The 253,063-nt window shown below is 40.3% G+C and overlaps 2 protein-coding genes across 4 annotated transcripts; both read right to left on the reverse strand.

The window, feature by feature from the left end:
• Positions 1 to 60,904: 60,904 nt before the first annotated feature.
• On the reverse strand, positions 60,905 to 63,609 carry ZFP36L2 (ZFP36 ring finger protein like 2). Its single transcript, XM_083856240.1, has 2 exons — positions 63,282 to 63,609; positions 60,905 to 62,890 (listed from the first exon to the last, which is right to left on the reverse strand). The coding sequence occupies exons 1-2, from the start codon at positions 63,330 to 63,332 to the stop codon at positions 61,466 to 61,468; spliced, it is 1,476 nt and encodes a 491-aa protein (XP_083712366.1). The 5' UTR covers positions 63,333 to 63,609; the 3' UTR covers positions 60,905 to 61,465.
• Positions 63,610 to 66,663: 3,054 nt separating this feature from the next.
• On the reverse strand, positions 66,664 to 218,486 carry THADA (THADA armadillo repeat containing). 3 transcript variants are annotated; one of them, XM_083857543.1, is made up of 38 exons: positions 218,446 to 218,486; positions 217,136 to 217,233; positions 215,722 to 215,816; positions 215,124 to 215,254; positions 214,228 to 214,376; positions 214,060 to 214,092; positions 213,443 to 213,491; positions 212,457 to 212,647; positions 211,707 to 211,801; positions 211,200 to 211,420; positions 209,565 to 210,256; positions 208,785 to 208,936; positions 208,488 to 208,643; positions 207,216 to 207,338; positions 206,160 to 206,283; positions 204,595 to 204,743; positions 203,538 to 203,748; positions 202,025 to 202,160; positions 201,513 to 201,649; positions 200,941 to 201,099; positions 199,674 to 199,825; positions 195,874 to 195,983; positions 188,678 to 188,810; positions 185,851 to 185,964; positions 184,631 to 184,753; positions 183,854 to 183,945; positions 168,006 to 168,095; positions 166,485 to 166,616; positions 153,673 to 153,841; positions 126,929 to 127,044; positions 112,824 to 112,909; positions 101,541 to 101,953; positions 101,074 to 101,195; positions 99,600 to 99,672; positions 97,647 to 97,791; positions 94,407 to 94,538; positions 69,124 to 69,290; positions 66,664 to 67,951 (listed from the first exon to the last, which is right to left on the reverse strand). In XM_083857543.1, the coding sequence occupies exons 2-38, from the start codon at positions 217,209 to 217,211 to the stop codon at positions 67,613 to 67,615; spliced, it is 5,787 nt and encodes a 1,928-aa protein (XP_083713669.1). In that variant the 5' UTR covers positions 217,212 to 217,233; positions 218,446 to 218,486; the 3' UTR covers positions 66,664 to 67,612. The 3 variants fall into 3 exon arrangements, with proteins under 3 accessions (XP_083713669.1, XP_083713670.1, XP_083713671.1); XM_083857544.1 differs by lacking the exon at positions 218,446 to 218,486 and having other exon boundaries at positions 166,485 to 166,556; positions 217,136 to 217,437; XM_083857545.1 differs by lacking the exons at positions 166,485 to 166,616; positions 218,446 to 218,486 and having other exon boundaries at positions 217,136 to 217,437.
• Positions 218,487 to 253,063: the final 34,577 nt, after the last annotated feature.

Consider the following 253,063-nt stretch of genomic DNA (forward strand, 5'->3'; position numbering starts at 1 on the left):
TGCTGCCCTGATTCCTGCTGCGTGCCACCTTCTTGGCCTTCCCTTTGCCTCCCGGCAAGGTGCCCATGGCTGCACCTCAAACTGGGTTATTGGCAACCTCACTGCACCCGGCACAAAACAAACCGGTCTGAAAAGGGTTAAGGAGGTAGCTGAAATCATCTATCTCTATTAAAATACCAATAATCTCTATGCAGCTTTAGGCCACAGCTACAGTGGGAAAATAACTTAATTTTTACTGGTCTGTGCTTTGTGAGCAGCAAAATTTTGCTTATGCATTTTACCTTTTATCAAAGGGGACTAATTGTATTTAGTAAGTTTTCAAAAATGCATATTTATACTCTCATTGGTTTAAATATTGTTTTAGACAGCCTGAGCGTTTTTAACCAGCATTAACTAAACATATTTTAAAAATTCTGTTCACATGGTCTAAATATCACCTGCAGGACATGTTTCATACAGTTTGTGATGATGGTTAAGCCCTGGATGGGGTCAAACCTGCATTAGACAAAAGATTTTTTCAGGAACTCAGGGAATATCTGTTCACCCACCTCAAAGCCATTTGTTACTGCTGAGGAGGTCGGTCACTGCACTTGGGTTTTGCCTCTCCCTTGTAGCAATGCTTTAGTTACAAAGGTGGCTCAGCAGGTTCCTCTAATATCATAACTCATTCCTACTACCTACCCAATTTTCAGCAAGCTTTTCATATGCTAAGTGACAGCAAATCAGATATGATCATCCTGCTAATGTATTCCCCTCATCTTCCTATACAAGAGGCATCATCATAGAACATTGTCCTTGTGAAGAGCAGGAATGCTGGGCTCAGCAGACTGTGCTATCAGATCTTCTCTTCTGCTTTTCTTTCTAAAAGGCACATTTTGTTTCCCTCCCAGAGTGCTCAGGAACGTGGACGCCTGTGGATTTTTTCATGCTTATTTCTAAGGGTACTTTGAGGCCAGGTCAGCAGCACTGCTGGCACAGGAATCATGTCCACACAGTCTCCACACTGCTCCCCACTGCAGCAATAAAGGCATGTGTTTGTCTCCAGGTAGCTGCTGAACCCATGTCTCTTAGTGAGCACTGAGTCATGCAGGCAAAGGGCTTACCCTGCAACTTCTGCAGTAGTTCCCCAGGTTTCCCTCCCACACCTACACCAGAGATTTTCACCCTTCCTGCCAGGACAGCTCTGCTGCTCCTGAAATAACAGCTGATCTGCCATAGTTCACAGCCCAAAACATGACAGCAAACCATTACTGGCAAAGGTGCAGCGTCACAGTCCTCACCACAAGCTAAGCTGTCCCCATTTCTCCACCTAACCCCTCCATGACGTACTGCTTCTTCCAGGGGAGTGGTTACGGAGGATTACTATGGCTAAAACCTCCTTCCTGACTTAGAAGATACAAATCACAGCTGCAAAACATTGTACCTATGTTCTTTTAACTAGGGAGCTAAGATACAAATCTCCTTTGAGTCAGGGCACTTCGAGCTCTGTGTGCGCCATGTAAGTAATGCAGCATCATCCGAATTCTCAGTCTTTGCTTATCCCAGGCAGTTAGCCTAAATTGTTTCCTTTAAGTGGAAAAATGTATGACAGAGGCTGTTCCCTCATTGATGTAATAATATTTCTGTAAAATAATAATTTCAAAGTCTAACTGGTTTTGAACAATGACCTGGGAGATAGTTACTTTGCCAAGCTTCAAGCCTCAGAATGAATATTTAGCACACAGACCTTTTTCTAGTTTTTACTTCCTTTAGCACCATTTAAACAAACTTCAACAGTTATGTCTACCTGGCAATTACTGTTTCTCTCTGGCTCAATTTCCCCAAGCAAAATTCCACAGAGTTTTAAGCTCTGCCACCCACCCAGGTCCTCCTTAGTTGCTCATAGCTGTATCTAAAGGATAAGTGGTTGGTTTTCATCAGAGTAGAAGCCAGCCTACAAAAACATGCTGCTTTTCATCCTGCTTTCCTCCTTGGGCCTTCAAGGCCCACTTTGCCCTGGCAGTAAAGAAGCACAGTGGTTTCTAACAGAGCTCCAGCATGGTCACACCTGAATGGTCAGAAATTACATGGTGAGCTCCATAGGACCATGAGTTTACAATGTAATGAATGCCAGCAACACGGGCAGATGGGCCCTGCTAGCTTCTTTCAAACTTTGAAGAGTCCAGACACTAAGTAAGGAAGTGAGTTTGCTATTCTACGCTATGGAAAAGGGGCTGTGGCCCCTTGGGATCCTCTTCCACACTCTTGGCTTTCAAATGGCAAGCTGAGATCAAGAAAGTCCCAAGGAAAGGGAAAGTTTCCGCTGCTTCCTGCTGAAATCCAGTGACAGATTTTGCTGGCCACCACACAGGATTGAGGTCTCACCAAAATACCTGCCTCCTGGGAGGTATTCATGTACACCCAGTGCTGCATGCCCCAGAGATCCTGCCACCCAAACCCTTGGTTCATCATCAGGTACTGCTGTAGGTACCACTGTACAAGATTATCTCTATTCTCTTTCTAGACTTTTCCCTTCAGGTTACTCTTATTCAACTGCCCTCTCCTTATAACTGACTTGAAAAACATAATTTTTTTCCTTTATGGGAAAAAACAGCATTTCTGTTTAAAAAAAAAAAAAATGGACAGAAATCAAACACCGCTAATTAACAAATCCATGATTAAAAAGAGCAAAAGCTAAACAGAAATTGAAATTCCCAACTAATCGGCATTTCAAAACGGCCTGAATAATATCAAAGACAAAATTGCAGTAATTTCAAACCTTCAAAGGTAGACCATAATGTTATGGAAGTGGTTTTCAATCACTCTTTCTAAATAAGGTTTATTCGAAATTAACACCTTTTGCAAAGGGCTGGATGAATCAGCATTTTCCATTGGAGAAAACCTTCCACCCAAAGATTTTCAGCTCTTTCTACAGCTTTCACAGAACTCGACTTTCCTGCCTTTCCTGCACCATGTTTATTTTAGTATTATTACATCATATTTTGTCTCATTCTGAAGTTCTCTTTTCTGTTTCTTCCCAGCTTGACAGGGTCAATATTTAAATAAGGTTTAGCAAATATAACAGTGAAGGGCTACTAGAAGTAGCAGACAGCAAGGCACAGGGCTCAACACATTCCCCAGTTACGTGGGTGTAAATCCCATAAGAAGAGAGGAATGACTACAACTATCCTACTTAAATCATTCACCTTCTGCTGCTAACCAAACACAGTTTTGTTACTTTCCTAAAAACTCCTCCCTCTGAATTAATTTTATATATGGGTCACAGAAATTGACTAGTTCTCTATATTACAATGAGAACCAGATGGAATTTCATTTGATATCATATAGATGTTCAACAGATTTAAACATATGCAGACTGAAACACTATGTTATGCTGGAAGAAGGAGGAGAAGGGAAAAGCAAAGCAGGAAGGGATAAAAGGGGAGAGATAGTAATCTAGAAAAAGAACCAGGTCTTGTGTATGACAGGCCAGTACCTTTTTCACATAATTATGGATGTTCTTATTCATCTGCTCGCATACAAATGAGCTTCTCTTTCTTTACAGTATCCTGCTAAAGCCTTGAGGTTTGTTGATTCCTTGTGGCAATAAGATCTCCAGCTTAGTTACCTGTTTTAACTTGGAATCAACACTAGTCAGCTCTGCCAAGTTCTATTAGGCCAGAAGTATCAGGCCTAGGGAATATGTAGGGGAGAAGGATGAGCCTAGAGACCACTGTCTTCATACTCAGGCAGAAAAGGGAAATTCTATGGCAGGCAGAATACAGTTCTTGTCCCTATAATAATTACACTGCAAGATTTTGGATGTAATATGTAAAATATGCAAGTGACTCTGTCTTACAGAAGGCCATGATTTGCTCCTGGTGAAATCCTGCAGCTGGCCACATTGTGGTCAAAACACTCCAACGCATATTATTAATCTAAAGAAATAAATATGTATAAAAAATTTTCAGGTAACACTAGAAAGTGACAAAACATGATAAGCAGCAACAAAGACTGATCAATCTAGGATCTATAGGGTAAGTCATATAGGGAGCAGCTGGGGGAGCTGAGGATGTTTAACCTGGAGAAGAAGAGGCTCAGGGGAGACCTTATTGCTCCCTGTAACTGCCTGAAAGGAGCTTGTGGGGGTCAGCCTCTTCTCCCAGCAACCAGCAACAGGATGAGAGGACAGTCTCAAGCTGCAGAAGGGAAGGTTCAGGTTGGACATCAGAAGGCATAGAGATGATACAAATAGATCTGTAACTTGGCGAAAAACAACAGTGTCTGGAAGCTGGAAAAAAAATAATGTTCAGATCAAAAAGGGGCAACAAGCCTTGGACCAGGAAAAAAGTATCAGTAGAACATCTTAGTTTGGAGTGTGATAGTACTCCACCACTTGAGCTCCCTTAGCAGTCCAATGTCTTCATAATATTGAAGTCATAATTATTCTCTTACAGAAACAGCCAATTCCCTTTGGCCTGCATAATACAGCAATTCATAGCAGGATGTGCTTGCAGCCCATGATATCTCCATTAATAATACTAGTGCTAAAGGTTCCAATCAGGAGTTAAACACGGGATCAGGACAAGCACCCCTAGTGGCGTCCTATTACTACTACTACTACTATATTTGATTTTTCAGTAAAAAAGAAACCCAAAATCAAACAAGGAAAAAAAACCCAAACCAACAAACAAACAAAAAACCCCAAACAAGCCCTGCAACCAGCATTTTCTAACTGTCACCAGAATTTTCCAAAAGCACAAAAAGAAAAAATCACAGCAGATGAGTAATAAAACATGATCAGAATAGCTTTCCAAGAGTCTGATTTGATAAAATCACAATTTCTTGTTAAATTTCAACTAATAGTAGGGAAAGCCTCATTGGAGCAGGTATTTAAAATTTAATTGAGGAAACTTAAGAAATGTAATTTAAAATCCCACTGTGCAATCTTTCTTCTCTCTTATTCCTATAGTATTGCCTATGACATGAGCACAGAATAGCTGGATTAGTTCATGCCTGTGTGTGTTTGGAAGGAATCCTGCTGTGACTCCAATTCATCTATTGATTGAAATACCATTCCTGTTCTAAGTCAAAATATGACGTGTTTGGCACTGAAACACCTTGACACTGTTTCAAACATAGAAAACAACTTGGAATTTAAAACCTGGGAGAAATGATGGCAAGGGAGGAGCTCTCTAAAATTAGTTCCTGCTCTACAGTTGAAACACTTTTAAGTGTCGTGATTCTTCACAAAACTGGTATTATAGGGCTGACTAGCTCAACAGGACAGGTTCAGTTGGTGTTTTGCACGGGGGGCTAGATGGGGTTTTTTTGTGTTGTTGATTGGTTTGATTTTTTGTTTGTTTGTTTTTTTTTTGTTGTTGTTGTTTTTTTTTTTTTTTTTTTTTTTTAATGGAAAGCTTCCCATTGTAGAGAAAAATAACATCATTGCCTACATGACTGGGCCTGAAGACGTATTTGATCCAGTAATGGCTAGCTTATCCTCACTTAGAAAGATAGTTCAGATTCTTCCTCCCACAGAAAAGTCATCTGTGCCCATCCTTTTAGGTTCTATATCTATGAATCAACAACAGAAACAGTGCCTGGTCAAAGGAGTTCTTTCTTATCTTGCATTTTGTGACCTAATCAAAGACCTTTTGTTGGAATAATGTTGAGTGAATTGGCAGAGTCAGGAAATTCAGACACATCTCTTGTGTATGCCCAGGAATGCAAAGCTGGTTACTGTCCGACCATAACCACAACCACATAAACACAACTTTCCATTTGAGGGTATGCATGTGCTCAGCTCTCCCTTTTACCTTACTGTGCATGTTGGCAAGATGCTGGGGAGATCTAACTGCAGATAAAAGCACCAGTCTCACTATTACAAAGGGCCTTGCTGCAATGTAATATCAAAGATTCCATAGAGGCAGGAACTGAGTAAAACTACGACTGGGAGGAGAGAAAAGAAATCCAGATATGCATGAGAAAGGAGGGAATAAAGAGAGAGATGGGTCATCCTCATAAGTATTTATTTTCATGGTGTACACCCCAGACTTACTGAAGAACACTAAATAAGTACAGTTTCTTTCATCCATACTGTCCCATAAAATGGTTCTCGTAGTATGTGGATTGCCACAGAGAGAGCAAGAACCTGAGACCTCTCTGCTACACACACTGTGTCTAATTACACACAAAAATGGAGTGGGTGACAGCAAACACAGCTTTTCTTGAAACCTCCTAGAATATCAAAACATAGACATTTTGTTATTTATGGCTATGTAAGGGGACTTTTTCTCTGTATGTCTGCATGCACGCCTTCCCTTAAATCTCTTACAGACATGTTTATAGAAGGAAGGATAAATATTTTTCCATAGCTTCATGGAAAATTACTATGAGAAACCTTGGAGTAACACAGCTGTGGGGTCCCTCATTACCTCAGCAGTAGCAGAGCCTTCTACACACTGAAATCTCATTGTGCTTAGCTGGGCATGGGCCTGCAGTTGTATGCCCAGCCTTTCTGAAACACCTCATCAAAAGGATCAATAGTTTTCAGCCTCATTAGTATTTTAGAGGGAACCACCAAGGGACAAAATGGCTTTCTGACCTAGACTGCATACTGTTTCCCAAACCTATATCTGATTTTATAACCAGGGAAAAGTGATCAGGGAGATGCCATCTCTCAGGTAACACTAAGAGACTTTGTACATCCTCTCTATTTTCAGAAACTTAACATCCTAGAAGTTCACCTCCCAGTGCTCCATGCTCTGAGTTCAGGCAGATATTTTTGTCTTACACTTTGTCCCAAGCTGTAAAAATAACACCTTCTTCCTCAGAGGTGGCTGCATTTTTGCAACACATTAAAAACTTGTTTGGTGCTTCTCAGTAAATCCACTAAAGGTGTCAGGGATTCTGTGCAAAGAAGGGCCGTTTATAGAAATAATTTTTTAAACTCCTATAAACAAAGCCATGCAGTAGAAAAAAACCCACACAGAAACTGGGCAGTTTTCACAGTCTCTTATTCCTCAGATGAGGCTGACCAAGGCTGGCATGAAGCTGGCAGGCAAGTTGTAAAATAAGGAAATGAGAAAAAATAAAACAAAATTGGGATCAAAAAAATATTTATTATTAAGGGTTTACTGCCTACGGAACAGTTGCTAACACAGATAAAAACACCGTTCACCCTAAAACACACTTGAGCCACTGTTCCTTCATACTGTCCCTGTCAGTGCACACAACCAAACAGCTGACTGAATAATTAGGAGGATACTGAGGTTTATATACTAAAAATTTTATAGTGTGAATATTTTCATTCTGTATAAATATTGGTTTAAACGGAAAACCGGAAGCTTGAATATACAAGACAGGCTAGTGATTTTAGGAGTGAATAAGACCTTGATATCTACCTGTAGCCTTCTTTAACATCTTTGTATGTGTTCATTGACACATCAGCCTCACTCTGTGAGGTACTGCAGCTCTGACTTCAGCAACGTTCCAGTTCTGAGCTGCCCTATGAATAGTGACCTGCTGGATTGGAGATGGATGATAAAAAATTGAAAACATTTTTGCCCCACAGATTTCAAATTAATTGGAGATCTGAACAAACTGAACTCCCTTGTGTGCTGTCAACATGCCTGATGGATGGGATGCCATCCAGAGGGACAAGGACAAGTCATGGAAATGTCATTGGGTTTAACAAGGCCAAGAGCAAGGTGCTGCACCTGGATTGGGGAAACCCCCTGTATGAATCCATGCTGGGGGATGAACAGATTAAGAGCAGCCCAGCTGAGAAGGACTTGGGGGTACTGGTGGATGAGAGGCTGGACAAGACCCAGCCATTTGCACCCACAGCCCAGAAAGCCAAACGTGTCCTGGGCTGCATCCAGAGCCCTGTGTGCAGCAGGGCCAGGGAGGGGATTCTGCCCCTCTGCTCTGCTCTGCTGAGACCCCACCTGGAACACTGCTCCAGCTCTGGGGGCCCAGCACAGCAGAGACCATGGACCTCTTGGAGAGAGCCCAGGAAAGGACCACAAAGAGGCATGGAACAGCTCTCCTTATGAGAACAGGCTGAGAGGGTCAGGGTTGTTCCACCTGCAGAAGAGAAGGCTCTGGGGTGACCTCATTGCATCCTTCCAGTACATAAAGGTGGCTTAGAAAAAAGATAGGAACTTTTTACCAGGCCTGTTGCAGCAGGACACAAGTTAATGCTCTTAAACTACAAAAGGGTAGGCTCAGACTAGAATTGTTTTACAGTGAGGGTTCTGAAACAGTGAAACATGCTGCCCAGAGAGGTGGCAGATGTCCCATTCCTGGAAACATTCACAATCAGGCCAGAGAAGGCTTTGAACAACCCAATCTAAGGGTTGAGGTCCCTCTTCATTGCAGGGAGGTTGGACTAGGTGATCTTTCCAACCCAAACCATTCTATGATTCTTCCTCCTGCTGGGTGACTACCTAGAATTCCTATGAACTCTGCTTAAGTCAAAGGGAATAAGTTGGTGACACTGTATAAACTGATTTTTTTTTTTTTTTTTGAACTTTTAAGACACTCAATTTCAAAAGCCTCTTACTGAACAAGAAGTTTATAATTACTCCTTTTATTCCTTCCCCTTTAGCTTCTTAAAAGGGAGACAGGACAAAATAATAAATTAGAAGTATAAACACATTAAAAAATCTTTTTTTTTTCATTCAATCATTAAGTTTTCTAAAAAAGTAACCATACTTTTGCAAACACATGCATTCTGGTTTTAAAAAAGATAATTTCTAAAAAGAACAATTTATTTTACTGACCCAAATTGATTGCAAGGAAAGGACACTGAATTGGCCACGTGCCCTCCTGCCCACCATCCAAATCGTAAAATACTTGTGAAAAAATATCCTGGCCCCAAATGGCACAATCCATTAAGTCAACAAGGTTCTTCTGACTTTATTGGAGCTTGGACTGGCTCCTACATGAAAAAAGGAAACAAATTAGGCATGCAGATGGTCAGACATGTCTCTCCAAGCTCAGCTAAGTTCAGTGATTTGTTTTATCCATCCAAAACAACGCACTTGATACGTGACCCCAAACGTAGCTGTACCAGCTGCTGCCTTTCCAGCCTTCCCAGCATATAACCTCATGAGGTCCTTCCACCTCCTAGTTGCTCTTGGCCTCTCCCAGGGACAACCCTGCACCACCTGTCCCGTTCCCTGACACCAAACCTTCCAATGCCACAGGCACTCCCTGTTCTCCCATGCTCCCACAAGAGCTGGGCAAACTTTTTCATCCACTTCTCAGCCCCATGGAGAGCAACTCCCTCACTGTGCTTCATGCTGCAAAGGCCACCTGCTAGGGGGACAGGAAAAGCCTCTGGCTCTGCTCTGAGAAAAACCATGGCCTGACCTGGCCAAAGCAGCAGAGATGCTGAGGCCACGGCTGTGCAGGTCCCTGGTCTTCCCCTTCGGTTTTTCTGGCTCTGCCCCACATCAGAGGTGCACCAGACAGGGCTGAAGCGAGGCCACTAGACCTGGTCACCAAGTGTTCACACACTGACATGTCACCAGCAAAGGAGCCCTTGGCTGCAGCTCTGAGTTACTGCTTCCTCCTCCTCCTGGCCTGCATGCAGCAGCCAGTAACTCTGAACCTGCTGCTGAATCTTCTCAGCTTTTGTCACTCTAAGTCTGGGCCACAGTGCTTCATGCTGTCATTCTCTCTTTTCCTTTCCTTCATGCACAAATAGCAGGCAGCATTAAAATGATAAGATTGTCAGAGGGAAAAAAATAAAGAAAAAAATGTTTCCCCTAGAGCCTCCCATTTCAGGCCTGTAATTGAGAAAAGCAAATACATATTATATTACTTTGATTGGTATTGAGTGAAACAAGCTCTCATTTTCTCTTTCATCTAAGTCTTTTCATGGAAGACTGAAGATAAGCTGTTCTCTGCCTGCAGAATAGGTTGAGGGAGGTTTTCCTCTATGCATCTACTCAGTCCACACCTTAATAGAAGGTCAAATAATACAGGAAAAAAAAAAAAAAAAAAAAAAAAAAAAAAAAAGGAAAAATTCTGTAACTACTTATCTTTGCAGCAGGACTGTGCTGAGTACTGCTGAGTCTTTTTCCTAACAGCCCTGTAAGGCCAAGAGGTGGAAATCCTGCCTCTTCCCCTGGCAGAGCCTGGCTTGGGGATGCTGTCTTGTCACAGGCATTGGGTTGCCTCGAGCACTTTGATGATCTGGAGCTATAGCTACGGTAACTAAGCAAGTGTTTAAGGCCTGCACTCTGCTAACAAGCTCATTGCTGTAATTTATTACCAGCACAGTCCTATTATAGGCATCAATGGCAGAAGCTGTTGCTTGTTTGAGGCCCTGGTGCTCTCTGTGAAATGACAGGGTTGCAGAAAGGGAAAAAAAAAAAAAAAAAAAAAAAAAAAAAAAAAAAAAAAAAAAAAAAAAAAAACCAAACAATGCACATCTTCCCTTTTCTGTGTGTGCTGATACACATTCACATACCAAACGCTCATGAACCAGCATTTAAAATGTCACCCATTTTCTGGTCCCTTTCCTTCCCCCTCTCAGCAGAGCTGGAAAACCAAGCATGCATTTGTGCCTGCCCTGCTTCCAATTCTGGCAGCCCAGCCCAAACCCATCTCCTCCAGACACAGGAGGCCTGCTACGCAAACTGAGCACTAAACTTTGATATGTTTATGGGGACCTCTCTGACCATTTGGCTCCTTGTTTTATTGCTCTCTGCGTATGCAAAGGCAAGCCCAGCCTCTTTCAGGGAAAACACCAGGAACATCCAAGCATTGTAGGGCAAAAGGAATTATTTACACAAACATCCGAAAACTCAAGGAATGGCTTTCCATTTTTCTGACCTGAGGGACCTGAAGTGCCTTAAAATTACTGACAGGGATTTATTTACTGGCAAAAATAGCCATCTGAACTCACAATCTGCACCAGCTCTTTTCTTTTAATATTTGAAAGTCTTGTTTTACTAACCAAACAAAAATACTCTACTAATTTAGTTGCACTAGTCAAAAATTGCAATTTTTTTTTCCTGACAGGGTATTTTTTTTCTTCCTGTCTGTGGCTACAAAAGTGTGGAAAATAAGGAAAAAATATACAGCAAAGAAATTATAAAAGGTGTTATATAAAAATAAGAGATAATTAGAAGGCTTCATTTGTGCACAGAGGTAGATTTCTTCCTGGCATTGCAAATGTGCTGCTCAGTCTAAGCTCTGTGGTATTCAGAGAAGGGGAAAGTGCTGAGCATGTCACAGCCCTTGCTGTTTAATTAGGCTGTGGTTGCCACCGCAGCTGAGCTTAGTCCAACAGCCAGTGTTGACTAAAGGGAGAGCCCTTCCTCCTCGACAATCTTACCACCTCTGCACAGGCTGCCCTGCTTACCAGCCTCCCTGAGCCAGCTCAGCTCACTAAACCTGTAGGGAGGGGAGGAGAGGACCACAGAAAAAAAAAACCAAAAAAACAAAACACACAAACAAACCCAACATGTAGCTCAGTCCCCTAAAAACCAATATTTTTTTTTGCTCATCATGTTAACCGAACCAGCAGGTGCTAATCCCACTGCAAGGAGGAAAGACCACAACTACAGGGTGGGAGGGAAGAGGAGGGACATCCCTTTCAGTGGTGAAAAGCCACTGGACTGACACAGCTGTGCCACCACTGAGAAACCCTCTGGCACAATCCCCTGACAAAGCCACAGCTGCTCACCCAAGCAGTTGAGATGTATGAACTCGTCCTGTCCCACCTCCATCTTTACCAGTCTGAAATCTTCAGTGGAAAAGCAGCAAGAAACTGGGGCAGCAACTTCTTCCACTCCCCCATGACCTTTCTTGACATACTCTTTTCCTCAAGCACACCAAGGGATCTGTGTCAGACTTGCAAAATCCATCATTTCAGAGGCATGCTAGACTGCAGAGATGGACTGTGGTGTGCCATTTCTGTACAACTTACAGGTATTTAAAGGAAGTCTTCAGAGGAAAGAAGGAAAAAAATAAACCACAGTTGGCCCTTGCAATATTTTTACCACTGTTTGCCAGAGGAAGAGGTTATGGTTGTGTGGTGTACTCGCTGCATGGGGCCAAGCAGCAGTGCAGGAACAGCAAGTGATGCTCACAACTCAAGGCAGGCTTGCCAAGGGGAGTCCTGACATGGGACATTCAGGGCAATCACTGGCAAATGGCCCTGAGTCAGAAACACCACCAGCAGCAACTTCTCAAGGCAGAGCTTCTCTTGCTTTCCGTGGAGTGAAACATCAGCCTCAGACTTGGACGAAATTAAAAAGCTGCCAGCAACACATCCATCAGTGCGGAAAAAGGATATTTCTTTCCCCTTAATATTAAAAAACTGGGTTTTGGTCTCAAAGTGAACTTCAGGATCACTGTCAAGCCCTGTGCCACTGGGACCATTGAACAAACAGTATCTGACACCCCAGTTTGCAGCTGACACATGCCAGCAAGTCTGGTTGATGCTGGCAAATCTCATAACAAGCAAGGGCAGAGGGCAGGTGGGGATTTTCCATGTGCCATTGGACTTGGTGTAATAAAACAGACCCTGAAGATACCAGACTACAACTTTTGCTCCAAAAGTTGCCCTGGACTTCATCTTTTCTGCTAATGCATAGCCATTTATAGTTTCCCTAATAGATAAAATAAAGAAGTGATTGAAGACCACATAGAAACAGGAAATGCAAGGTCAGAGACTGCAGTCCTCTTCTCCTACTCTGTGTGCCCAGCCAGGAGCCTGTTAGAAAGGAGAGAAGAGATTTCTATGTTCTTCCTCCCCAATTAAATCATTGTGCCTTGCATTAGACAACATTCACTAGGCCAGGGAAAGAGAGCAAGACTGAGACACACTGTCAGCCCCCATAACTAAGTTATGCAGGAGAAGGGTTGCTGTCCCCTTCCCAAGCAATCCTGCAGCAGGAGCCTTCCTGGATAAAAAGTGGGACCTAGAATCTTTCCCTGTTGAAATCAGATTAGATGAGAAATTGAGACAAATGCTGTAAGCACTGAGGGCTCTCCTAGAGGGGGCATTGCCCTTCTCCCTCCAGAGTGTTCTAAAAGCAGCAGCCACGGAAGCACTGCAAACAGAACTGTGACACACTGCAGGCAGAGCTGTGACACACTGCAGGCAGAGCCACCCACCACAGGGCCAGGGCAGCACACGTGTGCCAGGCACCCAGCTGCCACCACACTGAGACCAAGGAACATCTGGAACACAAACACATGTGACAGAAGAGAGCTCCACGTGCCTGGGGATCCAAAGAGCTTAGACATCAGGCAAGCAGAAGTTTCCATAATTACAACTATACCTCCCATACAGAGTTTTTTCTGACTCTGACCCAGTCTCCCTAGAGCTTTCTCACCAGCAATTTTTCCCCAGGTATTTTTTGCAAATCCAGGAAAAAGATTGTGTTATCTCTCAACAAAACATAACATATATTAATATCCTAGCAGCTGGCCCTGGGACATAATCTATGGGACTCTGGTTGCTTATGGCCCAGTTTACAGTCAGCTTCCCAGAAACATTTGCATGGTTGGGTAGAGTTGAATACAGCAATTAATCTTCAGTTCCAAGTAATCAGAAACATTTAGTCAGAGGCAAACTTATTGAAAGACAAAAGAGGCTCCAGGACTGTCAGCAAAACAGGACAAATTTCTGAAATATCATGTATTTAATATTCTCCATCATGATTTAATTAAATATGTAAAACAAGAAAAAGCATACTCATTATCGGGGGGGGGAAAAAACCCCGTTGTTTAATTGAGCCCAATGCTCCAGAGCACAGAAGGACTTTCTGGACTGTTGTTATCCGGTTAGAAAATATTTTCACAACTATAGCTTATTTCCCATTCACTGCAGCCCTATTCTAAATAGCATTTCTGGATTTCAGAAGGGAAAATGAGGGATAAGTGACCAAGATTAAACATCTGAACCAATTAAAATCTGCCTCTCAGTTTCCCCAGGAATAAGTGAATTGAGAATTAAATTTCCAAAGACTGGTTCTTTCTGACAGCTAAAAGTAGCTGTTTGCCAGGCTGTCTTTGGAACATCAGCAACACCACCACGATCAAACATTTGGGGAGGAAATTGGCTCTTCTATAAAGGGTTTGGCCAGGACACAGAGAGCTCAGCTTTGCAAACAGCCAATCTCCTCCTCTTTATGATAGCAGCAAGGTGTAAAACAGATACTGAGGAGTTCACAGCTCCTCGAAGTGTGATGGTTCTAACACCTCCCAGATCTGATGCTAACACTCTATGCATCTATTACCAGATTTTTCAACTCTACAGTACTAACACAGAAGTCATAAGAGTAAGACAGAGAGGAAACATCACATTTTCCAGAGCTGTTTGGGCAACAAGCCCTGTCATGCTGTTGCAGAAACACACAACACTGAATAACTTCACCACAGCATGGTGAGAACTGCATTTTCTGGTGCAGTATATAAGTCAAATGTCTCCTATCAGAGTAGCAATTAGGAAAATTTTATACTGGTCTAAGGGTAGTATTAAGGCTGTGGCTGACACAATAGAGAAAACATGACTTTTTGAAGTACAGCTGCTGAAATTTCCCCCTAAAAGTCACAAAAGGACAGATTCTTTAGCTACACTAAGTGTGTAGCACCAACACAAAGTTATGGCAATTTATACCAAATAAGAATATATCCCAGTGTCTCCAAATCTGTCCAGATTAGCAAGGTACAACATTTTTTGAAAGCAATTAAATTATATTACCATAAAAGTGAGAGAATCCTCTCACAGTACAACCAAGAACTTTCCTAAAAATTACAATATTGCACGCTTTCCCTTTTCTTCCTTTGCAAACTAAAAATATCACTTGACATTTTTGCTGTGACACCCATCTTCGGAATTTTTTTTACTGCACCTCCATTCTGTCTTTTTACCATCTTTTTCTCGGAAAGGATGAGCCTGGTGCTTAGACAAGGCCACAGATAGATTCCCATTAAGTGCAGTGAAATTTAGGCCAACCTAGATTACCCACTAGCCTCTTGGCAGTCCTCAGACCTTGTACCAAAGCCACACATATTGGAGGAAACTGCAGATGTCTGAGGTAATCATGAAGGCAGCTTACATGGACACTGTCTATACCCATGTGCAAATTTAAGCAACGATGATACTCAAGTCTAAAAAGCCACATAAAAGCTTTAAAAGAAGATTACAGCCATGATAGTTAATGTCCTACACACCATGGGTTGTATTCCTTAATTTCACCATTCTCACTTGTCATTCTGCTGGACTTCCCTGGAGCCCCTTTGATGAAGTGGTCACTGGCAGTGCTGTTAATCTGATGGGTGCAACAACCATCAGGGGCAGTGTAAAAACAGCATTGGAACCACTTTATGAGACAGATAACCAAAACTACAGCAGTCACCACCCAAAACGGAGGCCACTTGCAGGGCTGGAACAGGAGCAGAGCTGTGCTGAGTGTCTCAGGGTGTCTCTGGAGGGTTTGAGAGCTATTGCTTGGAGCTGCATGTGTGTAAGAGATAAGCAGCAAAAAAATACCACAAGAGCACAGAAAGAAGGCAGCAAGGACACATCAGATACAGCTGGAGAGGCACGTGACTGGGAATACCAAGATGGGACTGACGTTTCCACTAAAAAGTGGGCAGGAATTATGAGAAAAGTCACTTTCCCTGAACACAGTGAGACTCACACAGCTGAAGGAAAAAAAAATAGATAATGCCCCACAAAAAACATCAGACCTAAAGATACTTCACTAAGTCATTGACAAACACAACCCTCAAGTCTCAAATACTATTTTAAACAAAAAGTGTGACAACTTTTTTTTACTATCTCTTCCCCCCATCACCACTTTAAATCAGCTTTGTTGCTCCAGTGATCATGAGCTTTGTTTGATAAAGAGTGGAGTCCAAGCTGGCAAGGACAGTTGGGTTAGATTTTGGTTGGCAGCTCTACAGCTATCTTTATTCTCCAGACTCTTGAAAAGCACATCCAAAAGTATGTGGTTACATTTGTCTACCACCACAGACATGGACCAGCCAGGCACTCATAGGTGCGGGTACCACTGTCTAATTCCACTGCAGACCAAGTCAGAAGAAACCTTCCTCATGGAAAGATACTTTTAATGAGATTCCTTCATGTAAGTCAGTGCCTGCAAAGAAACAGGAGCCAAGGCACCACAAATAGAACCATCATCCGTTCCACTCAAGTCTTTGCGTAGGCACTGGGGTAATGATGACAGGCCAGAGAAAGTTGCCAGAATCAGGGCAAAGCAGCTCTTGCCAGAAACTGAGGTTCCCATGAGCCGCAGTTCCTTTCAGCAACACCCAGCATAACAACATGCAAATTCAGGGCAGCTCCATCCTCACGAGGACCCAGAGAAAGCGAGAAGCCACAAGCAGGATCAGGCTTACTGAGAGCCCCAGATGGCCTCTGCTGTGTCCTTTGCCTGCCTGCACCCATATGAGCTGTCTTAACCCCTTTCCCTTCTCCTCCTCACATCCTGTTGCTTCAATTCCCATTTTATAAAATTAAAAGCCTAAGTTTATTATTTGGGCCCCTCACCACAGATGAAAACTACAGTCTGACTTCCTTCCAAGATACATTCTCACCTTTTCTGTCAAGGGGGACACTACCTGGAGCAGCAAGACAAGTTACTCCTGAGAAGGGAAAACAATTTTCCTGCTGGTTTGCAATATCAATAATGAACTTCAGTAACTCCAGGGTTAAAGTTGGTAACAAAGCAAAGCTTAGGTCAGCAGACTCTTAGACATATTTATTGAGCATGTGTTTAAGCTATCAGCTAAAACAGGGACAGAGGTGCCATGGTATCATCTAAGGAAGCTTCTTTTTTTTTTTCCCTCTCTTTCTGGCCTTTGGAAAAAGCATAGTCATAGCTAGATCTCATATGTTGCACAATAATTGAAATTTTCATAGAGAATTCCAAAGCAAATTGTTAACAGACTGTACTGCCACAAGCTTGTCAGCATTTCTATTTTTTTTTTTTTTTTTTTTTTTTTTTTTTTTTTTTTTTTTTTTTTTTTTTTTTAAATTTGGTTTAAATTTATGTTCCATCATCATTTTGTTTCATAATTTGTGTGTCAGCGACTCTGGTCATCCTGTGACCCTCTGATTTGAGAAAAGCATAAAAAGAAGCTATTTCTAAAGCAAACAGGATTTTCCCCCCGTCACTATTCCAGGAAACAAATCCTTCCCAAAAGCCATCATTAAGGAAACGTCAGAGAGAGTTCAGATTTTTATGAGTGAAGCAAATAAGCTGCTACAGTATTAAAAACAATCTGGTATTTAGTTTATGAAGTTCTAGAGCTTTTGGTAGAAGAGAAATCACTGACTGATAGTGTTTCCTCCTCATGAAAACGAATTGTGCTCAAAGCATTTCAAACAGCTTTTGAGTAGATTTTGAATTAAAGGTATGAAAGTAAGTAGTGCTTGACTTTGCTTCTCCACTTGCCATCTATAATCATCTTACCCAAAAGTAGATGTCTTTTTCTTGACAATTTTGGTTCTAGTCTGTTCAAAGTGGCAAGAATCTCCACCCTTTGGGCTGTACTGACTTTTCACGCAAGCAAACAAGACATGGTAATTTTGCTCTCTGTGGATCAATGCCCAAGTGAGGTCTCCTAAGGAAAATTTGGAGGCAGAATGAGAGCCAGCAGAGGGAGTATCATAATAGCTCCCTGTGGGAACATTTCTTGCAGAAGAATCCAGAGACTTCAGTTGGTCTCAGGACCCTATTGTGTTAAGAAATATACATGCCTACAGTAAGCACGCTTACATTGTTTTACTACATTTTCCATGCAGGCAATGGATTTTTTGCAAAGGTCATTGGGTCCAAGCCAGTCACCACTGGGAATATAAATTGTGTGCTCTTCACATTGAATCGTAGAGAGGGGGTGGGTGGGAGAAGTGAGAGACAGATTTACAGCTTTCTTATTTTTCTTATTTAAAATTGTTACGGCTATTTCTCTTTATAACACCAGTATTCCTGGTTCTTCTTAAATGCTTGACATCCAGTAATCTCCAAATACATTTTTTTAAAAAAAAAGTACTACTGTCCTAGAAAAGATCTAAGCCCAGAAAAGCAAATTGATGCTCGTGCACCCCAGCTCATCAAAAATGTACCAGAAGGAAGAAAAACCGCTTCAAGAACAAATGTTTGATATGCCCTCAAACATCTGAAAACAGCTTTTGCCCTCCAAAGGGCAAAACAAAGGATGGCCATAGGGAGAAATCCAGGCCTTCACCAGTGGGAACCTGACTTCAGTGGAATGGCCATTTCATGATGGAGGGAACTACGGTTTATGCTCATTGGCCACCTCAGTAATAAGCTTTCTTTCCAATGGGTCTACCTACTTTTTGAGTTTCATCTGCCCTCAGATGTTTACAGGCACTAACTCCCATGTGATTTCCCACCCATTGGGGAAGTTAATGGCTTCAACTCTGAGACCAAGTTTGTAACTGGGAGAAACTTGTCCCTGAGAAGCGCTGCTGTGAAGGAGCCTGGCTTGCAATGGGATGCAGAATGGCAATTCCACTGCCTATTCAACAAGCTGAAAGCCCAGCTCTTACACATCCATCAAAGTCCATTTTAATTGGGAGCCTAAAGCTATTTTACTCATCAGTAATGAAGGAGCAATTAAGTTCACAGCCAAAAATGAATTAATGAGATATTGCAAACAAGTTAATTAACTCCTTCATGGGTGTTCAGATAGAAACCACACAAAAAACCCCACAGAGTGTGCTAATTACTTCAGGGGTCTGACTAAAATGGAACAAAAAAATAGATAACCACAACATTTGGAGCAAAGGCTAGAAGTCTGTCATTAAGCCATCTTCTCTCATATACAATAAGCATAGGAAGCTGTGTATGACACTGCACACATGGAAATGCCTACGTCCCTATGTACAACTCATCAAGAACAGCATCAAATTCAGTAACACTGAAACTGAACCTATTTGCTCCATTTACCTTGGCAAATGCTCTGGGGGACACTCGCCTTACCCTAAGGAGAGGAGTTTGGCAAAAGAGTTGGGCTGTTTAAATTCCCTTTAAGGGAAAGTAGAGGTTTAGCAGGGATGGCCTGGAAAAGACAGCATGAGGTATGTGACGTTGTGCAGTGCCTGGCTGAGGCTGACTTACGTGGCACAGCTTGAGGAAGAACAAGAGGGTCTCTGTGTATATGTTTAAGAGGTTAAACTGTCACCCTTGACAATTTACATTAACTGTTCAATATTTCACTTCCACGAGCTCAGGAATCCGTAAAACTGTTGGGCCAAACTTTCTCATCCCTGTGTTTTGATCATTTATGGCCACACAAAGGACGGATAAAATTCTACCAGTACAGGCAGAGAAGAGTTTTAATGAGGCTTTTTTTGCCCTGGTACAAGCATCATACTTGAAATTTAGAGAAGCAGAAAAACAAGCCCTTTCCACATGGTGGCAAAACACAGCTGCTTTTAAAATCTCAAAACTTGGGCTATTTTTAAGGAAAAAGCTGAAAGTTCCCAAGGCTCACAGTGGAGTGTCAGCCTGCAGAATTCAATAACCAATCCAGGAAACCCATTTTGACATCTAGTTTCAAAGAGGGTATTGTAAACAAAGAGCAAGCCCACAGAACAATATCATTCTTGATCCCCATTTAAGTAGCAGGAACACAGAAAAGCCTCAGAAGTGGAGACATCTGTATTTATGTAGAGTGCTTTCCCTGTCTCTTTGTACTCCATTAAATTGCAAATGGCAAAATGGAATTTCTTTTTTGAGTAGATTAGCCCTTGCATCTTAAACCACCCCAAACACAACAATGCCACTACTAAAATATGAGAAGGACACTTTCTGAAATCTGCAGAAGCATTACAATATTTGTTTACAGTTAATATTATGGTATTTCAGCCTGGCCTCAAAGCAGCTTGCAGCAGCCACTACTGGCTTTATTGGAGTTTTTTTTTTTTTTTAAGTTAGAGAGGAATGAGACCAGAATCAGACCATGAGGACAGCATTTATATATGACAGCTTGGCTGGAACCTCACCTCAAAAGTATTTTTCTTTATTTGGAGTCAGTCTGCAGCAACACTTCTCATTCATATACGTGCATACACACTTTTTATTTTTTCTTGTTAAGGCAAGCTAGGGCTAGAGGCTATCACACAAAGCCAGTATAACAAACAACAGGACAATGAGTTATTGACAAGATTGGGAGAAAAAAAAATAGGTTTTCTTTTTTCCCTCTACACATGCTTAACTAAACAAAGGCTATAAACTTATAAAAGAATATTTTGCAAGAAATAGAGCTTGGGATTCATCCTGTTCAAAACGATGGCTAAGTCTTCTATCTGCCTGTCAGCACAAGTATTATCCATAGATTGACAGAAAGCATTTGTTAACTAACTTGTTTTTAGTATAGCAAAAAATATTTATTGCATGCAATGTGCTTTTCTACAGGAAATACGTTAATGCTTATTGTGGTCACTAAACCAATCTGCCAACACTAAGTAGGTTGTGCTCAGGGACAAAGACATGATCTTTAATGCTGCAAATCACCTTCTTTCCCAGATCAAAATTATTCTGCTTGCGTGTATTTATTTTCCCTTCTAGTGTGTTTTGGCTGATTTCAAAGGGAGGTTCATGAAGTCACCAGCACACCCAAAGCTTTTATGTGTTTCAAATACTGGATTGTGACCCCACTGTTTGCATGTGTGTATTACTGCCATAACTTTGCACTGTCTCAGTGAGTAGTTTGCTGCAGTTTGCACTGGGGAAGATAAGCCAGAGCATAATCTATGGACCCTGTAGTTCTTGAGGCTGTTGAAATGCATGTGCTATCTCTTAGGGAACAAAAAAAAACCCACCCCAAAAACACAGGGCTCCAAACTGATCTTCAGCTATATCAAAACAAAGAAATGGAGGCAAATTAATTACTGACTCATGTTTTTACTGTTTACAGCATTTCTCATCCAGTGCTACAAGAGAAAAAAGTGAGCCTTTCTGGCCTAGAAAAAGGATGTGTGACAATTTTTTATTTGTTTATGGAGCTGCAAGCCCAATTAATGGCAGCAGGACATTAATGGCAGCAGGACCTTTCTTCTTGGAATCGGGAGAGAGGAGTAGGAAGTCTTCCCCTCTGCTGAGAGAAATTGTCACATGGCTTCCATATCCACCTCTTGAGGAGGTGCAGTTATAAAAATACAGCATCACAGTCATGCTAAATAAATACAGCTTAGTGGAAAACCTAGTGGAAGTGCTAGATTCAAGGGCACTTGGACTTTACTCCAGTTTGGTCATTGACTTTAGCAGGATGAAGTGACTGCCTCTTTGTCTGCTCCCCTCCCCCACCCCCTAGTAAATAAATTATAGTCATAACTTGTTATAAATAGCATTTACACTGTAGAAATATTACACTGACCTGCAAGCCTACTGTCAGGTCTGACTAACATTTGAAGCACACACTGAGCAGGGCAAAGTACTGCTGCTAACAGTCATAAACTGTTGGGGTTTGAGCTGTACTGATATGGCAGTGCTTTGGTCTCAGTTTTATATTTTACAGCCACACTCTTCTGCTCTTATCAAAATGTGGTCTATAACTGCCAACCCTGAGGAGTTCCTGTGCACGAGCTCCTGCCAAGCTCATGCCGCATTCCCCACACAGCATCGCCTCCTGAGCTCTTGCTCTGCACGTAGTAGATGGTGTTGATTCTGACAAAGAAAGCACTAAGGATTATTTTTAAAAGGCTGCAAAAACACTTGCTTTCCTGGCATTTCCTTTGGGCTGAACAGCACTCACTTCCACTCCCTGAAAGCAGCAAAGATATTCTCTGGAAATTAGTTCTCTGACTATGTAAATATATGTATTTTCAGATAACTCTGGTTTTCTTATGGAGTAATCTAAAACTTACATGGGAAGTATAAAGTGTGCTTATCAGTGGTCAGGGAAAATAGGTCTGCTTTTCTCTTGAAGGTGTAGTATTTCAATATTAACACAATGTGGACACCCAAAAAGATCTAATCCTAGTCTATTCCCAACAGCAGACTTTCCCAGCATAAGGGAAAAAAAAAAAAAAAAAAAAAAAAAAAAAAAAAAAAAAAAAAAAAAAAAAAATTAGTAACAGATCAAAGCCCAAGAAAACTAGCTCCTTTTTCTTTTCCAAGCAAAGCTTTTTTTTGTTTTCTTTTTCTCTTCAGACCACATAATTCTGGATTTTTCCCTGCTGTGGAGAAAAAAAATGTTTTAAACAAAGCAGGTATTACAATGCTTTAACATTAAACATACTCTTAATTTGCACTGCTATACATACGATCTTAGGCCATGAGATTAAGGACCTGTACCTAGTATTTAGTTCTTTCTAGGGACAAACTTTTGGAGAGGAAGAAAAAATACATTGGCACCACAATTATGGCAAAACTTTGTTAACCTGGCTTATTCAACATTTTCTTTTCCTGCCTTGACTAACTCTATCTCCTGTCAAAAGCACTACATTTCAGCACCATCCAAGAGAGATCTGTTACTTCTCACAGCACAGGACTTTTGGTTCTGACATCTCCTAGGAGTATTTTTCACGTTGCAGCAGAGACCTGCGAATCAACGCTGCCTCTCTGCATTCCCTCAGCTGTCTCTTGCTTATAGCAGCTTAAGCAAGATGAATCTCCCTCTGCCTCCCCTACAGTAATGGTTTATTTACACTGCCTGTCTGACACAATTTAGACTGGATTAAACCTCTGGGCAACCACATCTCAAACTGCCTTACACACCCCTGTGGTGCTCCCACTCCCTGGCACGCTCCTGACCATACGTAAAGCTGTGCCAAGCACCCTTGCTATCAGAAAATTAATTATCAAAATAAAATAAATAAATAAAATAAAAAGCAGCTGGCTTTCTTCTGGCTTAGAGAGCTACATCAGCTCCACACATGGTCCTGAGGCAAGAGCAGGGTGGGAAGGAGTGACTGGGGAGGAGCCACACCAGCCCCCAGTTAGATCAGCTCCAGCAGAGATGGCTTCTCTATCCTGAGGTTATTTTGAAAATGGGACTACGGCTTTAAGTGCCACTGTCAGGAGTGGCCAGGGGCACAGACACAAACCAGGTGCTTCTAGTTTAATGAATTACAGGCCAGATCATCCATTCAGGCAGAGTCTGCCTGTGCTCTTTGCCCAAAGCAAGTACAAGGCAACTTGAGCTATCCTCACCTTCAGGGCTCAGGCTTAACCTTGACACCCGAGTGGCACGGGTTTAACCCTTCAGCTCCTCTGGCTGAACTGAAAGCACCTCCCACTTGCTAAGGGCACACAAAGAGACCAGCTGACCCGGTGTCCTGTCACACAACTGCACAATACACCTCAGAATTCCTATTTAGGGAATAGCAATTATTCAGTGTTCTCACAGAGGACTGGCACCAACCCCTCGAAGCCTCCTGAGCAGGGCTGGACACCAGAGACATTGCACTGGTACAGCAGGAGCAGCTCTGCAAGTGAGGCACATACCCACACACAAAGCTGTGTGCCTGAACTTATTTTTCAAAGTTGAATTCAACATTCAATACAGAAATTTGCTTAGAGTTATTATCTTGAACACACACACAAAACCTACTTTTGAGCCCTTCCAAGGGATTCTCTATGAAAACTGATAGAAATACAATCTAAATATTCCCAAACAGATCATTTTAAGCAGTTGAACTAATTTAACCATTGAAAGCAGCAGTAGGAAAAGTAGCAGAGAAATAACAGGTTTCACTTGTCATTCTAGAACAAGTCTCTCTGCAGTTTATTAAGCTAAAACTGAAATACCCTTTTTTTCCAAAACTATTTTGTGATCTCAGTGAAGAAACAGACAGTTGCAGTTCAGTATGCCACTAGAAAACAAGACATTTATTTCTCATGTGCTCTATCAGATTATCACAATTAATTCACTTCTAGAGAGGAAAAGAAAAAAATTCTTAAGATTATACAAATCGGTACAGTGCATCTCCCTGTAATTTTAAAGACTTTAAAGAAATCCATCCATACTTGATCTCAAGGTGTCAGAGCTGCCCTCTTCAACAGTTCCCTCGCTGTGGTTTGCAGCAAGGAAAAAAATAAATCTTAAAACAAAAATAACCCATATAGCAGCCAACAGATGGGGAGAAGAAAAAGAGGGGGAGCAATATGGAAAGAAAAAGAAGAAAAAAAAAAAAGGAAAAACATAACCCAGAGAGCATTACATCAGTTCTCCTCCCAGTTTTATTTAAACCACACGTGCCATCACTCACAGCTTTGTGGTTACTGGAAAATATGACTGTAACTTCCATGCTGTGGGTGTGTGGGTTGTATTGAAAAAAATAAATTAAAAAAAAAGAACCTTTCCTTGGCACTGCTGACTTTGGCTACTGATGGAAGGAAAAAGGGTGGTATATTTGTACAAAACCCTTGTGTTTTGGCAGGGAGGATAAATGCCATGAGCCACCTAGCTACGTTTTGTTCTTTAGCAGAAGCACGCACACCATTTCACTTCAGCACAGAGAACACCACAGAAAGAGCACAGCACCAAGCACAACAGAGAATGTTTCCACCCCTATGCAAACAATAATGCCATTAGATTATCAGTGAAAAACCCTTTATGAAATAAATTATTTAGGCTAACATTTGTTTCAGCTTTGACTGCCTATGGAGCAAGGACTGGCAGGGTAAAGCATTCATCCTGAAAGCAAAATACCACTCGAGCTTGTGCTTTAAAGATGAGTCAGCAAACACCCCTCAGACTGTTATGGCACAGGCAAGTTGTTTAAAATAATAGCCAAAAAGTAATGAAGAATTTAAAATTCCAGCAAAGCCCAGGTGGTACCCCTCTTCATGGACTTGATTTTGAGTGTGCTCATACAAGAGGAGCAAAGACACAGGATGAAAGACCTCTAGATGATTTTCTGTGCTTATCAATAGCTCGTGGTGCAACTGATCACCATGTCAGTGGAAGTCTGACTTCAGAGACAAGTATTTTCAGAAGGGCCCAAGCTGACCATTCAAAGTCATTAGCCAGCTATTTTGAGAAGAGCTTCAAAATACTTTTGAGACTTTAAGAAAAGGGAGGGAAAACAAATAAACAAACAAAACCACACAAACAAACAAAAAACTGTGATTTTCTCCTTCTTTTCTTGCAGAGGTTTAGGGCTTACATTTTCAACTTCCCCAAAGTCAGTACTTTTAATCAAAAGGTGAACTTTTTTCAAGCTTCCACCATTAGAAAAGCATCAGATAGCAAGAAAAGGCAGTAAACTGGGCAGCCCTGGGACTCCCCTGATTCCAGCTGCAAGCACAGCACAAACTGTCACTGCTCTTGTAGTTCTCAGGGGTTTTTTTCTATGTCAGGAGTTCAAGCCCAGTTCTGACACACAAATGAAGTCATGCCCCCTAACCAGCAGTATTTCTGACCTCTGCTTGCCACAGGCTGAGTCACAGTGGTCCATGGAGCATTCCACACTTGCATTTCCAACACCAGGACTGCATGACACACAGGGGAGAAAGACAGGAAGCAACCAGCTGCTGCAGAGGGGTGCTAGGGTGGACTTTTCCCAGGGGATGCTCTCTTCCGGAGGGCCATGTGAACCTGCTGAGCTGTCTACATGCATCACTAGGGTGAAACATGTAGAAAGTCTCACCTGGCCTTCTTCCAGGAATGGCCTTCCATCTCTGCACCTGTGTTTTGTTCTTTTTTTTTTTTTTCAAGCCACAAATTAGGTGATGTAAACACACAGCAAGAGCTGTGGCCTATGATTATCATTTTTCCTCAGTGAATGGGTAGCAATGATGTCTAATTAAAAGAACAGCTATGAGGAGCAAGGCACAGTGAAGTCACCCCTCAACCTCATTAATGCTCTGCACTCTCAAAACCTAATGGAGAGATCACCCTAAAGTGACCTTGGCAAAAGGTGCCTCAAGACAAGTCAACATTGGTGATGGTGAAAGCCAGGTGCAGGTGCTGTCTTCAGCTACAGCTGCTTGCAAACTGCCCACCTACACCAGTGGCAGTAAAAACATTTAACTACATCTGAGCTAGGAGTGAAGTTGTCCTGGTGACAGATTTCGTATCTGAAAAAATGGTGGTGCAGGAAAGTCTCGTGTGGTTTTAATTTTGCAGAGATCTAGGATGCCAGTCTCTTTCACACAACTCCCTTGCTGCTTCTTTTATTATTATCCAAGGACATCAGACAAAAACAGACAAGAGACCTATGCACAGGGGCTTTTTTAAATGGTTGCAACAACCCCCAAAACTTACTGAAAACATAACACATGAAAGCCAGATCACACACAGCTTTTTAGCTGTGTATTTTCTGAAATGTGATCATATTTACAGATTCAAGGCAAGAAGACCCGTTAATTACAACGGAGCCCAATCTCAGCGAGTTTTAAAACAAATAATGAAAGATAAAATTCCAAGACACAGGGAGGTTTTTCTATTTGTTTCTTTTTTTCTTTTTTTTTTTCTTTTTTTTTTTTTTTTTTTTTTAAGCCTTGCCAAAAAAAAGGCTCGTTCACTTGAGGCGCTCACCAGTGGACACTAAACTATTGATGAGCGTCAAGAGGGCAATTATCTCTAAAATAAAGACTTTTGTATATCATGGGTCCCACATTCTAAATTCAGCCTGAGAAGCAGGAGGAAAAAACGATTCAGACATCAACAGTGAATTGGCCAAAGGTCCCTGTGTTACAGATATACCACTGTTACATTTTACATGGCATTAGGAAGCGTGGCAGTCATTTGACCCACCAAACAGCAAGCACTTTTGATGCAAAGCCTAATTGTCACTTATACTTTGTCACGCCATTTAGTTTCAATGATTTTCTGAACTCTTCAAGGAACTATGCTAATGCTTCAGTTTTACTTTTGTCAGCATCAATGAGGTTCTCATAAAAATCAAACTCCTGAAATTGTTTTGATGCCGCTTTCCTTGACAACATCTGCTCAGTTTCCCCTGTTGTTTCCTTGACTGTGGGAAATAAGAGGAAAAAAAATCTTGACAAAAATACCATGACTATATTTTATCTGCAAGAGACATTAAGCAGTGGTGGGAATTGAGGTTTGAAGTGCTCAATTCAAGAGCACGAGGCTTAAATGAGGATGAATAAGAGGGTATTCCATAGAGTCCTACTCTAAACTAGATTTCCTCCATGCTGATTGCAAAAATGGGTAACAGTTTACAAATCATGTCCTTATTCACTCTGTTTAAGGGACCCAGAATATTTAACTTTCAATTCTGTTCCCCAGTTTCCCCAAGCAGTTTTAGGAAATGGAAAACTGACCTCACAAACCACTGCCAAATTGCAGTTGAGGTTAACATGCATATATGAGGTGCTGAGGATGGGAGGAACATCTCATCCAGTCAGTGTAGCACAAACACAGCAGGCCCAGGGACAGACACACAGCCCATTGGGATGGATAACAGTTTGGGCATTTCCAGTTAAATTCATTAGCAAACATGAATTAAGCTTCTAAGAAAGGGTGACTGGAAATAGAGCATTAGGTATAGTTCGCTATTCCTTTAATGATATTCACCACCATTAGGGGTTTCTAAAATCTCTTAGCATTGCCTCAAGCTGTGTAAATTTAAGAATGGAACTAAATTTCTCTACATCTCCAAAGAGAAATCAAAAGTCATTATTTTTACAATACCTGATTAATATAATTAAAAATTAAATCCCTCCGACAAGAAGGCTTGCACAGAATCGCTGCAAGTTTTCCTGATTGTAACACCCATGAACTCCAGCTTGGAGATGGAAAGAGTATGAAATTTCATGTATTAGGTGTTCAGTCTTATGTGACAAAAATGGAAGTCTTTGCTAAATTTAAAAAAATCAATCAAACAAACAAACAAAATAATTTTAAGCACAGTTCAATCACTCATGGTTTCAATTTGAAGTCACTTGGTCTAAATGTGAAACAATACCAGCTTTGAAACAGCATCTTATTCTATATTTGATAGATTTTAAATATGCAAAAAAGGTGAGTCTAAACAGTACTCTTTAATAAGTTAAGTAGAAAGCTTGGCTTAAATGGTTAAATTATCTAAAAATAATTTTCAAAATAAACTTTCATTTTCAAAGGACATTAACTTCCAATGCCTTTTGTTAAAATATGCATGAATAAGTGTTACCTGGCCGGTGTTCTGGTTTTTAGTGGCCTTCTCCAAACCAGCATCCAGCCTGATATATCAGCCAGCCTTCTTTTTTTAAAAAGGGCCTTAAGCTGAAGGTACTTCTCTAGTCAAGTCCCAGCTTCTGCATTTTTTTAATACTCAGTTTTAATTTAAAATACAGGCAACATTAATATACTAATCTATTTAAGATTTCCAGATAAACCCTAGAAAATCCCAAAGGTGCAAACAAGCCAACAACACCCCTATATCAAACTACCAAATTTTTAAACACAGCTTCCTGATTTCCAAATGGATGAAATTAGCAACTACAACAGACAGAAGTCAACCCTAACCATAAACCTGGTGATAGCAGCACACCAAACACTTATGAATCACAAGCCAGCACTCAGCAGAAATTGTTTCCCTGTGTTTTACAACTCCCTTAAACCATTTACGTCATGTAAGATTGCAATACACTTATAACTCTGTTCCTACTGCCTTCTACAATATTTTTGCCAAAAAAAAATTTCTGTGCAAATTTAACAGGTGACTTCTGAGTGAAAAATAAGGAAGACTCTCCTAATGATGGTGCAGAGTTACATGATGTTGTATAGAAGCAACCACCTGCAGTAATGTCACAGGAGCCCTAGAGTGTCTGAGAGGTAATAACAAGGACAGTGTGCAGAGAGAGGGTTACCCATCACATGGGTGATGACCAAGAGCAGACTTAAAATACAGCAGCTTCCTACCTGGGCTGACTCAGCAGTGCAGAACAGCCTCCAGACTCACAGCAGTGAGTGTTGTGGGAATACCAGGTAGGACAAGCCTTCCAGGGAGCTGCACATGTCCCAGTATGCTGTCCTGCTGGAATGTGGATTACACCAGAGGAAGAGTCCCTCCTACTGAATGTGTACAAACTGTTAATGCTGTTAAAATATCAGCATTTTGCTACTTTACCTATGTAGAGTCCCAGCTGAAATCATTCTGGCCTCAGCTGGCCTTAGGGGTGAACTCTTTTGGAAGAACAGACTGGTATTAAAATACAAATAAAAGGGGGATGAAGGGAGTCTGCGTGTCACCCAGGCACACAAAACGTTCACACACTTTACAGACAGTATGGCCTATAATTAAGGTCATTCGAGGCTTGGCATCATAAAATCCCAGCAATTAACAACTTTGCTAAATTCTTATTGTTTAGGCAGAAGTGCTCCACACCAGACATCTGCCTTTGGTTGATATTTCTGTTTTCAAGAGAAAACAAACTCTGACAGTTTAGTGCTTAAAAAAAATTAATAGTCTCTTTCCTCAGCCTATTATAATCCCTATAACCTTTTTCTTTAAGTAGTACTCAACATCTACAAATTCTGAAGTCAAGAGAATAAACCTGCCTTTGCCTCTTCTCCAGTAGTTCAACCAACAAAAGAAAACAGAACACACTAACTTCCCAGAAACCTAAACTGAAATATCCTGCACAGTCGTTAAAAGCATATCATGATTTCCTGGGCAAATAATTCAACATTATGATGCACTTTGGAGAACTGCTGAACACTCCCAGTAACAACCGATGTCCAGGTAAGGGGCTTTGACAGACCCTTCTCTTGGCTTTCCCCACACTGGTGTCTTTTCCCAGCAGGCTATCATGGCCCCTTGCCACAGCCAAATCTCATCATGGCAGACATGAGGCTGAGATGAACAATAGCTTTCTTGAGGTAAAGTTCTGTCCAGTATGTGTTGGCATGGCCAGTCCTAGCAAACAGGTAGCACAGATCTAAAAAAGCAAAAGCACTGCTGCAGGGGTTCCCTCAGGACAGGAAAAGAGCAGGCAGGCCAGTCACCCAATTGAGAGGTGTACAACACCCATCCACTCACCTCACCCTCTGCCTGAGATTATCAGCCCTGTTGTGGAAATGAAGCAAAGAACAATAGTTTGCTTTTACCCCTCCAATTCAACTCTACCTGCCCTGGCAGGATTCTCTGCCTCCCTATCAACCAACACAGCTGCTTGGTTGCAGAGAGGGAAGAAAGGGGAGCATGCTCCCCTTCCACCATCACAGGTCACAGATTAATATCTTTGTTCAAACTGCTGGAAGCAGCTCAAGTTTGGCCAGATGCCACCTTTGTGACACCCCTCCTGGAGGGCAGCAATCCAGGGCAGAGGAGCAGTTCAGACTGCCAGCAGCAGCCCTGGTGGTGCCCTTTCCTATCTAGGCAGCAATTCTGTACCTGCCTGGGGCAGTGGAAAAACCTTGCTCTGGGCCTGCAGACGTGCACTTTAACAAGGTGATATACCACAGTGGTGATATAAATTATTCTAGCTGCTCTGAGCAAAAGTGTAAACTTTTGCAATGGCCTCCAGTGACAAGGAGATTATTTGCTATGAAACCAACGGCAGCCAGGAGTAACTACAAAACGTGACCATCCTACTCCCTAAGAAAGGAAATGTGCCACTCCATGTGCATATATGTTCCATATATAGAAAGGTTATAGACACAGCCCCCTTAGTATAGCTCCCTGGCATTTTTTAATTCTTTCTTCTCAGTGTCATCATGCTGGTTAGATAATATGTATCATAGGAAAATAATGAACACAAAAACAAGCCCTTTGAAAATTCTCTCAGGATTAATTTCTCCTTTTTTTTTTTTTTTTTTTTGGGTTTTTTTAAATGCATAAGCTGCAATTTTGCCTAATTTGGAAACATATCAAGGACACATCAGGCATTAAGGCAGCAGTTACTCCCTTTGCAGTGCCTGAGTTTAGCCCAAAGCTCACTTTTGATACCAGGACTGCTCACTATAGAGCTGGTAGGCAGAAGATGGTAGGAAAGCTGAGGGTTCCAAGTTTCCAGCAGAGCTCCTGGAAAGTCAGGGAGCAAGTTATCCACCTCTAAGACCAGGTTAGGAGTGGGGTTTTAATTTAAATTATATTTTGATAGTATTTATTTAATATGTTTTTATATTAACATATCTATGCATATAAATAAAAAATATAGGAGACATTTTCTTATTTAAGTTACAGAGAGTAATTTCTACATTTTTAAAATGCAGTTTCTTCTCTTTGGGGATCCTAGAAGTAAAAAAAAAAAATTACTTTTTAAAAATTAAATCCACCTTCCCTCAAAATCACTGTGGATGCTGGCCAGGAGCTTTAACCTCTCCAGCCAACACAAACATATCTAAAAAGTATTTGTATCTGCTCCTTTATGTCTGATTTAAAGTTAATAATAACTCTGCACAAACAGACTGACATAAAGGGCAGTGAAGGTGCATATTTTAGGCTCTGGAGATATTTCCCTCCCCCTTGCAAAGCTGCCTGCAAGATCTCATACTGCTAAAACATCCTCTCCCCCAGTCTTACTCAACTGACTTTACTAAGAGCCATAGATTTCTGCTCCAGTACAAAGCTCCACCCTTCAACTTAATTAATATACAAAATAGGGGAGTACTAACTCCCTAACTTGCAACACTTCTTGAGACACTGTCACACTCCCCCATCTCACTGTCCATGCTTGGTTTACTTTGACCCTTTCTGACTCACAGAATAAACAACTCCTAAATCTATACAGCAATATGTTTATCACCAATTCCATATACACACATATCATCCTTTCATCAAGCTCATGAAATCCTCTTCTTTGACAGAAGCCAGTAACCATTCCCAGACAACACTACTCCACTCATCCATCAGCATGAGTGTGGTATCCAACATGAATGGATGAACATTCATGGATAAATGCAGCAGGAACATGGCCTGGGAGCATCTGCCTTCAAGTCTCACTTACTGCAGGACTTCCCAAACGCTGATGGAGTTTGGAGTTTTAAACACTTTGGTGAATCAGCTACAGTTAATTCACAAACCTTATAGAATCATGTCCTTGACTGGATATGTATTGGTGCAGAGGCAAATGCAGCTTATGAAAACTGTTGCTGTGGTCTGGAGGGGGGAAAAACAGAAGAAACCCAAGCCCAGCCCCCTGGTTGAAGGTAATGCTTTCACAAGAGGGAAAGCAGCTTCTGCAAAGAGGACTATGCACTTGTATGACCAGTATCATTCCCAGTCAAGACAGGAATGGGAGTTGGCCCAGTAAGCACTGTGCCACCTAAATACTCATACCCACAGCACTGCTGCAGACTGGCACAGCTGAAATGCAAATGCACTGTTATGTACACAGCCCATGCCAAAACATCAAGGTGTCCCAGCTCAAGTAAGCTTTAAAAACATCCCCACTTCATTATTTGTCTGAAAACAGCAGCCTGGCCATTGAAAGGAAGAAGGCAAGGTCATATGCTCAGAGCTTTCCTGCTGCATCACAAGTGCACAGGAGTCCCTCCAGGATGGGAACATGACAGCAAGATTTGCCACCACCCCTCAGTGTGCCTGAATGTGCACCCCAGCAGGCAGCCCTGCAGCAGAGAGCTGGGCCTGGGGCAAGGGAAGCTGCAGTGTGCAGCTGTGTACAAACACATACTCAGAATATGTGGGGCAGAAATATTGCACAAATGTAGGTTTGCTTTGCAGCTTCCACTGGTGGTGAGACACTTGTGATAGGAAGGATGTACAAGGCTCCCTTATAGCCTTCAGGAGGAGACAGAGAAGAAACCCTTGGGGGAAATAAAAAATATAATCAGTACTCAGATAAAAATCTATTCTACCAATACATTCAAAACCTTTAATACTAATTGCTTTCCAATGAATGAAACTGATAGATAAGGAAGCAAAGAAAGCAAAGAAAGAAGTTTTAGGCACATAAAATGCAAATACCTTGTCTATGAAATAGACATAGGAAGCCCTATCTTTCACTTTTCTGCATATTTTGAGAGGTACAGCAGGTGAAAGCTGTATAAGTGTACTCTTTTGCATACTTTGGCTGATTTAGTTATCATCTTACTACTACATGAAATGCACATGTTAGCAAACCATATCTGATTACCAGGGAACGTAGACCTCCCTGTTGGTTCAATTTTCTAAGCATTTCTTATTGATAACTGAGTTGGAAAAGACTTCAGTAAGGTTTCTCATGCCCAGGGGAGCTGCTCCACACAGCCTTTGGCATATCCTGCACCCCTTCCTTGTATCCCTCTATCCAAACCACCATGTGAATGACTGATTTCAAAAACTACACCCAGGCACTGGCCCAAGCACTAATGACATAGGTGACACAGGTACAGGGCCCTTCCTAACCAGGAGTCAGCCTTTCCCAGCAATACCTGCATATCCAGAGATACCAGATGACCTCAAGGCAGAACCAGGAATTGCAAAACCAGTGGGAAAAGTAGCAACCCAGCTCCACTCACAGGCCCTGCCCCACTCCAATAGGCACTGAATCTTAATGAGAACTTGGCACCAAAAGTTTACTCTGTTCCAAAACTGTGTCATCTGTTGGTGACATGGTGCTGCCACCTGCACTGAGACACACTCCCCCTGGAGCAGAGGGCAGGAACTTGCAAGGAACAGCTCTGTGCTGCACCACAAGCAGAGCAAAGGGGACATACTCTATCCAGTAGGGACAGGAGCCCTGCTCCTGCTGCAGGGACAGTCTATCCCAAGTGGCCTTTTGACACTTTTCTGGGCTGTTTTGTGGTCATGGATACATCTCAGTATTGCAGCCAACAGTCTTCCCAATCCAAGCCTAAGTCTTTCCTTCCCCTCCAATCCCACACTGTGTCATAGGAGACCTATTCCCACTGTGTTCTATTCCCAACATGACTACTGCCATTCCAAAGCAATATTTTCCATTTTCAGAAAGCTTCAGGGTGACCCAGACCTCACTTAAACAAAGCCTGTCAGAGTGCCTTTTTCCTCTCTGTACAATGCCTCTTGGAGCACTGGTCCAGAGCAGAGGTGCCAGCATCCCACAGGAAGGCAAGCAAACACCTGGGACTGAGCAAGGAAAAGTCTATCAGACACAGACCCTTCCAGCAGCCAGGCAGGAAGACAGAGTGAAAAGGGAGAGGAGAGAAGTGTTCATCACCTGGCTGTGCCAAGCTCAATAAAAAACAATAAAAGGGGGGGGAAAAAAAAGTTTTAATTGCCCTGGGACTTAGTAAACAAGCAGTTGAGTCTGGGAGTTAATGCCAACACAACAGCTGGCCTTCAGAAGGCATTTACTAATATAGCAACTTGTAATTAACACAAGGTCATCTCTAAAAATTACTAGGCCAATTTGCTGTTAAATAGCTTCCTCCAGGGGATGTGTCCCTGTCGGAGTACGAGCTGCTGCATTGTGTCTGTGAAGACAGACAGCTTGGACAAGAGCCGTGTATCCCTGGGGACACAGGGTCACCATACGGGGCTCTCTGTGCTCCCCACATCAATTCATGCCCAGGCCCCCCTCTCCCCTCACTGCCCCACAGATCAAAGCAGCCTTCTGTTCCCTTGCAGACTGATGGGCTACAACACCCACAGCATCCAAGACCACTGCAGGTCTCTGTCAAGGTTGACAGCAATGGGCCTACACTTGTAGAATAAAATTGTGCAACAGCCTTTGGGCTGGTTCCACCAGCATGCACTTGCCCAGGCATAAAAGCCATATAGAGAATCATGGAATCACAGAATTGTTTAAGTTGGAAAAGGTCTTAAAGATCACAGAGTCCAACAGTTAACTCAGCACTTCCAAGTCCACCACTAAATCATGTCCCTCAGCACCACATCCAAACATATTTTAAATACCTCCAGGGGTGGTGACTCAACCACTTCCCTGGGCAGCTCGTTTTAGTCTTCAACAACCTGAAGAATTTTTCCAGAATGTCACATCTAAACCTTTGCTGGTTCAACTTGAGGTCATTTCTTCTCATCCTATCACTTGTTACTTGGGAGAAGAGACCAACTCCCACCTCACCACATCTTCCTTTCAGGTAGTTGAAGGGAGCAATAAGATCTCCCCTGAACCTCCTTATCTCCAGGCTAAACAACCCCAGCTCCCTCAGCTGTTCCTTATAAGACCTGTGCTTTAGACCACAGGTGTCCCTGTGGCCATTAGCAGGTTGTCACCACAGGCCATAATGTATTCCTCACACGGTTCCTTCTGCAAGATGCTTCCCACTGTGGATCAAGGGCTTCCCAAACAACTTGAACTATGAGTCACTTTATCCTGGAAACTTTCCTCTGGGGTGAAGTCCATGTAAGTGAAAGTTTCAAGCAGTTGATAAAGAGCAACATTTCATTTTTTTTCAGGCAGCAATTTTTCTGCTTCCTTCATACACAAATTTTTGTACCTAATTTTATGCAGAGGCCTGGCATGGCATGTCTATACTACCACTCCCCACACTTGTCTCTGCTCTTCCTTTGCTTGGGAGAACATGTCTCACTTTTCATATCCTGGCTGCTTGCCTAAACCTATGCAACTTCACCCCTGGTTTCAATACACAGACTAGAACATCCAATTTGTCACTTATTTTCCACGATTCAGAAGAACCCTCCTGTGAAGTCAGGCAGAAAAACCAGTCCTTTTTCTGCCCCAAGGACAGAGGAAGGTTGTGCTGCTAAGTGCCTTTTGTCTTTCACTGTCCTTCTTCCACAATTGCTTGAAGAGATGTCCAGCACTCACTGCCTTTGTGAGAAAGTAATTACAAAGGCCACTGCTAGTACCAGATCCTTGATTGCCATTCCCTGTGCTGCATCAGCATGGAGGCAGGATAAAAGTTCCCACAGGTGATTTCTGGATGACTCTTGTTCCTGCTGGAAGGCATGGCAGGATTAGTGCCCACTGCTCAGCCTGACCTGACAGCAGGATGCAAGAGAGAGAAGGTAAGGGGACAGACAGGGCACCTGGGGAGGTTTCAGCTCATCAGTTGGGAGTAACTCCCATCTCCAGACTCCTACCTGGACTTTTGCAACAGAAGGGAGAACATCAAAACAGCTATAAAGCTAAGCAAATCCAAGACTGGAAATATCAGAGGAGAGGAGATCCAGAGTCCATCCATTAGTGCCATATGCCAGCAGTAATTGGCCTAGTAATCTTCTCAGCCTTGCCTCATCATCTTCCAGTAAACCACATATCAAGGTACAGGTTCATTACTGCTGTACACCCTAATGCACAGGAGAACAAATAACAGATGATTTTATATCACTTAGACACCAGCTTCTGCCTTATTCAACTCCATCCCCTGTGCTTCACTTAGAAACATTCAAAAAAGGAACAGGATTAGTAGCTCAAAAGATAAAGTTTTCAAGTCTTTCATGCTAAAATAATTACTGTATAAATCAGGGTAGGCATGAGGAACTAGACTACTCAAGACCAAGCCCTGCCTTGTACCTTTTCTCAAGTAAGTCAGAAGATTTGCAAAGGCCTTTGACTCCAGGGCAGCAGAGTATTTTCCAGTTTTGCAACATACTGCACTTCAGGGGTAAATAAGCTCCTTTCCAGTTGTCAATTCGACATGTAAAACACCTCACAGAGATTTTGCTAAGCAGCTCTTCATAGGGCAAGAAAATAAATGATTCTTTTTATCCTGTCTCAAAACTTCATATTCTTGAAACTCTTACAAGTCTGGGAAGGTGGAACTTATTCCACGTAAATAAAGTCCTGGGAAACACACATGGCCACAGCTTGGCAGGACCCCAGTCCTGAATGAGTCCTTTCATTTCCAGCATGTTTGGTAACTTGGGTTAAAGAGCAAATGGTGGGTTTGATAGAATATTTCAAACACAGAGCAACTAGAGTGCTACAGTCACCTTTACCTAAAAAAATATTTCATACAATAATAAATAATAACTGATTTTTCAAGGCATTCCTCACCATATCCTCCTAAAGTAAGCAGAGGTGCTACAAAAACACTAGGAGCAGTGGTCTCATTTAGTTGGGCCAAGTGCAAGGTTGAAAAGAAGTGCAGAAAAAAGAAGGAGCTTTGCAGCAGATTAAGCAGCACAGTATTCACACAAAGCTGCAAGTGGAAAGGTTTATTCACTTGCTGATTTCTCTCTGTAAATTACCATATATTATTTCTGCTAGGACAAAACTGATGCACCTAGTCATGAGCTGCACCAAAACCACACAGGTTCGTAGATGTATGACCTTTAGAATGATTCTCCCTGTACATTTAGAGATATATCAGGCTACTCCTAGAAGAATTCAGTTGTAGCATCATTGTTGTCTGTATTTGGAAAAAAATTATAAGAAATACTTCAGGCTGCAAATAAAGCTGCCTGATCTGATGTTGTAAATGTGCTGATGATAAATCCACAGAAGGAACTGCCAGGTCCTGGAGGGTTTGGGTCATAACATAGCAAAAACCACTCATCTCCCCAAGAGCCAAATGCCCAATGAAACATTTGCAGATGGGAACTGTGGCAATTTCATCCTTCATGCTCCATCTTGGAGCATCATTTGAAGATCAGAACCTCACTAATTCAATTGTAGTTCAAAATGAAATCTGAATTTAAAGAGTCTGGAAGTGAAGCTCACACGCACTAAGAGCTGCAAGTCAAGTGGCCTGCCCTGCAACCTGGACAGAAAGAAATAGTAATTCCTGAAAATTATAAGCACAAGCTGCAGCACGAAGTTGATAAAAATATCAGCATCAAGTTAATGGACGGTCTAGAGATTCTGTTCTTAAAAGGATCATATTATGTGCTCCTCTTTACAGAATATTTTTATCCTAGCTTCAACTGTATTTACATATTTTTTTAAAAAAAATATTATTATTTAAAGGTATATTCCAGATCAGCTGTTTGAACTGCCATATATGTAAGTAAATTCTAAACAGGAACTAAAGGGGAAAAAAATTAACTTTTTCTGGCTAATTTCAAATTATCTCAGGTAATTTTTCCCAGAATGTCAAAGCTAGAGAAGACTATTAATAAATTTAGCACCAATATCCTGTCACAACTGTTTATTCTGGCCAGATAAAACCACATTTAGTGGAAAAAACATTGATTTCCTTTCAGCATCATAGCCTGGAACAGCAAAAGCTTTGTTTATAAAAGCCCAAATAGCTTTTTCTCTCCAACCTGCCCAGTTGGCTTACATATAACAACTCTTGCTGTAGGAGACAGAATGACCATTTACAGTCTGAATTGCAGACCATCCAATTTCTGCAACTGAATTACACCCCAAAATGCTTGACATATACTGGATAAAGATTATCAAGGCTTCAGCATCCTTCCTCCTTCTAACATGAACTCACTAGATTACTGACTTTAAAAAAAAAATATTGTATTTATGGGAAGATGCTTTCATGAGATACCTCAGATAAACATTTTGTTGTTGTTCAAAAGGCAATCTATATACAAGAGAGCCACTGGAGTTGGGGCAAGACCAGCTGCCAGGCATCTGGCAGGTTTGTCAGCATTGGCACACACGCTGGATATCTGGCAGTCAGCTTTTGCATCTGTTAGTTTCAGCCACAGCCATAGCTACATCAAAAGCCACAAAAGCATGTCCTGGTTATTTTTCATGGTGTCTGCATTGATCTAACACATTCTAGGTTCACTGCCCAAGTTTTTTTGTTGTTGTTGCTGTCTTTTGAGTTTGGCTTCCTCCTGCCAAAAAAAGAAAATGTGAAAGAAGAGGGCAAGTGCTGGGTGATAACTGGAAGAAATTCACCCTTAGTATACCAAGGCTTTGTCTACAGATGCATATATATAAATATATATGATTGTCAAGGTACTCTAAACAGTGGAATGACTGTCTCTCAGAGGCAGTGCTCTACACCATGGTGCCCTTGCCACAGTGCCCACTAAAAATAAATTATCCACATTAAAGAAAAAAAAATTAATAATTCCACATGGTTTGGCTTTTAACATTTTAACTGATTTTGGGCAATGTTACCCTCTATTGGTGTTTAATTAATCTGTAGGCTTAATGCTGTGATGAACACTGCTGGCTAGCCTAGGGCCACTACTGCTCTTCCCTGAATACTGAAAAGGCAAACACTTCACTAAAAAACAGGAAACCACATTTTAGCAAATCTAAAGTCAGGTTTCAGGAGTATCTTGAGGGCAGTATAAGGCCATACTGATCCTGAAGGCAGTGTCTGACCCTGCCCAGCTGCTCACCCCACGACGAGACCAGCACAAACAGCCAGGAGGCCACACAGCAGACCAGAATGGGGAAGCTAATCTCAGCAAAAGCAAAGTGTTTGTGCTATATTTGCTAAGCTGGTTTAATTTGGATCAGTTTCCCAAGCTGCCTTCCAGGTATGGCTGTGCCAGGTGTGTCTGTGCACTGGGGCTGTGTTTGGGGTGTGGGCTGCATCTCCGGGGCTGCTGCAGTCCCAGAACAGAACCAGCCAAGGTTCTGGAGGTGGTGAGGGGCACATTGAGCCCTGCAGGGTTGCAGAGGTGCAGGGGACCCTGGCCCTGCCAGCACCTCCCCACCAGCACTTACAGTGAGCTTTGAACAGTGCAGTGCCCCCACTTGTGTCTCAGCCCAAGAGGAAGGCAGTGCCAGAACTCAAGTCATGCCGGCTGCGCCCTCAGCAGCTGATGGCTGTGTGCTTTCACCAGTGCAAATCCCAAGTTCTCCACTTGTCTGGTGTCTGTGCTTGGGCACACGCAGACCAAACAGTCCTCATACTGCAAATGGTGTCAGTGTGAGCAGAGCAGTAAAATCAGGTAGGTTGTGAATTAGCTGAGCCCAAATTTACCTTTGTGCCAAGGCAATGCCAGCTCCTGCACACAGAAGAGACCATCAAGATATCTGGAGAGAAGTTGGTCCTTTACCTATTTCAGGTGTTTAAAATATATGCATTTTTTTTACCTTTCTAGTTAAAGGCTGCTTTCAAAAATACAGACCTTTCTGCTAAGGGTATTGCCTCAGCCTGTACCAGTGAGGTTCTGGGGATTTTGATATGTCTATCAATATATCCTTGCCTCTCGTGAATTTGGCAATGCTCTACATTTCTCAGTCACCTATCGTAGCTGTCTAAGACAATTTGATTACCATGATACTGCATTGCTTGTCATCACTATATTGCAAGGAAGTATTTACAGTCAAATCTATGCAGAGAGAAGTGGAGTTGATTTTCTCTCCTGTTGGATCAGCAGGGAACTCATCATATTTAATACTTGCAAAGAACTTGAAAAACATATCAAAGAGAAAAATAGATGTATACTAAACCTGGTAATGTTACAGGATGAATATAGGTAGGGGAAAACAAACAACCAAACAAGACCTATGCAGGTTTTAGGAGTGGTTTCTGTTCGGTTTTATTTTTTTATTTGTACTGCACAGTAAGTCAAGAGATCCAGAAGTAGAGCAGATACTCTATACATTTATCACCTGCCCCATCTTTTTTTAGTACACTTCATGCAGCTCCCTAGTCAGTGATCTCTGAGCCACTTCACTCAGAGCCACTTGGCACCCTTGGCAGGACATGAAGGAAACTTTTTCTACCTTTGCCCTTGGCAATCTGAGGCTCTTCAGTCTGTGGATATCTCACCTATTTCTCTCTCTTTACAAGCACCTTCCCAAGAGTTTGGATAATGGTGATGGCTCCCTCCAACAACCTCAATACACTAACATGCCTGAGCACAGAGGGGTAGGGTTTGCCTCATCCTGGTGGTTCTGCTGTGCGTCTTGACAGTCCTTTGTAAGCCTGGGAATGGGGGGAAAAAACCCTCAAGCCTTAAGTTATACAACAGATAGCATTCAGGGATAGCTGTTTATACTAGCTAGAGCTCTAGAGCTGCAGGGGAATGAGTCTCAGGCAAGAAAAACAAGGCTTTTAACACTAAGCCACAGTAAGATCACATTCAACAGCTCAGGTTTCAAAACCTGCTCCAGCAAAACTGTGTGCACAGGCACTCACTGCAGGTGTCCCAGCATTTAACACTTGAAGTGGTGCCACTGGTATCACCTCAAAAACAACCACCACATTCATCCTGCACTCAAGCCTGTGGGGAATTTCTCAAGATACATCTCCAAAATCTTGGGCATGCCCTCAGAGTCCACTGAGGGAAGCCCACACAACACCAGTTTTCAAGAGACTGTGCTTTCAGTGTCACAGGCAGGCATACACAAGCAATGGCAAACAATGAAGGTAGCTGGGACAAAGTTGATTTACATTTTGCCACTTTTCATCTGTCTCTTCAGTGGCCTATAGTTAATCAAACTAACACCCCTTCTCTCTGTGTCACAGGCGCAAGAAAGAAGTAGGCACTGTACATCCTTCCTGCTATTCTCTTGCAAATGGAGCCACAGCAGAATTCAAAAGTAGAGCACAGAGGCCAAGTGAATTATGCATTTGGCTCCTCTCAAAAGCCAAGGAAAACTCAAATGCCAGATTTTTTTAAAAGCAAAGCATCCTGTCAGCAAAATGACACTGACTGTCTGTACTGGGGGCAGTGGGCTTTTTCTTTTCAGAAATAGCATCCATTCATCTGTTGTTGTTATTTTTTAATTAGAAAAACTGATAAATACAAAACCGATGGGGGAAAACAAATACAAAAATAACAAAGACACATTTATCTGCTGAAGGGAAGTGGCAAAGAGCAGCTGTCCTTTAATGATCACCAGGCACGTGAAATTAATCCACATCTTTATTACAAATTTAAACCAACAAAATAAATTAAAACTCAAATCAGACCAGGAACCCAGGTGGGGAAGGAATAAGCAAAGCTCAGTTTACTCCCAGCCTGGCCAGTCATCTCTACAAAAATAAGTACCTTTGTCTGCTGCCACCACAATTATTCTCTCATCACCCTCGCTGAAGATGAGATAGGGAAGCAACGGCCCCGTCGGAACAACGGCTGCTTTGCGCCAGCCCAGGAGATGAATAGCTCCAATTATTCACAGGACCTACGGATACATGTGGCCTACAAGTTTAATTTTTACATTTCCATTAAATGCATGCTTTTAAATATAGCATAAGGAACAATAGTGCATTGATCTAGTCCTTGCCCCAAGTCAGTCTTTTCCACTAGTGGGATCCAATCTGGCACTAGCAAAATTCCCATTGAGTCCAGGGAGATTTGCATGAAGGAATATTGCATTGTTCAGCTACTCATCCCCCTCTGCTAGATCCTACATGCTGAGGAGGCACCTAAATCCAAGCAAATGAGTGGCTGCTGGGATTAAGGGAAGGAAGAGGACAGCCTCCTCCTTGCTCCCAGCAGCCCCATCCTGCAGACAGAGATCCCCTCCAAAATGCTTCAGGGAGGACAGGGTGCCCTAAGGTGAGAGTTGTCTCTACATCTTGCCCTTTACATCTGCAGTCCAGCCTCCCCTCCTGTAAGCACTCATCCATCCAGGATCAGTGCATTTTTTTTCCCTAGTGACTGATGACACATTGAATTCACACTTAGAAGAAGCGTATGGGTTGTTTGAACACCATCCTGCCAAGGCTACCACATGATTTTATTATTTATGAGTTTCTTAGTTTTTAAACACTGGCAAAAGAAGCTTACCAAAGATTTTTTTACACAGATTCCACTTGTGCCTACAAGTCAGCAGAACATTTAAAAGTACACTATATATATATATATATATATATATATATATCAATTCAGTCAGCTGTGGCAGGGAAAGGAACGGGATTAGGTTTATTTTGTAAAAAAATCCCAAAGGATTCATGCAAATAGGTGTTTTTGGTCTTTGTCAAAACAATATTAAGGTCATTTGTTTCTATAGAAAGCCCTTTAGAATGTACTAGACAAAAGTTAGTTTTATAAATCAGTGATTTTAATACACTTTAAAAAAGTAAAAAGAACAATCCAAAACAACCAAACAGTAGATAACTCCTAAAAGCTTTTTTTTTTTAGTTTGTTTTTGTTTGGGGGTTTTTTGGGGTTTTTTTTGGTTTTTTTTTTTAGTTTTTTTAGTTCTCCTAGAGCTTTAGAATCAAACTCAGAAATTTGTATTTCACTACAAAAGCTTTGACTTTTATTATAGTACAAATGGCAGTTGTAGCTTCCCTCACACTTCAAGGCAGCAGGGTGCATTTGCATATGTAGAGTGAATGAAGCAATGAGAGGCAGCATTTAGCATCACATGGATCATAAGCCATTCTGATGATCTCATAATTTTCCTTGAGATGAAAATATCCACTGCCCTCTACACACAGTTTTTGTGGAGCAGTAACTCCAGCTCCTAAGCAGAATCAGAATCTCATGCTCAGCACAGCAGAAGCACAAAAGAACAAAAAACAACAAATAGAAGCTAATCCGTAGTGGTTCTGGAGGGGTTGCAATCTAAATTAAGTTAGAAGATAACACCATTGCTCCATTTTACAAAAGTGGGGCTGAAAAACAGAGAGATTAAGGGGTTTTATACACTAAGGCATTTCACAGTTTTGCTTTCTTCCCTGCTTCGTTTACCCTGTTTATTTAGATTTCAACTCATCAAAACAGGATTATCTCTCATTTGTGTTTATACCCTGTCTAACACAAAGCAGCCATTAATAACTACACAAGAATTGCTTTTCAGGCAGCAAGAGCTACAGGTGATTAATAACGATGCGACTCCAGGCATGTCTCTGGCAATACCGTGTTTTCTTTTCTGGGTTACAGAGATTAGCACTTCGAGTCATGATCCACTGATACTTATGTAAACAACCTGCACAGAGAGGGAAAAGAAACGCTACAGCCCTGCTCCTGGAGCTGGGAGGGCTCACAACCTGACAGGAGAGAAAATAAAGAAACAGCTCAGAGGAAGTCTCTCTTTCCAGGGGAATAATGTGCATGCTGATCCTTGCTTCTAGACTTATTCATCAGGGATATTAGAAAAGGAAAGGCAGGAAGAGCAGAAGGGAAGCTAATACAGAGTTAATAAACATAAATTAGCAAAGAACTAGAGAAGACTGCTGATACCCCATTTTTTACAACACATACTTATATTGTCATCATCAGGGGCTTTTAGCTCTTGTCTTTTACCAGGCTGTTACACTTATTACACATGACCTACACAAAACACCAAAATGTATGCACTTAGTGTCATTTGACCTGCCCTGATGTGTTTGGGGACATTTGCACAGGGTTGACAGATAAGCCCTGAGAGCTGCAGAAGACCCAGCCTTTCTGGGGCAGCAGCTGTAAACCAGCTCTTCCAGGTTTGACTGTCCTTACCCCACAACAGATAAGTGACATTAAACGTCTGCACAAAGCTGCATCCCATCCCCACAGAGTAGCTGGGTTTGGCTGTACAGCACATGCCAAGGTCTCAGGCAGTGAGCTCACAGAAAATAAAAAGCCACCTGCCAGGATGGCCCGTCCAGCCCTGGCTCTGCTCACCCTGTAGGGTCCCCAGGACAGGAGCCTGTACTGAGCAGGGACACATTTCTGCCAGCCTGGACCCTGCTCAGGGGCCATACAGCCCACACCACAGCCCAGTGTCAGCCCCACGACAATCCAAAAGCCTTTTCTTCACTTAAAATGCACAAAAAGGACTCTCAGAATGAGGGGAATTCTTTCTGCAGTGCTCTTGGGGTGCAAATAAAGCTGTACAAAACAGATATTAGTAATAAGATTTAAATGAGTAACTATTCAGGGCACAGAAACTTGCATTGCACTCCGTTAAGTATCTGGATTGAAAACATTGTAGCATCATCTCCGATCAAATTCCCAGTCTTTCCACATGGAAAGCTTCAAAAGGAGTGAGATATAGATATATATACAAGCATTAAAAATACAGACAAAGGAAATATATTAAAGAATTATATTTCTCATTTACAACCCAGAGTTCATTTACTTTGAAATCAGGACTTGGGGCAGATACTTCAGCATGAGCACAGCCCTGAGGAATGCTGAAATCAGCCATCAATAACTCTTTTCACAAGACAAGCCTCCCGAGGGCAGAGGGATAATACCAAGCTGGGTGGTAGTTTTTAAGCAGCTGGACACAAATTGGGACTTGTCAGTTGTTGTTCCCAGGCACTGCATGTCAAATTGGAATAACCTGTTGTGCTCTTGCTAATTTTTTTCCATGACTGCAGAATGCAGAAGAGGCACCTGTTGACTCCTGAGTAAGTTTCCCCATGATGAACAGTTCTTAATCAATCATCACCCAACAAGAAATTTCAAAATAATAGTTTCTTCTCATCTTCCTCACAGTGAGAGACATTCAGTGCACACAGCAGCCAAGCTGAAATCTGCTTTTCTGACATCTGAGCTCTGCTGAGAACATTTCTTCATCGACAGGTTTTGGATTCTTGTTGCCATTCCAGGAGCCAAGCTCAGGAAGAAGCAGCAGCCTAGAAGCAGCACAGGAGCCACATTGCAGGGGGCACTGATAGTGGAAACATCTGTGGCACAGATGCCAGTATTTGAGCCAGGTCTGTGGCAGCTCGTGACCTGCGGCACAGAAGACAGGAAAGATGGAATGGCAGTGGGAAGCTGAGAGGGCCACCAGAGTGGTCTGTGGGGAATGCTGTGCTCCAAATTGTGTGACAGGGCACTGTAGCCACCAGCTCGACTCATCTCCCTGCCTCAGGGACACCTTTGACTTAAACCTTTTTGCAGCTAAAGCCTCCCAAGGACACATGGGGACAAGAAGACAACTTGAGCTCCAAAGTCAACCCTTTCCAGGCCTTGAGCCCCAAGCAAATTGAGGATGCTTCATTCAGTGCAATTTACTCCTTTGAGTGGTGGGCTCCCACTCCAGGCTTGGCTTGGTCCAGCTGCTATTTCCCTGCCTACTGCACCTCAGCTCTGCTTCCAGGAGATGCAGGCACAGCAACCTACTCCAGTATTTAAAGATGAATTTACACTCTTTTGAAACCATAGCTGGAGAGACTCTTGGAAAACTCAAGGGAAGAATTTTGCTGCAGAAATAATCCACAGATTGAAACTGCCCAGCAAGACAGAGAACGTGGACAGCCAGACACTGATGGATATGTGCTGATCAATCTCTTAGCATGAGCAAACACTTCTATTATTTGTGTAGGTGCAATCTATGCCCCTTTGACCCTCTAAGTAAGCTCTGTCAGACAAACACCGAGCTGAAATGAGATTAGGCTAAACAGCGCCTTTGGGTTTAGCAAACAGGAGGAGAACAGCCACTCCCTTCCTTAATCCACCAAAATCCCACATATAAAATATAAGCTCCAATTAACAAAAACTGAAGGAAGACAAAATATTATTTGAAAGTTTAAAAAGGCCCAATCACTGAATGCAACTCACAGTTTGAATACAATTGTTCTGGGTGGTCTGCAAAGCACTGAGCTAGCTGCGCAGAAAAGAGTATTTTAAGAACAAACCAGTGGGGTACCAGAGTGTAGAAAAGATGAATTCATGTTAGAAAAACACTTTGTGAAGTCACACACAGAATGCAAATGTTGAAAAAATAAATAATAGCTTCCCTTACCTATTTATTTTTATTTCTTATGCCAAGGCCATAATTCCTTTTTATGTATTTTGAGGATAAATATTAAGATTAATAGATCATCAACATTACGAAGGCTTAGTCTCTGGGATATAAGGTCATTGGAAAGCTGAGATCTACAGTCACTGAACACAGTGGTAATAAAAGCAGCAAACTCAAGAACTCACTTTCATTTTAGACACAAACAAAATGGTTTTGCATCCCAAATGTGCAAAACAGCTTGATCCCTGCCCTAGAGACCCCAGAAGTTTTAAAGACTTTTGCCAAGGCTTTGTAGACTGGGCTTTCTTTCTGCATTAGTGAGTGTATCTGTAGACCAAGTTCATAAAGTCGAGTGAAAAACAACCAAAGAAAAAATTCTGCCTGGAGGGATTTTTCTACATCCTTGTCATTGGAGCACAGTCCTCACAACTCTAGACAAGGTTTTTTTCTCAAAAAAACTAACCTACATGCCTTTTCCTTTCGCTCATCAGAGCTGCGGCACAGCCCCCAGCAGCAGCAGTGGCAACTCCAAGCTGGAAATGCAGCTCACAATATTCATGTGGGTGCACACATTTAAGGGCTGTACAAGTGGATACACTGGATACAGAAGGGTGATTTTCCATGGCAGAGGTGTTCCTTTGGTTTGTAGCTTTCAAAACGCTTTGCAAAGCAGGTATGCATTGGGCCACCTGTACTGAGGAGAAATAAACAAAAGGAAGGACAAGTCTGTGCAAGGTGACCAAAAAAATAAATATTTAGGACTCTAGAGTCAGAGTATGTGGTATTAGACACCACCATGCTCTTCAGTAGACACAGAGTATAAATTCTAAGAATTTGCTTTTGACCAGATCTGGCATTAGAAATACTGAGGCAGTAAATGCAAACACGAGCTATCATTTACCCACTCTCACACCAAACCACTTGCACTGCTTTTTAAAAATGATGTCCACTTCCAACAGAGCCAGCATCAGCAGCTCAGACAATGTCCCTCGTGGCTACAGACCAAAGGAAATTCCTGGGGCAATTCTCCTGAGAGATGCATCTTATAGTCCAAACTCCCAATTCACATCTACAAGAGTCCAAAGTCCCCTAAATAGGCTAAATTGTCCCTGGAAGCAGTAACAGTTTCACAGAAAGGTCAGGTTGGAAGGGAGCACTGGAGGTCCTCAAGTCCCTCCCCTAGCCAGTCCCCAGAATAAAAGGAAGATTTTTCCTTCAGGTCAGCAGAACAAAGCCCTTACACACCATAAGCCATCCAGTTCAAAATACGACACTGGTACAGAGGCCGCAGATGTGATTGAGTCAGGAAACTGGGCTCCCTCTGGAACAGCAAGTTCCCAACAGTTGCATGGAAGACACAGGCATGACGGTGTCCAGTTAGCTTCTGAGATCTGAATATCCTAATTAAGGACTACTTTCCCAAAACATATGCCAGCTGAAGAACCTCTTATTACAACTGGCATCAATAATAACATCTCTAAGTCCCTCCATAACCAAGTAAATAATCATTGACAAACCACTCAGCACTTAGAATCACCAAGTGTTGTGTATACAGGAGACACTAAGGACTCAGGAGCCAGGGATGAGTCAGTTTGGGTGGATAGAAGGGGAGGGAAAGAGGCAAAACAGTGCAATGTCTTCTTGAATTAACCTTGTTTTCAGTACAGCACTTCAGACCAATAGGTGAATATTTTAACATCACATCCATCTAGAAACTGCCACATAAGAGGCACTACAATGTCACCTCATCTCGATAATGACAAAGGGGTGATTGAATATTAACCCTGCCAACCACCACGGCTTCTCCAAACACAAACACACCTAAACCTAAGCCTACAGCCAGTCACTCAATTTCTTTCAATAGAGGTCACTGAAAAGATAGGGATATAGTCTTCCTGGTGTCTAATAGGACAACAAACTAAACAAAAACCCCCAAATCTTCTGTCCCAGTATAAAGCAACACATGAAGCAGCCTTCTTTTCAAAAAGGCATTTATAATTACAGAGTAGATTCCAGCTTCCCACACTGATGGAAGAAAAAAAAAGTCAGGACTGAACCACTCAGACTGTGCCAACCTGAGTCAGAACAGCAAAAGAGAAAATCAATTCCTTGAGGGCTGCACAATGCAGCACCCAGCACCTCAGGTGAGGTAATCAGTAGATCAGGAAATTCATCATTTTGGGGCACAGCATACATAAATTGAATTAGACTAGAAATAAATCACCTAAAGAATGGCAAAGATGCCACTCTAAACAACATTTGGATAAATGGATATAATGCTATAGAGCAGAGTCAGGTGCCTGGTGATTCCCAAATGATTAATATGCCTTCTCTTCTGTATGAAAACACAGGATATACAAGGCAAATACACTCTTTTCAGTCATGGAAAGTTTGTTTTGGAACTGCAGAATCTCTTTCCTACTTCTTCACAAACTATACAAGTTCACCTTCAGCAGTACCTCAGCATCTGGTGGAAGTTCTGCCAGCAGAATAGTGAGAAGTGTCCAGCATTTGTTTTTTATCTGGATGATGACTCCAAGGAGGGCACAGTCACAACTGTCACTTTCATAAACCTGTCATACATCGTGCATATGACTCACCAGCCACGCACACAAGGTGATAAGAGTTCACCAGGCAGCAAAGGGAAAATGCTCTGTTAAACTCCACCCACCACCCCCCCCCCCCCCCCCCCCCGACTTTACATCCAACTTTTCAGGAAGCCGAGCTGATGTCACAAAACAGCCACAATTAACTGACTTGTGTAAGTGCTATCAAACAGCACCATGAGGAGCCAGGTAATTTATCCTCACACAAGAAATTTTACCTCTATGAGCCAAGGTGTTTGCCCATATTGAAGCCAAAAGGACAGCAGGATGCTCATGCTGATATTATTAAAAGCATACACATTATTTATACACACTAAATAACTATGCAGCTGTATTTAAATATAGAAACTATAAATAAATAAGACATATATGCACATGTAAATCTATACAGCCACACATTCCACACACCAGCCCAGCTAACACACAAGCACCTCTTTCATTTCCACAATCACAAGATCAATAAACAGCTTTGCACAAGGTGTAGCTCATTCACCACCAAAATCTGCTGTTCCGGCACCTAACACCAGGCTGCATGTTTTCCACAAGGGAACGTGTAAAAAGACCAAAAAATAAGGTTAATGCTAAGGATAACATGCTGAGGAAGCTGATAATTTTTTAATGGGAGGCCAGACCAACTACCCCATGAACTGTGGCAACTGCACTCAGTTTTTAAACAATCAGATCTAAGTCTGGCCTGGGAAAGTTCAGTCAGTGCATGAAGACAGAGAGCAAACTAGTGTCACTGCACTTATGCATATCTTTGGTCAAATAAAGTGGGGGAAAAAAAGCTTCTGCCTTGGTCCTTCAGACATCAGAAGATAATTTTTAACTGAAACAGAACATACACAACAGAGATACAAGGCATCCAACCATATGGCTGTCCTATAGCCATAAGCCAGCTAGAAATTGCTAAAGCAATTTTGCTGCAAGGCAGAGGGATTTACAATGCTCTTTGGAGAATACTTTCTTTGGAAATATGAAGGTCACAGTTTGGTGTATTCAATGGCAGATTGGAAGTGACCAGTGAAACTTCTGAACATCCAGTTGAAGATACAATTAAACTATTCCTATAACTTTGCCCAGATCAGGGTTGGCAAGATAACAATAATTGACAGAGCAAATGGCCACTTGGGGATGAAGGGAACTGGTCAGCACAGGGCACCTTTAGGGTGTGGGGCTTTCCTTTGATTGAAGGAAAACCATGCTGGACTGGCAGCAAGCCACGAGTGTAAGTCTTTCCCAACACACGAGAAGCAGCAGCCAGAGGCTGTACTACCCATTGCAGGATGAAGTGCAGATGAGAGAGGGGGTGATGCACATCTCTCCACATTGCCTTGGTGCCACCACCTTGACCCGAGCCCTGCAGAATGGGCTATTTCTTCCCAGGCCCACCAGAAGGAGTTAGAGCTTCCCGAGTGACCATCAGCACAGCCAGAAATGGAGCAACAGCTATGTAGGGCTGGTGTTTTCCCACAGGTGGCAATCCCTAAACACAGGCAGTGGAATGCTACTGAACACTGGAGGGGGTGAGGAAGATGAATTCAGCAAAAGAGTTTTCGCATTCAAGGGAATTTATTACTTTTAATTAAGCATTACTCTTTCCCTCCAGCTCTTATTCAGAAAGGGAGATTCTTCAAACAGCCCAGTGACACTAGAGAGAAACAGGAGCTCCAACAAGCATGGAGAAATAGAGAGTTCTACCAACAGAGCAGGATCTAGTGTGATCCATTCCACACAGCCAGTATGTGCATACATCCTGAGCCAGGATGGGCAGCACAGGCTGCAGTCAGCCACAGCCAAGGAGAGCTGAGTCATACAGCAGCTTTGCCTTAGAAATTGACACTTTACTCAGCTCTTCCTATTTGTTTTAATTTGGTTAAACAACAAAACAAACAAACAAAAAGTCACACGGATCAAATTATTCCAGGATTTCCAGAATCTTCCAGATCCCAAACCACCACAGCTCATTTAGGCCACTCCCATCCATGGGTACACAGCACACTACAAATTAAATTTATTTAAAAGTCAACAAGTTTTGAGGGAGAGTGTGTGTGCATTTGAAGACAACAGAGACACCAAAGGCTAAACTTGAAAGGTTTGGGGTCTCTCAGGGCAGGGTCTGAGTCCCTGTCAGTGCTCCCAGGGAAGTGCTAGCAGTATGCCTGGGACTTCAACACAACTCCAAGCTCACCCTTGAAAAGAACTCACTCTTTGAAAGCAGGTTTTCTCTCATTCCACTGATGCAATTGTATTTATCAGGTATCATGATATTTACCAATTAAATTAGGATTTCTCTTACTTTTCTTGGCCCTCTCCAAATACCAGCTGCATACCTCTCATCCTGAGTGAATGCAGAGAGTCCTTTACAAGAGGGCTTCAGGCTGAAGGAGCAAACTTCCTTGTCAACTCAAATTCACCACTACAGCACAGCTCTGGCCACTGTGAATTCTTCCACACCAGAATTCAAATACAAATTCAAAAAGCCAGAAGTGCAGCTGACATCACAAAACACTGATGGTGGGATAAGAGAGCTCCATCAACAAGGGCATCAGCATTCCCCTAAATTCCCCCACTCGTCCCAATTAGTCCAACGAATTCTTCAGAAAATCAAGACTTCCATTCTTCAAAATTCCCAAACTCCCTAGAAAAGAATTTCTAAGAAATCACATACTTACATATTTTGTTGAGTCATGGCACAACAGCTCCTGGGGCTCACAGACACAGCAACAGAGCAGGTTTCAAAACAACCTGACCTTCCTCTCACCCAGACCTCCCCAGGACATCTGGGTCTTTGCAAGTAATTTTGAAGCACAAGTGTTTCTACCTGGACTTAATCAGGCTCATTAAGAGAACTGAGAACAAAATTCAATGAGAAATTAATTTAATGAGATTGGGTTCTGTTTGAACATCTTAGTCCCTGAGAATTGTCCATTTCATTAAACAATGGACCATTTGCATCATAAAAATTAACTATACTAAGAAGTTGTGGGATGTTGAATGCTTAAATTATTTTTTTATGTTGGCCCCAGTATGTAGAGAGGAAGGGGAAGTTGCATACAACATTATTTAAATTTTTTTTTCCACTTTTCTCCCTGCAGCCAAGGCAGTGTGCTGCAGTTTCTAACTCACAAGATGCTGTCCTTTGCTTCTGTAATGCTGGCACAATTATGACATATTTTCCTATGTTATTGTAATCCTAACCAGCTGATTTTCACCCTCCCTTTTTTCCTTTCCTACAACTAGTTCTGCAGTTACAGAAAGTGCATTTCCTGTAATTTCAAGAAAACTTTTCCAAGGCAGTTAGCATTTGCTTTTCCATCTGGATAGCACTGTCTGCTTGATCTCCTTGAATTCCACACAGCTTTAACAATTGCTCTTTCCAATGAGCTTTCAGAGCTGAAAGGTGACAACAGTCCATGTTACAAAGCACTTTTGGAAGTGCTCAAGGCCAGGTTGGATGGGGTTCTGAGCAACCTGGTCTAGTGGAAGCTGTCCTTGCCCCTGGCAGGGAGACAGAACTACATGATCTTTAAGGATCCTTTCAATCTAAACTATTCTGTGATTCTATCATTCCATAAAATGTTTTTGTGTTTTGAAAAGTTTGCTAACACGCATTCTAAGAAAATAAATCTGTAAATCTCAGCTAAACTACCCATCTCTACAGCTATTAACAGTGAAACCATTTCTTAATGATCACATGTTATTTGTTCCTACCAAAATAACAGCATCTATTCTTTATTAAACTACAAGGGACTGCTCTCCAAATCAGAATTTTAGTATCCCCTAATACCCCTATATACCACTTTACATTCATTATATATATACACCACTGTCTGTGGTACTCCAGTTGCCTTTTTGAGAGCTGGTATTTACCCGTGGTTTGAATGAGCCCCTTTCCAAATCTCTTTGGAAAGAGATTATTCTTGCAAACATGGGTTGTACTCACCAGTCAGGCTACATTTCTGTCATTGCTTTAAGAATAAGGATTTCTTCCACCAAGTCCCACTAACTCCTCAGGTGCTGAACTTTTGGGACAAACTTGTTCCAGTCATAAGACACCAATTCACAGTTGTCCCTGACTGTGTGCTCGTGTCTACTGTGGGATGGGAAATCAGAAACTTTTTTATGAGCTGCTGTCACCTTCTATAAAGCTGAAGATTTCAGGTGAATCATCCCTTTCACTTTTTGTGATTGTTAATTTGTGAAAGTCAAAGAGTTGTGTTATTGGAGATATTCACTGTGCTTTGTTCAGTCATTATAAAACATCTACTGCAAATGAGACAACCCTTATATGACAATCTTACCTTTTGGCTTGCCTCACATCTGCAGATGGAGATAGATCCCCTAAAAGATGTTTATTACTTGCTTTGCAAAGCTCTTGTAGTGAACAGTTTACTCACAACTTTTGTGTTATGAATTCTAAATTCCATCTTGAATTTTATTTGAAGATGCAGGGTACCATAAGAAATATTGTGAGTAAACAGGAGAAGTCATGGCTTGGTGTTTACATTGACCAAAGCTGTGTACCATTTCCCAAGGACTCAGCTTTCCCAAGCTTCTGGGCTTCCCCTTCCTCAACATCATTTCCCCAGTCTCCCTATCCACACATGCCCAAATTCTGAACAGCAAAACTGAAGTAAAATGTTAAGGTTCTGCTCTAGAAAGCTCAACACCACTCACTGCACAAGGCTCTGCCTCTCCCTGTGCTGTGGATATCATTTGATAAATCCTGGGATTCCAAGTGCCTGTGAAGAAACAGCCCCACAGAACACAACTTAGGCTGTGGTTTCACAGGCATTTCAAGTCAATCTAAAGTTGCCCTGATGGTGAAAGCAGAGTTCTGAGCCTCACGTAACTCACACACTCCTGCCCTCGATCCTCCTTTTGTTCCACAGCCATAAGACGATGAGATGAGTCCAGATCAGAGCACTAATCTAGCAGAAAACAAATTCCTGTCTTTTTAGAGTTAGTGCTCATTTGGATTGGCAAATCACTGCATTCCTCATCTAATCTGACCTTTAGAAAAAGCATTTGTTAACTCTGAATTCATCTCCTAAGATTTATATTGTGCTGCTCAGCACTCTTAACACAGCAGCAGAGCCAGCACTCTGGCTGGAACCCTCCCTGTCCGTGCTGCTGTGCCACTTGTGCAACAGAGCCAAGTACCAAGGAGCAATTTGCCCTCATCCAGCTGCAGGTACAGGACAGGCACAAACTGACCCAGAGCTCTGCTGCCCAAGGAGGAGATACCTGGGTGTTTCCTCTGGGAGATGCCCACCCTTCCCACCACACTCCTGGCAGCAGTGAGGCCTCAGCCCAGCTCATGGACACTCCTAGGGCAGGCAGCTGGCAGGGCAAGAGTCCTCTTCTTCCATCCCCATGCTCCCTCAGCCATGGAAAGAGTAAACCACTGCCCAAAGGTATCAGAAGGAGTACAGACTCTACCAAGAAGAGGAAGCCCAGTTCCAGATTTGATGGTATTTAGGAGGTTCAGAACTGTGCCTGTATGCCCCAGCCAGGCAGAGCTCTGACATCACTGCAGGGGCCAGAGACACCTGCCACCCCCACCAGCAAAGCCAGAATTTTAAAGCAATGAAAAATTAAGGTGAAAAATGTTCATCCACAGAAGACTCAGAAGGTTCACACATATATGTGAACACATGAGAGCCTTAACAAATTACAAAAGCCAGTTGTTTGTGCTCCTCTATAATGTGGTTTTCACAATGCTATTCAGTTCCCTCTGCATACAGTACAGGGAATCCTTTCCCAACATTTAGATGCAGTTGAAGGCTAATCAAGATCTCATAAGTTACCAGGCCTCTTACTGTTATTGAATTTCCTTCCATTTCTTATCTTGAGTAGCTATTACGATTGCAGGTATTCAAGTGAACGTCATTCAGGAAAGATAAGGTAATAATCCATTGATATAGGACCCTCTTATTTAGATTTCAGCATATCCAGCTCCCTGTTTATGTTATTAACCATGGTAGAAAAAAGGGGGTTTGAATTACCCTGTATTTCCTTCTCAGATGGTGTACAGAATAGAAATTACTCAGCAGATGTCATCTATCCCTCTTCAGCAACAGAGAGGACATTTGTCAGGATAATTTTCCTTGGTTTCCTCAGGAATGCAAATTTTGCAGAGTTGACCCCAAAATGCCTCCATTAACACATCCATTTTAGCCCTTTGAAAGGAGAGATGAAACAAATCATATATGTTTGACTAAGCTTTGAAAAAAAAAGTTCTTTTTAGAGACAAGACCCTCTAGACCTTAAGGGAGGAATCTCATTCCTCCACCCTCCTCTCCAATATTAAATTAAATTTAATAAAGCAATTAGACCTATAAACCCAATGCTCTTTATTACATATGCTGCAAAACTTACATAACCTGCTAAATCTATGCCAGGTGATAACAAGTGTTTCCTTTAACACAGAGAACTTCTCAGAAGATGCTGCACTTTGCCATACAACCATTACTTGATTTCCAGTAAACCAAACTATTCAGGGATACAGTCATGTTAATTAAACTCTGTGTTGAAGTGAGCCTTCCTTTAAATGTTGGTGTGTGTTCAAATGGCACAAGAAGTGTTCAAGGTTCATGTGGGTGATTTACAATCACCAATATAAAAAAGCAGTTCTAACACAGGCACACCAAGAATTTCCCAAAGAACTGTGAGGAAACAATGTTTCTTCAAACAAAACAAATCTGCACAGGAGGGATAAGCCAGCCTAGCAGCTTGATGGGGAGACACCTTGTCCTCCATCCCATCACTCCTGTCTCTCTCCAGGATGCGGGGCTCTTCCTCCTCCTCCTCCCTTGCACCAGCTCTGAAAATCACCAGACTCCTGACTGACCCACTTCAACTCTACTCCAGGAGAAAACTGCATTTTTTTTCTGCCTGGTTAATAAAATGCATCAACACCCAGGCAAATGTGGCAAGTACCAGAGCTGGCTGGGGGCGAGGGGACAGAGCAGCCACCCTGGGCCATGTGGTGTAAGCAGGGTGCCAGGATGGTCTCCCAGAGCAACCTGAGCTGGCCCAGGGAATGGGTCAGAAAGGGCCAGGGGAGGAACAGTGGAGAAACTGCTACATCACCTTGAGTAAGCAACTTTCATCCCAACCCTTCACTTACTTCTTCAGCAGATGGGCACTCAGGTCCCTGGCTGTGGTCATTCAGGATATTCCTGCCCCTCTCTGGACTGGTACCAACCAGCTGGACAGTTGGCAAAAGGGTAAGAGGTAACTGTACTTCACGTCCAATAAAGCAAGAAGCCCAGTATCTTCACCTTAAAACTCTAGAGTTTAAGCTGAAGGGTCAGAAAATTAAGTTTCAGTTTCCAAAGTTAATGTGCTGCCAAGGTCTGTCGGTTCAGCGGGCAAAACCTGCGATGTCCTATCTTACTGATGACAGAGCACCACTGCCTGAAGCTCCCTCAAATAATATTCACACTCAAGTTCAGCAAGAAGAGACAGACCACACATATTAAAAATATATAGTGGAAGTCCTTTAGCTTTAATGCTATAGTAGCAAAAGGAAAATAATAAAAGCATGTTTTGGTCATAAGTATAACTAAAATTTCAGGCCTTCTTTGAAAATGAGGTTGCCAAATGCACCCTTTCTTTGCAAAACTCAAAGGTGCACACCTAATGATGGGATGGGGTGGGGACAGTAAATGGAAGGAGGGCAATAGCTTCTTTTTCAAAGTAATGTGGAGTTGCACTGGACGCTTAAATGATGCTCTGGAAAAGGGCTCACCCCCTATTTAACCCCTGGTGTGCTGCATTCTGCATTCAGCAGTACAGCAGAGAAGAGCCAGTGGCCTATCAGCTCTACCTGTGGCCTCCAGCTCCTCCTGTGGCCACCTGTCCTTGTCCAGGAGTGACACAGACCACGCTGCACCTCCAGGCTCTACACCTGAAATGAAGGTAACCCCGGGCATACAGCAGAATCAGCCCATGCTGGAACCAGGATGCATGCAGTGAGGAGCAGCATCCCTCTGCTCCATGGCACTCTGCTGGGAGTGTGTTTGGTGAGGTGCAATCCCTCCACTGAACAGGAGTCACAGCACACCACTACACCTCGCACAAGCAAGCTGAGAAAAGCCAAACAAATAAAAAGGGCCCAAGAAGCTGAGAGGATTAGGCAGCAGAAATCAAAACTACTAATCAGTACATTTGAAAATCCCTTAATGATCATACCAAACCATTTTAAATCAATCCCTATTTCGAAACCTATACCATTACATCCATTTCTACCATTTTAAGACTTTGATACAATTTCTTTCAGACTAGAAACTAAAACAAGCAGACAAGCCTCAGTCTTAACCAATGATTAGTAAAGTCCCCATTTTCCAGAACTTTAAAGTCATTTTAAGTGCTCCAGCTATTAAGAGATATATTACAACTCTGATGGGCAATAGCAGAAACCTTCTTAACCTTAACAGAGTTCCTTCTTAACACAAAATTCTTGGGAAAAAAAAAACAGTTTATTTTTTACACAGTATTTATCGATTTATTGCAATGTATCAGAAAGTTCTGAATGGCCTGACCAGCTTTACAGGCTTTGCTGAATTTTGAAATGAAAGCAAGAGAACATTTGCTTAAGTCAACAACATAAGTCACCAGTTTAAAGGTTAACACTTGATTGTGCAGCACAAGAAACAGACACTTTATCTTCCCCGTTCAAGGACTCACGGATTTCTGAAGAGCGGAACATTAACACTGCAAGGGGCCAGGTTGCAGCACACTTTGGAGATACAAACAGAGCAGGGTGCAGCACAGAGGCCCCTGTGTCAGTGGGCAGAGAGCAGCTCGGGCCCAGCTGTCCCCACACACTGGCATGCCAGCAGCCAGCTGGGAGACACCGCTGGGCCATCACCCATCCTGTCCTGGCAGCAACTTTTTAACACACGGAACGCTGGCATTGACACCAGCACGGTTGTCATTCATGTGGGGCAGCTGCTGCAAAGCTTCCAGAGCTCCTCTTCCAGCCAGGAGACACCACAGCCAAGCCCAGCACCATCACCAAGATCCCGTTCAACCAACAGAAAACCAGAGGGAAGATGGAAGTGCTGCACTGATGAGAGTACAGCTGTCCCAGATAAGGGAAATACAGAAATAAATAAGGTCCTTATCTACTGTGGCAAGAAAAAGGCAGGCTCAGGGGAATGGGTGGGTGAGTGAGAGAAGCAAAAAAACTGTACCTAGAGAAGGAAGAAAATCTGAAATGAAATGAGGCATACACTCCTAATTAATGCAGTTTTAGTGTGAAAATTAATCTCAAAATCCCAAAAGTGAGTTAAGACATCAGCTTAGACACCGGTCAAACCAACAGCCACTCTCTGTTCCTCCAAAACACTGACATGGGTTTGCTTCTTGCAGCCAAAGCATCTGTACCAGGGATGCCTGGGCAAGGAGGCATCAGAGCTCAGTGCCACTGTGCAGACAGTGACAAAAAGAAGTTTCATCAGAAATTAGTCTGGGAATCAAAGGGAGCAATTCTGAGCCAAAATGTCAGACCAAATCCATTAAAAAAAAGGTGATTGCTGTAGCTGGGCTGCGTTGTCATACATTGCTTACGTTTGTTTTAATTTTAAACTAAGTGTCAGTCCAAGGTTTGTTACACAAACATATGGCACCGGTATTACATTCTATCTTGTATTTATAGAAAGTGCTGTGGCGGCCCAGGCAGCACAGAGATGCCATAATGTTAACAACATTTATTAGTAGCATGACAAAAGAACAAAAAATAAGCTGGTAGAAATTGTGACTTAAAAGTTTAAGGGACTGACTGGAACAGGGTGCCAAACTGTGGAGATATTAGCTAAAATTCTTCCAGTATTAATACTCGCACAGTCCCCAGGCTGCCAAGTATTTAGTTATATAAATACAGCCTCAAAAAGGTAATTTGTTTAAAACCCAAGCCCTGAAAACTGATTAGCACATTTAATGCTAGCCCGATTAACACAGTTATGCCCTCAGCTGGGTGATGGGAGCATTGAGGCAGAAGTCCGCATTCCTGTGAGTGAAGAGGAACAAAGCTTTTGGGACAAAGGGTAAACCTTAATTATGCCTTTTTATTACCCAAACTGCCATTTCCTCCTTACCCCAAACAAGGCAGGAAGGCTAATGGCACATTCACATAGCCCCATAAGCGATTTGATTGATAAATGCCACTACTAGATTTTTCCACTCCAGCTGTTACACTGGAAGCAGCAGAGGTTTGATTCTAAAAAAAAAAAAAAAATAAAAAAATAAAATAAAAAACAAACAAACAAAGAAAAAAAAAAACTAAAAAAAAAAAAAAAAAAAGGGGGGGAAAAAAAGAAAAAAAGAAAAAAAAAAAGGGCAAAAAGCAAAGCAGGATACAGTACAGCGCTGACATTCCCGAACGTTCTGGAAGCGTTTATTAACTTTGGCCACCGACCAGTGAGGGCTGCAGGAGGGGCCTGGAGTGGCAGTGTAAACTGGTTAATCTGTAGCTAGACATATCTGTGATTGGGGGTGGTGGTGTGCAGCAAGAAATACTCCTGCCTGGCAGCCAGGGCTTCGGCACTTGGAAGGGTTACTGGGGTTTGTCGGTTTCTTTGTTTTTGTTTTGTTTTGTTTTTTTTCCAAAAAATTTTATTGGGAGAACTACAAAACATTTACAGTACAAAGTTTACAGTCTCACATAATCTGTAGTGAACTGACTCCCGAAAAATATATTACAACTCAAGTTGACTTATCCTTTAGTTACATTCAAAACATACTTCTGTTAAAGTAGTCCAAAAGAGTACATAGTGCTCAATCTGTACCTATGTACAAACAAAACTAAGCTACTGCTCATTCATCCACCGTCCAGGAAACTTTTGGAAAACTCCCAACTTTCTACATTAGAAAAAAAAAAAAAAATTACAGGTTTTGGAATTCAATAAACAAGATATGTTCCTGTATTATAGAAAGTTTCAGATCCAAAGATGGCCTCTGTTCTTATAAAATAGAGTGGCGAAATTTTGCTGTACTTAAAAACCCATCCCTACATTCAAATTATCTCAAGCATTAGGAAAAAAATACTTATTTGGTTGAGAGATATTTAAGGCAAGCGTGGACCCTCAAGAAGGCACTGTGAGACATAATACTGGGACCCCCCAATTATTGCTACATACTTTGAGACTATATCACAGTGTGATTCGTGGAGTTAGGCAACAAAAATACTTTTTGGTTATTTTTAACAAGTCTGAATTAGATTTGCCACTTTGAAGTCTGATTGCTAAGTGAGTTTTTTTTTTCTTTTTTCTCTCGTTTTTCAACTCGGACGGGCTACAACCATTTACATTCTAAAAAAAAAACCCATAGAAATTCCGCAAACTACCTCCACAGCATCGAGACCGATTTCTATAAAGAAACCATGCAATCTTTCAGATTTACGTAAACAAAGAAAGAAATTAATGAAATAAATATTACATACCATCTCTTAAATTAAGAATTTTACTCATTTACAATAAAATAACCAAGTGAAGTTACAAAAAGGCATATATTACTGTGAAAAGAACACACTCCACATTTTGCCGATTAATAATGAAAATCATAATTTAAACATAATAAAAGAATATATATCTATTGCTTTTCATCATACCCGATAAATACAGTATGAACAAATTACCAATGTATACTTTTCACAAGATAATAAATAAGTTAAATAGTTTCATATTGAGTTGTGTGCAGTGACTCATTCATGCAATCAACTCAAACAGCTAAAAAAAAAATTTTTAAAAAAATCAGCAGTTATTCTCCAACAATTACAAACTAACCTCAGTTGAGTGCTTCCAAATAAAGCAACAACAAAAAAAATTGTTCTAAGCCAAACATCCACTAAGTGGTGGCAATGGAACCAATATTAAACTTTGGAATGAAGGTTTTAGCATTTGTTATAATAATAATATATAGATATATATAAAAAAGAAGGTTGTTATCAAGGCATATTCTTGGCAGGATGTTGGATTTTTCTTTTTTTTTTTTTTCCTAAAAAAACAAAGCTTATAGGTTTAGTATGTTCTGTGTTTTTATTTGAACTGGATTGAAAGACAAACTAGTTTGTAACTTTTTTTTTTTTTTCTGTGTGTCTGCAGGATTGGAGGAGCTGGGCTGGTGAACCGGAGCTCCCCGGATTGTTTGTTGCTTTCTGGTGCTGTCTTTTCTAACGCTGTTTTGTTGTTTTGTTTTTGTTTTTTGAACACAGATGGAATGGCTGCTGCTGGTGCGTATCATAACTTGTCTCCAAAGAACGACAACAACAAAAAAAAACCAACCCCGAAACAAAAAAAATCCCCTTCTTCCAAGGTCTCTCTATAAAAATAGGTTTGTTCAGTTCGTGTCATTTGCCCTTTTTGCGAAATGCTTTTGTTTCTCGTTTTGTTCAGCTCTCGGTGTATAGATAGATAGATATATTAATAAAAAAACAAAACCAAAAATAGAGAGGAAGGAGAGGTTTCGCTTTTCTTCGCTCGGTAACTTACTTGTGGGGCCCCCCCGGCCGCCGGCCCGGCCCGGCCCGTCCCTCGCTCAGTCGTCGGAGATGGAGAGGCGGCTGAAGATGGGCAGGCGGCGCCCCGAGTCCAGCCCGGGCGACTCGGAGCCGCTGAGCGAGCCGGAGCTGAGGGAGCCGCTCAGGTAACTCTCCCTGTCGGAGAGCGAGTCCGGCGGGCTGGGCGGCGCGTCGAAGACGGGCGACTCGGAGAGGCGGCGGAGGGGCTGGAAGCTGAAGGGCGGCGATGCGGGGGGCGGCGGGCAGGCCCCGCCGGGCGGCGGCTGCTGCTGGCAGCGGTAATAGGCGGCGGCGGCCGCGGCGGCGGCGGCGGCGGCGGCGAAGTTCTGCGTGTGCAGGGCCAGGGGGGCGATGAGGCTGCCCAGCTCCTGGCCCGAGAAGGCGAAGGCGTTGTTGGCGCAGGGCGGCGAGAGCAGCTCCTCGCAGTAGGAGGCGGAGGCGGGCGGCGGCGGCGTGCGCGACCCGCCGGGGCTCTCCAGCAGGGCGGCGTCCAGGCGGCCCCCGGGCGGCGGCGGCGGCGGCGGGGCGGTGCCGTGCGGGTGCGGGGGGTGATGGTGGTGGTGGTGGTGGTGGGCGGAGAAGCCGGAGAAGCTCAGGCTGTGGTGCAGCTTGGGCCTGTCGCCGCCGCCGCCGCCGCGGGGGTGCCCGAAGCCGCCGCCGCCCAGCGGGTGCTCGCGGGGGGCGAAGGCGCGCAGGTCGCCGGTGCTGCCCGCGGGGTGCGCGGCCCCGGGGTGCGGGTGGTGGTGCGGCCCCGAGGGCGGCGGCGCGGCCGTGCCCCCGCCGGGCGCCGGGCGGCGCTCGTCCGCGTTGTGGATGAAGTGGCAGCGCGGGCCGTAGGGGCAGAAGCCGATGGTGTGGAAGGTGCGGCAGAGCTCGGTCTTGTACTTGGGGTGGCGGGTGAGGCTGCGCAGCTCGTGGAAGCCGTGGGCGAACTGGCACTTCTCGCCGTACTTGCAGGCGCCGCTCTCCTCGAAGGGGCGGCACAGCTCCGTCTTGTAGCGCGTGGAGTTGATGGGGGCGCCGCCGCCGCCGCCGGAGCCGCTGCCCTTGCCCGCCGTCTGCTGCTGCTGCTGCTGCTGCTGGAGCTGCTGCATCAGGTGCTGGCTGCGCTCGCCGTTCTCGCTGAAGGAGCGGTCCCGGAACTTGTTCTCCTTGTTGAGCAGGGCCGTGGGGCTGCTGCTGCCGCCGCCTCCGCCGGAGCCCGTCTCCTTCAGGCTGCCGAACGAGGAGGAGGAGGACGACGACGAGGACGAGGAGGACGTGGAAGAGGAGCTGGAGCCGGTGGGGCTGGGGAACTTGGAGCCGCCGGCCAGCGCGGTCAGGTTGCTGGTGGAGTGCCGCCGCAGGAAGCCCGGCGCGAAGCTGGAGCTGGGAGGGGTCACCGGGGTCCCCACGGCTTTCTTGTCCAGCATGCTGCTGAGGTTGGTCAGGGACTTCTCCGTCTGCCGGGGCGGGGAGAGGGGAGGGGGTGGGGGAGACAGCGGGAGAGAGAGAGGGAGTTGCGGGTCACCGCCTGCCCGGGGCTCCCCACGCAGCCCCGCCGGGGGTGGCCCCGCACAGCGAGTCTGTCCCCAGCGCCGCCGGGCGGGACGAGCCCCCGCGCCGCCTCTGCCGCAACTGCAACTTTTTTTAGAAGTTCCTCCCGGGCAGGGGCTGCGGGAGCGGCCCGCCGGGAGAGCGCGGGGCGGTATTCCAGGGCTCGCAGCCTTGCGTCAGCCGCTGCCCCGGCCGGCTGTCAGCCCGGGACCCGCCCGTACAGCCCCGGAGCGCCGCTCTGCACCCGGCAGCAGCGCCAGACCCGCGTCCCGCCCGCCTAAACGCGCTCGTCCCTACCTTGCACAAGAAGTCAATGTCGTAGAAGGCGGATAAAAGTGTCGTCGACATTTCTAGATCCTGTAATGGTCGGATATACAGGAAGGACCGAAAGATCCCGCTCTCCTCGGAGGGTTTGGAAAAGCCACGACTAGTTAGGAGAGGGCCGTCCGCCTGAGATCCGAAACGGTCCCGACTTCTTCCCGGCGGGACGGCGGGTGCCGGGCCGAGGCGGCGACGGCGGCTGCACAGCAGCGGGCGGACTGCGGGAACTCGGCGGCGCCCGGCGCCGCTCCCATATAACCGCGGCCGCCGATGTTCGCGGGGGCGGTGCCCCAGTGCTCCCGCCCCGCCCCGCCCGCCGGCCCGCCCCGCTCCAGCCCCGCTCCAGCGCTCCAGCCCCGCTCAAAGCCCGCCCGCCCCGCTCCAGCCCCGCTCCAGCCCCAGCCCGCCCGGCCGGGCCGTACGGAGGCGCTGGCAGCTCGGTGGGGAGCGCTGGCGCTGCAGTCAGTCCCGGTCCCGCCGAGGGCCGGACGGAGCGGGGGCAGCGGGGCACCGGCCCAGGCAGCGCTCACGGCGCCCCGCGGGCTCGGCCCCTCTGGAGCCCCCGCGTTCCCGCTGCCCGCGCTCGGCCCCGTCCCCGGCCGGACGGGGACACTTCTTTCCCCCGCCCCGCCGAAAATAAACTTTTGCCACGTAATGGCTCGAAACAAAGGTCGGACGGCGCTGCCCCGGCGCGGGTGGCGGGACCGGGCCGAGCGCGGGTTGCGCGCCCCGCCGCTTATTCCCCTTTTCGGGGAGCTCGGCTTTGGCGCTTTCTTTCTAAAGTTTGGGAGAGGTTGGCGGCCAGGCGGGGGCATTATTCTCGCGGCGGCCTGGCTGGTAAACGACCCCCACCTAACCCTGTCTGCACCCCCCTCCCACGTCTCTCTTCCACTCTCGGCCCCTTCCCTCTTCATCCCCTTCCCAGGTCCTGTGTCCCATGGAGTGCCCCCGGCCGGGCCGGGCCGGTCCCTGCGGCGGGGCTCCTCCCGGGCCGGAGGCCAGGGCGGTGCCAAGCCCCGCCGCCCCCCCGCGCCGATAAGGCCGCGCAAACACGACGTGGGAACGGCGGCGGCTCCTCCGCACCCCCGTCCCTTCCCGCCTTTGCCCGGCCCCGGGACAAATGGGAAGGAGAAGAGGGACGTGTAAAGTTTTATGGCCGCTAAAGGCAGCAGAGGCGTTTGATCCTCTGTAGCTCCCGAGGCAGTGCCCCGGACCCCACCACGTCAGCAGGAGCGAACACATCTGCAGGGGGAAGAGACCTCGGGCTGGGGGCGGGGGTGCCCGGCGGCCCAAGGGCCCCTTGGCTTCCTCCCCTCCCCTCCGCACCTCCCTCCGGACCTGCCGCCCCCCGCGGCCGGGCCAGCCCGGAAACGGGACCGAAATCTCCGGGGAAAGACGGGGAGCCGGGCGGCGGAAAGCCCGAAGCTCGCTCCCTGCCGCGTCCCGGCAGTCCCCTGGGGCCCGGCCCCCGCTCGGCGAGGCGGGACTGGGCCGGGCGGGCTCCCGGCCCCGCTCCCGGCCCCGCTCCCGGCCCCGCTCCCGGCCCCGCTCCCGGCCCCTCCCGCTGCCCGCGCCACCGGCGGGGACGTGCCGCCCCCCAGCGGCCGCCGGGGCACATCCCCCGGTCCCGCTCCTTCCCCTCCTCCCGGCCCGGCCACAGGCGCTGCCCGCACACGGAGCCGCCGGGGCTGCGGCCACAACTCGCATCGCTTCCCAAAACCTTCTCCCGGGCCGGCCGGAGTCGCCTCCGCGCTGACCCGAGTTCAAACTCTCCTCCTCCCACACAGCTCGGCGATGGAGACATCACCTCGGAGCGGATCCTGCCCGCCGGCCAAGCCAGGGAACGGTTTACTGTGACACTCCTGCACGGATCAATGTGTCAACGCCATTGGGAGGAATACTTTGATAAACTGACTTTGATCAAACACACGGCCGATAAGTGCCCTGGCATCAGGTTTTGCTCTCTCCTGCAATCGCTGCTCCGGGTCTAAAGGTTCTTCATCGAGTAGTTACACAGTAACCCGTCATCAGCACCGTGTGCTGAAATGTATGTGCACTGATATAATTCTTATTTGCTCTCCTATAAACCCGAGCGGGATGACAGAGGTTCCAGTTGCATCTTTAAAACCACAATAAGGAAGATGGAGTTTTCGAGCTGTTTAGTAACTAATTAACCGAGTCCTCAAGGCTTCACCGAGTTTTACCGTCACCGTGGGTCTATTTCTGTGCTGTCACCTGTCTCATTCATCGATTTGCCAGTATCAAACATAAACGCATTTGCGTTTTAAATTCTGCCCAATTAAAAAAGAAGCCAATGTTACTAGATAGCCTTGTGCCACCCACTGACGTTAGCAAGGTCTCAGGACCTCACAGTGGTTCTGATACATACAAAGTTCTTTTTATCTTCTACTACAGAAGCTGTTGGCATACTAGTCCAGAAATTATGGAAAGATGTGGCAAAACCAGCAGCTGTTAATTAATCGTACAGGTCTTGACTATATTTTTAAGAGTGGCTTCCAGACACAATCTGGGCTATTCTTTCCCCAGGAGCTCAAACCAGATGCACACAAATTAATTTTTAGCCTAACTCACAGCACGGCTCGTTAAGTTGGATAGCGGCCGTCCTGTGAAACATCCTTTCAGATTCCAACATTTCTCTTTTGCCTATTGAAGCCTCAAGTTTAACCATAAATTACTTCTTACATAAATAACCCCAAATCCTGGAAACTTAAGAATAAAAGTTTAATATTTGCTCTAAGTTCTCTTTGGTTTTTTTTTTTTTTTTTTTTTTTTTTTTTTTTTTTTTTTTTTTTTTTTTTTTAGTCGTGACTTTGTTCAGATGTTCACTGGACCCAACTCTGCAGTTTAGCTCTATTTACAGCAGTGTGTTTAGAGCAGCGGTCGGCTCTGGGGCACAGCAGTGCCCAGCAGCCGGCCCAAGCCTTACCCTGCCCCTGCTGAGCCCGATCCCGGCACTCCAGGAGCCCAATCCCGATCCCGATCCCGCTCCCGGCCCGCACGGGGCGGTGCTGTGGCGCCACCTGGCGGCCGCGCGGCGCACGGCACAGCTCCTATGGGGGCCCGGCCGCGGGACAAGCGCTCGGGTATGGCCGGGGCGTCACCGAGATTTAGGGCTGAACTGGGCTCAGGCACCACCAGGTGAAGAGGGTGAAAGCAGCCTGGCGTTCATCAGACATGTTCTTCTTCCAAGGACACCGAAATCACGGCGTACAGGGCCGCACATCCGTGCTGTAGCAGGCCCAGCCACACATTCCCCTTGGCTAGAGGAAGGTAATACAACCTTTTGACACCAGTGTTTATTTTTGATGTCTCATTTTCATATCGAAACCCAATTCCAGTTTGCAGAAAAAAAACATCCATTCGATGTGCAACAAGCTTTTTTGTGGTTTAGACACAGCAAGACCTTGGAGCACTCACACAGTCCCTACAGCTGCCCCACCTGGTGAGAGCATCTCCCAAAAGTGAGGGCTGCAGCACAGAAACACCTCTGGTACCCTTCCGAGGGGCCTCACTCTCCTCGGCAGGACATCACCTTCCAGGCCTTACACACAGTAAGGTGTTTGAAGTAAAGATGAAACTGTTTTGTTTGCAGTGGAACAGCTGCTTCATTTTTTGAACACAGCAAGTCTTCATTTTAGAGCCATTTTATAAAAGTAGGTGTTTGATTCAAAGGAGAAAAGAGGCATGCAGAAATCCAACTAATGCTGTTTCCATGTGCAAAACAAGGTTACTACCAAAGTGAAAATCCTTGTCTTCTTCCAGAGGAAAATGCAGTAAAAATTAAAATGTACACTAAAAACTGCCATAAACAACAAAGTCGTGGGGTTTTTTTCTATTACAAACATTTAAATATTATTTTTAAAGAGCATATTAATTTAATAATTAACATGCACATCTTGAAAGGGGACAAAAAACCCACAACTTTTTTTTGGCATTAAGAAACAGGAGGTAAAAATGTATAGAACTACAGGCGGCCTGCACCTGGATGAATGGAAAGTATTAGGTTTAGCTGCTTTACTTCCTACAGTAGCTGTAATAAACAATGCTCAGCTGAATGAAATTAACAAATGCATTCAAAAGGAAAAGTCTCCCACTGCACGTCCCATTAAAAAAAATCAAAGGACAATTAATCAATACAAAAATATAGTTCTAGCCTGAATACTGAAGGTAGTGCAGGTTTCCTGAAGTCATCACAGAAATCCCTGATTCCGTGAACATTGCTGGAATTCAGTCTCCCTGGCCATCCAGTAATGTGTGCAGATCCCTGAGGATGAAGTTTTAGTAATTTACTTCTCCAGATTTTCATTTTTGCAAGTGTCATCAGGCTTCAGCAGATTTAATATTTTAAGACAGACTGATAGTCTCTCCTTTTGAATAGCCAATCTTGTGAATTCTGGAGTTCTGGAAAACTCTGGAACTGGAGGTAGAGCTCCAAGAAGGTGTTCAGTGCGCTGGGCTTGGTCCAGTGCTGTTCTTGATAGATGATTAAGTTCCCCATGATCTGGTAAGGTGAGGTGAGTCACTGATATAAGATGTAAAAGGTGCTTACTAAGTTGTCTCACATGAGTCAGCTTCTCTGCCCAAAAATTCACTTCCCCTTTATCAAAGAGGGAATCATCTTCTTCCTTAACAAAAAGAAAACCAACAGTGATTAGAAAATGACTTGTGGTTTGATAACAACGAGGAAATCATAAAAGATATGAAAAGGGATATATACAGAAATGATGACAACAGAGGCTGTCATAGAACAGCATTTTATGTTCAAAAAACAAGGTAAACATTCCTATGCCTTTTTTTAAAAGGTTCGGGAAAGCACAGTAAAAAGGTTCCTACTTCGCCAAAGAAATTTTACCTTCAAAGATCAGGCAGTTATGGCACAAGTCTCAGGAAATAGTGGAAGTAAATAGTAGCCCTAATCCTTAACATGTGCTTGCCTTCCCCTATGAAATAGTATTATATTTCACAAAGACCTCTGTAAGCAGTATGGTAATTTGCTATATCATGGAGCTTTTTGACTGGATTAAATGAAAATTGTATCAGTCAGTGAAACATCAGAAATGCACACCTAAACTACAGACTTAAGAAAAGGTTCATGATATATTTCATGGGTCATATTAGTTGCCAACAAACTTCTCAAAGATGTAGCTGCTCTTGCTCCTTCCGGTTTACCTTCCAGCATTGTTTTGACCTTTGCATTCTTTTCAAGACAAAAAGAACACAGTGTAATATACAGTCATAGCTTTTACAGAACCAGTGTGGCAAAACCCATCTTTACAGGAACAATCCTGATCACACTGATTGATGTAAGCAAGGTTGTTTCATGTGTTGTGTAGAACCAGTCACATGGATGATGGCATAAAGTCACCAAATATTTAAATGCCATCTCTGGGAAAGCCAGCATTGGTAGGACACTGGTCTTTGAATGCCCAGATGTGCCTGGCACTCCCCAAAGCAGTTTAAGTTCAAGGGAAGCCATCATCTGCAATAATACTGAATGTAATTACATTACAGCCTCAGAATGTTTCAGTCAACAATGCCTTGTGAAGTAAGTCTTGATTTATTTCAATGTTTTCTTATTGATCTCTTTAATTTTATGCTGGTTTACCAGGAAACAGACATAAAACTCTTTTCATTTTAAATAATATCCATGTGAATTTTTAAAAAGACTGTAAATCACTTACCACTGAAGTAGCAATTATCAGGTTTCCTCAGATGAGACATTTTGCTCTATTCCTACCACAAGACCACAGAACTATAGTGCTTCTAACATGCTATAGCAACTGCTTGTTAAAATTACCAGGGCAGAAGTCTCCCCATCTCTTTGCAGGTCGCTGTCTCCCAAAAGCCACTCCAGCAGGACTGGGACACCGGCATGGATCTCTCCCCACTGCTGGAGCTGCTCACACACTATGCCAAAGGCTAAATCCAAGGCCATTGGAGCATTCACTATCCTAAATGCAAACTCTGTTGAGAGAAAATATGTGTAAGAATATAAAGCAAAACCGCAAACATTTTCAAATAAAATCAGCACAAAAATGATTTCTTGAAAACAGATGCCAAACTTACACAAACACATGCAGAAGGATAAATTATACTGCAAATAAATTAGATGGATGTTTACTTCTCTTCCACTTGGGGCCTTCTCTCCATTCCAGAGTACATGAATACATGAAGCAACTGAAAATGCTGATGCTTAATTTTTTTTTTCTCCTGCTCATGTAGTGACATTTATTAATCTGGGTTTAAATATACAGATATGTCTGTTAGAAACATCTCCAGACAGTCCTGTCCCTATTACATGGTGACTATTTTTGCCAAACAACAGCTATGCCTTAGATCTCATGTAACATTATCACTGGAACTCAAAACCTACAACACATGATATGTTTTTAAAAGGCTGGGATATAAAATGAGTAATTATTTGGTGTATAATCTCTTTATATATAAAAAGATATACATATACACATGCACACACACACACGTAAGAGAGATCAGGCACGAAGGCAGGCTTAGAAAAGATGTTTGAGAAGGGAAAGGCAGACACTGTTTATGACCCCATCACAGAGCTATATTTATACAGGTTTTGGCATCATGCCAGAGCTGTACACAAAACTATCATCCACACCATATTTTTTCCCTGAACTTCCTCACTGCTCTCATTTGAGGAGATGCTGATTTAACTATCTGGGTCCTAGAGCTGCCTTTGATAATAGAGTATATAAAAATGCCACAAGTCCTGTGTGTCCCCAGGTATGAGTTTCTCCACTTGTAACTTTAATGCAATTTTTTTTTCCTTTTTAAAAGTGGTATGGGAAGAGGACTGAAGAGGAGAGCTAGTGGACAAGCCTCTTTAAAATCCCTATTACTGTAAAAAGGATTTTGGCAAAATTAATCCAGGTCCATAATCACCAGCAAACTGGAAATGTTTACTGAATGGTCTAAGCAGTGGTACATAAGGACATACCATTCTTGAAGGCTGCAATTTAGGAGCAGACAACACAGCAGTCAGAGTTATTTTGTAAAAATCCATACAGCTATGGAAGGCACACCTTACTTTTAGTGTGTGACTGTATTTAAGCCTTTCTCCTGAAAGAAAGCAACCATCTACATGGAAGAGGCACAGCAGTGCAGCCAAGACTTCTCCCTCACAATCCACATTCAGAGCTGGAGCATGGACCCCGGTGCTGTAACCCCTCCTGAGGCCTCAGGCCAGCTGCAGGTTTTCTGGGGTACGTTGGCACAGCAGAGAAACTCACATTAAAACACCAGGATTAGGCAAATACACATGCCAAGGAGGAAGAAAACATCTAAGGGCATAACAGACCGATGGAAAGATGAGTACATGCACTTGACAGACCAGGCAATATACTGAGGACATTGGGGAGAACAAATTAGTATTTGAGATGATGAGGACAAAGGACCATAATAAGGAAGGGAGTGAAGGAGAAAGAACAGATGGTCCCTTCTTTATCTTGGAGTTAGATGAGGGTAAATGGAAATCTCCTTGAACAAGTAACAGGAAGGCAGGCAGTCAATCTCTTTGTGACACTAATAATGTTACATACACAGTTTGTCTCTGCTAGACACTAAAATCAAATGTTTAAATCTGTTTTTTCATGTCAGGAATTATCACATTATCAGGACATCCCTGAGCTTCTTCCATGAGGGAGTGTTTGAGAAGTGGTCTAGTGCAACATTTCCATCCTTTTTTTTTTTTTTTTTTTTTTTTTTTTTTTTTTTTTTTTTTTTTTTAAATTGGGGTTTTAAGGTACTGTTTTTGCTGACATTCCTTTCCAGGAATTTGTTTTTTGGGTTTTGTTTTGTTTGGTTTTTTTCTGGTGTGGGGTGTGTGTTTGCTTGTTTTGTTTTTTTAAAAAACCTTGCTTTCCCTGTTGCTGTGCCTCATTTGGTACCAGTCTGATACTCTAAATAATGGACACAATGGTTGTCTTCTTTGTTTTGGTTTGCTTAGGCTCAGATAGGAAACAGTTTCATTCAGGTGCCATACAGACCTCAGAAATGCTGGCAATCTTCAGAGCTGAAAGAACAGAGATTAAAATGGAGTGTGGTGTTCTGAGCCTGAAACCAACATCCTGGTTATGAATGCTTAAAAAATAAATTATTTTAAACTCAGCTCATTTAAATTCTGATGATATTTTTGAGTTTTATAATGATTCCTGAATGTCTATAAATTATAAGTATTTATATAAGGCCTCTTCCTTATGTCACTTTATTTGTATCTGAATATTTGCCAAATTAGATGATGCTGGGAGCTAAAAACCCAACAAAGTACTTCCCATTGCTGAATTAGCTGTTGCTTTGGAGGACCAATTATAGATAGCACTGCCAGTTCTGGGGCCTTTTTAACATTTCATATCCTCAAGTTTGAATACATACAGTGATGCTCTCTTTGTGAATGAGAATGCTGACCTGCTGAGAAATGCATCAAGAAATACACTGGGGCCTCTGATTGTGGTATTACATGACCATGCTGAAAACTACCAAGAGGCAGCAAAACAAGTAATGCTGAGGTTCTGCTTAGACTGAACTTGCTTGCTAGCAGTTTCCCAACAGAATGACACAGAAGAAAAGGCAGTTTTGGTCACAGAGGTATAGCAGTCTTGTAGAGGATCCTACAAGTTGCAACAAAGGAAATGGCAAGTCTTTTTGTGTTGCTGGGGTTTTTTTCTTCAAACTAAAGAAAACCAAAAAAATACCAGGAAAATATACAAAGGATGTGTAGCACCCAGAAAAAACATGAACACACTGACCACCTTTGCAGATGCCATTTAACTGATCAACAACACTTGTGTGTCAGTTCTGGTGTTGAGACCAGAGAAAAACAAAGCCACATCACTTTGATAATACTAAAACTTAGGGTTCCAAAACCTGGGTAAGAGCCTGCCTACCTTGCAAGGGCTTTGTGTTAGAGAAGCTAACACAGCAGCATCTTGGTACTTCAGGTGTTCAGAAAGACTCAATGTCTGGCAGATAAAGAATTTTCACTTCCACCCACTCATTCCATCCCACTCCTGCAGAGTATCAGGAATGGCTCCATGGTTTCTGAAATGCTCCCTCAGCTGCTGTTACTTACAGAACACCCTGATAATAACTGACTTTGATACCAGTATACACAAATTTGATGCTAGAATAGTTCAGGATTAGATTTGTGGACTGTCAATGCCACAAGGATAAAGTAGAGGTATAGCATATATCCAAAAGAAGTACAGTAACTCTCCTAAGCTTGGAGTGCTGAGGTATATGCAAAATGGGTAACAGCAAGCAAAGTTACATAGGTACCCACGATTTAATAGGTAAAAAACACTTTCACAGGAGGAAAGCATTCTATTGCTTTGATGACTCCCAGCTCTAAAAGTAACCTCCAGGGATGCTGTAAGCATGCACAGAATCTTTGAAGATACCCACAAAAGATGCGTGTTTTCTCAAAAGAAATGTACAGTCTTCACTGTTTACAAGAAGTGCTCCTCACATCATCATCTGCCTGCAGAGGCAGGGCTGATTTTCAAGAAGCCACATATGACACATGATGCTGTGTTCATGACTCACGCTATGACTTCAGAGAGGGCTCTGAGTGAGACGCAAATTCACCAGGGGCAAAAAGGGCAGGTGGCTCTGCTTTCACCACAGCTCCCCAGGCACCTGATGCTTACCTGGGAGCCAGCTCACTCTGCTGATCACCTGGTAAATGAAGGTTCAGAACAGCAGAGAAGGCATTTGGCATGCAGCTCTGGCGTGTGGGCTCTTCTGCTTGGCTGGCAAGCTGAGCTGGTTACCCTGCAGTCACAATTGGTGTAGCTGTGGGCCGGGGAAGGGAAGATCACAGGACAGCAGGAGAAAGGGAAGAAGCCAAAGGGAGAGCGAGACCTCCCCGTTCAGCAAGCTGTTAGCCCAGGTCATCATCCCAAAGGTCCCCATCAGAGCCTTGCAAACAAAATGCTGAGATTATTTAAATGACTAAGTGTTAACAGCCTTTCGTAATGTAACTATTTAAAGTAACTGAATAAAAAAAAATTCAAATAGCCAGGGCTCCGCAGCTGATTACTGCCAGAGGAACTAAACCTGCAAAAACCAAACCTGGAGATTGTAGCTGATGCTATAAACTGAAAATACAGCAGAGCTCCTTCCACAGCAGTTCTACAGACCATCAGATCTGTGTTAAAAATGGAAGTTTTTTAAATTTGAAAATGGGCGTGTGTTCCAACATGCAAAAACATCACAAGCAAGATAAGCATCTTACTAAATAAGCCACTACAGGGGTTGAAATACCTAAAAAAATTCTCAATGACTTAAAACAAGTAGTTACAAGCAGAATAGTTAATACTACTCATCGAAATGAAAAATAAAGATAAGAATCAGGTACTATATACTTTTTTTCATTTTGAGGAATTGAATTTTCATAAAGGGAAAGGGGTTAAGTACTGCAGTGTCTTAGTCTTTGTGAATCCACCCACATAAAAATTAGACCTCCCACATACACATTCATATAGTCCAAAAGCTTTGATCATGCCAGATGTAAATATTTCTTCTAGTAGCCTATTACGCGTCCTCCAACTATACAATTGTTCTCTGTTAAAGCCGTGGTGATATTATGGGGAACTGAAAGGATGTATTAAGAGCATATACACAGATTTTAAGGACAACCATGTTAAAATATAGGCAAAGGAGAAAAGCAGAACATATTCCTTGCCTAACAAAACATTTTGTAATTTTTATACTGCAAAATTTTAACTGAAGTTCATTCTAGATCAAAGAGCAGTGCAATTTTTGTAAACATATATTGTGTTCAGAGAAACAGAAAGAGAAGTGAATGTGCAAGGAAGCTTCATGTAATAGCTCCAAGAGAAAACTTCATGAAGAACAGTATACCAACAGTAGTGATGTTTTCAAGGAAAATATATAGGGTAAGCTCTCCAGCTGAAATTACAGAACATGTTTTAGGTAGACTATTACCATATGAACTGATAAAATATTTTTTACTTTCTTGCACAAATTTATAACTAATAATACATCACTATCAATATGGTACCTCATAACACTCTGGTAAAATGAGGTAGTATTCTTACTTCAAAGGCAAGCATGGACATTAAAAACAACAAAGATCAGTGAATGATTGCTTAGCAAAACTGGAGATTTATCTCATGTTTTCTGATACATGACTGTAAAAGATGATGAGTATCAAGCAAGATATCAGGTTCTCATCCAAATGATGGCAGATTCAGCATCACAGTCACTAATACCTGTAATATTAGATTTGCAAATGGAAAATTTCACCTAATCACTAATCACTTCTTTGTTGTATAAAGATTGTCCTCCTTTCGGTGTTCAGTAATAATCAACCTTGTTCTATTCTCAGCATATGAAATATAAGGGAGCTGAGTGAGGCAGTTCTGCAGATATATATTTTTATTTAAAATGTTGTGTTTATGTATGCCTAGACATCATAAAATTTAAAAAGACTTCACATTTTAAAAAAGAAAAAAATCCCATTGGCCCAACCCAAGAGTTAAAAGAGCTGGTAAATACAGTGAGGCTAGAAAATGCATTTCCTGTGTTGAAATAGGTTCTACTTTGAGGTAGGCAGGAATTGTGCAACTCCACAGCAAGACAATATAGGGCAGAATAAAAGAAAGTAGAGGGGTGCTCATACCCACCCAGTCTCCACAATAATGTTAGAGTCCTAACACCCTTCTGGGCACTAGGATTAAAGAGGACAACTGAGAAGCAAAACAAAAGAAAAAAAAAATCCAAAAAACAAACAAACCGACCAAAAAAATAGAGAAAATGCAGAAATGGTAACTGTTGCATCTGGATGGTTGGCAGATGGCTCTTGCAATTGCACTGTGTCAATTTAAGTTACAAACATCAAACTTTCCACTTTTTAAAATGACCATTTATGTAAAAATCTAATATATAAGCAGATTCCTTTTCATAGCGTTTCATAAAATCAAAGGCAATTAGATCATTTCTATCCTCTCGAGAAATCCCATTCCCTAGATGACGTACAACTGCTTCATGTGTTTTCCATTTCCTTGCCTGAGTCTGTTTTATAGCAGTGATTTTTCAAGATGGCTTTAAAAAGAGGCCCTTCCTGACATCACGCAACACGATGTCAAAACACAACACCATTACAAAACAAACTAATCAAAACTAATTTCTTAATAGTTGCAGTCTCTGAGTAGAGCAGCGGTGATGCTGCTCTCAGCTTTGACTTTGATTATAAACAGATCTGAGTTAATAACATGTCTGATTAGCATGGAAACTTACAGCTCAGGACTGGACAGAAAATTAAAGTCCCTTCTTGAGCGAAAGAGCACACACATATTCATCATCTTTTCAAGCCTTTTTTTGGAATGTGAGCTGAACAGTATTTTTCAACTCAGTAACTACGTTACTTTTTCCTTTTTAAATATATATATATGTATGTATACATAAGACTTTCCCATGTGAGCCATGCTCCTGTACATGAAGGGTTTTACTACAAAACACTTACAGATCTGTCAGAGGAAATGAGCATTTGGACTTTAACATTACCACTTTTGCAGAGCCTCCTCCCCTCCAAGCCATGTTCTAATTTAAACAGCAAAAAAGACAGTATCTCCTACCTAAACCCACAGAACTCATGCTTTTCCTTTTTATAAGGTAAAAATATTCAGCTAATTTTTAAAACACTGCCAATGAGAACATACGGGGTTTTTAACTCAAATTATGTATTTGTTGGAAAAACTGAAGGTAAATACAGTTTCAAAACTAGTATCAATGACTAGAATTAAATGTATGACTAAAGACTCTTGTTACTGGTATGTACCAAGTATACAGAAGTTTTTGCTTAGCACTGATGAAGGTTACTGAATGTGAATCAGGTGTATGTTACAGCTCTGCTGTAGGAACACAGGAGACACATTTACTTCTGTATCATAGATGGAATTTTAGAGTGACATCTGGGGAATGATGGTAAGAGGCTTATTATTTAAAGGATAAAGGAATAAGGAAAGAACGGGTAATGAGTACAAAAAACAACAAAAAAAAATTCTTCTCCCTGCAATACCCATATAATTTGGGAAAGAAAGAAAAGAAAGAAAGAAAGGAAAGAAAGGAAAGGAAGGAAGGAAGGAAGGAAGGAAGGAAGGAAGGAAGGAAGGAAGGAAGGAAGGAAGGAAGGAAGGAAGGAAGGAAGGAAGGAAGGAAGGAAGGAAGGAAGGAAGGAAGGAAGGAAGGAAGGAAGGAAGGAAGGAAGGAAGGAAGGAAGGAAGGAAGGAAGAAAACTATTCTAAAAGCAGTAACAGAAAGGCAAACTTTCCTTTATGGCTATGGAGCCGCAGCCATGACCATTGCAGCCTGCATGAGGAGCCTATCAAGATCTGTAAGCTGCTGTCCTGTTTACTCACTCACAATTAAAACGCTGATAAGAAAAAACACATTTAATAGATTATTCACATGAACACTCTGTTTAACATTTACCACTTCTAGACTCCAGCACTGAGCACATAAAATAATTTTTCATGTGTTCTTTCTTAATTTTTCAAGCATGACCTTTACATAACAGTGCCACTGAGTAATTAATAGAGCTAAATGAAGCACTGTCAGTAAATAATCAGTAGCCAGTCTTTGATGGATGAGCTGATTCTAATTCAGTCCATTCACTTTCAACTTTAATTAGTGGCATTGTATTCTAGAAAGCAAACAGTTCCTTCATCCATGTGATGATCTAACATTGTATAAATGGGCTGACAACAACTTGTAAGGTGGTGACATAAATTTGGGAATACAAAGTAAAAAAATCACAGTCCTTACACATTTTCTATATAACATAATTCTTAAAAAAGAAGTAATATAAAGTTCCCCCTGCAAAAGCCACTGATTTTAACAGGTTCCAGATACACCAGTAAATCTTGCTAAGACAATTATAAGTCTCAATGCAAAAGTTCTCTCTCCTTCTTCTTTAATTAGGCCAATTCATGTGAATTATTAAGTATATCTTGGTGATTTTTTTCCAAGACACAGGAACAAGCATAAAAATGCTATTTATTTCTACAGGAGTGCTGATACAACACTAAACTTTTTTGATGCTATAACCTTTGTTCTAGATGCAACTGCTAAGGAAACTCTGCACTTCCGAATTACTGGAGTTTAGAGTAATTTTAGATTATTGAAAAATGTTCTGATTTTTCTTAAGCCTCTTAAGTTACAACATGTTTTCATCTTGTTCTACATATTCTCCTAAATGTTACTTTACATTGGTATTTCTCATCCTTCTTCCAGGAGTTCTCTCTAAAGGGTGGAACAAGGCAGAATTACAGATTCCTGCAAACTGTGGCTATTGAGAACATCTGAGTAGAGAAGACCTGTGCTAACTTACTGCAACACACCTGATTCAAGTGTATGTGTGACTTACTGAAGGAAGGTATTTTTGAGCAGAATAACAACAAAAAAAAAAACCAACTTGGAAACCTCTGTAACTCAGTCTTTGCATCCCTTCTGATACCTTTTATAAAATGCTATGGAGGGGACACTGGTTTTAGGATGGTTCATATTTAATTTTTATCTTTGTTTCATATCACTTATTAAAAGAGGGTGACATTCAAAAAAGTGGCTATAAAATTGCTCTTACAGAAAGTGCCATAAATCTTTTGTATAATAATTTATGTCAAAAATGTTCATAATACAGTTTCAGCTCCTTTACCAGCCAATTTTCTAAACCCATTTCCTCACCATGTAAGAGAATACTCTTGAAGAGCAAAACCCCACAGAAATGTTCACTATATGAATGGCTGATGAAAAAAAAAAGCCCAGCCACCCTTACATGAAAAACTTCCAAAACAGTCCAGATTGCCTGTTCTTATTCAGATGTCATCTAAGGGATGAAATGTGTGTAAATAACAGCTCACATTATTTTTATCTTTTTGCTGATATATGGACACAGATACACAATGCTATGAAAATACAACAAAATTTGCAAATGCTCTGTAATGTGAGAAGCTACCAGGACCACAAAATATCCACACTGCAGGTGATAAGTACAAATGACCATGTGAATTTTCTTGCTTTTTTCTATCAAGATGCCTTCCAATGCCTACTTGCAAATTGCTTTCAATGCAGTATAGTGGGATCCGTTGTAAGTTTTCTGACATTCCAATAAAAAAAGTCAGCTGGACTAATTGAGCTGAAATCGTACAGACAGGCAGGTGCTGTTTATCTTATTCAACAACTCAATGATTACAGGTCACTTAGGGGCAGTGATCTAAGGAGAACTTAAGGGCAGTTCCCCTGCAGGTGTGTAACAGGTAAACAGCCCCAAGTCTCCATCCTGAATGGAAAATATCTATCTCCAAGTTTTTTTCAAGAGCATTTTCACTCCATGATGGAACCACTGGCTCTTTTCAATGGGAAGATGATGCACCAGTGATTTCACTTGAGAGCAAATTGGTTTTTGCCCTTTCTTTCAGAAATACTCTAAAATGAGATTACACACACATATTTCTCACTCTACTACCAAAAGTTTTGATTCACATTAAAGACCTGCTGATCCTAACCACCCTGCTGTGACTGAGGCATTTCTAGAATTGGGACTCTATGTTTCTTCCCAACATGATGTTCACATTAAAGAAATCCTAAGGAGTGGTTCACACCCTTTTTCCTCTACACAGTTCTTGCCACCTAGGTGACTCCTGGATTTTGCACCTTCAGTGACCCAGGACACTTCTATTTACACGGGCAGGTCTACACCTCTCTGGAAGTTGCATGACTTCCCTGTATCTCTCTGAGTGAAATACCTCAGGCTCTGGCATTTCCCTACAGCTGTAGTCTAAATGTGTTAACAGCTGGCTCAAGATTTGCTAGGAAACTTCTAGCTGTCATCAGGGCATCCTCTAGCAGGCTCCAAGGGACTTAGATAGTGTATCTCCATCCCAGATATCGGTGGGGTGGCTCCCTGCAACTTCATCTGCATCTTCAGTAGACATGGCATTCCAGAGGCCGTGGCATGCTCAGGTGGATCAGTAAATTGTAACATGGTTTGTATGAATTACTTCAAGGCCCTGGTCCAAGTAAATTCACATAAGGAGCAGGAGCTGCTTAGTTTTGCATAAAGTGTAAATATATACACAAACTGACTAATAAATAGTATTCAGTCAGTAACCACAGTTCTTCAATAGAAAACCCAACTTAGATAGCAATATATTTGTCTAATACAGATTTTACATTTGTCTTTTCCATGTCCTTCAAAGTTCTTTGAGGAATTGGTTTGTGCCTCTTCAACTGAGAAGGTACTAAGTGCTGAGTGCTCTCCCCAATGTACTGAATTGAAGTGCTCCATGCACAAGGCAAAAATTAAAAACATTTGTGTCTCACATAGTAATGCAGCCATGAACTATGCAACACCAGGGACTTCCCCATCATAGGGAAGAAATCTCTCTCTCTATTTTGTACACATTTAATACATGGCTTTGAACCTTTCTTATTCAAAATATTCCAAAATATTCTAAATAGGCATGGAAGACAGAATGGCTAAGTAACCTGAGGCTCTCAGTCATTCATCGTGATATGGAGTGCTTCATATATCACATACAACGATGTGCACAGAAAGAAGGAATGGCACTATCTATTCTGCAGGAGGAGTAGACAGTCATGAAGATTAAAAAATCTTGACTGGTTTCAGATGTCTGATCTGAGACATTATGACTTGTTTCACTGAGAAGCCAGCACCCCATAATGCTTTAATATTCAAAATGCACTTCCCTCTGGCCTCAGCTGTGTGTGCTCTGAACTCCTGCAAATCATGCCTGCAAGGTATCCAGTTAAGCATTCAGCATGGTGACCTCCTTTCCAAACTCTGCTTGGAATGACTTGCTTACCTGGACAAAACAGCTTCTTTGGGAGAGGCAGGGACAGAATGCAAATCACAAGGGCGAAACTAAACAGCTTTGGCATGTCCCTTCTTGTGATCCTGGTCTTACTCTCTTTATCACATTCAACTTGCAGCTGAGGTAGTACTGCTGTTTGACATGACAGTTTCCTACACTGTATGTTCCTGATTCACCACCAGAGCAAATCTGCACTGTCTACTGAACTGCAAAAGAACTTCTATTAAAAAACCCAGGCAGTGAAGTGATAGTGCAACTTATCCTTGCTTCTTCATACATCAGCATTACAAGATTAAATTAAAGTTGAATTTCCTGACATTTGGATACCTGACCTTGCAATCTTCTGAATATTCTTGGTGTAGGGAAAGACTGGAGGAGGAAGATGGCAACACATATGTGTAATTTGCCAAAGTCCAAAAAGAAAAAGAAATCTATACCTTCATCATTTCAAGCATCTAAACATAGTCTGGACCAGAGCTACCTACAGCCATAGCTGCACAATCCTGAGGCAGTGCTCCTGGCATGGAGCATCCTCAGTAGCCCTGCTCAGAATGCAGGTTAGCATTTCAGGAGCAGAGAAATTTAAGCTGCTTTGTGAACAAAAAATCTTCCGAGATTTTAGCTTTTAGGTCCTTTTCAACATCTACTGAGTGTGTATGTGTGTGTGTATATATATATATATATATATGTTTAAAGTATAGCATTTTATAGTTCTATTTCACAGTCAAATTTGTACATATTTTACCAAAAACATCTTGCATATCCAAAGCATACATGTATAACAGCATTCAAAGAAAAGGCCTTCAATCTTTTTCACAGCCTGCTTTAAATATAGTATTTCCTCCTAATTTCATATGTAGAATCATGCCTACAGTAACAAACCGCAAATAATTGAAGTTTACAAAAAATAGTCACAGTATAGAAAAATCCCAGTACCAGCTAGTAAAGGATTAATACAAGTAGTTGAAAGGCAGGATTTTATAATGAGGAGTGTTAGGCAACCCTATTAACAACAGCCAATCAACCCTCCTTATAAAAATATTCAGTTCACACAATTTTATTTATTTTATTCAATCAGACTGCAATCTGAAAGAATAAACAACATCAAAGGGATTTTTCCCCTGTTTTTAAACAAAATAAGGAAATCAGGAAGCATACTTCTGTGTATGTGTTTCCCACCACAACTTGTGAGCCAGTTTCAATCCAGTTTGACAAAAAAACATACGGGAATCTGAAACATTGCCTTGTTTCTGTGAAATAGCCAGCTGGGTAAAGAAAGAGACCCTACTGCTGCTATGTCTACTGAAAGGATGAAACTTGAGTCATGAGACATGAGAAAATCCACTTACCTGCAAAACAAATCCATGAAAAAAACCCACCAAATCTAAACTTCCTTCACTTCACTGCTCAAGGAACTTTTTACCTTTTTTACTTACTAATGCCATTTGAAGTTACAGTCCACATTGTGACTGTAATGTGTGTCTTTAACATAAAGACTCCTTCTGTCTTTAACATCTTATTTCTCCATCTGTATATTTCAAATTATTTTCCTTCAGGAAAGGCCACATTCTACTTCACCTTGCCATGGACAGCACTAGGTGAGCCTTGATCACAAATTGTGAGAATCAAGTAAAAGCCCTTATTTGGAGAATTTACCTCTACCCTGTGACAGCGGCACACCAATGACCACACTAAAAACCAAAACACATTGCAAAAAAAGGCAGCTAACAAGCAAAGACTGCCTGTCTTGCCCTTACTCCTTTGAATTTGAAATGAAACCACTGTTGAGTTCTACAGACCAGCCTAGAAAAATAATTCAGGTTGTGTATATGTAAGTACTACTTCACCCTGAGATAATTTTACCCCTAGGCTCTTCCTACACCCACTGTATTTGAACTCCAGGTTCTGTGCTGACCTTGCTTTAGGGGAACATGAGGTCACTGAGTCCAAAGCATCAAATAATCTGTATCTTGGTATATAACCTTAAAGACTATTGCCCACATGAGTATGATCTTGCCTGTTTAAACTGATCTACCCAACACACGCTGCTTTCACAGAATCCTCATGACTGGAAGGGACCTCTGAAGATCATCTAGTCCAACTCTCAAGGAATTTGCTTTAGGAGATGGAAATCAATATTGTAAACATCTTTTTTAAAAGGCCCTTCATTAACACAGTTTATGTGATCCTATTGCTATTAAGCTTCAGAGAACATGGCAAATGCCTGTTTTCCTGATGTTTCTTAGAGCTGGTGGTGATGGAATATGGTATGTTACTATCCTCTATTGCAAAATGGCAATTGATTGGAATATTTATATTTGGTGATTTTGAATTAAAAAAGAAAGATATTCTGGAAACTGAGTTTTTAGTTGTGCTTCTTAATTCATGTACATAAGACAGCAAGCTTTCAGTAGGAATGAGAAAATACAAAAGATCATTCTTCAGCTGTTTAGAGTAAAGGTAGGTTAAATAGAGCCCCTAAGTGTAACAATCTGTAGTCTTGAAGGTCTACTATTACAATATATGGATTCTGGAATTAGAGAAGGATAGTTTTGTTTCAGTAGGAACTTCTAAGTACAGCAAGGAGCAGTCTGAAAGTGTAACTGCGGTCTTCAACACAAACATGAAATCAGCCTCTGTGTGTCTGCCCATGAGGGAAAGTAAAAGGGTAATTAACACAGTACATGAAAAAATGAATGGGTTTTATTAGTTCTGGTAATAAGATATTGTAAGTCTAAGCTTCACTGTGATCAAGCCAAGTGTGTAAGTTAATCAAGACCTTCACTGAAGTATTTCTGTTAACACTTTCATCTTACCAGTGGGAATTATTTATAAAACTGTTTTCCACTGGCAGCATGACAAGGTGATCATTAACACAGCACAGACCATGTGAAGGAACAAAATTAAAAACATGCGAAAGTGGCATTACACTGGTACTGTAAGCAGCTGCCATAAATAATTCTGCTCCTCAAGGTGATTTCAATGGTCTTGCTCTAAATCTAATAAATCAAAAGCCCTTTATAAAAAGTCTAGTTCTCAAAATTTCTAGGTTTCCCAAGGATGTTTAACTTTACTTTCTCAAGCATGAGAAATCAATTTGTTCAACCAAGCCAGTTCCGAGTTCTCCTTGTAAGCGCTCATTTGGAACTGATTATAGAAAAGAAAAAGAGACGTTGAGTTTTACACATGTCAGGTTTTGAAGTAAGAACCCATTGTGTCCCACAACTGCTTCCCCCCCACCTGCCCTCCACCAGCACACCAGGAATTAAAGTAACCAAATGAGTGGGAAGGTTGTGGCACAGGAAATCAGTAATATAATAAAACCAACTTTCATTCTAAGGTGCCGCTCTGACTCCGTCACAGGTAGGAATTATCTTGGCCATTAAAAATTTTGAGTGCTGACTTACATGGAAACAAGGTGGTGGTTTAGGTTAGTTTGCAAAGGTATTTATATCCTCTACCTCACTCCCACCCACAAACACACAAATGAAATTCTGTGTGCAAAAATCTGCTTGCAGGAATGGATCATCTCCTCATTCTTGATGAAATACCTCTGGGATCTGATGGGCATTCCAGCTCAGCCTTTATAAAGAACTCCATGTGTGTATGGATGTGCCTGCCCAGGGCTCTCCCAAGTCCTTCCCTTCAGAACTTCTAGCATGCAGTACTCAACTGCACTCTGTGAGATGTTAATATGCAGGATACCAAAAATATCAGAGATGCTGGTCCATATCCATCTGGACTCCTGCATCTTAAGCAATCTGAGGAGGAGTGGGGTGATTGCAGGCTATGGATAACCAAAGCCTTTTTGTGCACAAAAAGTCCCAGTTAGAACAGCACCCAATTTGTTCCCACTTTCAGCTGGGCCAGGTAAAAAAGGACCAAAGGGCTACCATCAACTTCCATTATCCCAGTTTCTAACTATGTCTAACCCCTAGCTGGATACTCTGAGAAAGTTATTTCCACTTAAAATGAAATTATTTTATTTTAATTTGTACTCATCTCCCCTTAATTTCTCCAGTAGTCTTCTTTGCCTTATTCCCTTTTCTCAATTCCTAAGAAATGAACAATACTTCTTGAAGTAACAAGATTTCTTTTCTATTGTTGCTTGCCTACTTTTCAATATAATCTAGCTTTAAAAATTATTTTTTAGTAGTACCTGTCCCCTATCCCAAATTACTCAGGTAGCCATTGTTTTTTCAAAAAGAAATTGCTTGGGACATCTTTACCCTTTCGTAGTACCAGTGAAACAGAAGAAGCAGTATTAATAAAAGAACTGCAGCAACTGGTCAGCAAAGTAACACAATTTGTGCCCAGACTTCATTTTTACAGATAAAAGACAAGCTACTACCTTGTCAGTGCAAGTTTCATTTAAGTATTTTTTTTTAAATGGAGTCAATTTATTCAAATAAAACATTTGGAACCTTGGTATAAGAGCTGAATACAGTAGCAAAATGCGATAGACACTACAGGCCAGCTGTTGCAAATTTCATGTATCACAGAACTTCAATTACATCTCTAAATAAATCTGCTAAAATAACATTTCGTAAGTCTAGATATTATTTAAGAGCTTAACATTTTTCTTGATTATTAGCATGCCCACAATTAGCAATGGAGAATGCCAGCTACAAAAAGCAAACAGGAAACCAAAACAGCAAACCCCCACCAACTTTTCCTGGCCTAGCTATAAAAACTAGCCAGTGTAGGGTGAATAGTACAGTTTCTTTTCCCCTGGCATTCCCTGACAATCTGTCACACTCTTGTGGAGCAGAATACATTTGCTCCAAAGCACTGAGTCTTCTGCACTTCCAGCTTGTTAAAAAAAGAACAAAATAGCTCTATTCAGAAGAATATGATCAGTCCTTCAGTTTTTGTTTACTTCTGCAGAGGCTGATTTCACACACTTTACTGGCCTTGTCTGCAAAATTACTTTTTCAATGAAGATAATTAAGACTGCTGGTTATTTCAGGAATAAAAATCAAAGCAATTTTTTTTAAAAAAATACCACAGATCTCTCTCAGAAATAAAGTGAAATGTTTTCCAAGCAGAAGATGATCATCGATGGTGCTATTTTGCTTATATCAAAAGGACACACACTTGTTAAGCTAACAGGAACAACACATTTTCACTTTTACCAGAAAACCTGGCTTCATAAGCTTAGGAAGTTTTATAAAAAACTGCAGGAGTGCATGTATTCGCTTTGGCTTCAAGTCAATGCTTCTTCATTAATATTTTACTCACACACATACTCCCAAGTTTAGGAGGTTAGCTGTGGATAACAAACAGCCTTACTCTACACTGGCATCAGAAATGGGAAAAAAAGAAAAAAAAAAAAAAAAAAAGAAAAAAAGAAAAAAAAAAAGGCAGTCAGCAAATTTAGTGATGGGTCCCTGAGCCCAAAAGTAATCACCAAAAAGTTTTCTGAACAAAAATATTTAAGCTGTATTTTCAGCCAACTCTTCCTCTGTATCTAAGGAAAATACTGAAACATTCCTCAAGAGTCACCATTAAACCAGGAAACAATCTTACTACAAATACAATTTTAAGACCTAATTACTTTCCAATTAGATCTTCCAAAAGTTTTCATAACAATAGGAGATATTTTAAGGATGCAAAAAGCAGAATGTCACGCATAACAGAAATACTATTACAAGGACACAAAATATACCTATTAGCATAAAAATATTATGCAACCAGGCTACAGGGCAAATCTGCTCCTGAAACAATCATGAATTTTTTCTAGCAGAAAGATCAGATGAATTAACTTACACTCCTAGACCTCAATTCTTTCATCCTTGCAACTGACCTGTAATTGTTACCTTCTTAGAATTACTACAAAAGATGTAAAAAAACCCCAAATTACAGCTCTAGCCACAGGAAGCGTTTCATAATCTCTACCATGTGTCATTTTGCTTTCTGGAAGAAACTTCTTAAATGTGAGAGCCATCATAGTCATCAAGTAGTCACCAAATAGCACAGGTATTTGCCACTTATTTAGTTTGCCAAGATTTAAATGGTCATCGTTGCATAGTTGTCTCTCCACATAAATCCTTCTCCACGCAGGTGCATGAGAAGTATTGGCCATTAAAAGCTTGGAAGGGATAAAATGATGCAGCCAGAGGCAGGGTCCCTAAAGCAAAAGGTTCAACACTGAATGTTATAAGGAGAATGTTGTCTCTTTTTCTGTTTGAACTCTATCTACTTATGATCCTACAATTACAGACAGCTTAAGGGTGTCTATCAGCGATGTTCCCTTCCATGGTTTACACTACTCTGCAGGAACATGTGGTGCACTTCACCCTGCAGAGTGTTCTGGTCATTCCGGGCAGCACCCACTGCCTCTTTTGCCAGGGCCCACGTCAGAGCATTCCCAGAATACACACAGCTGTGTGACCTTCCCCCTGTGCTCAACAGACCTTATCTAATGGAACTGAAGAGATGTCATCACCTTAGAGTGTCTCAACACACAAGTCCTACATCATGTTTGAATAGAATGCTGCAAACTGTTGCCACTGCTTTACACCTCATCACTGAGGCCTTGAGACATATTGCTCGTAACAGGGTATCACACAGATTCCATACACAATCTTTTGAAAATAAACTTAAAATTGTAGCAAATCATTCTGCAACAGGAGCAGCTCTGCCTTCCTGTGATTTTTTTCTGCTTTTGACTGTATTGCATCTTTTTCATATTCTCTTCTGCCTGGATGGGTCTTGTCTATGTCTATTCTGCCTTCTACTGCTTAAAGGCCATTTGGATAAATGCCTTCCATTTAAATCCTAACATTCAGCTCAAAAGGCTCCTCTTTCATAGCAGGCTTAGAAATTCTGTTTAGTGAGCTGCACATCTAGTTACCAGAATGCAGCCATCAAGAATATTCACAAAGCGGAAGAAATCCTTGAGCTGATTCCAGAAAAAAAATTTCATTAACCTTCTTTCCAATTGTCCCCAGTACAGGGAACATAAACATATTTTGGCTAATATGATTAGCAGTTTTCCATTAGTAACCCAGACAACACTGTGAGAACTTCTGGACTGTGCCCAAGCACCCGTGGCATATCACAAGATCTGTCTGGGAGATTTTTCTGACCAAGAGATTCCAAAAATTATAAGCAATTCTCAAGGCAGCTTGAAAACCATGGAAGGCAATAAGTGCATTTTAAATGGTCCTTTGAAACCTCTGTTATTACCTACCCGTGGCATTAGCAAGGACCTGAAATTCATCCATTTGAGGGAAGCTGTTAACTTTCCACACCAGAGCAGCTGTATCACAGCAAGTCACGTGTCAGAATGGAAGTGTTCAGTCTCCTGTATGCAGCTGTAGCCACCCACCCACAGCACTACCAACCACTCCACTCTCAGGCTGGGTAGTGGAAGAGTTCCAGGCTGCAGTGTCAGCAAGCTCTTTCTACAGCCAGGTTCTCGCTTTATGCTTTTTGTAACCCCCCCATCAAACCTCTAAAAAGAGGAAAATCAAATGTCAGAATAGAGAAGAAAATGCACAAGCTTGACTTAAATCAAGCAAAGGAAATCTTATCACTTATGATCTTGCCAGTTAATGCATCCTTAAACCAGTTTGCATGCATGCAATTCCCTAGTTTATGTTTAGGCAATTACCACTTACTCCTCAAAGCCAGGCAGCTGCCAGAACTGGTTCTAAGAGCCACAACTAAAGGAGCTGTCTGGGGCCTCAGAGTCCCATTAGCCTAACCTGAACATCAGGGCAAGTCACCTAGTGCATGAGAAAAGCAGAACCCTACACTCTAATCTTTGTTCAGGATCAGAGTAACCTGACATTCGTTTTATTCACCACAGTCCTCCCACTTGCCCCACTGGAAGGCTACACCAGCACGGAAGTAGAGCAAAAGGTGGTTAACGTGTCCTCTAGTTTGGCAAGAGGATGAACACATCAATCACATGAAAAAGAGAGTTCTGAACAGTTTGCTGGCATCTCTGCTTTATATTTCATCCAGAGAGACACAGCGACTTCAAACATGCATATTGCACACAGCAGTGGGGCACAACTTTTAACTCCCCGTTACTTCCCCACCTCCAATCCCATAGCACAGACTTAGCACTAGGCAAGTACACAGGTTTGGGGAGAGAGGAGTTAACTTGACATGGTTATGAACTAAAGCTTTAACCAATCTATTTAACGTATTTACCAACAACAAGAAACATGAGGAAGAAAAGCTCCTTTTGCTATGGACAAAGTTGGCACTTCCTTTAATGAATAGTTTGAAAACAGTTTCAAATGCCAACAAGCAAATGAGGCAATGAATAAAATAAAATATCTTTCTTTATTGTTTCCCATGCAATATGTGGGATACTTTTATTGTGCAGCTAAACACCACCAATGTCAATGGTATTTTTAGCATTTAAACACTACCAAGGTCCATTTAGCATCTGAGGTTTGCCCAGCACTTACTCAAAGCTGTTTCACTAGCAACTGGAGTAGATGAAATCTGAGCCACTTGTCCTGAAATGCTTCATAGACTAGTTGTAAAGGACATTTGGGGTACAAGTTTTGGGATCATGCCAGTCACCCATGATTTGCTGATATCACCTGTGGTGTTGATGATGACTGCCAGACCATTGTGCTGCATTAACATCACACAGACTGCGTTATCTCTTATCTCTTGCTCAAGTGATTTACTAGATCTTCTTAGGGCACATATGTATGAAACCTTTTGCACAGCTTTAAGTTTACCAAGGAAGATGTTTAGAGGACAGGGATAAGAAACATAAATTTGAGCAGGATTTCTTCTCCCCTTGTTTCTTTCAAATGTTAATGTAGCAAGTCTGATTGTCCCTTAACTTCCTCTACCTTTGCTAAGGCTTATTTACACCATCACTGTGCCAAAAAAAACCCCACAAATAAACCTTCTTCCACACATAATCATGACAGCCACACCTACTCTAGGTTCATGAAGAAATTTGGCTTGAATTTGCCTTGACTTTTACACTAATGATGTGTGAAAAAGAAAACTGAGGTGCGAGCAACAAGCAGCTTTGCTCTTCTCCATGCCAAGGTGACAGCATGGCTCACAGAGAGAGGTTCTACGCAGTGAGATTGTTAGGTCTAAAGTCTTCCTAAGTCTAGAAAAGAATTCAGAGACACCTTGAAAATGTTTTGGTGTTTCAATCTAATTAGACGATATTTTTTCTTCCCCCCCCCCCCCCCCCCCCCCGCCCACCCCAAGCAGCACATTTTAACTTCTCCCTTTACACACATTTATACTGGCTGGCCAATAAATGAAATAAAAGTTGCTGAAATGCTCCTACAGGCCCAGAAACAGTAAGATAAACCTGAAATAGTGTGGGCCACTGAAAAAGTCAACACCCAGCAGTGCAGACTTCCACGGGAATCTTAACTCAATCTGCTCTATAGTGCCATTCCCTTCCCAACAGGATGGTGGAAAGTCAGTTCAGAAGGTGGAGTCAGCTTCTTTAAACCAACCAGCTAATAAGTTCTTTTTCTCCTTGCTGGTGAATAAAAAAAAAAACCCCAGGACACTTGTCATTTTCACTGATTATTTTCCCCAAAGATAAAAAGTAGAATCAATCAAGAAGGGAGCAGCCATCAAGAGAAGAAAAGAGAACTTTGCATTACCTTTTGCTCAGAAACTCCTGGCACAAGAGTATCAGCTATTGCTTATTTCTTAAGCATGTGAAATGGAACCAAAGGACCAGAGTTAATATCTCTGATATTTAAAGCAGTGGGTTAAAACTGACTACATCATGCTCAGAATTACTGAAAAAAGTAGGGATGTAACAATAACAACATTAGACTGGTTTTCAAAGATGCTCTCACTGTAGCCTGTGATGGTGGTACTCAGAGTGGGCCATTTGCCTGCCCTGGACTGCACAAGCTCTGCTGCAAGCACAGAGCTGTACCCAGGAGCTAACTTGCTCATCTCTCTACAAACCTGCTATTTCACAACAGAAGTAGCAGAAAGTTCTGGAATATAATTCCACAATTATATTCCAGAAGTGTATTTAGGCAGCTAAATCGTTCAGGCACTTTCAAAAGATTTCCTCAAGTCTGCAAATCTAATTGCTCATCTAAGCCTCATTCAGCTCAATTTTAAAAATCAGCTAAATTGGTGCTAATGCTGATGACACTAAAAATGCTCTTAAACTAATTTAAGGTTAATTTGGTAATTTACCAACATAAAGGTTAAGCTGACTAAAGGTGTTTTTTTAATATAGAATTTTATAGAATTTGATTGGCTTGGCTATAATGGTAGAAAAATAGTTTATTCAAACTTCTCTAATACTGACAAGCTCATAACTTTACTTCATGTGATTCTTCTCTAGATTAAAAAAAAAGCCAGAGAGGAAAATGATACCAACAAATATAGTTTTTCTTTTAGCACAATTACTTGAATTTTTCAGGATATTTAGCAAAGCAATCACCAGTAGGGAAAAAGCATTCTTGCTTCCCCAACTTAAATCATCTTTCTTGTTAGGAGTAACCCTCTTGTATAAAAAAATGCTGCTGTGAACAGGTCTAGACTTTACATAGCCATGGGTCACTAATTTAATTAGATTTCAAAGCAACTATTCTACCTTTACACTGAATACAATACTTCCTGTACCCTCCCTCATACTAAAAGGAATAAAACAATCCCCCAGAGGTTTACACCTCAATGCATGAAGAAACAACAACAAAGCGTACACACAATACCTTGAGTTACAGAGGGGGTTTATATTGTTCCAGTTATTAGGAAAACCTTAACTACCTTAGTTGGTATTTTTAGCAAGGAAAACAGAAGCTTTTCTCCCTTCTGGTGAGACAGGATTCTGTTTGACCTGCTCTGCTCAGAAAATGAATGCCATCATCCAACCTCAGTAACTTCCCCTATTAAATAGGAGTTTTTGCACATACTAAAAACATAAAACAAGTTTCTCTGTATGAATAAAATAAATTTTTAAAGTGAACTTTACTGGTAACAGTAGAAGTCCTAGCCTTCTATAAGAAAATAGTAGGGCTTGTAGGGTTTTGCTTGGGGCTAAGTAGTAGGGTAGAGTGAGGATAGGAGCCCTGTGGAGTATCAGCATTTCGTCTCCTGACCTTTTCTCCTTCCAAATGAAAATGGGGGCTGCAATTTCCACAGGGTTCTTGTAACACATGTGTTACCACACATTTCTGACTGCACAAGCTTACTGCTTTTGTAATTTGAGTGATCCAAAGCTGCACGGATTTGTTACCCGAGGAAATTGGGGGTTTTGCCCTCACCAAAAGCCATGAGTTAACAAGAAACCAAGTTCACATTCTCCTCCAGGAGCTCATGCAGCATTTCAAAGAATTACACAAGATAGGAGCTGTTACTGGAAGTGAAGGCACACTATAATAGACAGGATCATTTGCCTCTAGTTTCACCAACTATACATGACATGAAAATACCTATTATTTGACACCATCGTACTGCTACACATTTGTGCTGTTATTCAGCAACATGCATGTAAAGGAAAGCCATGCTACAACAACTCTATGAACATAGTCTATGTCAATAATTTTGTTACTGTTAACAACAGTCCAATTTCACCTTGCTCTGCTGAACAAGATGCTAATTAGCCTTGGTCTAACTGTAACACACAAGTACATAACCTTTCCTACTCTTCCACATGAAAACATGATGCCAGCTTCTATCACATAGGAAGGGCAGGGGCAGCTGCCAGGCTGTAATCACAGATTCTTCTGGATCTCGACATAAATGAAGCACTTACAGCATTGACTGCCTAAGCTGACAATAAATGCAGTTCTTCTGAAAGCAGCTATAGGCTACCCCTCCCTTACACGCTGTGTACACAGTGAGAAAAGAGAAGTTTTTTACGAGTGGATATGAAGCTGCTAGTGCCAAAATTTCTGACAAGTCCAGTGTTTGTATTTTGTGAACAGCATTCCTGCTCTCTGTATGGCAAGCTACCAGCAGTAAAAGGTGGAACACACCATAACCTATTCATACAATGCAGTATTTCTGGAAATATAATGGCTACTAAGACAAAACACTTTTGATGCACAAATGAAGCTGAAATTATAATTGTCTCTTTACTCTCTCGTGTTAGCTAGTGGTAATGGTAATGATATAAAAGTGAAACAATTACAGATTTAGAAAACAGGTTTCTAAATCCATTCCTCTTTCTAATCTCACAATAAAACTACTGGGCCACAATACTAATTTATCATCATATAATGGAAATGAAAAGTCAGTTAATTTACAATATCTAGTAATGTGCTATAAAGTAAGAATTTTAAAGACAGTTGCTTCACAGCTTCTGTGAATTTCAGTCTGTGGGTTCAGTTATTTTAAAGTCAGTGCCGTGATGAAAAATCAGACTATAATGGTATGAAAACTTGAAAAAAAATAAGCAGATATTTGAATGTAATTTAAAAATTCCCACGACAGAGAGGTCTGGTAATCCATGAAATGTCTAAACCACAGACTCAAACATATTGCATACTCTTACATGCACATGAAAAGAAAAGGGGTAAATGAAAGTAAACAAACAACAATACAATACAACAATACAAAGGTGAGCTTATTTTAATCTGGTTATAAATAAAAACCACAAGGGCAAAATTGCTCCCCCAAAAGCTAGAAAGCAAATCACAAAAAGTGAAGAGTTTAGTGGGGAAAAAAGATCACAGAAAGGAACAACAATGATGAAAATGGACATGAAAGGAAACTGAATTATCTCTTTTCAAATCCAGCATTCTTTTCTAGTCACACAAGACAGACACTCATTTCACTGCAGGAAGTTTAAATGAAAAAACAGGAAAGCACAGCTAAGTGTAACTAAGGGGTTAACAGAAGTTTGGGGAGCGGGGTCCCTATCCTAATTAGGAACATAGCAAATAAAGAACAATTATTATGTAATCTTCTCAGTTATGGTCACTTTAGCTTTACAAAGTGGTAAGAGCAAGGGCTGAGGTGACCTTAGTATTAATTAGGAGACCGAGGACAGAGCTCTCATCCAGTTTCAGGAAAATATCCCTTGGCCATAGGATACAACAGGGAAGAAGGAAGAAGATACAAGGAGTCAAGAGAGACAATCCAGCACTGTATTATTCCCAAAGTACCATCTTGAGACACTTGAGGATGCCCCCAAAGGCCAGCACTGGGGACCTGAGGCACATGCACACAGACCCCCTTGATACTCAAGGGAGCTGTAGCTGGGACTAGAGAAACTGCCAGAGCTGTGATGCTAGTGCTGGAATCAGAGCCTTGGGATTTAACAGGAAAATGAAAGCTGTCCATGCCATACATCTCCTTTTACCTTCTTCTACTCCATAGCTCTGTGCCTGAACAGTGCCAGCTCAAAAACACACTGACCACATGAGCAGATTCCTGGCTACTTCTATCTACAATAGTGGCAATTGTAATTTTACTGCCCTTTCTTATTTTTTTTTAAAGCACAGAGCTGCTTTATCTCCAGCCTAGGAGAAGTCCACATGGAGAGGGCTGACTAATTTGAACCGACTGCAGACAAGTTGGTACAGGCATTACTGAGTAGCATAGACCAGGGACCACCAGAGAGAGATCAGCTTGGTAGTAAATTCTAATTTATTCACAACACATGGAAGAATGTGTCAGCAAAGACTCTCAAAGTGAAGCACATTAATTTGTTAAGCCTACTCAAGTTTTGTGGCTATTTTAAAATTAACAGGGTTGAGTAAATTAGGACAAGCAGACAAAAAGGCCCACATCCTCAAAAACACATTGTGGGTATGCTGTGAATTGTCTTTGTTGATCTGGATCTAAATGGATTTCAAGGTCTAATAATGAATCAATGAGTTGAATGCTGCTTCCTAGATTCCTATCTCTCTGTGATTAGGCTCTTACAACAATGTGGGATTCAAGGAGTGTCTTGCACTGCATTATATTAGACCAGAGCTGGTATTAAAGAACTTTCAAACTGAAATTATGTGAATGTTGACTCATCACAGCATGAACCATAAAGCTGAGTCCTGCTGTTGTCTTTTTTACATCTCCATGTAACCATATGCAAATGAAACCAAGAACAGTGAAAGCAAAATAATAAAGCATGGTGGGCATCAAATTTGCTGTTGTCTTTTATGGTACATATTTATAGGAGATGAATGAAGCACTTTACAGTCAGCAAGAAATTTGTGATGAGAAATCCTTTTGTCTCTCAAACGTTCAATAATATTTAAAAGTAATGTTAACTTACCTGTTCCTTCACTGCTCTTTTTTTCTGACTGTGCCACTTGTATCACTTCGGCAGCAGCATCCCTTACTACCAAGTCTTCATTCTGCAGCAGCAGAATCACACATTTCCACAGACCAAGGGTATCAGACAGTCCTATATTTATTTGTGGAGAAAAATCAAGAGTTCTATTTCTTATGTGCATTCAAAGAAGTTAGAGAGCTTTGTTTCCACACCTAAACACAACACATGAAAAGCATTGGCAAACCACTGGGAAAAAGACTGGCAATACAATCAAAGTATTTTCAGCATCTGTGAACCTTATCTAGGTGGCAGACTCAGCTTGGTTTAAACAGTGGGCAACAGATAAGAGAATGGGGCTCTCTATCTGGGTTCAACTTTGGTCATGAGTGCTCTCAATTTTCTCCAATTTCTAGGAATGCAGAATTCATGTTTGGCAACATCAAAAATTCTGTGGCTGGAGATTGACCAACACACTCTGATCATAGATTTGCTGTTGCAATCTGCCTGGAGCAGAGGCTGCCAAACCAAGCTTTCCTCAGATACTGCCAGTAGTGCAGGACACAAATGCCATTCCCTGCCAGAAACAGCAAACTACTCCACCTTTCAGGACTCATCACCTCCTTCTCCCCACCTGTCCCCACCACTCACCAGCATGCCCTGCCAGCCTTACACCCACTCTCTGCTGGAAACAAGTTTAATCCATGGGGTGATTACATGTACACAGCTAAGACTAACCAGAGACAAGTGCCAAGAGGGAGGTGCTCATCTGGTAATGCCCAAGGCAGGCAGACAGCACATAACACCCCAGTGGCAATTCACACCTCACAAGCCTCCCTTGCAATACTTCCCTTGCAAACCCTGGTGCCATTCACTGTTGCCACACCATGCATGAGTAGTTCAAGTCACACATCCGTACTCCCAGGGTATTTTTTTCAGCTGATTTCTCAGGTCTTGTTGAACATCCCGATTAAAGGAATATCCACTGGAAGGTCACTTTTAGATGCAGCCAGCTGTTAGATATTACTTTCTGGTGACCACAGACAACACAAGAATTGTGCTTCATTGCTGGTTTTCTTCTACCATGCATTCAGCAGGTTTATCAGAGACTTGTATTACAAAGCTAGCCAGACAACTGTATTCCACTGTTTGGCCAAAGTAAATTGCTCTAGGCTTTACTACACAGGCAGAAGAAGCATTCCTGTATTACCTGTAACTTCCCTATGGAGCAATGGCATGAAGTATAATTATTTCAGAAAGAAGATGCTTTTTTTCCTAGCATGACACACTCAGTAATGTTATACTGGTACAGCTAGGGCAGAATAATTATTCTCTTATAGATTCAATTGCCAGATTTCTCACCTAGAGAAGCTTCTCCTGTATCTCCAGAAGCAAGTCCACAAAGGGAATTTGCATGAAGACTTTTTCTGTACCCTCAAGCAGCTTGATGAAGAGATGACGGGTTACCCAGAACATACAGACTAGACTACATACAAACACCCTCTTTCTCTTAGGAACATAGTAATGGAAGCTCTTGGGAATGACCACAACTCCATTTCATACAACCACAGTTTCCTTTAACTTCTGCATTTTACTCTATGTGGTCAAGCGAGCTGATGCAGAAGAAGGCACAGAATCAAAGCTGTTTACATGCACATAATCCCCTCAAGGGAATTATTCTGGCTTTATATCACTACAACTAATCACCACCCCATGCCCTTGATTTGATAAACTCCTCACTGCAGTACTGACAGTTTCACAATTGTGAAGATTCCCAGATGGACAATTCTAGGTACTATGAAGGATCAACTCTTCATCTTTCTTCCTCTGGATCAATTTTCACAGCAAAGAGCTAAATCAGGTGGTTTTCCCACTGAGGCCTTGGTGCTCTATTTTCTGGGCTATTTGGAGAACACTTATTTTTGTTTACTTGTCTGTTTTCATTTGTTTTGTTAGGATTTTACAGAGGATACAAACTTCTGCTATTTTTTATTTCAGACTTTCACATCTGCCTGACTGGAAAGCATGGAAATCAGCAACTGTTTTGACAAGATCAAAGAGGAAACTGTGACCTATCATCTACGGATCACATCTAAATAACAACAGATGAGAAGCACAGCATTTGGGAGTTTTTCACTTCAATACTTCCACTGCCTTCATTTGGCATAAAATGTTAATAATGTCTGTTCCATGAAGAGCTTTATCTAGATGGTGAAGGTCAAGATTTCCAGAGGTGATATCATGAACATTTAACAGTGCAATGTCTACCTCATATAACAGATTTAGCCCTGGTAAATGTAACCAATACTTTTTAAAAGGCACATCTCAAAATAATAGCTAATTTTTCACAAAACCACTATCTACAGATTAAGAAATACACTGTTCTTTTTGTATAAGAGATTTGTATCCAGTCCACATGGATAGATTTAAGCTACTTAAACTAAAAACATTTATATAACTACACTGGAATGAAGTATCATGGAGTTAATAGTATCTAAAGCTGTCTGTCCTATTCAGGATGCAAAATAATTTCCTCATCATCTATTACTACCTATTCTTGAATATCTCCTGGCCTTTTACTCACAAAATCCTCCTATTCTCTATTCACAGGAGGTTGGGGGGAAAGCTAAAAGAAAAACCCCATCTATTCTCCAGAACAAACCAGAGATTCACTGAGCTTTGCCTCCCAGTCACTGATGTACTGTTGAACCAAGGCCATGTAGGTTTTGTTTGTTCTCCTTCTTTCTTTGTTTTCTAAAGAGATGATCTGTTAACTTAAAACAAAAATCCTTACACCTGGGAGATATAATATGATCCAATTATTAATCATTCTTATTAACAGTAGAAAGTCTCTCATTTCTAGACTTCATTTCAACATCCAGCCATAGCTTTGTTACATTCCCAGTGTTAAACTAAACTCTGTCCACTTCACCAATAGAGTACTACAGAAAAATTCAAGTCACAGAACAATTGCAAGCCAGTAATTCTGTACAGTAGTGCACAGAGAGATATAATAACATCTCATGTGCCCCTTCTGCAGAGTTACTGCCACAGGCTGGGCACATGTGTTTTTTCTACCAGAATTTAAATAAATCTATATGTTTAGTAATTAAATCCTATTAAAATTTTCAAAAACCCTGTTTGATGTAATTATGTTTTGACCGTGCATACATATACATTTGAAATCATGTATTAATGGATTTCACCAAAAAAAATCTAGAAAATTACTTTCAAGCTACTTACCAAGAATGAGCCTCTTACTGATCAGCAGGAATGATGTTATACTTTTAAGAACTTCAGCAGCTGCTAACAGCATCTCTGTCTCTTGCTCATCTCCACAAAAATACACTATCAGCTGAACCCACTTTTTCAAGACTTCTTCTGGAATCTGAAGGCACAGAAGATGTGAGAAGCATGCTGTACAAGCTGGTGTTACCTCTGACCATCACACTGAACTATGGCCTGCCTAAGGGATACTGCTTATTAGTACATGCCCAGCTTTTTCAAAGTGGTGAATCCCACATGAACATCTAATAGTTTGGAAATTTTCTATTAGTTAGAGCAGTATTCACAGGCAAGTCTTTCACTCTTGTCCCTCCACACCAGACTCACCAATGACCACACAAGCTAAAGTGTATTTTTGTGTCCTCAGTCCTTCTACACATGCAGGCCAAGGACAAATATGCTGGTCCTTTGCTGAATTTCAGAGGGTTCCTCTACATCCATCTCTCCAGCCTGCTGAGGTCCTTCTGAAGGGCAGCACAGCTCTCTGGGGTATCAGCCACTCCTCCCAGCTTTGTGTTGTCAGTGAAATTGCTGAGGAGGCACCCGCCCCTCCATCCAAGTCATTGATGAAGAAGTTAAACAATGCTGGGGCCAGCATTGACCCTTGGGGACACCACTAGTGACAGAGCAACTATATCCTGTGACACTGCTTAGGACCCTCTGGGATGTGCCATTCAGCCAGTTCTCAGTCCCCCTCATTAACTGAGGAATAAATGAAAACCTCAGTCATACTCTGCCTCATTCTGCCTGGTACAGGGTCTGTACCTGCACTGCACAAAGGGACACAGCCAGAGTGTGTCCTACAGATTCTGTAACAGGTGAAAACAAAAAATTAAAATCTCCCAAGATGCTACAATGACTCAAATTTCAAGCAGACACAGGAACGGGCTATCTAGAAAGACCAAACTTAACTTTTATCTTATGGAAGAGAAAATCCCTTCCACAGATGTAAATACTGAATGCCCAGAGAAAGAATTTAGATGGAAAACTGATGTACCTGGTCTTTCCCAAAGCTAAAAGCTCTCTCTGTAGGTATATCTTAGATCTCTCATGATTTATATGCTTATTAGAGAAAGAAGTTGTAGCATTTCTAGTTAAGATTTTTACAGCATTTTTCATTAATTCCTCTTTGTTATGTTAACTATAAGTACTCACATTATGTCTTCCCTTTAACAAAAAATATTTAATGTTCCTCAATTCATGTTCCTTGATTCTTGTGTGCAGATCTGATTTTGTATTTTTTTATAATGAGACATAGTTATTAGCATATAATATAAATTCATTCTGCTGCTCATTCTGTGAAAAATAATAGCTTCGAAAGGAAAATAATCTTCCTTTTAAAAGGATCATTAGAGTTTGTTTGTTTTAAAATATCCACTAAGTGGGTTTTGTGTCTTCAAAAATATTTTTAAAATTGTCTAGCACTAAAGCTGCTTTTGCACTGCTCTACACATACATATGTGACATCACAGACTGACAATTTAAAATGAAAAGAAATCTGAGCTGGCTGGGAACTGCACCCAACCACTGCTTCAGCTTCATGCCTTCCCACCCCACATGCACTCCTGTGGGCTTCTCCAAAAATCAAGAAACCACAACAAAGCTGCACTTCAGTACATGGGCTGGATTCAGAACAAGCATTAAACACCGCAGGCATTTCCCTTTCCACATTATAGTGACCATTTTGGATGAGCTCAGAAGCTGAAATTACTCCACCACAAATATTTACCTATGTATTTAACTTGAAATTACTTTGAGAGGGATGTACTGAGACAACATTCACGGCTGTGTCATTTCAGAACATGGCAGTGTATTCAGAGAGGAAGGGTTTGTATCTAAAAGAAGCCACATTACTGCAATCACTAAAACCTCCAAGATTACAAAACTGTTAACCAGCTCCATTTCCCTTACCTGCTGATGGCTCTGCAAATGGTGGATAATCAATTTGGAGGCAAATTTGAGAGCTATAGTTTGACCTTCAGGGCTGAGAAAACAAAGCAAAGGACATATCAAAAAGCCAGCTATTTCTGTCATCATTTCATCTCTAGAAGAAAACCAGCCAGCTCTTAATTATTTCTGATTATCACCAATGGGTATTTTTCAAGTTGAGCATTTAGAGTTTTTACATTAGAAATCTAGACGTTAGCTAAGTTCTCAGCTGATATGCAAATGAAACATGTCCTTACTTTCACTGTTCCCATGTTTATTTTCTATTTACATACTTACCATAGAACACATTTGAAAATGCAATCTTAGTTCAAATAAACCAGACAGTATTTTAAATTGTTAACAAAGGCATCTCTTGAAGCTGGTGTTTAGCTGCAGGAATATCTCTTCTACAGTTGCTAGAAATGCTCTTAGTGCAAAATATGCCTACTGCCACCTTCCAAGCCTTTCTGCTGTGTAGCAGGATCTAAGGACATGGCTCTTGGTACCGTGGCTTTTGAAGCCTATTCCCACCACGGGGAATGGCAATACCTGAGCAGCAAGGCTATTTCAGCCATTTCCCCCTAACAGCACCAGCCAGTGTTATTTTACCACCAGAATCTTACTTCATCCCAGAAATGACCACTCCCCATCATCATCATTTGAACTTGAACAATTATGTGCAAATCAGCAGCAAATATGCACAGATATAAAATGCTGTTCCACACTCTATACCCTCTATATTCCATGTTTCTAACATTGGACTGCAATTTTACATGGCTTGAAGAATTATCAGAAACAGAATGTCATACTCTTAGAGCCTGGACACTGTAAGCAAGCCTGTTTGTCCATTCCACTATAAATGGATGGACACAACTTCTAATTCAGTAGGAACTACAAACTGGCTCCACACGTTCAGTGCTTTCTGCTGACTTTACAGTCTGTGTAAGGAGTGCAAACCCTCAGGATTAGGATTAACCATTTCTGCCAATCCAACAAGTCAAATGAGATCTGTCATTCTTTCTACAAACCATCTGCCCATAAACCAGGATAGGAGGGATGGCAGATTCACAGCAAATGAGTGTATGGTTGGATCATTAATACTAATTGTTAATTCTAGAGTAAAGTGGGTGTTTCCCAATTACCATTCAGGAAGAACTATGCTCACTGGCTATCACAGGACAGCCAGAGTAACTTCTTGTTTCAGGAACTGTACTACTGGAAGTTTACACAGTGCTAGTATGATTTGTGGGCCTTTTTAATAATTCAGGTTATTTATAATAATTCAGGTCTCGCTTCTCTGAAAAATTCTCAAGAACCAACTTTATTCAAATAAGCCACACTCTCTTTTCTGAAATACGGGTTTTTAAATGAAAGGGCAATCCCAAACCAATATATTAATGTTCAATGTTGAAAGCTTTTAAAATATAAGTATTTCAACATGCATGACAGACCATACCTGCTAGAGATATCTGCAAGGTTTAAACTCCAGGTTAAGAGCTCATTTGGATTCATTTTTATAGAGCATTCAGTCTTTGGAAGCACATTTCTGAGATCCATATTATAAAGAATTTCCAGCACCTGCAGACACAATTCACAAACAAAGAATTTACAGACAGTCTCAACAGGAATGTGCACATTTGAGATCAATAAAACACTGACTTAAGCTCCACTCCCAGGACACAAAGATTCTCTCTGGACAGTTCTAAGAAAGGAAAGAGGAAGTTCTTGCTTATACACAAGAACATCTGTTACAAAATTATTGCACAGCTCCTGGTCAGTGTAAAAGAATCCCAACTACTCACCTACTGTTTAAGCATAGTGCATGTTTAAAATATATATTTGAAAATTACAAATATAATCTAAAAATTAAAACCATAATTTACTGAAAACATTCAAAATGTCAATAAAAAAGCATCCCCTTACCTTGCAAAAACACTGGGGATTTGTTTCCCTCAGAGCCATTGTGAGAAGAGTGTCTTCCAAATCAGTGAGTAAACATAATACACCTCCTCTTCCCTCTGCAATCTGCTTGGAGTTGCTTTGTTTCAGCCACAGCAATATTGCTTCCAATGCCAGCAGACGCACTTCATGGAACTCACAGTGCAGGAGATGAGCTACTGACAGTGAGGGTTTGGCCATTTCCTTCGCAGCAGCTGAACCACAGCTCTGGATGTCAGGACCTGCAGTCACTGACAGCACTGATATTACAAGTTTGGTAATGCTCTGGAGATACTGTATCAGTCCTGGTACTGCAGATGAGTAGGGAATACCAGACACCAATTCTGAATCTGAAATTACACTGTTCATCTCTTCCCAAAAGCCAAGTAATTGCATTCCTGGAATGAGAGCAACAAGGTAAAGTGAACAAATAGGTGATGTTACCATTTGCTCCAGACTGTGGAATTGACAAATATCAGGTATGCAAAATGTATCGTAAGGTAAATTCAGGCACAAAATGAAAATCAGAGTTCTCCTTCATTTAATACTGATTCCAAATTATAAAAAAGTTTTTCTAGATATCACATGTATTCATATTTAAATTTAAAAAAAAAAAAAACCACAAAAACAAGGACACAAAATTTTCTCAGAACTATGACTGTTCACCATGTGAGTTGAAAGTTTCAAACAGCTTAAAAAATGTTACAGTGATAATTGGTAAAGATTGCCTACAATCTTTACCAATTACATCTGTTTGGTAACTATTTCTTTAAATCAAGCTACTAATACAATACTGCAAATTGTAGAAGCCTACCATTTTTACCACTGCAGAAAGTGATTAACACAAATAAACTACTAAATATGTGGGAAAAAAATGTAGATAGTTAGCTCTAAAATCAGAGACCAAACTGAACAAAGTGCTGTCTCTCAGACTACTCAGCTGCAACTGAAATCAGGAGAAATTATGACAGAGGCCATTCTGATAACATTGAAAATCTCATGTGTTCATAGTTTTAGTCAGAAAAAATTGCTATTAAGAGGATGCCCCTTCAAGATAAATAGATCTGGCCTGTGTGTATCAGTCTGAAGTATTAATTATTTAAAAACCTAGGATACTTTTCCTATTCTTATTCATTTTGAACAGTTAACACAGCTAAGAAAACAAAGGAGCTGCACTGTAACCCCTCTTATGTATCAGCACAGGAACTGTGATATTTCAGCTATTTACAATGGTGCAACCTTGTCCACATGGCCCAGCACAGCCTGAGAACCTTCTTTAGTGCTTGGCCACCTCCTGGAGCCAGCAAAGAGGCCACTGCCATCTGTGATACCAGAGGGTTTCAGGCTTTAGCAGAGTTGGCAATGTAGACACAACATGAAAGAAAAAAGTCATCAATGGTTCTATCTCACATCCACATAGACTGAAATACTCACGTGCCTTGAGTTCAGCTTTTTTTTTTTTCATCATCAGTAGGAATGAATCATTTTATAATATTGAAACCATTTTGCCCAGTTCAGTGTCTGTATAGCTTGGTCTGCAAGAATATGAACATGCTCTACCCCACAAAATTCAAATATGAGTAGGTGAAAATCACAAAAGAACAGAGAACAGCACCACGAGTGCTAGGGGACATTGGAAGTTTAGGGGTTTTTTTACATGTAAAAATGCACTGAAGGCAAATACAAAGCTTAAACAAACTTACATTTCTTCAGTATCTGCAAGACAATTAATTGCCATGTAACTTTGTTATTTATAATTAAACATTGAGCACTGCTAAAAGCCTGTCCAAATAGTCCTACTAAATTCCTGAATTTGACATGAAGCTGCAGCACAAATATAGATTCATTTTGTTGCCCATGAAGACATTTCTCTAAGCCTTCTATTTACAGTTAAATATCCTGCCCTTTCATATTCAGATTCTTCCAAAGCCATCTTAATTTGTTTGACATTTACACAGAAAGTTGACATGGTTGTACGCTGTCTAGCACATAAGACAGAACGATTTCTGAGTAATTCTGGACATGTTTCAAAGAAATCTAGCATTTGTACAAAAATTTCAGACATATTGCCCAACCATTAGCTCTGTCATTCACATTTTCGATACAGTTTCTTTTCTGAAGGGACTTGATGCAGTCAAAGGAACTCCAGTATCAGTGCAAAGCTGTCTCACAGCATTATCTTCTGCGGGACACAGCTGACTTCCGCCTCATTGCAATGCAAACTTGTATATTTTCTTCGCTACATTTCTAAACCCCCTCCAAACACACTGCTTTTACACACTGGCATCACAGCATAAACTAGCATTAATGCCCGTGTCACACGACACGTATCCAGCTGCCAGAATTCCTTAATTTCTGAACTGTCTGGTTGCCTTGGAGAGGGATTAGGCCTTCATCTCACTCATTACACAGCCTGACTCCACAGACAGCAGTTTAACAACAGAAATAATCCCAGGCAGCTGAAAGGAAAAGGTTCAAGGTCAAATGCCTCAGTTCAAGAAGAGAAACAGCTTCAGTTTGGGAGAACCGCACCCTCTCGGGTTCATACCTGCTCCCCTCCTCAGCTGCCTTTCAGCAACACACACATCAACCAGCTCAGCTCTTCACACCAAGGGTGTATTTGTAAGTCCACTGCAAGAGAAATGCTTTTATCTCCTGAGGTAAGCTACATGTCAGTAATAGAAAACCTGACAGGATGGAAGGGTCAAAGCTCTAGAACAGGGAAGGCAGAGTAGTATTAAGTGCACACAGAGAGAGGCAGAGAGGGAGGAAGAGAGAGAAAAAAATTAGAGGACGGAGGGAGGGTGTGTCTTCCATTTTGTTGGTATCAATGCTGCCAACTTTGCCAGAGCCTGCAACTCAACATCAGAGAGAGTGGTGACCCACCCATGGACTCCAGGAGCTGGCCATACACCGACCTTCCAACTCAGCAAACTATCACTGTTATTTTGCAAGGCCAGCACAACTTCTCTTTATGTTTCCATCTTTGAAGGGGAAAACTACTTTCATATAAAAAACATAGTGAGTGGAGCTACTCACTCCCAGAACTACCAGCTTGCAGAGACTGTGATACAAGAGTCTTTGGCAATAGATCTTCTTTTTCTGTACACATCAAATACTTCTGCTTTGGAAGGCTTCTGGATGACTTCTTTTTTTCCCATGCAATTGTGAAAGACTGTGGCTCATCTATTTTACAGAAAGTCTCTTTAAAACTGGATGTCTCAATGGCAAGGCCATCAGCAAAATAAGACTGTCTGAATATTTGCTTAGCCTCAGCACACCAGAAAGCAAATCCTTCTGCATTCATCTTGTGCTCCACGTGCTCTCCACCATTCTTTTCTCACACAAATATGTACAAAAGGAAAGAATGCCCCTGTCTTATTACAATGCAGTGGAAATACTCCTGCTTTCAACTTCATCACTAAGAAATCTTTCCAGGCTTTCATGTAAATGTTTTCTCATCTGCTTAGCTTTAAGTAAACTTTTTCCTTTGGCTTAGATCAAAATATCCAACTAAACCAGAAAACCACACTGGTTCTCAAAGTAAATGTCAGCCTCTGTTGTTAAGATACAGTAACGACATACTTTTATTTACAAACAAACATCAAACTGTACAGTTTGAATGACCAGCTGCTGTGAGAAGGGAGAACAAATTTTGGCTGACCAAAGAAGGGTCGTGGCAAACAGCAGTCTCTCCAGGATGCTGACAGATGCAAAAGAGCCCCCAAGAACTAAGTGGATTTAATTTTATTTTTTTCCCCCTTAAGGATTGCTTCATTTGTGGGACAGGAAGAATTTCAGCCTGCTTCTAGTACAGGAGACATGTTACACAACCACTTGGTTCTCTTCAACACCCGACACAAACATCCTCAATCCCTCTGTGTCCCCCACACTGACAAATGCATACATCATCTATGTCACGGCATCTAGGTTTGAGGGGCTGGGTTTTTTAATCCTACTTGTGTTCAACTGATGTTCTGCCATGTATATGAAGTAAAATGGTCTTTCACCATCTGAAAATAAAGAGGAAATGAGGAGGAGAAGAATGGAATTAGTAATGGATGAATCTCCAGTTATAAACCTCCTCAAAATTTAGTGGCTCCCAAACCTGCACCCTAACTGTCTCCTCTCTGCTCTTCCCTGCAGTGGCAGGCGGGACCTATTCAGTCTGTTCCCAGAGTAAGCAAATACACAGAGCAAGGACACAAAAATGTTCCTGCTCAGGGAGTAACAAAACATCAACTGATGGACAGCTCAGCTGATATTTCATCTCAGAGGCACTATAGTCTGTTCAAAAGTGAGAGAAGTAATCAGACTTCCTTTCATATTTAAATCTAACTTGCATATTTAAACCTCCTTGCAGAGCTGATACATTTCTGTAGGATTGGGTAATTTCACAGTAATTATTTAGCTACTGCCAAGTGGACAACTCTCCTGATCACCAGGTGTACTGTGTGAGGGGCTTCCTTCTCTACATGTGATTAGCACATCTGTAAGTATTTGCACACTTCTAGATAAATATTGAGATTAAATCCTGTGTGCAGGTCCTCCAGCATCCAAACCATCTTCTATGTTCCTACCAGAGGCTCCAGAAAAAAAGAACAAGGCAGGGAAAAGGGGGGGAAGTTACTACCAGCATCAGAAAACTTACTGACACTCTGCAAGGGCAGACAAAATTGCAAGAGCAGCAATTAAAACATTGCTGTGCCTGCAGTATATTGTTATGGGAAGGGGCTCTGAGCATCAAAAATCTGGATATTCAGAATTATTCAGCAAGACCTGCAAGAAAGCGCAATTGTTTATGAACTGAGGTTAAAATCCACTCTCAAACTCCCATCCACAGACATCTGAAGAGATCATATGAATAGGGAGTAGGCTGAGAGGTAATCAGTGCCAAGAAGAGATTTTCCTAGACAAATACTAAGGAAAAGTATTTTCTTTCGTATTTTCCCTTTTTATTAAAAGTGGATTAGGCAAAGGCACTGCTAAATGGAAATAAAACCACAAAGAGAACAGAAAAGTCTGTTTCATTACACAGCCATACTAAGGTGACTGTTGATCATAAAAAGGGCATATTTTAAGCAGGATGTTTTCTTTTAAAGACATCTGCAACTTCTTCAACATCAGAGACTAGGCATCATAACTCACAATACAATTCAAAACTACAAACATGACTGATTACCAGATTCCATGGATAATTTATTGTTGAGGACACAAGCATCCCATTGCATTTTGTACAGCATAAGGGAAAGTTTCCAAAGTAAAAAGAAGGGGAAAAAAAGCCCACATTATATCTGGACACTGAAACAGCTCTTTTTTCTTACCAGTATTTTTTCTTACAGCTTCTCTCTGGCCCAGCACTGAGTTTTCCAGTATTTTGTATTTATATAAAATCATAAAACTCCGTGGAGACAGCGCAAGTCAATCAGTGGTACATGCTGGAATCTAAGGAGAACTGATTTTGAAAGGACGAGCAATCTCTGTCTTCATGTGGGGACAGAATTTTAACTGGTAACATGACCAATTCCACTTTCCCCTAGTGTCACTTATTTCCTGGAACATTTTCCATATTCCCTGCTCAACACAGCATTCCAGCAGTATCATGCCTACCCTCCACAACCTTCCTCTGATCACTGTCTCTGCCATCATTCTAAAATCACGTTTACTTTCCTCCTCCTCCACCTGTGTCACAAGTTCTGCCTCCAGCGTTTCTTTGACAGCTGTTGGTGTTGCACATATCCACCTCCTTTCTCCAAAAATTTGCTCTTTTCAGCCTTGGCCCATTTGTTTTGTTCTTCTGTCTCACACTAACTTTTGGTCAGTCTTTGGACCAGACTCAGCATCCCTCAATGTTCTGCCTCTGGCATTTTACTGTCCAGGCAACTCCCAGTCACTCCCTGTGTCTTGGACTTCCAACAATGCCACCCTCAACTTCTTCATTCTCCTGTCTGCATTGAATTAGAACACTGAGTACCTAAAAACACTTCCTTTTCACTTGTCTAATTTAATGTTAGTGGGCACAGAGAATTTAGATGATCCTGTAAATATGTTTTAAATCTTCACCTTCCTTAAGCCAGAATAAAAATATTTACCCAGTGCCACAGTCAATACACCAGCAAACTTTATATAATTTCTGACAACATAAAAAACCCCTGCCCTCAATTTGTTAAGAGTAAATTTAAGTTTAAGCTAATTAGACCAAATAACCAAAACATGTGTTAACAAGCTGCCAATTTTTATTCAAATAGTTCTTTGGCCACACTTTTTAAGGATCTAGGTTTAAAAAGTTAAAGTATGGCTAAAATAATCAACCTAGTTATCCCTGACATATTTTTACCATTCAAAAAACATCATTTTTAAAGTTAGCCTGCAGGAAAATCTTGGCTACCTATATTTTAGCTCCTTTCCAAAGTAAGAAAAGTTTAAGTATGATAGAGAAGAAAAGTGGCCATAGCCTTCAAATGCTATTTAAAAGTCCTAGAAATCATGTAATTTGGGCAGACATTAAAGACATTCCCATGTAAAGACCAGTTTGTGCTTTCCTTGCAAAGAATTGCAAAGCATCCAGAAGTTTCATAATCCACATTATTTCTATCAAAGAATTTTATAACTTCTAATTAAAAAGGACATATATAACCAAGAGAATGGTATTTGCACTGTATGCCTGCAGACAGTTGAAATAATAGCCCATGTTTCTGATCACATACACACACACATGCAGTGCACACTATTTTTTGCAACCATTTCTTTAGATTGTGAGCACCATTTAAGAATCTTAACCAACCTACATCTACAGAAGGTTTAGGTATTTGAAAGATAGCAAGAGAATGGAAGTATGTTTTTGTAAAACTCAAGGAAAGAAAATAAGTAAAAGTGGAATACTGGCTGCTCCATTTTGGTATCAAAACAATCTCTTTATTAACAGGACTAATCATGTAAATACTAAGTAACTGTTCCAACTCCAACACTGGAGTTTGGTTAATTTCAAGAACTTTTATAAATTCTTCCACCTCAAATGCAGAAAGGGAAAATGCTTGGTTAGACTACAAGTAGTATCTTTTCTTAAATCACAGATTCATCCTATTTGACGTCCTTTTTAAATGTTTTCTCTTTCCCACCAAACTTGAATTTTGAAGACACTACACTTGACAACAGGCCAAACCAGCCAGCAGATTGACAGCATATATACAGGATAAAGCAACAACTTGGCAGGATTATCTTCAGCAAAATTTTCTTTCATCTTTTTCCTCTTCTGTTCAACATCCTACTTCACTTACGTTGACAGGGCTCTATCAACAAGTGCCATTTTTTTGGAATACACCCCTGGCCAAAATGCACTTCTATTAGTCAAGTGTATTAGAGAGAGTTGCATCCATTTTTCCCTTCACAAAAATGACAAAATACTACAAGACAACTTTTTCAAGATGTGAGCAAGAAGGAAAATGTGAGCACTCTATCTTGTGGCATTCTTCATCTGTTACAGAGAGACAGAGCATCCCAGACCTGAACTTTCACTGCAATTCAACACCCCGGCTGCTGCGTAACCAGCATTGCAGTTCACAGTAATACTCTCCTCTTGTTTTGCTTCAAACACCATTTTCCGGATCTGAAAGCAGGAATGTCTATGACAGATCCTCTCAGAAGTTCACATATTCAACAGAGGAATCTTATTTGGTGAAACAGTGTATCACACCAGAGTCCTGTATTCCATCCCTTGCAAAGCCCACATGGATCTGGAGCTCTACAGCTTGACAGGCCTCTGCTTCTAACTGCTCCTGATCAAAAATCGTGAACTTGAAAATAATCACACACACAGCTAATGCTGGACATCTTTTCACCTGGACTCAGCGTCATTTTTCCCACCCCAATATGCCTACAAATGTTACTTTATTCCTCTGTAATATTTGAAGCAGGGTAGAAGTGCCAGAATATCCTCTGCAAGAGGACGGTATTGTTCTCCCATGAGAATGAAAAGGCCCTAGAGATCTGTGATTTCTGATCTATAAAAACAGTTAATGTGGAGAAAATATATCAAAGAGGTCTGCAAGAACAAATTCTCTGGATGCTATTAATAATCATTAATAGTGACAATAGACATTAGCTCATCAAATAATCCTATACCTGGTAAGAACTTTCTTTACTCTCAATAAAGGCAAAAATAGTATTTCTCTATTTTAACTTTTTTATTTTTTTAAGGCTTGCTTCCAACCACAATTGATAATAGAATCAAAATATTTTTAAGTTTATACAGTCTTAGCACTATGTATTGTCTCAGCATATCTTGAAAGCCTTCAGGTACATTGGGAGCTGAGAAAAAAGTTCTAGATTTTGCCTATCACCACAAGGAAAGAAAACTGTCTTTTTTCAGTGACATTAATCAGGCAACACTTCCATCCAGTCCAGCAAACAGGAATAACTGTGGGGTTTGGGTTGCTTTGTTTTGTTTAAGATAAATAATCATCATTTAAGCAGCAGTAAATTTTTAGCTGAACAAGATGCTTTTGGTATCCATTAGTCCCTGCCTTCCTTAGCTGACATTTTAAAGCTGATGTTTTTTGAATTTGTGAAGTGAATTCCCTAAGTGCTATCCTGCACTTTAGGAGACAGATTTTATTAATTGAAAACAACAAATCACTTACAGAAAATAATCATAATGTAGGAAAGACCTAGGCAGAGCTGTACTCTGAAAACCTCTTTGTAATTGTAGCCTCTTTAGACAGGCATAATCAATTAGAAGTGGTCTGATTTTAACCAGTTGCAGGCTCATTACATTGCATTCCCATTTCTGTTGATGAAAATCAGTTTCAGCCTGTGGCCTGGAACTCATATACAGCACTTCCTGGGGCCTCTTAGATAAACACATCAAGAAACAGTTTTATTTGGATTTGTCCCTCACCCTTTATTCATTGAAACAACTTTACAAATCAAGATTAGAACAGAGAAAAATTGGCTCATAACCAGAGATATGCATGTATGAGTAAGATATTTAATCTCAGAAAAGTATAACACTTCAATTAATAATCATATCTTTAAAATGAAATGGGAGACTCAAAACATTCAGTTTTAACTGGAGAGTTTAGTCTTTCTCTTACTGTGTCATGGGACACTCAGTTCCTATTTAATATAAACACATTACTCCTTCCTTTCAGAAGGGCTTCTTGCCTGTGATACATAGAACTGTCCCCAATGTATCTTCAAGTTTTCAAAACAGTACTTCCAGCCTAAGTTTTTACTCTCTGTAGACAGTGCCTGAAATATGTAATTTTAAACCTATGTAGGAACAAAACTTTTAAGCAAAACAACACTAATGAACTATCCTCAAGCAGAGAGAATCTGCAAAAATAATTGATTTCCTTCTGCAGAAATTGTACCTTACAGCATCCAGGTTTGCTACAGTCCACATGAGGTTTGAAAAATAAATGAATTCACTACAGTTGGTAATCCAGCCACAGCATGGTGCAATCCCTCAGGCTCAAAGGGCTATTCACAAGTCAGGGCAAAAAAAGGAGGGGAGTTTCCTGGTGTGGAGAGGTCCATAAAAGCGTTTGCAAACGTGCAGCAAGTGTTTAAAACCAGAACAGACAAAAAAAAACCAAAAAAAAAAACCCACCAAGGATAACTGAAATAGGGAAGAGACTGATAAAGGAAATAAAATGCCCACTAAGTGAGCAATACGAGGAGCCCTCCCTGGAGTACTGGCTGCTCCTTCCTGAAAGAAAATACAAAAATAGAGCTGAAGGGTGAGTGACAAGAATAATCAGAAGATGAAAAAACTTCAGATATAGAGAATAAAACAGGATGATTCATACCACCAAGAAGCTGAACAGAGGTAAAGGATCATGATTTAAAAAGTGTAAAAACGAGTAGTCCCAAAAGGATCTCTCTTTTAAAAAGGAGTATTCAAAGTAAAAGGGTGATGAGCCCAAATATGGTTGAGGGAGGCTTTGGGGGTTGTTTTTGTTTATTTTGTAGTTATGATACATAGCTAGACTCCTTAATGTACTGCAAAGGATTATTGCTAAGGCCAATGGCACATGAGAATTTAAAAACCTTTATTTGTTAGTAAAAACAAAAAAAAGTAAATATATATTGTAATACAAGAATTACTGATGGTAGATATAGCTTAGCCCCAGGAAAATCAGTAAAGAGGCAGGAAAAAAATTATCCCTACAGACATGTTATATTGAAACTGCTTTAGATAAGGTGGTGCATTCCACCCTACAAAGCATGTGGCCCTTGCCTAGTCACTCTTTATGTCTGTCCTTCTGTTGTAAAGGCTAGTTCTGCATCAACCTATCTGAAGAAGTTAATTGCAGACGTGTTCATCACCAATTTGCTCTCCTAACAACTATCACCACTATTTGAACTGCACATTCACAAGAAATCACACCAATAGCAATTTTAGAATTAGAATGGAACTACATCAACTAAAGGTCTAGGCAAAAAAAGCAAGAGGAATTGGTTTTAAAATTAACAATGCCCACAACATGACTATCTGAAATAAAGAAGAGCTCCAGTGACTTAAATGCAGTGTTAAGAATTTTAATGAAATGGCAATTCATTAATTGCCTTCCTGGACTGACAAGTTAATTTATTACTCGCTTGTTCATAAGAAATGAACAAAACAGGCCCACAAGGAAGCTACTAACAGCTGACTGAAAGCTGCCTACACACTGGCACACGTGAAAGGGTGTTCCTTCCTCCATACCTTTGTTTTTCTTATTGTTTACAGCTTGTTTTGTACTGTTGCTAACTGTAATCTACAACATTAAAAACACTGATAGTTCTCACTGGTGCTTCAAAAAATTCCTATTGATAAAGAATCAAAATGAAAAAAGAAACTAAAAGAAGCTCTCAGAGCTGTTTTTTATAAAACTTCTAAACATTAGAAGAAACTTTCTCTGAAACATCTCACAAAGGAACATTTCTGTGCCTTTCTGAAAAGATTAAAGCAGCAATAGTCCAGGATTTGGATTTTGGATCAAAAAAACATTTTGGAACATGGAGAGCATGTTTTTTGTTGCTAGCCATTCTAGGACTAGGAATACTGAAAGATCATCACTTCAAGCCTTTACATGGAGCCATACCTCAGTTTTCTCCTCTCTTGAGAAGGCAGAATAAAGGGCCTTCTACAAAGCACTAAAGGATTCCAGAAGTCAATAGATACCTTGAGCACAAGTAATATACTATTGTTTATCCAGATTCAACCGAGCTCAGAAATAGATACAGGTATTTAATTCAATCTATAGAATAGTACATCTGACTTACCTTGCTTTTGAAACTTCTCCAGGTGAGTACTCAACATCACAAGGACATCAAGACAGGCAGCTCTGGTCACCAAACAAGGATTTAGCCTGAAAAGAAATAAATCAAGTTTTTGAAGCTTAAATCCCTATAACCTTATGCTCAGAAACAGCAGTAAAACAAACTAGCTTGGCGTGTCTATTTAAATTAATCAATTTGTCAAATTAGACTGCATGTATAAAATAACAAGGCCAAGTTATCTAAGCTTCATTTCGTGGTCCATTCTGAGTGACAGTCTCCCCTGCAGAACTGGCAAGACCTTCCTCCTCCAGCCATTCCACTAAATGGCAGTGGACACATTTCATTATTAGTGGATGAACCAACTCCTTGTAACACCTACTACGTCTTTGTTTTGTTTATAAATAATGTGTGTAACTAAACACACCAACAAAAAGAAGTCTTCAGTTCCTTCCCTTGAAGGTACCTGCTACACCATTTTAATGGTCATAGCTCTCTCACTGTTCTGATGAAGACCAGAGGTGTTCGTGTTTTTAAAATTAGGTATTTCTTTTTCCAAACAAGAATATTTTGGACTTTGTGTATATAATGGAAATTGGTAATAAGCTACTTTCTGCTCCACCTTTTCAATTTGCCAGTGAGAAGCATCTATTTTGTCTCCAATTAGAAAAATAAAATTAGGTTAACAACTTTATTTTTCTTTGCACTACTATCACTGAAACATATTTAGCCATGAAAACTTCTTTTAAAACATAACTTAAAATGTGAACAAACAGGAAATCTTCTTCAAAATACAGAAATTATTCTGAAGAGCCCAATGGGACTTGTACTAAAACAAAAACTTTCAGGATCAAGCAGCACAAGTTTGAAGTATGACTAATTCTGCTCAGTATTTAATTTTTATTTTATCTGGCACTTTCTTTGTATGCTTATCTTGATGTTTGAAACTCTTTCAAAAATTGTTAATTAAAAATGTTCCAACAAACATTCTGAACTCTAACATCTTTAAAATTCAAGGGAAAAAAAAAGTTTTTTCAAGTAAGATATGTGACCATGACATAAAAATGAAAGGTTGGAGGTTCTTACATAGTTTGGCTGCTGTATTTGCCTATGGAGAGTTAGCCTATGAACCTATTAAAAAAGACAACTTTAACCAGAAACATTATTCTCACCTTCAGTAATAAACTCTGCAAGAAGCCTAAAATACTTATGCTTTCTTTTATGGCCTACAATATTAAGCATCCACATAACATGCAGCAGAATATGTGCCACCAGGATCTCGCATTAGAAGAGGCTTTTTCTCCTTTTTCCATACAAAGAGACCTTTTGGACACTTTTTTACTAGTGAAGTAGTCTAGGTTCATACCTCCCCAAACTACTTCATGCTTGCCTCCTACCACTCGCCTTCAAGCACAAGAGCTAAAAGCTGCCTGCTGAGAAGATGCACATCAACAAGAACCAAAGCCTTAAGACACCAAAGCAATATTTTTGAAGAGTTGTATTAGGCAGACTTTATTTCTATCCATTCTGGTTAGCAAAGATCTTTCCTGTATCTTGGGCATCCAACTGCTGCCTAAGTTGTTCTTAAACGTGTGTGAAAACACCACCAAGGAATACTCACGGAGTTGTGAGCTCAGTCCATGAGAAAACAGAGGGACTGATCAGTCAAAGGCTCAGAAGAAAACCAAACCACAAGAGGTTTCTCACAAATGGATGAAAGCTGCCACAAAAGTTTTCAGCCAATATGAGGAACCTAATGGGTCTACTGCAATTCAGCTCCCTCAAAAAATGGAAGACTCGCTTACCATTCTGTGTTTTCAGTGGAAAGAAAATTTCCAATGTACGAACTGCCCTGGGCAAAACATGGCTGATGCAACTTTTACTGAAGAAGAGGTAACAGAAACACGGGCATGTTTTTTATTCTAGTCCAGTTTTTAAGCACTTACCACTTCATTTTAAGTATGTGCATATGCATGTTTTGATTTTGAAATGAGACTTTTCCAGCATAAAACATGCCAAACGTTTGTCCTTGGCTGGTTCCATTGCTCTGGTGATGCTAGTGAATTCTCATCCATATGTGCCAGATGGACACAACAGGAAATTCAGTTTTCCAAAACCAAGAAACTTCAGTGTTGTTCAGACTGTAGCAGAAAGCTCAGTCTTGAAGACAATCAAACTGTGATTTACGTAACAGATCTGACAGCCAAAAATCACAATGCTGAACATTTCAAATGATGCACTGCACAGCATTTAGCATGACCTGTTCGTGCAGAACTTCAGCAACAAGAGTGGGAATAGTACAAGATGTTTCCTTTTTAGCACCAATACCAATAAAGTGGTGTTCTCATAAAAAAGATTTGAGGAAATCTGTCTCCAAACAAGAAAGTCACAGCAGTAGCAAAAGGTGGGAGCTCCAGACATGTGGAACAGCATTCCTTTTTTTCTGCCCAAAACCCAAATATTATTTCATTTACCTTCCAACTTGGTTAATAATGGAAACAAATACACCATATGCTCACTCCAGATGATGAACTGGACATGACTCTGAACAGGGTAGAGCTAGAGATGATTAGGACTCTCATATCTAAGGGTATATCCACCCAGAAATATAAAATAGCTATCAAAACAATATTCATACTATTACACATCTATTCTAAAAACAGGCTAGTGATGCCAGGGCACAGATCCATACCTGATTAAAGCAATGTTTGTCTATGCCAGCCAGTAGTTTAGTGTAACAACAGCACATCTGGAAGTCAAAGAGCTGGCACCAAAGACCAAATGGCCACCTGATATACTGTGTCCAGATGCCTTAAATCCTAATTTTCAGAAGTTCAATTTGTTGCTTTGTGTTTGGAAATAAAGCTTATAACCAACCTGCTCCTGGAATCTCACTGCACGTAGGAGCTTGCCCCACACTTTCTAGCACTCCTTCAAAATGCTCTCACTTGCAGCTTGACTGTCCAGGTGGAAATAAAAATCAGGTCATAGGCAAGTGCTGCATTAAGTTCCATGAACAGCTAATACTGCAGAATGTTTCAACACATCTGACTAAAGAGAAGTCAAAGGCTGTTAGACCTGAGTAACACATGAAACTCCAGCACTGCCACAGACTGGACCTGCCAGGCAGAGGGAAGGAAGACTCCTGCAACAGGCAGGAACAGAAAGGATTACTACTTCAGATTACTACTCAGCAAGAACAAGATGCAGAAAAAACATAATTCTAATTTAATCAAGGAGAACAAAATGATGATGGCATCCCCTGTTCCTACCAGACCATCCTATGAGGACAGACTAAGAGAATTGGGATTGTTTAGCCTCGAAAAGATTGCAGCCTTCCAGTACCTAAAGGGGGCCTGCAAGAGAGAGACTTTATAAGAGCCTGTAGTGACAGAACAAGGGAGAATGGATTTAAGCTGAATGAGAGCAGGCTTAGATTATATATTAAGAAGAAATCCTTGGCTGTGAGGGAGGTGAGGCACTGGAAAAGGCTGCCCAGAGCAGTTGTGCATGCCCCATCCCTGGAGGTGTTCAAGGCCAGCTTGGATGGGGCTCTGAAGAACCTTCTAGTTGAAGGTGTCCCAATCTCACAGCAGAGGAATTGGAATTAGGGGATCTTTAAGGTCCCTTTCAACCCAGGTGATTCTATGATTCTACAACCACGGAACTCCACAGAATACACAAAGTCATTGAAAGAACACAAGTCAAAAAAGTTAAAGGGACTGAAGATTTTAAAGGCTTTAAAACTTTTTTTTTTTTTTCTGTAACGGCTCAAAGCTCTAGCCTAACAGCATCTTCACTGTGATGGAAATAAGTGTCTTTTTTTTTCTTACTATTTTAGGTAGGCCTGGCTGAGCAGAAGAAAATCTGAAATCACAGGTGCCAGTTTGCATACTATTGACACTTCACAGCAGATTTCTGGATTAGATCCTGAAAATAAAAGTCTTCCAAACCTACTCAACTTCTTGTCATTAATACTGAACAAATAATTGGGGATAGAATAGACAGACTTCTTTGCAATTGCATTTTCAATTCTGGCATGTGAATATAAAATTAAAAAAGCGTTCAAGACACTTACAGGAGGAAACTTTTGTTAGCTGTTAAGAGTCCAGGGACTTTTTTTCAAGGAAAAAGGTTAATGGAGCTAAGGAGTCCGTTAAAATTCACAGGCTCCCGTTCACAAGCCTTTGAAGAGGCCAAGGTCAAGCACTTATAGAATATTATACGGCCAGAGTAACAAAGAGCTATTTGTTTTCAACAAGGAACTGCCTGGTAGGTGAATGAGGAAGCATACCCTTCAGGAGACATTCCCTCTCTGGAGATGTAAATCAGACTGGGCAGGTTCAGAAGCTCCATGTGCAACACTGGGGTTTGCTCCAGCTGCCTTTGGCTACCCACAGTAGCAGTAGGGCTGCTTTGATTTCTGCTCTGCCTTTACCTCCACTAAGTATCACTGATTGTAGCTTAGGTCTATGCAACTGAAATCAATCCTGGACTCTCACAGCTTGGAGCTCTACAAATATTATTTTTAAAATGTTTGATTCACCTTTTATAGTCAAGTCATGCTGAATTTGAGGTAGTCACTGGTTTGCTTATTTTGGATGGCAGACCTAATGCAAACCAAACTGGCATTTATTGAAGAAATCAGCAAATATGTGGTCACAGACCTCCTGTGTACTTGGCTCCCACAACTTCATGGCTTCAGCTGTATCAGGAACACATGGCTTAACTTTTAAAATTAAGTTTCTCCTGTATTACTCTTTAGTTTAAACAAGAGAAACATTAATGAATTAGAAGCAAATTACCTTATTTTCCAAGAGAAACAACAAGGAGCAAAGAACATGGAAAACTCACACATTTGGCCTCAATTCTGTCAGAACACTGGGAAAAAGACAATCTCTTGCTTCTGTAACCACTAAGATTTGCAGAGGCCCTTAAACAGCATTTCTACTTATTAAAAGGCACCATTTATAACTACCCAGATTTCTGTATTTAAGGCAGGATGCCAACACCCCTTTATAGCAAGTACCAAAGAATGTTGATGCACAACTTCTGCAGATTCTCATTATGTTCCCAAACCCCCAGTTTTTAATGACAGATGACTTAAGAAGCTGACAGCTATTTTATTGTGAATCATTCTTCTTTTTCCACCTCACTTCAAGATGAGCAACAACAACTGCAACATTAATTTACTGCATTTGTTACATAAATAAGATACATACAAGCTAGTGATTATGAAATCAAAGCAGTTCGTGTTAATGTTTATTGCATTAGCTTTTGGTTATTCTAAAAATTCAATGTTTTCCAAAGAGGTGGTTTATTTTGCTCCTATTTTTCCTCATTAGGAAACAGATGTTGGAAAACTATGAGCAGAACAAGAACTATTTAATATACAGCAACTTACAATATTTACTAAAAATTTAACAACACAAAAATCAAAGTGTATTTCCCCAAACTCTCAACGAGCACCAAGAAATTTCAAATGGAATGTGACATTTAGTGTCTTTTAAATAAAAATCCATATCGTCTCTCTTGTGGATGGTTAATTGGATGGAGATTGGTTAATCTCAGCTCCAAACTTTACAGACTGATGACAAGATTTTGATAATGAATCAAGCTGATGTAGAACTTTAGTCAAAACTATACAACTTACAAAGTCACCTACAAATCTTTGTATTTTGTCCAAAACTGTCACAACACACTCTTAAGCATCAGGGTAAAGACACCAGAGCAGGCAAGATTACAATGGCAATCCCTCCAAAGGTCAGCTCACAGCTACCTTGTGAAGAAGAAGAGATTCATCTTAATGACTTGCATGACTGTTTTCATTTCAATTTTCAAAGTGATCAATTAATTAAATGAACTGCCCACTCCCTCTCTGATCTTCAATGAAAAAGTCCCTGTTACTCTAATGCTGTATGTCTTGGGAGGCTTTGGAAAGGTTGAAAAGGACTAAAGTTCCTGGAAGGAAGACCTGTTCTTATGATTAAACTTATCATTTTATAAAAAGTCCCATATTAAAAGAAATTGTAATTACTGAACACTGTAATTACTGAACACTGCCCTATTCTTCTGTGTAAATAACATGTTATTGTCAAAGAAATTCATATTTTAGCTGGCAGAAAATAGATCAGCTTGCTGGTGATGAATTTAAACCCCAAATACTCCTACTTTCTAGCAACCAGTTATTACATACAATTTTTGATTCCAACAGATGGATAGAATTTGTTTCCTGAACATCATATTCAAGCTAATGCACAGGACGCAATTGCACAAATTTTTGTATTTCTGAACTTTATAAACATTGCTGATAAGTCAAAATTTTACAAACATTTGAGTCTGGAATTTCATCTTTAGTTCTACATAAACACAGAAAAGAATTTTGATTAAGTCAAACATGCCACAGCTGGTACTTGCGGATGGGATCTGTGCAACTTACTATTATGAGTTTCCCACTGTGCCTCTGCCTTCCATAATCTCAGCTTTTGTGGCTGGCACACTGGCAATTAAATTTTGGGTTTACAGTTTATCTTTCCCTCTCTATCAACTCCCAGCATACTCCTTGCTGAACAAGGCAAATCTCCAAAAGTATTCCTGCTTCTGGTGGCCCGATTCTACTGATATGTGACCTGGCATTGTGTCAGCTTAAACATCTTCTAAACACACCAAAAAGTGCATCATCTGTGATGTCTTGAGTCTTGATACAGTCAACTTTACATAATCCTTGAGGGCTGTCCATGGGGAGCTCTATCCTTGGAGGGTTGCTGATGAACCAGGCCAAGCTGGCTTTGCACTGACCACATTTTACCTGCAGCGTGATCTGGTAAAGGATCAGTTGTCATTTATGGAGGCGACAAAGCTTATGGAAATCACTCCTACACATACAGCAAGCAGCTGATTAAAAGATTAAATCTTCTCCTGTTGTTTTGGTTATTAGCTTTCAAATTCTGCAGTATTCTAAAGACTGAGGTTTTTGGGGGTGTATTTGTTTAGAGGGCAGCACTCATATTTTAATCTATTTTCTCTCAGAGCCCACATCTGTAGCACTGAATCAACATGCATGGCCTTCCTCTTGTCTTCTTAAGGAGACATTAATAATGGATTTAATTATTAAACTTTGTCCATAGCATTTTTAACCATGTAATACAAAACCAGCACATCAATGAACATCACAGCCAACAGACCTACATTTAATGGAAAGCATTTAAAAAAGTAATAATGAAGCCTGCACTACCAAGTAAACCTTGCTGAGTTCCTGGAAGTGCAGGAACACCCGCACAGAAATAGAAATTCAAACATTAGTCAAAGTGCATCTGCTTGCCTACTTGGTGCTGTTGAGATCTTCTCTGAGTAATTACCATGTGCACAGTCCCCTCACTTGCCCATTCTGTAGGGACAGCTCATCCAGCATTAGAGCAGGCATTGCTTCCAAAGGGAGTTGCTGCTCTGGTGATTTAAGTTTTTCCACCCCCCTCAAAGCCAGACTATTATGTTGTTATTAGTTTCCCTGGTAAAGACAGAGAATTTATTGCTTCAAAAAGAAGCTACACAAATAATTTTTTCATTGTGATACCACCAAGAACATCCTGAGTTTCAGCTATTAAGAAAAATTAATTTGTGCTCCAGCTGTCCTTGGTGGATGATACTGAAAGGCTGTGTTTTGTTGGTGTTGTTTTTAGCATACCTGATTGATAAAATAATCCTGGCTGTTCTCTTTTTTGTTCTCTTAATGAGAACCTCATGCGATTCCTGAGCAACATCCTAAAAACTTAAGAGGTCAAACTAATCCCATGTGCAAATTTAATGAATTTTACACAATTAACATCAGAGGACTTACTTATGAAGAAAAAGCTATGAAAACTCTTACGTTTATTTATCCAAAAGCATTTTCAAATATAAGCGAGGATTTATGTCCAAAATCTGTAATTGTACATTTTTTTCTGCCTATTCCAAATGTTGCACTGGTGGAGGGAACACCTTAAACAACCTTATCCAAAACTTAATATTCCTGGAATGTTTCTATTTAAGTTAGGAATATACCTATGAACTAGAGTCAAACACTATTTTATCTTTTGCAAAGTATATCTTAAACTTCAGCCTGAAGTCCAAACATCTCTTCTGATACCCGAAGTGGGTGTTCCAAAACAAGCAATCACCAACAGCCTAAATAAACAGTTTGTAGCCATGTTAAGGATACTGTTATCAAAACTGGTGAAAGAGTGGACTTGGAGCAGCACAGAAACCTAAATTAGTCTGCTAAAAGCACGTAAGATTTAAATTAATGCCTCCAGGAATAGATTTATGAACAATGACGTGCTATGACTGTTCTCAAAAACAAAGACAAACCAGGCTAAACAAGGCCCATGGGTTAGAACGTGCAGATTAACAAATTACTGGTGAGTCAGCAGCAAGCCTGACAGAGTTCAAGCAGTGTTTGGACAATGCCCTCAGGCACATGGTGTGACTCTTGGGGATGGCCTGCGCAAAGCTAGGAGTCGGACTCGATGATCCCTGTGGGTCCTTTCCCAACTCAGCATATTCTGTGATTCTGTGAGCTGTTCATATTGGTACACTTCATTTTCAGCTGGAACAGGACAACAAAAATTTCCCTTCCCATTTCGTGTGTGCAAGGGTAAACACATGAATTATTGCTCCAGCTGACAGAAAGTTTTCCATTTGAAACCCGATAAATAAACTTCTGCAGAAAAAGGATCAATCATTAAAACTATTTTCAACTTTTGAACTTGGCTGTACAACACATACAGACCACTAATAAAGAAAGATAATTAACTGCACTTCTCAATGTACAGGTTTTAAAGACAGAAATGAAAAACTGGAAACGTTAGAAAACAGGAAGATGCCAAGTGCAGACATGGCCCTGGAAGGACAATAAGGTTCCTCCTGATGCAGTGGAAGAAGAAGAGGCAAGAGTACTAAAAGAAGAGAAGGACTTCTCTCTCTGTGAAGGAGGATAACCTTACACTCTCCCCACTTCTTGCTGTTTTGGAAGTACAAAAAACCACTTCCAACTCCCAAATAAGGACCTCTTCAAAAACCACACAGAGGCTGCTTGCAAAACTGCAGAGAGCCATGGGCATATTGCCCCCCCTGTCTAGGTATGCCTGCATGTGCCCCTGTTTTGTTTGTAATAGCCAGCTCACTAGAAGTTACCACTGTCTCTCCAAAGAGGCAATGAGAAGAAAGCCAGATTTAGGTTACAGTCTGAGCCATGAAGTCCTGAAAACAGAAAGAGGCCACATTCTTGCATTCTTGCTTTTCTTTCCTTTTCACAGATGGCCTAAATGCACCTCACGTGAAGTTCCTCCTAGGAAGGACCTAAGACTATTGTCTATTGCCTATCTGCCTACTGTCACTCACATAGCGCTGCCAAAAGCCAAGGGGGAAAAGGGATACAACAGACTTGATGGAGTGACATGGCCACCAAAACTTGGCAAGTCACCATACTCTGTAGGGCCACAAAATACGGATGAGATTTTCCTCATTCAAAGCAGTCATAGCTGGATCATCGGACAGTCAGCTGGGGAAAAACCAAGCAGCACATATCTCAGCAAACAGTGAACCTTGTTTTGAGCCTGTGCCTAAAATAACTTCTGCACGTAATTGTTGTGCGAGCTTGAATCTTGTGCAGGACCTATTTGTATTTTTAACAGTGCCAACCATAAAGCAAAGAGCTGTAAGCAGCAGCACTGCAGAGCACGGGTTATCTGGGTTATAAAAACACCGCAGGTGGCCCATTCCAGACAAACCAGTGACTCCCTGCAAAATGCAAAGCCAACTGGTTTCATACAAGGTTGTTCCCCACAAGTCAGTTTCAAGAAAGCCACATTCTTAGAAGTAAACTCTCCCAGTGTAGACAAGCTCTCGGCTAAGAAACAGCACATGGCTAGAGGTTAGCAGAATATGTTACTTGATTTCTGGCAGACCCTCAAAGTCTTTTTCCCCTCCTGTGGTCTCCAGTAAGTAGGAAGGCAGAAAAAAAAAACAACAACCCAACTCAAAGCGCTGAAAAGCAGTATCCTACAGCAAAACCATGCAACAATATGATTTCTCAGATTTTCCAATACCAATACTTTGTCATGCCAAAGGCTACAAATTAAACAAGGGAGATGTTTCTGGGACTTCTGTACAACATTACCAAATCCAAAGGCTGCTCTTCTGGCGTTCTGTATTTATGAAGCAGAAGGCATCTAGAGTTAGTCTTGTATGCAACTGAGCTAAAAACTACCTTTAAAAAAATTTATTCATACGAAAGACCTTTGAACTCTTTCTAATATTTAGCTTGATAAACTAATCATATTTTAAAGCTTTCATCAGATTAATTTAAATCACTTCATTCCATCACCTAACTTCTCCAACAAAGATTTTATATATTTTTTTTAATTTCTGTTCTTCTCAAACACCCTGCATCTCCCACATTTGCAAAAAATGCAGTAAACTAACACTGGTGTGAAGGAAAGCAGTAACATTACTAAACCACTTTAGACTAATAAACAGGTATACTCCAAAACAAAATAAAAAGCACCAAGCAAAGTATAAATATACAATTAAAGTGAAAAGATCCAGCCATCACCTAGAGAAGTGGAAAGAAGGCAGGTCTCGTTCAAAACATCAAAAATGAAAATACTAGTTCTGAATACACAGAAAAGTTAATGTTTTGAAGATATAAAAAGAAAGCCAAGGAGAAAAAGAAACCATGCTCCATCAGTATTAGAAGTCTGCCCTCACAATAGATAGAAAATACCAGTTGAAAAAGTGAATGCATTTTGAAATTCGATTTCAGGAATGTGACCCATTATTTTTTCTCTGAACGAAAATCAGGTTGAAGCATGAAGAAGAAAAAAGAGATTAGTATATTACATGGTATGTGCAATAGAATCTTGAGCTATTCTACAGCAATAAATTCTGATGAAAGGAAATTACATTCTGGCCCTGAAAAGGAAAAGAATACCCTAAAACCGAAACCCAAGCAAAAAAAACCCTCATGCAGTTCAGGAAACCACTGAAGAATGACAATCTTACCTCCAAATACACACACATGAGAACTAAGCCTCATTTTTAAGAACTGCACATGCAATCCAAAGTTTTGTAATCCAAGATTCTCAGAGAAGTTTGTTCCATAGTACAAAGGAAGTACATAGTTGAAACAACACCAGCAAGAACTTTACAGAATGGCCCAGAAATGTGATTGAAAATTGATGTTTGGAAATAATTCCCCAGATTCACAAACCACTTTCCTGTTATTCTAACCATTTAAGATTAATCGTGAGTGCCTCTTATACCCTCTTTTCAAACAGTCTCTGCCCTGCAATATCAGTGACATGGTAAATTATCTCCTTATGAAAAAGGCAAATAAAACAGATGGGGATCCATTAACTTCTCTCTGTGGTGCTCATTCTCTTTGCCTGAACAGAAATAAGGGAAGAAAGTGGGAAGGGAAGGGAAAGGGGAAGGGGAAAGGGAAATCCCCATGCTTTAAGTTAGTGTTGCAAGGCTGCATGCTTATAATACAAAATTTTACTATGTGGGGAGAAAGACATTCTAAAACCCTTTACGTATAGCATTAACTGTGTTGTGGAGAACTATGACAAGGAGGCTACAACAAACTGACAAAATTAAAATGTGCTGCTGACAGGGAGATAATATCACCACTTACAGCTGTGACTTTTTACAGGTAAGTGAAAGAGAAAACACCTCTCTTCAGGAAAACACCTTTACTGTGCACAAAAATTTCTTAAAGAAGGCCTGAAAAGTTTTCATTTCTAGAGATAATAATAATAAATATAAAATAATAAAATAAATAAATAAAATAATAATTTTTAAAACCCACTAAAACCCCAACTAGTCATCAATCAGTGATTGATGTATTAAAAAAGCAATTCTGAATCTGTAATGAACAGAGCTCCACCTTTATATATTTGCTGCAAGAGAAAGAGGTTTGAATTACTTAGCATGTATGTCTTCCTACTGAATTCGGTCTCTAATGTTTGGGGTTTTACTCTTTATAACAGTATCATTGAATTTAATTTAGTTAAGCAAATTAACATTCTCATTTAAACACTTAAAAATGCTTATGCTGATTCAAGTGAAAAAGTTCACCAAATCCACTATGATATCTCCAGTTGGGGCAGAGAGCAGATGCACAGGAAATGCAATCATAATAGTGACACTTGCCAAAACCTCCGTCTCAAACCTCAAGGTTGCTGAAGAATTTCTTAAGCCAATTGTGATGTCTACAAACTCAGTAACCTCACTGGACTTTCCTTCCATGACTCTGTTAAATTGTTGTTTAAAAATTCAGACAGTTTTAAAATCAAGACTATCTTATATCACAGAGTTCCATAGCCAAATTAAAATTACATTAAAAACTTCATTAGTTGGTTTCTTTTACATCTGCCACCTTGGACAGAATGCTAATTTCCTGTCCCTTTCTATGTGACTCATATTTCACATCCCTCAATTGCCCTTTTTCCGTGATTAAAAAAAAATAATCTCAGCCTATTTAATCAGTCCCCAAGTAGAAACTGCTCTACACTTGTCAGTCTTTATACTGCTTCTGATTCCTACTGTATCTTCTTTGGGATTTACACAATATTTAAATATACAACGCAGATTAATACACACACAGAGATGAGTTTTCTGTGGTTTTCTTCATTCTTTTTATGATATTTGCCCCAAAAACAAGAGCAATTTTTTTCAAACAAAAAATCTGCTCAACCATTCTTTCCCCAGGTAAAGTCCAGACTTGGTTCATGAGCACCATTTTTCCAAACATTTGCACCAAGTTTTATCTGCCATATCATCACTCCCACTCTCTGAGCAGACACTTCTGTAATTCCCAAAGATCAACCCTATCTTCTTTACCCCAACTCAGCTAACACTGATTGATCTTCCCCATCAACTAGACACCCCTCTTCTCCAAACCTCTAGAGATTTTGGTTTTGATGGTCAGAAAATGACTCAGGTTTTATCAGAGATTCACACTAGCTGCACTGTGACCTCACACCACAGTGCAAAATGTGGGATATTCCCAGTTAGCTATGTATGCAAAGACCTGAACTCTCTGTTCACAATTGATACCTTTAGAGTTCTGGGTAGGAATTCTCAAAAGCAATTGCTCAGGTAAAGTAGAGAAGGAATTTGGGAAAGAAAGAGAGGAAGAGAGAAAGAAAAAGAGTAAGAGGGAAAGGAAAGGAAAGGGAAAGGAAAGGAAAGGGAAAGGAAAGGGAAAGGAAAGGGAAAGGAAAGGGAAAGGAAAGGGAAAGGAAAGGGAAAGGAAAGGGAAAGGAAAGGGAAAGGAAAGGGAAAGGGAAGGGAAAGGGAAGGGAAGGGAAGGGAAGGGAAGGGAAGGGAAGGGAAGGGAAGGGAAGGGAAGGGAAGGGAAGGGAAGGGAAGGGAAGGGAAGGGAAGGGAAGGGAAGGGAAGGGAAGGGAAGGAAAGGAAAGGAAAGGAAAGGAAAGGAAAGGAAAGGAAAGGAAAGGAAAGGAAAGGAAAGGAAAGGAAAGGAAAGGAAAGGAAAGGAAAGGAAAGGAAAGGAAAGGAAAGGAAAGGAAAGGAAAGGAAAGGAAAGGAAAGGAAAGGAAAGGAAAGGAAAGGAGAAAAGAACTAAGTTAGTTATATTATATGTAGGTCACCTTAAGATGAACTTATGAAAAATGTTTCAAAATCCAGCTTGGATTGTTTGTGGGCAGCTAGACACTTTTAGTTTAAACAATTGCTATGACATTTTCCTACTAATTTTCTGTAAAGGTCAAAGTCAGAAAAATAGTAACATAAAACCCTCATATATGTGGCATATTTTTCTTAGCCAAGAAGTAACAGTTATCCCCAAATTTCTGTTTCTGTAGGAATGTTCATTCATAGTTATTTTTTCCTTTAATGACTGGACTAAAATGTTTTTCCACCCTTGCTTTTGGAAAAAAAACCCACCTTGATTAAAAATCAGCAAGCCAGTAAGACATCTAACTTTTACATATTTCTAGACAAATAAATTTGTCCACCTTGCTAAAATAATAATAACTTAAAAATCATCCAAGTCTTCCATGCATTAGTAAACTGTGTTTACAAATCAGGTATTTTGTGTTTTATCTTACCTTTTAGCCAGCCACAGCTTGGTTCCCATGCAGGTAATGATGTCACCCAGTCCCTGCTGGAAGTCCAAACTAACAAACTGGTTTGATTCTAGGTACGACTGCAGCAACTGAAAAACCTAAATTAAAAAAAATAAATAAATAAAAAAAAAATATATATATATATATATATATATATATATCAAACAAAGGGTTTCTAGCCACTGCTTTTCCTCCAAATAACTGAAAGATGAAACAGTTGCCTGCAAAATGAACAACCATTACTCAAAGAAGAGCATGTATTAACTTAGCAGAAGATAGAATCCTTAAATCCGTAAGCTGCCCCCTCTTTAAAACTCATTTTTTGCACAAAAAAACAGAAAGTGCTGGAAGATGTTAACCTCCATGAAGTGAACAGAAGGGAGCTGGATGAACACTGCTCCTCTGGCCTTTTCCAACTTAAGCATCCCTCCACTTTCAACTTTCTTGCTGCCATTTGCTCCCCAGAGCCAGCACACAAGGGAGCATACTGGCAGATTGGCACATAGGATGGAGTAGAGCTGCTTACACTCTACAAGTACAACCAAGGATACAGGGAGGGGAATTACTGTCTATAACCACTCTGAAGTGCTGACAGAAAAATATCTTTATTCCTGCTCCTGAAAACCTTCGTTACAGGCCCCAGTCAAACAGTGGCCAACTGGATTTCAAAGGGCAGGGAGATGCTCACACTGTTCCTTTCCAAGGATTGAGCTCCTGCACTAGGGTTCTACATTTTCTCCCCCAGAGTTTTATGTAAAAGCCTAATACACGTGTCCAAGCTTTGATGAAGGTAGGAATTCAAGGTACCAGAATAGAAAGCCAAGACCTGTAGCTTTCTGGTCAGACAGTTGAAACAAAAAATGTACTCAAGAGAGCCTCATTGCTATTTAAAAACAGGTTTTTTTCCAAGTAGCATTGAATATACAGAAAAGTGTTAAGAAAAAAATTTGTTAAAAAAACCCTACAGTTATCTAAGCATGAAGTGAAATTACTGGAAAACCTCTGGTACCAACTGCACAGTGAAGAGGGGATATCCAAGCCCAGCCCCTGCATGTGGTAGAGGGTGCATGACACACACTTGACACAAGTGACACCGCCTGTATCATCCCACTTGGTTTTAACTTTTCCCATTCACACACAGGAAACACCTGGGTGAGGTAATTTCCAAACAGAAACACATGGTTGCAGTAATTGCATGGTGTGTTGCAGTAGTGAAGCCTAATGGAAAAGATCTTACTCAGCATAAGAAATTTTGCCATACATTCTCAAAATTTGAAATACTGTTCATTTACACAGTTAAGTTACATTTACAGAAAGGGCTTCTATGCAAATTGAAAAAGTTCATCCCCCATTATTTACTGAAACTGACCATGTGCAGAATTTAGGAATCTTAAGAAGTATTATCAGATCATTTCTGAAAATACATATTGTGAGCATTTTATATGGAAACACTCTTGACATGTGAGAGCATTAGCACTTCATACTTGCAAAGTGACAATTTAATGACTAATGGATCAAGCTGGGGCCTTCACTTCACTTTGTGAAAAGAAAAACTTTTGTATCCAGATTTTTAGATCCCAGATCTTGATTTTCCACATTCCAGCTGTCATTTGCTCCGGGGGTTATATTTTTTTTGTTTGTTTGCTTGTTTTGGAAACACAAGCACTGCCACATAGCATTAACTTGACACAATTTCATCTGGGTTATTTTTTGTGAAATCATTCAAGTGGAAAAACAGCTGCAGTCGCTTCAAATAAGCACAGAAACAGAAGAGATGTCAAGAGACTATCTAATCCATACAAACACTGTGGCAGGATCTAAACATTCTTCGATGAAACAAATGCCTGACTGTCCTAGTCCTGAAACCAGCCAAGAAAGCAGAATGCAACCTCCTCTAGGTCTTCCACCCTCAAAATCCAAGCTCTTGGGGTAAGGTGTTCCTGTCTGCTCCCACCATTGCCCTCACCGCAAACAACTGTTCTCTGGACACTATTCAGTCAGTCCAGATTTTTTCCTAGTGAGGCACTTACTAAACACAGAGATCCCACTGGGGCCCTTTGACAGGAACAATGAAATAAACTCCTGTCTCCCTTTGTTAGCAGGTGCTCTGTAGGCAAGACACATCCTGGAGAAGTAGCCTGTGTTTTGTCTTTTCTAATTCTTCTGAAGTCCTCTGAACATCATTTTGTTTATAGCATCTTTGCAAGATCTTTTTGCATCTTGATCTTTTTCTACAAAACACTTTGCAGAAGTGCAACCTTGCAAACATTTCAAAGTGTCACCAGAGATGTCTACCTTAAATCCTCTCCTTCAGTCTGCTATTGCCTGTGCAAGTTTGATTATTGAAATGGTTTACCTACTCGTTTTCTTCATGAAAACCAATGCACTAAACTGCCACTACTAATAGTTTCTCTATATTTTTGTGGCTTGCCCTTATTCCCTGTTAAGTCATAGACACAACAGAAAAAAAAGAATGAAAATGGAAAATAACGTTTATGCAGAAGCTCTTATTGCTTTTTATATCCTCTGCTAATTGAAAACCATTTGATGCCTTAACCTTTCCAATTTTATTCTTCCGTGCTTGTGTTCATTTCCAGGAACGACAATGGATTTACCTCTAAGCAATAATATAAAATCTGTTTCACAATTATGAAGGGGCTATCACATTTTTTCCCAGAAGCTTAAATTAATTTAATCTCTTCAGCTCTGAAAATAATTCTCCAAGTGCTTTTCATGTAGAGGGCAGAGGAAACCTAAGTAGGTTGATTGTTCAAGGTAAAGGTCTTGAAAGAGAAAAAACTGTGTATATTAAGGAGGTAAAACTGGTGGATTTAAATTTGTCCAGGTAGGAAATTCAGTGCTCAAAAGGCAACCAAAACTCTTCTGTAGTTAATTCTTTGTATGAACCAATCCTTTCAAGACTATTCAGACGGTAAAAATCACGGGACACAAGTCCTATTTAAACAATAGAATTAGAAGGTGCAACTCATGTGAGAGTTTGATGCACTCTTGAAAAGTGCTTGCATCCATCAAAGAAAATGTTCAACTACAATTTAGCATGTTCTGACTTTTTCTGACATACACAAAATCCTGATTTTCTTGTTATTTCACTGCAAGCCCTCTGTCTTTTATTCAGGCACCCTCACCAAATTTTAGACACCTAGAAAGCTTTCCCCACAAAGAAAATCTTTTTTAAGCATGAGATTTTTGAATGCCTAAGCTAAACTGGAAATTGCAATTAACATCAACATGTTTTATACAAAGCCTTACTTTATGTAAACGATAGCCAGAAGCAACCAAAAAAGCAAGGTGTAAAAGTTAACCTCAGTAGTTCTTCACTTCCATCACATGTGGCACATCATTCTTTGGCTTCCATGATCTAAGACTACAAGCCAGGCAATATTTGCACGAAGAGGTAGCAAATTTTACGAGACTGTTTAATATAGGTAATAAAATAGACAGGCTTTCTAGCACATGGCTCTCCTCAAGTCCAAAATACTACATGATTTAAAATCTCCTGCTGAATTCCTCACACATAAATGCAGTGAGATCATGGTGTTCTTTGCGTACATGGCATTGTTTTTTTATTACACAAAGGCAATATATTAATGATTTATTTTTTTCTTTTTTCAAGGTAGTTTTATCAAAGATTTTGCAAAGATCTGTGGAGGAAGATCAAGTCTTCAAGGAGGTTTATCAAGTCTTGCTGGCTGACAGTGGCTCTTTTTAATAGATACAACACTTCACTGAGACAAGGTATTGTCCGTAGTTCTGTGGAATCCTGCATTAAAGATGGTGAGTTCATGGATGTCCAGAAACCTTTTCCTCCTCTATGCAGGCTGCGGAGGAGCCAGGATGATCCACCAACAGGACAGCAGAGACTGTCCATCTAACTGAACAAGAGTTATTAAAATGGTGCAAGCCATGGGAAGTCCAGATATTGGATGCATGATGGGCAACAGTGTCCAGTGACTGATCATTCTGAGACCACTCAGTCCACAAGCTTCTAACTCTGAGTCATCATGTCTACACTGCTGCAGGTAAAACCACCTGCATGGGAGGACTACTTAGTGCAAAATAACACAGAAAAAAAAACAAACTCTCCCAAGCCAACCCAGGTGTGACACTGTATCCTAATGAGTAAAACCCAAGGACTCAGCACGTCAACGAAGTGATGTTCTGCTCTTCAGCCATTCCCAACTTCCAGTACTTTCAATGTTTCACCCTGGTTTTTCAGCTGTAGAAGCCTCAAGAAAAGGGGAAAAAGCAGAGAAGGGAAGGAAGAGAAAAAAGGAACAGCCAGCTTGGTTCCCCACTGGTCAATCTGTACACATATCCTTTTGTCCTGTTCACATCCATCCTCCACTCACCAGTGTGCTTTCAGATGCAACACTGTTGCCCTCTCATGACATGAGAAAGTTGAGTGTTTTCTTTGTACCCAAGTAGGCCTTAAGACATAACATCTGCTATTTTCTAAGTGTTCGTTTTGGATGACTAAGTAAAGAAAAATGCACATTGCTTTAAAAACAAAAAACAAAACAAAACAAAACAAAAAAAATTACTTAAATGGTTGGACATCAGCTAGGTCAAAAATGTAAATCACAAGAATCAGGAAGAGACATTTTTCCCCCACACTAACTATGATATGATATGCAGCATATCATTATCTCTAGTAGCTCTCATATCAGCGTGAAATGCTGGGAAATACATAATTTAAATAATGAAGCAATGTAGTGACGGAGGCAAACTTGTATCAAATGCAAAATTTATCTAGTGCAAACTTATTTTGGTGCCAAGAGTTCTCCTGCATACATACAGAGACTGCAAATACAGCACAACCTTTCAACAGCCACAAAGCTGATCTAGCATGACACATTTTCTAACAAATTATAATTAACATTTGATAGCATTAGCAATAATTTCATAGGAGGAATTAAGATTTCTGAAATTCATAATAAACTTTTAATTTCTGACATAAAACAATAATTAGGTGGATAACTGGTGTACATGAGCATGTTTGCATTTGAAAGACAGGACATTCTTCATCATGTTGCTGCACCTAGTGCCTTTTTCAAACAACGAGATCTTCCAAAAACAGGAGGTTATCCAGTTGCACACTTCTCAGTGAAGTAGCAACATTGAGCTTTCCTCCCCCCTTAAGATGACCCAAAGCAATAAAAACTTTTTCATGCATGCCCTCAGCTATGTTTGGATGAAATTAAGTATACAGTACAAATAGTCACATTCCTAAGTGCAAAACTGAAACAATGCTCCCAGTGTTCACTGCAGTGCTTACTGGGGGGAAAAAAAATACAAACCTAAAAACCAAACTGACATCACTTGAAACTTTACATTCTCAACATATATCCTTTAATTCCCTAAAAAAACATAAAGAATACAGATGTTTCAGCAGCTGAAAGAAAATACTGTGTAAATACTGAGCTTTCAAAAATACGCTACTCACCAAGCTATGAAGGTTGAAGTAATATGGGAAGGAAAAAAAAAAGGCATTTGCAAAATGGCAACAGTAAGAAGATTTAGTAAGCTACATGTGGGCTTTCACTCCATATGTACATGTGGGTGAACAGTCCCATCAAAAGGTTTTGCCTGAGTATTAACACACTAGTAAAAAACCCTCAAACATATTTTTTCTTTTCTTCTCTCATTTAAAGGCAGATAAAATTTTATTCTACTTCTATGATAAATTCAACTGCCAAGTTATCTCTGTTTTCTGAAATTTAGGTCCGATCTTTTTTTTACTACAACCAAGTAGATAAAAACTGGCAAGCTGCTGTGACAGGCGAAGGCATTTTTATAAGTATGATAAAAAGTTCAAAGTTACAATAATTATCTCCAGGGGAAAGCAAGTCTTAAAATCTCTTTTTTCCTTAAAGATGAAAAGTGCCAGTGTGATAATTACAATGGGAATAAAAACCTCGTCTACCACCCCCAGTTTTCCAAGAGGATATCCATGCAAAAATAGATGGGAGTGTTTATAACTATCTGCTTTACCACCTTGCTCTGTTAAAAATTGGTATCTGTGGAAAAGAAAAATGTTTTATCACCAGAGGGTAAGGTAAGAACATGGTGCCTGCAGTCCATGCTGGTCTCCCAGACAAAAGCAGCCACGATCACTGCAGAATTTAAAATTAGTCCAGAAGCACAGGGCGCAAAGGTGCTGCACCAGGCACTGCTGGTGGCACCCTGGGCTCTGTGTCCCCACAACCCAGACTCTGTCACACTGAGGTTTAGCAACTCTGTGCATAGATCAATTCCATGACAGTCATTAAGGATTTTCTTCACCTGAGGTATTTAATTATGAGAGAAGTTTTTATCTGGTGCTTGTGGGAGAGAGTAAATATTCTGAATTTATGTCCCCATTTAAATGGCAATATACTGAAGAGGAATTTCAAATGTTCATCAATTCTCCTCTCACTCACAAATGTGTTAAAAAAGCCATCATTCTTTTCAGCCCTAGATCATTTAGATATACCAAATTTTTACAGACTTTGTTCCTACTATTTCCTTTCTTAGAAGTCTTTCGTTACATAATAGCAGTTCCACATCAAACAGATCAGATTATTATTTCTTCCAGAGATACATTATATGATTGCATATAAATATTGCTTCCTTAAACTTGTTTTTGTATGAACTAACAAATTCAGTCTGAGGTTCAACTATTTCCTTCTCCAAACAATTTATTAAAACTGTATAAAATCTTTTTCTTTCTTGAAAGCAACAGCAGGCTCACAATTCAATTTCTCCAGAATTTTAGCTTTGTTTTGTCAGCACATTTCATTATCTAATTACCCAGTTTTGTTTTATTATTCATGAGAAATTATAGCACTTGAACCCTTCTTCCAAATATATCCAACAAAATTCATTAAGCTAGGTTTATACATTAATTAAAAGTTGTTTTGATTAAAATGAAGGCAAGCATGTTTTGATTGAATTAAGAAGTAAAAAAAGGCTTGAAAAATTAATGAATAAAAATACAATACCAGTTAACTCTGTATAACTCAGCAAGAATAACACAGCTATTTAATCATCTGAAAATTACGAATGTGCCATAACTAATGAAAGTTCAAAGATGCTGAAAGATAGCAAAGTTGCTTTCTTCTCAGTGACAGACATATATCACAAAACATCCATCATTAAAAATGTATTCTTCACATTTAATATAAACCTGGTTTTGCCTAAAAAAAGCCCAAAAAATGTGAAACTTCATAGATAAAAATTGTTGCATTACTATTTTTATTAGGTTTTTCTCCAGGTTTTTCTTCCTATTTTAGTCAGGATGAAACTGAATTGCAGCTTAACCTTTGTGTATGTGACTAGGAGAAATTTTCACTAGGAGAAAACAAAACAATGAGAAGTTTGCTGCCAGGAAACAGTAGATTCATTTTACTTGGAAGACCCATCTGAATTTTCTCTTAGAAGTACATGGTTTGCCTATTCACACAGAAATTAGGTCTCACTTTACCATTATTAGGACTTTTTTTACCGTAAGTATTTACAATACTTTTTAAGCTGTCATTCAACTGACGGTACATGTGCCGGGCAGAGAAACCCAACCACAAGGACTGGCTGATGAGCAAAGAGAAAACCCCAGTAAGCAGACAGGGCTAAGAAAAGGCAAGTCAAAGAAAGAAAAGGCAAATCTGTGGGTCTCACACACATCCTCCTAACCAGCCAGCCTGAGCAGAGATGAAAGAGGCTATTGTGGAGCTGGTGGCATTTCCACTCTCTGCAAACATCCTTATTATCTTCCCACAGCATGTAACCAAAACCTGTAAATCTAGAGAAACGAACAAACCAGACTGCTGGGAGCAGTTGGGAGTTGTCCTCAGCCTGTATTTCAGATCAGAACAAACAGCAGGAAGGATACAATGAAGTCTCTTCTTCAAAATCTACACTCTGCCATCCTAAAACCCATCATTGTCTTAATCCAGCTACCTCAAAGGATATAAAGCTACACACATACACACCCCAGCTTTCTTTTCCCTCTTCTTTTTTTTTGAGGGGTGGCAGTGAAACAATTTGAAATTGTTTTTTTCCCAGGCAATGTCTTCATAACAGCTCTCCTGTGCATGCCCACATGAAGGAAACAAATGCAAATAAAAGACCAAGGCACACATTCCTGTTTACTGAGGGATATTTACAATTAGGAGGAATATTGTCAGCTACCCCACTGACACAAAGAAGCTGACATGGTAAGAGACACAGTATGAACATGTTTACCAAGAGTGCTCAGAAGTACACTGCCACTTGACCCTGCAGCTCTGCTGGTTTCAGCAGAGGTGATCTTTTGCCTCAGGAATGTCTCTAGTAACACACAAGCTGAGAAAATAATTAGAAGTAAGCTAAATCAATTTGATGCTTTTAGTTCCCAAATTCACATTATAAAATAAAGTGAAATAAAGCTTGCAGTTACAGAAAATTATTTACTTCTCTCAACTAATGATTTTAAATTTACAGAGGAGAAAATACATATACAGGTCTCTCTCAAATGAAAGAAAAATATTCAGTATTTTTAAAGATGGAGGAATAGTTTGACACATGAAAAGTCCCGGTGCAGCTACCTATAACCAGGGTAATTTAAAAACAAAAAAGGTGACATCTTTCAAGGTTGTATTACAGCTTCTGAAAGCTTTTCCCCATTCATACATTGTCAGATGATCTGTGACTGTACATGTCTCTGTGCATGAGGATCAACTTCCCTTGCTTATTATTTACAAGAATTTTGCCAGCATTAATGGCCCCATTTGCATCTGAGGAACTCAATATTACCAACTGCACTCTTTTGTTTGAACTCTAAGCCAACATTTCAAAGCCTGCTGAATTTAGCTAAGATTGACTGCTCTTCCATGGCAAGGATTGCTGCACCTCTCTGAGTGCAAACAATAGGGCAAATGTCCCTCCCTTAGAGAAAATTCTCACACAGTTAAATGCAGGTAACAAGGGGAACATCGGGTGCTACAGCTATGCAGATCCATCCAACACAGTCCATGTTGGTGCCCAGACCCCCAGCTCCAATGCCGAACACCTCTGACACAGAGCAACACAGCTGAATACAAGTAGAATTCACAAGAATTTTCCTCTGTCAAAATTTTCCCTATAAAAGGGAACATACAACTGAAACATGCAATAAAAGTAACTTTATGTCTAGACAGCAGAGCTGATGGGTGGGCTTAACCTGCAGATAAGTTATATTGAATTCCACAGATAAACATTAATAATGAGTGCAGCTTTACAAGGGCAGTACATAAGACAGCTGGAAAAAGAAAGACGCACTTAATGCAAACTCTTTTTTCTTCTTTTTATTACAGTAACATCTAGGAATTAATTTGTATGAGAGGATCCCACTTAGCTGTAACATGTGAGAAAAAAGACAACCCTCAACTCAACAGCACTCCTGTATTTTCTGTCTCATTGGACTACATGGCAGCACTGTTCAGCCCAGTGGATGCAGCCACTTTCCCACAAAGAAGATCATCTGAGAGGAAAGAGGACTGGCTCCCTGAAATACACAACATCTCTTTATTATTTTCTGTGAATGATGTAGGAATAAAGATTTTACTTATGTAATCACATTTTGTTTCTCAATATCACCCTCCCAGTTCCATATTATAAAAGATTATAGAATAAAGTCTTGCAGGCCAGGAATCAGAGATTAACTGATTTATTTGAAATATATAAAGGATGCATCTCAGAGACAGACAATCTAGATCCTGTAAGTTCCAGTTCATAGACAGTAGGCATGCACATGAGAATTTATGGGGGAGAAAAAAAAAAGCCAAAATTATGCTTTAAGCATATTTTTTTGTAAGCACTTGGCTCATCAGAAAACACAGAGGGAAGAAAACCTAAGTGTCAGTACGATACAGATTGTACAACCAAAACTGCACTGAAAATATCAACAGTATTTCCTCAGTTCTGTCAGTTTTGGACCACTGATCTTCCTGAAGTTTTTGAAACTACAAAGTTCATAGAAACACAGAAAACTCATGATGAAGTTTAAACTACAGCAAATACATGAATCACGCTACAGCTGAAGATCAGCAGATTTTTGCCTTACACATATGGACAAGCTATTTATAAATTTTCACTTCCCATCAGGCTCAGCATGATGTCAGCTTACAATAACAAGTTAATGTTAATGTTTTCCAGTAATTTCCACAGTGCCATTTAACTGCAAGTGCCCCAGCCAAGGTAAACGTAAGGGCAAAGAAAGGGCTAACTGCATAATCAGAGAGCAACGTTAATGAATTTTTCATCTCTGCTTTGAACATTTGGAATTCTACCTGCAATGTATTTGTCTTTTGTTCCCAAAGTTTAATCTCCCTAGTCAGCTGATTACATCTCCCCCAAACGGCTCAAGTATTCCTTCTGATTTTAATTAGCGACAATGCTTCATTGCCTAGTGGATTTTTTCCCCAGACAAACAAGCATCCTACGCTATCACAGCAAGTGCCAAACTCAAAACTACCAAACATTTTCCAAGCTCTAGGAAGATTGTGCACTTTGTTTTACAATCAGCAGCACCACAGTAGATGAATACTGCCTTTGTGAATTCACCAGTAACAGACAACATCCAGAATAAAATGATGATATTTCCTGGAGCTCTTCTCTTCAGAGGAATTAGATGCTGGTCAGAAAGATCTGTTCTTTATTGTTATTTTTTCCCCTTCTCTCTTCCACTTGCATGCAACTGATGTGGTTTTGACATAAGGGAATGTCAACAGCAACAGTTATGTCACAGAAGATTTTTTTGAAAAGCAAGTTCTTCCAACACTTTCCCTTACTCAAGACCACCTTTTCCAACATTTGCACATGCATGCTTTTGATTTTATTATCCCAGAGGATAATCCCAATGAGCTGTCTCATCGCCTCTAAGAATAGTTTTTGAAAGTCACTTAACCCTCTATTTAGCTTTGGATATTGAACTGCACAGAAATTGTTGCCTTCTGAACGCACTGATGGCAGAGGCAAATGTTACCATGTCCATCACTTTTTCGACACCACATTCTGCTGAAGTTTGACAATTTCAAACATCCTACGCAGGTTTCTAACGGAAGCCAGCTCCTCATTCCCTTCAGTCACATCAGTTAGGTTAGCAGACGCCTGATATTGAAATTGGAATATTTAAATAACATCCAAATATTTAAATCTTATTTGTTTTTGCTGAAATGGCTCCAAGAGGACTATCAGCTGATCTGTGGCAGCTGCAACACCCAGCAGCCAGAGGACTAGTGGTGATCAGCTGCATGTGGACTGCTGTGCACAGGCTGTTTGCAGAGCATGAGCCTACACAAATCCTCTGGGGCATTAGGGCCTCAAAACCGGCAATGAGAACAACAACTAAGCACCCATGTCACTTAAAGCCAGATTGGCTCAAGACAGCTGAAAACCACCCTGCATCAGTGACAGAAGGGACTATTAAGGTACTTCACACCCTTTTTCATTGAAGTAAACACCAAACGCAAGTGGTAAGAGTATCTCAATGGGTTCTTCACTGTGTTATCCCTTTGCAATCAGTACCAATCTGGTCGTGCTTGTGTCCTCCTACACCCACCACTCCACAGGCTATGTCCTGTGGCTTCTGTATTTTACCAGTGGCTGCAATTGCAAAATCACCCACTAAAATCAACAGTTTCTTTAGTTAACAGATTAAACACTTGACTTTACTACCTTTAGATAAACTAAACCAGATTCCAGGGAGAGCTTGTGGTTTCAAGTCACTTCACAGTGAATTTGGTAGAACAGAAATGGTGGAAGGCACTGCTACCCTTCCTCATGTTTTTAGCACTTTGTTCGTAATCTGTGATACAAAGCAGCTAAAAGGTGACACACACTGAATGGCTCCTTGTCACACAGATCTTGTGTGCATCTCCCTCATCACCATTTTTATAGAGGTGTCTGCTCCATATCCTGTCCTCAATCCTGATCACAAAGGATCCACTGGTTATCAACAAATTATGCTGGGGATTGAAGGTTTAAGTTGAAGAATCAACCCATAAATCTTCATATATTTTGGTTTTAAGCAGTAAAAATTACTACAGAGCTAAAACTACAATAAAGCACATATAACAATATCAAGTATGACTGTTTCAAATTGACACTACAAATATTTCAGTTTGGCAAAGAAAGACAACAAAATGAACTAGCCGGAACGTGTCAGAAGTTAGGAAATCCACAGAGGTAGTTTAAGTCTACTAAAATTCCACAAAATTCCATGGTTTAACTGCACTTGCTAAAACAAAACAACTTTATTTGAAACCAAGTTTCCTCTTCCCCTCTCCAAACACATTATGCATTTTCTGTGCACTTACTTGATCAGTCTTGTTGGCTTTACAACACATTAAAAATTACCAAGCAGCTGCAAAAGGGAAGCCCACCTATTTATAAATTTACTTGATGTTAAAGAGGATTAGCTCTCTTCTAGTTACAAACAACAACGGCTGTCTGAAAACAAGTTAAAAGGTAAAAATAAAATACTTACTGGTGACATTACAGCTTTCCCTACATAAACTTGTGAAGAGATGTCCTACAGACAGCATTGTTTACAAGGCAGTAGCAATACTGAATATGAATGTTTTGTATTATAAACCATGAAAAATGAAAAAAATCGTCAAATTTATCACCTTTGTTTTAGTTACTGAAGAACTTGTGCAAATTTCATACTTTCAACCAAAATAACCTATTTTATTCATAAGAAACCAAGCTAATTAAAGAAAAGACCCAAATCATGTTTGTCTAATTCAGTTTTCTGGCAACACCTCCTGCTCACAGCACCACAACTGAATGGCATTGTCCAGGGAAACCTCCAAAGTGTTTTATGATTCTGTAATTGCAGCACTGCAAACTGTTTTGAGGACTTCTGTGGTGCCATAATCATGGTGCTGTAACTCTGTTCAACAAAGTTGTCAGAGTAAAACCCCAGAGATTTTTAACGTAGACAACCCCATTATAAGCCTTGGTCATGACTGAAAGCAAAAATATATGACTGACTCCCAACTTCCAAGCCTTTCTTCCTGTTGTCCTATCCAATCTTTATAAATATCACTGATAAAAACTGAATTAAAAGATAACATGCAGATGGAACATTAATTCCTCTGGAAAGAAAAGGCTGATGGAAAAACATTAACAAGATTCAACTAGTCCAAGAGTTGATGGAAGAAATGTCTCCCTTTCTGAGAAAATCTAATAGCCTACTGCACTTTGAGAATAAAAAAACCCAAGAAGTTACTGCTGTAATCATTTGAGAGCTGGACATGATAAGTTTAGGAACATTTGCAACTTGACTTAGGAAAAATTTAGGATGAGATCATTTATTTGGACCATGTGATCACAGAACTTCAAAAATTCAACTTTACAGGAAATTAACTTCTTCACGAAGTACCACGTTACACAAGACTGAAAACAGCTTTAAATGTCATTACAACTATTAACTCTTGTGTCAAATCAGATTAAATTACAATGCTATATATTCAATGTATCTGTCTGACAGACTAACTTAATTTTTTTTTTCTTCTCTATAAGCACAATAGGGCTTTTCAGGAAAATGAAAAATTATGAAATTGAAACAAATTTTTGAGCTACATTACTTTGTAGTTATATTTCCTTTTTCAATACTGTGTCTCTACCATTTTTACCAACATTTCCTATTTTTTAGAGAAAACAATATTCTCCTTTTATTGCTAAAGGCAGTGTGATGTTTCAAAGACAGCACTTTTTTACACACCAGTGATCACTGAGTACCAAGAGGCCATATTGTGTATATTTCAAAACTAGTTAAACTTAAAAGCTCATTTTGGCTTTCGTAAGCTTTTTTTCACTTCTGACAACTGAAGATGCTGGATGCTGCAATATAATTTTTAAATGTTTCTAATTATTGTACAATACCCCAAGAAATAGCTACACTCAGAACCACATCCCTTCCTCAGTTCCTAGTATCTCCAAACTTATTTTATTTTGATTAATTTTACAGTAATAGTTTACAATATGATAATTCAGAAATATAATTGACCATTATTGTCTCAAACCAGAAAATAAATTTAAAAAAAGTGTGCCTATTGCTGGAAGCCCCTGATGCATTTCATTCTATTTATGGCCACTTTTAATATTAGTACAGCCATAGATGTTTGAAATCCTACGTGCTTAACAAGGCTCCCATAAGAAAGTGGTACCCTGAGGTGAGGACACCAAGTCTCTTCCTTTTGAAATGCTTCAGGGATTTTCTACAGGATGCATTTTTATGCTGCAAGACAGGATACACACAGAGCATATGTTTTTTATTAGATGTTACATCAGGAAATAACAAAGTCTAACAAAAATCTGGCAACTGGGTGTATATGTGAAATCTTTCAGAGTGTTACTATGTCCATCTCTACATCTTCCTGTGGCTTTTTTTTGGAAGTGGGTAGTATTTACTAGATGGGAAAACAGGAGAATCACCACAGCACACATATTTTATGCTGATATTACTTACTTTTCTATTAACATAATAACTAAAATGTATTAAGCATGTTTCACATAGCATACTGACAACATGATTTAAGCTTTCTTCTTTGCCTTGAGTTGGTTTGGGTTCAAAAGTAACTTCATTCCAAAGAGGGAAGGCTCTACCTGGTTGTTTCTTATGCCACAAAATAATTCAAAAGGTACAAAAATCAAGCACGCACTCAAGCATGGCTTCACCTATATTTTCTGTGGGAAAAAACCAAAACATTGTGCTCTTTACATTTCCTGTTCCATTTGCCAGCAGTGTCTGTTTCACCAATGAAACAAGATGGACAGAAACTTGGAAGAATAAATGAAAGATTTTCTGCACTTTACAAATGTGAGATGAGCACGTAACAGGTGTTTTGTTTGCTATAAAAGTGTTTTGTAAGGACTGAGAGAAGTTGGCTTTTCCTACCTTAATTTTTTTCTCTTTTAAGGCTATAAATTTAATATTATAAAGCTAGGCAAATGCATGCATTTGGACTGGTGAAAGGAAGAAAAGGTGCTTAGAGAATTAAGCATACTCAAATAAAACTCAGTGTGAACTATAAATGCTTCCATTTATGTCAGTTGTTTTCATGTTGAATTCACAAGTGATTTCTCAAAGTGAAAAGGAAGGTTTAATATTGTTGATGCCTTTGCACCATAAAAGGATGGATCCGATTTTCAAAATTTAAAGATTTCCCAATACAATGTGCCTTCTGTCACAAGGACCTTTGTGCAGCTTTGAAGATACCTGTGTATATTTGAGGAAAAAAACCCACCAAAAACTACTGCTTATTTTTCACAATAAAAACTACAATCTGCAGAGGTTACCTGCTAAATAGAGATTGAGACATTCATTGCAGATGTGAAAATGTACTGAATCTGAAGTTTACACTTCTGAATAAAATCAATATACAGATATATTTGGTCTGCATTTCTGACAGCATGATAATTACTTCAGTGCAATAAGCAACGAAGTACCACAACAACAGCTATTCTGTAAGAGAGGATGAGGTCCAAAACAGAGATAAAAAGGAGCAAATATCTGAAACGAGCTGACAAGAGGGAGTTAGCTGATAGTGAGGGTGCCAGGGGAAACAGGGTAGAGATAACAGAGGCACAAACTTGAGAAGGAATTAGGGCAGAATAGAAGCACCTGCTGCTCATCATTCCTTCAGAAACCTTACTAATTCTTTGGTTGCTTAAAGCTGTGGGGGAGGTTTCCACACTCCCAAACATCAAGGAGACTCTGATGATCCAAAGAAAACTGGCACCTTTTATGAAGTAAAGAAAAGGAGGGATCTTGACAGGTGATAAATTTAGAAGCATCCCTCACCCTTTCAGCATCTCCCCTTGCTCTCTTCTGCAGTTAGACCACACCCTGGCTGTTTCCAGCACCTAAGGAAGGCTCTGCCAGATACTACAAGTCCAAAAGCTGTTTGCAGCTCCACTGGAAGCCACATTTTTCACCACCCAACTTAGAATCCACATTATTGTCACTTCTGGCCTTGCAAAGGACCATCCCTGAGGGTCACACCATGTGCTTGAGAGCACTGTGCCAAGCCTTCCTGAACTCTTCCAGGCTGCTGCTGTAACCATTCTCTCCAGTGCCTGGCCAGACTCTCTGCTGTTTTCTGGATATCCAATCAAAACCTCTCCCAACTCAGCCTCATGCTGTTTCCTTGATTCCTGGTCACAAGAGTAAAGAAGCCAGTACCTGCTCCTCCTTTTCCCCTCACAAGAAAGCTGCACACTGCAATGAGGTCTCCCCTCAGTCTCCTCTTCCCCAGGCTGAACAGACCAAGCAACCTCAGCTGTTCCTCATAGGACTTCCCCTCAAGGCCCTTCCTGAACCTCATGGGCCTCCTCTGGGCACTCCCTAATAGTTACACGTCTTTCTTATACTGTGTCACTGAGAACAGCACACAATATTCAAGCTGAGGCTGCCCCAGTGCAGAGCAGAGCGGGACAATCCCCTCCCCTGGCTGACCGTGCTGTGCCTGATGCCCCACAGGACAGGGTTGGCCCTCCTGACTGCCAGGGCACTGCTGGCTCATGTTCCACTTGCCATCGACCAGGACTCCAAGCACCCTTTCCATGGAGCTGTTCTCCAACTTCTCATTTCCCAGTCTACACAGGGCTGCCTCATCCTAAGTGCAGAATTGGGCACTTGTCATCGTTAAACTTCATAGAGTTGGTGGTTGCCCATCTCTCTAATTTGTTGAGGTCCCTCTGCAAGGCCTCTCTGCCCCCAAGGGAGTTGACAGCTCCTTCCAGTTTAGTGTCACTGGCTTTTAGTTGAGGATTTTAGCAGAAATGCCCCAGAACTGGAAGCATGCTGTACTAGACAGTGCTGTGCACAGACTGTGCCTCAGTAGAGCTTTGCTCTCCGCATTGCCCTTGACTTAAAAGCAAAGCATGCAGACAGACCATTACAGCCAGGCACCACTCCTGCTCCTCCAAATAAACTCTCCACCACTAGGTACAACCATAACACAGCTTCTCCTTGTTAATCACACACCCACATAAGCTTTCTGTCCCATGTATTTTCTTTATGTCTGTCAAATTTCTGCACAACCCTTCCTACACCTGGGTATCCGTTTATCATTCTTTTCCGGCCTATGCACAAACAGCATTGGAGGAATAAAACCAGAGGAACACATTTACAGAGTATGTTCAAATTCAGATTCAGTCATTTAGAGCTTTAGTTAAAGAAAATACACTTTAAGTCAAACAGCCATGTGAAAAAATATTCCCTGAAAATTTTAGCACAACAATAACTACTTCAAAAATGGTGGTATTTTAAAATACTTAAATATATAAAGGCAAGAAAATAAAAGGTAGTAAGAAACACTACTGCAAGAAATGCCTGTGACATACAAACATTTAAAAAATCAAAAGCAATTAACATGCATTAAATTGGTTAAGACAGAAAGCACGCTATGTGATTGGATGCATTAACACTCTTGGTACCTATTTTCACACATTGGAAATATATCTTATTCTTGTTTTGGTCTCTTTTGTCTCGCTTCCTTACATTATCAGGTTTTTCTTCCTTTATTCCTTCCAATTTTTTTGTATCACTATTCAAGATTCTTGCAACCTGGTCATAAACATTGGTAAGTCCTTACTGAGTAGTTACCACTTAAAAACACTCGTACTTCTTCATTTGGTTCTCCCTCACAGCATTCTTTTGAAAGTCCATTTCCCCAGATTCTCTTCCTTTCATGAAGGATATTCTTCTCTTTTGTAAACAGCCTGAGAGAGCTTCCAAAAACCATAGAAAGCATTTTCCCCTATTACTCACTATAGCCCGAACTTCTGAAAACACAGAGAATAGTAAAAAGGTCTCACTGTATGTAAGTATTTTTCATACACCCTCAAGCAGTCAGAACTTATCATGGATGGGTATTTTAAAAGTACATCCAGAAAGTGTATTCAGGAGTGTCCTTCTCTTGGCTCTGAAAGTTTTAAAGACATGGTTCTCAGATCAAAAGGAAAGAGAAAAAAATCCTATGTGGGCTGGATGGAGAACATGTCTTTGGAGATGAAAAATGAACTCCATGGAGTACTAAATTAATCCACTGCACCACCTAAGAGAATATCATATCTTTGGTAAGCTTTACAAGTTTCAACTTTTCCCTTCCCAACTGTAAAAACATCCTCTGCCAGTGACAGAGTGATAGGATTGCTTTCCTGACTAATCATGAGGGATAGTTATAGATTCATAATACAAAACAGGTGCAAGAAATATGCACAGAATGGAACACTCAAAAATTCAGACTTCACAACAGTTCAGTTGTTGTTCTGGGAGGTCTAAATCAAATTACTCAAGCAGTGCCTAGAATAGTTCAACTCTCTTCAGGAAGACTTCAGTAATGAAAAGTGAAACACTGTGCTGAGTTATTTGTTCCTCACATGTCCATCATTTAAAGACAAAATAATGCATCCACTGTGAAAACTGTGCCTATAAAGAGGATTTCTCTTTGTTAACCACAAATCAAAGTTGTTTTATATAACCACATTCAGAGACAGTGTTTTCAGTCACTGCACAATTGTCCACAAACACAACCAGAGGCGCCAGGTTGTGTGGATGTATGGATGGCTGTAACTGAACACCAGGCAGGGTACCTCAAATGGCCACACACACAGGCACCCACCAAGACCTCTGCTAGCAGGGTTGCAGGAGCTTTTATTCATAAAGGAGTGGAATTAGGTACACTAGAACAGTAAGGCCAAAACATCTGCAAAGCAACTGCTTACCATAACCAGAGTAACAAGTATCAAAATCTAGGGTATGGGAGAGAGGGAAGCAGTGCATCCATCAAGGCATCTCTCTGCCTGTACAAAGGGGGCAACTGACATGCCTTACTCTGGCACAACCCAGAGTAATCATTATTATAGTTACCTCTCAATTAAAACAGCAGTTGTTTTCACTGACTGATGAATGTTGCTCATTTTTTGTTCCAAACCACAGTACTTTTTTTTTTTTTTTTACTAGAAAGATGTGATCCCACAAGGTTTACAACAACAGCATCTTTGCATATCCTTAGCTGCTGAAGGAAGGAACTCAATAATGATGCAGAAACTGGAAAGACCTAACAGAGTTGTAAGAGCTGTGTACATCTATGTTCTTTTGGAAAGTGGTGACATGTCTTAGGAAGTCAGAGACAGTATTTGGGAGCATTACTAATTACAGTTAAAGCAACTTCAAAGCAATGTACAACTAGCAGGGCTGCCCAGTTGATCAGTCAGATTACGTGTCTTTTTTCCAGTTTGTTTTTTTTAATTAAAAAAACAGCTGAAAGAAAACCACTGGCAAAATCTCATCAATGACTCTCTTTCAGAGACTGCCTCCTCCCATTCCTGGAACTCAGCTGCATTTCTGTTGCATTCATAGATACAAATCGCATTCTCAAATGCTTACTGTCTCCCTATATCAGTGTACCCTTATGTAACAGTCAATACAAATTTCAACAAAGAAATGAGACAACTGTTCTGTTATTGCCAGCTCCATATAAGTGAATGTTTCCAACTTGACATCAGTATTTCTTTTCTGTTTGTACTAATCTTTAAAGTAAGGCTTATCTTGAACACTGAAGACTGAGGTTAGAAAAGAAACAGCTGAAAGGAAGTTTCACTGGAAAACATTTAATTTTAGCAGGTTTATTTCTTTGATCAGTAGATAATGTAAGGTTTGTTTACTATATTAAGTTTTTATGAGCCAACATTGAATTGCTACACTTCAAACTTTACTGCCAAAACAAATAAAATGTAATTCACCACAGACAATGTTTCTAGGCTACTGAATAAAGCCAAGTAAACAATGCACTACTTCCCCACTCATTGTCTCAGAAAGTAGAGATCCTCTGTCTTCAAAACAAGGAAAAAAATATGGTCACTAACAACACTGCAGCTAATTCACACTAAGGATTTTTAGGTGAAAATAATAAATAGTACACCTCTCTCTTTTACCCAACAACAAGGACCAGCATCCAAGAATGACCTTCAAAATGTATTTGACTTGTCTCCTCATATTCTCACAGTCAGGGGGGTTTTATTACCTATTCAGTCCAATAGAAGGAAGATCTATTGACTGTCTGTGAGTTCTCCTTCTGGTATCATTCTTCCCTGCTTAATTTTCAAATTATTTAAGCTGTACTTAGTCCTCTGAGTAAGTATTCAAGTATTAAACTCATAAAACACAAGAGTGATCACAATCTGAAATACCTAAAGCTTGACCTTCCTTTGGAGCCATTTCAGCTAAAAATCTTCCTCCTCTTCTCAAAGGAAGGAAAGAGGCATCTGCATTCATTAGGCAGACTCTACTTTCATCAACAACAACCTGTCTTAATACAACTCTGCCAGATAATTAAACTACCTAACAGATTAATGTTTTCATCATGAATTGCTGCTTTTCATTAGTACAATCATGTATTGAATTTTTATCTTCCAAAAAGCCACATCCGTACATCTCTGGCTCAAAAGTGCTGGAAGCTAAGACAGCATATGCAGATGTTTCTCCAGCTGCTTTGTCTGCCTTACTCTTTTTCCTAGGTTTGTGCTCCTTACTGGATGGAGCACTCCGACTCAGATAAATCTTTACAGGACCCAGTATGGCTGTTACAAGGTTGAGTTCTTCTCCTGATATTCTTGCTGCTCTAAAGAAAGCTCCAACTATCCTTTAAATCAATTATTTCATCTTTAAATCACTTCTTCCAGCTTTCCATTAAGATTTAAAGAATCAGCATATCCAAAGAGTTGATACAGATAATTTAAAGTTCTTCCATTGCACAAACCATGATGTATTCAGTAAAGTCCAGAAATAAAAAAAATGAATAGTACATGACTCTCATAGTACTCAAGGCCAGGCTAGACGGGTCTCTGAGCAACCTCAAGTAGGAAAATATGTCCCTGCCTAGGGCAGGGGGGTTGGAACCTGATCTTTAAGGTCTCCTCCAACCCAAACAATTCCATGATACTATGAGAAAAGTCTTGTACAGAAAAACCCACCATGCAAGTATTTTAATCATATTAATATTTTTAATACAAGGGCTCTAGATTCTTTCATTTGAAATAATTTTCAGAGAGATGAGTCTAGTTCCGTAAGATGCTGGTGTTCCTTGAAAAGTAACTGACAAGCTCTTGACCCAATAAAGTCAGTAGGAAGTTTAATTTTTAGAATTAATGTTAAATAATGTTAAGAGTTATGAAGCCAAATATTTCCTATAAGTCTAATTTCTGTCACATGCAACTGAGTCAATGTGACTCATTCTGTTCTTTAGATTTGAGATGCAAGTGTTGCTTGATTCAAAAACTAAATAAAAAAAGTTCAAAATCTCAAAACAACATTCCTTGCATGAGACTTTGCATTCATATGCTTAACAACTGTTTGAATTAGTGATCACAAAAAAACAAACAAGGAAAAAAAATCAGCCCCATACACACACAAACACACACTTTGAACCAGCTGGCTGCTCTAACATCACAGAATTTTGTGGATCAAAATTAAGTTTGGAGCAAGTTTGAATATTAAGCATAACAATTTGTGAAGAGCAAATGACTGCTGACACTCAAAACATTAAGTAAGTGAATTTCCATTTTTATCTCCATGAAGTTTTAACCATGCATCAAAGCATAACAAATTCTCCATTTTATCTGGCAGTTATATTTTGTATCTCTTTGAGAACAGATCCCCAGACAGAAGGAATACAGGTTTTCTCTTGCAATGCAAAACATTGGCATATGCTCAGGGAACAATCCTCAGGATAAATCAGTAGGAGTGACAAAGTAACAGGAATAAGTGGTAGGATGGCAGTGAGAAGAAAAGAAGCTACCAGCCAGGCCTCAGATGAAAAGATGGGGGATAGAGAGAAATGTTCCTATGGACCACAGCAGAACAAGCAGAATTTCTGTGACTTTTGAGTTACAGCAGTGACCAAAACCAGTCACAACAGGAAGGATCCTTCTGCAAGAACATGACAAGACAAACAAGCAGAGGATTTTTTTTTTTTAATTTTATTCTATGCAGTTGTTTGATTGCTTGTACAAGTACCACCAAAAATGTAAATACTCATCATGACCAAAGCAAATTCCAAACAGAAACTGTTCATTAATGATATGTGCATGAACTTCTATCAAAAGCTTTATCTTGGACTGTGCAATTCATCTCCTGGTGGAGGCAGCAAATGGAGGGACACAGACAAAGTCATGTAGTTCCCCTCCATATACAAGCAGCAAGTGATGAGGAAGAAGTTACTGAATCATCCTTCCTCCTAATTCATGCTCAAAAAATGTCAAAGAGAATGCAAAAAGCTCTTCAAATAGAATGGCCAAATAAGAGAAGCAAGCTTTTTTTTTTACTGGTTTGTATCCCAATCTCAAGCTAGACACTGTCACCATGTAGAAAGTAAGGCAGCACCTTCAACATTTCAGAACAAGGCACAGACAAGTTAATGAAAACACAATGTCTCTTTTAATAACTTTCATTGAACCAATCCCTTGTGTTCTGAAAATATGTAACTGTAGGCCTGCCAAAGTGAATGTGAAGATCAAACTGATAAAACACAAGATAATGAGTCAATTGATGTGCAGATTCATTCATTTGAAAAACAAATAAACCTTAACAGTAATTACATCTGCTCATGATTAATGGCAGCTGCCCAATGGATTCTTCTTGATATGAACAGCATGTAAGGGTATATACACTCTCACTGGAGTACAGATTTTTCCAGTATAAAAATGTGAAAAAGATTTCTGGAAACTAATGAGTGCAGAACTGTGACTGAAAGCTCCAGTCATACTATTGCTATTCCACTGTACTAAAAACAACTGGATTCTCCATCTATGAACATCACACAGGCTTCAAAATCCAACATCAATCATGTTAACTGATTCTCTCAAGATAAAAACAAAAGCTGAAGTCTAACATCTGCTTTCCTTGGCAAACCTATCTGAAAGTTTATGCATTTGGGAGGGTTTTTTAATCATCATAAATAACCCACAACCAGATGAATTAAAGGTGCTGCCTTGTTTTTTGGACAAATCTTTATAGGGTCCCTGTAACTCTTCTTCACTTTGAAGCACTCAAAAGAAGGGCTTAAAGAATTAGAGGAACTAAAAGGTCTGTGAGCAGATGCAGTCTGTGATCTTGCTGGGATCACAGAGATAAGATACAATAGCTGACATGTTTGGGGTAATACAATGGAGGGATACAGGTTCTTTAGGAAGGACAGGTAGGCAGGATGAGAAGATGAGGGTTGACCTCTCTGTGGAAGAACAGCTGGAATGCACAGAGCTTTGTCTGGGGATGGATGATGAGCCAGCTGGGAGTTTACAGCTAAGGACTGAAGTGTGGGTGACACTGCAGGGGGTGTCTGCCACAAGCTGCCAAACCAGGCAGAACAAGTGGACAAGGGCTTCTACAGACAGCTGGAAACAGTCTGTTGACACTGTCTGTTGCACTGATGACAACTCCCCAATAAAAGCAGCAGAGGAAACAAGGAGAGGAGCTCTGCTGGAACTCAATCACAACCAAGGAATGTGGATGTGAAGGTAAAAGGCAGCCTTGCCTAGTTCATTCTGAATTTCTCAATTTTTCTGAGAAGATGGAATATATACTGCAGAAGTTCCAATCCCAAAAAGGCAGAAGGTCAAAAGAACATTTGATTCTCTGATAAGGAAACCTCACAAATTTCCTAAATATTTGTAAGTTCCTTGGCAACAGCCAAAAGTCAGAAAGATTCACAAACATAAAGGCTTTCCTAGTCAAATTTTGATACTTTTCCAAAAGTCCCTACATAAAGCTCTGGATGAGCTCTTCCTTTCAGCTGATCAGCTAAAAAGCCTACATCTTTAAACAAAACAAATCAGAAATGTTTCATTATTCAAAAAAGCTAGTAAAAAAATATGCATTTTCTTGTGAATTAGAAATTTCCTTCCCCTAACCCATGCTAATTTGGATTATGAAGCAAAGCAAAACCTGTACTGATAAAGAAAACATTAATCATAGAAAAGATTTTTCAATTGCCTTATTCAAGTCAGTGCATTTGCTCATGACGCAGAAGAGTATCATAAACTCCCCAAGTGTTACAGAACAGCAGCACCCCTCTTAGATAATTCTTGAAAAGAATTAGTCTTAAAACCTGTAAAGCATAACATTATTTTATCCTCATGGACATTCATGTTCCTATGCAAACTGAGCCACAGTCAAAACACTACAGAGAAAAAGACATTTTCACATAATGCAGAGGTGTGAAGCAAAACATCTATATCCACTGTAAAAAAATATTTCTTGGCAATCTCTGCATTTTGAAAACCAAGCCATGTCTGGACAAGCACTACATGCTGAACTGTTTTTGAATGATCTTTCTATAAATTAACATTTGGCTTGCAATAGATGAAGAGACTACATAACTCTAGAACATAACTGAAATATACCTCCACAATTTACTCCATCTGCCACCTAACTCTGAATAATTCCAGCCTTCCTTTTCAGCACTTGACAGTATATGAACACTGAAATAAAAAACTTGAACAATGAACTTAGTAGCTTCTCATGTGACTGAACAAATTAAATTACTGAATTCCATTTTTGTAAGATATTGCCTTGTATTGTTGGAAAAATGTATATTTTATCGAGTTATGTACAGACTTGCTCTTTCTAGTAGGGATTTTTGTTTTGGTTTTATATCAAGGAGGATGATAAATCCTCCACTGTGTCATGGAAAAGCAATGCAAACAGTTTTGAACACTGCCAAATCACCACCTCTTCAAGTAAGCCTTCTGAGAAACAGTGATTTAACCAACTCCCCAGAATGATATATTCTACATTTCAGTAAGCCTTACCAGCAAATTTGCAAGTCCCAATTAACACTGATAAGAATAAAACTGAAACCAGGCATCCAGGAACCCCTAAAAAGTCACAATACTTTCCTTTTTGTACTGCTTACCAGAGGTGCAAGCTAACTGCAGGCTGAACTACCTGGCATTGGTAATTTGGAGCTACAACAAACACCACTGCCTTCCCTCCATTTTTTGAACATCTTTACCACCCTACAGTAGTTCTTCTGAATGTTTTCTTATTTTAAACTAGCAACGGATAGTTGCCATATATGTCAGCCACACACAAAATTGAACCCAGCATTAAATAAACATTTTGAACATGTTTAATTTATAAGTGATAACAGCAAAGCCGAAGAAACCAAACCACTGAACTGCTATGGTACCACTCTCATTTTTTTGAAGAATATCATTCTCTGGCAGGACTGGTCTCTCCTTACACAGTACAAACTGCAGTAGTAGTTCCCAGTAGCTGCTCAAAACTGATGAAAAATCAGGTTAAAGCTCAGGGAATATCTCCCACCTCACAGGTGTTGAAAGCTCCCTACAGCTATGCATAAGATCATGTAAACAATACTGAATTAAAAACTAGATCATCTTTGGGCTCTTTGATATCCACCCTCCATTATTATCATTTTTACTATAATTTTTTTCCAGGTAACTGAAAAGAAGGCAATTAACTCTATACACTACTGCCAGCCCACACTCTCATGAGTGGAGTTATAATCATTTTGGATTGAGAAAGCATTTCATTCTCACTGTTGGAACAACTTTCTCTTCCTAACACTTCAGGAGCTGTGACACAGCAGGGCTGCACAGCTAATTTGAGGATGGCAATCTCCCCCTTCCCACACAGGCACAGCAGCTCACAGTCCAATCACTTGCATGTAGCAGGTGCATCAACTGCTTTTCAGAGCAGGAGCCCATCTCACACCCTGCAAAACCCTTCACTGCAACCAACCATCATCCAAATCCATATTCAAATACCTGAAACCCTTTACAGGTAAAGTTGACATTAACAGCCCTAGAGGGACTTCACTCCTTTCCTAGATTTCCTGAAAGTCTTGATTTTGAAGGGAAATAATATGCTGGGAAAGATACAATTAAAAAGCAAATCAAAACAGCCATACACACCCCAGCACACACAGCTTACAGTGGGAATGTGCACCTAGAAATCTTGCCAACTAAGACAGACCAACAGAGCTGATCGTGTACAATATGGCTTTGTTGGAGGGTTGCTTGTGAAAAACAGGCAATAAAAATCAGTAACTTATTACCACGATAGCCTAAAAATGAAACACAGTGAACTGACTGCCATAAACCAGGGGAATGATATATGGAGGATGAAGAAATTTCTGATAAGTGAGCTGTTCTCCAGAATGTTTCCAGAAGACAGCAGTATAAAGCTTACCACAACTGAGAGGAAGCTGTTGCTGTAGCAGGAAAAGCAAATGAAGTAATAAATAATTATGTGGGTAAGTAGCAAGTTTGAATATATATACAATGCTATTGGTGCATGGAGTTCAGCTTTGCCTCAGATTTGCTCAGTCATTTTGGGCAAGTCACACAGATCTCTCTGTAAATACATTCAGATAGGGATATTTGCTCTTAAAGCACTCTAATCTCTGGAGATGAAACATTACGTGAAATGTAAATGTTACTACTTACAGCTTACTGCCTTCAAATGACAGCTGAAATGTGCATTCCACATTTATCATCTGACAGAATCAACCCAAAAGCAGTCTTTCATGTATGTTTTGACAACGTGTGAACGTTAAGCACAACTCACGGCATGTTATGTGGCTGTCAAGTATGACCAAAGCAATTTTTTAAAAATCTCTACAAGTAAAAAAAAAAAACCCCAAATCAGTGCAAAACAAGCCTCCCCAGCTTACTTGCAGTAGGGTTCCATGAACAGTGTTGTGTCTCATGCCCTGAGTGGTGGAATCTGGGAGCCCCCTCAGCAGGGCCAGCATTGTGTGTGGAAGTTCATTGGCCATAACGAAGGGAACGAGGGCCCGGCCTGACATCTCCCGGCAGCGGTACACGGGGGAGTGCCCACACCTGGAAAAAACACAGACACCTCTATTTGTCATCCAGCCATCCACTGGGCTGCCTAAAACAGCTCAAAGGAGAATGCAATGAAAACTAGAACATATTTCTCACAAATCCAATATACAGCCTGCTCAGTAGTGAAAGATAAGTCATACTAGAGCTATGCCAGAGGATTTGTTTTCATTCACAAGTTCTGGTGTTTACATAAAGAAAGAATAAAAAAGGAAATAATGCAATCACGCTGTTAAACAGGTAAATATATACTCCTGTAGCATCTTTCTGGATGTTTATGTTACTTACTAATCACATTCAAATGTATTATAAGTTTGACTTAAACTTTAGCTCCATGTTGTTAATCAGATGTTTCCATGAGAACACAACATGGTATCTACCGAATTTTGGGTCAAATGCCCCACTGGTTTTTAGAACACATTTAAAGGCAGGAAATAAAAGACATATTGGAAAATAACTTTTCATTATTTATAATCAGTATTTAAAGGAAAAATAGTTTTTATTTAAAATTAACTGCTAAGATGCAAGACTCTATATAAAGTAAATGCCAAAAAGAATCTCTTATCTTTTAGTGCTATTAAGGTTTTGACGACTGGCTGTAGATTTATGAAAATACACATAGAATGAGCTTACAGTAACACATTAACTAGTCATGTACCACTTCAGTAGCATGTACACTGAATTGACATGAGTAAGAGTCCTTAATCAGCTAAGTAGGTTAGGCAAAGTCTTTCGAAGCCAGCAATTCTTCCATGTGTCAATTTTGATAATGCAGGCACAATTCGGCCCCCCAGAAAACTGAGAAAACTACTACAGGGTTTAGACAATAAAAGGCCAAATGTCTTAGGTGATGGAAAATGCAGTACACCTGAAGTTATGCTCTGATCCCGCCCAGATGATTACAATGACTTGAGAGATGGCCTTCCCTACTCCAATACTCTCCTCCCTTTCCTCAATTGCTTCATATATACTTTCACCTCACAATCCCATGTAGATGGGATTATCCCTTCCCAAAACTATTTTGACCTCTGCCGAAAAAAAAACAAAAAACCCTGCAGTGTCATGACTACATGTTTAAAAATTAAAAGAAATTAAAAGGTATTCTAAATTTTCAAATATCTGTAGCAAATTTAAATCAACACTCAAAGTAGTAGTTTACTTTAGTTCACATGAAAGAAATACAGAGAACAGGTTCCATCTTGAACCAGCAACCAAATTAATAGGGTTTTGAACACTAAGAAACCAAAGAGTCTTAACTGAAATAGATCTATTATGCCATGGCATGCCTGAAAGACACAGATCTCCTTCAGAGGAACCAGAGAGAGGAACTACCCCTGGAACAACAGGGTTCTGAGGCAATTTTCACCCTTGCAAATAAGGTTGTCTGTTCCATTATGATTTTTACAAAGACCATCTTTACATTTCCTTTTTACCAACTTTGACCAACCTTCACAACAGGATGCTAAAGCAGAACAGTCACAATTAGAAGCTCTCCCATAGGGAAAAGCTTCAATCCTGCATTGACTGACAAGGTGCAAGAAGACATTCAATTTGGCTATTCCTAAAAGTACTTCCTTTAAAAAAAAACAAAAAAACCATTTTAATTGTACTTCACGGTAAACTGAAACCTAAGAAGTGATTATCTGCAACCATTTGTTCAGCACTGCTGAACCACATTTTCTTAATTTTGTTTATGACCTTTTACACATCCCAAGGAATCTGACATGTTTTCACAGGAGGAGTGGAAAATGGGTAAAATTCCAGTTTCCTCTAACTTGTGCAAGGGTACTTTCCAACACTACATGCTTCAAGAGGTTTGTTTTTTTTTCCTCAAACACAATGTAATGAATTACTACATACTTTTAAATGACCGATCTTTAACTTTTTTGTCTCGTAAGAACATCAAAGACTCAAAACACATGCACCTACATATATGGAGATACAGTATTTTACATGCCAAATTTTGTTCCACTCTATTATTTTATCAAATTTATTATGAAAATAGAAGTGACTGCTCTATATGTAGAGAGAAGAAAATAGTTTCATGTTACAGGCAAAATTTTCTCAGCTGCCTGAAGTCCTCCTGCAGAGCAACCATACAGGTGTCCAGTTATGGAGAACTCCCCCAGGATGCCATGGACCCGGCTCTGAAATCTTCTGTGCCTGAGGGAAATGCAATCCCACAGCTCCCACCTGCCCAAAGGGCAACCCAGCCACTAGCCTGCCACTCTCCTACACATTCAGGCTTCTCACACTCACAGGGACTCAGACCACAGTGGGAACCCGGAGAACAGCAGGCCTGTGAAGTCTGTACTAAGGAACAAAAGCATTCTGAAAGTTTAGGAACAATGAAGTATCTGCTTTATAGGAACACATATGGGAACACATGGAAGGTATTTCACATCAACAAATAGCTTTGCAAACCTGAGAGGGGTTAAGATTCCTACTGTTTTTTCTCATTTGTTTAAAATATTTATTTATTTTTAAATCTAACACTCAGAAAAAAATCATTTGTTTCCAATCTCTACCCCTCAGCAAGAAACAGCACTGATAACATTTCAAAATTACTTCTTCTTTCATAGGCATATGTCAGATGTCATGCCAAGTCCCCACTAGTGACCTATCCCTGAACTTCTGCATACCCTGAAGGCACTTAGGTGTACATCGCTCATGTTTTGAAGGCACTTGGCTTCATTCCTGAATCATACAAGAAGCTTGTCAGGAGGATCTCAAAACATACACTAGTTTTTCCATCCTCTAGCAGCACCCTAGAACAGAGAGTTTTGATTTTTACTGGATCCCACTTACATTTAACCTCTCACCTGTAAATAAAACTAAACAGGATCAATTTTTGAGAAAGGATAAAAAGACTGAATGTAAATAAAACAACTGAGTAACAGAAAAATAACATTCTAACCAAATTTAGCAATTTTTTTGCTCTTTGCTATACCAAGCTCCAAACCATACACTTTAACACTGAGTCTACTAACTGTATTGTTAAAAACTTATTTTATCATGAATTTAGCAACCATTATGGGAAGCAATCTCACAAACTGCATCAAGAAGTATTATTGCACAACTTTGGCAACCACAGTGACTTGGTTTATATCTGCATCAAAACACAGCAGCTTAAGAAAAAGAAGCATTTTAAGGCTATGAAACTATTCAGGTTACTCCTCCTGCAGCAGTTTAGCACACTGCCATCCCTGAGATGAGTTTCATTTGTGTGACAGCAGTTGCCTAGTCGGGACACTGGCAGAGAAGGACTCCAGACATTGCACTTCACCATCCAGACTCTGAGCTTCATCTGGCAACAGCACAATGCAAATCTGCTGCAGGCTCATCCTCTCCATAGGAAATACAAGCAGTGGAGTCTCGCATTCATTTGGACAACATGGATGTGTGTGCAAAGCTGCATTTAAAACTGTTCCATCTCCTTTGGTGTGAAAGGTGCTTGGGGGTGGTGGGGTGACTCCACCTTTACATGCAGCTGTGATACAAGCAGACTTTAAAATCTAGGAATTATCTAAAATGTTGTCAATATTATTTATTAATTAATTACCTAACGTTGTCAAAACATACTTACGCCAACCTAATTTTATTATGCTTCAAGGCAGCAACCAGAACGAAACTTGCAAAATCCTCATGTGATATACTTCTATTCAGTCCTGAGGGCTATTAACAACTATAGTATTTCACCTTGAACTCAGTACTGTTTATCTAGGTGCATGAGGAATTGGATGTAAACATGTTTACTTGAAACAGTCCACGATCAAGAACAAAAAGTCAATAAATCTGAGAAGGTTTCGCTCCCTGTAACCGTAGACTCAACTCAATGCATTTCCACTGCTCCGTTCCAGCTTCAACACTGAGATCCTGAACCACCCTCCCAACTGATGTGATTTATGACCAACTCTCGCAAGGCACAAAGATTCCATACTCCTCTGCACACATCAAAGTATCTAATTTATTACTCTGGCTACAAACAACAGAACACTAGCTGTAAATAATAATATCTTAAGCTTTTTTTGAAAAAAAAAAAAAAAGAAGAAAAGAAAAAACAAACCTGCAGGTGTTTCCTATGTGCTTATTTTCTACCCTTTCTTATTTCTCTCCCTCAACAGACTTCATATTACTCAAATTAACAACGCAAAATAAGGATTACCTTTTAAAGATAAAGGTCACAGAAAAAATGAGTAGGATTAATTTGCTGAAAATATGTTCATAACATTAAATAATTCTTACAGTTGTTAGAAGGACTAACAAGGAGAGGAACGTCTATTTCCAGGTTTTAGTAGCTGTTGTCACATGATCTGTGCATTACTAACAGTGTCACTGCTTGTTAATGAAACAGTGAATGTTCTGCAGAAGGGGTCTCTGAGCTTCTAAGTCAAACCAAGTATCCTACCACCATCACAAAGAGCTTGGGACAAGAGTGCAGCATGAGGCAGGAAAGTTTGCAATTCAAACCAGCCACCTCTGCCTGCAAGTTAAAGCATTTTAATAGCCACCAGGGCCTTTAAAAGATTAAAGCGACTGAAAAATATAAATAAACAAAAATCACATAGATGGTACTCTTTAAATCCTTGAGCTAGTTGTGCCACAAAGTCCTAACAAGTCCACTCTAAGAAAAAATTGTGGTAAGTCTTCTGTCTGATCCTGTACAAACACAGTATAGTATGAGAAGGACATTTTGTCTTCCCTCTGTGACGCAGCTATATAATCCAAGTTATGCCATCAGTTCCAAAGCAAAATTTAAAGCCAAGAAATTGGAGCAGGAGAAGGATGATAGTCAAAGACCAGAGAGAATAGTATTTAGCAACAGATTCAGCTTGTATTACAATGAGTTTGGCTATCAAGATTCAAGAGCATTGAATGCATTCCTCATGATTATACACTAGTTCATTTTTCCCCCTTCAAATTATCTCCTAAAGGAATACCTTCAGCAACTTCAAATGCAATGTGACAGGTTTTCAAGCTAAGTGAGGCCCAAAAATAGAATTAAAAATAACACTCATGCTTCCACACAATTAAGTAACTTGGACTTTTTAGACTGTAGATGAATAAGTAGGACAGTACCTATTTGTTACTGGGAGAGTAAGGTTTCCTGCAATATCAATGACAATTTGCTACACATATACCTATAGCTTCTTCTGTTCATTTATTGACTTCCTTGGTCTGTGCTTTTCTTTTTAGCAAACAAAACCACTTTCCATTTTGTTTTTTTCATGTTTTTTAGCAATTAAAGTATACAAAGCATTTAATTTTAAAAACTTATTTCTCTGTGGAAGCCTGTATTGTAATTGGTCTGAAGATAATTTTTGTTCTCTAATCTAAGATTTAAAAAAAAAAATCCAGAAAAGCTTGAGACTTGATATAGTTTCTCAATGTTTACCTGAAGAGTAGGAAAATATTACAGAACTATCAATAGTTTGCTGGAGGTTTTAGATCTACAATCAAGACATAAATGTAGCTCAGAAAATGTTTGAACAAAACCATGGACAGAAACAAGCCAAATTTAATTTCACGTTATTTATGCAGTACTACACCTCTAATTTCTTATCTATTTCCTTTAAAGTGAAGTTAATGGTTGCCCAAACTTTTAGTCCCTTTATACACTGTGTTAAGTATTTTATTCTTCCAACTTGGGCAATTAAGAGAAAACCTTATGTTTTTGTAAGGGCAGTATTTTCCGCACAAGCACTTAATGAAGCAGAGTAGCCATAAATACTGCAGAAAGTATGTAGGCAAAGTACACAGGCTTTTATTTGTGAAAGCTGTCCACAAGTTCTGCCAGGAGCTGTTTCTCCATATGTTTCCAAGGGCTTTCTAAGGAAAAATTATAGACATTTCTCTCTTCTTGTCACCAAGGTCTAGGTTAATGTAAACAAGTGGCCAACTGATACCAAGCTGAATCAACATCAGAAACTTGAATTGTTGTGGTTCAGCAAGCCAAAACACCTAGGATCTCTAATATCTGAGTCTATGAAAACTATTACTAATACAGGGTATAAACTTCAGAGAAACAGAAATATGTTCTTGTCAAATGGAGATTTCCTATAGAACATGTTGACAGAATTTAAATGGCATCTGTTCTTGAATTCCCATCAAAAAATCTCAAAGAGTTTGCCTAAAGTTTATTCAATAAATAAAGTTTATTAAATAAATAGGTTTATTTAACTATCACTTAATTTACGTGAGGGTAAAGCCTCCATTTTGGTTCACAGCACTCAAGAGAAAAAAAACAACTGCTCTTAATTCAAGATCATGTAAAAGACAATTTCATTCACAACCATATTTCTGCTTTGTTAATTTGTCAATAGCCACCATGATGTTTCACAACTGAGAATAGCAGAAAGAAAAACATACCACTTACTATCCAAACTGTTGGGGGAAAAAAACAAAACAAAGACTACTTTCTGTCTTAGCAACTCTATCGTTATTTTGAACTCTGTGAAAGGGAAGTTGAATGGAGAAATTAAGTCTCAGCACCTTGTGATGATTTTCATAGCATCAGATGATTGTAAGCAAAACTGCAATATGAACAATTAAAAAAGCATATCATCAGACCCATGAAAATATCCAAAGGACATGGGTTTTCAAAGATACTTCCCTTTCAACCATCACACAAGTATTTAGACCATTGCTAAAAAGACTTTCCAGTATTGACTCTTCTCAAATTCAGACTGTTCTTTCTAAAGAATATTGGCTTTTTAAAATGCCATTATACTTGCTTTCCCATATCATCCTCTGGATAGGTAATGTATAATTTCTCTCCATTTTCGTGTTCCTTTCTGTAAATACTTTTCCAGAATAAGCTAAATGTTATTTTTTGGATACTTATCTCTGTTACTGTTAATTTTAAGTGCATAAATGAATAAAAAAATTACTTCACCAATCATATATTGACAGTTCAGCACCCTGTCATATTTTTTACTGGATCATGTTTCAAGTTAGCATACATCAAATTCAACATACATCAAATTTTAACCCAGGATCCCAGCTACTGGTCCTCTTCAGGAGTCTGCACCACTGGAAGAAGAGAGTTACTCTCAGTGCTCACAAATGCCTCTCTGCTAGATGTCACCCTTTATTTCACATAAATCTGACAGCTCCCTGCAGTTTATGTGTATTTCCTAAACTGCTTCAGACAATAATCTGCCAATGACTGATGAACACAGTGAAAACTGGAATAAGAAATTAATAACAAATACCTGAGGGCTGTGTTATTTCCCATCAGCACCACTTGGATATGACACATCTGTCTACAGTTTCAGAGGAAAGACAGGAATACAGTAAAGAATGTACAAGATGAATGAAGAGTTTTAGTAGATCAAAGGGTCTTGAGCAGCCTATTGCCAATCAAGCCCTTTGCATTCTTCTCTAGCACTACAATTTGAACTTAATCAAATTGGAAAAAATTGCTGCCTGTTTACAAATTGTTATTTAAAATGGCTAAAAGGAAGAAAAAGACTGAAAGCCTTCTTATTAATAAATATTTACAGTGACTCATAAATATTTTTACAGGTCACTATTAATCACTCTGCAATCAGGATTGCACAGAGAACAGATTAAGCAGAAATGGGAGACTTCCAAGACAGTCCCAACTCATTAGTGATAAGCTCAGTGGGGAAATGGACACATCCCCTCCTTCTCCCCCAGCTATGCAAAATTTCCACTTTAGATGTCAAGCAAGAGATTTAATATAATAAGAATCTAAAACAATGCATGCTTTAGGGGGTGCACATTGCTTCTTTTCTCCAAATGTCTCGGCCAGCCCATGTTTTGGGAACCTTGCCCATAATAAAAAAGCATATCTGTCATCCCGCAATGACTGGTCAGCCCCATGAGCTTCCTAAAGAAGGACAGGACATTCCAGTGAGTCAGAGCCTGCTCCCAGTCTCACAGGGACTCCAAATAATGCAGTATTTGCAGAAAGTTATAATGCTAAGCAGTTATACTAAACAAACATTAGGAACCAAAAAAACCCCGAAAGAAATTAAAAAAACAGAGACCAAAGACTGAGAAGATGTGCAATTGATAATGGAACCCAGGGAGATGCTTTCGTAAACAACTGTAATCAGAAACAGCTATTTTAATACAACACATGTAATGTAAAAACATGTAATTCTTTTAATCTAAAATGAAAAGATATTCCCACAACAGCTCTTTCCTTATCAGACCCCTGGTAAGATGCCCAGTCATAAATGACAGTTGAAACCAGGGAAATTTTAATAATATTAATTCTCCTACTGCAGCCATGTCACACTAAAACACAGGGAAAAGAGGAGAAAAGCACAGGAAGTACACTTAGTTACATAGTCAGCTACCTAGTTTGGCCACTTACCAAGAGATTCTTGTGCTCAGTCTACAGAAAATCAGATGGCTGCTTTCAAGTCAGATACAGGATGATACACTAAAACCACATATATAAGTGTACATGTGTGAAACAAAAACACCAGCGAATCTGCATTTAAATTTATGTAAACAGCAATTTCAGCTTATAAAATGCACACTCAATAATTATTTCCACCAAGCTCTCCTCAAACACATCAAGGATTTCTTGTTACTAGAACTTCATCAATTGCCTGGGTTTTGTGCTGTTTATTAAATATAAAATTTAAAACTTATCACAAAGTCGTATAGAAACTTTTGATTTTAAATTTGAATTTTGTTTCTTTATTATTCCATCTCACCCTACACCCATTCCCAAGAAGCCCATACAGCCTTTGTCACAGGCCTACAGTGGAACAGAACCAGTGACCTGACAGACTGGATATAATTTTATATAATGAAACAATCAAAGTTATAGGCACAAGTCAACAAAGAATAACTTTCTCAAATGAGCAACTTACATGCAAGTAACATTACTGACTGGTGAAAATTTAAATCCACACTATCTTCTGCAATATTCATACTACTACATTTAAGTCCTTTTTTTTAAGAAGTGATCTCTCACATTTATGAAATAGTAAGACACAACTGAAACTCACAGAGAGACTCAGAATTCATGGTCAGCTGCTCTGCTTGCTGGAAGCTAAAATAAACCCTGATCAATGTATTTCCAAAACTCATAATTGATAATAATTTTCTCTCTCCTTCCCTAAACACTCTGTTAGGAACGACTACATGTTTCCTTAATTTTTTAATTAAAAAATGACAATGCCCCAACCCACAAAATATTTTTCCTCACCTCACACGATTTTCTTTTCCTTGCATCTTAGTGTCTCTCATCAACTAACAGTCACAGTGATTATGCTTGTACATCAACAAGCTCTCAAGTGCAAAACCACAACCCTATCAGTCCTGAGTGGTGGATGGAGAAGGGTAGAAGGGGAGAGGGCAGCTGTAATGTCCTTCCTTCCCACAGCCACCCACCCTGGTCCCTGATGGGAAACAGCATCAGGGCGCTTGGGAATTCAGCTCCTCCTTTTTGCACAAAGATGTATAACAGATTACAAAATTCTGTCCAAGAAAAGTGTCTATTTCATAACTCTTAATTTTATGGAAAGATGTTCACAATTCTTGCAACATAATACACCTAGAAGCAGCACTGCTTTGAAATCTGTCTATGTGCTAAAGTTATGAAGAGGAAATTTCACGAAGAATTAAAGTTTTGTCAAGGGGAAGCCAAAGCACATACATCCAACAAGGTTTTAAAATCTTATATTGTTTGACATTTAAACTAATTTAAAAAAAACTTTCTAAAATATTAAGAAATCACACTCTTAAATAGAGCTAGACTTCCATTAGTGAAAAAGTATACAAGTCAATAAAGCAATATCCATTTACTCCTTCAGAGCATTCAGCCCAGAACATTTAACACTAAACAAACACTGTCAATGCCATGGTACAAGAGGACATAAGGTAACTCAATTCTAGATCATTCTGAAGAGATTACAGGTCTTTGAAAAAGGGAGAGGGAGGCAAAAGGGAGGTTATGTTTTTGTTTCATACTTAAAACGTTACCTCCCGATTACCTCCCTTGTTAATCAAAAACATGCTGTACATTCTTTCATCTTAGAAAGTAACCATTAAAACAGACCTATCTAGCTCTTTTAAAAAAAAATAAAAAGTGAGGTAATAAGCTGTGAATCAAAGTGTTCCCTTCCAAATAAAACATCTGCAGGGGGAAAAATAGCTTAACAGAACTGCAGATAGGTAATCAAGTGCCCTGGTTCAACAGGGAGTAACAACTACGTGCAGAGATTGAGATTTGTCCTTGCAGCATTTAATCCTGCTCATACTGTGCAATTCATCTCGGCATGGTCAGAGCAACCACAGCTAAACTCCCACTAGATGGAAAATTCCACTCGAGCTTTAGTAAAACTCTTCACAAGCCCAACTTGAATTCTTTCTGCTCAACCCAGTTTTGTTCACTGAACTGCTTATTTCCTTGCAAACACAATATTCTGTTCATCTTCTCAGTGCAACAAGTGAATGCCACTTCCTTGCAGGCTCAGCCCTGGAAGGGGTGTTAGGACCAGTTATGGGTCACATTCACCTTTTCTCTCCCACCATGTGGCTGTATCCTTCCCTGACACTGGTACACCATCCTTGACAAAAATCTCATGGTAAGGCATGGTATGGCATGGCAATTACATCTTATAATTGCATTGGACTACCATGTAATTAGTATGTATGTGCAGATGCTATAGAACACAACAGTGCACTGAGCAATTCAAAGAAACAGTTTATATACACGATTTAATGACTTGGTACACAGGGCCTTTGGCACCAGACCTTCTCTTTGATGCTCTCTAATTGGTTACTTCACAACGACCTACATTACCACCTTCTGAAGAATAACCAAATGAATAGGAAACAATTTTATTTTTGTTCATTTGCTATTGCATAATGAAAAATAGAAGGAGAAATAGAAGAGAAAATAGCAATGTATTTTTTTACCAAGATAAATCATCCCTGCATATTCCAACAAATGCAGTCAGAATGAACAGAAAACATTCAAACAACAAGGGTGTAAGAACTGTATACAGAAATATAGCCAGTATTTCAACACACTGACTTACATCATAAATACACTTACCTCTGCATAATCCTTGGTATTGTCCCCTGGCAACCAAAAAAACTTCAATACTATGTAATGAGACAAAAAAATGCATGTCTGTACACCCACCTACAACTTTTTACCACAAATACCTAATAAATTTCTGCTAGTTTTACACCTGCATCCACAGCATTTACTACCAAAATCAATGGAAAGGAAATGTAGAAAACATCATCTTTATCTGCTGCATCATTCCTCTTCAGGAACACATTTAAAGGAAATGGTCTAACACTACAAGCGTCTTCAATATTCCAGGTTCTTAGCTTTAAGATTTTATTTGGGTTCTCCCTGCACATCTCCTGAATGAATTTAAATAACCTCAAGATAAAAAGCTAGCTAAGTTTGAAAAGTTATTTTGCTGGTGTATGTACCTTGCAAAAAGTAGTGGTCATAACAGAAGCCAAGACAAAACTAAAAAGTCATAACCAAAAGCTTATCAAAAGTTAATCTATTAGCAATAACCAAAATGATGCCGAAACATTACATTAAAAAAAGCATTCTCCAGTGCATTAATAAAGGCATCAAAACAGAGACAATTACTGATGTAACAAATAGTTCTAAACATTTCCCCAAAAAGCATTTAAGATTCAGACATGGCAGAAAGCCAAATATATTTGTTAAATACAGTGTATTTAAAAACTCCTATTACAGGTTTTTTCCTTTCAGAAAAAATGGTTATTGGTATTTATTCTTGAAAATTCATAGAACATCATAAAAGGCAAGAAATACATCACATCTGCTGGGAAAAAGAAGCAGACAGAGATGCTATTTTCTAACATAAACAGTAGTTAAAAAAGAATTCAAAGATCTTAGAATAACAACTTTGTCTTGTTTCACTATTAGATGAGCAAGCACAGAAGTTTCTCACCCTACTGCACTGAAGCTTTCACACATATAGCAAGAACTCCTCTGAAATACTGGTGATGCTCATTTCCCCCTACCCACCACAACCCTGGCTCCCTTATGAGCTCCTAATCCCCAAAAGGAGGCATACAGAGTAGCAAAGTATCTGCTGAATATCTTCTTGCAACCACCATATAAATCAAAGTTACACTCTATAAATACTTGAAAAGTCATCTTAGAAACACGTTAGATAAAGGACAGATCTATATCTTTATCTAGCTACCTGTATTCATGGATGGATATGGAAACAGATACATACACACTTCTACAAATCTGTATGTCAGACATTATTACATTTATGAGTTGCAAACAATCATTCTCTAGGACTGAAGAAACCCATCAGAAGCTTGTATAGCAAATCTTGCATTGCTAAAATCTGTCAAGCTCATCAGTTTTAATCTACCCCTCTCAGAAGCAGCAGTGATTCCATACAGCACTTGCAGATGAAAATTTACAAACAAGTCACACAAGGATTAACATAAGTCAATATTCTTTTTAATTCTCTAAAACAAGTATTAATAATATAAGAAAGTCCCACCAATGAATACCAATTTTTCCTTTAAGGATTAAAACAGAAGAGAAGCTTAAAAAGGCATTTTATCTAAAAAAATTCCAAAGACTCAAGAAAAAACTCCCATCACATAAGAAACAACTATGAACTCACCATACCTTATAATAAAGGGGACAAACGGTGCCGTGCTGAGCGCTGAGTGAGAGCCATCCATTGGAGATGGATACAGTCTTCCCAGGATTAAAAGCAAAAGAAACAGGCTTGGATGGATTTTCAAATCCTCAGCTTCACTAAATAAAAATTTGTAAGAAGCATTTGGTGAAAAAAAGCATCCTCCTTTATGCTAGTCTTGAGCCTCTTCCCCAAAAAACAGCCTTCTGTACCTCCGGTTCAAGGAGTTATCCTAGGCTGATCATTACACAGGAGTGCAAACCCTGCTGGGATAAAACATGGCAGCCAGTCCTTCTGCAGGGGACCCCTCTAACGAAGACACTCCTGGCTGTATTGCCTTCACTTTCTCACATTATTGCAAGCCTCCTTTATTCCCAAATGCGGTGAGCTGCCTTCATTTTTAAACAGTATTAAAAACATGCACAGATAATGTTTCTCTATGAACCAGGAAACTGAGAGCTGAGTTGCAAAAAAGTGGTTTTAAAAAAAAGTTCTATCAGTTTGAAAGGCAATGTGTGTTTAGTAAACTACATGTTTTACTAAAGAATAGTTCTTGTCTTTGACACCAAGAGTTTACTATTCGTATAGTAAAAACAATCAGAAAACCAAGTTAAAATCAATACTTTTTGATTTATTTAACTACTAATAATAAGATACTAATCTTAATCCACATTGAAAAAGCATTCAAGACCAACATTTCAGAGGGCAGTTTTCAATCTTTTTCAACTGAAAAACTTTCCAAAATTTGCTAGTGATGACACTGTCGCCTTTTATAACGTCAGGTAGAGTGGGTTACTGTGCAGAATATACACAACCTCTTTTCTTAGAACAGAGACTGCAAAAAAAAACCCCCATGAAATGACTGGTGAAACTCCTGCTTCCAACTGTCCAACTCAGGCCCATTAAACAGTCAGCTGAACCTCGCCCATAAATCAGCTGCTCAGTTTCTACAGTTTATATCATAGCATTTTAAGAAAAAACAAAGCCAGCACTGGTTTACTTTGAAAGTTCATGAACCTGGAGGTAACAGCGTCATCCCAAATGGTATCATCTGCATTGATCAAATTGTAGCTCTCAGCCACCATTTGTGGAGTCTTTAAAACAAGATCAAGGCCCTTCCCTAGAGTCAGTGTGCCACAGGCTGGGAAGTGTTCATGTGGTGTTACTTGAGGCCTATGACCCTGTATCACTTAAACATGCTGGGAAGCCTCGTTGTTAAATGTGAGACACTCGAACACCCGGGTTCTGTTTCCCTGGAAAATATAAGTTCCTTAACATCTGATCCTAAGAACACAGCAACTCTTAATTAGTCGACAGTAGTTCAGTCTTCAGAGACTAAATGCAATGTGCCAAAGTTAAAAGAAAAAAGCCTCAGCAAAAACATTAGAACTGTATCATTTCAAGAAGCACTGATGTATACAATGGCACTAGGCTATGTACATGACATGACTCAGTTTAACCTTTTCACTTCACTTTGTATTTCAAAGTTTTTGCAGACATCATCTTACCTGTTCAAAGTGTTGGTTACAACCTCTAACTGCTTGAGAAGGAAAGGATAAAGGCTTGGAAACCGAGAGAAGAACTCCCTTCCTGTCATTCTGCAGAAACAAATGAAAAAGAGTTATAATTAGCATTCTGCAGTAATTGGTTACACTCAAATATCAGTTTATTTGTTGTATTTCTGATGCCACAGTGAAGCTGAAGAGGCAGAAGAATGACACACACACACAATGAACTCTCAAATAAGGGCAAAATATTTTCATGAAAAATGGTGAGAGTGTAGTTTACACAAGTTAAGTAACTGTCTCTGTGTGTGCTCACTAACACTTTGTCAGCTAAACTGATCAGGCCCTTATGGGAAAAAGGGATCTTAATCACACTAAAAAGAAAAAGACCCAACAGTTTAAATTTCGACACTATTTTAATGATATTCTGCTTGAACAAGAGAAGACAACATTTGCTTCAGCATGGCTCATGCCCTAACCAACTAATAGAACACGCTTAATAGACATGTACTAACAGATACCCATAGCATGTTGATACTAGAAAGCACCTCAGAATAGGAATTCACAGGAGATGTGAAAAATGCAGTGGCAGAAGAATCTGAGCTTCCATTAGGCCTTTTTCCACAGCACTGCTCCCAGCACATGGCAGTAGTGACACTGCAGGCTACATTTCTGCTTCTGCAGATGGAGCAACCATGTTCAAAAGAGTGATGTACAAATACCTCATGAACTCATCCCTAGTTAGAACCAGTAAAGCTGCACAGCTAAAGCTGCAACACCAAACCAATTCAAGCTAAAAAGACGTAAGTAGAAATCTTCTGTATTTGTTTAACAATCTTTTGATCAGATAAAGGATGGCTTCATGGTTTATATGAAACCATTCAGCATCATCGAAGCAAGAACCACTTGAATGTTACCGTGGGGAAGCTCTAACTGGACATATATGGTATGCAGATAAAAAAAGTCTTCCTTTAAAAATAAATAAATGAAAGGCCATCATTTAGAAAAACAAAGCTGACTGCAGAGTTTGCTTGCCACAAGATCAACCAAGATAAATGTTCCATGTTAGCATGACTCCAGTGCAAAGCTTCCAATAAGCAGACAGATCCAGGTTTGGAAAAATAACACAATGAGATGGCAAGACTGAATGTGCGTAAAAATAAGCAGACGAAAAAATCACGCACGAGTAAACGAGCACATGGCAAACATCAGCAGAGCTCCTTCCAGCACTCAGCTAACATAACATGCCTTAGCCACAGACCACAGAATAAACACAGCAAAACCAGACTGTTAGGTGGAAACAAATGTTCAAAGAGGGACAGGAAACTTTCCCAAGGCAAGTAAGAAAAATTCTGTGAATATATATAATATAGTGAACTGCTAGAACTAAAAGCAAGGAATATGCAGTAGCTGTTATAGCTACGAAGAAGATTTCAGATTTAAAAAATACATGGAAGCATTAAAACTGTGAATTGATATAAACTGAAGAAATGAGGATAGTTTAAAGACATCAATATAATAATTGGTTATTCAAGCAGAAGACATCTATGCAATTTTGTCTAACCATGTCCTCAAAACTGCTTCAATTTTTTTGCACATATAGTATGTAGCAAACTGAAGATGCAAAGCCAGAGACAGCACTAAACCTAAGATCTATCAGGTCAAACAGCCCATCCTACTGAATTTTCCTAGGTAAAACACTAAGAACTCTGTATTTAAAAAGAAAAAGTTCTATCCAAAAATGCTGCGACATCTCCATCTCTTGTGCCACAGAGAGCAACATGTAAAAGCAGAATTGGGGTCAAGTTTCCTGTGGAATGGATGGGCACTGCTTAGAGATTTAAGAGAGGAATATACACAAGTAGCACCTCACGAGTACTTTTAAGCAGGTCCATTTTCAATGTATTAAAAATTCAGCAGCCACATTTGAATCAATAATAAATAATGGAACTGAATATCCTTACAAAGCCTCAAAAATTCTTTGCAATTAGCATGGTCTCATACATCTTTTTGACAGGGAAAAAAAAATTGTAACTACTGAAGTGGGTAACTTACATAACCTACATAACCTCCTACTTGCTTTACTGCTCTAGAGCTTATTGATGGGAGAAGGTAGCCTAATCAAAACCATTGAAGGCATTATCTGCACAGAAGATGTCCACAGGCATTTTCAGACAAAAGGAGACACAACTGTCTGAGCAGATTGTTAAAAGGGCCTTCAGTTCAGAGGGGAAACAAGAAACACTACACATTATCATAAGTGCTGCAAAATTAAAAAGCATGCTCAAAATACAGAGCATTACTTTAAGTGTGAATCCACTACTTGGGGATGTTAAGGCAAGGAGATGCACAACTGGGAATAAGCAGGAAGCAAAATAGCTAGACAGCATGGAACAGAGGAATTTAATTGTTTCATTTTTTAATGCTGACCATGCTTTTTGCCCCTGGAAATATGCACATACAACTATTTGTGTACTGTAACAGACTGGAACAACAAAAAAGTATAATGGTTCTGCTCCTCAAAGCTGTTCATGACACTAAGCCACATATTTTATATTAATTTCATCAAAAAACATACTCCTCTGAAAAACAAGTACTAGCACTTTGAGATATGTCCCATGCATGCTAGTGATATAAATAGATTCATACATGTACATAAGCACAAAAATGTGAATTAGGCTTCACAAGTAATAAGTTATCCATGTCTTTAAAAAAAGACAAATCCCTGACATATCTATAAAAGAAACATATCAAGTAAATGTGGACTAAAACAACCCAAAAGCCACTGTCAACAATCTTCATGAAACAAACTTTTTCTTCCTATTCTAAGACAGATCTGACAGGGAACAATAGGTTTAAATTAAAAATACAGATAACTACCTCCCATTAGTCACCGACATAGTTCAAACACAGATTTTTGGCAACAGAGTTACCATAATTAAAATCTTAAACCAAACATTCTGCAGATCACAAGATTGTACATCTACTCCTCCTAAAATGTGTTTATTAAAGAAGTAACTGAGAAGAGCCCTAAGATATTACTATTTTACCTCGTGTCCAGCTGAAACTATTTTTATATTGCTTCAGAGAGCATCTTTAACAGTATGTTCAACCACAGACTCTGTAACAGCATTTTCTTTTTTCCCCGTTTTTAACTTGAAGAAGTACAATTTCACAATCCAGAATTTCAAACAGGATTACTGAGACCCAAACAATGAGCTAGTGGAAGGTTATTTACTAAGAGAGGGAGTAAAACAGAAAAGTTATCAATGGGCTGATGATGCTTACAATAAAATTCCTCTCCCTAATGTAGAACATCATTCAAGTACATAATTAAAATGATGCTTTGATGTAAAAAGGCTGAGAGAGAAAATAATGGAAGCATTCATATCTTACTAAATTCACTTGTAAAAATAATTTGAAGAATTGCATGCATGCAGAATACTGCAGCACTTAAGAAGATGCAATATTTACATCTCAGAGAGTTTCCAGTTTAACTCTGTCATTGTTTTTTCATGCAAGCAATTCTGTTCAAAAGCCAGACGACAGAGTACAACCCATTCACAAAAGGTTTCATTTTGATGGCTAGACACAGCAGTCATGGTTAGGCACTCAGAAGAAAGACTGACAAAGAAAGTCTATGTAGAGAGAGACATACACAGGTTTCTTTGCTATCTTCATTCGTTCTCCCCAGCTAAAAAGATGTTCCATTAACAAGAAACAGTAATAGAGAGGTATCTTCTGTACCATGTTATATGGTATCAAGCAACACCCACCACTCTTAACAATCCTCTGTGTGCCCTTGAGTCAAATCCTTCCTCTTAAATAGATTCTGGAGAAGGCAAAAGAGGGGCAAGAAAAATCTTTCACTGAATATAGAAGTCACATCAATTGGCAAGAAATTACTTTGAAGGCATGTGATGATAGGAAAGACAGAATTTAGTAGCTAGCAACAAGCACTTGGAAAACAACTCAGAAAAATCATAGCTAACTTACAAAAAAACAACTACTGATAGGGGTAAAAATTTTTAAAAAACCCCAAAAAACCTCAGACTAAGTCTATAAAACTTCAAGGGAAAGTCTGGTTTAAGCATGATACACAGTTTAGAGTGTTGGTAATGCTTCCTCAGAAAAGATGCAAAAATCAGTTTTACTTTTTTCTGAAATAACTCGGAAGCCCTTGTTATGCTCTTAGAGGGTCAGCAGTTCTTCCATTCACTTAGTACCAGTTCTTTGGCTTTATCACTTTTCAGAGCAGAACTTGGAGTGGCTTAAACTAAGCCAAGAATCATATGCTTTAAAGTTTTCATGTGCTTTGCTTGTGAAGATATCAATAACATCAAACTTCCAGAACCAATTCATAAATGCTGCGGAAAACTGTGACATCTCCAGTGATTACACATTGTGCTTGTCTCAGTAGCAACTTAATGCTACACAACTCAAGGGTTAACTTCTGTGTTTATTTAACTAATGTCTTTCTAAAAAAATATGCCACCTTTATACATAACAAGTGGGTGGATATTTAACTGCATTTAAAAAATACATTTAAGAATAAAACCATGGACGCTGCAGTGTTCTTTTAAAAACTGTGCTGTACACTTAAAAGAACACTCTAGGAGATTAAAATTCTGCTGTGACACTGGGGCATACATATCATTTTACTGTGACATGTGTCAGAGATTACCTGCTTCTGTTCTTTCATTTATTTTTCAGAAGAACGAAGCTTTATAACCTTGTAGGCTGTTTTTAGTAACTGACATATAAAAGACCATTTGCAGCAATTATGTTCATATTTGAGTATAGCAGAGGTGAGATTTAGAGACAATCTTCTGAGGACAGCAAGGGTTTCTGATGTTCTTTTTGAAACACAAATACTGCTAACATCTCACGTCAGCTGACAAATGCATGGTCAGATATTTGACAGGGTAAAACAACACTACATTTAAAAATAAAAAAATAAAACTGGAACGTGAAAAAAAATATAGACAAGACAGACTTAGATCAGGACCAAGAATATAGTTTTGATGAAGTTACAGAAATATTTTTAATTGTCTCTTGTAAAATCTACTTGTGTTATACCAATCCTTACATTGGAATAAGTAACCTCATGTCAGATGATCCTTTATGCTAAAGAGCAGTAATGCAGAAACAGAATCCAACCTACTCTTGGCACTGCAAGGACAACTGCTGCTTAAAGAACTTGAAAACCAGGACAGACTTTGGCAAAACTATCACTCAAAATGACAGATTTATATAGACAATATACATTTTACATAATTGTTTCTTTTGACATCACTGAATTATGAAAAAATCCCGCAATGAAACTTAACTGGGCTAACCTGACTAGACTAGGTTTTAGTTGCCCATTTTAACATTTGTGTTCTTTCCCTGACCCTTATCACTTATTAAACAGTTAGATGTTGTCTCAAAATATAGGAAGCATATTTCCTTGCTAACAAAGATAGATTTCAGAAGCATAAACTCAAAATAAATGGGAAACAGTTTTATTTCAACTACACAAAAATAAACCAAGAAAAAAAATGTATGGCAGATTGATTTATGCTGAGGTTATGGTAAAGACCAAAGCTAATCTGATACATACTTTAAGAATTACAGTAATTTTTTGCTCCTTTAATAGGACTAAATTATATGACAATCATCTGCTTGCTGTGACAGGATGAGTAACAGTAATAAAGGTACAGAAAACAGACAGGTTATAACTACAGGGAAAGCAAAACTCAAAGAATTTACCATATTTGACTCAAAGGATAATCTTATCTTGTATTTTAGAACACAGCAAAACAGCATAATATTATACAACTACAAAGGCAAATATGTAACATTTGAAATTATTCAAAAGTGGTAATAAGGAGAACTATTCATAAAACTACAGATTTTGCACTTGGGATGAAGAATCCTGAGCATCAGCACTGAAAACCACTGAAAAACAGACTGAAAACCAAAAGGCTCAGAAACCAAAAGCCCCAAGAGAACAAATCTATGGGTTACAGTGGATGCTGAGCTGAGAGCAAGCCAAGGGCACATCCTCACTGCTCACAAGGCAAACCACAAATGGAACTGCGCTCGTTAGAACAAAGCAGCAGCAGATCAGTGAGGCTGCACACAGAATCCTCCATCATGTTCTGGTTTGCAAAGTCCAGAAGAGATGAGAACACACAAGAAAGACTTCAGCAAACAGCTGCTCAGATGGGCAGGGCCTACAGCACAGGCCCTGTAAGAAGCTGATGGAGCCAGGTTTGTCCTGTTTGACAAAGAGAAGGTGCAGGGTAGATCTCTCAGCAGCCTACAACCACTTGAAGGAATCAAAGACTAGAGAGCTAATAATCTTCCTGCAGTGGCTGCAGAGAGTACAGAAAGGACCACTGGTCACAAATCATAGCTTGGAAGTTTTAAATTGGGCAAGGGGAATGAAGCATTGTTACTCAGAATAGTTATGAAATGTCCTTGAGATTTTGGAGGTTTTAACTCATCCAAAGACACCACTGACCTGATGTAGTGTTGCTAGCTGCCATACACTCATGGGAATCAAGGAAACAGGACAAAGAGATCTCTTTATAGTTTGTATGGTTCCACTTAGCTACTTCCCCTCTGCCACTATGACTTTAACACTGCCTTCTTAAAAGATCAATGTTTTTCTCGTCTTCCTGCATTTGCTGGCTATCACAAGCCACTGCAAGTACAGTAAACAAAAGATCCTGCTCAGAACAAAATTCTTGAGATTTAACAGTTTTTATTAAGTTAGTAACTTAGTCTTTAATTCAGCACAAGCTATTATTTTTGCCACATTGTATGACAGTATTTAAAATACTAGCTTGATGTAGAAATAAAAACAATCAGTTAAGTTTTTATTTCAGAAATAGTATATATTTATGAAAGCTCTTGATTATCAGTCTCTCTGGATGACCACCAGAGAACCACCACTATTCTTACTAAGAGAAAGAGACAACAACAGTAGGCACGTTCCTTTAGAAATAAAGATTATATACAAATTTAAATTTGTCTCAGATAATTTTGTTTTAAAGAATATACCTAAGAGTTAAATTCCTGAAATCACATACTGTCTCAGGACTCACAACAAACTGCTTTCAATAAAACATTTTACCCGCAAAAGAGAATTTTAGTGCTGCCATAGAAGGCAAAATGGCCATGTATTTTGTGGGAGGCTACAATGAAGCCTGGAAAAAACAACTGTTAAAAAAAAAAATGGTGTAATGCATTGGCTAATAAGCCCAAGAGCAAGGATACAGATTATTGCATACTTGTTTTTCTAGACCTAACATGATACAGGACACCTCTTCCATGACAAAAAGGCACAACTCTTCTGTAACCTCATCAAATCACTTACAAAAACCAATTCAGATTTCATTTATACCCTGCATGACATGGAAAACACTATGAAGGGGAAAGAAGCATCATCATAAAGATGTGGGGTTTGGGCCTTTATTAAAGATGTAGTGACTCTGTACCTTCAATAAATCTAACACTTGTTTTTTTAGTAATTAGAAAACACTTAAATCCCAGAACAGTAAGCAAAATAGTTTAAGTTCACTGACTTGAAAAAAACATTCTTTTATGATACACAGACCTAAAATAAATACTTTAAAGGAACTAAGAATACGCCACTATATCTTGGTTTTCATTTTCCTTCAGATAAAAGTGCTAGAATAAACATTTGTACTAGTTTACATTGCTGTGTTTTTATGAGGTTAATAACTGAACTGCCAATCAAAACCTGTATAAATATGGTAGTTAAATACCTTCTGCTTTAGAAGCATTTTATTTACAAGAGAGCTAGCCAAGATTTCCAAAGGACTGCATGGTCTGGTTTGCTTTGATCTCTTAAGCACGAGTTTCTTTATACCTCTTGTTTTGCTATTTATTACAGTCTTTGTGTGATCAGGTATGGAAAGAGCACCTGCATAGAACAAATACATCAGGCAAAGTATGACTTAAGAGGAATAATTATGCAACACACAGTTCAGCAAAGTAACTTCTGAAGAGCACTTCTGCAAAAGCACTTTTGCTGCGATGCTAAATAGAGAAGTATGCATACAATGGGCTCAGAACAAAAACAGGGCACCAGCAGCTAAAACCAACATCACACATACTACCTGGAACCTATAGCAACACATCAATCACCACTCAACTTTGATGCACATAGACAAATGTACCTTTAAATATATGCATGTATATTAAACTATATTGAAAACTGTTTACAATAATTATTTTACAAATAAGTACTTTTAACAAACTTGTGTTTATGAGTATATGTACATACAAATCTATGTATACAAACAAATATAACTAAAATTAAGAGATCACATATATATATATATATATATATATATATATATAAAGTCTCCAAGAATTTTGTTCAACCACTGCCTGTAACACTACTATCTTTAGACTCTTACCACAAATTTAGCATTGTAAATTTCAGCTTCAATAATCCACACTTTCTCTCTGGGAGTATTCCGTAAGGTGCAGCTGCTCTTTACTTAGCATAGTGAAGTTAATGAATAAGGGATATGTATAATATGCACAGATCAAAATAGAACAATTACCTCTACTGATACTAATGAAAACTTTTATCACTAGGGCAGAAACTAAATTACCTACTTGTCCAGCTAGTTTACATTAATTTTTGCTTCATGGAATGCATTTTATTCACTTGGTAGAAACAAACTTTGTCATTATTCCCCTAACTTATTTTAAAAAATGAATGAACTGGAGTTACCTTGGGCTAGCATATGTATTTTTAGGATGTTTCACTTTGGTTAAACTTTCATTCAGGTCATTTTACCACGTTAATCTTTCTCTTTTCTGGTGCTGACTTAAGACAGGATGTTATGAACACACTCCCTATTCAGGAGAGCAGAGATACACATTTGCACACCAATGATTTAAGTGTACTTTAGGCCCCAGAAATGTGACTGGGATTTATGTAGGTTATTGCTTTTCTGACTCTGTACAGACAAGATAAGATCTTGAAGTAAAAATGGTTCTGTAGATTTTAGGTATTTTATCAAAAGGAAAAAGACACATTGTGTTCCTAAAACCAGTAGAAAACCTACAGACAGAGAGCATCCTCAGCCTCGCGAAGTCCCTATTTTCTGCTACAGGGAATTTTAGGGTTTTAGTTTAGACCTGCAAAATAAAGAGTAATTAAAGCAATAACACAAAGGGAAACAGATTTGTTTAGGAGCTTGTTTTCAATTTGTTTCTGTTTCTGCACAAAACTTTCATAAATTTTACCTTCAACTTACAAGGTAATAGCACCTTATCATCATTATCCTTTTTATAAAGGCACTTTGGGAGCCTGTTCAAAATAATGTTTAAACAAGCATATTGTTATTGAACTATTAATCGGCAAAAGCCGTAACGGTATCTGAGTCAGCCTGAACTTTTGCATGTTTTCTTGAGTCCTAAGATTAGGTCTTCTAAATCTGTCAATGTCAATAAAAAAAAAGAGAGCCAGAGTATTTACAACAAAAAAGTTGAACAAAATAAATATGGCCTATTTTTGGCACACAGAGGGGCACAGGATTTTTTTTTAAACAAAAACAACCCCCTCACAAGGCAACGTACTGCGACAAATCCTTAATAACTACTTTGAAAGCATCCACCAGAACAACTGAGGTGGCATAGAGGGAACATGCTGCAGAAGGAGCCAGAGGAAAAGCACCAGAGGCATTTAAACAGCTCAGTCACCTCATGAAACCTCACTGTCACTGACACAGTATTTCCACTGAAGAGTTGCAACAGGCCAACGCTGCCAGAGAAAACCCACTAGGGAATCACTACAAGATCCAAGATAAAGCAATCCCAAGGCTTGCACAGCAAGCAGTCCAAGAGGTCCAGAGCTCAGCGAGCTGGTTTTGTGAATCGAGCCGTACATGCACATCCCTGCTGGAGCCAGAACAAGTGGCTCAGCATTCCTGGAGTCATGGCCATGGTCACCACCCCTCACAGGGAGCTGCACCTCAGCTGGCACATGGGAATTCTGGTGCATCTCCAAGTCTGCACCGAGCATTTAAGGGCTGAGTCACTGTGAGCATCCCCTCCAGGGAGCTCACCTAAGAGCCATCCCATTTTACCACACTGATGTGCCACTGGAGCCTGACCGCATTAGTATCACCAATGTTTCTTTTGGCTTACCCCAGAACAGGACTGGCCACTCCTCTGTGAGCAACACTGACCCATCCCAGAAGTCCTACAGAGCTTAGCATGATCCACTGAAAATGTCTAATAAGCTTGCTGTTAAGATTAAGAAAACATCCTTGATGTCAGACAGATTTTTCAGGTGCTAAGTTAGAAATACTGGAAGTGTAAACCTGCCAAGAGTGGAATATAGAACAGGAATCATGTCCTTACGGTATCATCTATGTACTTGAAGCTACAACTGAAAAGTAACTTAGAGAAAAGGAAGATGATATCAGATTAATTTAATTTAGGGATAATGTTATGAAAAGAGAGGTTTGCATGAGAACATTCACTTTCTAGTTTTTTCCTCTAACTTTTCACAGCATTAAATGTGATTCCTTATGCTCTTAAAAACCTTAACGTTAAAGGAAAAGCATATAATTTACAAGAAAAAATAGACCAACTTAAGTGTTTTTAGAAGTTAATTTGATTTTACTCAATGACCTTCAAGTGTGCAAGCAACCACTTACTGAGAAGTGCTGAACACTCAACTTGCAATCAAAACAAGGAAAGCAGAGGGCAGTCACACGTGTTGACTGCCTCACAGCTAGCAGGGCATCTTCATAACCTGTTAACATCTACATTGTTTTCATCTTATTGTAATTAAAAAGAAAAGTTTCCCCCTTCCAGAGTTTCAAGTCATTAACATCTATTGACAGCTATAAATGAAGTCAAGGTATTATGTAGATGGCAAGAAAAGTTTTCTTTCTTTTCAAATAGATCTAAACCAACATTGAAAACATGGCAGCATTCATACTCAAATTCCAGGCAGCATGAGTATTAATTAACTCCACAGAAAATCTGTGTTGGCGATTAAGTATTTTCCTGCATATGTATTATCCTTCTCTATACTATAAATACATAGGAACTTCCCTCCTCCCAAAATGCAAATATATACATATATACACACCAGTTATGAAATTTAAAAATCATCAGCCTGCACAGTACCATTTCAGCCTTGCTTAAAACTGTTTATTAATTAGAGTTGTAGCTTTTTCTTCTTGAAAAACCTCCATCAAGGTGAGAAGCAGAGGGAATTCTCTCCAGTTCCCATTTTTTCTTTTAATCCCAACCCGTATCTGAAGCCACTGGTCACTCTTCCTAAGGACTCTGCAACATTTATATTCCAAATCAAAACATTTCATTTTCAGATAAACCAAGATGATCCTTTTTTATTACCCTAAAGACTGAACCTTGTTCTGAGTCAAATAGCAAGTTGGCTCAAAGGCAATTCCTGATCATGCTTATCCTTTGGGATGGGGGACAGTGGAGAATTAAAAAAAAAAAAAAAAAGCCTGAAATAGCAGGAATTTGATAAGAAGAGTCTCATCAAATGTCTGATGGTAAGTGTCTTGTTCACTAACAAGCTGCAACAGCTTTAATTAGCATTGTACCACAGAACAGAAAGGTATCTGACATATACCTATATATATATATATATATAAAAGAAAGTACTACTATTATTACTGTACCTCCTTTGGACAGAAGATAATTCCTCTATGACAAGAAATTTAATTACATTTCAAAATTAATTTCAGTTAACTGTACATATAAGTTACCCTGATTTTCATTTTGATTTTAAGGTCTGCATTAACTATGATAATACATATATAGCATCCTATCAGGACATCCTAATTTTTTATGTGACACTGGAACCTACAATCAACTACAGCAAAAACAGCCACACTGTAGCAACATTAAGATGAAAAAGAAATGACCGTGAAAGAAACAGAACTGTGAAGCACATACGACCCTCCAGCTTCTTTAGAAGTGCATGGAATGAAGAAATCTACATTGCAAATTGACCGCACAAGAAAAAAAAAAAAAAGTGGCTATTTAATCAAAATAATCATTGGCCTACAGAACTCATTGCTGTCCAAAGTCCTATTCAATCAATTTACATTAAATCAAGTGCATTACTTGGGTCTTCAATGGGCCCCTCAGTGTGGTGCCTCAAGAAAAGCTGCAGAGGAACTTTTTATAAGAGTGTGTAGGGATAGGACAGGAGAGAATGGCTTTAAATTGACAGGCGGCAGGATTAGATCAGGTATTAGGAAGAAATTCTTCACTGTGAAATTCTGGGATCAGGCTGCCCAGAGAATTTATGGATGCCCTGTCCCTTAAAGTGTTCAAGGCCAGGTTGGATAGGGCTTTGAGCAATCTGGTCTAGTGGAAGGTGCCCCTTTCCATGGCAGGGGCGTTGGAACAAGCTATTCTTTCAGCTCTCTTCCAGCTGACATCACACTATGATGCCAGAGCAGCCAGAGGAGGATGTGCCCAGAAACTGGGACCCTCTCCTGAGTCACTGCCTGGTGGAGAGCAGATCCCAGGGCACAGTTAAAGTGCTGAACAGCAGTGGGGCTGGGGAACAGCTCACAGCTGATCCCACCTCAGCCAGGCAGCCAGGATGCAGACACAGCAAGTATGAGGTTACTGACGGCACCAACATAAACACCTGTGCTGTGAAGGGCTCAGAGAAGGGGGGTATTTTCTCTAAAGCACAGCATGATTATCTGTGCAGAACACACTTTCTGTAACCAAATATCAATGGGCACAATGCAAAGACTTCTTTCCAACCCTCCTCAGTACTCTGAATGTATGTGGCTAGAATTTCATTCCAAGCCTGGTAGATTTTAAATTATCATAGCATTTAAGAAAATTGTATTGCCAAATCAAGTATACAAAATCTAAACTACACCCTCTACAAGTAAGTGCTAACTGGGCCATTTTACAAATGGAAAGTCTCTGAAATTCAGAACATCATTTAGCCAAATACACACACATATATCTAGATACAGACACTATCACACACACTTGCAGCAGCATTACAAGTTTTGATACAGACTTTCTCAGAAAGAGAAAAGCCAGAGAAGAGTTCTAACTTTATTTTCACTAGAAGAGAAAGCTCAACATGTATAGTTCCATGGACCATTGTAAACAGCCTTCACACAGCCCCTCTCTCTTCTACTTGCAAGACTGCACATAGTTGTTATTTTTCACATATTCATTTTCCAACCCAAGGACATATTAATTTTCACCCCAGGACACCAACTCATCTTATTTTTCGTCTATGCTAAAATAATAAAAAAAATGCATTAATACTTCATGTTTCAGCAAAGCTTCCATCTGAAAGTCTACACAAACCACCCCATTTCTATCAGTATCATAGGAACTCTTCTTAAGAAGCCAGACAGAAAGTCCATCCCTTTTTAGAGAGATGCCCAGAATAACCCAGTAATAACCTAACTCCCTGCTGATGCAAAAGTGCTGGATTTAACCTCCTAATCTAAAATCAGGTAAACTGGAAACCCAAGCAGGGTCCTAATGGGAGAATTGGTCTCTGGACAGACTGTTCCTGAATGTAAACAGAACATCCTCAAGGCAACAGAACAGAAGCAGTTTAAACCCAGGTGACTTTCACAAAAGCTCCTATAGATCCAAGTCACTAAAATGCCAGTGGCTTTGGAAGTGGGCAAAAAAATTACTTGGTTTTAATATATGAATTCTGTTCCAGCAAAACGCTCCTTGAGTTCAAAGCTCCCCGAGGAGAAGCGCCCAAGCACAGCTGCACCCAGGCATGAGGTTACAGGGAACTGTGCAGCAATGGTGACACCTCGTGGTGCCAAACCACAGAAACACAGACCTCTCTCTTCCCAAACACAACCCACCTCATACCCACCTGTGGGCTTCTCCTGCAGAGACAGGAGCTACAAATCACATCTCTGCCTGTTTTCACACCTCCTCTATCTCACTGGCCTGTCTTAAGAAGTGTCTTCCTAAACCCTGTGTCATGGTTTTGACAAGCACACACGGAAAACAGCAGAAGTGATTACATGCAATGTTTAATGCACAACTGCTAAACGAACAGATGAAGAAAAGTAAGCCAGCCCAGCTTTAATATCTTTTGGTCAAAATTACTATAGAGAAATTACTGTAAACAAAATTTTCAAAGAAGCAAGTCAACAGGGCCAGCCACATTAAAATCAACATTGTCATTAATAATTTTTATTTCAGCTACATAAAGGATTCTTTTCCTTGGTTCTGGTATCTCTCATCCCCAACAGATGCTCAAATGTGTTACTTTCTGCAGGTTCACAAACAGAAATCTCAGATTCCACACATCATCACACTGCATGCATTTGAGAAGTCAGTTTGCCTCCCCACTGCAGAAGTTAGTGCCGTGTTTTCCCCAAAGATACAAATTTTAAAAAGCAGGGTGTCTATCTCTTTCTTTAAGTGCTCAATATAAAAATAAAAGAAAAAAAGCAACTTTAAATGCTATTATTAAACCAAAGTAGGAAGGCAAGAAATGAAAAGCACTTTTTATTGCTCTGCTTGGGCTTCAGGAGGGTTGCAGGAGTGAATTTAGAAGTGACTTGGGTATGTGACAAAACAAGAATAATTTCATGCAATAGAGCAGTTAACATTTCAACTTGTTTTGGGGAAAGAGTCATTTTCTAAAGGAAATCTCCCTTCAGCTTCCCACCTGCATTTCTTCCTCATGTTCATACACGCACAGTAACTTAATTTTTCAAGTGACACCTGAAATCAATTATTTCACACAGCTAAAATGGCACCTATGTAGTATCTAAAAGATGACAGATCAGTATCACCCCAAGACATTTAGTTTTCTAAAATATGCATGAAAATTTTATTAGTTACACAGATCAACAGTAAGGAACCACTATAAAATGGGTGGAGTTTCTGCAGGTAAATTGTAACAATTGCCTTCTTTCAGGAACTGCATGCCTTGCCTGTGATGTGAAAATCCATTAGGAATTTCTGAAATGGTTACCATAATATCCATACCGTGACCACTCTATGGCCCCTCGGGCTTACCCACGAATATTTTTTAATGAGTTTATTCTACATCCAGGGTTATTTTCACATCCCTCCTAGAGCAGAAACCTCAGTTACAGAGCACAGGGCACGGATATGCTTCGTTTGCTGGAAAGGCTGAAGGAAGAGGCCAAAGAAAACATGGGGGTCCTTGTGCAGTAACTGGAGGGTGCAAAGAAACTGGAATGCACAGGACTGGGGAGTTTTAAGAGCTAGAGGAAAACTGGTTTTACATAAAGTGAAAGAGTAAGGGATTTCAAGCAGGACTAGAGAATCCAAGAGCAGGATCCCTTGGAAGAGAAATAGCTCTGTAAGATGCAATCTTTAGAGCTTGGAGGAAAGAGATATGAACAGTACTCTAGAGGAGGAAGACTACAGAGGAAAATCTCAAATAGTAGGGGTGAAATTAACTCCATACCTGCTCTAGAAGGAAGTGGACACATGTAACCACTGTTCCTCTTCTATTTTACCCCCTTTCTCTTCAGTCTCAAGAGCAGTAGGTCTGTCTGTTTTGTGACCATGAGAGCTCCTGGCCCTTGGAAGAGCCACTGGTAGCAAAACCTCTCAGCAACATTCCACTCTTGTGAAATTGCACAAGTACAAATTAACTCTGTGTTCAACAGCAGATACTTTTGGCCCTACCACTTACTCCTTGGCAGCATGGTTTAAGCACAGATAGATGTTCTTGTAACATCCTGATTCAAATATATCCATAAAGCAAGCAACATTTTCAAATTGCTGTTGGCTAAGGCCATGTTTTGCAAACTTGAAACTGATATGAAGCTTACCTATTTTTTTTTGAATTTTCATCTTTCCCTCTTTTAACTCCAAAAATTCTTGTAATCAGAGCACTAAAAAGAAGTGTAGATGAATTTCGTACCTAAAGGAAAAGAAATAACAGCTGTGCTTTAAAAATCCCTTTGAAATGCATGGGGTTTTTTTTAAATACAGCCATTAATGTAGAGTCAAAAAGAATAACTGCTGAGTGAAAAGTGTGCTACAGGTCAGCACATGGAAACTATTAATTCAGAGCATCCTTCCAATGAAGATGGTACTACTGGAAAGTTCAGGTTCTTTGAAGATGTCTGTCTTCATTATACAGATTACATCCATATTTTTAATGATTCAAAGCATTCACCCTTATGCACAGCAGATCATGAAGTGTTCTGCCTGAATATGCCATATGAGATCTTTAATTCCAGAGCAAAATAACAGGATGAATACAAAAGCACTTCTTACTAAGTGCACTGACTCAAAATTTAACAGCCAGAGAGACTTTAACCTATAAGGTAACCTTTATCGCTACTTTTTGTGGATATCAGCACTTCATAGCAAGAAAAATTAAACAAAAAAAAACAAAAAAAAAAACAAAAAAAAAAAAAAAAAAAACACCACCCCAAAACCAAACCATCACCAAGACCATCTACATTATTTTTTACTGTACCTTAAAATGTTACATTCCAGAAATTGTAGCACTGGCATTTATAGCCATGACCAATACTTCACTGAACAGGACCACTCTAGATCCTGTTAAACTAGAGAAGTAAAATTAAGAATTAACTTACTGCCCAGACAGGTGACATAAACCCTAGAATTGATGCTTTTATTCCATCTGCAACATAAGGCATGATGTTTTCACCTAAACGTGTATCCCTGTACAGTGCCCGAAGGATATTTAAAGCATGAACCTGTGGTGGGAGAAGAAATAAATGAAAAACATAAATTCATTAGTAAACATCTTAAATTTAGTTTATGTAATTACAACAGTGAACATGCAAAGCATAAACAATCTATATGCACATTTACAGCACTTTATTATCATATTAAACACAAGAAATACTGCTGCTTAAAAATGTATTAAAATAGTGCTGCAGTAAACACTGTTAATAACAGTTACAGTTTAAACTATATTCCTCTAACAACTATAGTCCAGGCATTGCAAGTGAAGGCCAACATTCTTTTATCCTTAGCTTATCATGGCTGTAAAAATAACTTTTGGTGTCCAGAATCATCTTTTCCAACATTCTTGACACGCTGTAGATACCGTGAGAAAAAATAAACTACAACTCACAGGAGGGCAATTTTAAGCTAAAACTGACAGCCAGGCTTACTTTACCATGTGGAGCATTTTCTGATATTTCTCTACCCTCTGTAAGGCAAGGTGGTAAGACACACAGCTTCATGGACTTTGACAAGGCTACATAAATTTATACCAGCAGAAAATCTGGCCGAGTCATTAGGACATCCTCCTGTGTATTGTGAACAAATTATAGCTTGCACTTACAAACAGAAATTAAATTATAACATTTTGAAGAGAAAGGTCATGCCTTTAAAGTAAGTTTTTTACTATTCCAAATCTATGTACTTCAGTTTTAGAAGTTACTAAGTATTACTAAAATTAGTTTCCATGCAGTGTTTTACTATGATTCATGCGTAAGTAACTCATTTATTTACTTTAAATGTAAGCAAAGCTTGCTTGGTCATTTACAAACTTGTAAAAAGGAAGTTACTTATCTATCTGTTTAGAAATAGACTCTAGGCAGTAAATCGCTCATATGTCACTTCATTTGCTGTACTAGAGAAAAGCTATGGAATTATGCCCAATCCATTTTTTAGTATGTTTTACAGTAACTTCATAACCTCTGCACATGCAAACCCATTTTAAAACCTAGCTATAGATAGTAAGAAGAGAATATCCTCATTAAAAACACACACTTTTTTAACCGCTTGAAATAGCGTAAACACACTTTTAACGTTTGCCTTTTGATGAGAGGCTGAATTTTACCTGTGGAATTACACTTAAAGGTTCATTCAAAGGTGCAGCCAGAGATATCAATTCTTTCATTGTCATTTTCAGCAAATCTGTTTTGCCCTTCTTTGGTTCTGATGCCAACAAAGCCTACAGAAAGGAGAAAAAATTTAAAAATCAGGTGTTTCTAGCCATTTCTCTTGTATTACCACTTCTGCTCTCATTCCTGTATGTACCATACCACAGCCTAGCTTCTGACCATACAGAATGAGGAAAAATTTGCAAAAAATGAAGGTTCAGTTTCAACTCAGCTTTGTTCAAAGCCTCTCAGTATAAAAATCAAAGCATTTTTGGACAGCAGAAGTATCTGTACTATACATATTTACTAGTATGGATTTTGTTTTTTCCTAGTATGGATTATGTTTTTTTTTTTTTAGGTTAATAACACCTATTTGAGATGACAAAGGCTGGCCAAATAACAAATTCTGGTTGGCAACACAGGATAAAACAAGCAGCACATTTTTAAAAAAGGGAAGAGATGCATTCATCTCCAAACAGTATTTTTCAGTGACTAGGACATCCAGCTGAGATGAAAATATTCTAAATTACTTCTCTAAAATTCAGAACTGAATTTAGAACAGTCTCTCTCTCTTTATCTAGTAGCTCTTGTTGAATTTTTCCAAGTTAGTACAAATAGTTAATCAGAAATCATTTATTACCAATAAAAGATTATTATCCACTTGTGCTTTGGGGCCTAGAGTCTGTTCAGCATCAGTAAGAACCAAATGAATTACAGAGTTTAGGCAGAAACCCAGGAGTAGTTTCTGTCAGTTTATCTTTAATGACAGGAGAAACAGAGAGGGCAGCTGGGAGAAAAAAGGTGTTCATGAAGTATAAAATAGAAAAGAACGACTTGAAGACTAAAATTTCATAATGTTAAAGCTGAAAATCATATTTTCCCACCCACTAACTGGAGCTGCACTTTTGCACTATTCAGTAATAACATTCCTGTTTTAAAGAGGTCATGGAATGGTTATAACCTTAAAAATTATATATTCTCATTAAAATAGATGTGTTTTAGATTAACAAGAACACATCACAGGATGAAAATAGCAAAGAGACCACACTGCATTAATAAAATAACCTTCTTTTACTATTGTTGGGATACACATTGTAACGTGTATTTTTATTATCTAAATGCCACATGGCATTGAAGGTTCAATTCATTTAACTAAGTCTAGGGGCACATTCCAACTGCCAAAGAAAACTATCACCTCTCTTTACTATAAAATTATAATCTGGAAACAGTTTATTTCAGACTGATCTCACTGTTAATTTCAAACTTTCCTGTTAATTGACTAGACTTTGTAGTCTTCCAGAGCTGTCAAAAAAGAAGCTTCTGACCTGTTTATCCACAGAGCTGTGGCACAGTGCAAGCTTTCTCCTCTGGAGTCAATAGCCAACTGCAGACTACATGTTTTCTGCAGTGGGCTATCACTGGGTCCCATCTAGTCCTTACAGTAACCTAACTTTTTACATTAAAAATTGATTCAAACATGCTTTTTTTTTATTTCCACATTGTCAAGATTAAAACTAGATGATGTCCACCATATTCAAACTGTGTGGTGTGAATGGGGAAAACACAAAATCACCAAATTCCTTCTGCGGACAACTTACTCTTAGAAGTGAGAAAGATATTTAACTGCTGAATCTGAGAAGGAAAAATGTGTCTAAAACCAGTGCCCTACTTCTGCTCTCTGCTGCCTTGCACACACATCCAGCAAAGCCAGGAGCAGGCTGTGACTGACACAAGAGGTCAGACAGAAGCTGGCTGCCTCAACTTTCTCAGGGCATACTCAGAGTGGAAAACAAGCAAGATGAATTATTCTGGCAGCGAGAGCTTGCTCCCAGCAGTCCCTCAGATCCTTGGAACGTGCTTGAGACTGTACTTCAGAGAGTGGAGAAAGTTACAAATTGTATAGTTACTCTTGGACTCTTGTCTTAGAAAACTGGTTGAAAATCAAGATCATGGAGGTTAATTTAGGGGAAAGCAAATATGGCTGCTTTAAGGACCGAAGGAATGAAAATATGTGAAATGTAATCTGCAAACCAACTCTGCAGTGACTGACCCCACAAGGATGTAGATGAGCTGCTGCATACTAATGTGGGGCACTCAGCAAGCGGAGACACTTCAAGCAGAGAGAAAACACTGCCAACCTGCCATCAGTTCTGAACTTGGCAGAAGTTAAAGAGGCTGGGATTAATGGAGCTGAAGGTAGCACAGGGAGTGGGAAGAATGTGGGAGCATGGCCCCACGTTCACAGAAAGAAGTCTTCAGTAATCTATTCCTTCACTGCACTTGAGACAGCCAGTCAACAACGGTGAGCGTGACACTGTTACTCGTGCTTCAGTGAGTGGCCTTACCAAGTTCTTTGCAGTATTTAATAGGCCACCATTTTACAATTCTGAGAAGGTCTGTTCATATTTTACCACCCTCCTACACTGAAGTAGCACATAGTTACATGGTTAACAAAGCCTTACTTAATCTGTGAATTAATCTATGAATTTGCCAAAATTATTACAATTGTAACACAAAGCCTAAATACAATCTTTAGAAATGTCATTGAAATCTACCACAAACCAGAAAGCACAAGAGTCAATAGAACTGTGATGCCAAACACGGTTTAACTACAAACGGCTTCTTGTCTGCACAAAGGCCATGGAAGTCTGTATTAAAAAAAGGAAAAAATCAACTGTTTGGTCAGAAGGGGTTGGAGTTGGAAAAAAAATACATAATTTCCCTTTTTTTAATGTCCTATCTGGAGAATACATTTAAATCAGAGGCCGTGATGTTAGCTGGTACCTGTATGTAGAAAGGAATTCCCGCACTCCGTCTGGTTGCACACAGTGTGGAAGAAGGATCACAAGATTTGATTTCCTTTAACACACAGCTTAGCCAGTGCTCTGGCATCTTGTGCAGACTCTCATTGTTACATCTACATCAAACAGATATATAAGAAACATGAAACAAGTGAACAAAACAAGGACAAAGTCAAAGAAAGCATTTAGCAACCTTAAGAATATTTCTTACTGTATCTTAACATCTCCAAGCACATACACAGATTTTCATTATGAAATAAGATGAATTTTTTAAAAATTGTACATTTTTCCAGTGTTGGTACAAATGATATTAACCTTACTTATTAAGTGTCACTAGCAAAATATATTTAACTGAACAGAAAACATGGTTCTGTGCTTCCATGCTGCAACAGTTCTCTTCTGCCAAAAATTATTATCATGTTCTGGAGAAAAAAACAAAGACATATGCACATCAGCCACTGTGTAGGAAGTGACACTTCACAAATTTCTATCTTTGTTGTCACACAGTAGCTGATGCATGACCCTTACACTAATAATCATGTTTGTAACCATACAACCTGAAACTGAAGCCCCTCAAAGTAAGGACACAGTTTGTAAACAACCCTGCAAACCTCAGAGCAATGGAAGGAATGAAAACAAGACATAGTGCTCTTTTCAATACTAAGTCAGTCAAACTTTTTGTAAAGCACCTAAATTGCTCTCCTATCATCAAATACTCCTCCTCTGCAGTTATAAAACTCAGCACTGCCTGAAAGGCAAAGGACTTCCAAGGACAAGGAAAAACTCAAGTCTGCTTCAATTACGGGTGCTGCTCAGTTCAATGAAATGTACCACATTCAGTGTGCAACACTAGCCCATTAATCTTACGTCAATGTTCCAAAAGGATCATTTCTATTAACAGGACATTGTTATTAAAACCTGTCACACTGGTTTGACACGTGATTCAGAGCAGAAGAAATAATTCATCACTGTGGGCAATACAACTGCAATTATCTCAACCATGCAGAACTTGCCTTACCTAAAAATATAAACTATAATTAAAGTCATGATTAAGTAGTGAGACCTTATGGTAAGACTACAATCAACTTTTCTACCTGGGTGACTGAAAAAAAGAATTTAAAAGAAAAGGTAAAAGGCAGCAAGTTCTGATGTAAAAACCAAAATCAAATGGAAGGTGTCCATATATTCCCTTCTTCATCCTCCTCTTATTAAAGCAAGAATTTACATTGGCTAAAAACCCGATTGTGAACAATAAATGAGGTTTTAATCTGCAGTGAAACAGTCCTTTCCTTCTTTTACAAAAAGTCTAGAAAATTAGTAGTGCAGAAAACTGAGGTCACAGGAAGTACTAGACAGATCAGCAGAAGACACAGAACACTTCTTACTCTTCAGTAATTCCTGCAGGATTTCCACCACATTTCTTACACTGCTGCCAGGTATTCTCCCCATTTTTTAAGGGCAGTACCTCTTCAAAAGGGCAGCCAGAATGCAAACCACCAGTCCAGAGTTCAAGAGGAACTGGGCTTCCCAAGCGCTACGTCACCTTGTACCATAGCATAAAAGAATATCACTTCCTACCTCAAGTCTATGACAGACGCAATCAGATTAACCTGGAAACTCACAGTGAGTTCTCTTTTCTTTAACTACTCTCTTTCTTTTGCTGGTAAGTGGCTTGCCCTTGCTTACTTTCAGGATTCATTCCTTTGCTCACTTTTGGGTACACAATGAGGATACAACTCTAGGACAGACCACACAACACTTCTCACGGATCTCCTCCATGAGTCTCAGCAGTTAAGACATGATTTGCAGTTCTCTTCATCCACATCAATACATTCTGCAAAATCTGCTCCTTCAGATCATGGAGGTACCTGGTCTTACCTCCCTAGGTAAGCAGAATTTAAATGTCTTCATTCAAACGTGCAGAGAGAACAGTGCTCATCTCTCTTCAGTATGTTATCTCAGTATTAACACTAACACCCCATGAGAAATACCTACATCTGCTGGGGTGCAGAGGAGCACAAAGTAAAGCATTAAGGAAATATTTAGAAGTTGCTATGTAGCACACTGAATACTTTATTCTTAAGTAAACTGAGGGATTTTTCTCCTCTCAATATTAGTAGAAAGAGGAGAAGCATACCGAAGTCAAATAAACTTCAGACTCCCTTAAAGCCACATTGCTTTGATCCTGCCACGAGTAATTCTACCTTGTTCAGTCACCCACCAATGCACTTTTATTTATGAGAAGGTGAAAGAGTTACTGCTGTAGGGTTAGAAACATTAGAGACTATTGACTTTGCAATGGAGATGACTACTCCCTTCCATTTGGCAGCTCTGTCTCCTTGTGGTCTGGCAAGAAGAATATTGTCATATGAAGCAGGTGGCCCTAAATTTTAAGAATAACGAAGCTTTACAATAAAAAAAGTTAAACCCTCAAGATCAAATGTCATTTTCCAGAATGAAATAGTAATTATTTCTACCAGATAAAACAAATACTGTTGATAATGAAAATATAACACAGTGAGCTGATAGACAAATTATTCAAGATGCAGTATATTAAGTGTAATCCACAAGTTTCTGTCTATTAATCTGTCAGTTAGAACAATTTCATGCATGCCCCAAACCCTTTCTGTGATCAGTATCAATGAGTACAAAAGCCTGGCAATCCTAAATTCAAGCTAAACTCCTCTCCCTAAGTCATATATCTGTATTTTCTCCTATCTGAAATAAATGGTGTGCTAACAACGGGCCATCCTTGAATTTGGCTTGCCTGGATGCAAATGCCTTGTGGCATAAACATCATATGACCAGAAGCATCCAGAATTCAGTGTTTCCAATCACTGTAAGCAGTTACTATCTAGGGGAAAAGTGGGGTTCTTTCACAATTTTTTTCTCTCTCAACAGGCCTGCAGTATTATTCTTTTTCACATAAGTAACGTGATTCTCACTTTTTATAGACACAATACTGCCCCTGGTACTTCTCAGACCAGAATCTAACCTCAAAAACACATTACTATTCAAGTTACAAGTCTACTTTTAAGAACAACTCCTCTGAAACTGCAAAGTCCTTCCACTTGCATCCTCCTTTTCATAGCATCTCCTCTACATGAAACAAAATTTTCCAGATTATATAGGTGCACTGAGAAGGGTTTGAGGTTTCTCTATCAATGAAGCAGAGCAGAGAGAACCTTGGGTGGCTCCAAAATTTCAGAAAGACAATATCATTACCCCATCTCTCACACCAAGCAGGAAAAGAAATTTGGAGGGAAAACATGAACAGGGTTAAAAATTAATACATTTACAACCTGAGCAGTGCCTTAACATTGTATCTCATACTTCCGGATGTCATATATTTCCTAACAATATACACATCTCAATATATAAGAATAATTTTTCTCCCCCACTTACTTTCTCTCCCTTCAACACTCTTTCCTTCACATCTCTGATTACACTTTTGCTGAAAATTTATTTACAATTTTGGTAAGTTTCACTAGAAATTCCATTAGTGATACTTCCATTTTACAAGTCTTCCTGGCAGATCATAGCAGGTTGGGAAAGCAAAGAGTTACAGTCACTTCAGAGCAACAAAATGAGATAGAAGCAGAGTTTTCTGCAGCAGATTAGCAGGAGGTCTATTCCCAGTTCCCCAAAAAAATACCACAGAAGATCAGACACTGACTAGGTACAGGTAAATAATTTTCACTGATACTGACAGATTAAACATTTTTAAAATAAAAGCATGATTTTTACCTTTATCTTTTAGTAAATTTTCCAGAAAGCTATTATGGACCTAACTTACTGCATTGCCTAAAATAGTGCTCACCATGTTTAAGTTCCAATCAAATATTTTAAAGTGTTCAAAATAAATTATTCCTAAGTAAACACATTGTGCTGTATGACATTACTCTTCCCAAACCCTACCCTTGCACTCTACAACTTTAGTGAACAAAAGCACTACCTCCATAGCTATGCAATACCATTTCAAATCTCCTGTGATCTACCTGATCTCTCAGCAAAGACATCACTGAATAAAAGAAATGCAAAGCAGGCAAAATGTCATTTGGGACAGAGAAATTGCTTGATTAATAAGGATTACAGGAGATTCAAGTTTTCAAGTTTAAAACAGATTTCTGACTTCCCTGAACCACCATGTTATCAGATCAAATGAGCACTTTTAAATTTCTCCAGGCCTTTGACAGGAAATAGTCTTTTTAAAAATACATTGCTTATTTCATTGATATGAATGTTGCTTGTTATGTAACTGTATGGTTTTCTGAAGGTGCAGCTGCAGGCAACATTAAGCAGGCATGACAAAGGCAGCACTACACTCCCAGAAGGAGTATCAACAGGGAAAGAGAAGAATGGTAACTTGCATATTAGAGCAGACTCAGCATTTTACATCCAAATTTCAAGACAGATCAATTTCATCAGGTTGGTAAGAAATCTCTGCAGAGGAAATATTTTTCTTTCACCACTAACTCAAACAGGTCTGAATACTATCATTCTGTCTAGAAAAAAGTCTGCTCTTGGTTCTTATAAAGACTGGTTTAAGGGCTGTACAGCTAGAAGCAAGCTCAGATAAAAAACACTGCAGCATAAAGTTTTTAAAAAGTGCTTGGCTATAAATAAGTGAAGGACTGTGTTCAACTGGAGTCATTCATAAATGCCTGGGAAAAGGATCTGGCACAGTCTTAGTGATAGATTTTTTACTGTGTTTTACAGAAAGAACAAATTCAAGTGTCAGGGATGTTTCTGCCCATCCTGAGTTCAATCCTGTTGAACAAATTATCATGCTAAGCTGTACATTACTTAAGCTGCCTCAGACAAAAGCTTTCTCCTCTGGCATTTGTGGATGCAGCAGTAAATTAATACAGATTCTCTCACACATGCTTCAAAGCTGCCCATGAGCCTCTCAGCTACGAAGAGAGGCAGGCCAGTTGAGATTCACTTGCAGAATGGAGTCCCCCAGCTGCAGTAGGGGACATGGAAAGACTCCATGATAATCAACAGATCTGCAAGGCAGCTGCATTCACTGAGACTTAATTCGCCCCTTTTGGAGGAGAGTCTCAAAATACTCCTCATATCCCAGGAGGACCAAATCAAAGAGTCATTTCCTGTTCTGGTATCAGTCTCCTTTCTCCTTTGTTTTAAATACAAATATAAGCCTTGAGACCTGTAGTTCCTGGAAAATATTGTCTTTCGTTGAAACGAATGTATGTCCACAGAGCTGCTCTCCAGTTCTTATAAATCTTTTTTCCCAAAGGAACACTCCCTCTACTTGAAATATCTTAACTTTAAAAATGCTGGGAAGTATGGATAAGCAAAAAAATTGTAACAGACAACTGCTAACTGAGAAGAGAAAACTTCCTTAGTTTTGGAGGACTATTATTTTGGATGATACATACATATCACTTAATGTCTGAATAATTTTCAGGGAAGCAGAGTTCTCTTGGGCTTGGCTCTTCATTTTTCAACCTACCATAAGGCTGCTGTTAAGTCAATTGTGCTGCATTAAATACAATGGCAGAAAGCAGAAGCAACAAACACATCAGCAACTTTTCCAAAGTCTGGGTAGATTTGCTCTATTCTATTTGCCTCAGCTTTTAAAAGAAATTTAAAAACTGAAAATCAAAGAAGACAGCAAGACTGCATGTTTTCTATGTTTTCCATTATTTCCTGCTTTTTACTTTGCCTTTGCTACAAGACAGTCCTGCATATTGACTGAGATCAGACCAGTGGGGCTGTACCTGTTTGGATTACCTCCCTTCTAGTCTCAAATAGACTCATGGTAGTCAAAGGTCAGTTTGTTGGTTGTTTTTTTAAACCCTATTACTCTGATGGCCAGACAATCTCTTCATGTAGATGAGAGAAAACTTGCATTACCTTAGAACTTCCTGAACCAAATTTTCATGGTATAGAAGAACATCCCAATATGTAAACAAGTGTATATAAAACATAAGAACAGGCAAAAAGATAAGGAGTTTCTTTTTTTCTTTTTGAGTAAACAACCAAGTGTAAAGCAAGGTTGTATGAGTGCTCAACAAAATCCTCAGGGCAATTTGAAATCCCTCAGATTGCTATCACCTGAAAGAAAACAACATTCCTTGGAGAGAGATATCACCAAGAAAATCATGGCATGCAGTTTAACATCTCACTGGCACAGAGAATGAGCACCAGCACAGGTCAAATACCATTACTGCAGCAGTGCTGGTACATGGATGCAGCAGCCTCACCCAGCATCCTCCAGCAGAGACCAAGCCTCAGTTTTGTTGGGAAAATTTTCTGAGGGGACACACAGTGAACCTGATCAGCCAGCCACTCTGTACTAAAAGCATCAAAACTGTTTCCAGTTTGAAACAAAGAAGAAACGGATCTGCACTCAAACTGGCTGATGTGGGCCAAAAGGAACACAGTGGTTACTTAACCTGGCATTGGTGTGAAAATACAGTACTTCAAATTGAAAATCTGACTGGTGTTTCATATTTAAAAAGAAAAACAACAACAACAAAAAAAGCCTACCAAACTCTACCTAGTCAGTAGAAATTTTCTCTTATTAAAACATGGATAGGATATAAACACTGTATACCACAAAGAAACATAACCAGCACTTGAAATCAGTAGCTAAGCATGTAATGGAAATTCCAATGATCTTGCCCAGACCTCAGGACAATTCTGTTCATTAAGTTCTTCTAGGAAACTATAAAGTTACAAGGGGAAAGAAAAAAACCAGAGTGCATATCACTGTCAGGTAGTCTTCCAAATGTCACAACAACCAACTCAGTGACAGGTAAGAGAAGTTTCCAAGAAAATGTCCTGGCTAAAGCAAAAAAGTCTGGCATACATTTTCATAAAGGACCAGAAAAAGGGAGTGAGATGGAAGAACTCTACACTCCTACTTTTCCCAAGAGTTTTTAAGAGCTGTTCAGGAAACTAACACACCAGAAATTAAGAAAAATGTAGCAAGCATTATATGTCTGTATCATTTTTCAATGCCTAAGCACTATCTCTAACCATGAGTATTGTAGTCCAAGTCACAGACATCATGTAACTGTCATAATCCTGCCCACACCAAACTTAAATAAAATCCACATGAAAGCATGGATCTGCCTGCACAGCCAGTTTCAGGATCAATGCCAGAATTTGGTAAAACTTATATTACACAGTAAGTTGCCCATGTTCTACCTGGAAAGCATTTCTGTAAGTTGCACGAAGCCAGCATATGCCAATTCAAATGCACCCCTGTGCCTTGATTGCAGCAGATGATGTTTAAAGTAATCACCAATATTTTTAACCTAAAAAGGAAAGAAAAAGTTACTAAGCCATTTGAAATTACATAGACATAATTTATTTATATATGCAAAAATATTTTGCAGTTCAAAGCAGCAATCCCCCCCCCCGGTTGGAAGGGTCACTGGTACAAACAAAAGGCAACTAGAAGTCCTATAATAAACAACCACTTACTTTAATTATAAGAAATATTATACTCACTCTTTTTTTTAGGTTAAGGGGGTAGTTCTATATTCTTTTAAAAAGTTCAAAAGTATAAAGGACATGAAATTGGTTATTTGTCCATGAGAGACATATTCAGATTTTAAGGGAAGAAGGTGACAACTCTGATTTTCAGGGGAAACAAATGCAGAATCCTTCTTGTTTGACCACACTCTTGCCTAAAACCCCAAGGAAAATGTCAAAGCACAACAGCAGAAAAAAAAAAAAAGGTAAAATTATTTAGAATACAAAATTAAAACTCTAGAAATTGTACCAAAGGGAAACAAATTTACATTAGATTAGGTAATACATAGACAAATACAAATTTCTAACATTCCAGAATTCTGCATAATTGTTGTTGACCATTAGAAACAATTATAAAATGAATATGATGTTGTAGTAATGTGAGCTATTTTTAAAAGCATTAAAATTGTAAATGTGATGACTAAACTTTCCTTTATAGTTAGTTTCTAGAGCTCTATTGCAACACAAAGCTTTTAAATCTGTTTGGAAGTTTACAGATCCCCACAATCTCATTCCACAAAGCGTAGGCTGTCTTGTTTGTTGGGTTTTTTTTCCTCATAATTCTCATTAACTTTCAAGGTCTAAATCAAAGTTTCCACTTAATTTGTTTAAAATACATAGCACATACTTAATGCTTTTATTAAAATTTACTTCAGAAGTCTTTCCTAAATTCACAGGCTAGAAGCAGCACTACCATAACTCAGTTATTGGCCTGAAATTTAGAATATAACAGGTGAATCCTACTAATTCAACAATCAACAACATACTCTTGCTACTGAGGGCAAGAATCTGGGTATTCAAGATATAAATTCTCTCCAAGATGTTCCAAAATATTAATACAGGCCATGGGACAACTAAGTCTTTACTTCTACTGCCTGTTTCTTTTCACTTTGGCACACAGCTCTGGCAAGCTTATCTCCCAAAACTGTCCTAAAACTTCCCAGGTGAGACAAACAGGAGTTTGAGGAAGAGTTAAATGTTCCTCCAGACTCGGAGCATTAATGACTTGCATGTCATATGACAAAAACAACACAGAATCTTCATTAGATGTTTCTCTATTACCTGATGGTTACATGATACCTATTGATACTGATTTTCTTAACAGGCAGAGAGCTCTGAGTCCTGTCTCTGGACTTTCAGCATCAGATGGAAAATGAAAGTAGAATATGCACTTGTAGAGAGAGACTCCTCCAGCTGTACTCTGCATTTCCTGTGTTTATTATTTCTAAAGGCAAGACCACCATGTAAAATAGCTGAGATTTTTGAAGACTGCCACATAAACCCAATCTCCTAGTCAAAAGACAAGGAGAGTGCAAATCCGATGTCCCAACTTCCTACAAACAACAATCAAACATCATGCTGGAGTTGCCTCCCTGCCAACCTCTCCCCTAGAGGTACACAGCACAACAGGCAGCATTACTGCTGCAAAGAGTAGCCCCCCAGCACCACACTGCCTGCCAGGAAGCAGTTCTGTTGTGCCATTTCCTAATGCACACCAGCACTGTAAGACACTGTCTTTCCATCTGCATGCTCCATTAAAAAAGCAGGTACAATCCATTAGAAGACTGTGTGCAAATTCAACCCCCATTGTGATCTTTTGGGTAAGTTATGACAGCATGGATCCAATTCAATGCAGTTACTGACCTAGATGTGGGGCATGGTACAACAGGAGGAAGGTTTGCAACAGGATGACACACACTGGCCAAGAGCTGCTACCAGATTTTTCTCAATAATTACTTAGCCCTGGCTCAAGGCAAGTTGACCAAGGTCTCTCTCGAAGTTTTCGTTCCCTGTATTCTTAAATCTCTTCCAATAGTTGCAAAACAAAAAAAAAGCACAGGCAACTTGAAAGAAAAGTTCTACATGCATAAGATAACAAAATCCCATTTGCCGATTTGTCAATGCTGAAAAGTGCTAGTAAGTCTGAAGCCCCAGCTGTTAAAGCATTGGCATTTTTTGTCATTTCTGATGAAACCCTCCTATTTTTGTACAAAACACTGCAATGACCTAAAGTTACAAAAGTACAAAGAAAATGCCCACATTTTTCTTTGTGTATTTCCTTGCAAGTCCGAGTAAAATCAGGACTACAAACTGACTTCTCATCCATTAGCATTTTTCAAATGAGAATGTGGGCCTTTTGTTTTACAGGAAGACATCTGACGCATAAACAAGCTGAAGAGGCATCTACAGGAAAAGAAGGTATCTTTATAGAATCACAGATAATCCTGAGCTGGAAGGGACCCACAAAGACCATGGGGGTCCAATTCCTTCTTTAATAATGTATTATTTCTGAAAGAGCACCTACCAAAGTCTGCTTTCCAAAACCAGAGATGCTACAGTTAAAACTGACTCATTCTAAAACACCAATTCCTCTTTAACTTGGTGCAGATTAAGGAACATAATGGTGGAAATTAATATCTGTTCCCTCATCTGCCCTCCAGACCCCAGCAACAATACAAGCACAGCTGTTAACCAGATGAAAACATGAGGACTGGAGACAATGCAAAAATAAAGACACCAACATCATTTCCATGGCACCACAACATTAGATAAGAAATAAAATCTAGAGTACATAATACTATCTTTTATTTTAAAATGTAAAGTTCTAACACCTAAGGAAAAACTAAGAAAGTGTTTTCTGCTGGAAAGAAAGAGGTTATAAAGTAGTTGGTCTTTCATACTTCAGTCTTCTATGCAAACTGTTTTTGTTGAAACATATGGAAATGAAAAGGTCAGCAATTAAAACAGAAATTTAATAAACACAAAATATTTCCCAAATAAATGCCTGTGGTAATCTAATTTCTTGTAAACACTGAACTCAACGTTCTGCAAGAGATCCAGATGGCAAATTAACATTTCTGATCTCTCATATCAAAAATATCAGAGGAAAAAAGATAGTCACATTACATACAAATTATTCATAACAATGGATAGGAGGAAGAACAAGACTAAGACTAGTCAGCATGTTTGACTTTCAGAACTTTTGACTCTGAAGGCTAATTAAGGAAGAGATTTAAGCAGAATCCAAATACGTAGAGTTCAAAATGATACGAAAGGGACTTTGACTATGAAGTCAGTTTAGAAGATTTTTAGCAATTCTATTAGTGACTAATGTATCCTGAGTGAGAGAGAATGGGGAGGGTGACAGGCAGGCACTGGTATCCCTAAACACAGCCCACATCTCGTCAATAACCCCATACAATCAGAATGAATTATTTTGTTAGCGATGTATAACTTCTTCACTTACCTGTTTCTACTGCAGTTATGCTTTCTGAATACCACTGGATCAAAACAGGACAGATAACCAAGTATAACAAAGAAAACACTTAGGCCATGGCAATTAAAAGGAATTTAAAGCCCACAACTTTTCTCAAATAGAACACAGATTTAAGAAAAAACATTCTGAAAACAGCCTTTGCCTCATCATCACCCAAGAAGAAATTGCAGGTTTTATAATAATTTTTTCCTACCTGTTCTACAGTAATTAACCCATCTGAAGGTTCAGTCTGTGAAGGCAAAAGTTTACACAGTGTCCCTAAGAGCAGAGATACTTCCTTCATGCTTCGCCAGCAACATACAAGAACCATTTGAGCTGTGACATCACACACTTGCTTGTCTTTGCCTTAAAAACAAACAAACAAACAAACAAAAACCAACAAATGCAATAGTGTAACTCAAAGTTCACAGATGCAGGTGTGTAATTCAAACTTCACACAGCCTATCTTACAAAACACAATTAACTATGAAAAAATTTCTAAACTTGCCTGCCCAAAAGATAACTCCATCTCATTGACCCTAATTGCTTACCCTGCTCAACAGTTGCTTTACTTTCTTGCACTTGGGAAAGGCAGCAGTATAAACATTTTACCAGGGAAGTGTTGTTTTAGATTTCGGTCACAATTCCTATTTCCTTGCACAGCAGCTAGAGCCACAGGTAGAGTTTCGAAGGCAGGCATTCCCGCATCCATCGCTCCCGGGATGTTCTCCGGGCGCCTCCCAGAAGGAAGAGGCGTTTGTGACACAGCGCTGCCACCTGGTGGCCATTGCGGCACTTGCAGGTGTTGCCCCGTTCTCATGAAAAGGAACATTCGGGCCGCCAAACTATTCACACATCGGAAAGAGCAACCGGGGAAAGGAAGTTCAAAAGCTTGCATAAACTGTTAAATTTTAAAGTGTACAGATATTCTATAAATTTATTCCGGCCTACACTAAAGATGGCAAAGTTTACAGTTTCTTTATCCTTGTAAGGTTCTGTTTCATAGCTGCTATTCATGAAAACAAATACTACACCTGCTATTTTACCACTGGAATCTCAAACTGAAGTTGCTGCTTATGTAATGTCATGCAATAAGTTGTATTGCATGAACATGGTCTCCACAAGTCTCGTGTACACGGAGAGGAAAATCACTGTAACATCTCTCAACAAGAAATAAAACATTTATAAACATTCTTTGATAGAAAAGGTGTTCAAGAATACCTGGCCAGTGCAGTTAAGGCAACAGAGTCTAGGCCAATATCAAACTAATTAATTTTCATTTGTGTCTTAAGAGAGATTAACCACAATCTTCAGCACAGTAAATTAGTCTTAAAAACCATGTCCATGGATAACTAACTAGCTTCTGACAGGTAAGAACTGAAACATTACACAAGCAAGTAATTTCCAACCGATCATCCACATAAAATGCCTCCTCTATAAGAAATACCTTGATTTAATTACTAATGTAGCCTTGAATTTACCTCTCATTTCCATGCAAATGTTTTTCGTCGGCCTCTGGTCAGCCAGCTTTTGAGATTCTTCTTTGCAGTGTTCTTTCAGAACTTTTGTTTGCATAAAATAATCATTTGTGTCCTGTGGTTGTATCTCGTGCAGAATCATCTGCAGACGACTCGCACTTTCTGCACATTAAACAAGGGGGATATTTAAGATAATTTTGCCTTCTACTTCCAGTTCTTTATACTAATGTAATCCATTCTGGGTATATAAGTACAAAAGAAAGCTACTGGCATTAAAAAGAAAACCCACAACAAGGTTCTATGGTGATTAGAACGATCAAGGAAAAAAAACCTGAATTTATAGTCCCTGTTTTGAAAGAGATACAACAACACAGTCTGCAAATGTTTGTGGGGTTTTTAGTAAAGAAGTCAAGAAAGCTTTATCAGAAATTAAAAGAGTGACCTAAAATTATGACAAAATGAGAAGCTGAAAGGGAGGGATGCTTGGTCTAGTTCTGAATGACTGCAACACAAAGAGACCTTCAGGAGCATCAGATTTAAAAAGAATTCTTTTGGGATTCTGTTTGGTTCTTTACCTGGATCACTATCCATTGGAATAAGACCCTCTGGTGATGAGCTCTGTACTACTGGTGATACTACAGCAGAGAGGCTGTATGACATCAGAATGAGCCTGGTCACCATTTCTTTCCATTCAGACACCAGTGTCAAGTTACTTAAGGGAAAAAAATCAAAACCAAAATCCCAGTGAAAACACATCATAACATGGATTAAAATAATATTATATTTAAAAGAAAGAATCAAAATTACAAACACTTGTGCAACAATATTTATGAAAACTATAAATAAGGTAGAGATTGAAAAGTCTTAAGGCTGAGTTTAACACATACAAAGGAAGTATCAAACACTGCAGCAGCCAAGAAGAGTTTGAAAAGCCACAGGTACTGGATTTCCTTATAAATAATACTCTATGATTTTCTGTTCTCCTTAACAGCTCCTCCACTGCACTTAAACATGGAGTTACAACTTCCCATTTAGTATGGTTTGCTTAAAATATGGAGTTACAACTTATTTAGTATATTTCACTTACTTGAAGGGTAATTGCTGCAAAGCCCCAGTTATACAGTGCACTCTCCCATACATGGGGAATGATGCTGCTGCTTGGAGCAGAGACTTCTTGGCTTGGAGTATTTCTTCTTCAACATTGACCAACAAAAGCTTGATAACTAAAATATTTTAAAGCACAGATTTGCATTGAACATTCATATACTGTATTTTCTAGGAAACAAATCTGCTTTAGGAAACAGGAATAAAACCTGTGTACACAACAATTCAATGGAATATGCACAGCAATTTCCTTTACTTTTCCCTCTTTTGTCATTGAAATATATGTTTACCCTTGATTTTCAGTTACCTGAACTCCAGCAATATTTTTTATAGTCCATTTAATCTGTTTCTCTGAACCAAATGGCAGCTGTGAAAAGCAGAACCCACATCCTATGTTCAGGGACAATCCCACTGCTCATGATGAAGTCACAAGGAGTTACCTGTCCTATACTGCAAATCAGACTTCACCCTTACAGCCACATTAATGCAATGATGACCACAGCAGAATATTAAAGATCAAAAGTTCATGATTATACATTTGAACCTTATGTTTTCCACTAAACAACCTGACCAATTTTCAAGGATACATGTGCCTATTTTAATTCTATTTATAGTTTGTGACATCTCAGTGCCAGAATCAGAACAAATTACAGATCCTAACAAGGAACCATGGATCATCACCAGCAGCAGATACTCCCAGACCAATGAGACATGAGGTTACCCACGTATTTCCTTTACTTATGGCAACTACAACCATGTCTCAAAATTGTTACTTCACTGCATATGAAGAAAGCATTAACAGGTATCAGTAGAGAAGCCAAGAATGGGAAAAAAAAAGTACAGAAGAGTGAGATTACTGCAAATTATATAAAATGTTTTACTACAAATAATGAACTTAGGTATTTTAGTTTCAGTGAAGATTACTTAAGGTAGAGGAAGCTTGATTAACTAATTTCCCAAACCTGCCATCTAGAGCCCTGTCATCTTTCATCCAGGGGTACTAAACCAAAACAAAAATATCCCATATGTGAACAAAGCCTCATTAATGTGGATGTGTATTCACAGGACTGCAAATCACACAGCAAAATGGGTCCAAGAGAACAGAGCCCTCCAAGGGGCAGCTCTGCAAACATGGAGCATTGAAACAAACAAAGAGCAACTACAAGTGCCTTTCCTCTGGGTAAGAGCTCTCTGGGGAAACAGAGAGTCCTTCCCTCTGCAGTTCATGCACTAAGCTTCACCAGGCTCACTACTTAGGTGTCTATATGGTCAAAATAATAACAAAAGCCATCTTACAGAATATTCAACAGCCTCAACACAAACAGGACCAGATTAAGATCTTACTAAAGAACTTGGCTTCTTAAAAGCAAAACACAATAAACTTAAAACCCTGTTAGAAATATGCATCTCCCACTTAATAAGCCTCCTACCAAAAGCCTTATGGAAAAGCAGCAAACTTCCAATAAATATAAAAAGACTTTTCCTCCCAATCTTACCTGCTAAAGTGTTCTTCTCCACTGTACTCACTGCTGTGTTTTCATCCACCTGGGGGTTAGGCTCAAGCCATTTTCCTAAACAAATGTGCTGCAGTTCTTTGTGATATACTAAAAAGTTCAACAAATACGAAGCAGTGACACAATCGTATGGCTTGGTACTCGTGCTAAGATCAATTGCTGCTTGGAATAGAAGATCTAGATTTTCAGAATCCTGAAAAAAAAAAAAAACAAAGCAGTAATATTGCTCATTTAACTGAACTTCCAGATTGTTTTAGTTAAGCTTCTTACCACCCTGGAATCTGAGAACCTGCTTTTCATTAAGTTTGCTGGTACATATTTCTTATGAAACACTTGTTTTGTGCACTGACCACCTTACACTCAAAACATGCACGTTCACGTATCTAGCAAGGAAACAATTACATAGACATTGAGGATGGGGACAGCCATTTATAAAGCAGTATTCATTCACACTGCACCTCACAGGAAAGTATTTTTTTTTTTAATTACTGTGTCTTATCTGCTAATGGACATTGAAGAGAAGCACAGTTTACTTGGTAGCAGTATTTGTTCATCACTACTAATTAATTTAAAAATAACTTTTCATTAAGTTTTTACAGACAAATCAATATCAATTTAAAGGGCAAAATTTGTGAGAAATCAAAAAACCAATCAGATGATGAAATCTGAGATAATCAGGAAGGAAGGGAAACAGGAATTTGAATTTCCTGAAAGTACAAGAGTGACCAAGTCAAAATGCCTCAAAGGGATATCACAGCTAAGCCAAGGGCTTTGCATTAACTATTACTCTGATAGTTCATAGTCATACCCAATGAACTTCCCAAACTCCTTCATCCATTAGTGAAACAAGTCTCCTTAGGTAAGGGCAGAAGCTGTATAAAAACACACAGAAGGTGTCAGTGATGAACACTACTGCAGGCAGCTTGGACCAGCTTCTAAGGCCCAGGATTCCTGCTCTGTACCTAACACAAACACCTGGTGTACTACCAACCATTCATCTTCCACAAAATCACTTCCTCTAAACTCTTCAAGTTCATACCTGTAAATTCAATGCAACATCACGTAGTTTCATGAGAAGTCTAAATGCCAGAATTTTTACTTCCTCAAATGTACTGGCGAAACACTGGATCAAAGTTTGGACACGAGTAGAATCAATCTCCTGATCCAACTGAAAAACTTGTGCCTGGCCTGTTCAAAGAAATTAATGTTTTAGATAGTTGTGCTGTAACTCCTTCCAGAATAAGCACTATCTTCACACTCTGCTTTGCTATACTAAAAGAAGCGTTAAAATTTTAGCTAAATTATTATTTTAATATTACTTCTCTTAATAACTCTTAAAATACCATATTGTTAGGAATAAAAAAGGCTTACCATATTTAAAAAGTTACTCTTAGTAATACAGAAAATAACTTATTGCCAGAAACAGAACCCCATTTACTCCCTTTAAATTCAGCATTAGAAATAATCTTTATATAGTTTTGCTTAAAAACCTTTTTCTGTAAGAATGTAATATCAGTAAATAATTTCTTTCAAAAAAGAAGTTGAAAGCTTTTGGCACTTGGTGTTTTGAGTTATTTTGTCATAGGAGTAATCCCTTAAAATATAAGCCATAAAAATTTCTTTTGGTTTTAATTTAGCTATAAATGAGTTGTGAATTCTGATGACTTGACTTAATGCTGTAAAGAAGGCAGAAGTTTTAGGATGTAAACAACTGCACCATAATACAGCACAGAACACAACAGCTGAATTGCCTTTACAGAAGTAATGTCCAATTTATAAAATCCTCAGCTGCTTTTATAAACAACGGAGGATAACTTTATATTTTTTAAAAAGCAGTAACAATATACTACATACCCATAATAGTAACATTAATGTGTTCATTTATCAAGGAGTTTTGAGAAATTATTTAGCAAGATGGTATTTTTTATTCCCTCTCAAAATCAACTTTAATCTTAGACAACTCATTTCTTTAAAGAAAAATTTTATAATTTAGGACTGAAACATACTTTTTGTGTTGGCCATATGATCCAGAGATGAGATTTAGCAATAATATCAATACTCCAAGGCTCTAACAAATACTTCTTGCATTAAGATTCTCATAGAATCATGAAGAAAATTTAAAATAACACCAATAAATCATCATTAACTGGACAAGAAAACTGTTTTCTATTTAGCATAATATCATGAGGATATGCAGCATTTTTCAGTCAAGAGTTTTTGTGAATTCAGCATTTCAACCTACCAAGACACACATGCAGGAAAAAGGAGCCAAGTTATCAAATACATTGAAACTTCTCCAGAGGTTCTCCTCATAATAAAAAAAAAAGAAACCTACCTAAAAAACAGGCTGTGCAAGAAACCCCAAATTTATAGAAGATATGCAACAGGCATTAATTATTTGCATTTACTTCAATATTCCTTTTTCCAATTAGACTTATTATTCTCCATTGAGGTAAAACAAAAGCAATGCAGGAAATGCCATAGAAATTAAGGACTAAGAATACCCTTTCACTTTGACAGAAAATGACTAGCTGGGATAAAAGACATGTCTTCAATACCTCCCATTCCTACAGTCTATTAAAGTATATAAATTAGACTTCTCACCTTTTGGAACAGAAAATATTTCTGCTATTGATTCCAAAATACTTAGTGCAGAAAACCTGGTTGGGTGTGATGAACCAGGAAACAACACCTCAAAAAGTTTGGCACATACAGATGACATGAAATCCTGGGGAGGGGGAAAAAAAATCACAAGAAAAAAAAAAAAAAAATAAGACCGTTTACTTGCTGTCCTACAAACAAAAGCCTAAGTAACTGTATTCAGGACACTGCTTTACCCCAAAAATTATGACCTTACAGATATTTTTGGAAAAACGGGAGGCCAACGTTCACAGTACAGAGAGAGGTTCTTGTTTCTTAGAGTACAGTGAGGGCTGGACAATCATTTGGGGTTTTAAATACAAGTTTCCCTTCCCCACCACCAAAAAAAGACAGCCATTGAATTTTGAATCTTGAAAGTTAGCTGACTGAGAAAGGCAGAACTCAAAGGACAGACTGACACAAAGAAACTGATGATGTGAGCCTTTAAATAGGATCAAAAGGACAAATACAAAAGAAGTTTTCATGCTAAAGCTCTTGTCATTCATTCTCTCACTCACTGATTACTCTGGAGACCTAAAAAAAGACTGAAGCTCAACTGATCTCTATTTTAAGTCCGAATAACATACATCATTTAAAGCTTGTTACTAAATGACCAACACATGACAGGAAATTTACCCCCCTCCCCTTTTTTTTTTTTTTTTTTTTTTTTTTAATTGAGGGTACCTCTCCAGCCACTCCTCATTTACTGCTGTTTCAATGCACATCCCTCAGAAAATAACCTTTATTAGTTTCAAACAAAATTTACCTTAAATACACCCTCCAAATACCAACGGGCATTCAGTTCATCAACAACAGTATATCTAGTAAAAATAAGCTTGCACAAGTGCACCGCAGAGGACAAGCTCCTCAGCACTGTTTGCCTTTATAGGTTTTCCTTCTGCACTGCACTATTGCCTGACACACACACAGAGTCTAACTTATCCAGTGGTGTTCAGGAACAATGAACTCTCAGAAATGCTATCCCACCTCTATTACCTGAATCTCTAGCAACCTACTTACTTTGTATTGCTGCAAAATCCTCAAAGGAGGCATTTTAGTTGAGTTCTCAACTAACTCTTGCTTGGTTTTATTTTGCTCCAATTTATAAAGCACTTGAGAACTTTCTTGTATCCTGCAAAATAACTTAAAACAAAAGAAAACATAGGTGAGACAAGAATCATTGACAGTGAAATAAGGGAAAGGCAGATTTCCAGCTTATTTTTCAAATCACACTGCTTGTAATTTTTAGGATGTTTGCATACAGTGTAACACAGAACAGATCCTTGCCTCTCTACTCCAAACCCAAGGTTTTGTTTCCCATCTCTCTTGTGACTAATTTTTTCTCTCCTCCCTCTACACCTCCAACACCTTCTTCCATCTCCCTCCCTAAATTCATGCCAAGTCTTCTCCACTTACCTAATTTTCTGTGCAACTGTGTCCATCTATAAAAAAGCTAAATGCAGATAATTTCTACAGCCTCAGTGTGTCTCAGAGTTTGACTCACTTCAAAAATGCTTCCACCACCTCTTTTACTACCCATAAGTAGTATTTCCTTTCTTATCACACTCCCATCTAGCACAACTTTTCCATCTCATGCTCCTCAGTCTGCACCAGGCAAGAAAAGATGGGATTTCTCTTTTGTTTTTGCCAAACTGACTCCCTCATTTTCCTCCCTTTTCAAATTAATTATTTTCTCCTTCCACACTACATTCTTTTGCCATGAACATCTTCCAAGATGTTCTTTACACATATGTGGTCCCTCATTTAATCCCCACCCTTCTCCCATGAGCTATGTGTGACCTTGGCAACTTCCACCAGACAGAGAGAATCATTCACTGCAGACTGTAATGGCACAGCCACACCATGCTGAATATTCCTCTACTTTGTTTTCCAGGTCAGGTTTCTGTGGGTGATGAAGTGACTGAATTAGCCTGAGGTGTGACAAGTCCATATAAGGACAGCCTCAGGGCCCCAGCAAAGGCAGCACAGGGTTCACTGCTGACTCCAGGGCACTTTGCTTTGCTATTGGCAAAGTGTGTAGGTGCTGGCAGGTCAAGCAACACCCACCACCACCCATGAAGTTACTGTGCCTTTGCCACTTCATATTTTGTTTAAGCCATCCTTGCTGTGATGACTTAACACCATCCAGTTGGGTAATACATAAAGCACAATCCTGGTCTTAGCGCTTCTATTCTTTCCAATAAGCAACTTCATAACATGTTCATTATTTCTTTTTAAATGGTATAAATAACTTAAGAGGCACATTAGGCACTGCTCATAGTTTGGAATTACCTTTCTCAGCAGAGATACAATCTGTTGCCTTATGGAAGGAGATTGGTTGTTCAAGTTGTACATAATAAAAAATTGAATTAGTTGCATTTCTTCCAGAGACACAATTTCAGTAGTACGATGAGTTTCACACAGTAAACCTAAAGCATCAATGCAAACCTGAAAGATATTTAAAAGTTCACCACAAAAGAGTTACTGACACCTATGATGACACCTTTGTTTTAATACAACACTAACACAGTAATCAGGATCAAAGCGATTACTCTTATTTAAAGGATACATGAACTGTTGTCCCTTTACCTGGCTGTGCTGATGAACCAGACCCTGTTTTATACACTCAGTGGATACAAGACCACTGCTCATGATATTTGAAAGTTCCAGGTGTCCATGAGCCCTGGCTGTTCTCAAACATGCCATTAATGCTCCAAGAGCTCCTCTAGTACAGCAAGAGCCTAAAGAAAATGAAAACCAGTAATAATTACTGTCTGATTAACACAAGCAATGTACTATTTGCAGTGCTTGTCAGAAACTCACAATACTTTAAACACATGACCCACTCCTTTTTTATTTCTACTCCATAATTTCCAAAAGATAGTGCTGCTATAGATTAAACTAGTTCTAAATCACCTGGTTCCAAAAAAGCTTCATCTCAAGTATGTCATATGAAAAAAAGACCTTGTGAGGTCTTTTAGTGTGACACTCTTTTAGTGTCACATTAAATTACTTCAAAACAAGAGAATCATAGATCTTCTATCCACATAATTAGAAGATAAAACAATCTGTTACTGGACACACCTGTGTAAGAAACAAAAAGAAAAAACAAAAGAAAACTAGTAGTAGAGAATACAGAAATTTAACAAACCCTGGTAAAGAGACCCAAAAGGTCCACAGGAAGGATATTGCTCATGGCACAAAGAGACACTTATTATTATTATGACTTTCACCTTGAAATACTAATAGCAATAATAACCATCTGGAATTTTTCTCCCAAAATAACAATAATAATAGACCAGAAATCACATGGCTAAGACTTTTTTTAAAATTCAATCATAATTACAAATACAAAGTTTATTTTCTTACCCAGATTAGCATCTGCAGAGGCCTGAAGAATTTTTATCATGTAGCTCAGACTGTCAGGGTTACATTTGAGCAATTTTGGTAAATAGTAATCTATTATGTAAGTAGTTTGGTCATGGTTCCCTTCACACAGTATTACCAGAAGAGGAGAAACCCAGATGTTGTGCCACTGGTCAATCCAGCTGCCTTCCTGAAAACTCAAAGTAAAATGGGCCTTGTGGTTTGTAAACATGGTTTCCAGAAGATCACTAGCGTAAGGTGCAAGAGACTGATCACTCATCACATCCAGGATTTGTACTGGAATTGTTCTGTCCAACTGCAGGATATTTTCAGTGCCCACACACTCCACCAGAGAGCCAAGGGAAGCATATTTCCCTTTTACATGCCAATCCAGGCTCAGTAAATGCTTTATCAGCCTTGCAAAGAATGGGTCTGATTTTCCATTGGATTCGACAATGGTGGTTTGGTGTATCTGCAGAAGATTCTTGAAAATCAATTTGGTTTGGTGTCTGATGGCATCCAGAGGGTGGTCCCAGTGTGTATAAATGTATTCCAGCAGCTTCCCAATTATATCAGAGTTCCCATGAAGTTTGATTTTTAGATCTGGAGAGCCTGAAACAAGGGCAGCCAGTGCTGAATTAGTCCAAATAGCAAGGATTCTAGACAAAGATGTTGCCACACTGGATTCTTTTAACCTTTTAAAAAGAGCAAACAAAAAAAAGTTCATTATCTTCATTTATCAGTATAAAAAAATAAATTTTGTATTTCAGAATAACTATTCATCACATTCATTTACCTTACACGAAAACAGGTTAGGAGACAAAAGCCATTCATGGCGGAAAAGAAATGAACAAGTGATCAACTGGATGTTGCCAAGTATATGCTTAGATACCTGATGTGCTATTAAGTGGTTGCAGCTAAACCTCCTAACAATGGGGAAAAGAAACCATACAAGTCCCACAACAATAAAACAAAAAAATAAAAATTACTATGCACCTGCTAACATTTTAGCAGCATTATGTTTTTGCATGCTTCTTGAAAATACAAGGAAAATTATTCATTGCCATGTGAAATCACCAAAACTGAGTATCCCATGTGCAAAAACAAAACCATGAAACTGATCTCCAAAGCACAATCCAAGGCTGAATGGAATTCATGTTTTAATCTCCAATCCAATAGTGCTGGTGGGCTCTTAGATGCAAGCATCCAGAAAAAAAACAACTAAAACTCATTTCAAGGATTCCACTCACTGGCACACTTTGCTTTCCTCTGAACTCTCAAAAGGAGAGGATATGATATCCTGAAAATGAAATTTATCTGTCTACATAAGAACTGATACTGATACACCTTACCATAAAGGAATTGCTAAATTTATCTCGTTTACACTAGAAAACAAAATTTTAGCATGCAAGAAAAATACTAAAGCTTAGAACTGCATATGCAACATCATTATATTTTTCAAATTTACAGAGGCTTTATGAATATATTAACAAGATTGCATGATCTGTGGCAAAATTGAGTATCATTACACTGAAAACATCAGAGATATTCCAGCAAGACCGCATGGGTCATGCAAAAATAGAATGAAAAAGATAAACCTCGCCTCCCAAACATGAAACAACATAGAGGAAAACTTACTCTGAAGTCAGCGACAACAAGACTGATGCAATATCCAATAACAGTTTCTCTCCATTTTCCCCCATGCTGCCATTTTTCCAATCCAGCATAGCCAGTGCTCCATGGCAAAGGAAGAGCCGGACCGAGTCCGGGAGCTCTGCCGTGCACAGAACGCCACAGCTCCTCAGGAACCACGCTGGCACACCTGAGTGTTCCACTGTCCCAAGGAGCAAGTCACTGATCTGGAACACCAAAAGCACACCCATTACAGCACCTCAGCACAGCAGAACATCTGTTTTGTGAGTAGCTTAGAAGATCTGAGGAGATTTCTTGTAAATAGTGTTTCTCAAATTCGAAACCTGAGTGTTATTAGTTCATATAGCTAGGAGAGAAGAGAGGATTATACTCCAGCCAAGGACTGAGAGAGGCTGGCAAGCCCTGGTATCTGCACCAGCAAAGCCTCCAGACAACACTGACAGCACAGGGTAACATGATATTGCACAATCTTCAGCCAAGAAATACACTTACCAGTGAAGGTAATTCCTCAGCTGGTTCATACATAGCTCTGGTAAAGAGAATTACAGCCAGTCCTGAGGTAGTCTGAACAGTCTGCAGGAGCGTTGCTACACAGCAGAGATATTTTACATTAGAATGCACCAAACACTGAGTGCTAGAACTTTGTAGCAAATTTATAAAAGATGGTCTTGAATTTTGTGAGACTACTTGTAGTCGTATCATCACAAATCTGTAGTGTCCACCTGGACAGCACACGTTAATAACTTTATCCTCCAGTGTAATAAGAAACTGCTTATACCTTTAACAGAAAAAAACCACTTATGATTGCCCACGAAGGCAAGGAGGGCTGTAGCAGAGACTACTGACATGTGATAAATTCTGTAGCATAAAAATGTCTGTATGAGAAGAAAACACTACTAGTTATGGTGTTCCCATAAATAGTTCTGACAGCGTATTTCTTAGAGATTTAGATATTTCTAAATAGGCAGACATTTAGTGACTCTCAAAAGCATTTCCGTTAGTTTTTGAATTATTAATAACAGCATTAATAATTAGTTTTTGTAGTGGGACAAGTTAAACTGTACACTCTTAAACTGCAATCTACAAATCATAGCTCACCAAAAAACTACTGCTCCCACTCCCATTAATTTCAGTAGCTCAATTTCCATGCAAGCTAAACTTAAGTTTTTATACATACAGGTTGTTTACTACAAAGACAATAAGTTAATAAAAATATTAGGGTTTAAATGTCACTAAACTTACCATCCATTAGGAAGTTTGTGGAACTTTTCAGTAAACTACACATATTTTGCCAAACAAAAGATTTACTGTGTTTCCAAAGACTTCCCTGGATATTTTCTTGCAATTTCTGTATAAGCATCATTGAGACTTTAATGGCTATCAGTAAATCATGCATCAGCTGAGTCTGAACAATACGATTTCCATTATTCTTTCTGTGGGGGAAAAAAAAAAAGGAGACAAGCAAGCACACAAAAAGCAAATTAAAATCATTCTTCACCACCCCCAGAACACCATATTCTGCCAACTTTAGATAGAATTAATGGTAAAAACTAATTTATTGCTTGAGTTGATCAGATATATAACTACAGGAAAACAAGAAGCAGACTCAAGGGTACTTTGTTAAAATGAAGTTAAACAAAAATGACAAAGTCTGCTACATTCTCTGCAGGTTCCTGTGACAAACTTTCATTCATGTGATTCTGCCTGAGGAGAGCTGAACTTTTCCAGAAACTCTCCAAAAAGGCCAACAGAATGCAGTGCTGCTCTTTTCTAATTTTTCAAGTGGTTCCTCCATGTACGAAAGATATTTCTGTGATGTGACATTCTTCTTACATGAAGTCAGAAAATACTGAAACTTTCAGCACATAAAAACCACTTCATTAAGTACCCTTCTCCTCTTGGTTTCATGGAACATGAAAGAGTTTTACTCTACCTGAATTTTACATCTATTAATTACACTGTTTAGTCACAATTCAAATAGCAAAACCTCAACTCAAAGGCTTCCCTTCATAGTAGCTCTAACAGTATCAGTGCCTTACCTCTCTTATATTACTATACTGCCACAAAAGACACAAATCAGTTTTTATTTAAATCTGCTTCACTGTAAAATTATATTCCCATCCTTCATCAATGTATGGCCACCAAAGTGATATTTCAAACCAAATCAAATTATCTTGCAAGAGAGAAATAAAACCAGATAAAATAGAGCTTCTATTGAATTCACTTGCCTGATTTCTTCCTGTATGTCAAGCAGCAACTTCTGCAGAAACTGAAGAACTAGTGAAAATAATTATGGTATAAATTTACTTACAAGAGAAATAGAACAGAAAATTTCCAGCAAAGCAATCACACACACATCTCAATACATCACACATACCCAGCTACAGTGAATAGTTACCCATACAGTGGTGATTATTCCACCCCACCAACAAATTAAACTAGTATTATTATAGACAAACGCAAGCAATGCTAAAACAAAACCTCAAACTGCTTTGCAACAACCTGGTACAAAACAAGTCTGCAACTCACTTGGCCCAAATTCTGTGAGATATAGACCCTCCCTACCAGAATTGCTCACTGGTACCCATATTTGAATCAAGGTTGCCCAGTAAAGCAAAACTGACCCCTGGAAATTAAAGGTATAAATCAAAGTTTTGTCTTTCACAAAAAAGTACCACGTAAGGATACTAGTTTATTGAAAATTAACCAGGAGGAAATCAGATCTAATAGATCTTCATGCCTACTTCATGTCACTTCTTCACACACATCCCTTCCCTAATAACCTGCAGTGAAGCATATTTTACAGATGCATACATATTTTACATTTTCATAAATGTGACTTTACCTTCTTCAAACAGGTCTTTAATACAGGCTCTACCTAGAGGAAACAAAACATATTTTAAGTACTGAGTACTAGCCAGCACTATCTATTTCACATAACTGCAAACATTACTATCAGGTGTGGCACCAGTGCTCAGCAGGTTTAACCAGAAGACATTTGATGTCACTGCACCTAAGCTGAAGTCCTCCATACAGGAAGCAAGGTTGTCCAGTACTTTTCTGTACAAATACACATCTGTGGTTTTCAGTTCTTCTCGAAGGCAGCAGACAAAGCTTTGCACGGCTGACATCATCAAATGTCCGGGAAGACCATTCAGTGAACTGCAACATGAAGAAACAGCACATTTAGTTTGTTTTTCCTGAGGTGGTATAATGCCCACTGCACCAAAATCCATGTCAGCTAAAACTACAATATACAGACAGATGTTTCTTCCTGCACAAAAACATCATCTGTTTTAAAATTGACATGCAAATTCTCAGTTTGCAGCTAGAAAACTCAGAGGGGTGCACAGCTTCGGGGTGGCTGCAACCAAATCCAGGATGGAAGCCTTGCATCTCAGCGGGACAGTGAATGTTTTCAGACAAAGAAAGAAAGACAGCTCAGCACCAGATCTAAAAAATGCTAAGGCTATAACAAATTCACTAAAGAAATACAGCAATAATTGTGCAATAAAACAAAATTAGTTGCAATAAAAATAGGCACAAGAAACCACAATTTAGATAGGATTCCTCTGAGCCATCTTCTCCTGACAAAGCTGATTTTGCGTTTTAAATTTCAATTCTAACATTGGATTTTAAAGTTCAAACTGCTAATTACACGCTTTATTTTCTTTCCAATAATGAAAAAGACCAAAACAAGGCTTCACTTTGAAGTTATTTATCCAGTGATACGTTATTTATAATTAAGATTTTTTAACTTAAAAACAGAAACAGTACATATGCACGTATTAAGTACTGCAAATTTTCAGTAATTAAGTTACAGCAATTTATAGAGAATGACAAATTACTGACTTACAGTTAAGAAAGCATTTAAAAAAATAAACAAAGGCTAACTACTCAATCTTTTACCTTGCTAATACTTTCTTCAAAGGATTCTTTGCACCCAGTGAAAAATATGTCTCTCCCAAAACATCCAAACAAGCTTTAACCATGGGATCACCTGCAGAGTCCTGATCCATCTGCTTCACCAATGGCATTATCTATAACCAAAAGAATACACGATGAACAAAAAACTCTGAATATACCATTTTTAACAGTGGCAGATTTCCCTCTCATGCAAGCATATGGTGCAAAACTGTCCCCTCTTTACCATTTTCCCTTGAGTTTCAAGTTCAAATAATGTTCCAAGAACACCTCTACAAACTAAAAAACAAAAACAAAACAAAACAAAACACACAAAAAAAAAAAAAAAAAAAAAAAAAAAAAAAAAACATACTAAATAGGAAACTTGGTGTCACTTGCCTTCCACCATTTTCAGTAACCATGGCCTTTGCTAATTAAGTACTAGAACTACATTACAACCTGATACATGTGCAACTGCTTTTTCTGTGTTTCCAGGAATGTACAAAACATTAGAAGTTTATTTTAGAGCTGTATTTGCCATTAACATTGCACGGGACACACTCTCAGTTACCAGAAGCCCCCAACAACAACACTGAAACTGTACCTGTTTGATACACTGGATCTGCTGGATGCCATTTCTCAGCTGTGCACACTGCAGAAGCAGAGATGCCAGATTTTGCTCTTCAGCCTTTGAAAACCCTACATTTGGAAGAAGAGGATCTTTTTATAAAGTAATTACAATAAGCAGTATAAATAACACATAATTTATAAGAAGAAGAAATGACTGCTTGATTCTTAGGGGGTTTTTTTCTAGTTCCAGTAAAGGCCATTGGTGCCACACACCCTTAAGTCACCTAACAACACCTAACACATTTTCTTTTTTTTTTTTCCCTAACAAATGGAAAAAATTCAGTTTCACTGGAACACAATAGTAAGGGACCTCTGGGGGTAATCTGGTCCAACCCCACTGCTCAAATAGGGTCACCTGGAGCTGGCTGCCCAGGACCATGGCCAGGAGGTTCTGGAATACCTCCAAGGCTGGAGACTCCCCAGCTGCCCTGTTGAAGCTGCACCAGTCCCCAGTCACTCTCACATTAAAAAAGTGTTTCCCCTCACATCAGAAAAGATGCTTAGAGGGAATCTTTAGTGTCTCAGTTTGTGCCCATGCCTTCCTATCCTATCACTATTCAGCACAGAAATAATACTGGCTCTGCCTCCTTGATGTCCTCCCTTCAGGTATTTTTTACCCATTGCTAAGGTCCTCCTGAGCCTTCTCTTCACCAGACCAAAGAGTCCCAGCTCTCTCAGCTTTCCTCATAGGAGGGATGCTCCAGCCCTTTCATCATCTTAGCCCTTAGCTGGAGTCTCTCCAACATGTCCATATTACTCTTGTACTGAGGAGCCAAGAACTGGATGCAGCAATCCAGGTGGGACTTCACCAGTGCTCCCTCACAGCAACTTCAGTATAGAAATCTTGTATTACTTTGTTTGGGTTTTTTTACAGTAAATATCACTGGAAGTTCCTCTCATCAAACAAACAAACAAACAAAAAAAATCCCCACAAAAGAAAACACCATTTGAACAGAAGCTTTAAAAGACATTAACTACAGAAAACACAAAGACTGGGAGACCAAAGAACCCTTCCAACCTCAATCATTCTGTGACCCTTGGAAATTCAGCCTTATCCCACACATTAAGGCTAACACATCAGATATCACTGAATTACAGGCCTGAAAGTAGGATTATAAGTACTACCTTCTACTACCACAGATAAAACAAAGTAAAGAGTTTTCAAACCAAAGCCACAATGCTCAAAAGGATATTTTTGACTCTGCCAAGGTAAGAAGTCATCATCATTACAAAATAAAAACAAACCATAGCTGAGCAAACACACCTGAAACTCACAAAGCAAAACCACTAGAAATAAAACATAACAAGCAAAAAACCAGATCAATTTCAGTAACTACTCCAAAGCAAGAGAAATCACACACTAGTTCAGAAAAAAACACCCTACTTACTCTGAAGTTTTTCAAGCTGATGATGATCAAGAAAAAATGCATCCACCTGAATTTCCTTCTTCTTCTTTAAAACCATTTTAGCTATTAAGAAATGCCTGCTTAAAAAAACAAACAAACAAAACAAAAATCAAAACAACAGGTCACATGGTCTTAAAAATATAATTACAAACATTTCCTACAATAATGGTCTTTTCACTGTCCTACTGTCTTGAAATCACGTTTGTGGCATTATCTGTGCAGTTTTTCCCAAGGAAGTAGCTCTCTGATTTTAACAACTTCAACTATTTCCAGTATTGCATCCAAAATTCACCCAAATTTCACAAAGCAAAAAGGCAGTAATAGGAAAGGGGAATGCTGTACACATGATATACTGTCTCACTGAAGTTTTCAGTGCACTTGTTATATAGCCTGTGGCATGACCGTGGAACACCATTTGGAAATATCATAGAGAAGCAAGGAATTAATGCCACAAAACTTGCCTGGCTCACTTTTACTGTTCAAAACTCATTCAACTCATTAATGTCAAATAAGAACTGTGCAGCAAACTGAATGGCTCTGCTATTATGGATGTTACAAATAGCAAGCACTTTTGCAAACGGCAATGGTGATTTAATATGCACTACAGTTTCACTGACTTGAAAGCGCATTATTATGGAACAGCTGAGGTCGGAAGGGGCCTTTGGAGCTCATTTGGACCAACCTCCTGCTAAAGCTGGGCCACCTGGAGTCAGCTCCCCAGGCCCATGTCCAGGCATCTTTTGAACGTTTCCAAGGATGGAGACTGCACATCCCCTCTGGGCCTGTGCCAGTGCTTGGCCACCTTCACTCCACATCCAGCGCTGATGGTCTCAGAGACATCCCCCCCGTGTTTCTGTACCTGTGGCCTCCTGTCCTGCCCTGTCCGGGCACCAGGAATAGAGCCGGGCCCCATCCTGTGTGCGCCTCTTGCCCCCATACTCACAAACCCTGGTCAGCTCTGCAGATCCCTTATCCCGCCCCAGCCGGGGCACCCAACGCGGCCGCCTCCCCCAGCGCCTCCGGGCGCTCAGGAGCGAACCAGGGCCGGCCCCAGAGGTGCCCGGCACTGCCCCAACCACCCCCGGTCAGTCCCGGCGGCACCGAGCGCTGGGATGGACCCGGGATGGACCCAGGCCGGGCCGGGCCAGGCCGCCACAAGCACCGCCCGGGGCCTCCCCCGCCCCGCCGGCCGCTCGGGCCCGGAGCGCCCGCCTGGGGAAGGGGCTGCAAACAGAGCGCTGCAGCAGCACAGCAGGCGAGGGAACCCCGAGGGAACGCCGCCCGGCCCTTACCCGAGCGCCCCTCACCGCTCTCCCGGCGCCGCGTCCCTTTCCCGTGCCCGTGGCCCGCCCCCCACGTGCCGCCCGCCGCCAACCGCGGCCTTCCCCGCCCCGCCCCGGCACAGGCCCGGCCCGGCACCGCCGTGCCCAGCGCTGCCGCCTCTCCTCGGCAATCCTTGTCCTAACGAAAAGATGAGTCACCGAATTACAGAATCGATTAGGTTGGAAAATTCCTCTGAAACCGTCGCGTCCGACCCGTGACCGAACGCCACCGCGCAGAGAGACCCGTCCCGCCTTTCCTTAAACACCCCCAGGGATGGCGGCCCCACCGCTGCCCTGAGCAGCCCAGCCCGGTGTCTTATCTCCCTTTCTGTGAAGAAATCTTTCCTAATGTCCAGCCTAAATTTCCCTGATACAGCTTTAGGCCGTGTCCTCTTGTCCTGCCTTTAGTTGCCTGGGGGAAGGGGCCGATACCCACTGGCTACATCCTCCTTTCAGGCAGTTGTAGACTGAAAACATCACCCCGGAGCCTCCCTTTCCTCCTGGAAAAACAACCTTGCCTCCCTCAGCTTCTCCTCACAGGATGTGTGCTCCAGACCCTCCACCAGTTCCATTGCCCTTCTCTGGACTCACTCCAGCATCACTGGACTTTGTAAGACACGACTACCTTGTCTTTTTCTCAGCTTTGGAAAAAGTTGGTGGTAACTTCGATCTATCCCATGATGGCCTTAGCTTGTGTTTCTTGCCGAGTAGTTACTCTTCCTCTTCAGTTCCAGAATCTCCTCAGCAGGTTTAGATGGATGCTGTGTCTTTTGGAGCTTAATCTGCCAGGTGCCCTTGCTGCACACAGTGGCTGACTGGCCTCTCTCCAGAGCCAACTCTATTTCAAAGCCAGAGGAAGCAAATGCTATTTTGCATCCAACACAAATCAAGCTGCTCTAACCACAAACCCTTTTTCTAAGGAGAAGAAAGAGGCTTGACTACACGCTTCACAAAAATCCAATAAACTTAATTTGAAAAGCATGCTCCATTTGTTTCCTCATAACCATATCTCTTGATCCTTTCCAGCAGTCCTTAATTTGCCACCACTTCCACATTTCCTAAAATTGTAAAATTATGAACCAAACCCAGCTATTTTTTTTAATATAAGCATTTATACATTAGTCAATTTTCAAGTATCTGAAGGGAGCCTACAAGAAAGATAGACTATTTACAAGAGCATGTAGTGACAGGACAAGGGAAAATGGATTCAAACTAAAGGAGAATAGGTTTAGATTAGATGTTAGGAAGAAATTTCACCCTGTGAGGGTGGAAAGGCACTGGAAGAGGTTGCCCAGAGAAACCAAGGATGCCTTATCCCTGGAAGTGTTCAAGGATAGGCTGAATGGGGCTCTGAGCAACTTGGTCTAGTGGAAGGTGTCCCTGCCCATGGCAGGGGGGTAGAACAAGATGATCTTTAAGGTTCCTTCCTTCCCAAACCATTCTATAATTCTATGGGTTTTAGCCAGAGATTTTTTTTTTAAAAATTCAACATCTATGTTCTGTGCCTTTCACATTCCTCCCAGGTCCCATGTTAATATAACATATGTTACAAGTACATAATTTGCAAGTGATAGATTATCAAATGGAAACAGTCTTTCCTGAGTCCGTAAGCTGTACTTAGCAAAGAGACAACTTTTGCACTCAATGTGAAAATGGTTATTGCAAAAGTGGCTATTGTAAAAGGGCAGCTCAACATAGCAGTCGTGCTTCCATAAAGATTTAGGAGCAACAATGTTTAGGTAAGGAAAAAGTGGAAAATATAACGAAATTAATTCCTTGCCAATTGACTTTGACTCAACAGTGATTTTTTTTTACAAAATCTAAAGCAGCCAGAGGCCATTAGGGTCTGCTCAGGACTTACAACAAACTTCTGGATCCCTCTTTAGCACCAAAGGCTCACAGTGCCTCCTGACTTCTGACTGGTAATGGCCTGTCTTGGTTTGAAAGACAGGGATCTGCTAAGGAGGGGCAGGGCCTCCCTTCCAATTATTATAATTTAGAAAATTAAAGGAGCTTTCAGGCAGAGGTATGGGAATAGGAATAACAATTCTTTACTAGTATGTATAACAAAGGCAAGCAACCAACAATAACAACAATAATAATAACAGAAACAGGAACCTCCAGGGGCTTTGTTTCACAAAGCCCAGGGCAGTCCAGTCTCTTGGGACTCTGAGAGCAACCAAGCTGGAACGGTGGAAAAAATCCCGGGCTGGTGGATGATGAGAAGCTCCGCCGATGGCAGCGGGAATGTCAGGGATGTCCCGGCAGGGCAGGGCAGGGAGTGCAGGGCTACAGAGTAGCAAAAACAAACCCTCAACAAACCCGCCGAAGAAACTGCGGGCACAGGGCCGGCCCAGCAGGGCAAGAGGAGGCGAGCTCAGCATTCCGGCTCACCAGCAGATGGGGGTGGATTTTCTCAGGACGGACCCGGCTGGGACAGTGAACTCCTCCCGCAGCAAGCAGCACCTGCCTGTGTTCCCTCCCATGCCATGCTGAGAGCCAGAGAGCAAAGCTGCCCCCAGCCCTGTCCTTATCTCCTCATCTCCCTCTCCTGACTTTTGGCCACCTCTTTGTTTTGGTCAAGCACCCTTAGCACCTGGTATTTAATGTCCTCGTAACTTATGGGGGAAAATTGTTTAGAGTCAAAAAAGAACAAACCTAACCCCCAACACGGGGCAAGAAACATATTCCACTCCAGTGAATGAGTAATCCAAGAAAATAAGCTAAATTCTACACTGCACCATAGGCGCAAAGGGGATGGCAGGATAACAAACAGGGAAGTGGAAAAAAAATAACAAAATCCGAGGAAAAATATTAAAAAGCTTCTAGGTATTCACTCTGCCATGAGGTTTCAGTCCCAACATGCTTGGGGTCCTAAGCCTTCTCCTTGTCTGAAAGCTCTTTAACGAAAACATTTTCTGGAATGAGCCAAGTAAGAAACAAGCAACAATAGAAAACTACTTTTCTGTTTTGAGTATAACTTTATGTGCAATACAACAAAAGATAAGGTAGAGACTTAAAATTTTGATAAGGATGGAACACTTTGAAGATTTTGGCTTATCTACCTTTAAGCAGGCAAATGAAAAGTTCAGAACAAGTCCTAAATAGTATGCTTTACAGGAAAATGTTTTCAAATTATCTGTTTTTCCTGTGAACCCTAGATAAAAAATACATTAAAATAAAAGAACAAGGAACAAAATTGTATGATCATGATCTTTGGTACTTAAAGTCTGTATTGTCAGGAATTCAGATTGCTGCCTTTGTAACTGTGTCTGTGGCCAGACACATCGCATTAATAATAAATGCCAGGACTAGAACTTCAAACAAATTGGAACTTGTTCCATTGCCATTTCTATAAGGATGAAACAGAAAAGTCAGTTGTCACAAGTTTTATTCATACATCTTATAAAACTGCTTATTTGCAATTGCACCAAGTTTTGTTAGCCTGTTTTGCATTTCATTAGGTTAACGGAGTGGGAGAGGGGTTTACTATTATTATGGCTTCTGGAATGTGTACAGAAATTGAACATGAATTATAAAAATAGCAAAGATACTAAAGAGAGAATCTGGAGGTCATATCTGGAAGTGAGAAGCATTAATTTCAGCTACTACCCAAGTGATCACTCTTGGTCCTCTGCTCACCTGATACTCTGCACCTCTTGTACACATAAGTCTCCTTTAGGATAAAGCAGATTCTGTAATAAAGCCAGGACTTGAAGAAGGAAGCACACAGATTCATCCTGACATAAATTAGCATTTCACTTGCCAGGGTCAGGTATCAGAGTTCAGGTTTGGATGGGTGAGAGTCCCCAGGTATGGTGGCAAAGGCTCCCATAGGATCTGTTGGCAGCCTGGCCAGTGGCCATTAAACCAGTTTGTGGTGTTGAACGCTCAGAGCCCCAGCAGACACATTTCCCCTAGAGGCAGAGGCCAGAAAATGCAGTCAGTAATGGCCTCTTCCAGAGGCAGAACCTCGTCCTACGGCAGTGAAGGTGTCCGGTAACAATTTGAAACAATTTGTGTATTCCACACAAACTTAATATCCTTCTTTTTATCTCAATTAAGGAGATTTTCTCTCAAAACTGCATACAGGCTTCCTGACTTCACAGACAATGTGCCCAAAATTAGGCCTGTCTGATTTCATAGCTAGAAATTTATAGCGAAAGAAAGAAACCATGTTAACATTTTAGCCCAGCTCTGAGGTCAAGCCAAAGATCTTTGGAGCGCCTGTTGATAACACTCAAGTCCCAGTTGCCCAATGACTAAACAATGTGCCCAGTAACTGCAAGCCCCAGTGAGACTGTGTATCATCCTGCTGGATTAGGAATTCTTTGCTCTTGAGTGTAACACTTGAGAGATTACCAAAGATCAGTTCTGTCATAGCTCAAAGGAACAGCAGCTCACAACAGGAGTTTGTATGTTGGTCTGCCATCACTAGAGTACTCAGTAAAAAAAGTCTGAATAAATTCCCAGCACATCCTTTAATTTATTTATCTGGGCCAGTTTTGGGGTACAGTAGGTCATAAAAAGCATGAGATTAGATCTCAGACAAAAAATTACTCCATTTTAGAGTACCAGTCATTTAAGTTTGGTCTGCAATTAGACAGAGGGAAACAGAGAGCAGGCTTTTACTGCTTATTTAGTCTCTCTCAAGAATACTTCAAGAAACTCTTCTTTCAAATAACAGAAGGAAATCCTTGTACATTGTGAAAAGGGAATTATAAAATGGTATCATCACAAAAATAAACAACTTTTGTTGTAGCAGCAGTGCATGTAAAGAATTCCCAAGATGTCATGGCTGATACAAGCAGCTCTCTCTGGCATGCTGAACTATTCAGGTACTCCCAGATGGCACAAAGATATTCTTACACATTTTTCTTTGCCCCAGAACTAGGAATCAGGTATGGCTGTTGTTAAGAAGATAGAAAATGCATCACATTAAAATCCTCCAAGTTGTCCTTGAGAATTTCCAGCCAGGCAGAGTAGTACTAAGGAGCCATGCTGTGTGCCATTTCAGATCCAATAGAATCACAGTGGCTGGAACTTCTGTAGTGAGAGCCCTTAAAGCACAGGTGACATGCAGCTCATAATCCCTTCCCACATGTCCCATGGCCACGGGAAGCTTCTGCTGCAGGTGGACAAACACTGCACCTTACTGCTTTCCTTGCAAATCAACTCTGTGTGCTACTGGGGATTGCTTCCCTCACCTTGTCAAATAATGAACAGAAAGCTGATTTATCATCTATCAGCTCAGAAGTCCTGCTATAAATGAGAGGCAGGAGCTGTGATTTAAATCCTTGCAGGCAAGGGCAAGAAGGAGAGGCAGATCTCTGCTGCGTATGGCCTGAACATCAGGGTCCCAAATTGCAGTGTGAGGGAAGAGGCAGCATTACTCTCCCAGCAGCTGTTAACAGGAGCACCAGGAGCGCTGTTCCACGGGAAGCCGTGGATCTGAGCATGCCTTCTAGATCTGATCTCTGAGCAGCAAGAGTACCTAATTTGAGATGTTTGTAGGTGTGCAGTAATGACTGACCTGTTCCTCCCTCACAGACTCAGGCAGCCGAGGCAACAGGTTGTCTAAACCCGTGCCTCCTCAGGAAAAAAAAAAAAAAAAAAAAAAAAAAAAAAAAAAAAAAAAAAAAAAAAAGAATAATGAAAATCTCGGCTAATTTATTGCAGCATCTGACGGCCCGGGAGGCGGCGGCCGAGGCTGCAGCGAAAAAGGAGGCGGGCCAAGGCGAGCCGGGAGGGGAGAGACAGAATCCGCCAAGTGGCGAACCAAGAGCCCGCAGCGAAAGGAAATTTGAGCAGCGAATCCACAAAGCAGCGACAGGCTGCACCTGCAGCAAATGCAGCAAGACAAGAAGGAGCCGGCGGAGCGGGAGGAGAGCGGGGAGAGCCCGGGGCTGTGGAAGACACAGAAAGAACCGGAGCTGGCGGGAAGGCGGCGCCGGGGGCAGCGGGAACGGAGCGAAAAATGCACTGCGGGCACCGAGACGGGGGTGGGAGGAGGAATAGGAGGAGGAGGAAAGGGTGGAGGGGAGGTGGGAGCGGAAGTTTCGCGCCGCAGACGGTGAAAAATACGCGCCGCGCCGCGCAATATGAATGATACGCGCCAAAGTGCGCACGGCTGAGGGCGCGCGGCCGCGGGGCAGCACCAGACTTAAGAGTTTAAAAAAGGGGTAAAACACGGAAAATTCTACAGCCACGAAATTCAGCTGACGAAAAAGCGAACAGAGGTGTGTGGGCACTGGTATTGCGCAAACGGGATAAAACGGAGAAAAGGAAATTGCCAACTTTATTGCTATGGAGTAGAAAACAACGTAAGAGCAGATGTACAAAACGCCTTTTCTATCGAAAGGTGGGACGAGTTGGGGCAGATTTTTCGGGTAGCGGCCATAGCGGAAGAGAACCCCTCAGAACTGTTGCAACTTCTAGCACTGGTACTCTGTTCATCCTCATCTGCCCTTCCTTCCATTTTGCCAATTCCCTCTTGATCCAGCTCTTCTTTGTCTTCAGGACTTCTGCATGGCTGGCTTTGTTCCTAAAATTAGAAACCATATCATGCAGATGGAGAAAAACACTGCCATGCTTCAAGCTACAGAGGTCACATCAGCAGTCCTTAGCCCAGTCCATGTCTTGCCTGCTACTGAGTCACACACAGCTGTTGTGCCCAAGCAAAAGAAGCTGGACTTACAATGATGAAAACCTGGTGATAACTCCTGTGACCCAGCAGTTGTTCAGGGCCATACAAAGATGCAAGGATCTGCCACTGTGGGATATAATTCCTTCACCTTTATTACACAGCTGGTGACGGTGAAGGATCAAGCTCCCTAGTGATTGTAAAATCAACGAGGAGAAGGCACCAGCTAAGGACTGGACTAAGCAGAATAATTTTAAAAGGAAGATATTTCAGTGTAATCAATCTGCTTAACTGTGGAAGGTGCATAGAGGCAATGAGGTCAAGTGAATTCTGGCTCACAAGATAGAGCTGCTTCTGCATCTGCTTTGCTGAGTACCCTGCTAGGTTGCTGTAAGGCCCCCAAAAACTTGCACAATGAGGCTCTTAAAAGGGCTTCCAGTTTTTTATGGACTCTGAGTTAGATGCAGGGGAGAAATATTGACAAGATCTTCTCAAGAGATCAAAACAGCAAACAACTTTACTGACAACTTTAGAAAATCAGAGAACTTCAGCAAAAGGTTTGGAGCAGAATTCAATCAACATAAAACATTTCCCAAAGTAATAACTTAGTCCATTCAACTTAGCAAACTACAAGCCTGCCTGATTTTAAATAACTGAAAACTCCAAGAAGAAGGAATTAGAAGAAGAAAAAGACAGAAAAGATATAGGAAAGAATTAGTATAGTTACCACTGCTAGTTCCAGCAGTGTTCAGCTTATAGAACTTCCAAAAGGAGATAGGACCAAGACATGTGCTTGCCTCATGTCTCAGTTTTAGTGCCCTTTGGCCTTCCTGGGCTGTCCCCCCAGGTGGCACTTACTGTCATCTGTCTGCTCTGGGGCTACACTGGGGCTCCAGAGGCAGCTGTGGAACATTGCCTGCAGTGTGCCAGGGATTGCAGCCACCAGAGCAAGGCCCCTCCTGCCCCTTCCCCTCACACCCACCGAAATGTTTCGAGCCAGCAGTCTCTTCCAGCCTCTCACAGCTGCATGCCCAGCTGAATGAATGCCTCAAGTTCACATGCTTATCTGATACATGCACACCAGCTGGAGAGGCTGGGATTTGACCCCAAATCCTGAACCTGAGGAGGGGTTCTGGCCCTACCTGGCCCCGTGAACAGCACTGAGGGTGGAAGCTGCCAGTTGCCAGCACACCACTACACCACCACTGGTGTAGTGGTGTGGTTTTGGTTTTATCAGTTTTATGTATGTATTTGTTCCTTGTTTTGTATTATATTTTATAAGTTGTAATGGTTTGCCCCATGTCACCCATGTTCCACCCTTTTCGGTTTTACCCCAACTCCAGTTATGTGTCAGTTATAAGTCATCCAGCCCCTGGGCCTTGTCTGTCACTTTGGGGTCTCTCCCAAAAGTCTGCAAAGTTCCAGTAAGGACCCCAAGTGATTGGACAAGACTTCAGCTGTCTCCCCACCCGAGTTATTGATTTGTTACAATGTATGTCATTTAACTGGAGAGCCATACCCCCATGGTCCCTGATTTGTCCCCAGTTAAACCCATCCCTGAGTTCCTCCCCCCAATAGAAGGTGATGCATTGGGGAGGTTTCCAGCTTTTTTTCCCTTGCCTTTCTTCCCCACTGCTTCTGCTGAGGGGTGTCTGCTGGGGCAGATACCCTGATGAATAAAGCCAGCAGTTAACCCTGAGCAGACTCCTCTTTTTTCCTGCTGTTGTTGCTTCACTCCTTTGGGCAAACAAGACCTCACAGGGGTTGGTGAAGTTCATCCTGCTACTGAGCTGTGCCCTTCACTGTCGAGGTGTCAGGGCTGGCCGAGGCAGAGACAAGACCCCTCTTCAGCCAGGGAAGCAAAGGGTGTTACACAGTAGGGCATGGTGCCAGCAAGAAATCCACTGAGAAATCCTTGCTGGCTTGGGAGGGCCTTGGGCTTTCCACTGATGGAGACTCAGGATATCCAGGAAATTGCCACTATGGGCATGGCCTCCACTCAAATTATTCTTGAGCTTCCCCATTTGGCCACTGGCAGAGACAGGGACTGGGCTAGAAGGACGCATTTAGTGTGTGCAATACCTTTGTAATACCAAAATAAGGAAACTTGAAACATGAATTTTCCTAATTTTGGTGGGTTCTCTTAGGACACTTTGCTGTCTCCATCTATGGAGAAGATAGGGCAAAGGTGAGCCTCAGTCATAAAAATTAAATTGTGAGACTGCTTCAGATGGAAAAGATTTCCATCTACGAACTCTAAGTAATAGGGGAATCTGTGCTGCCTAATTCCTAAGTCTGAAGTTCTGCTTTGTAGTCAGGGAGTTTTAGGGTGGAAGATGAAAAAAGGATTTCTTACAGGGCTTTGTTGTTTTTTTTTTTTTAAGTGTATACATAAAGACATTTTGAGGTATGTGAATATAGTAATTCTTTTTTGCCATTGAATTGAGGACCTTGAGATCCATGACACAAGTGGTTGTCTCTCAAACTCAAGGACTGACAAAATGACACAACCAAGGCCACTGCCATACATTAAGATGTGCACTGTAAGGTACAGTACAATACATTTATCATCAGTGTGTCTTGCTGCTATTTACCATCCATAAAATTCTGGAATTGAGACTCTTTGGTTTTTCCAGTCCTGGTAAATAAGCTGAGTCTACTGGTGGTTGTCCATGATAAAGAGTTAGGACTGAAGACATTCATTTTCAATCACATGAAGATAAAGCTGAAAATACTGATATAAATACTGAGGAGGAAAAAAAAAAAAAAAAAAAAAAAAAAAAAAAAAAAAAAAAAAAAAAGTAGTTTTAAAAAGACTGAGAAGTAATTTTTGAAAGTTTAAAATATTGCACTGATTATCCTGCCCCCAAAATTCTGAGATAAACTGTAGCCAGGGAAATGAAATTGTTGCAATGTCTTTGTTGTGCTTCACTCCAGGAATAGCTACCTTTTACCACAGAGGATATGATTCCTATCAGTGTGCAATGCTTGAAGTGGAGCCCCATCACCAGTGAGCTCTGTGATGATTAGGTCTTGTACTGCTGTGAGTTCATATGTAGCCTTTGTGCCATCAAAAAGAGACATCAAGAAGAAAAGCTTAAAAATACTTCATCTAGTTGAAGTTCAACTTTTTTGCCATTTTTGATCGTGGCTACTCTTTGGATTACTTAGCTTTAACGTTTTATTTCCTAAACGAAATTCAGCTCTCTTGACCCTTCTTGGAAGATGGTTTACCTGAAAGCAGAGGTACTATAGTTAGAAGACTGGAGAATTAGAGGAAAGAATTACAGCCCATGTGGAAGGTTGCTGAAGACCCTGTATGGGGCCAAGTTTAGGTACAACAGGCTGTGATGCTTCCAGGAGACCACAGCAAAATTCTAATTCTTACTCACCACTAGGAAAAAGCAAAAAGGCTGGGGGAAGAAGGGCTGGCTTAAACATCTTAGAGTGAAATTATCTATACAAGGAATGTGTGGAAAGAGCCAAAAGAGCTAGTTCATGCTGCAGAGAAAAGGTACAGGTTGCTGCTCTCTGCCTAAAAGATTTTGAGAATCAGAAGACCTTTTACTTCAGATTCAAGAGATCACACTAAGGCCATTAATGCCCTGGGGCTAAAAAGCAACAAACTGCCACTGATAAATCTGAAATAGCTGAGAATGTCAGGATCATGTCTACGTACATGCAAGGTTTGTGCAGGAGTTTTGTGGGAGCTCTAGTGGACAAAAATCAAAGAGTCCCAGAGAAAATTCTACTCTGGGATGCTGCAGCAGATTGTCTGGTGGAACACAATTTTTTTCCCCTCTCTCTTACAACCTCTAGTGGCCAAAATGCACAAATCCAGGCAAAAACTACTTGCTGGAGTCAGCAAGGCTGCCTTCCGCTGGATTTAATGCATGTGCCATAAGTGGAAAGGGGAATCCCACAGGAAAGGATCCACTCAAATGTCTCAGAGTATCTCCCTGTACTGGAGCAGGATTCCTTAGGGAAATATGTATCAGCAAATGTGTTTTTAAAAAGCCTCATTGGAGCACTATTGGAAAGTTTTCTGCCTCTGTCACCCTGCTGTGATTTTGCTGGTGTAGCTGCTCTTCTGGCATGGGAAGAACGACCCCAACAACAACAAAAAGAACAAAATAACCAGGAGAAAGAATAATATTTGGTATACTGTATCTCATTATTGCATCTCCATCTAAACTTTCAGTTGTTGCCATCCTGTAGTCTTTTTCTACGTGGTGTAATTTTATAAGGGGATTTAATATGTTTCCATTGCATAAATCACATACTAGCAGAGACCTTGTTTCCTATGTTTTTGTCTCACTCTTGTCACTGATCTGCAGGATCACCCCTGCAGCAATGACAAAAAATGTGCACGTGGAACTGTAGAAAGTATTTTTTCAGCCGTTTTAGACGCTGGATATGAGAAGGAGGAGCCAAACACAACATAACCTGACAGCTCTCCCAGGACCATTCACTGCTGCTGGAAAAAACAAAGGCCAAGCAGGAGTTCTGCAAAATACTAGGTGTCCACTAGTGGGAGAGAGGAGCTCCCAGTATGCATAATTCTGCCTTTTTTTTTTTTTTTTTTTTTTTTTTTCTATTCATGCACTTTTTTAAAAAAACTTTTCTTCTTTCTTATTTCCAATTGCATATAATCATAATCCGAGCTCCATAAATACTGTTAATACCAAAACCTGAGACACAAGAAGAAAAGCTGGTGATTTTTGGTTATGAAATGAGCTCAAAAACACGGGTAAGAGTGGACCATAGAAGCTTTGAGCACAGCTCTTTTATAACCTGAGATGCTGTTGTAACTCAGATATTATTATTTTGACCTTTGAAGTCATTGCAATGCCCTCATTGGGTGTTATGGCCCTGGCTAAAATGTGCTGCTTTTCATCTTACAGCTTGAATCCTTTGCTGCATAATTTTCTTTTTTTTTTATGCACAAAATCAGATTCACTGTCTTAAGAATATAACCAGAGAGCAGATGGGGCTCAGTAACAAGGGATGTTAGTGAATAGCAGGGATGAGCTCACCCAGTGAATGGCCACTACCAGTGGGCTGCTGGCCAGTGATGTTGCAGGGCAGGGTGTTGTCTGAAAGTTTAAGATCTCTCCTCTGCACCTCCAGGCTTCTGCAACCCTGCTTGCATCACAATTTCACTTTCTCTTCAATCTTCACCTTCTCTTTTTGCTTTTAAGGAAGGTCCTTAAGGCTGACAAGGCTTTCCTTTGCTTCACTGGATACTTGTTCCCACAGTCCAGAGATACCGAATAATGTATTTCCCTGCATAACTTCTGAAAGGAAATGGTCCCCAAGGTCCAATGGGTCCAAGCTGGGACTGTCCATACCCCCAGAACTCTCCTCAACTGGTATTGCATGAAAAAAGCCTTGCCTAGAAATGAAATTGCGTGGGGAAAAACAGAGAGTTTACCACATGTTGCTGAGTCCTGGGGATTAAGGAATAGCCCCAAGCACATCACCATACTGAGAAAAGTGTTCCCCTTCCTTGTAAGGTCACAGGACACTCAGCTGGTTGGTGGGAGGCTTGTTTTGCACCAAAAGCTACTCCAGTGCTGAATGGCAGGCTCTGTCTTCAGCCTCAGTGATCACATCCTCAGAGGAAACACTGAGCTCCTAAGCACTTCCAAAGCTGTTAAATCCTGAATCTTATTAACAAGAGCCAGCTCAAGCATCTAAGAGCAGATCGCAGCAATGCCTTGCTCCTGCCTCCACCAGCAGCCAGCCCACAAGGCCTCTGTGTTTCTCCACGGTGTTTTATATAAAACTCAAGCTGCAGGAGCAATGGACACTTGGATAATCTCTCTCATTCCCTCCTCCCCCTTCACAAATGCTCTTTTCTTGCCTAGAAAGCCCTCAAAATTTCTACAAGTACCTTCCGTCCAACAGTTTCTCTTCAGTCCTCTGTTCTGCACTGCAAGTTGAATAAAAGTTAATGTTTTCCCAGCTGGAAGCGCCCCCTTCTCTGCCTCCCTCATTGTCAGGAGACCTCACAAATGTTTCACCGCTACCTCCAGGACTGGCCCCTTCTGTTGCTAATTAGGGAGCTAAGAGGTTCCCCCAGGCACTTCCCAGTGAAACCGAGCCCATTAAATGAATGGCAGGCGACATCTCCGGGGGCGGGGAGCCGAGTTACACAACAGCTGTTTGGAAACAGGGGGCTGGTTACGTGTGCTGGATTTAGAGACGTGGCATCATTAAAAACAAAGGCAACTTTCAAGTCCGCACCAGTGTATTTAGGCCAGTGATACCCCAGGGATAATCTCGGGGATATTGGTGATGGGAGGCAGGCAGCAGGCACTGGGAGCTCAGAGCCTTGGGGTGCAAAACGTGATGGTCCCAGCGTGTGTGCCAGGGCATGCTCTGAAACCGGGTGTGCAGGTCCTTTCTGTGCTCCGGGATATGGGTCCTGCTGTTCTGCACACTGAGAGTGCTAATCCTGCAGCGTTAAGTGAGGCAGAGCCCCCTTGGGCCTGGACACATTGCTGGCATTTTGGGAAGTGTGATGGAGGTTTGCAGGCTGACTCAGGTGCACAGCAGCCTGGACACAAGCAGTTGCTTGTATAGAAGGAAACTCCATCCAATCAGTAGAGAAACAAATTTAAACCCTGGTCAGTTTTGCCATTTTTATTGTCTTACTGTCTTAGCAGGGCAGTATATATCTCCTGCCAACATTGCTCCAAGCCATGTAAAATTACCATCTTGCAATGAAAGCAAAAATCATTAAAAACATGTAATGCAACTGGTCAAATGCTCTTGAGGGAAGGACTACTCCTAAGATCTGTGCAAGAGTATAGATATAAAAGAATATCCTGGGTGATTTTTTCATAATTATAGTGACAGAAGTATTGGTGGCAGAAACAAAGGCTGTGTCTTCAACACAATAAACACAACACAACAAAGGCTGTGTCTTCTTCAATAAATCAGTATGCATAAGGGGTTTCTACTCAATAATTTATATAATTTGCAAAGTAAAATCTAAAAAAGCAATTATCATATTTGGCTGAGGCAAAAAGAAGTGGCAGAGAATGGTTTCCATCCTTCTCAATGGGAATTACTGCTGCTGAGGATTCTCTAATAGTACTATTATCACAAGCTAGATCCCAAGTTCCTTTCCTTCATCCTGATCTTGGCAAACTCCTGGTTTGTCTTTTGGTGAGCATCAGTGGGATTTGTGGGATGGGAGGGACAGGTGCATTGCAGGAGAGAGAGAGGCAGGTTCTCTGTCCTGTTGCTCTGCCATAGCTCTGCAGAGGCAGCTCCCCAAAACTAGCAAGGCTTCAGAGGGAAAGGGGAAGCCCAGATTTAAGTGTGGCTTTGCAGAGATTTCAGCTGAGCATTAGGCACCCACAGAGCTCCCACAATTGGTCTGGGAGGCAGCCAAGGGACTGCTGGAGCGTGAGCTCCCTTTGCAGGCCTGAGGAAATGCACAAGAAAAGATGTGTGTTTTGAGAAGTTGGTCTCATGATCCGTTCATTTCAATGGAAATTTTGGACACTTTTCTGCTCCGATTCTGTGCATTATTTCCTCCCCTTTTGGGAACTCCACTAGCTATCTGGAAATGCTTCTGTGGTATCCTTTCTGAGTAATTATTTATTCTCTCTATGGTAGCCCTGCTGTCCATTATTAGTTGTTATGCCTACATTGTATAACAACAACAATAACACTAATCTGAAGAAACTCTTCAGGTCCAGAGGCATTAAGAAAATGAAGACTGAATCAGCTGAACTTCTAACATAAGGATATGATTTTCTTTTTTCATTAAAAACAGTTAGTCTGGAGAATCAGGCATGTTTGAGTATACTGTAATAACAGCACTGCAGACATCTCACCTAAAGGAAACAGCACTATGGACCCTGAGCCCTGTAAGAGGACCCACAAATACAGCTGGTAAAATAGGCCAGAATTTTTTTTTAACATATCTGTCTGGATACAGTAAACAATACTCTACCAACAAGTTTAAAAGTATATTTTTTTGCCTTCATCTTTTCAGCATTCTTGCAAAGACTTAGCTAAGACAAATCCCAGCATACACAACTGACTGGCCCTTCCAAAAAGGTACAAGGATAAAGCCCTTTGCAAGTGGCTCTTAAGAAAACTTGGCAACAACAACTTGCAGGATGAACCCTTGCCAAAGATTAATAATCAGTTCCACAAGCAGCAGAACTAATGAAGCCTCATTTTCTACATGTATTTGCAAAATGCAGCTACTATTTGCAAACACAAAGACTTTGTATTTTGCAAGTACAAACACAAAAACTTTCCAACTGAGTCGTTCTAAGACTTTGTTCTCTCTAGGTGTGTTGATAAAATTCCCCCTGCACCTCCCAAAACTATCGGTTTTCATGAAACATGTAGAAACACCTTTCAGAACTATTTTTGAAATCTCTGCTTGCTGAAGTTGTTGAAATTGGCAAACAGATCAAGACATTACTAGGAGGACACACCTATAGACACACCAAGTGATGGTACAAGCATTGGTTCTATGGGAAGCAAGGAAATTAAGTGAGGTTGTGAAAGAAAATATAGAAGAAAGCATCCTTTATTAGCTCTTAGGGATTGATGGGATTTGTAAGGCAACTCAGGCAACTCCTATGATCAGGGCTGAGACAGAGTAGTGAAGAATGATACAAAACTTTTGGTTTCAATGGCAAAATCTTCAGTGCCATTAGGGAGATTAGAGCTTACTTTTGTGCCACATCCAAAGGATGAAGTGTTCAGTGAGGTGGCTGAATCTATGTAAGATAAGAGAGACTGGTAAAACCCTATATAGGCCCTAGTAAATGCCACTCCTTTTAAACCAAGTGAGAGTTTTGGCATTTGAAATCAGTGGGAATGAACCAAAAGTTAGGGAAGTGGGACAAAGTGACAATAGATGGAACTCTCTATGTGCCAGTACAAGTTAAGGGAAGCTGGAAAAACATATTTCAGTTACCTAATATTTAAGTGAAAAAATTCAGGCTTAGAGCTGATCTGTGGGAAAAGCTCTGGGCACCTCTGTGGAGGATAGTGCAGTGTGGAGAGAGGAAGCTCAGTGCAGAGCAAAATAAAACCAGAACAAATTGTCATCTTTTAAACTGGTCAGGAATGCACTTGAAATCAGTGATAGGCACAGTCACTTCCATAACAAAGGGGCAGAGAGGAATAGAAAAGGCTGGGAAATAAATGGCACCATAATCAATGAGACAGTGACGCTGTGATGGGAGAAGGGAATATGTGAACACCATGGTTTAGCTTTGTGAAGAGCTCAGTCAGGGGAGAGACAGCATGATGAATTTCTAGTTAGACCTTTAGCAAAATCTCTTGTCACCTTGTGGCACCTTCCATGACTTTATGTGAATTATAATCTAGGAATTACACAACACCTAGTACAATAAAGAATGGAAATCTGATATTATGATACACAGAGTTTTGAGACTCTAAAGAGTCTCAAGAATTGCTGGAAAGTGTGACCAAGACAAGTAGCTGTGGTGATAAAATTAGTATTAATAAAGCTGTTGATGGTGAAAGACTCTCAATTCTTGTGCTTCTTATCTTAGGATTCCCTTCCAGCTTTGTGTAGCTCACCAAAGCTGAGCTTCTTCCTGCTGCTCTTTAAGCACAGTAACATCCACATTAAGAAATACACTTAAAATGCAGAAAACTGGATGAGGATCAAAAAAAGCCAGTGTAGTCCTGGTTTCTGTTGCAAAGGCATCAGTTGAGAGCACAGGGTTACCTTTTCTGCAGATCCTGTGCTGTTACAAGTCTGTCTTGAAATACCAAAGGCTTTGTTAAGGCTGCATTTTCTCTTTGGAGTAACCACCTGAGGGCAACATCACACACACAATGGGACATGCAGGGCTCCTGTGTCTGGAATATTGCACTTGATGGAATGTTGTGCTCATTTTGAGGAATCCCATTTACCAGAAAAATCATGACAAATGAGAAGCAGACCAAAGAACAACAACAAAGATGATTAAGAGGCTGGAGATACTACACAGAAAAACATTACAAAAACAAAATCTAGTTTGCCTTAGTCTAGTTTGATTGGGAGCAGAATCCTGGCCTCCAAGTTTTTGGAAAGTGATGAGAAATTATTCAGCATAATAAAGAAAGAGAGAACTATGAGTTATTGGTGGAAATGAAGGAAGGAAAATGTGAGTAGCTTCTCTGTTGTATTTTTCCTTCATTTGAGATACTGGGCTGTGAATGGGAGATATTCATATTCTGCTTCTCTAATGAAAGATCAAGGCTCTGCTAGAGTAAGCATAGTATGGGCCAGGAATAGAAATTCTTGGTTAAGAAGAGCAGATCGTAGTATACTTGACTGTCAGGAAGTGACTAGTGGGTAAAGCCAGCCTGTGACATATTTCGGGGGAGTGGTCCTAGACCAACACTGATTTCACTCAGGGCTACTTTTCCACTTTGCCATGCCGGTGCTTGAGCCCTTGGTTGGAGGCAGTCCATGGGACATATTATCATTTGCTCTGATTCTAGAGAATTATTTTTCTGGTGAGGAGGGGAGCTGAGTTCCCTTCATGGACTTGGGATTCATTATCTTAAAACGTTCAGAGACATAAAAGCTTCAGGATGATCTGAGGCCACTGGAGAGCCCTGGAAAACCTGTCCAGTGTGCAGAATGGCAGATTATACCAGGACTTTGTGGAGGGATCCACAAGATGTTCCTTTTTAAAATGCGGTTGGAGAAGGGAATGGTGCACTGGCAGACTCATCTAACTCCAAGTAGTCAGGATGTCAACAGCAGTCAAGCTGCAGCAGTGTGGTCTGACAAGCTTGCTCAAGCCTCTGGCTGGACTTCATGGGCCTCCCTGGATTTCTGTCTTGCTGTTACTTCATTCCTGTTAGAGTTTCTATGCAGTTGCTGTGCTGCAATTAAACACTGATGTTGGGGTAGGCATGCCCTGTGTGTGACAGAGCCTGAAAATTTGGGAAGCAAAGCAAGCTTAAGTAACTAAATTGCCTCCAAGCAGAAAGCAATTCAAGACAGCAATGTCTCCTTCCCTTCTGAGATCCCACATTTAAGAAAGGAAATCCTAATTCTTTTAACAGTACAATTATGGGCCTGAACTGTATCAACGATGACAAGTCTTTAAAAAAAGAAAAAAGGAGGGAAAGTCTATTGTCTTCTCTCAGAGAGATTATTTGCAAACACAACTAACCAGACACATTTCCTACAGTCTGCAGCAATATTTTTTTTCCCTGAGATTGAGAAGTCAGCACTCAAATACATCAGCCTGTATCTCAGATCCTGGTGGCACTAATGCACCGTCTCCAGTACAGCATTATCCCCACAGTCCACTGTTTACAGGTTTCTGTTAAAGATTAATAATCAAAGAACAAACAGCTTTTGTTTTGACTCTAATACTTATTCAAGCCTGTATCTCTCTTTAAGCAAAAGCAAACCAAGTAAGGGTTCATTTGTTCGGAGAACTACTGATTCCCAGGAAAGAGGACAAATTTCTTTTTATGTCCTTTGGATAGCTGGTGTGGGCAGCTCTGTGCCCAAAAGGCTTTCATGTACAGGAGCCAGGACCCAGAGCAAGTCCATATGACATGTCCTTAACCTGCAAAGTTAGAAGCAATTGTTAGGGAAAAAAAAAAGGCAAAGTAATTTTCCAATAGAGAATACTAACCCATGGCCTTTTTGGTAAGTTAAAGCCCCATCTGTTCTTTATCAGCATCCTCTGCAGGTTCCCAAACTGGCTCCCTCTCAGTGGAGGATCAGAAGCGGAAAGGAACAACCAGTACCGAAGTGCTCATTGCTCTGTGTTTGCTTCTCCTACCCTTACATTCTACTCTTGCAAAGCAACATACAAAGGGTGTCTGGCATGCAAGTACCGGATCTGTACGGTGACATGAAGAGGGAGATACAAGCTGTTCTGTTATGGAAGACATGGCAGAGGTTTCCCTAGCTGGAGGGGAAGCCACTGCTCAGAAGTTGTTTTGTTTTTCCTGGCAGTTCTTTTCTGGCTTTGTAGGGTTCTTGTCCATAAGCTGTTTTCCTGGGAGAAGCAATCAGAGAGGTTCACTTGATTCCATCATATCCTCTTTTCACTGGCTTCTGGAAAATGAAGCTGTCATAAGCATGAAAGAAAAACCAAAGGGTTGAGCCCTTGAACAGCCACCCATGGAACAGCAATAGTTTTCACAGCTATATGTGCTCCCCAGCCATGACAGCTGCCCTGCTGTGCAGACCCCAAGGAAGGGGGTGTGAGGAAGTCCAGCATCTTCCCCCTAGCACAGAGATGGGGCCAGGAAAAGGTGCCCAAATATCCACTGGTGCATCATCAGCAGGTCACAGCCACCACTGTCTCCTGCCTCTTGGATGTGTGAGCAGGTGTCATGGTTCAACTTCACGTGGGTGAGAAACCTTGTGGGTTGAGATAAAGACAATTTAATAGGGAAAGAAAAAGCCACACCCACAAGCAAAGGAAAACAAGGAATTCATTTGCTGCTTCCCAAGGGCAGGCAGGTGCTCAGCCATCCCCAGGAAAGCAGGGCTCTGTTGTGGGCAATGGTGCCTTGGGAAGGTAAAACACAGCAACTCCAAATGTCCCCACTTCCTCCTTCTTCCCCCAGCTTTATATACTGAGCACGATGCTGTATGGTGTGGAATGCCCCTTTGGTCAGTTGGGGGTCAGCTGTCCTGGTTGTGTCCCCTTCCAGCTCCTTCTGCAGCCACAGCCACATTGCTGGTGGTGGGGTTTAAAGATCAGGAAGGACCTTGATGCTGTGCAAGCCCTCAGCAATAAAGCAAACATCCCAGTGTTATCAACACTGTTTCCATCACAAATCCAAAACATAGCCCCATACTAGTTACTATGAAGAAAATTAACTCTATCCCTGCCAAAACCACCACAGAAGGGCAAGCTACTCAGCTTCCCAGGTCTTACTCCCTTTCTCCTTATGACTTCAAGAGGAGAACATATCCACCCAAGCAGACATGCTGGCCTGAGTGATGTTGGTTTGGAAAATTTGGAAGCCAGGAGCTCCCTCTGCTTAGGGCCTCATGCTTTATTCATTTTCCCTTGCTGTGAGTTTTGGGACTATGGATCCAGCCAGCTTTGTCTTAGAGCTGTATGTGAAGAAGGGTAATTTCACAATCGTTTGGAGCTGCTCTAGGTTCACTACCCTCCAATATCTGTCCCACTGTGTATTCCTGACATCTCTTTACCATCTGAACTGCTCTTCCATGTGGTGGTGCTTCACCAAGTTCAGTTCGACTTAAGTTCAGTGTTTAATTGTTAAATTTATGCTTGTTTCCTTTTCCCAAAATGGCTTCCTCTCCCCTCACCCCTTCCCGCCAAAACCCTGTTACCCTAGTAACAGACATCCCATAATAGTTGTTTACTTGTTAAGGTTCAGTTGTCAATCATTCGAATTATATAATTTTAGATCTGTCCATCAGTTTGTTCCCTACCCCTTTTTCTAGAGAGTTCTCTGATTCTGTAGTTCTGGTTGGTTCCGTTATAATGTATTCATCACCCCGTCATTTACCATTGGTTGTTGTTTGGAAAGACACTCCTCCCTGTTCACCCATTGGTTGTATATTCACCCACCCCTGATGTTTAAAAGTTGCTGCTAACCCTGCTCGTGGTCTCTCCTGGGACCCGAGCCGGAGAATAAAGTTCCTCTGGTTCACCTCCCCGAGAGTCCCCTCTCATTCCTCCTTCTCCCTTGCTCTGGTGCGGGCTATTCTGCAGCAAGAACCCTGGTTGCGGGTGGCGAGGGGCTGCTAATCGCCGGTAACCCTGGGACTGTCGGTACGACGGGTCGGCCCCTTCAGGACAGGCTAACCCCGCACTTCCATGTGCAATACTACCATCAGTACTACTCCTGACTGCAGTGTGCAGTCATGCAGAAGCTGGTGCCTCACTACTTCAGCTCAGTGCTGTGCTCTTGCTGGTGATTTTCTGGATGACAAACATTTGTAAGGATCCCACCCCTCATGTTTCAAAAGGCTAAGAGGTAGAAGGCAATTATACTATCCTTATGTGCTTCCCAGCCTGGAGGAGTTGCAGGCCCACCATCAAACACCAAGGCAGAAGGAAATTAGCTGGAATTTCATACATTGCTCAGAGAGAAAAAAGCCTCCCCTCCTAAAATCTGTCTAAACCCTTTGTTGCACAAGGAGCCATGACCTTCTGGGCTGCTGCCCTGGATGCTGCTTTGCAAGTTCCTTCAGTACAGGGTTAAATGGAGAAATATGCCACAAAGTACCTATGACCACTTTTCTCATCAAGAAATTGTCTTTAGCTCCCTTACCAGGATCCCAGTAAACTTCCTGAAGCAACAGTGGAAGCTGAGAAAGCACAAGGCCTTTGTGGAAGACTGTTAGTATGTTATTCCCCTTTCCATTTCTCCTAAAGCAACTGAGTGTGTTCAGTGGCATCTGTGTGAGCTGAAAATCATCAGTGGCCTGGGTGGCTCCAGACAACTGGACCTTGCAGGTGCAGGTGCTCCCCTTGCAGACACTGTGCAACAGGGCGTGGATGAAAGGAAGCCTTGGACACTGTCCTGACTTGTTCCCCTTGTAATCAAATTAACTGGAAGCAGTGACATGAAGGGGAACTAACTTTCATGGTTCAGCCTCTTCCTGGTAGAGTCTGGCAAGCCCCAGGAATCCTGCCAAATCCAGTGGGACAGGAGGAGCTGGGCCATCAGAAATGCTGGAGTCCGTAGCCTGCACCACCTCCCAACATATCCCAGCCTCGGAGTTCCAGCAGCACTGCCTGCCTGAGGAGCCACCATCCAGGACAGTGGCTGGGGATGTGCCAGAGCATGCAACTTATTATGCACAAAAGCACTACACCAAAACATAAAGGAACAAGAGACTAAAGGGGAACAGATGTTGGCTGCTCTTGTCCACCCTGCTCCTGGGAGGCAGCCCAGTGCAGCTGCTGCCTGCCCCAGGCTCTGCTAGATCAGGGTAGCAGGGCTGGGACCCTTGCAGCCTTGCACTGCTCCTTGAATGACAGTACTGAGTGTGGTACCCTTTTCTGGTGTGGCAGATTGTTTCCTATCCTGTTTGTGAAAATTCATTTAAACAATCCCCCATCATCACTGTGGGATGCTGGGCCTCACTGAGGTGAAATGTCAAATCCATAATGGGAAAAGCAATCTGAACCTCTGGGTCATTAGTCCCACACTATGTTAAACCAGCCATGATGCAAAGCATGGCATTAGAAAAGCCAGAAAAAAAGCTACTGACACTGCTTGGTTGTATACACACTTCAGCTGCCAAAACTCTTATTTCTCATTTAATGCATAAACTATATTATTCTCCATTTATATATTTTTTTTTCTGTCTTCCTTTCATTGTTTATAGCTTTTCTTTCAATACTCAATCTATTGCTGCCTCCCTTATTCTGCACTCTGCTGTTTCCATTCAGTGGTGAAACTGGCAGTGCTGGGTTAACAGCTGGCCTCAGTGATCTTAGAGGTCTTTTCCAACATAAATGATTCTATGATTCTACATAATGTCTGGACTCCCTGTCCTCATATCCTCCTTGCAGACCCTCTTGTTTCCTAAATCCTCAGGGAAATGCTGCCACCAACACTGACATCTCTGAGGAACTTTTGTCTCAGCCAAATCTGGAGAACTTATTGTGCCATCCTGTCACTTAAATTGTACAAAAAGGTCCAGTTTTCAGTCATTTAAATTTCTTTCCCTATGGTCCTGATGGAGAAGAATGAAAAAAAAAACAAAAACAAAAAACCCTAACCTAGAAGAATCCCAAACTGAACAGCTTATCCTTTTCAGAATATTCTCCCTCAGTGTCTCTAAGCCTTTTCTACTGTTTACTAATCCCTCCCTTCTGCCAGTCCCCACCACTGGGAGCTATTGTCCACCTAATGCAGAGCAGACCATGCCAATAAACTCTGGCCAAATTCAAACCATTAGTTGTAATGTGTCTACCACTAAAGTATCTGCAAATAGCTGTGAAATCCCAGAGAATTAAGCTTGAACACTAAACGTCAGAAACTGGCCTCTTGATTTTATTTGCATATAATGGCTCACTCAAACACATCTGATAACTGAGGAACTGCAGCTGTAACTGTGCAGCAGAGCTCAGTGCCCTCCAGCCACTGACAGCATCTTCCCTGCAAAGTGTGTTCTGCATCGTGCCTTCCCTGTTCCCATCAGAAACAGGAAAGGGCATCAACCTTGCTGGTGCACCTCTTGGACTATTATTCCCCCCCCTGCCCCCAGTATTGCACTCACAGGGCTCTGCTGAAAGCCCAGCGACACAGCTACAGCTCTGAGATGGCACTGTGCACATTAACAGCTCATCGTGTACTCCTGCTCACAGCTGGGCCTTCCCCAGCACCCAACACCTCCAACAGCACCCTTCCTGTGTCTCTCCTGATACAGCATCAGAAGCTACCTGATCCTTGAAAAAAAAGAACATCTTTCTCAGCAGGTGTCCTGAGCCCCCCAGGAAGTGTTTGCTGTTCTCTGTTTGCAGATCTCTTCCCATTTATCAGGCCAGCCTGGTCACTCATCACCTCCTGATGTTAATGCTGGAAGATAGGGCCACTGAGTGCAAGAGTGGCAAAGCTGTCATGCTCCAGCTGGGCAAAAGTGGAGCCTCACTCAGTAAATATTGACATGTCTGCAAGCAAATAGAAAGCAGCTTTCAGCAAGCAGCTCTCTGGCTCCCTGATCTGATGCTGGACCAGAGACGCCTGATGCTTTGTGGTTATGAGCTGTTGTTTACAGAGGGCAGGATACAGGAATGGATCTCCAGCAGCTGTGATGACAGTGCCAAATTGATGGACTCACAGGAGCCACCAGCTGCATGCCCACTGCCCACCTGCAATACAAGTGGCTGCAACCACTTCAGCTCCTGGAAAAACAAGCTGCCTTTTCCATCCATCAGCAACTTCCAGACAGGCTTTCTTCAAGAGGATATTCAAGACAATCTTCATTAAATAATAGGTAGCTCAAACCAGATTTTTGTTCCAAATCTCTAGTTTCCCCACTTTTCTGTCCTGAAACACTGCTGTGTTAGTATTTAGGTGATTGTATATTCTGTAAGTTGTCAGATTTAGGCAAGTCACAGGTGCAAGTGAGTATAATCTGAGTCCTTCTCATGGATCTGTGGAATTGAGTAGCCAGTCATTAGCAGCATTAGTTCTTATCCCTTATAAAAACCACAATTTAACCTACATCCTAAACTGAGAGCTTTATGCTCCCATTCACACTGTTCCCTGGCAGCTATGTGACCACATTCCCTGCACAGGTGGAGAAGAGTCCTTCTTTAAAGAAGAGATGGGATCGCAAGCAAAGGCTGGTGATGGATTGGGTTCATTTCCTGGCCCACCCTCTCTATGACTTTGACCAAGTTATTTGATCTCTTAATGCTCTAGTTCCCGTACATGAAAAGGAAGTGATAATGCTTTCTTCTTTCCAGCTCTTTTTTTTTTTAATCTTCTTAGACTGAAAGCAATTTTGCTTTTTTTTTTCCCTGTGCTTCTGTGTCTTCTGTTTGTTTGTATTCCTAGAACAATTAGATTCTGATACACAGCACAAGTTCCCTAGTACTGCAGTAAATGTGAATAATTATCTGTTCTCAATTGGAGTCTGTGGGCACCATGAACAGCCAATAAACAAAGGGATGACGCAGATCCCTAACTGACGCTGTATGGATCTCAGATAGAGGATTAAGGAGTGGAACAGTAAGTTCAGAAGTAGATTCCAGGAGTCACCATGCGTTTAATTCCTTTCAGCTCTTATGAATCTGCAAGTTAATTCTTTACACTATTTTTCTACTCCCTGGTTTGTTCCTACTACCTGCTGCTTGCCTGCAGAGTAAAGACAACAGCTAATCCCCAGCTCCTTTCCCCTGCATGAAAAAAACACTCCAGGTAACATGCATGCTCTGGGGGGAGGGCAGATCTCTGCCATGGAGCATCTCTTCTCTTCTTCCTCCCATTTTTCACTTCTGAATCAAGCTGACAATTTCTTAGAGCAGGGATGTTGTCTATGTGAGGCATCAAGCACAGCATGTCAATAGCACTGCTATATGCTTGACAGGCCATTGGTGTAGACTGCACTAGGCAGAGTTTCTCACTTATTAATTATCTAGAATAAGTCAGTCATGGAAAGTTTTCTGTCAGATAGCTCCTTTGCTGAACCAGGTTTTGGGTGACAAGTAACAAAAGCATGGAAGAGGTGGGTGAAAACCAGTGCCTAGGGACAGTGAAAGGGAGACCAAGGGTTTGGATGGTGCAGGACTGAAGGTCTCACTGCTACAAAAGCTACAGCCCAAGCACCAAGCAGAGCCAGAGGGCACCTAAGTGCTGCTTTGACAGCACTGCTCTTCTGGTCCAAACCTCAGCTTAGACAAAGAAACTGTTTGATACAAATCATTTCAGCTGTCTCTCTCCTTTGGTCACCCCTTCTCTGTGGGGCCTCTGCAGAGCCCTATAAGGAAACCCACAGCTCCAAGCTGGGGTCAGTTCTTCTGCCAAGATCACTGAAGATCATATCAAAGCCAGTGCCAAAACTTCTGTGTGCCTCCAGGCCTGGCAAGTCCAACAGTGCAAATGAATTGCAGGGAATGAACATTACAAAGCACATTTCTGGAGAGCCATGGGAAGGACAGAGAGAGAAGAGAGAAACACAGCAAAGGATGAACAGAAAAAAAGGGGATATAACAGACACAAAATGGACCTACAGGTTAATAGGAGCACAAACTGGTGATACCTTTTGTCAAAAATTAGTTGAAGGATGGTTTGCACACTTACAGCCAGAGGCAACACTAACAGCCAGCACTGAAATACTGCTGGCAAGCTGCATTCCTCTTCTAAAAGCCACCCATCCCTACCATGGCAAAAGTATCAGTAGAGCTGTCAGTATATATGATGCAGAAAATTATTTCAGGCAAACTGCTTCCATTATACACAGGTAGAGAAACTACACTGTATGTCACCTATGCATTGAAAACAAAATGCACAATCCTGTTATTTGGTCACTGGTCTCTCCCCTCAACACTGTAAAAAGTGGGACTGGACTACACCTTTGCCTTCAGAAGAAGATAAGCAGTAAATAATTTATTTGGAGGATTTTTCTGGCACAGACAGATGTGTATAGACACAGAAGGGAAACACTGCTTGTTGAAAGGTCAGCAGATACTGATTATGAGCAGGGGAATGTTCTCACAGGAAACACTGAAGACTGTGCAGAAGTAAACATACCTCCAGTGTGGAGTGGCGTGGTGATCCAGCTGAGTCCCCCTCTGGGGACTAGCTTCCCAAGGATGATGCACAAGGCCCTTGGGGTATTTACACAGCCTGTTTTCTAAAGACCAGCTGCCACTCAGCACAGTTTATCTTCTTTTCCTGATTATTCAATCTGTGTTTTCTTTCTCCTTCTGGCTGCGTCTTCCTCCAGTTCCTGGAACTGTGAGCAGCTGAGGCCTCAGTAGCACCTGTGTGTGCGCCAGGCACAGCAGCTGCTGCATCCACAGACACCGAGTGCAGTCTGTCCACCACACGCATTTCCCCACCACTGGGCAACAGGCTACTCTCAGATCCTTCCCATGCAGATTTGTTTCTCAGAAACTTCGTGTTTTCCTCTTAGCTCCTGGTATGTCTGCATTTTGTGTTTCTTTCAGTGAGGAGGGCTCTCCGAAAAGACCCATCCTCTTGTTGCTACCAAAATTAGGAGAGGAGAGACATTTCCAGCTTGTGACAAACCTGGCTGAACTTTAGTAGAGGCACAGAGAATACAACAAGTGAGGATCTCACTGGATCCTTGCATTTGGGTTCCTCAAATTCTCCAAACTCCAAGAGCCTTTGAACAGAAAGAGCATTTGAAGCAAACACAGTTCTGGTGCTCCTACAGAGGCTCAAAGCCCAACTTCTGCTGGCAAAGGCTCGTGTGTCCATGTCTGATAGATCTCCCTGCAGGGACACAAATGTCTAAGCTCAGATATTTGTTGCAGTCTCCACTTTGGCCTGGAGGAGCCCTGACTTGCACAGCATTTCCAAACACACAAAGATTAAGGAGGAGGCCAAGTTGAACAGCTGGCATCCCTTCAACATACTGCTTAACTAAAATTTTGCTTATTTCTTGAAACAAGGTTCAGAGGGATGCACTCTTCTCTGTGGAACAAAGAGGGCACTGTGTACCAAGCTTTTGCTGTACAAAATCATTTCAGTGAAATTCTCATTTGCTGTTTGCCTGCTCCTAGGCTGCTGAAAAGGTCTGCTGTCTCCACTACCTCCACTATTTTTTTGATCTAGCAACTGTAACAATAAAAAACATCAACGAGTTCCCCATAGAGCACAATTCACATCTGTTTCTGAACACAGTACCTGAGAGAGAGAGATAATTTTGCATCCACTATAGGTCTTTTCTAGTAATAACCTTGTGAAGAAAAAAATCCTTATAAAATATGATTTTAAAAGGAACTTTAAAAATTACTTACTAAAGAAACAAACAAATGCTTCCCTTGTTACCTTCAGGTTGTATTAGCATTAAATTTTCTGCTTAAAAACAGTGGAGGAGAAGAGAAATAATGTTACTTACTATTCCTAAGTTGTTCAGAGTACCCAAGGAGGTGTTTAAACTAAAGAAAAAGAGATTTCTTTTATTCTGCCTTCTCCCAAACCACCTCCTATATGGTAGGAATGACTGCTTGATGTTCCTACTACTGAGGTAGCAGGGGGCTGCTCTGGTGGGTGCAAAGTCTATGAATATTTACCAGGTAGGCTTTCTACACCATACAAGTGAGCTCATCATCAGCCAAGGTTACTTCTGGCTTAAACAATCAGTTCAATGGACTTTAGTATTGTTATATAATTGTAACCAGAAGTCCTCTGGGAGTTTGAACCATGCTGTTGTGCTCTCACAAGTAATTTGTGAGGAATCTCTCCCCTTAGGAGTCTGCTTCAGTCAGTAATGTGAGACAGCTGTGAGTTTTCTTTGGGCGAGAGGAACTCCCAATGGCCAGAGTCCAGGCCGTGCTCTAATCATCTCCTATGATGTGATCCTACAGTTTCTCTTCAGAACAGGTAGACACCTCAAAACCACTTTCAACTTTCTTATCAAGTTCATATTGTAGGTTTGTAATTTTGTTTCTCCATGTGAAACATTGGCCACAGCTGTTTTACTGCTGTTTCTGCAACTGCAGTTCCATTGACTCCTCATTTGCACTCTCCAGATGAGATCCTGATCCAGCCAAATCAAAGAAAGCTTAGACACTGACTTCTATTGGACCTAGGATTTAACCAATGGCCTCTGGCTATTGGTAAACCTGTATTTTAACCTATTCCTGATTCCAGGTTCTTTTCACAGCACTATTCTTCCAACCACTCAGCAATGCACACATCTAACAGCGTACCTGAGTTCTTATTTCTCTTTACATCTAGTAGATGATGTTTAGAAAATGGCTGCAGCATTCACATTCCCTCAGCCAACTTCATACCACTGTGGCCCATAATTTCTAAGACGAACTATCTCAAGCTGAAAGGATGTGATTCTTTCATCACATAGGTTAACAGGGGCAAAAGTAAAGTTGTGATCAAATGAAAAGGAAACTTTAGGTGGCTTTGTATTTTAAAACTGATTAAGCATTTGCACACAGAGACCCACTGAAGTCCTAGAACTAGGCAGATCAGTCAGTATTGACCCTAACAGCTCTCTCCCATAACAATTATACCTTAGCTCATCCCTGCTGGTAATGGTAGCTGTAAAACAAAGAATGCTTGAGGACACCTCGTGGTGGTTGTCTGGGAAAGGAAAATTGGTTCAAAAGCACTACCACAGTCCCAGTCTGCATGTCTTAGGTGCTCAGAAGTTGGCAACAGCCCACCCCACAGTGATTCTACTGAGCAAGGTCAAGCCTTGCAATGTGTTGTTACTAGTCTGAGGTGAACTGTATGAAATTCTGAGGCAGTCTAAACCAGGAGTCCACGTACCACCCACCCTCTTGCCCTCATCAATCACTTTTCTTTCCAGTGGAAAGCCGGAAGCATGGTAGGGAGGAGACAGAAGAGAGAGCAGACAATTACACACCCATCCTGACAAACAAGCAGCATGTGACTGCAGTGCACATCTGGGCCTCCACACTGGAAAACAGCCCCAGGCCTCACAGTTCATATGCACCTCTACACCTCACAAGTAGTTTTAAGCAGGAAATTGCCCTGCGACTGGCTATGAAGCCCAAATAACTGGCTGTGAGAGACCCACACCATCTTTCACGGGCATACTGCTGTGCTGCTGCATTGACAAACTCACAGGGGGGACCTGGGCATGTGGTTTCTCTTACTGTCATAAGGAAACTTCCTTGGCTCAGATCTGCAATGACCTCCAGACCTTGCTGGACAAGGTCACTCTGCTGCAGGAAATTCTGAGCTAGAGGCTGGTAGAAGCAAAGGCAAATGTAACATTGCAGGAAAGCAAGCTGGTACTTATTATTGTGACACCACTTGTAATCCCATATAGACTAAAGGCCAGACTGGGAGGGGGATTCATTCTGCAAGGTGCCAAACAAACCCAGAGTTTTGTTTTTTGCTATGAATTGTTTAAAGATCAAAGAACTGGAAATTAGATGAAACCAAGAAAGGCGGGAGTCTGAAAAGAATGTGGCTCAGGCCTACAAACTGTGATTTTATAGAGTAGATCAGATTTTGGGAGTGATGCAGACAATGACAAATCAAGACAAGAAGGAGAGAGATAGGAAATAAATCTTAGGGGATTAGGACCCTGGATCAGGTTATAAGAAGAGTCTTCATGTATACTCATGAAACCAAAGATTGCATTCTCTCTTTAGATCAAATGGAAACCTCTACGCAGACAAGAAGGAAAAATTACTCCTACCAGAGCTCTGTCAATAAAGAAATGTCAATAAAGGTTAGGTTGTTAAAACAATCTCCCAACGCAGAGGACAAAATACTTTTTACAGGGTGGTCTATTACTTCTTTCAGTGACAACCCTATCCTCTCAGTTACAAACTATTACTTAGCTTTTCAATAATAGCTATGTTGGAGACACATATTCATTTAATGTTTGGAATTTTTCACATATAATTCCCTTATGAATGGGAAATGTGTGTTTAAGATTACTAAATGAATAGAGACAAATTCTGCCCTTTGAAAATTTGATGCAAAGTATCTGCTCTAATATAGATTTACACTTGTAGTTAAATCAGAGTAAATGAGAACAAACTTTGGCCTCATGGTATTTAGCACAGTAGTAGGAATGTAACATAAGAAAGGGTTACTTTCTAACTGCTTGCAGGATTTAAGGCAGATAAATAAATAATAATAAGCCTCTGTTTCAGAAAGGAGATATTCAGTCTACCCAAAGCACCATCCAAGTCATTAAAGGATTCCCAGGTGCCAGCATTTGGAAAGGGTATTATCTATTCAAACAGTTTAGGCAGAGGTCTCTGCTGCTCTCTCTCCTGGGTCATCTCAAATTTCCTCAATCTCTGCCCAGGGCTGAGTTGAGGCAAGAAAGAAAAGCTGGAAATTTCAGAGGAGTAACATTTTCTCCTGAATTAGACAGAACATATTTTTCAGTCTTGCAGTAAAAACGAGGAAACCCCTCCTTTGTTAGTGCAGCTGCAAGGCTGCCTGGGTGAGGGCCACACACTGCATGTAGAGGAACAGACTCTGCAGCAGATCCTGTGCAAAGAACGCTGTTTACCTCTTCTTTTTTGATATCATTTACCTGGCTCATCTCTATTATTGGGAATAGAAACCACATACAAAGGTCAGCACAATGCAGCTGGGTTTTTAAAACAAAGTAATTCAGCAGCAGGTGGAAGAGTGAATCCATGCAAAGGCAAAAGGTTTGCTGAGGAGATGGCTAAGCTTTGCTGGCCAGAGTCAGTGCCCCAGAGATGGGGATGTAAACACCTCTCTGGATGTTTGATGCTTGGAGGGCACACACAGATGGTTATCTGAAGCTGCACACCCCACCTGAGCTGGTCTCTGGCTCCTACACATTTTTAAAGGTTAAAAGACCTAAGTAGGTGCCTTAGACTGAGTAGAGATTTAATGTTGGGAGGTATTTTCCAAGGGGGAAAAAAAACTGTTGAAAGTGGCAATCACTATAGAAAGTGAACACTGAGAAAAGGTCTCCAACTATCTGGCAAAGAGAGACAAGCAGATGTCTCCAACAGCCATAAGCTCTGCCTGGATAAAAACCAAGCTTACTACAAGAATATTTTCTGGAAACCTTGTCTTTAATTAATGAGATCTGCCCCATCAATTGTTCTGATCCCAGAGCTCCCCTGCATACACATCCTTACTTTTGCTCTGGGCTCTCAGGTGCTAGGCCAAAAACACCCATCCTATCATCAGATTGCCACATGCATCAGGCATCACCCCAGTCTTCCTTGCTTTTTTGCTTAAACACTTTAGAGAGATTCTGACTGGAGCCACCTGAAAGCTTCAGACTTGCTGAGCTCTCTTCCAAGAACAAGTTGATTAAACGCTGTTACACCAAACCTGTGATTACTGCTGGCTGCTGGTTCATTCCTCTCTGTGGCGTGGAGTCTTGGTCATGGCTCTGAAAAGCCTAACTCGTTCAGGTCCCTGCATTATAAGGCATGCTCTTCTACCATTTTGCTGTAGCAACTGCAGTTTGTAGAGGTGAGTGTCAGTCCTAAAAATTGAACTTATAAAGACCAGGGACTGTCATCAGCAAGTTGCTTCCAGGGAATCACCAAAACAATTTAGCAATCTTTCATGCACTCCCCATCTTTGTCGGATGTCTGAAAAACCCTGTATTAGTTATTTGTGGATATATTAAATCCTAGTGCCAAGACACTAAAATGCTAGGCATGGATAACACCCATACCAACGTGGATGACACCTATACCAATGCATTAAATCCTCCTGAAGCCTAACCACAGTCAGAACTACACTGACATAGCAATTTCTCCCCGTGCTGCTTTGTCTTTCCCAGGATTCCTCAACAGCACCTTCCTCCTCAGGCTGGCAGCATGTGTGTGTGCAGAGTCACAGTGCTACATCTCATTCCTCTGGGTACCTGAAAAACAGCCAAGAGAGACATGTGTGTTCAGCTGTCAGCTACAGAGGGATCACAGCAACTCAAGTGATGCCTGGGCAGGATGATGTAATCAGCACATTGGTATTTCTTACCCCAGTAAACTCCACCTGCCCCCTGTGCCAAGATCAGTCAGTGTGATAGATGCTATTAGGGGAGTGATGAAAAGCATGAAACAAACCTTAAAGACACAAAATTTCATGTCACGAAATGACAAAGCTCTTTGGCTCTTGTGCTTGTCTTTTCCCGAGTAAGGCAAGATAACCACTTTTTTTGGGCATATTGCCTGCCCAGGATTATGCCAAAGAGAATCTCCAGGGAAGGTTTGTGACAGTCATCCTGCAGATTTTCTCTGTATCTCAGCACAGCTGTTCCCATCCTGACCTACTAGCCCAATTTCTTCCTGAGTTGCTACAGAGAGTGCTACTGCAGGCATTCCAGAAGTGGAGGAGTCCAGCTCATGGCACACACTGCACTTTCACCCCTTCCTCTCTGTGTCTCCCCATGACTGCACACAGCTAGCTCAAATCCCACTAATGGAGAAAATGGCATTGGTGCTGGACAAGCCAAAAGACCCACACCCTTTTCCTTTGAACATTGTGCAGTCAAGGTATTTCCAGCATTTTTCCATATTTAGTACAATCTCCAAGACAGAGGAAAGTGTCTGTTCTATATCAGGTAGGGACACTCCTGATCCCTTCTGTTGCTGTTAAACTGTCACTTGGCTCTGGTTCCCTACTTTTTATGCTCAGCATAGCTCAATGCTTTACTTTGCAGTTCTTGCAGTTTGTTCAGCTGTTTGTCATCCCCAGTCTCCTCCCCTTCTGACAAGAAGCCATCTATCTTTCCTTCCTTATTGAGAAAAACCCTGTACTTTCCTCTCTTGCGTACCATCTTTTACTATCCTTAGCAGTAATGACTTACAAGCAGGAAAATGATTCAAAGCTGCAGTGTTTATGAAGTCAGAGACAGTCTGAACTTTTGAGATGATGTGCAGGAAAATCAGATTTTATATTCAACACACCTGGGAGGAAAAACCCTTATCCATTTTTTGCTGCATCAGGACCAACTGCAGATTTGTCCACACCACACAAAAAAGCAGGTGTTGGATAGCACTAAAACTTGTGATCAGTGTCAGCCCAATGGGTGCTCAGGACAGTGCAACAGCTGTTCTGCAAGAGTATTTTGAGGACAGTCTTATTAACTTGTACTAGCAGAAACAGAAGTGACATGGAATGGGAATGATAGCTATTCTTCTTTCTTTGGAGATGAGGATGTAGGGAGATGAGCTCATTTCACTACATCACTAAAAGTATTTTCAAATGTTTTATGAAGGCGTGCAAGAATCCAGGAGCCATTGTGCACACAACAGCAACTCACATGTTATTTCAAGATGCTCAGTTCTATAAACTTTGCTACCTTGCCTGAGATGAGTGGAAGGGAGCCTGAGACTGATTTCTCCCCCAAAAGGATGCTGGCTCTGAAGGGTGGAGCTGGGAGAAGCTAAAGCTGTTTGGCACATAGGTATGTGCATGTTCTGTGCAAAGGCAGGAGAGCTCAGTCCCCTGATGGGAGCTGCTGGACTGTGGCACCTTCCCTTGCTGCAGCAGGTGTCTCAGAAATGCCACCTAGCCAGCTGCCAGCTGCTTCTCTTCCCTCCTGTCTGCCCGCTGCTGAGCGCTCCTTGTTCGAGCCTGGGATGGCAAGGAATGGGAGAAACTGCTTTTGAACTGTTTAATAACAGTGATGGTAACCTTTGACCTTACTGAATAGCAGCGCTTTTGACCTTTCATTTGTTAAATAATGCAACCACTTACTTCCCGATCCTTATCAGTGTTTAGTAATTGGGGTCAAGACAAAGGGGAGCAGAGTTACCCACCAGACTTTACTGAATCAGGAAGAATTTCCTTAAGCTATAGATATTCTTTTTGATAATCTTCAGTCAAGGCAGGCAAAGACTAGAGACTAGGTGGCTTAGAAGATCCCTAACAGGCTCAAGAGCCACTCAGCTGTTAGCATCTGGTTTGAATCCATCTGTAGTGACAGTGGCAGAAATTCATTATGATTTTGGGTTGCCTCTCTGACTCATATGAAATGAGTTTGGCTTGCAGTTCTGCTGTTTACTGATCAATCATAGGCCTAAGGTAAAATACTAACACACACTTCTAGAGATCAGCGATTAAGTGAGTCTACAAAGCCTGAAAATTCCTATTCCATTAAGCAAATCAGGCACAGGTAGGTGGCAGCTGGACAAAAAGTCTGCGGTCACTCCTGTGTGTCCTACCTGAATCGTGTCAAAGAGAACGTGGTTAATCTTCAGGAATCTGAGCTGCCTTTTGTACAGGGTAAGTAAAGCTAATGGGTCAGCTTGTGTGCTGTACAGCCCATTAAACATCTCACTTGACAGAAAATCAGGTGACAACCATTGCAGGCATCGGTCCCAGGATCAGTGTTTTCCTTAGAAGTGAACAGGAAACGGATGAAAAAGAAAGAATTTATGACTTTACAATGGATTTAAATGTAAGTGCATGAACGTATTTATTTATATAACACACACATACAAAAGCTTAAATTTCCTGAAGACGTCAAACAGAAATTCTATTTGTCTAAGCAGCTGCACAAACTCATTACTTATTTATTATATTTTGTGTTAAGCCAGACAGCAAGATTTTTAGGGCAGGAGCTGTTTCCTGGATGTCTGTGATTCAGCAAAATGAGCTGCCAAAGAGCAATCCAAAGCAATTTATAAATAAGCCATTTATTTATAGAGGTACACGAGCCAGATAAGATCACAGAATCACGGAATGTAAAGGGATTGGAATGGACCTTAAAGATGATCTAGTCCCAACACCCCCTGCCATGGGCAGGGGCACCTCCCACTAGACCAGGTT

This window comes from Zosterops lateralis (genome assembly GCF_965231275.1).
Source record: "Zosterops lateralis genome assembly, chromosome: 3".
In the NCBI taxonomy this organism is placed as follows: Eukaryota; Metazoa; Chordata; class Aves; order Passeriformes; family Zosteropidae; genus Zosterops; species Zosterops lateralis.

Coding starts and splice junctions, on each gene's coding strand:
- ZFP36L2 (XM_083856240.1), bottom strand. CDS start 63,332: ATGTCGACGACACTTTTATCCGCCTTCTACGACATTGACTTCTTGTGC. Junction 62,891..63,281: donor ACATTGACTTCTTGTGCAAG/GTAGGGACGAGC, acceptor CCGCCCCGGCAG/ACGGAGAAGTCCCTGACCAA.
- THADA (XM_083857543.1), bottom strand. CDS start 217,211: ATGGTTTTAAAGAAGAAGAAGGAAATTCAGGTGGATGCATTTTTTCTT. Junction 188,811..195,873: donor CTTACAGAAATGCTTTCCAG/GTAGAACATGGG, acceptor TGTTTGATGTAG/ATGTAACAATGAGAGTCTGC. Junction 101,196..101,540: donor ATCCCCAGTGTTTTTGCAAG/GTAAGGGGATGC, acceptor TTGTGTCTGCAG/GTGCTGGAAATTCTTTATAA.